Source organism: Molothrus aeneus, chromosome 28, assembly GCF_037042795.1.
Source record: "Molothrus aeneus isolate 106 chromosome 28, BPBGC_Maene_1.0, whole genome shotgun sequence".
Classification (NCBI taxonomy): Eukaryota; Metazoa; Chordata; class Aves; order Passeriformes; family Icteridae; genus Molothrus; species Molothrus aeneus.
Genome location: NC_089673.1, coordinates 43,369 through 326,387, shown reverse-complemented (window position 1 = coordinate 326,387; position 283,019 = coordinate 43,369). Strand labels below are relative to the sequence as shown.

The window sequence follows — 283,019 nt, the reverse complement described above, 5'->3', positions numbered from 1 at the left end:
GTGCAAGTGGGAAGGTGCCAAAACTTCCTCCATGCACCCTTTGGGGCATTGCTGGCCCGGCACAGGACAGACATGCCCCACAGGTTCATTTGCTGGTGGTCCCTGAGGTATCCATGAGATTTTCCTTGAAGATCAGGCAGGCTGCAGAGCAAATCCCACGTCTTCCTGCAGATCCCTTGGAAACAAATCCTTGGCATGGATTCTGGTGAGGGCCAAGGAGCCCAAGGAGGCGCTTTGGCCATCAGAGCACTCCAGAATGGGTTTGCAGCACTGGGATAAGGAATCAGGAGTGGGATGGATCAGTGAGGCTGCCCCAGCTGGGGAAGGCTTCCAGCCAGGTTGGAAAGACGCTTGCCAGATGCAAGACAGTTCCCAAACTCCTGGGATTTCCCTAGGGTGAAAGCAACATAAATTGGCTTGAGCAACCACCCTGCTCAAAATCCTGGCTTTATCCATATCCTTATCTTTTATTCAGCAGTTAAACATTTTTGCCAGTGGCATGTCCTTGTTGCAGCGTTTGCTTGGCTGCCTGTGCCTCCTCAGCCTTTCTGGGAAAAACAAGCCAAAGCAAAGCAGCTTTCCCCCCATTTCCAGGCGATTTGCTGTTCTGATTCAGCAATTTGTTTGGGTTTAATTGCAATTATGTTCTTGGATCTTTAATTAACCCGGTACTTTTGTGTCTCTCACAGGCCAATGGCAGCACTGAGACTCTCCAGGACCAAGAGTTTTTCTGGGGGAAAGCCCTGGCAGGTTGGAGAGGGGGAATCTGGGCTGTGCCAGCCACACAGAACTGCCAGCAGAGGCAGCTGCCACATCCTCTTCCCATCACAACTCCAGCCTGCTGTGGCTGTTCTGGGAATTCCAGGTATCCTGTGCTGGATCTCCACAGCCATGAAAATGTTACACCTCCCTTCCACCTTTCTCCAGAGCAGCAGAAGGATCAATGTGATGGAGGAGGTAGAGGAGCAAAGGCCTCAAAGCAACACCTTGGGCTCATCCACACTCAGGAGGGTTTCACACAGTTGTGCTAAGCAAGCTCCTAACAAATCCACAAATGGGGTTTTCATCCTTTTCTGGATAGGAGAAGGGATAGGAGAGAAAGCACTGTGGATGCAGAAGAAAGCAGGGACAACAAAAGGAAGGGACAGCACCTTCTTAGGAGGGACATTGAGATGTGGGCATGAGGGTCCCCATGGCCCCCAGCAGCAGCCAAAGCTCTGCTCACCCAAAGTGCTGCATTTCCTGCTGCTCCTGGCTCACACATCCCAGAACACACCTTGGGATCTTCCAGCACAGGGGACAACTTGAAATCACCCACTAAATAAAGCCTTGGAAGAGTGTGACAAGTGTTGACAAGCCTTGAAATGCTTCAGCCCAGAGTGGCTTGGGGGCCCCTTCCAGCCACAGCTGTTCAGTTCTCCACCTGAATTCAATAAAAGGAGATGGGAAAAGCTTCAATTTCCACTTCAATCTTCTTCTTGACAAAATCAGTCAATTCAGGGGCACATTCTGTTTCCTTAAATCCTTATTTGCAGCTGAAAAGCTGAACCTGTGGAGCACTTCTAACCAGTCGTGCAAATTAGAAGAAATGCCCGTGGAAAGTGGAGAAAACTTCCTTCTGTGGCCCTGGCAAGTTCAGAAATGTCACACACCACAAAAATGGGCAGGTTTCACATCTCCCTGCCTATTTTGCAGCAATGCTCAGTCTAACATTTATGTATTTTGCCTCATTTTTTTTACAAGGACAATGACTTCCAATTGTCCCTAACCCAGATTTTGCTCTGGCCAAGGGAGTGAAAAATTGCATGTTTTTTCTTTTTATTTCTCTTTACCTTTTTGTGCAACACTTCATGGAGTGTGTGGTGGAGCCATCCGTTTGTGCATCTCTAAAAGATGCAGTCACCAAGAGATAGACTTTAAATCAAATCAAATCAATAAATAAATAAAGGCCATTAGCCTGTACAAAGTCCATGGAAATTTATCACAGGGAGCAGGAGTTCTCTGAGCTAGAGAGCCTTGATGGCAGGGGTGTCAGTGTTTTCAAAAGCCTTGGCCAAGCACAAGGATGTGAGAAACTGGCAGTGCCCAAACACTCAGATGAACCTTTTCTCCACATCATTAGAAAGCATCAAGTTTCCAATTCCTTGTCTCTCCAGCTATTTAAAAAACAAACTTCATATTAATCACACTCTGAGTTATTAATTTCTCCGATTTTCTTCTGGCTTGTAGTTTAGTAAATTAAAGACTTTAAAACTGTATCTCTGGCTCTTTCTGCTTCTAGATAACATTTTTTGATTTCTTGATTGTATTTAAGAGCAGAAATAATCAGTTGGCCATAAGGAAATGGATTTTCAATTGAAGCTGAAGCAAAAGTGTAGCAGGAACTTTTTTGCCTGGTTGTATAGGCATGACCTGCTGTGCTTGATTCCCCATTGCTCAAAAAAGGCAGTGGGAGGAAAAAGCTATTTCCTACCTCTGAGACAAATTGTGACCATTAATGCACTGACATTTATGGGCAGGCAGATAACAGAACAATTCACAATGTAGAAAAGTCTTTTAATTATGTTTAATATTCAAATTAGGACTTAACATGGCTTTTTCTAGCTGTACTTAGAATAATTGCTGTGAAAATAATGGATCTTTCTTTTCAGGGATCTAATAAAAAATGAGGAGGGAAGAATAAATAACCTTTGGACAGGCTCAGTTCTAAATCCTTGCCTAGGCCACAACAAAACTAAACAAAGAAAAAACAAAATCCAAAAACCAAAACCCAAAAGAAATACAACCTGTTTACTTCAGGGTGATTAAAGCATTTTTCTCAAGCTGATATGAAATGTTTTCTCCTCATTTTCTGGCTCACCTTTTGTTTTAATTTCGGCAGAGAAAGGATAAATTGATTTCTGAGTCAACATTCTGTTCTAAAAATAACAAAATACATCTGCTCCAACTGCTTCCATGCAAACCCAGGGAGAGGCTGCAGATCCTGTGCACTCCCACCTCCTTTTCCTCCCTCCTGATCAGCAAAACTCATTTCTCTTCCAGGGTCACAGCTGGTGAGACACAGGTGAGATTTTCTCATTCCTGGGGGCCGTGTTTGCCACCAGCACCATCCCAGGTCCTGGAAGGGACAGTGGGACCCATCCCAGCCGGCCCTGGCTCAGCTCCAGGCAGGCACAGACAGAGGAAAGGCATCTCCCACCTGTCCCACCCCCCTGCCTTCCCCCTTACCTTTATTGCTGAATTTTTCTCTCCTCTCCTGAACACTCTTTGGTGCAATTAGTAGCACTCAAATAGCTGAAAACACCTTTAATGTGGTTTCTTTTATCTCCTCTCAGTAAACCCATGAATTTATTGTGTTCACAGATTGTGTGGCAAGGGAGGCTTGGCCTCCTCTACCTCCTGCATTTTCACAAAATCCATGCTTGGGTTAAACAATGGCTATCAAAAAGACACAGTAACTTCAAACTGTTTTCTGTCAGGGAAAAAGTGGAAACCTTTAAAAGATGACAGGAGAAAAAAAATCTTTCCTCCCCACCCTCAACTAAAACCCCATTTTCCAAGTGAAAAGGACATTTTCTTTAGAACAGTCTTCTTTTATCAGAAACCAGTGAGAAAAAGACAAAGAAGTGCCAGGAGAATTGTCTGAGCTGAGGTCCAAAAAAAGATTCCCTCAAGTCAAAGTAAAGTCTCATTAATCTGTGGATCAACAAGGAAGTTTGAAAGACACCATTCAGAACAAAATACAAACAAAAATAAAGACTATGACAGCGATGCCACAGATGTCACTCAAGTGATGTCAGTGGTTTTGACCCAGCCCTGCTCCTGGCCCAGTACTGAATCCTTGTGTTGCCTTCTCATCCATCCACATAATTTTCCTGCTCTGGAGCTCTTGCTGGTCCTGTTTCTTCTCCTGGCTCTTCCTTGCTTTCAAAAGCAAAAAAATTATCTGCCTGCTCTGGGTTCCCAAGAAAACCCACTGGGATGAGGCCATTCCTCCCTGCAGGAAGCTGTGTGCCCTAATCCTGACATTTCCACCATGTCCTTCACTAAGAGCGATACCCTTGTCCTGTTGTCTCAGCTGGACCTGACACCTGACATTTTGATGACTAAATTTTCTTGAGTTTAATTCCATTTCACTGCAAGGGAGTCATGTACTTTTTAATGCATGAATAATTCCATACAAAATACTTTAAAATTAGTCACTTTGCAAATCCCAGGCACTCCATGATTAGGGATAGCAGGCTTCACTGTTCATTAAATATTAATCTGCCCAGCTCATGCATATCCATTCTGATACAGCTTCGCATTCTACTTTTTTCCAGAGTCCCTGCCTGGAATTGCTATTCCCAAAGAACAGCCCTGAAAGACATTAGGTCTGCCAAGAAACTGCTTATGGTCTTTCATTTTCATACAAAATGTACTTTAATGTCTCTTCCTAACCCAGCCCTTTCTATTTTCCTTGACTATAACATGGCTTGTTTAACAGAAAATAAATCATGTTGTGCCCTTAGTAACAATGACAATAAAGAAAAACAATAATATTGGGGGAGAGTAGAAAGAGCTGCAGCATTATCAGCTAACATGGGTGTATGGGAAGTCATTGGTAATAAAAGACATGTGGGTAGGAGTCAGCTGCTCCACAAAAAGCTTTTCTAACAGCATCTCCGGAATAGAGGGAGCAGCCCCAGGTGTGCCTCCTGCCTTTCTCAGGTTTTATCATAGTAATTGGGAAAGCTCCATGTAGCAAGGAGCCCTTGAGACCCTTGGGTTCCTTGACAATATGTGCAGCACCAGCCCATGTCTCACAGCAGGGCACTGCAGAAAGGCTGGGGCTTGATCCATTTGCAGCTTGAAAACAAAAAAGGAGTAAACCAGGTATAATTTAGTTTTAACTTCAAACATCAAAGTTCTCTGAAAGTTTCTTGGACACTGAGAATTGTGTTTGATTTCCTCATGCTTCCCAAACAACCCCATTGCTGTAGTTTATAAGACCTGTCCTAATTTTAGAATTATGGAATCCCTCAATGGTTTGGGTGGGAAGGGACCTTAAAGTCCAAGCACTCTCCCACCTGGCCTTGGGCACTTCCAGGAATGAGGCAGCCAAAGCTTCTCTGGGCAACCTGTGCCAGGGCCTTGCCACCTTCATGGGGAAGAATTTCTTCCCAATATGCTATCTAACTACCTCCCAAAACTGTGCAAGGCAGAAAGTGTCAGCAACTGTGCTTCTGGCTTTTCTGAGCCCCCTAAATATTTGCAGAGCAAAGGAGAGGGCTTCTTTGGGACCTGAGGGCAATCATCTGCTGAGATTACCTGGGTGGGATCCTTGCAGGTGTCACAATGCTAGGAAGGCTGGAAGGAAAGCAGGATGCCATCCCAGATCCCATGGCTGTCTCTGAGAGAGGCTTTGCACTGTAACAACCAACAAATGGCAGTGCATTGTCTTGGATAATGTGGATGGGGTGTCCTGGTTCCACCACCCATGCTCAGCCCTAGTTTCAGCCCAAATGAGAGGTTTAGAGAGAAGAACCAGGAAAAATGGTGGTGCCAGCAGAAGATGCCTATTGCTTACAAATAAAATGAGGCAGATGGCCTGCTGAATGTTAATCCTTAATTAAAAGTGCTTTACTCTCTCAGCTAATTATAGACTAATTCCTGCTGTGGGAGGGGCTCCTTTGGCATGGCGAGGGTGGTAATGAACATCTCAGCTCGCCTCCGCATCAGCAGGCTCGGCCCTTCCCTCTGCTGCCTGAGGGATGAAAGAGGGATAAAGACACCCCTGGCTGTTAGCTCCAAGTAGACCTTGTGAAGGGAAATGAAAGAAAGGAGAAAGAGGTCTCAGCCAGTCCTACTGTGATGGAATAGGATCACACTGAAGCATCTGTCACTGCATGGATAACCCAGGGAGCTCCCACAGGAAGCTGGACCCCAAACTGGTTTGTGACTAATAGTGAGAGCTCTGCCAAAGCAGATGCATTTCTTCCAAGTGACAAAAACCTGGTTTGGGGTAATGTTTGATGTGATTGAAAGAGGTTTCTGTTAGCATTGGGATTCCTTTCTTCATGATTTGCACTTTAAATTCAATCTGGCCTCCTTGTGTTGCATAAGCCTGAAGTGCCACCTCCCTGTATGTTCTGTGTTCCTGTGCTGTTTCCATGAGAACTTCTGTGTCCAATGCATGGTGGAGGAAAGCTCAAAACACAGATGGTAAATTGTAGGGAGAAGGACCATTTGTGAAAGACTTAAAAGTGTAAGAGCTTGAGCAACACCACGTCCTTGCAGCCACTGGGATCCTGGGATGGCCTTGCTGTCTCAGCAGCTCTCACCCAACACCCTCTTCTGCTTCAAGGGGTCTTTTGTCTCCCAAACTCATGTCCTGACTAGGATAACATAAAATGGCCTCTAGTCACACCTGAGGACGTTTAGATTGAGCATTAGAAAAAATGTCTCCACTGAAAGGGTTGTCAAGCCCAGGAACAGGCTGCCCAGGGCAATGGGGGAGTCACTGCCTCACCCTCCCTGGAGGGATTTAAAAGCCATATGGATGTGGCACTTGGGGACATGGGTCAGTGGTGGCCTTGGCAGCGCTGGGTCAGTGGTCAGACTAGATAATCTTAGAGGTTTCTTCCAACCTAAACAATTCTCTCAACATCTGATTCATCATCCATCACTTTGATGTCTTTGCTGAGTGGCAAAAGACAGCAGAATTTTGTCCTCCTTCCTCATCTGTCTCCTGTGACCCTTCCTAAATAGGAAGGCTAAGAGTGAGCTTCTCCTGTCCCTCTGCCATCCTTTGCTGAACACTAATTCTCTCAGACAGTCTCTGTGATTTCCTAGCTCCTCACTTTTATTGCCCCATCTCCAGCCCTACCTTGCAATTAGAGGAAAAAAATCTGAGGCTCCTAATGCTCAACCCCTTCTGTGGCTTGGCCTAGCCTGGCCTTATCAGGCCAGAAGTCAGCCTTATCAGCAGACGTTAGCAGGGCTGTGTCTTTCCAAAGGGCCCAGGGAATGCAAATGTTGCTGATCTCTATCTGCCTGGCATTTCTCTCTCTTCCACCATCAAAATCAATGTGAAGGATCTTTCTCAGCCCCTCTCTGGGTTAAGGGAGGTGGGGTTGAGGCGGGGGGGGGGGGGGAAGGGATGGAAAAATACTCAGCAGATGAGAAACTTTTCACACCATTTTTCCTGCCTGCAGTTTCTATATATAGGTTTAATTAGAACATTAAAGGCACCTCAGGATTATGCTGTGAGATTTGTTTCCTTAGCCCTGTAACTAATGCCCTGCGGTTCCTCTGCCGTGGCTTCATTAAATCTCCCAGCAAAAATCTACCTATGGAAATTGCAGAATTGCCGTCCTGGGTGGGAGCACCCAGGTGAGCTGGGGGAAGTTGGAAGCTCTGCTTTAAATGCCCTCTAATTATCTCCAGCCGAGGTTACAGAGGAAGTGGTTTGGCACCTGTGAATTAAGTTCTTGGGACAGAGCCCCTGGAAATAAGCTTCTTTGCCTGATACTGGAAAGTTTTGTCTCTTACTTCCCACAACCCTCAGTGGTAGGGGGAGATCAACTCTTTCTCACCTACCTGGAAAAGGACTGAGCCATTTTTAATGGGGATGTTGTATTAATCAACTTCCTTCTGGCTGCCCGGGGAGCTTGGTTTGTTCCTTTGAATCACAGAATCACAGAATGGTCCATTTTGGAAGGGAGCTTAAATATCATCCAGTCCCACTCCCTGCCATGGGCTGGGTCACCTTCCACTGTCCCAGGCTGCTCCAAGCCCCAGCGTCCAACCTGGCCTTGCCAGGGATCCAGGGGCAGCCACAGCTGCTCTGGGCACCCTGTGCCAGGGCCTGCCCACCCTCACAGAGAAGAATTCCTTCCCAATATCCCATCTAAACCTGTCTTATGGGAGGGGGAAGCCTTTTCCCCCTGTCCTGTCTCTCCATCCCCTGTAAGTTGTCTCCATATTTTTTTGCAGGCACTGGAAGTCTCTCTTCAGGCACTGAAAGGCCACAATGAGGTGACCTCTGGTCTCTTCTCCAGCTGAACAATCCCAGCTCTCCAGCCTTTCCTCCCAGCAGAGATGCTCCATCCCTCTGATGGTCCTGGTACCTTCTCTGGACTCCCTCCAGCAGCTCCAGGTCCTCAGCTGGGATCCCCAAGCTGGAGGCAGCAGAGCAGGGGGGTCTCAGCAGAGCAGGGATGCAGTGGAAAAGCAGGAGCCAAAAGGGCTCCTATAGTTACACCACACATTCAACCCCACATTGCATTTCCCCACATGCTCCATGGGATTCCAGATCACAAGGAATGAGCAATTTCTTTCTCTCAGTTCCCCTTCTGTACCTGCCATCTTGTACTTTATACTCACTTGAGCAGAGGTGAAATGGCATTTCATGGGCTTGCAATGAACACAAAAGAATCATTTCCATTTTGAGTCTCTGACTCAATCAAAATCTGCTAAAATACTCTGACATTTCCAAAGTTACTGTTTTTTTTCCAGTCCCTTAGAATTTCCCCTTATTGTGCTTGTAGAAATAAGGCATATTGAGCCTGACTGTGAAGGAAAGAGAAATGCTAAAGTAAATCCTCAGTTAGAGGTTTGGATCCCACAGGAATCTCCATGAGCGCCTTATAAACAGGAAGGAAAGACCCACTAAGAGATGATCTCCTGGTCCTGTCACATCCACTTTGGCACACCTTCAGTCCCCACAGCACAGTAGCCAACATTGTAATATTGTGGGATAGTAAAAAAATTAAATTTCAGGCTCTGTCTTATCCCCACACGATAGCTTTCTTTTGTAGCAGACATTGTATCAAGTCCACGCACAAGCTGTGAACCAGGGCATCCAAAACACCTCCGATATTCATTCATCCTATTCATGAATTTATTCAGGTACTGCACAAGGAGAAATCCCTCAACAAGAAATCTGTCCCATGTTGTGCTGTCAAGCCCCAGCACCCAGCTCATCCCTGCTCCTTGCCCTGCTCCTTGTGTCACATCCCACCTCTGTCATTCTGGTGGAGATTTCTCCTGGAAGAAAGCAAAGCATCCAAGATCTGAATCATCTCCAGAACTCTTTGTCATATCTGGCCACCAGACTGAGAGGCATCAAGCAGCTCTTCTGTGCCCAAAGACTAAAAAAAATAATCAGTCTGTGAGTGAAGCCTGAACTGAAATTCAGGCATCTGGAATAGGTTTATAAATATATTCAACCCATTTCAGATGGTTAATTAATGTACAGGAAATATACTCTGCTCATTGAGAGAAGCCAGACCTGTGGAGCAGATCCATCTGAGGAATTATCTCCACAGACCACTCCAGTGGCTCACAGAAACATCCCTCTCACCAACCAGCTTTGAGACAGCCACTGGTATTTTGTGTTTTAGTAGCACAGTTGTTAATCTTTATTCATTTATTTATTTTCCTTACAAAGCAAAACAATTAATTTTTAACCAGCCCATTATTAGCTTTCAGCACCTAATTCTCAGATCAAAAACTTGCTCCCAGAGTTATATGAGGGAGGAATTATGAAACACACAATAATGAGAAAATCAGATAGTCTGTGAGTTAGGCTGGAAACAAATGATCCCCCTCCTGAACTCAAGAGTTGGTACAAAAAATACAGTGAAGGTATGAAAATACAAATTAAACAAAAAGCTAAAAGCAGCTAAAAGCTTTCCCTGTTGAAAGGGGGGGTTGCAGAGCACTTTCCTCTGTCTGTCACGGTGACAGCTTCAAGAATCAACAGGAGAAAAGAGAAAATAACATGTCAGGGTATTTTAGGAGACTGGTGAAACTTACAGGGAAATTTCTTTGCAGGCAAAGAACGAATATTTATTGCCCTTGCATTATTTTTTCCACTCACTCCAAGACACAAAGGGCTCTTGCTTAGATCTCAATAAACAAGAGCTCACATAAACCCTCTGATCTTTCACCCAAGTTTAGATCAGTGCTGGAAGCCACCATGAGCATAAAAATAATTAGTTGTTCTAGTTGTTGTTAATTTGCTGTTAATTTGGGGGAAGTTAATGGGAAATACCAGTTTTAGAACTGAGGGGAAAGGTAGTCATGACTGGGCTTTGTCACCAAGCTGGCTGACATTCCCAGCCTGGGATACTGAATGCCAAAGATCCAAGTGCTGGTCTATCCTTAACTAAATGTCCAGCCTGAGACTCTGCTCCAAACCAAGACATGGAGGAAAGTTGTGCCAATCTGGTCCAACCTGAACTTGCTGTTCTAACAACCCAAAAATTTGTTCTCCCATTACAGTGGAATAAAGCAAAATTCAGAGGCCAAATTGGATTTTATGTGTATTTGAGTCCACAGGAAGAGTGGACTCAAGTGAAACTGGAGCCCCACGGGAGATGGAAGAAAAGGGAGATCTCTCTTTGGTTCACCCTTGGAAGGGGTAAGTTGAGTTGGTTTCACACTGGAAGACTGTAGACCCCTCTGTTCATAACCCACCACTGCCCAGCTGCTCCCATGGGAGTCACAGCCAGATTCATCAATGTACTGGAATAAAATCAGTAAGTGCTCCCAGGAGCAGGACCTGCATCCCAGTGTGTTTTGCAGCATTTGTTCATGTCACAAATTCAGGCACCCAGGAACCAGGAGGGCTGAGTCATCCTCGTCTCAGCTGCCTGAGACAGCAGGGTGACTTGGGTGACTTTGTTCCCTTGTTTCTCCAACAAACTCCCTGGTGAGTTCTGCTGGAATCCCACTTGAGGGGCTGTGACCAAAGCGGGTTCAGCATCCACAGGTGGCATGAGGTGTGTCAGCCCATGGGTGGTGTGGGTTGGGTGGGACTCTAAAGACCCTCCTGTTCCAACCCCTGCCATGGGGCTGGTGTCCGAGCCTCAGCTGCAGGAAGGCAGTGAACGGAAAAGGAGGAATGGGACAGCTCACCAGCCATGGGGCTTCTCGTGGTTGCCTAGTTGGAGGTGTCTCTCTCCGTGTTGGATGCAACAGGAGCTCCTCAGCCTTTGGCTTTACCTTTAGAAGGGTGTAGTATTCCCACTGGTCCTATATCCTGTTTTCCAGCCCCAAGGATCTCATGGACATCTTGTAGCATCTCAGACAGCACCAGCCATGTGTGTTCATGCAACTGAACTCAATGTGTCAATTTTAGTCAGCCTCTACTGAAGCCATGAGGTACAAAGAAAGAATTCCTGACCCAAAACTATCAGTGCTGAAATACTTCTATTTTCTGCCAGTGAATTCTCCATCATCACCCTCCTAAGGTCAGGCTGGACAAGGCTTGAAACAGCCTGGTCGAGTGGAAGATGTCTCTGCCCATGGCAGGGTGTGGCACTGGATGATCTTCAAAGCCCCTTACAACCCAAACCATTGTGTGAGTTTATGTCTCAGTCCCAAAATGTGGTGTGGGGAATCACACTGCTGCCCTGGCTCCACACCTGTGCCCTCCACTGGGCAGTGGTCCTCTGGCCTCAGGTGAAGCCACGTGAGGGAGGTGATGGCACAGTTCCCTTTTTGGTTTGTGTTTTGTGCCTCCTGAGCTGCTAAACTCCGTGGTTGTCATGCCAGGAACATCAATGGCTGGTGGGTGGCTGTCTGGAAGCAGAGTGGAAGCTGTTGGTGGAATATGTAATGAGGATTATGTATGTGTGCAACTCTCACGGAGATTGGCTGAGTTTGGCACCTCATGAAGATACAACCACCTTTTTGTCTCATTCTGGTTTTCCTAAACCCCTTCCCCCACCACTCTAGGAAATCAGGATTCATCCTTCCCCTATCCACCCTCTCCTACAACTTGAGGTGAGTGATTCAAGTCACAATATTTTAGAAATTCTAATCAGCTCCAGATGTCTTTTCAAGTTGCTTCTTGATTTTCTAAGATGGGATAAGTAAAGATTTCAAACTAAGTTTCAAGCACAAACTATAACCCACTCAGCTGCCCTGCTTCAGTCCATACTGGATTTCCAGCACCATCCCCAGCTGTGTTTGGATGGGACCATGGAGAGCCATGGAAAGAAGCCACACAGATTTGGTTTTAGTGCTTGTTCCCAGTGCTGCCATGCGACCCCTCTGAGCAGCTGCACAAACAGCAATGGCACAGAGGCCTTGGAGGCTCAGAGCTCCCAGGGTTTTTGAGGAACATTTTGCTTCCCATGACCATGGCTGCAGGGAGCTGAAAGGATGGAGAAAAGCATTTTCTGTCAAAGCTGGAAATCAGTCTAATCTTGCAGAACTGGATTGGAACACCTGAGTCATCCTGCTCCTAAACTTCATAATGCAGGTTTTTCTGGGGCAAAATTCCATTTTATTTTGGAGCTTGTTTATTGCTGGGTCTGTATGTGCGTTTGTTGGGAAAGGACGAGGTATGTGCCCTGCTCTTCTCCTCAGAGCCTGGGGAATGCTCAGCACCCACTCCATGGACCTGAACCCACACTCAGTGCAAGGGCCTTGCTCCCCCCAGCTCCCATACCATTCCACAAATCCTTCACCCCTCCTTCTGGGCACTGGGATTCTGTGTAAGGTCTTGCAACAGAAGAGTTGGCTCAGATGGAGCAGTGGGGAAGATTCTGTTTGGATGACCATGAAGACCCTGTCAGTAGAAAGAAAACAGAATGTTTTTTTCCAAGTTAATCAGCATAGTATCCACTACAGCACAGTGTAGGAAAGACATTTTATGCTGTTCTTGTGAGCCAGTGAAGGCTTCCTGAAGATAAGGAAAGCCCCGTATCTCTCTTGAGGAAGACACCAAGGCTGTCACCATGACAAGAGAGAAAGTTAAAAGATACGGACTCTAGCTGGCTCACAGAATGACATGGCTCCTTGTTCACCTACTGAGAACTTTGTTTCTTTCTTGTGATCAATGGGCAGGGAATGTGTCTGTTAAGTAAATGTAAATATCTTGAAAAACTATAAAGGCAACATGTTGCTATAATAAATCTTTCTGATACACCCTTCTGCTGGAGTCCTGGTGCTTTGCGCCGTGTCATGCTCTGTAGTGACAGCGCAGGAGCCCCAGCTCCCTCTGCCATGGCTATGCTGGCCCTCAGCAAAGCACTTCCACCGCAACACACTGAGACAGCCAGGAGCACCAGGAGCGTGGCTGTGCTCACACCCTCAACTCCTGAACGTGACTGCACTCAGCAGTGGAGGCAGCACGAAACCTCTGAGGTGCCTGCAAAACTCAGCCTCGTATTTCAAAGACCTTTTCCAAGGAATCAGAACCATTTATTCAAACAGTCAAGCTGGTTTTATACACGTCTTCAAGACACAGTATTTCCTTATATGGTAATTCTCACTGAGCGACCCATCGCCACATCAGCTACACGCTTTCTTAATATCCTTCTGTGGGTGTGATGGGGTCTCTGGTGTGGAGATGACCCCAAGGTGTTGGAAAGTCTCTTTTTCCCAGCCCTGAGACCAAAGAAGAAGACAGGGTTCCTTGGCTCTGGTTCTCAAGGTTGTTTATTTTCTGTTATCTATTCCATTCTCTCTCTGACCTGCTGAGATCTGTCCAGCACGTTGGTTCATGGCACACTGACTGCCCTTGGGGCGGTGTTATCTTTTTATACTAAAAACTATGTGTACATTATTTACAATAATTTTCCAATACCTACCACTATGTTAGTCTGTCTCTACTCTAAACCAATCCAAAAGGCCCACCATCACAGCAGAAGAGGCTAAGAAGAAGGAGAGAAAGACAGAACATGCCCAGATTCCTCCATCTTGCCTCCTGAACCCCCATTCTAAACCCCCAAAATTCTACATTTTCACCCTGTGGTAAATTCACTGTCATTCTATTCAAACCCTTGTGGCTTGTAACTCCTCACACAAAGTTGGGAATTGTTTCCATGGGTTAAAATTGAAGGCACGGGTGTCTTTGATTCCATGCCAAGGTCTCTGAGCCTCCAGGGCAGTCAGAGGAATTTCCTGGGTTCCAACAGGGGTGGTCACGGCTGTTCACCCGTCTGTCAGCTTCTGGCAGGCTCCTCTCTGCAGGGCTCTGCCACGTGGCACCTCCTCTCCCCAAGGCCAGGCAGAGACAAGCCTCTCTGTGCTGCCATGTGCTTCTTTGTGCTCCGATGTGCTCCTGCAGGTGCGTGCCACGGCCTGCAGCTCAACTCCATCCTGTCTCTGACCACGAGGCAAGTCTCACTATCCAGGGCATGGGAATTTCTTTGGCAGCCTTAGATATGAGGAAGGCTCTGCCCTTCCAACACTCATTTCCTCACTGGGGAGGGACAGAGAGCAGCTGGTGGGTGTCTGAAATGTGCAGTGTCCCCCAGCAGCAGGGAGGGAATAGTGGGACACTTAGTCCATTATTTCTATGTCCTTCTTCCTTTTCATTTAGCTTTTTCTGGAAGATTTGGTTTCTCATACTGTGTGCTATAAATGATTGTTTGGGTCTTTAATGTGCTCTGTGTAACTGTATAATTTGCAGAACAAGAGTCAGAGGTTGCCTTTGCTTTTTTTTCATAGTATTTTAACAAATAGCTTCCTCTCTCACAAAAACACCGGTCATATTTTTCCCTAAGAACACTAACTGGGTTATTTCCAAGACTCATCCTTTCATGAGGTTTCATTCTGCTGTAAATCTCTGCGAAACAGATGCTGGCAGTCTAGAAAAGATTTCAAATAATATTTATATTTTGTATTAGTGAAGGAGCAGAAAAATAGGCTTGTATGGCATCAGAGAAATGAACTACTTTTTGGTCCATTAGTAACTAAGGAGGTTGTTAGGCAACTTCAGATGGGAACAAAACTGTATTCATATCATTTCAAATCAGTAATTTTACATCATTTTTATTTCTGAGTCTTCAAAAAGATGGTCAGGGTGTTGTCCAGCACACTGAGATTAAATACTAATGAGTGGGAAACCCTTCCTTTGGGGAACTCAGAAACTAATGCAGCTTTGTGCAGAGAAGAAAAGCAGGCTGTCACAGACCACAGTCACTAACAGGGGTCTGTCAAGGGAAACATAATGGGAAAATTGATCTTGGGATTTAGCAAATTGGAAACTGAAGGTTGGGAGTGTTGTGCCATTCAATGACTGAGGCTGTCTCTGGTCAAGAGGATTTTTAGACTCAATTTACAGTTGGTAGATTTTGATTTCTGAAAGACCTTTGGCTTAGCACCAGTTAAAAGATCAGCACTGAACCAAAAATGGCTTTATCAGCCCAGCTGGACTGAGAAAAAATATCACCTGTCTTGGCAAAGCCAGGTTTGCAAGTGCTGATGAAGCAAATGAATAAAGAGTTGCCAAAAGGAACCATCTTTGGGAGGGATGTTTCTGGTGGAGAGCTGCAGAACCAGAACCAGGTCATGGAATCATGGAATCCCAGAATGGGTTAGGGGGGGCCTAAAAGACCATCTGGTTCCAACCCCCTGCCATGGATGCCTTCCACTAGAAGATGCCTCTCTGCTGATTCATCACCACTGTTGAAGCAGATGGAAAATCACATGCAACCAAGTCATGTGCAAAGCTCAATAATTTAGGGAATATCAAAGAAGAGAAGACAGGCCCATGATTACAAGTCTCCTATACAACAAGCCTGCTGTAATCCATCTCTTTATGCCTCTTCCTTGCCCTCATCATTCCTAAACCAGTTAAGGACAAGCCAGGCTTACCTGTGGAGGGAATTTGACAGCTCAGAAAATGAACTTACATGAGCACCAAACACCAGCCTTGCCAAAAGGGCTGGAGGCAAAGAACGAGAAATGCCCAGCTAATGAATATGTGCTGCCCTTGCCCTGCCTACATGGAGAGCTCAGGTGCTGCCAGCATTTGTGGTCTTGAAAAGAAGGTGGAAATTCAGAGGGGACTGAAAGCAGAGACCAGGTGTGATTGGAGAGCTACAGAAAATGCCACACCATGGGAGACATACAGAGCTCAGTCTGGTTTGCTGCTCAGAAAGGGAAGAAAAATGTAAAGAAGGCAGCTTGAGAAATGATTTGATTACAGTGAATAAGTGTCTCCCTGCAGAGAAAATACAAGGTACTCAAGTGCTCTTGAATGCAGAGACAGAAGCAGTGGTGAGGATCTGAACCATGGCAGCTTTGCATTGGAAATGAGGCACAAGGTTTTTCTGCACTGAGCATGACTAATCCATGCAACACAGACTAGCCATCCTTCTGCTGTTTCCAGAGCAAAGCTGGGTGCTGTTCCAGCAAACAGCCTGTGTCCAGCAGCAGTGATCAGGCTCAAGAGCTCAGTGATGTGAAAACTGAGTAGTGACTCTGCAGTCCTGTCTACGGGTTCCAGTGGGACTGCATCCTCCAGGTGAGCAGCAGTCACAGATTACTCCATGAACCTGCATGCAACAGTCCAGGAACGGGGAACTAGATGTAGATGGTGCACCAAAAACTCAAAACAAAGCCCAGCTCCTTCCTTTAGCTCCCTCCTCCCAGAAACATGGGGTGATTCCCAGATTTACACTCCAATAACACAGGTTATCTCCTGCTGCTGGTGCCATCCTGGGGGGACCCCACTAGCTGGGAGTGAGTCAGGCTGAGTGGGAGAAGGCACTGAGCAAGTGGCACTGGGGGATGACTCACAAGGGGGGTGTCTGCAGGGCTGGAGGCAGCAGAGGAATTCGCCTTCCCTGGGTGATGTAACTCCAGCAAAACTTTACCTTTTCCATCCTTAACGAAAAGTAAAAGCAGCCAGGTTTGAAGTACCTGGACGATGAAGCCTTGTCTCGTCAGAGCATTCTGAAATGCTGATTTAGCTCGTTCCAGCTGCTGCAGCTGGGGGTGTGGCTGCTCCCCAGGGTGTTTCCCGTCATTTTCTGAAGTGGCATCTCCAATGGCAGAGAAATTCCTGCAGTCCCTGCCTGGGCAGGCTGCCAGACAGCAGCAGTTTCCTGCTGTTCCAAGGAAAACCTCATTCTCCTCCAGCACCCCTTCCCTGGCACTGCCTGCTGCACACCCGGGACCTGCCAGCAGCTTCTCCTCATCCCGAGGACTCTTATCATGGTTAAAAAAAGCTGCATTCTGCTTCTGATGAAAGTTGGTTCATCAGATACATGCTGGAAACAGCATAAAACTCCACAAAGGAGTTGATGTCCCCCTTCTGGACTTCCGTGTGTTTAAATGAAGTCTTGCTGACTAATTAAAAACCCTTCATCCATCTCATAAACATCCTGGAATTGCTTTTCTCACTGACTGAATTATTTAAGAGTCATTCTCTCAGGATTCAAAATGATTGTTTTGGTGTTGCATTACTGCAAGTTCAGTGTGGTGAAAACCCTTAAGCATCTGAGGAACCTCCTTTGAATAATAAACAAACACAGAAATGCTGTTTCTCTGCATTCAGAAGACTTCCTTCAGTGGGACCTGCACCTGGTCCTGGAAAACAGTGAGACAGTATTTAGGGACATCTTTCCTACATTTGTCCTGGTAGAAGTGCATCAAATAAAATGAGAGAAGGGAGAAACTCAAAGGTTCAGTTGGATCCTAGAATGGTTTGAGTTGGAAGGGACCTTAAGGATCACCCAGTTCCAGCCTCCTGCCAAGGGCAAGGACACCTTCCAATAGACATGGGTGCTTAGAATCCCATCCAGCCTGGCCAACTTGACTAGGCAGACTCAGAAGTTTTATAGCACAACCAAGAACCTCATAAGGGACTGAGGGTGATGAACAGGGTGAGGAGGAAGCAGGTGTTTTATTAGGCATTGCCACCATGCAAGGTAACTGTGGCATCACAACCCAGCAGGCCACCAGAGAGATCTGGAGGCTTGCAGGGTGTATCTGCACAACTAAACATGGAAAGCCTCCGCTAAACTGCTCCATGAGGTTCCCAGGTTGGTCTCCACTGCTTCTCCAGCTGCACTTCAACAATTTAGAAGGTTGCAGTTGGATACAGAAGGACACTGACAACAGCCAGGGCTGGCTAAAGCCTCCAGGAAGATGAGTTTGGAGGTCTGGAGTCCAGCCACAGCTGCTGCTGTGTGATGGTGTCATTGGTACCATGCAGCCTACTCAGGGATGTCCTCCTGAGGTCTCTTCATCTGCAGCAGATCCACCCATGGGGGAAAGAGATTACTCTAGTTATGGCTTCAGCTGCATCTCTACTTATTGGTAAAATTCTTGCTAGCCCAGTCTTTCCAAATCTGTTTTAAATTCCTCCCCTTTTCCTTTTGGTGATGATTTTGGTAGGGATTGGCCCACCAGCACACAGAGCAAGGCTTTCAATTCAGGCAAAGCTCCACACTCGCAGCAAGAAATAGGCTTAAACTTAGAATAATGGAATATCCTGGGTGGAAAGAGTTCCTCAGGGATCATTCAGTTCAGCCCCTGGCCCTGCACACCAACAACCCCACCCTGGGCATCCCTGGCAGCGCTGTCCAAACCCTCCTGGAGCTCTGGGACCATTCCCTGGGGAGCCTGGGCAGTGCCAGCACCTCTGGGGGGAGAACCTTTCCCTGAGCTCCATCCCAGATCCCCCTGGCCCAACCATTCCCTGGGTCCTGGCCCTGTCCCAGAGCAGAGATCAGGGCTGCCCTTGGGGAGGAGCTGCAGATCCTGAGCTCAGCCCTCAGCCCCCTCTGCTGCAGCTGAACAGACCAAGTGCCCTCAGCTGCTCCTCGTGTGGCCCCTCCAGACCCTTCCCCACCCTTGTGTCCCTCCTTTGGACCCTGTCCTGGATTGAAAGATAATGTGTGTATTCTATCTGCCATCTGTCAGAGGCGGGGCAGTTATTTTCTAATCATTGGGCAGTTTTTTTAATCTCTTCCACACCCAATCTGTGAGAGATTGGGTGAAGAGATCTGAGATCTCTTCTGTCCATGGCCACTGAGTGTCCCTGCAGGGCTGATCCAATTCCATCATCCCATGGGGAGATGCTGCGCCCAGGGGAGGAGCCAAGCATTCCTACCTGGATCCAATCTGAGCTTTGGGACAGCCCAGCAGCCTTTGCCCAGTGCATTGCCAGAGGAGCAGCTTCTGCTGCCCTGCATTGCCAGAGGGAGCCCAGGCCCATCTCCAGCAGCCCTGGAGCTGCAGAGGAAAACTCCCCCCTTGTGCAGGATCCCTGCTCCAGCAGAGCCACAGCTGGCACTGCAGGAGGGCTGAGCCCCCATGGGATGGGGCTGTGCCACCACCCTGACACACAGGGGGACAGGGACTGCTCTCACCCTGTCAGAGTTGTTTTGTTGTTCATACTATTACATTTGTATTTGTATTTTTTCTAATAAAGAACTGTTATTCCTACTCCCATATCTTTGCCTGAGAACCCCTTAATTTCAAAATTATAACAATTCAGAGGGGGGGGGGGGGATGCTCCTGCCTTCCTTAGCAGACACCTGGATTTTCAATCCAAGACAGATCCTCTCAAACTGTTTTAGATCTTTCTTACATTGTTGTGCCCAAAACTTCCCCTAGCACTCAAAGTGGGGTCCCCACAGCCCAGAGCAGAGCAGGACAATCCCCTCCCTGTCCTGGCCTCCCTCATGCCTCCCAGGACATGGATTTCCCTCCTGGCTCGAGGGCACTGCTGACTCAATGCCCTTGCCATTGACTGGAGCCCCAGGTCCCTTTCCCAGAGCTGCTCTCCAGCCTGTCATTCTGCAGTCTGTACAGAGCAACCCTGGATGTACCACACACTTCAGAGAGCAAAGCACTTCCCACCCTCTCAGCTTTTTGGGCCATGAATGACATACTCAGAGTTCACATTTCCTGGATTAGGCAAGACCATGCCAATGGCAAGGAGTGATGCTTCCAAATGACTTTAATAATGTGGAGAAGTGATTGAACAAGGCATTTCACATGAGCACTATCACTTTACCTGTCTCACATTCACTCTGGAATTGCTAAGCATTATACATCAAATGCAATTTAATTTCAATTACAACTTCTCTGATAAAGCTTATGGCTTCTTTCTCCACCCCCCTTGTGGCACCCTCATGCAGTGCTGCTCTCACAGCACAGGGCACATACAGAAAAAAGAAAATCCAATATACTTCTAAATTTCTGGGGCACTAACCTAGGAGTTGTGCTGGATCATCGCCCTTCCCACACTCATGGCATATTGAGTAAGTAGGAACATTATTAAATGAACATTGCTCATAATATTAGGACTTAATAGATTCCCATGGGAAGGAGTCACAGTTCTGACTTCAGTGTGATACTTTGGAAGAATTAGAAGGCAGAACATTCCTGTATTTGACTGGCACTCAGCTTGGAAATCTGCAGAAAATTGTGCTGATTCCACTGAGGCTATAGAATCATTGCAAAGTGTCTGTCTGGAAGACATAGAATGAGTATTTATCCATTCTACGAAAGGCATCTGCAAGACTTTTGATGTCCAACATCAGCTGGGAGAGTCAAGGAAAGAAAGAAGTGTTGGCATCTACCCAGATCCACGGCAGATGACCAGGGAGCTAAGAGCAAGAGGAGGGTGCAGGAGGGGGAGCAAGGGCAGGCGAAGGGGAGAACTCAGGGGGATGGAAATTTGGTTATCTCTGTCACTCAGCTGGCCCTTGCATCCTCTCGGAGATGACAAGGCAGAGCATTGGAAAGGAAGCGTGTGGGGGCTGCCTGGACACACAGGTTTGGCCATCAGGAGTTGCTTGGCTGAAAACTCTGCAGCTGTGGCCAGGGCACGAGTGATGGCACTTATGAGCCTCCTCCCGGGACCGCCTCTTGTCTCTGGCAGGGAGTGCTTTGCTCAAGTCAATTAAGGGCAGAAATGCACTTTCTAATGCAGCAAAGGTACTGCAGGCAGCTTCCTGTGGAGCAGAGCATTTGTCACAGCCGGTCCCAGCTGCAGGGCTCTGCTCTGGTTTGGACCTGGCACCCCACCTGTTCCTCCGGCACTGCTCTCATCTGACCCTTTGGATTTGATCATTGCCTCTGGCAATTCCTTCTACCGGGAAGGAAATCACCAGCAGCCTGGCTGAGGCAAAGGGGCTTCTGTTACTGATAAGTAAGGTTTTATAAAAGAGAGGCCTTGTAAAATCATGGTTCAGGCTTGTTACTTCAGCTAAGTAAAAAAGGACTATGGGAATGAGACTCAGCTGAATCCAGGATGGAAAAGCATGTTACATAACCATCACGTGTTCTCATCGTGGTGCATGGTGGCTGGTTGAATTATGTTTGTTACAATTTAAAAGTATGTAGCTGATAACTGACTATTGGCTTAAATAGACCGAGTTTTTGGAGTAAAGCAGCTCTCCTTATGCACCTGCCTGGGGACTCTGCATCACTACGGACCCTCACCTCACAAGTCTCCACTCTGCTTGCAAGGGAGAAGGATCTCTGTCCCAGCCTACCCTGGGGGACAGCCCTATGAGTGGAAGCTCCCCTCATCACCATCAGGGTAGTGTTTGGCATCCAGTGGTGTTGGCTGATTTGCAGTGAGACATCCAGAGCCACTGCGTGCAGTGGACACTGGAAAAGTCAGCTGTGGATTTTGATGGAAGTACCTGTTAGGCACCTGTCCCATCCTCACCTGCTCTGCAATGTGGGAGGGAGGAGGGGACACACTCAGCTGTGTCCAGCTCTGCTTTGAGGAGGTGGCTCAGACTCTGCATTTCAGATACTCTTTGTCTGGAGTAGAACTGCCTTCAGCCACGAACTAAAGTCATTGACCCTGAACTTGAGGAAGAACTTTGCTGTGTGGGTGACCACAGGCTAGAACAAGTTACCCAGGGAGGGTATGGAATCTCCCTCACCAGAGACATTCCAGAATCCTCTGTGCCAATCCTGTGCCACATGCTCTGAATTTGCTTGAGCTGAACCAGGTGACCCACTGTGGTCTCTTCCAACATAATTGATTCTGTGATTCCTTGGGCCCTCTGGTGTGTTGTCCATGTCTCAATTTCATCCAAATCCAGCCAGTCCTGGTGGATGAAGGATGCCCCCTCCTTGGTCTGTTGGTCCCAATGACCTGCTGGTTGCATCTTCCCTGCGAACACTCCATGGTCCTGCAGACCCTCACAGTCAGAAAACCTCTGCAAATCACTGTGGAACAAAAGCTGCTGCTTCCCAGTTCACATGGGTAAGACTCTTTTCTCCTGCTGCTGGAGAAAAGGTACCAACACCAGAATCCCCCAGGGAAAAGCTGGTATTGAAACAGCAGAAATGGAGAAATGAGTTCCTACATACTGAGATATGGGCAGAGAGCAACAAAGGCATCAAGTTACTTCTTTAAGATCACCTTTTTTGCTGGTAGGATGTGACTGAGATTTATTGACCTCCAGGTAATACTGAAGAGTCCAGGGATGTGCTGTAGCTCCCCAGCATTCTCCAGACCAGGGTTTGATCCCTGGCTGGTTTTCTTAATCTCCAGTGCTTCTGATTGAAGCAGCAAAGCTGGAAACCCAACACTACCAACCACCCCCAATTTCAGAGCCAATGATAATCCGAAGTATTTGTTGACACAGCCAGGCTATCTCCTGCCATGGATCAGTGCCAGTGTCTCTGGCTGGCTTTTGCCCCTGTCCGAGGTGTCCTGGTGTCACAGCTGAGCACAGGAATCACACTCCAGCTTTCACTCATTCACGCTCTCTCTGTCCGCTGCTTTTAAGTGGGAGCTTAACACATTGCAGCAGGGACCTTGTCACAATACATTAACAGAGTATGTCTGGATAATTCCCTTCCATCAGCTCAATTAGATCTTATTTTTCAGGAAGGTTTTAGGAAATTTTTATATGTCTTATCCAGAAAATAATTCTGACTTTCACAGCAGAGTTTTCTCACAGCCCAGCCAGTCCTTCACTCTGCTTTTGGCCCATTCCTTGAGCCGATTTTTTTCCCCCTATATCTGATAACTTTCTTCCTTCTTCTGTCTACAGCTCACTGAGGGTTTGATTTATCTGATCTCACAGATGTCTTGTTTGTGATGGGAAGAAGGAGTTTAAGGTGACCAGCCCCAGTGAGGACCCCTCCATAGTGAAAAATTGAAACCTTTCCCCACAAAGCAATATAAAAGTTAAAACAAAATGAACTGAAATGAAAAGGTAAAATATGTCATTTCACTATACAAAATATATCAGTGTCTTTAGAAACCCCTCCCATGCTCAGTACCAGGATGCCTTTAGGCCCTTTCCACTGTGAACCCATTTCCTTTGCTGTTGAATGGTGTTTTCCAGCCCCCAAATCATTTTGTGTTAAATATTCCCAGTTCTAGGCTGGTTAAATGGCAGCAGATATCCATAGATCAGTCTGTCTCATGCCTACAGCCCGGTGATTACATGGAAGATGGATGGGCTGGGTAATATCCACAGAGCAGCTATTAGGCTGTCTGTGGCTGCTCCAGGTTCTTTGGCTGGAATAATGAGGTTAATCACACAACCTCCTTTCCCCATGATTGCTTTGGTGGCTTAGGCTCCCCTCTCACTTTCAGCACAGCAGCACAAGCACAGCAGAGACTCCCTGGGTGTGGCATGGGGGAGATCCAGGCTCTGGGCTAGTCCTGCTATTGGGAAACAGGATGATTTTAGCTTCCAGACATGGATTTAGGGATGGAATCTGGTTGAGCCATTGCCCAGAATTCCACAGTCAAACCCTGGTCTGCGTCAGCAGGGTTTCCCTTCCCAGTCCATGACAGAAGCTGCAGCCCTAGAAAGCTCATGGCAGAGTAAAACTTAGGCACAATCAAGTGCTTATGGAGATTCCCATGAAATAAAAGCAACTTGAAGGGACCAGAGCGGCACCTGGATCTGATGACACCATGGGGAAGAAGGGCTGATCACAATCAAGATGCACAGAACCCTTTTTCCCACCACTGAAGCCAAGTGCTGCTGATCCCTGGCTAACAGGGTGTCATGGTTTATCCTCTGAGCATGGGGGTTGGATGAGATGACTTTTGAAGGTCCCTTCCAACCCAAAACCATTCTGTGACTGTGTGATTAGACTGCAGAGCCTTACAAATAACTCTGGAATTTGTCCTCTTCCCCATGTGAGGAGGGATGGAGGTGCTTCAGAGAAGCAGTTCCCTGACCCACCTCCCTTCACCAGAGAGCAGGATGTTCTCTGCCCCTGGAGCACACACAGGATTCAGCTGGGGAGGCAGTTCAGTGCCCTGGCATGCAGCAGGATCCAGCGCTGGCTCAGCATGTTGGCAGCATGACATAAATCATCACTTCTGCTGCCCTTGCTGCTCTGTGTGCTGGGAGTGCAGGACACACGTTCCCTGTACTTGTACCATGGGATAATAAACCTCTACTCTGTGCCTGGAGACACTGACAGATTGGAGACTCGTTTTGTCCTGACCTCCTTCACATGGAGGAGCTGAGGATTCGGCCCTGGTGGAAGCCATTCTGACATAATTCGTCCAAGGACAAGGACACAGTCCTCCTATTTCAAGAAATTTTCCTTTGCTAGGGCATATTTTAGATCCTTTACCCAGCATCTGAGGACACCGGGACCTTAGAGCATCACTCAGAGGGTGGAGTAGGTTCCCATTTAAACCCCAGCAGCCCAGAGTGGCTTTTATGCTCATTCTCTCATCCTTCTGGTGCAGAGAGCAAAATGAACTTGCAGAGGACACCCTGACCTGACCTCTTGGCAAAGCCACAATTCACTCAATCCTGAACCTGTACAAGGTGCTGAGTAGGTGATGTTATCAGAGCTGGCATTGTCTGTCTGGGATTAGCTGTGGGAAAGATAAGCCAGCACTAGTAACCCCAGGAATGGAGGAGAACCACAAGTAACCTTCCTGGAGACTCTGGTGAGTGTCCCGAGCAGCCACTGCACTCCCAGCCTGAGCTGCCTCCCCACCTGCTCCCCTGCCTGGGCCACACAGCTAATTTTAGCTTAAAGGCCTTTTATCAGCTGACAAGCCTCTGGAATGCTCCAGGCACTCTATAAGAACTGAGTTGCTCCCTGTGGCTTCCTGGAAGGAAATATTTGGGAGGTTTTGAGGGTGGCAGAAGTGACAGCTTCCCATGAAGCAGCCATAGCTCCTGTGATCTGCCCTTGGAAGTACAAAGGAAAATATCTCCTGGACCAGAAATTCTCAAAGGCCATTTTTGTGCCTCACTCAACCTGTTTTGGCACCTTTAGCTCCAGGGGAGGCTCTCACCTGATGCTCAATGCACCAGCCCCACTGACTAGAAGGCCCCAGTTATTAGAAAGCCTAAATTTCCATGTGATTTACTAAAAGAAAAAAAAAATGCACTTTGGGATTTTTTGCCTCTTAAGTTCAGTGTCTTTGGGTCATTTTGGGCCTTTATTTCGCAGCTTTCCTTTGTGAATGGACAGTGACCATTCCTGCAGGGTCAGGAGCTGGAGCGTGAACACAGACCAGTATTTTGGGACTCAGAGTAAACCCAGAGTAAACCTCCATGCCAAGAAAGCAAATAGAGCCAGTTCCTTCCTATGTGGGAGGAATTCACGCTCACAGGACACTTCTCATAGCAGCAGCCAAGCTTTCAAAGGCAAGCAGCTCACTCAGCCTTAGGAGGACAAATTCTGCTCAGTGCCTTTGCTGAGCACACCCTCCAGCCAGAGGCAGCTCTGGGCAGACCAGAGCACTGATGTGCCAAGCTGGAGCCAAATCTTGTCAAATTAATTAATTTAGATGCTTATTCTCGAGTTAATTGGAATGTGGAGGCTTTAGCTGTGTTGAGTCATCCTTTTATAGCAACAAAATCCAAGTAGGAAAAGAACCATGAGGCCATGTCCCTGCTCTGGAGTGGATGTGGCTGTGTTGGAAAGCTCCTGGGCTGGGCTGACAGACTGAGCCTGGCAGAGCTGACTGTGGCTTTCATCTGCTCCCATGTAAAAGTGCTGCCAATGCACCTTCCTCTGGCACAGGAACAGAGGTGACTCCAGCTGCTTCCCCTTCCCTTCCTGCATGGAAGGTGTAACCCTGCCATTTTCTGTGGGGCTGCTTTCTGAGCTGTCTTTCTGGATAATTGGCAAAACACAAGCAGCAAGATTGATAGTAGGACTGAATTAGATGCTGAGGCTGAAGCTGCATATCCCAGCTCTGCTCCAGGGTCCCAAAACCCTGGAGCCTGTCAGCTCTGCAGCAGGCAGGAAAAATCAGGGGAGATGGATGGGAGGGAAGAATGAGCTGCAGCAATCTGTCAGTGCAGCCGAGAGGGCTCTGCTGGCAGACGGAATTGTAGTGCTGGGAGGTTCTGGGATGGTGTTCCATCTCCCAGTTCAGCACAGCTAATGCCAGGTGGCTGGGATATGGTGAGGATTTTCCTTGCCCAGTGCACATCCCAGTCATGGCAGGGACTAGTGACCTCACACAGTCTGGAGCTGGCCCTGAATTACTGGGAAATCAGGCCTTCCTGCAGCCCTGCATCAGCATGCATGGAGTCTACTGAAAATCCTTTCTGCCAGCAGGAATTCCCTGGTAGCCTGAGGTCAAACAGAAGCCTGGATGTGGGAGATGCCTCTGGCTTCCCATCCCAGACAGCTTGGGACCTACAGAGGGGAATGGGAGGAGTCGGGCAGCAAGGAGGGAGGTGCTGCTGTTCAGTGAGATAGGAAAGGAGGAAAAGCAAGATTTTTCTCCTCCCCTCCCCTCTTCTTTTCTCATTTTTTCTTCTACATCCCAAAAGGGACCTGCCCTGCTCTGTGGGCAGCTGTGCCCTGCTCCTGGCTGCTCCACAGCAGTGACCCATGCAGTGCTCCAGCAATGCTCCCTATGCCTGCAGGGACCATGAGCTGCCATGCACAAACTTCCCATTCACACACGGTGCCACCACAACACAGCCAAGGAGATAAAAGGAAAGGTGAAATAGATTCCTTTCAGCAGAGCAGTTTTGTGATTTCCTCTTTCCCCTGTAATAAACTGCAGCCCATTGGCTGGCCCTTATTCAGTGGTTAATTATTCCTAAAGAAGGAAAAGTCCTGACTGAGCAATGATGGAGTAAAATATGCATGGGGAATACAGTTAGCAAACTGCTAAAACCTTAAACTCTCTGGGATAAAGCATTATATATATATAAATAATCTCTGGGCTTTTAATAGACTGAGGGACTTTAGAGAACAAGAGGACAAACCCAAAGACATCCTAAAAAAATGACTGGCCTTTGTCCCCAGCTGAAGCACTGAGGCCCTACAGGATCACAGTTAACATGTGCCTGGAGAAAAACATTTGAAAAAGGATTTTTACCTATGTGACCAAATTATTTTATGACTACAACTATTAAACAAGGTACTCACACCACTTCCCACATCACCTGCACACTGGTAACAGCCAGAGAAACAGAGATCGTGGAAAGCTTTTGGCCTCATCAAATGTCAGGAGATTATCTGTGAGATTATTGTACAGAGAAGATGTGACCCAAACACATAAAGAAAATGGGCTGAGAGGTCACGAAGTGAACAAGACTTTGCCAGACTCTTTTTGGCTGCATGTGCAATCCCTTTAGTACCAGCACCATCCACAGCAGCAGTGAATGTTTACCAAGGGCCGTTTCAGGAAGACAGAGCAGCGTCTCTCCTCAGACAGTGGCTGAGTCCAGTTTGAGGCTGCATCACCATGAAAGCAGATGGAACTGGGGCCTTGTAGGAGCTCTGCAGAGAGACCTCCCCCTCTGGAGTTCCGTTCCCAGCAGGCTGCCAGTCTCCATCACACTGAACGGCTGCTCCCGGTGCCAGCCACCACCACCTCCAACACACCTCTGCCTTCCCTCCATTCCCAGCACAATGGCTCGAGCTGGCTGGTGCCTTGGCACCAACCCACCCTCTAATTAATGCACAAGAGAAGGAAGGTGAAACCTTCAAAGAAATCCCACCAACAGCTCTCACAGAAAAGCGTCAGACCAACCTGAGCAATTGCCTGATCCAAGTCCTCTTCATCCCCTTCCCTGCATGGTCCTGCTTGGCCTGCCAAGTCCTGAGGACACCAGGTCACTTCATCTCTGCCCTTTGTACCAGTGCAGAGATGTCTTTTATAGAATTATACATTGCATTTGGAATTTTATCTCATTTTTATTTTGCTGCTTTTTGTTGTCTGTGTTGAGGCCCTGTGCGTCATCTCATCTCAGTTTTATTTGATTGCCTTTTGGAGATGAGGAGATTAATATTTCATCAAACATACAGGGAATAAATAACCAGATTTGAAAGACATCCAGAACCTTTCCTGCCTTGATGGCATTTGAAGACCTGAGGAGTGGGGAGGTATTTCTGAGGACATCACAATCCCTGCCACAATCTCTGCAGCACATTTCCACCATCCATGCCATGTCCATGTCCATGATGCTGTGGGCTTATGCCAAAAGGTGTGAGTGCAACACTCTGGAGATGCCCATTCCTCTGTGGGACAGAGGCAGGGCTCAGCCTGGACAAAAGGAGGCTCAGGGGGACCTTCTGGCTCTCCACAAATCTGACAGGAGGGAGCAGCTGGTGGGATCAGGCTCTTCTCCCAGGAACAAGAGACAGGATAAGAGAAAATGGCCTCAAGCTCTGCTAGGGGAGGTTCAGGTTTGACATCAGGAGGAATTTCCTCATGAAAAGAACTATTAGGCATTGCATGGGACTGCCCAGGGAGGTTGGGAGTCCCTATCCCTGGAGGTGTCCAAGGAACAACAGGACATGGCACTCAGTGCTCTGGGCTTGGTAACAAGGTGAGGATGGGGCACAGGTTGGACTCCGTGGTCTGGGAGGTATTTTCCAATCTTATGATTCCATGATCCATGCAAGAGCCTCTGTACATCCTTGTACATCCATGGAACTCACATACATCTGTACAACAACAGCCAGTGCAGCAGAATCGTGATGGGTCCCTGTGCTGCCAGACACAGCCACAAAGAGGCTCAAAGCTGACAGGGCTGTGCATCTCTCTGTCACACAGTGTGTGAAGACACAGCCACTTTCCGCTGGTGCTTTGGTGGGATCAGTTTCCAGAACAAAACCATGGAGTTTTTCCCAACCACAAACCACTGTGATCTGTTTGATGGGAAATGCCAACTGCTGATTGGGAAATTTCAGTTGACTTTGCTTTGAATGAGAAAAATAATAATTATGACTTTTATTATGATCAGTTTAGCATTCTGCCTTGAGGTTTAATTAGCTGAAGAACAAAAGCTTTTGTGTTTCTGTTCTATTCAAAATTGACACATCCTGCCAAAAGCAATTTGAAAAACATGGCAAATGCTTTTGAGAAACTTGGGAAGCAAATGAGAAATTCAGTTAGATCCCAGATCTTTGTGGGTTTCCTTGAGTTTGCTTGTTTTAGTTTGCAGTTGCCATATTTTTGTAAATGTGGGATCTCCTATCAATGCACACAGTGTGGGAAGAAGAAATGGCAGGAGGGAATTGTCTGTAAATGAAGGAATCAGTCACTTGCTGCATGGAGCAATAATTCAGAGTGAAGCCAGCTCCATGTGTCTGAGCTTTCCTTCTCCCAGCAGGATGCTAATTTGTCTTCCCACGTGGACAACTTCTGCATCTCCAGCAGAGTTTGATGGGACAAACAGGGGTCTGAAGTGTCCAGAGGCCACCCAAGCATTTTGTAAGGCCTTCAAGACCAAGAAAATCTGCCAGCACAGTTCTAAGGTAATACTCACTAAATGAGGTTGGTAGCAATCTTTGGTTTCCTTCCCTGCAATGTTATCAGTGAGGCTGTGGCTTCAGCTTTCCTGCTCTTCATCTCAGAGCAGCTGTGAGATTTGCAGGGGTGAAACAGGTGATAGAGTGGTCCAATACAACAGGGATAGCCACATTTGAGGCATGATTATACTATGTGGTGAGCAGGAATGAGGGAAACCCAGTCCCAGCAGCCACTTTCTTTTGTCAAGCAGAGTTTGAGAGTGTGTTCCCCTCATTGCAGGTCCAGGAGGAGGGAAAAGGACACAGGAGAGAAAACCTGGAAACTAATTTTAAAAGCAGGACAAAAAACAAGTCTCCTGGGAGAAACTTAATGTGTTGGGTTGGATTTTTTTCTCAGCCTGCAGCTGCTAACACAGCCCCACGTGCTGACAGCCTGTCCTCCCCCAAACAGCACCCGGAGCATTCCCAGCTCCACTCCTGGGAAAGAAACAGTCCCAACACACAGGTGAGGAAATCGAGGCACACTGCTGATCTCAGCTGGGATTTCAGCTGAAAAGCCAAACCTCACCCTTCCATCAACCTGACCTAAATGTCCAGGACACTGAGGATTATTTTCTCCTACAGATGACCCAGCTGGAAGCAAAGCCCTGCTACCAATGCTCTATGTGAGAAGCAGGGATGCATTTCCCTGCACCCTTTCAGTGCACAGACCAGTCTCATCCCTATAGTGCAGGAGGGACACATGGAGCTTTCCCAAGCCAGGGGAGGGTTGGCTGCAGGGACACAGTAGCAGCAGGGCAGTGGTGTAAGTCCCACAAACAGCCCCTAAGTGCAGCTGTCATGGAGCTGCTTAGACACAGGACCATCAAACCACATGCAGTTACATAAAATAATAATAATTTACCAAAGGCAGATAAGTCAGACTAAACCTTTTCCCTCCCTCCTTCCTGGAGAGCTGATATTTCTCTTCATTGTCTCCATCCCTAATACCCACGTCCACGTTTGTCTCTGCGCCGCACTGAGAAGTTTGAGATTAACCATGACGAATGGACTGATTTCCATGTCTCAGGGACTGTTCTATTTTTCCTTTGCCACAACTGACAAGTTGCATTTTACTATAAATCCCCTCAATTAGGTGCTTCAAACAGCACTGCAGACTTTTCCCTGATATATGGGGAAGGAATTATCTTCATGTCCCTGGCAACCAATTCCTTAACTAAAAATACTTAGTGATCACTTCTGCCTTCCCTGCATCACCTCACACTTAGGACACCCGAGCAGAGCATGGCCATCTCACATGTCCCACTTGGTGGCCATGGGCAGGCTGATATGGTGAAAGACATTCCTTGGTCTTGGTGTGGGAATGAGGTCTCTGGTGCTTCCCATTGCAAGGTTCCTTCTGTCCCCTGGGTGCACAAAGCCCCGAGCAGCCCCCAAAAACAGAGTGTGTTTTGTGACCAGGAGCTGTGCCCTAGACCTGTGATGGTAGAAGCTGTCCTATGGCAGGGGGTTGGGACTACGTGATCTTCTAATTCAAACCATTCCATGATCCTATGATGCACTCAGCTGAATCCAGGATGCTCAAAGTTATTGGGAGCAAGCTTTCTCAAGCCATTTTTAGACAATTCTGCATTTTCCATGGGCTTATTGAAGTGAGAGGTAGTTCAAGGGTGGCTATGGAGCCTGTCTAATCCCATACTTGTCACGGGAGGGATGCTAAGATACCTCAGAAACAAAAAGTTTCCTGAATTTACCAGAGCTTTATATATTTTCAGATTTCTTTGCCAAAACAGTGACATAATTAATTTAACCCAGCTAATGCCAGAAGATTTATGTCTGTGTTGTTTATTCCCCTTAGTTACTGGGCTGGGAACATTTACCCTTTGGGGGCCCCCACATACTGGGGCACAGCCCTGGCCAGTCCTTGTGCCTTGGTCCTGCAGCTCAGGGAGGACCTTGATCCCCTCCTGCCCTCTCAGGTGCTCCAGAGACAAAGAGCAGCTCAGTGAAGATGGATGGAGGCTGTGGCTGTGAATTCATCAAGGGACACTGCCCTCCTATTGATCCATCTGCAATGTGCTGTGGTCTGCAGCCATTCCCAGAGGCAGAGGCTGCAGCTGAGAGCATGATCCAGCACCCTGTGAGAGGCTGGTGGTGGATGAACCATCAGCAGCTAAGGGAAATATCACACCCCTGGATGGTGGTCCCATGGCAATGTTTTCCAGCATCCCCCCTCCCAGCAGTACACCTCATTGATCCTTATTTCCTCAAAGAAAGAAGGAAGTACAGTGTGTTGTCTGGCAGTCTGCTCCAGCTCACCTCAGGCTGATGGAGCTTGGCTCACTCCCAGGACAGGCACAGCACCCACAGCTGGGGCACCCCCCAAACCTCAGTGAGTAGAGAAGGCATGCTCTGAGATTGCCCTGGCATGGGAGAGCAGCTTTAACCCAGCCAGAAATTCATCCAACTCAGGGATGGACCCAATCCTGACCATGGCAACCCTAAGAGACAGGGGTGTGTGGAATCCCTCCCCAGGGGACAGCTGCCAGGGGACTGCAGGAGCTGAGACACAGAGATATGACAGGAGACCCTTTAAAGCCTGAGGGTTATGCTAGGGGAGAAGGGAAATGTCATTATCCAAGACCTCAGGAGCATCATCCAGGCTATCCCACACCACTGTCCCTCACCCTCCCCAGGACATTTGTCCTCCCCCTTCTCTACCAGTTCAAGCCGCCCCTGCTCCTGCCCCATCACCTCTGCCCCTCCCAGCCTACGGGACAGAGCGGGGTGCCAGCAGCACCCCTAGCTCCTCCGGGTCCGCCCTTGTGATCAAACACCCCCGCACAGCCCCGCTGTGTGAAAGACCTGCATCCACCTGCCCCACATCCCCGTCCTTCCCTCGGGAGCATCTCCCTCACAAGGCAGAGCTGAAACCCCTTCCACCCCATCCCTGTGGAAGAGAAAAGGGGCTCTGCCCTCCCTTCGAGTTCAACATCCGTTTTGCAAAGGGGCTGCAAAGGCTGACGGGGGAAACCTGGGGGAAACTGGGAAACTTGTCCCAGTTCCTCTGACACAGCCCTGGAGCGAGATCCCCAAATACATAACACCCACCCATCCTCATCCCCGGCACACTGCAGCCCCAAACCCTTTGCAGACACAAGGGAAGCCCCCAGGCTCCGCAGGAGAGACCTCACAGCGTCTGCACGATGGGACTGAGAGGGGTGGAGAGGAGAAACCCCCTCCAGGGAGAGCCGGGAGGGCGGTCCCTGGGCTGGTGGGAAGTTTCTGCTGCTGAGGATGCTGAGGGAGGGAAGGAGAAAGGGGGAAAAATCAAATCGAGTTGGAAGGCACCAGGGAGGTGGAGAAAGGAAAAGGGGAGGAGGGAAAGGAGGAGGGAGAGAAGGGGGAGTGGGAGGCTGGTGAGGAGGGATGTAGCCCATCGCCAGGCGAGCTGGAAGGTGGGCAGCCGGAGCACCGGCTCCGGGTTGGTTGTAAACGGCAGGACCGGGACGCAGAAGGACCCGCAGCCTCTGCGCAGCCCCGCGGGGACCCGCCAGGCTCCTTCGCTGCAAGCTCAGAGGATTCTCTCCCCGACGGCAGAAGCAGCCCAGCAGGAGCGGGGACGCTGCCAGCCATGCCCCGGGGAGCTGGGCGCAGGGGCAGCTGAGGATGGTGCCCAGCCTACGTCCTGCCCTCCTCCTCCTTCTGCAGGTAAGATGCTTTAAGTCCTCTTCTCCCATAAGGGCCCTTCTGCCCCCTCCCCATCACCCCTGCGCCGTGCATCGCCCGCGTTCTCCGCAGTGACTTCAATTTCTTTGAAGGGAAAAGTAAAAAGAGAAACCGCAACACAAAGGGCCCTCGGGAGAATTCCTCCAGTCGAGGTACTGGGGCTTGGCAAGAGCTCGTGATGCTCAGAAACTATCGGGGAGGGGGGCTGAAGTGAGTGAAAGGATCATTTAAAGGGAGAAAAATTGCAGCCAGGTCCTCCTGAGCTCAGCCCAGGGCTCCCAGTAACTCCCAGCCTTGCACCTCCCAGTGAAACCAGCTGCCAGCAGTTTCCCAGGCTGCTGGGAGGGGATGGCGACTCTGGGGGTGTGATGGATGTGGACAATGCAAATACAGAGTCCAGCTGTACCTCCCATAATTAATTTTCTAAGGAACCCTCTCCTGTACCACCCTGCACCTGCAAAGCACAAGACTTTCTCTCTAATTTGCTCGCTGTGGAACTGTAGCCACTGCTAATTTTGCAGCTCTGCACAATATGCAAATGCTTTGTCAGGAGCAATATTCCTCCTCCTTGAGGGCTCATCAAGGAGGGAAACAGCCCAAAGCTTGTTTAAATCCCAAACTCTGGACAAACGAGATGAAGGGGTTTCCAGTGAAATCTTGAATTTTACTTGAACAAGCTTATAGTGGCAGTTAAACAAAAGTATCAGTTTTTTGATAAAACCTCTGTGTCAGGGAGGGGTAAAAGAGCAAATCTGCCTGGCTGGCTGCAGAATGGTGTCTCAGTGGCTCAGCTGGGACTGCAGAGTTAAAAGAGCAGGTAAAGTGGAGGGAGAGCCCTCCCCAATGGCACCACTATGGCTCGTACCCTGCAGGCCGTGCACTCCACTGTGCACCTCACACATCAGCTGCACCTCTGGGCAGGAAAGTTCTCACTAAATGATGAGAAGAGCTGATGTGCACCAGGATACCCCCTGCCTAGTTGGTGTTGCTTCTAAAAACTCTTCTTCTGAGCAGCTGCTCTCTCTTATTGCTGCAACCCACTAAGCCTGACTGATAGGATTTATGGGAGCTCTTTTGCTGTTACATTCCCTGGTTCAGGTTTTGTTTGGCTCTGATGTAAGAAATAAAGACGAGACAGGGCAGGATCTTTTCCCCCAGCCCAGGTCCTTCTTGGCCAGTCTGTGGAGACAGCACAGACCCAGTGCAGTACGGTCATGTCCTGGTGGGTACAGCCATGAGAGCATGACAGCTCCTAATAACCTCAGTCAGCAAAAAGTGGTCCAAAAGAAGCCCAAAGGTGTGGGACACAGCTCCCATCCTCTGTCAAAGCTCCTTAGGGCTCAGGAGACTCTCCTGCCATCCCCAGGTGTTCCCCAAGGATATTCTCCTTGTGAAGGTGGAGCAACAAGTCCTCACAAATCTTCCAGAGTTTGAGACAAGACCATTCCTGTGCTGGGGCTGGGACCAGGAGTTGGGGGAGGTCACAAAAACCAGACCAGACAAAGAGAAGCCTCTCCCAGCTGGTTTCAAAAAGAAACAGCCAATCTACAACCATCCCCCCCCTTTGCAGTCAAGCTGTCTATTTTTCCTTATAAACACATGCATTCAAAACTCAGATACTTTTCCAGAACAGTCCCAACCCTCTCCTGGGGACAGCATGGGCCAAAGGACCATGAAACTCCAGCTGTGAGTGCATCCCTGCAAACAGCTGTACCTGAATGCAGCAGCATCCTGCCTGTGAGTGCAGAGACCTGCAGCAGCCCAGCTCCAACCCAGAGCTCAGCAGGGACAAACCTCCCCTGCAGATACTGGCTTGGCACAGTTTAGGTGTTCCCCATGCACCTGGCTTGCACCTCCACTTTAGCATGGGTTTGCTCATGTTGCTTTACTGAATAGACATGCCTCAGTAGGTGGGACAGACAAACTAGGAGACAGGCAGCCAAACTTGCTGCCAAGTGCTCCCTGGCACCCTGCAAGTCATTAAAACAAACTAAAGAAGTGATTAAAAATAAACCAGTCCACCTGCAGTTCTGTCAGGAGCCAATTACATTTCTGGGGCTTATAAAACTGCAAAAGCATTTTATGAAAAATCAGGGATTGATGATGAGGGTGGGATAGTTTCCCCTCTCCTCTCACTTAACCACCTCCAGCAGCAATAAGCCCAAAAAGCAGCCCCTGCCCCTTCCATACTCAAATCCTTGCATAAGATGCAGAGCTGCAGTTGCAGGACGTGCTGACCCCAGGGATCTCTTCCAGTCCTCGCTTTCCTTAAAAGCTGAAGTTGATTCAGTGTGTATGAAATCATCCCTGTGGTTTCGCATCTCCAGCAAAGAAGTGAATGGAAAAGGCACAGCCTGTTCCCAGAATAGCTGCACTGTCACCATAGGATGTATAGGAGGAATACAATCAGAATATCTTGCATCACCAGCTCAACCCTGCCCTGAAATCCAGCTCTGCTCACCCAAAATCCTGCACAGGGTTAGCCTAGAAGTTCACTGTGAGTGACAAGCTCAAGCTGCAATTGAGTGTGCAGTGTTTAGAGAGGCTGCATCCATGGCTTTGTCTGTGAGAACAGTTTTTGAACCCAAAGAAAGCACAAATCAACCCCCAAACCACAGAGCTCCCTACAAAGCGGAGCCCAGGAGCCATTGTCCGACACCTCAGAGCTGTCACTCAGGAGAGGGTGGCTCTTTCTGAAGATGGAATAACATACCCAGGGCCCATCTGTTGTTTTTCCTTTTTTCCCTAACTGTATTCTGAACTATGAAGAGACCCTCCTTCTCTGCTTTATCTACAGTCACCCTCCTAGCAGCAGTTGCCTCCATTCCAATGGCCAAGGGCAAAGTGTGGTGTTGGTATTTTGCAGATCACAGTCCCTCTTCCACCCTGAAATCTGCACTATCCACCCTGGAAAAGCAGTGGCAGATGCAGCTTTGGTGTGGCCAAGCTTTCCTGAGCTGTGAATGTGAATAAACCAGAAAAAAAATCATGGGGAATTTAATTGTGGATGTTCAACCCTAAAAAGGTGATGGGTGAAGGAGGGGGTTTGGAGCAGTCAAGATGAGGGTTTTGGGACAGAGCTGGAGGGAAAAACATCCAATCCCAAACTGAAAATATCTGTCAATGCACAGGAGTTCCACATGTACAATCTGCAGGACAGTTTAATAAAATTGCTTTAGAAAAACAGCCCTCCCCCTGCTTGTGTCCATCACTCCAATCTTCCTCAGCAGCCTTTTCCCCTGCAAATCCAGATCCCATAGGAGCTGCATGGATTGCATGCCCTTCCCCAGCTTGATGATGCCTTTAGTTTCCAGCACCCAAATGCCATTAGCCATTTTTTCACCTGTCCCCAAAAATTCATGTCTCTCTTGACAGATAAATGAAATCAGAATTATTTATGGCATGCGAGGGAGACCTGAGCTTAATCCAGGAAAACCTTTAATTGCTCATAAATCAGTTTTTACAGGGCATTCATTTAGCCCTGATTGATATTCTTTTGTTAGGATCTGCATCCAGCACACTTGGAGAGAGACTCCAAACAGAATAAACTGTTTGTCTGTGAGAACAGTTTTGAAGCCAAAGAAAGCATTCACCAAAGCACTCACCAACTCTCACCAAAGCTCCAGTTTACACACCACAGGGACTGGCCCTCTAATATAGATAAATTAATAAACTTGCAGATTTTAAGGCCAGATGGAGGAGGGAGATGTTCTCACTGCCTGCTCTCCCCCTGAGTAACACCAGCCACGGAAAATCCCCTCACGAGTCTTGCTTTGAGCCTTGTTCCATTGCCTGAGTTTTGCCTTGATGTCTCGATGATGGCAGGGCTGGGGATGGGGCTTTGGAAGAGAAATGAAGGAGCAATGGGGGCTTGGTAGGGCAGCGAAGGGGCTTGGAGGAACCCTGAGGTCGTAGCTGGCAAAGCAGGTTACTGCCAGGTCTAAGAGGTGTAAAGAGGGTCCTTCATGGACCAGATGCTGCTTGGAGGTTTCATTTGGAAACTGTTCCAAGCGAAAGCCCTCAAGGTGGAGCAAGTAAGGAGCTCCCCAGCTGCAGAAAACAGTGCCTGGAAGCCAGAGGAGACAAAGGCAAAGAGATCCCCTGCAGTGAAGGCAGGAGACATGGGGGGGTGGAGGCACCTCCAGGCACATTTGAGGGGCAGCTCTTTCAGTCTTTCAGGTTGTTGCAGGCCACCTTCAGCCTCCAGCTGCGGTCCTGGCAGGACATGCCGCTCCCTCCCCACACCACTGATGCTGCTCTGCCATCTGAAGTTGGCATCCAGCTCTTTTAACACTCACTGTGTTTAACACCCAACGTCTGGCACCTTTTGCTGCAGGCTCAGAGCCAAGAACAGACTCCATCCCAGCCTAATGCCCCAGGGAGCCTCAGCAAAAGTCCAGGGCAGCAGCTGCTCAGCCCTTCCCTGCCCATGTGTTCCAGGAGGTCTTTCCTCTTCCACATCAAGTGTTGTAGTGGGCAGCAAGCCCAGCCAAGCCAGGGAGCAGAACTGATGGGTCAGAGAGGTGGCAAGGACAGCAAGGACAACTCCAGAGTGGATGGGGTTGTCCCCCCTCCCAGGAAGGTCACGGTGGCCACCACTGTCCACTGCTCGCACTGCCCTCCCCAGCTCTGTGCAAAGCCCCGGTCTCCCAGGCTTCATCCCAGGCTTCAATCCCGCTAATTGCTCTGCTCTCCAATTACAGCCCCTCGGCACTGGACCTCCTAGATTGCTAATTAGGCTACAAGGCATCTATCTCGTGCTCAGAGCTGTCAGCCCTTCCTGCCATGCAGATCCCCTCTTTTCTGAGGCAACATTATAGTGAGGGTCGGGGGGGGGGGGACGACACACATGCTTGTCTCTGGGTAGCACAGTGCAGGGGTTGATATTGCAGTTGGATGTGAATGTATTAATTAGTATCCATGGATTGCTTTGGAGAGCAAAAGCACCACAAGGGGACATTAATTCCTAATTGTTATTAATTGAATTTTTCTGCCAGGTCAGTGGCAGGTCACAGAGACTGACGCCATGTGTGTGTGATTGTGCTGCTCACCCCCACAGCAGCAGCCAGACTCCCAGTGCTGATGAGCTGACACTGTCCTAGTCCACGACGCTACATCTCCCGGCCCAGGGGACCTGCCATCGTCACAAGCACAGGAACAGCTGGGGTTTTTTTGGAGGCCTGGTGGCACCAGGACATGGTTGGTGTGTCCAGATTGGAGAAATCTGTCCCACACAATGCCCCACAGCTTGAGTGACCTGAGGCAGGTGGTCCTCAGTGCCTCAGTTTCCCCTCTGGGACAGCCCTGGCATGGTGGGTGGTGGGACATCAACCACAGCAGATGTTTGCTCTGTGTGGGATGCAGGAAACATGGGAGCAGTGTCAGGGTTTTGTGTCTGAGCTGTGCAGTGAGGACTGGAGGGGCTGGTCCTGTTACAGAAAATGTGGGGATGAAAGGAAGGAGCTGGTGCTCAGTGAGGTCCAAGACTAAACCAGAACCACGTCTGTGTATAAAACACGGATGTTACAGAGCCTGGAAGGGAGCTGGGCAGATGCTAAGGCAACAGCAGGGGAGACAATGGTGGCTCCTGATGGAGAAGAAGCTGCTGCCAGTGCAGGCACCCACGGGGCCCATGCAGCTCCTGGCAGAACCATCATCCATCCCTGTGGGAGCAGCTCCCCTGGCTAACTGTGAGCACTGTGCAAAGTGGCTGCTTCCAGAGGAGCAGATTGCCTTCCTTCCCAGACAGGTGAGAGCTCAGCTGAGGCTCTCCAGGATTTTGGCAGGCTGAGAGAGGTCACAGAGGTGTTCCTGCCTGCAGAGCAGGATCTGCCATAGCTGTGTGAAGACAAGGTCAGGAGGGCAGAGGAACACAGCCCCTCTCTGGCCCAAGCATGACCCACTGCTGTGTCGGGGCTCTTGAGGTGAGCTTGGCTCCAGCCTGGCCAGGCTGGGCCCTGCTGGGCACCATGTGGCATCTTACAGAGCAGCGATGCTCTGGCACGAGAAGCTCCTCAAGGACGGAGCTCTGACCTCTTCTCTCTCTAAAAGCACAGGGAGGGGTTGCACTAACCCACAAAGAGCAAAACAGATAAGACAGCAACCAGCAGTAAGAATTTTTTTCACTGGGGCAAATCCCCCTGCAGCTGCCGCCACCCCTGCTTATTCCCCTCAAATTGCTGACAGGAGTGGGACAAATCTCTGCCTCTATCAAGAGCTTTGGCCACACTGCAGTAAGACAAGACTCAGAACCTGGTAAAAAAACTCTTCATATTAGTTCTGTTTTGGGAATCCTTTTTTTCCTTTCTTTCTTTCTTCCTTCTGTAGCTGTTTCAGCTCATTTACAAAGCCTGCAAAGAGCCAGTGACTGCACCATCCACACCCCTCTCTGGCTGTGGCTTGGTCCATGTGCTGCTCAGTGCCAAGACCTCTCCCTGTGTCTGGAAGGAGAATGGGCACTACCAGGCTGGAGCAGGCTGGGATTAGAAGAAACACATCCAATTAACACTTGAAAGCCTATTCAGATACACAAACTATCCCAGGCACCTTTTGGATAGAACCCTTCTCTCCCATCTGCCAATGCCAAGAGCCCCCAGGTGTGGTGGGCACCAGCTGTGGGCATCAACACAGAGGGGAGCAGACTCCCTACACCTTGATTCCTCCCTGTCTGGAGTTTGTGTGGTCTCAGGTTCTGAAAGGAGACTCAGGAGGTGCTGGGCTCCCGCAGGACCAGCACCCAGGATCTCCAAACAGCTCTTGCACCAGGGCAGGGTTGAGCTGCCGGATCCTCTGTGCCATCTGGAGCAGTCACACAAGGCAGCTATTCTCTGCTCCATTTATACATCTGCCTGACATCTTTCTTGCTGTCAAAACCAGCTTCCCAAGGCAGTAAACAGTTGTTTGGAAGAGAGCAAGTGGGTGCTGAGCTTGTCTGTGTGTCTGAATAAATCCTGTTAATGCCTTGGTAAGGCATGAGGATGGCTGGGTATGCCAGCAAGGGCAGACAGTGTTTCTATGGCTCAAGGACAAGAGGAGGAATGTCTTCTCCGTGTTCAGAGCACTTTGGGAGGTAAATGGCACTCAGGAAGGGGAGTCAGGCACTAGGAATCAGCCTGGCTGATGGGGAAGGCAGAGGTTGTGGTCCCCAAGGAGCTGGGAGCTTTCCTGCAAGCAGGGGAGGTACAGCCCTTCCTCCTTCAGGCTCTGGGCTGTTTCCCAAGGGATCTGTATGTGATGTCTTTTGGGGCACAGCTCTGTCATTTAATCAGTGACTCTTCTCCAGGGGTTTGGTCACTTGCTGAAGGTGAAAGAAGTGGAGTTGAGCCTCATCCACCATTAGTGCTGGTGGAGGAGAGGGGATGAGCCTGTGTCACCCTTTTCTGCAAAATATCAGGTCCCCTCCTCCCCTCATCTGGCACTGTGGTGAGTTGTGAGACCAACAGCACCATCCCCCTGCCATCTCTGCAATCCCTTCATCCTGGCAATTGCCTTTCTCACTTTTAATTTCCCCAAACTCCTGCAAAGGCACAATAATTCAATAATCATTTTTCAAAAATACTCCTTGTGCAGAGTTTTAGCAGAGCTGGGTAGATCATGGTCAGTGCTTTCCAACTCAATGGGAAGGTTGGTGTTTGCTGACAATTCTCCTAAAAAAATACTTTAGCCAGAGCTGGTTGTCTGTGGATCAGATCCCCTTAAGGATGTGTACGAACATCTTCCCACTGACAGCTTACAAGGCTGTGATTTCAGTAAGGGATTGAAAACCCAAGCGTGGTGTCAGGCTCATCATGTTTCCCCTGTCTGCTCTCAGGATTGAAAGATGGTAAACCCAAAAGTGTTGATTAAAATGATAAATAGCAGAGGTTCCATGATTCAGCAGGAGCTGAATGATTCTGCAGGAGCAGAAGGGTTTGCTGAGGGGGTATTCAAGGCAGGAGAGGATCACCGGGTGGGAAAGAGAGAGCTGTCCCCCAGCCTTCAGCTCAGACAAGCACAGTTTCCCTAGGAAGCCATCCTGTAAATGGTACATGTCCATTTTGCAAGCTTTGGGGGTTGTACCCACCCAGACATGGGCAAGCTCAGATCTGACCTAAGGAGGCATTTGGGGAAGGGGAAGCAGCATACTGCACATATAACCCCACCCTGTCTGCTCTGTCCCCATGCAGGCGTTTCTCCTGTGGGACAGCCCGGCTGCAGCCTCCATCCAGGAGCAGTACTGCGAGAGTCTGCCGCCTGCCACCAACCTCACTGGTGAGTGTCCCCAGCCCATCTGAGCCACCCCCGGGATCCAGTGCTTGCAAGAGGGTGTCAGGGCTGTCTCTGGGCTCATCTGCTGCTGCATGGATCCTTTCTGGGGAGGTGGGACGTGCAGATGCTGCATCACAGCCCTCTGCTGGTGCTGCTGCAGCCTCCTTGCAGAGTGACAGTGGTGGCAGGTAGAAGGTGCAGATCTCAGGAGATGAAAACAGAGAAATGTCTGTTGGGCAGAGGCAGAGATGGAAAAAGAGACATCAGGGCTGGCTGCCTGTTCTGTGCCATGCCCAGGGACACCAGGACTTTGGCCCCTATTTCCACCCTCCTCTACCATCACTCTGATGACTGGAGGTTTTGACTTTTTGTGGAAACCATGTCACCAGTGCAGTGTGGCCACCATGGCTCCAGGCTCAGCCAACTTTTGTCCCCCAGCACTCCTACACAGGTGCCATTGAGCACTTTGGGAGGCCACCAGTCACAAAAAGCTTCTGGGGACACAGCTATGGCCAGGGCTGGCTCAGCCCTGATGGGTGGGAGCAGCAGGGCCATGGACAGCCCACTCCTACTCAACATTGTACATGGGTCTGATCCAATCAGGTCAGAGCTTGTGCCAAAACTGGCTTTTAGCCTATATTCAGGATGTGACTTGGATGTCACCTCAGCAGTGACAGGTCTGGTTCAGTGACAAGTTTTGGGGGAGGAGAAGTGTGAGAAGGAGTGCAGTTCACAGGGACAAGGAGAAAAGTTCTCCCCAGCTCTGGGATGCTGCAGTGTTGATTTTCCGTGACTGAATGAGAATCAGAGCAGGCACCAAGGAACTCTCTGTCAGGGTGATGGATGGCCACAGGACTGGACACTGAGAGGTGGCCATGGGGACCCAGAGCCGAAGGATGGCTGCTCACTACCTATTAAAAGCAGCATTAACAGCTCCTTTTTAACAAATCCCATCTTGGCACCAGCTGATCTGACCAAATCCAGGCTGCCTTGCCCTGCAAGAAGCTTCCCAAGCCCACAAGGTAGAGGCAGAAAGCCGGGGGACAGAAAAAGCTGCCTGTGGAATGGCAATGCTTGGATGTCTGGTCAGACAAGAAACTTAGTCATCACTCATGTGCTTTGCTCCCTGAAGGTTTCATCACTCTGCTCAGCGAGGGCCTGTCTTTGGCCAAGTTAAGCTGTGATAAATCCTGACCCAGGGCAGCAGGCAGGTCCCAGAGAATCCTCATGCCTTTATCACACACTGCTGGAACCTCCTAAGCCCAAGGGAGAGGTCAGAAAGGGGGGAGAATTTCTGCTGTGGTTTGCTGATTGATTGCCCTGGAATCACCACCATCCTCAAGCACTGAGTGATGCTTTCTGCAAGGATTGGGCTTTGCTCAGTGAGGATTTATCCACATGATTACAAGCAGGATCTAGTGCACCTCAGTGTCCATCTCACTGGCAGAGGGGAGAATGTGAGGCTTCAGATTTGCAAGTTGTCCATTGTTTCTACACATGCAACCTGCAATTCCTGAGCAACTAATTTGGATGGGGCTGGGACATGTGAGAGCCACTTCCAGCTGGAGGAGGGGACTTAGAACAAGAGGCAGAAGTGAAACTAATTGTCTTATGTCTGCCTGGGAAGTGGAATTCAGCACCAGTCCTGGTCCTTGGGGTCCATTTAAGCCCTGCCTGATGGAGACAGTGATTCCTATGGAGGGATATTTACTAAACTGGAAACTTTGATTTGAGCTATTTAACATGAAGAGTTGTTAGGATGATGCTAATGAGAATTGCAGCAGGGCCCTAAGACTTAATTTGTTAATGTCTTCACAACCCTTGGGAAATGACACATGCTGATAACACGAGCCCAGCAGTCCCCCAGCACGTGGCTCATCAGGGGATCTGCTGGATGCATGGACAGGTACTGCCTCATGCCTGTGTGCAGCATCCCTCCTCCAAAACACAGCCCACCATGGGCTCCCCTCCTCTCCTGGGTCACCAGTCCCTTAATCTCTCCATTTTAAAGATGATATGTAGCTGGACAGTGATGTCACCAGGGTGCCAGCACTCTCTAGGCATGTGCACTGAGCTGGAAAATCTCTGCCACAGCAGTGGTGTGGAGGGTGGAGGCACACAGGGTTGTTGCTGTCCAGGCTCAGGGGGTGCAGGTGATGCAAACTCTCATCCCAGGGCATGGAGCACCTGAGCCTCAGAGAGCTCTCCTGTCCTGCCCTCTTACTATGGCAACAGCTCTCTGGCCACAGAGAGAAACAGCCTTTCCCAGGCATCATTCTGGGGAAGGCTGTGAGAAGATCAGAGAAAATAATGAGAAACGATTCTTATCTTCACTTGCTGCACCTGGTGTTGTGAACATGTGGAATGTGTCATGGAGATTTGTTTACCAAAGGGTGGTTCCTTAATTAGCCAATGGTGATGGTGTTTGGATTGAAGGACCAATTAGCTCCACCTGTAGTGAACTAGGGTATAAAAAAACAATGGGATTCTTAATAAAGAATAATTGATCAGCCTTCTGTAAATGCATGGAGTCTATGCTAATTATTACACAGCTGGGGGCCCCCTCGCACTGACATCACCATGGTTTTACCCATCTTTCTTCAAGCCCCCAGTGCAGGGTGATATCCCTGGGAATTCAGGCCATTGTGATGCTCCAACTTGATAGTCTAGGTATCCATCAAAAATTCCTGTCACTGAGCCCCTGATTTTGGCTGGGACTGGAACACAGGGGCACAGCTGAATGCTCCATCAGAAAGCTGCCTCCCACAGCAGCAGTGAAGAAGGAATATCAGGCAGGACTTGAGGTCAATGTGCTGCATCCAGGAAATCAGGTCAGCTGCACCCCAACATCTGCAAGCCATGAAAGTCTCAGATTAGGCTTGAAAAGGAACACAATGAGGATCAGCATCCCTTGTCTGGTGTGGACAGGTGCTGTCCCAAAGGCTCCCAGCCCATGGACTGACTCAGACCATGGATTTCTCTGGCTGATGATTTCAACTCCCCACAGTCTGTGTGCGGCTGCTTCTCGGCCTGTCATGAAGTCCATCAGGGAGGGACAAGGTCATTTCATCCACTGGGGCAAAGCATTTCTTGCAGCTGCAGGACTGCTTCCCTAGGGAGGGAAAGGAGAATCTGAGAAGATAGGAAAGCCTCTTCCTAATTAATAATGAGGCTTTTCCAAGGCAGCTCAGCAGAAAGCACTCAAGCAGAACAAGCTCGGAGCACTCTCAAAGGGTTGTTTTGCCATTTGTAGCTCTCAAGCCTGGATCAGCCCAAGGAGTTGCCACCCAATTGCTCTCATCCCCCTCTGGTCCTGGCTGCACGATCCACTCCTTTAAGCTTGTTATCATGATGAATTCTTATCCTCAATTCTGTGTGTGTGCTCAGGAGAGAGAGGGGAGCACAGAAAATTCCTTGTCAGGAAAGAAACATTTCATGCCAGTGCCAGTTCACCTAAAGCAAAGAAAAATTACACCAAAGCTAAGCAGAAAAAAAGAAATGTCTGTGGGTTTTTAACTGAAGGTTTTTTCAAGGGGGAAAGGGAGTGTAGCTTTGCATTAAATAAGGCAAATCTAATTGTTCCAGATACAGCAAAATCCTTAGGCTAGGAAGCAGTGAGTGATGAGAACATATCCTTCACAGGCACTATCAGATAAGTTTGGTAACACCTTTCACAGCAGGTGACAATTTGACCAAGAGCCTTTCCACCCACTCCAGCTCAGCTCCCAAAGCACTGACACTGCTCTAGCAGCCCTCGTCCCACTGCTCTTTCATTCACTCACTGACTCCCCGGGGGTGAGTCTGGAATTTAAATTCATAAAGGTCAAATTAACATCAGTGACTCTTTTCAGTCTCATTGGCATCTCTCCCACCGAGGCAGAAATATTTTGAGGAGCTGAGCAAGGGTTAAAGATGCAGTCTGGGCAGGGACTTGAGGGAGAGACATGGTACTGGGTAGTTTTGGGAAACAAAACTCTCCTTTATATGGAAAATCCTAGTGGATTTAAATACATACTGGTGTCAGTAAGGCCATTCTGCTCCATCATCTGGGAAACAGGGATGTCAACAGCAACTCACTGATATTCACAGATTTTACTGTAGTGGAAGAGGGAAGATGAAGAGGTTCTCCAGTAGGAAACTGTGTCCTGGCACGTCCCAGTGTGAGTAGCAGCTATAGCAGTTAAACTGTACTTTGGACTGGATGCAGTGAAGTTACTGCCAGAGACTGTTCAGTTGTAGCCAAACTAGAAGGCTCTGCTGGGAAAACTGCCAGGGAAGGATTTTGATGTTTCACTCACCCACCACCAGATCCCAGCCAACCCCAGGGAATAAAGAACTTCCTGCCACACTTAGTTATAGAACAACTCCAAACACTCTGTGGTTCATGACAAGAGAACAAGATAAGCCCCAAACACAACCCACTACATTATATACATTATATATACATTATATACATTACATACATATATATATATATATACACACACACATATATATATGCTGTAAATCTGTACATGGATCATCATAAGTGACAGCATTGAGCAGATGCATCAGATACCAACAGCACAAGCTAGCTTTGGTGCCTTTTATTTATTCTTCTGCAGAGCAGCAGCAAAGACCCGAGGGGACAGTCAGTGACGGTGAATAGCAACAAGTCAAAAATTCATTACAATGGCCCATAGCTATCATAATGCTTAATTAGCCTGGGTAATTATTTTACATCGAGATTCGTGGAATTTGAATGCTTGGGAGGATTTTTAAGGACTGGAGTCTTACAAAGGTAAATAGAAGCCCCCAATGCCACTGAAAGCAGTGCTGGAGGCAGAGTGTAAGCAAGGATCTACTTTGAGGCAGCCACAGCTGCTGCCAGCCATCCTGAGCACCGACCCCCTGCCCACAGTGAAGGCAAACAGCTCCACCATCCCAATTTCTATCCCATGTTAATATAAATTCTCCCCCAGTGCCATTTCCCTCAATGCCTCAAGGTGCTACTCAAGCATTTAACATCTGAGTGACTCTGCAGCTCGACCCAGCCACCCCTCCCTGGCACTTCAGCACCTGGAAGTAAAAGCATCCCCCAAAGGCAGCCCCTGTTTTGGGGCAATAAGCTGTGAAATGGGTCTTTCTTCTTCACCACTCTGGTGGAGCTGCCTGGGAGACACAAAGAGATTTTTGTGCAATTTTGCAGTTGATGCATCAGACATCACACTGAGTTGTATTTTGATTAGATGTGGAGATGAAGCCCTGATTGCCAAATGCAAATATTGCAGCAGAGACACAGGGGACGAGTGTGAGGCTGCCAGGGGCTCGAGGCAGCAGCAGCAATGCGGTCACAGAGGACATCAGGGCTGGACAGAGATAACTATGGTTGAAGAAGAGCTCAGCACAGGTAGTGATAAGAGTTAGCAACTTTCAGCTGTTAGGCTCTTGAGACACCTTGGATAAATAACTCTATCGCTCCCAGCCACAGGAATGAGCCTGTAGTTCAGATTTCCATCACCTCTCCTGGCCCCTTTGCATTGTAGAATGGGACAGAGGCTTCATCCTTCCACCCCTCAGAGTGTCTGTGCATAGCAGCAAACTGGGACTTGGTGCTGGTGCACAGTTCTGCCCAGTGTAAAGCTGGATGTGTTTACCAGCACAGTTAGCTGCTTTGCTTTACTCCTCTCCAGAGCATCCCAGCAATGGCTTGATGGTATGATAATATTTCAGACCTCCTGGCACCAACTCAAGAGCACTGTGGCCATATGTCTGGTACTGCTGGACCAGGGTAAATATGCTCCATACTCCATTTGGTCAAAATCTTTTGGCAGATTAGCTGGGAGTGGAGAGCTTTACCCTGCCAGGTGTCACATGGTTATGTGGCTTTAGCTCAGAGCCATCCTGAAGGTCTCTGTGAGTGGTAGGAGCAGGCTGGAGAAGCATGTTTTCTTGAAACAGATGGGATATCGCTACAGTTTTCCTGAGACAGTTTTTGTGATATAGTTGTCTCAGTGTAAGTCCCTGGACAGACACTTTTTTCTTCAGAAGAAGCTTTACGCTTCAGAGCCACACAACACAAAGGCAATAGGGTGAGAAGGGATTGGAGTGACTTCCCCTGTGCCACATTCCATGTCTCAAAGTAGGGCCTGCTCCTTCCTCCTCCAAACACCATGTTTCTGTGTGGGAAGAAGCCAAATTAGGGGAATTGAGTGCAGGTAGGAAATTCACTGACCTTTCATGCTGTAAATCTGCAAAGACCAAACCTGTGCTGCCAATGGAGCTGAGAAGCCAGAGCACTCGGGTGCAGAACCTGGAGAACAACAGTCCCCTGCAAACATGGATGGGCCATCGAGCAGGAAGGGAAGCATTTAGTACTGACACATATCATTTCCATGCTAAACAGTGCTCTAAATGCTGGGAGCCCGGTGCCATTCAGGGGGAGCTGGAGCAGGGAGTTGTGCTGGGCAAAGGGGATGTTGCAGCCCTTGTGGCACTCTTTGTCTTCACTGTTTTACTTATCACTTCCCCATCAGGAGAGGTTTTTTTCTCTCTTTTCTGTATCCTGGAGAGAGCAGAAAGAGCAGCATCTGCTTTCTTCATCAAGCCTTTCTCAGTGTGAGCCTGGGAAAATATTGTGGCCACCCACTAGATGAAAACCTGGTGGGACAGAGCTCCAAATGCTGCCAGTGGCAGCATGGGGGTGAAGCACAGGGAGAGGTCCAGGAGCATCCAACAGCCTGGCTGAGCATCTCCTCATCTGACTGCAGCCCCCCAATGTCACCCCACAGCACCTCCCTGACCCATGGGACAAACAGGCCTGAGCTCCTGGTGATGCTGGTGCAGCTTCCCTGTGGTGGGACTGGTGGGACCGGTGGGACCCACTGGATTTGGTGTCTGGTGGGATCCTGTCATGCTCTAATGGGAGTGCCAACCAGCATACCACCAAGTGCCTTGGAGAAAGGTGAAGATATTCCATCCAGCCTCGAGCAGATGTATCACAGAATGATGTACCTCTGTCTGGCTACATCATTTCCATGAGTCTCTCTTGCATTGGTTATTAATGGTATTGCTATGGGTTTGTTTTACTGGTGGAGAGTATAATCATTGTTGCTCTCTGGCCCTGCTGACTTTTAATTACTCACTCTTCCTGTTTGTCCTCCTTGAGCAATCTCTGTTTGCCCCCAGAACAGACCCTGAAATGCAGGAGGGAAACTGAGGCAAAAAAAAACTATGCAAAGAAAATGGAGTTTGTGGCCAGCCCTACCAGTCCCCATGAGGGGTTGTGATAGGTGCATGAGCTGCCGTGGCCATTAGTACTGTGCAAGCCCCATTTTCCTGTGTTGCATTGTTCCAAGTGAAGCTTTTCCTGTTCCAGACATTCACGCAGCTTCTCACCTCAGTGGCTAACAGGGAGAGCACTTGCAATTTAACTTTATCCTTAGTTCAAGTAATTACTGGTTGTTTTTTCCTTACAAGGATGAATGTTACCATAAATTTTTTAACTGTGACCCTCTATTTCTCTGTCAAATTTGGGTCTAAACAACAAAGGAGCTCAATAAATTCAAATGGATGCAGAAAGGCACAGACATACATGTGATAAAAGGCACCTTGTTTCCTACAAAATACAGGCTTAAAACAGTTAATGTAAAGGGAATGTTGCCACAGCAACCCTACACATTAGCAAAGCTTAAAACAAAGGTCATTGTTAAAATTAATTTCTTCCTACAAGCTATGGGAGGCAGAAGGTAACACTCACCATGCTCTGATGCTTCCCCAGCTCACATGCTTGGAAGCTGTTTTCCCTTGCTAAGATATTTGAAGACACTGAAAGCCCTGAAAATTTTCTCAGAGAGCATCGCAAAATAACAAGGAGTCAATTTTTCCGCTAATTGATGAAAACAAATATTCCTCCATAAAAACCTTCATCATCATCATCATCATCAACAGTACTTTGCTTTTTTTCCTTTGGCCACTCTTTAGCCAGCTCTATCCATAGGAATTTTTGGGAAAGGCATTCAAATAACAACCACAAATCCAGGGGGAGGGGAAATGCTGTGTTTTCGCACCCAAGGAGCTGTGAATTGGGGTGTTTTGTATTAGGAAGTGGCAATTTCTGTCTCTGTGCAAGCAGCACAAATGTCTCTGGTACCCAGGAGTGTTTTGGACTGAAGTCTGCCTCTTCCAGCATCTCCTGCTCACCCATTTCCTGCTTACCCTAGATTGCAGTATATGGATATTGTAGCCATTGTGCTTCCGACCTCACTGTGAGATCAGGCTAGGACATATTTAGCTACGGTACATGTTGTTCTAAATATACACAAATTATACATTAAAAAGCCTGCAATCTGGCCTACCTAATGCCTACATTAGCACATTTGTGTAGCTGGGAAAAGCACACAAATCCTTGAAATCTGAAATAGAAGCAGCTTTGGAGTTTTCTACTCGGGAAAGACTGGAAGACACCAACGGGAATGGCTGGGAAGGAGATTTTGCAGCCAGGAGGTGTGAGATGTTTGGAGAGACTTAGAACCAGACTGGACACACCACTGAGGAAGAGCAAGTCTGGCTTACTGCCTGTTGTGGGGCTGGATGCCAACATCATGGCTGAAGGAAGGAGCAGGGCTGGGAAACCAGAGCCAGGGCACTTGGAAGCCAGGTCTAAAACTAAGTTTGTGCCAGAACTGAGCTTAGCCAGTAATTTTAGTAGTTTACTGGCTTAGCCAGTAGTTTTAGACTGGACCAGAGTAATAGTTATTGTAGGATATGAGGTTACAATTGTTAAATTGCTAAGCCTTATGCTCACCAGAAGGCCCTGTGGGAAAGGCACAGCTGCAGGCCGGACCAGTGGCAGTTGGTTGAGAGCTGAGAGGCAGTTCTGAGTGAGGAGAGAGTCAGCTGAGTGACAGCTCAGAGTGAGGTTGTGATTGGCTGGAGGAACGCATGGGCAGTGTATGAGCGGGAAGCTGATTGGCTGAAGGAACACGTGGACAGGGTATGAGCAGGAAGCTGATTGGCTGAAGGAACACGTGGACAGGGTATGAGCAGGAAGCTGATTGGGTGATAGGATGTGTGGACAGCAGCACTACAACTGAGCTAGTCAATGGGTGCTGTCTTTCTGTTAGGCCTTGGTTTGGTTTCAGTTATGTCAGGTGGAGATTAAAGGTATAAAAAGGGACTGATTTTTGCAATAAGGCCATCTCCTTTGATGAGGGGGTCTGTGTCGCTTTGTTCCCACTGCTACAAGTCATGGCCATGATGATTCAACCAGCCCTTGCAAGTCTTGCACAGGCCCCATCTGGTGTCTGCCATGAGGGTTTTCTGGGGGCTGAGCTTGTGGTGACCCACCAGCTGATGCAGCAGCCCCAGCTCTCCTGGCAAATCCTGACCTTTCAACAGCCTGGAAGTGGCCCATGGTGGCCCAGAGACCTCTGCTAACCCTGTGCTCTTTGTCCTTGCAGGTCCCCAGTGCAACGCCTCGGTGGACCTGATCGGCACATGCTGGCCCCGCAGCGCCGTGGGACAGCTGGTGGCTCGGCCCTGCCCTGAGTACTTCTATGGCGTGCGGTACAACACCACCAGTAAGAGGGGCAGCACTGAGGGTGCTGGGACACAAGTGACAATACACCTCTGGGAACAAAGCTCATCAACTATTAAGAAAACAGTGCCTCAGGCCCCAGGTTTCAGGGAGGGTCGTTTCAGAGAAGCAGCTTTATAAGCAGGTCCTGGGAGGAGGAGAGGGTTGATGTCCCCATCTTGGGGACACAGGCAGAGGAGTAATCCTGCCTTGCTCTTGGAGGTGGTACAGGGGCCTGAAGCTTCCAGCTGAGCAAAGACTGGGGGACTTTGAATGTCCTCCCTTCCTGCCACAGCTGGTTGCACTGTCACTGCTGGGAGTAGAGGATGTAGCAATATGAAAAGTGCCCAACGTCATTCCTAGCATAAGGCTGAGTTTCTGACCACCCAAGTGCTGCTTCTGATGAAAGAAACACCTTGCTTCTCACAAAAAACATATATTTTTCCATCCTGCACATTCTTGCAGACATGGAGGATGGCACAGACACACAGGTCTGGCTTTGTGGTGCCTCCTGTGCCGCTGTAGGAGCCTCTCTGCATTAATCACTACTTGATCCTGTCTCTGAGCCCTTCCCACCCCATCACCCTGATGAGGCTCACAGCCTCCTGTAATGGTAGCCTGGTCTCACCCCAGTGCTGGCATTGCCCCACTGCTGACACCAATGACTCTCTAGGGTGCCTGGGCCATTCCTTCCTAGTCAGCCTTGACACCTACTGTCCTTGCTGGGAGGCAAAAAACTCCTAATTCAGGGGGAGAAGTGAAACTTCATGCTGCCATCTCAGCAGAGAGCCTGGGCTGGCACACGATCACCCAAGCAAACAGCAGAGTGAAAGAAAAGAACTGGTTCTGCTTCCACTGCATCCCTGTGTGTGGTGAGGTGGTGTTGGGGTCCCCCAGTGCCGAGGGCAGAGCTGGTGCAGACCCAAAGCTCTTGAGCAGTCTGAAATACTCCAAGGATTTTGGTTCTGCAATTGTGACCAAAGCAGTAGCTGAGCTGCCTTCAAAGCAGATGCCAGGCCTGGCCTGATGCCAGTGCCCTGCATTAGTGACAGTCAAGTCACATGCCTGTGCCTATCCCCATGCTCTGTTAACCCTTGGATGGGCATCCTTTCTTTCAGATAATGGGTACAGGGAATGCCTTGCGAACGGGAGCTGGGCAGCACGTGTCAACTACTCCCAGTGCCAGGAGATCCTCAGTGAAGAGGTAGGAGCTTGGGAGTCCCTGGGCTCTTGGCAGGAGTGCAAGAGACAGATGATAGAGTTTTGAAAGGCAACAGCATCCAGGCCAGGAATAGCCCATGGGAGCTGAGGGCTGAGCATGCAGCAACATTCCAGTGATAAAGTTGGCATGTGGCAATTATGACCCCTTCTTGATTTGCATTTTTATTCCCCATCAGAAATAAAGCCATGCCTGTTTCCATGCCCATTAAAAATCCAAGAGGATTGGCAGGGTGAGGTCCCCAGGGCCTCTGGGTACAAATCAGCCCTGTCACTTTCCTGCAGCTCCCTCCTGACACTCACTGAAAACCCCATCCTTCCCTGCTGGCAGTAAAATAAAGGAGATATTTAGGAAGCTGAAAGAGATACAAAAATGGGGATCAAGCCCCTGAATAGATCAAGCCATCCCTTGAAGCAGAGAAGAGATATGAGTTTTTCATTTGCAGTTGATATCAACTCTGATATTTAAAATGCTGATATCTCTTGCCATGAATGTTTTTTTCACTCACTTAATTGCTTATTTACTGATTCGATGAGTGCCTAAGAGCAGGAGTGATCAATTAATTCAATTATCACTCACACTTTCCTCTGTCCAAATTAATCCAAGCCTCTCAGTTGCCCCCAGGGCAGTGGGGGATGAACTGAGATATAAGATTCCAGAAGCTCAATTGAGTTCCAGCAGGGTTTCCTCAGAGGAGGGGTTGGGAAGTCGCAGCATTGAGCTGTCCTGTGAGCTGCTCTGGTACAAGTGAGATGTGAAACCAGGCTGGTGCCTCTCCTTCCCACATTAGCCCCACCTTCTTCCATTCCCACTGTCCTGTCCCAGGGTGAGCTCCCATTGCTTCCTGAAGAAGGGCCCAGAATTTGAGGTGCAGCTGCCAAAGGTGATGTGGTGGAGGAGGTGGGTTTGTGCTAGTACCAGGGCTGCTGTTGACCCTCTGCCCATCTCCCCCCCTCCCAGAAGAAGAGCAAGCTGCACTACCACATCGCTGTCATCATCAACTACCTGGGTCATTGTGTTTCGCTGGGGGCCCTCCTCGTTGCCTTTGTCCTCTTCATGCGCCTGCGGTGAGTAACAAACCTGCTGCCGTGTTCCTGCAAGGTCATCTCAGGCAGGGATGGACCCAGCTCCTCTGCTTTGCCATCTACTCTGCCACAGCCATTGCCCTCCAGGCTGGAGGGATCCTGCCTATCTCGGGGTTGTTTTCCTTTTGCTGCTTTTTTAAAGCATCTAGTTATGGAGGCAGAGGGTCCTCCTTGGTGCCTTCCACCTCCTGGTCTTCTTCATGCCCCCCTCACCCAGGGCATGGTCCCAGCAGGTCACCCTTGAGGTCCCAACAGAGACACTCAGCTGCACAAACAGCACTGTCCCCAATCCCCCTGCTTTGATGGTGCCTTGTTCCGCCCCTCTCCAGGAGCATCCGGTGCCTGAGAAACATCATCCACTGGAACCTGATCACAGCCTTCATCCTACGCAATGCCACGTGGTTTGTGGTGCAGCTCACCATGAACCCAGAGGTGCACGAGAGCAACGTGGTAGGTGCAGCTCTTCCAGGCTGAGCCCAGTCCTGAGCAGCTGGGGGGTGTGAGGACCCTGGAGATCACAGAAATGCAAAGCGGTTTGGGGCTGAAGGGACCTTAAGGATCATTAAGTTCCAACCCCCCTGCCATGGGACACCTTCACTATCCCTGGTTGCTCCAAGCCCCATCCAACCTGGCCTTGGACACTTCCAGAGATGAAGCAGCCACAGCTTCTCTAGGCAACCTGTTCCAGGGCCTCACCACCTTGCCAGGGAAGAATTTCTTCCCTAAACCTACTCTCCTTCAGGTTGAAGTCACTAAAATGTGGCTACAAAAGCAACTTCAGAGAACAAATAGGGCTGGCTGGTGGCTGGCAGGCACCCCCTGTGTATGAGAAACATAGGTTTGATTGCTCTGCCAGGGTCTGGGCTGCTCCATGCATCGATTGCACCACTGTGGCACAGAGCTCAACAGGCTCCACATCTCCTGACAGGTTTGGTGCCGCTTGGTCACTGCTGCCTACAATTACTTCCATGTCACCAACTTTTTCTGGATGTTCGGCGAGGGTTGCTACCTGCACACGGCCATCGTGCTCACGTACTCCACGGACAAGCTCCGCAAGTGGATGTTCATCTGCATCGGCTGGTGTGAGTGCCAGCCTTCCCCTCACCCAGCAGTACCCAGGCTTTAGTGATGGCTGATGCCACCTCCAGCCTCTGCTCCAGCTCTGCTTGCACTCAAAGAGCTGCAAAAAGGGGGCCAGGGGCAGGAGGATGGACACTTGATTTGCATAGACACCTTATCTCACTGGGTGGTTTTTGTGTGAGAAAACCCCTGTTATGGTGTGGTTTTGTGGTGACCTTGCACCTCTGAGACTCACCTTTGTGTCCCCCTGCAGGTATCCCCTTTCCCATCATCATTGCCTGGGCCATTGGGAAGCTCTACTACGACAATGAGAAGTGAGCCTGATTGCTCTTATCCTCTATTCTTCTTTCTATCCCAAATTCTCAGGGATCAGTTGTGTCAGGAATTCTGTCAGGGAGGAAAAAAAGGATAATGTTCTTCCATTCTTTCTTTTATCCCACCTTTCACCTCTCTGCAGCACAAGCCCTGCCCCTGCTGGTTTCCCCTCAAAAGGCAAATGTGATTTTCAAGGGGAAAAAGATATTATACCAGATTTCCTACGATAGATTTGCTAAAGGGAGCTGGGTTTTTACCAGCAGAGATCTAAATTACCCCCACCTGAGCCATTTTCACAGGCACCTGCTGATGAAGGTCTTAACAGGTACCTGAGAGTTCATTCCAGAGTGGGAAGTTGAAGGCAGCCCGTTAAGATAAATGGCAGCTTGTTCTGTTTTCCAGAGGTAATTTTCCCTACCAGCTGCAGAAGTCCCGTGCTACTCACACAGGCACTGAGTGAACAACCCTGACTACCTGAGTGAGCACCTGCAGGGTTTGCTGAGGACAGAACTGTCCTAGACCTGTGTGTGAGGTTATGGAGAATCATGGAATATCCTGAGCTGGGCTCTGCACAGACACCCCAACAATCCCACCCAGTGCATCCCTGAGAGCATTGCGCAGAAGCTCCTGGAGCTCTGGCAGCCTCGGGGCAGTAACCATTTCCTGGGGAGCCTGTTCACTGCCCAAGCACCCTCTGGGGGAAGAACTTTTCCTCATATCCATCCCAAATTCCCCTGTGACACAACCTCAGACCATTTCCTTGGGTCCTACCCCCGTCACAGGGAGCAGAGATGGGGCTCCCCCTGGGGAGGAGCTGCAGCCCCTGATGAAGTCTAAAGTCAGTCACCTCTGCCCCAGCTGAACATTCCAAGTGTCCTCAGTTGCTTCTCATGTGGCCCCTCCAGACTGCCCCCATCTTCATGTCCCTCCTTTGGATGCTCTCTAAAGGCTTCAGATCTTTCTTGTATTGTTGCCCCCAGCTGCCCCCAGGATGCAAGGTGAGGCTGCTCCCATGCAGAACAGAGTGGGGACAGTCACCTCCTTTGTGAGGAGGGTGTCCCTGCTTGTCCTGCAATAACCAGCTCCCACATCCATATGGGGCCCATAAACACTCCCACAAGTCACATGCACCTCCTTTTACTGAGTTCCCAGTAAAGCTATTTCACAATGGCTGCAGCAGTTTGAGTTTTAGTGCTTTCAACTCACAGTGACTTACAGAGATTGTGCAAGGACAGGAGTCTATCCAGGTCACTTCCATGTCAGGCTTGTCCTTGTCTTGCAGGTGCTGGTTTGGGAAGCGAGCAGGTGTTTATACTGACTACATTTATCAAGGCCCCATGATCCTGGTGCTTCTGGTAAGAGGAAATTGACCTTTTGTGTGCTAAATAGAGACCTTCTCTATGCAGCTGGGTCACAGCTGCTTCTGTACAGGGTATTGCCCCCTCCTTTAGCTTCACTCTGCTGGGCTGGTTCTGCTTCCCCACAGCAGCACTGCCCCTCAAGCAAACTGCCCCTTGAGCAATTTTGGTCTTGGGCTGGGCTGCAGAAGGAGCCTGGAAACCTCACTCTGACAGGGGTGTCCCATCACCAGCCTCCAACATGCATCAGTAGGTCCCTCATCCTTGCCATGGCACTATTTGGGTGTGGGTGGATGCTTTGCCAAGCATTTGCAGAAGCCTGGGATCCTTGACTCCATTACCTGATCCTGATTCCACCTCTCTGTTCCTGGTCCCCAGGAACAGCTGAATTCACAGCTGAATAGCTGTGCTTGATCCAAGGGTCCAATGGATGGGGCTTTGTCTTTTGGGGAGGGACAAAGAAGAGCAGAGGTGGCAGGTCACAAGCTGAGGGTCCACCTGTGTTTGCAGGGGGAAAGCCATGCACAAAGTCCCAAAACTATTCCTTCCTCCTTGGCCGATGCTGAGAAAGCTCAAGGGAGTAAAAATCACTGGCATGATGGAATAATTGATCCTGCTTCCCATTTCTTAGCCTGACATGCAGCCAGGCCACTACTAAGTCCTGTCAATTGTGCTCAGCTCCAAAGACTCCTTCCCGTTCCCTCATTAGCAATTTGACAGCCAAGAGAGCAACCAGGCAGACCCTGGATGTAATGGCAGACACTCTCTACCTTAGATTGTTCCTCTCCCTCTGCTTTTTCACCTTCAGCCATTCCTCTAGCACTTGTCCTTCTTTGGCAATCTCCTGGCATGCCCTGCTGCCCTGATCCCCTGACCAAACTCCTAAATCTTATTATTGAAGCTTTTTTAAAAAGGCAGACATCCTCTCATGGTGCATGGAAGGCAATAGATCCGGTTCAAGAGGAAACATTCCCATTTCCCCTGGCTCCCCCTTCCCCCCCTTGCCCATTGCAGAGGAAATGGGAGGATATAATGAGGGACCAGACACTAAGCAGTGACCCTGTTCCTCCAGATCAACTTCATCTTTCTATTCAACATTGTCCGAATCCTCATGACGAAGCTCCGAGCTTCAACCACGTCAGAGACGATCCAGTACAGGTAAGAGCATGAGTGACCCTGCTGGAAGCAAACCCAGGAACTGAGTTCTCTCATGATTAGTGGGGATGGGAACAGCCCCATTAGCCGTGTAGCAAGGGGATGGGAGCATGGAAAGACACCTAAGAGCACCTCAAATGCTCTTTGGAGGCACATGGTCATTAAATCTGGCCAGGGAGAGCCTTGTGATGTAGAGTGTGGATGGCTGTTTCTGCCTTTGAAGTGAACTCTTGGGATTTGAGTCTCTTTGCAAAAGCCTGTTCTGGTGGGACCTGATGAGCTCTCCAGGCTGGGAGCTGCAAATCCTGGCATGGAGGTGAGAATTAAATCAGTGCTTGACAGAAAAGCAAAAGCTGAGGAAGCTGATGAATCAATGCCACTCCAACACCTCCTTGTAAAGAAGAAGAAAGTACTCCCACAGCACAAGGCGGGAAGATTTAACCCCTCCTTGTCTGTTGGGGAATATTTTGCAGTAAGAGGTGCATGGTCAGAGCAGCTCTCCAGAGTACCTGGGATAGAAGACACTTTGGGCTTCATCATTGCCTTTGTCTGGATCATTTTGTGAGCAGGAATTGGGGAATCTCATGGTGTACCGGGTCAAGATAAGCTGTTTTGAGGTGGAGGATGGCTTTTTCAGCTGAGAAAGTATAAATTCTGGTTTTATTATTGGGAAAGCTACACCAGTGAATGTACTGTACTGTAGTTGTCCATCTCCTGTCCTTGATTCCCTCCAGCTCCTCTATGTCATCAGCCCATTTGTGTCAGGGCCTGTTCTCTCCTCTAAATCAGAGATGCAAAACAAGTCCCAGTCCCCCTCCCTGCCCAGCTCAGACCCTCCAGGGATGACCATCTACTGTTGGAATCTGTCCATTAACAGGATTTTTAAGCAAAAAGTGATGACTTGGCATTGTTCTTGTCCCCTGATCCAAAGGAATGAGGTGCCAAGCCCCAATCCTTCCCACACTCTCTGTATCAGCACTATGACTTTTCACAAACTGTACTTGTAATTTCATCAAGATATCAAATTAATTACCTGAGCTAAGGTTTTCACAAACTCGTGTTGAAGGGTGTGAGTTATTATACCCTCCTTAATTCCTTTTTAATTGAGCTGTAGATCAGCCAAGCAATCATTCCATGCCAGCTCAAGGTCAGGCCTCTGCTCTCCACTGCTCTTTTCTGGGTGGAGAAGCAGAGCAGGGGCCAAGTGCTCAAACTAGCCCAGTTCCTTGGGAACTGCACTGGAAAACCAATGGATGGAGCCCAGCTTGGCTCACTGGTTTTCAAGTCCCAGCAGACCAGTCCAAGCCATGCTGGTGCTGGGAGTGGGATGGGCAGAATCCTTGTGCCCAGGGCTGCACTGTAGCAGCTCAGGTCCCTGTTTTCTCCCTAGGAAAGCTGTCAAGGCCACACTGGTGCTGCTGCCCTTGCTGGGGATCACCTACATGCTGTTCTTTGTCAACCCCGGGGAGGATGAGATCTCCAGGATAGTCTTCATCTACTTCAACTCCTTTCTGGAGTCTTTCCAGGTAATGGTCCTTCACACCGGCTCCCATCCCAGTCCTTTCACCAAGGAGGAGCCCATCCTGGCTGATGCCTCATCCTGCTTCTGCCCCTTTCCAAAACTAGACATCCCCAAACCCCAGAGCTGTTCCAAAGCTCCAGGCTCGGGGGTACCTGTTTGCTGTGACTCTGCTGCTTGTCTCCTTCCAGGGCTTCTTCGTCTCTGTCTTCTACTGCTTCCTGAACAGTGAGGTGAGCACAATGGGCTGAGGTTTTTTGTGGGGGTCTACAACCTTCCTTGCAAGCAGACAAGTTCAGCATAAGGCTCTACTGCTGCCCAGGGCTTGAAGTCCCTAATTCCCCATCTGAAGGTCTTTGGTGATTGGAACTGGTGCTTGATCTCCAGCCCCAGGTACATCTGCAGCCCCAGATTTTGCCCAGATAGGAACGGCTGCTGTCTGTCTTCTCCTCTGGAGGAGGAAAATCCACCCCCAAGAACAGATGCTCTCATGGTGCACCTGTGTGATTTGGTGCAGCAGAGCCAAGGGCCCTCCCTATCCCAGGGAAATCCTTCCCCAGGGTGAGCCCCATACACATGTGGATTGCACATGGATGAGGATATCTCCCAGGCTCTGCCCCAAAACACAAAGCAGAAAGCAAAGGAGAGTAGAAGTGAATCCTGGGGCCAGATATTTGAGCAGCTCTTTCCTCTGCCTCCTCCAAATACTTCCACACCTTTGCTGACTCAGGAAAGTTTACCCTGCATGAATCTGTTTTGTTAGCAAATCACATATCATTAATCCATTTTTGGCTGGAGGAGTGAGGAGAAGGATGGCTGGTGCCTCTGCACAGCCTCTGTGTGATGACCAATGTCCCTCCTTGATCCCGCCCAGGTGCGATCGGCCGTGCGGAAGCGCTGGCACCGGTGGCAGGACAAGCACTCCATCCGTGCCCGTGTGGCAAGGGCCATGTCCATCCCCACCTCCCCCACCCGTGTCAGCTTCCACAGCATCAAGCAATCCACGGCTGTCTGAGCCAGGAGCGAGAGGCTGCACCGGGAGCTGACGTCCCCACTGCTATGGGGAGCCCCTGGGAGGGGGCACGGCACAGGAGCAGGTCCTGCCGGCGGCCCCAGCCCCCCAAGGAGAGCATGAACTCACTCGGTCATGGGACACCTGCACAGCTCCTGCCCCATGTGCTGGGCAGGCCTGGAGGACAGGACAGGGCAGCTGAGGTGCTGCTTTGTCATCTCCCTGGCAGCTGTGTGACCTGCTGGTATGGCAGAAAGAGCCAGAAGGACCTGGAGAGGTTGCAGCAGCTTTCTGCCAGCTCCATCCTGGGCATAATGTCTGGGGTTTGGGCATGGTTTATCAGGTTTGTCTGCTTTGAGGTGACAGGAAACCAGGACATTGCTGGGACAGCTTATGGGGCTAATTCCCTGGGAAGCCGGGTCAGCCTTCCAGTGAGCACATGCTAGAATGTTGCTGGTGGGTGGGGAACCCTCTAGAGGAGCCAAAGTCCTATGTGTGGGAAGGGGATGGATGGAGAGCCCCAGAGTGATTGTAGACATTGATTCACGTGGCTGTGTTTTTGTAGCACTGGGGTTGAGTCCTTCCCCTGTCTCTTGCTGTGTCTCCTGTGTAACTGCTGCTTGGTCTGACTAGGTCATTTCTCATCTTGACACCAAAGGTGGGGTAAAGCAGTGGGGTGGGAGAGGGGAGGTAACTCCCCCTCCCATGGGGATGAGTCCTAGGGGCTCTGAACAGCCACACAGAGTTGGCTTAATCTGGAGGGAAGCACAGGAATTAGTTAAATTCTCTGGTTCAGCCCAGATGGATCCACAGGTCTCTGCAAAGCCCTCAGGCTGACTCCATGTCCCTGCTCAGAGGGTGGGAAGGTGAGGGAGCCCTGCAGTGGAGCGGTGGCTGAGGTCCCCAAAGGCAGGTACTGCAGGGACAAGCCCTGGCTCTGCCTCCTCCTCCTTGCCCTGCTTTTACCTGGGTAGGTGGGCCCAGTGCCAAAGCTGCTCCTTGCTCTTGTGCAGAGGATGGGACCAAACCATCCCCACGTTGGGGTTAAGTGCCTTGGAGGAGCAGCAGCCTCCTTCCCTCCCTTCCCTCCCTTCCTATCTCCCTCCCCATTCTGGGGACTCCAGATTGTCCCCAGTTCCCCCTCCTTCATTGCCCTCTTCCATGTGGTCAGCAAAAGCAGCTGAGCAGAGGAGTGGATGTGCCCTGACCTCTTTGGAACCACCTTTTACCTGTCCCATACAAGGTCTGGGGATGCCCAGGCAGGAGACAGATTACAGCAGGTTTATGGGCTGCCTGCCCTCTGCATGCCAGGGATTTTGCCACTGGGGCCATACAAGGTCTGGTGTGAGCCCCTTCACACTTCTGTGCCTCAGTTTTCCCAATATAAAGAACAGGCATAAATGTTTCCTGCCATGGGGAGATTTAAGCATCTTTGAAATTTCAGTATTTTGTGATCTCCTCAGGATATACCAACAGAAAGGAATAAAATCTTGCATCTTTTTATTTAAAGAGAAGCATAGGGAAAGTCCTCTGGGTTCTTTCTTCAAACATTTGTGAAATTCAGTAGTTTAGAGCAAATTCCTCCCACTTCCCTTCATGTCTACAGTGCAGCAAAACTGGAAATATCCCATTGACTCCAATAATCTGCTGGGAACAGCAACAGTTCCCAGTATGACACAGTGACCACAACAAGGACCATACACATAGAGAACATTTCAGTCTTTGTTCATGTTCAGCCACTGCCAATAGTCACCAAAACTGCCCCTTCTTCAAAATATGGGTGTGAAAAAGACCCCTGGAGTTATGCAGTGGGAAAAGTGGCAGCTTCCAGCTCTATGGACACTTTCTGCTGGTGCCCTACAAGGAGTACACTTGCGTTTTCTGTGTCTTGGTTTCTCTGTTGGGTACTTCAGCAGGAGCTAATAATGATCTGCTGGCAATGGAGAAGGGGAAATGACCCAGAGAGCTTTTTTCCTCATCCCTGCAAGTGATGTTGCCAAAAAATTATGTGCTACATGTTCAACTTGGATTTTTCTAAAATGGGGTCTTTTGGTGGAAAGAAGCTGGAAATTGAAAAACCAAAGAAAGAAACCCAAACAGAAGCATCTGTGTTCACATCACTGTTTTTCCCTTCTCCTCTTGGTGATCTGCTCCAACTGATGTGACTTTGCTTTCCATAGCTGGAGTGTGTATTCTCAGTCTTGTTTGATTAAAAATACTTCAATTCCTCTTACAAGGACTTTTGGAGCATGTTTATCTTTTGGAAAAGACAACCCTGGCATGGCCCCTCCCTTTTCCATGGGATCATCCTCACACTTCAGTGGGCTCAGCATCCCACTGGTCCAGAGGCTCCTTTGTCTCCTTTCTACCCCAACTCCATGTGCCCAGAGCATGGAGGCGCCTCTCCACAAAGTATCTACACCATCTCATCCAAGAGAATCCCACACAGGTTTTCCGGACAAGTACCATCAGGGCTGGAGAAAGTCCACCACGTTTTCCCCCTTGCCAGGTGATCTAATACAGAATAAAAATGTAACATGCTTCACAGCAGGAGGGAGGCCAATTAAACTCGACTTTCACTTCATACATCAATGTTTACAAGTGAAATTCAGACAGAAACAGATTTCTGGTCCAGCTCTTCTGATGCAGAATTAATTTGTTCATCACACAGAGCCTTGGAGAGCACTGTAATTTAGTAAGCACCATGTGCATAAATAATAATTACAGGTTCCTGCTGATTACATGATTGTATTTAAACTTATCAAGTAACTCTGAGATTAATGACCTGCCAATCCAGTGCCCTTGACAAGGCTGAAGCCTCTTGGGATCTTCCTGTGTTAACCCTTTATGTTATCCTGATACCTTTCAGAGGTGGGAAAAGCAAAACAGCTCTCCAAGCATGAGATCTTATGGTACTGTGGGATATCCCAGTGGGATGATGCACAGGAGCTTCTCCAGCACAGTGAGACGGATTTTTCTTTAGCTTGTTTATTTGGCTGACACATGAAACCCAACATGGAAGTTGTCACCAGTCCTGGAGTCACTTCCCACCCTCAGGCCCACCACCTGGGATCAAAGTTTGGGTGCCCTGAGATACATCCCCAGCAAAGCCCAGCAAAGGAGAAAACCTGGCCTCCAGAGCCTGAATGGAGGCAGAGGGAAGCTCATGATCCTGATTCCCTGTGGAGGATCTGTGCCTTCATGCCACCTTCCAACTAGGCTGCCCTGTGCAAATATGCCCACTGCCAGAGCCAGGACCTCCCAGTTCCATGGCATGTAAATCACTGGGTTTATGGCCGGTATTTAAAGCAAAGTGGGGCTGTCATTCCCCTTCCTCAAACAACACATATCTGTCTGGTGGTCCACAGCTTTGGACCATTCCTGGATGTTGAGCCCTGCTGTACCTTCCCAGGCAGGTAAGGACTCTGGAAAGGGTGGGAGGTTGGGAGGGAGAGGAAATCTCATGGCAGTTTTACAGCCCAGTGAGTCCAGTTGTGTCTTTCATCACTGTCTGCCCCAGGATGCCTCTCATCTGTGATATGTTGTCCTTTGAGCACTGCTAAACTCCCAAATAAATATTTCATCCTTTAATTCCAATGCCCCCCTCCTTCACTGCTCTCTCCAGCCTTGAGCCTCACGCTGATATTTGTCACCACAGCTGCAGTTCAATAGCTCTCAGACACATGTGGTGGTGGTAGGAGACAGGCAGCTCTGCCACCTTCATGAAAATTTCAAAGGGACATATTTTTCCAATTTGGAGGAAAACTAAAGATCAGAGACACAAGTGATTCCATGGGAGAGCTCATCTGTTCAGCCACTGAGAGAATCCTTGAGGAGCCCCTGGGGCGCACTGAAGGCAGCAGAGGTGTGTGATCACACAGCCTGCTGAATTGGCACCTGCACAGAGCAGGGATGGGTTAATCCCACAACCAGGAATTCGTGTGCTCACCCACAGCTGAGTCCATCCTCCCAGCTGGTGCCCTCACCCAGAGGGATTTGCACCAAGGACTATCCAGGTTTTCCAGGTTTGCTTGGAAATAGTTGCAGTCCCCAACCACCTGCTCCCAGGAGGGCCTCTGCAAGCACCATGGCTGAGATTCCTGGCCCTGCCCTCCTCCCTGTCAGGCAAAATTTTCCATGGGAAAGTTACCTTTAGGCTGCTGAAATCTGTTGCTGAGCCTCCTGCTTAGTGTGGAAACTGAGGCACAGATTTGCTATGGATTTTGGGAAATATTGAGCTCTGCTGGCTGAGCTCCATCCTGACAGGCACCTCTGCTGCAGAGCATCCTCTAGCCCCAGAGCATCCTCCGTCCAGGTCTGAGACCTGTTTCAGGAGACATCAGTGTGAAGCAGGCTTGGGACCCTCCTCAGCAGCCCAGAGCCTCCTTCTGCCCCAAGGAAATGTCCCCAGCACCCCACCCTGACCCAGCCAACTCCACCAAACATGATTGCTGTCTGTTCTGAGCTTCCACTTCCAACCAGCTGGCTGATGTATCCAGGTGCGCTGCCAGACCCTAATTCTGAGTGCAGCAGGAGAAGGGTCACAACTTCCCTCACTCAGCACTGTTCCCACAGGGCCAGTACCCCGTGGGCCCAGTGCAGATGCTTGAGATCCAGATGTCCATGTCCAGTCCTTGGCTGCTTAATTTTCTGCCTCCCCATTTTTCATAGAGGCAAATCACCAAGGACCTGTCCCTGCCTGCCCTTTTTAGCACACGGCGTTGCTGACATGGCTGTCAAAACCCAGCCAGCAAAAAGTCTTTGTGGTTTGTGTGCTGAGTGTGGCTGACCTCCAAACACAAGGTGTCAGAGCCCCTGGCTCAGTCCCAGAGGATCTTCTCTGACTGCCAGGAACTATTAACATCTCTCTCCTTCCAGAAGGATGTCAGCTTTGTTTGGGATGAAACCAGCCTTTGGAGGAGCAGATGATCCAGTGATGCTGCAACCAGTAGGGTCTCCTGCCCTGTGCTTGCAGCTCTGGGCATGCCAGGTGAGGTCTTGGAGGGTGGATGAGGCTCTTCCTTCAGTGGGATGGCTGGAGAGTCCCAAGGAGCTGGTGGCTCTGAAGAATCCTGTGGGGATGTGAAATACGGGGCAAAAAGGGTAGCCCTGAGTTAAGAACTTCCAGTAATCCCAAAAGCAGAGGAACAATTATTGGCACAGCAGGAGCCAAAGACTGGGAGAAACAGGGGAAACTGCAGCCTAAGAATGAAACACAAGTACAGAAGCAGGGTCTTAGTACAAGTCAGGAACAAGCAGTGTGGCTCTGCCAGCTAATTCAAAAGGAAAACAGGATGAGATATTCAGGAAAAGCCTTGGATTATAGGCAAGAATAATTGCATCCTGGCTGGAGTTTGAGTGACACTCCACCCACCCAAGCCAGAGTAATAGAAATGCTCATGTTTCTGATTAAAATTATTTGGGTGGCTAAAGGGAGCTATATTTAATGCATTAATGTGGTTAAGGTGTGTTTAGAGGCTGCACATTGAATAACAAATAAGCAGATAAAGTAGACTTTTTTTTGCCTTTGGGGAATGTCCTGCCCCATTTGTATGCAGGGAGTGCTTTCCATGCAGGGAGTGCTGTGTCCAGCTCTGGAGACCCCAAGAAAGAAAGGACATGGAACCTTCTGCAGTGATTCCAGAGGCATAGAGATGCTCCTGTACTCTGGAGACACGCAAGAAGAACTGGGGTTGTTCATCTGGAGAAGGTTCTAGGGAGACTTTACAGCCCCTTCAGGTGCCCAAAGGGGCTCCAAGAGAGCTGGAGAGGGACTTTGGACAAGGGCCTGGAGTACCAGGAAAAGGGGGAATGGCTTTCCACTGCCAGAATTGAAGTTTGACACATAAATCACAAACTGGATCAAAGTGCATCTCACCCACTTCAGGAGCAGTCCCACTGCTTCCACCCAGGATTGGGTGCTCCCAACATAACTGAGTCCACCTTGATGCTGGTTCACAGCTCTTTAGCAAAACTTTCATCCCCTTCCTTGTTTCTTTGCTCAGGTGGGTTCTAACTCCTTTCCTCCTTGTTGCTAGCCCTTGCACACAAACCCAACTTTAAAAGGGATAAATCCCACATATTTTGATTCAGATCAGTTTACAAAGGCTTCATTCATCTCTTTTGACCGCCAGGGTAAAACTTTAGTCTTAAATAATTAATTCTGCTTAGTTGGGTTTGCTTTTTCCAAAGGAGATATATTTCCTGCTGCTAAATTTCCCACCTGTGTGTAATTCCCATATTTTCCATTTCTTTTTCCAAAAGCAGTGCCCCCACACATAATGTGATAGCAAATAACAGAACCTAGCCCAGTCCCTGGAGATTCTCTCCTATAGAAGTTGCAGCTCAGGCATGGTACACCTAAATTGTGTAGGGAGCTTTGAAGGCTCTGGCATAGCCCAAATCATCACAAATCCCAACCTGGCAAAACAAGGCATGCGTCAAGCACTGCTGGAGAAGAGGAAGTGTGGAGCCAGTGCCATGGCAAACAAGGGAAATCTCTGCAAAATGGGAAGCAATTAAAAGGGAATTAACCAGGCTGCAGGAGGAGAAAATTGCTTCTTTCAAACCATCTTGATTATAGGGCTGCAAAGGCCCAGAGCTCCCATGACTTACCACCAACATGAATTAGATGAAAAGGTTGTTAATCAGGATTGTCAGAAGCTCTCCCAAAACCAAACATCTTCACTGGAGCCAGGGCTGGCAGGGAACTTTGGTGTTCCACAGCTTCCTCTGCTCAGCCCTCACCCATGAATGCACTGGTCAGAAGAGGCCAGTGGCTTGTTGGTCTTTCCAGAAAAGGGCTGGGGATTTCACACTGGTGATTGGGAAGGTGGCATCTCTGGTGGAGCTGGATGGAAATGGACCCTCCACAGTCTGTCCCCATCCCACACAGCCCTTCTCCTTCCCTGACATCCTGAAAGACCAACTGTGAGAAAATGCTACTCACTTTCAAAAATTTAGAAAGGCTTATTAAACCTTATCAAAAATACAACAGAAGACTGAATAGACAAAATATTATGGCACTGGGAGCAAAGGATTTTTCCCACCATGCGCTTGACCACACAATGGAGGTTTCACTTTTAACCCTTTAACCCCTCCCAAAGTTCCATTCATCGACTCCTCCTTCTCCGTCCAGTGGTGGAGATCACGGCCTTAAATCTTCATTGGAGCTCAGCAGTTGCCATAGTAACAAGCCAACCCTCCCAAATGTCCCAAACCCAGCTGTCCCTTGATAACAACACGAGGGGTACAACATAACTATAAACCTATAAAACTCTTCTTAACCTATATACATGATATTTGTCTGTTAATTGTGAGAGTCAATCATCGCATTACTCATCTATCACACCAATGCTGTTGGTGCTGTGGGGAGGAGTTTGTCAAGACTCTGAAAGCCAAGCTGTGACATGGGCTGATACCTTGCCAAGGTGGGATGGGGCCAGGGTATGGCAGGGAGTGGGCAGTCGTGATTCCTTTCCTTGTCCACCCTCATCCCCCTGGCAGTGGCCACATGGAGAGTCACAAGGAGAATACAAGGCTTAGAAAAGGACCTGTGTCCAGCCAAGGTCAGATTTGGTCCTCTGACCTCCTAAAAGGATAAACCCCAGCTCTGCATCCTGCAGCTCTGGGAAGCAGCTGGGACAACCCTCGTCAGCTCCCTGAAAGAGCTCTGGGAGTTTGAAGCAAGAATGGAGGGTGGGAAATTGCTTTCTATTGCAGCTAAAGTGAGCAAGGAGCAGGTGGGGGTGCACAGCCAGGGCTGCACATAGAAACCGGCCTGTCCAGTGCTTGGGGAGAGGACTACGAGCTGTCTCCTTTCACCGAGCTCAGATAAACCCTGAAACAGGCACCGTGTGGTGTGTGGTGCTCAGCAGCTGAGCTGCAGCTGCCTCGGTGCCAATTACATACTTTTGCTGATGCCACCGTGCTAATTGCATTAATCGGACACTAATCACACACCTAACAGATATAAACGGGAGCTAATAGCTCCACAGTGACACCGTGCTCCATGCAGAGCTGTCCATGCCTGCAAAGAGCAGCTGTTCCTGCAAGCATCCTGCTGCTCCCAGGAACGTTCAGTTGACAGCCACAGGGCTCTCCCAGTGCCCGAGCCGCAGCACTGGGTGAGCAGTGCTGGACACAGAGTGGCACTCGGCTGAGACATGGGATTAGGAATTAGAGGGGTATTGATTAGAAATAGTTATTGCAATATATGTTATAAAGTAATTCATGCTTAAGGGGAGAATGTATAAAACAAAAATTGTAAAAATAATCTAACATCCAACAAGGCTCTGACCACGAGCAACCTGGAGACAGATTACTACACGAGAATTACGAAACTCCTGGTTGCAGCAGGAGAACAATGCCTCATTTACTAATATCAGAACGTGGCCGGCACGGAGGTGGGCTTCCTCCGGAGCCATCAGGGAACACCCAAGGGTGATCATTGCTTGGTAGATACCATCAGTCAAGATAACCGAAGTGCCAAGGAACAGACATCTGAATATTCGACTTCCCCTGACGGTGATCAGCGCCTGCCACTACTCAGGAAACAGCAATTGTCGAGCCCTGCACAGTGAAAGAAACCTTCATACATATACGGGGTTACAAAAGAAATCGGGGCAGCTCTGCCTCAGGCATAAAAAACTGTATAAAACAGCCCCGCTGGAAATGGCACACGTGAACAGAGGGGGATCTGATGCGATAGAGGTCGGATCTGTGTTCACCCAGCACCATCCCAGGCTTGACGCTGTCTCTTTGGCTGTGGTTTTTGAGGACCGTATTTTGGTCACAAAAATAAAATCTTTCACATTTATTAATTTGGATTTCTGGCTGATCATTTATAACAGATATTCAGATAAAATATTGTTTAATATTTGCTTCATTTTACTGTGCTAACTGCCTGTAAAGGGAAGACGGTATATGTGGGTGTGAAAAACGTCAATCACTTGTTTTAAAAATTTTTAAAAGTTTAATGATAATAAAATGGTTATAAAAATAGCAATATAATTAGGGTAATAATAATTTGGACAATATGGATTAGGACAGAGTTATGGACGTCCAGGTACATAAGCCTGAAAAAGGACACACATTAACAGAGGATTAACCCTTAAAAGCAATAGCCTGTTGCATAGTCATACACCTCATACATGATGCATAAATTCCATTCAAACACAGGATTCTGTCTGCTCAGTGTCAACTTCTTCCTCTGAATCCTGACAGCGTCTCCAGGGCTGAGCGAGGCAGGAAGAAGTTATTTCCTCTGATAATGGAGCGATATATTCTCTTTCTCTGAAAGATTTAGGTGTCCTGTGGCTGCTTCTCACAGTGAGTCCTTTCTTCAAAAGTATCTTACATAGCATAGTTTCTATTTTAACATTTTGTTAAAACCTAAAACTATATTTAACACACTACTTAAGAAAATTAATACAGCATCACTTTCTAACATAACACATATAATATTAATTTTAATATTTGCGAAAAGCTAATCATAAAATACGCCTTTTTCACAGGACACACACAGTATGCCTGGCAAGAGGGTAGGAAATCTGTTATTCCTGCCTGGAAGAAGCAAGCAGGAGCTGGGGAAGGCACTGACCCTGCCAAGGGGCTGCTCAGGTGCTGCATGGACTGTTTTTGTACAGTTTTCCTATTTCTCATGGCTGGCCCCATGCTCCCTGTACTTCACAGCCACTTGCTAACACCCATCCCCCAGCTCCCCCCAGCTCCCTGCCTTTGGCACATGGAAATTGAGCTGGAATTTCTGACGGCCTCAACCACAGCTCCTCTTCCCAAGAGGTATCACAGCCCGGTGCTAAGCAAGAAGAGCATGCAGGTGCCTTCCCCGCAGGCTCTGTGGCCTTCTGCTCCTTGCTAGAGGGTAATTAATGCTTCTTGACTTGCTCGTGTGACAAACTACAGCAGCAGTGGCACAGCAAGGGCAGCAGAGCAAGAGCAGGATGCAGCTGGGTGTCCTGGCTTCAAAATCCAGGCTCAAGCAGTTCAGTCGCCCTCGCAGCGTTTGGGATGAGTTTAAACCCATTTCGCTAACCATGGCACTGCACTAACAAGGGGCAAGTCACTCAGGGGCTGTCTCTTGTTACAGCCCATTAAAGCAGAGCACTCCTCGAAATACCCTTAACTCTGCCCCTGACGCTGTTCAGGACCATAGTCTTTGAGAAAGTAAAAATGTGTCTGGGAAGGAGGCAAAAACTGGATTTAGAAGTAAAATTTTTCAGTTAATTGAAGAGCCTGTTTAGCAGGTAGGCTAAAATCTTCTGGATGCAAAGGTGCATAGAGGGAGGGACTGGACAAATCTCCTCCCAGGGCATGTGGCACAATAAAGATTGCGATGTATTATAACAGGAGCAGGAGGAGGATAATCATCTGTGTTAAAAACGAGAGCTGGCTCCCGGTACTAAAGTGATTTCAGCATTTATTATAATAAAAGAAAGGCCTAAAGCAAGGGGGCCCGCGGGCCGAGCAGGAGCATTCCTGTGGAGGATGCTGCAGCACCGCCGCTGGAGCTTCTTCAGCAGCGATGTTCCAGGTGGAACGGCAAAGATTCAGTGGGTCAGAAGCCCCTTTTAATACTGTTTTTTGTCCTTTTGGATGGGTTTCTTTTTGGATCCTTCATTTGCATGAAGGTTTTAGGCGCTTGATTGGCCCATGACAGTTCTGTCCAGGGTGGCTCATTTCGCTGTGGGGTGGTGCACTTAGGTGTATTATGGTGCATTGAGTACCGTATTTCTTATAACTGCTTTTAACCCCTTTTACAATATAACAACAAACTAACAGTACATACTTTACAATCTATCAACTATTTTTCAACATTTTTTAACCTATTTTTAACAATCTGTGCCACTGGAAGTGAAACACACATTGTTCTTTGCAGCCTTCCCCGGGTAGAGCCTGAGCCAGCCGCTCTGCACCACTGCGGGCAGAGCTGCGAAGCAACTGCAGAGAAAAGCCCGGCTGGACTCTCCCCGCACTTGGAGAGGGCGATTGCTTAGCGTGAGAGGAATCTTAATGGCACAGGAGGCAGCTGCGGCAGCGTTTGTCACCTCAGCAGTCCCTCACAGGCAGCACAGGGCTGCAACTGCAGGAAGGAGTGCAGGCAGCGCTCTCAGGGCACACAGGGTACAGCGTCAGTGGCTCCTCATTGCAATGCTCAGGGCATGAACAGTGTCATGGGCTCCTGAAAACGAGAGACAGACACCTCTTTCCCAGTTTTTGCTGCAAGAAAAACTGATTTGCTGCAGTGTCACACTGATTTGGCAAATTTGGCCACAGAAGCTACAGTCTAGAGTTGCCCAGCTGCACAAGTCAAAAACATACCTGGGAATCAATTCGTGGAGGAGGAAGTCATAGAATCCTAGAATACCGGAATGGTACTGTGGGAACTGGATGTTGGAAGGGACACCCAGTTCCATACCCCTGCCATAGGAAGGGACACCATGGGTTGGAGTTTAGGATTTCCTCCTTTTGTTTTCTTGGGGAATTTTCTCCCATTTTTGTTGCTAAGAAACAATAACGATCGGTATTTAAGAGAGACAAAAGAAGTAACTACGGAGAAGGGGCAGCCTTGTAGCTGGCTTCACTGTGGGGGCTGAGGAGTTTCTCTCGGAAGGGTAAAGTTACCGAGAACTGGGCTGGGGATTAAGGGGCTCAGCACAGCCCCGAGGCATCCTGTGCTCCCGGCATTCAGGGGGAGAGATGCTGAGGTCGGGTTCCATCTCCTGCTGCTTTCTTCTACCGTGAGCGGCAGCCGTGTCACCTCACCAAACAGACGATCCTTCACCATGGCTGGAGTGCCTCAGGGAAACGCCGGGATCCCAGAGCCCCTTTCCCGTCCTAGGGAGCCTCTCTCTGCCACATTCGGGAACCGGGCTGCCACTGCCCAGCCCTTCCGTTGCTTTTGTGAAAAACGTCAATCACTTGTTTTAAAAATTTTTAAAAGTTTAATGATAATAAAATGGTTATAGAAATAGCAATATAATCAGAGTAATAATAATTTGGACAATTTGGATTAGGACAATATGAGACAACAGAAACAAAGAGTTACGGACATCCAGGTACATTTTCTGGACAACATAAGCCTGAAAAAGGACACACATTAACAGAGGATTAACCCTTAAAAGCAATAGCCCGTTGCATAGTCATACACCTCATACATGATGCATAAATCCCATTCAAACACAGGATTCTGTCTGCTCAGTGTCAACTTCTTCCTCTGAATCCTGACAGCGTCTCCAGGGCTGAGCGAAGCAGGAAGAAGTTGGTTTCTTCTGATAATGGAGCGATAAATTCTCTTTCTCTGAAAGATTTAGGTGACCTGTGGCTGCTATCTCACAGTGAGTCCTTTCTTTAAAAAAAGTATCTTACATAGCATAGTTTCTATTTTAACATTTTGTTAAAACCTAAAACTATATTTAACACACTACTTAAGAAAACTAATACAGCATAACTTTCTAACGTAACACATATAATATTAATTTTATATTTGCGAAAAGTCAATCATTAAATACGCATTTTTCACATTTTGCCACTGCTTTTTGCTGCCCTGTAGCCGGGCACACCCTGGGACACTCCCCTCGTGGTTCCAGCTACAGCTGCAGAGGTTCTGGTACATCTCATCTACCAGCCCGGGATGTTTGCTCATTCCTGCCGTTCCATCTTGCTGCTTCCGAGGGTCCTGCTGGGGCACCAGGATCGGCTGGCCCTGGGAGGTTTGTTGTCTTGAGGTGATTTTATGATAATACTGTATTCCCCTGCCATCTGCTTTATGCCCAGAAATGGGTCCTGTAACTTTAGGCTAGGTCTGAAAGCAGGATGGAGCTGGCACAGTTTGTGTTCAAGCTCTCATACTCTCCCATGCTCAGCCTTGCAACAGAGAGGGAGTTACATTCTTTGCTTTTAGCTAGCTTCTTGTTAGCTGAGGCAGCACATTTTCCTGGACTGCATACTGCAATCCTCCAGTGACTTCTGTGGCTTCTTCTGGAACTGTTCACCTTAGCTCCAGTCCAAAAACCAGACCATAGGTGGGAGCCTTGTGGGAAATAGCAAAGGTAAGAATAATTCCAGAAAGGTGTAAAAGTAGGCCTTGGAAACAGAAAGAACAGAAAACTTAGAGCTAGCTGCAGCTGCAAGGTCTGAAAGTAGAAAAGTTACAATAGTATAACAAGCAAGGACATGAAACAATAGCTCGAGTTTTAGGCTTGGCTAAGATAGACCTTAAGACTGCAGAAAAATATGCTTAACAAGATAGTAGAAGGTTTTAAACTTAATAATGAAGTATTGTGTATTGGTAATAGAAAGCAGACCCTGTACGAAGGCACTGTGTGAAGCAAGTATACGTGTGCTTTTAGTGATTGGTTAGAACAACTGTCTGTAAGCTTTGGCAATATGCTATTGGCTAGAAAGTTTTTAAACGCTCAATAACAAAGAAATCTTTGGCTGCTGCTGGCAGTGAGGTTTTGCCATCTTCCGATTGTCTCAACAATATAATGAGGCTGATGCTGCAATTGTTATAGATGGATAATTAGATGATTGGCTCTCACCATTAAGGGATGAATATTGTGTGAATATTAAGAGGAGCTTTATTGATGTATAGTTACGTTATTATAGTTTGGATGTCCTCTGTTCCCCCTATAGTTCCCTTCCCCCCCCCCCCCCCAATATTGTTGCCATCAGACAGCCTGGGTTGTCTAGGACAGGTAAAGGAAGGCTGCACATGCGCCCCTTCATGGGGCAGCTGGGAATGGAAAACTTGTTGCTGGGGGATGTGGCATGGCAACACCTGACCTCCAATCCAGTTACAAGAAAGCAGTCTCCACCGATAAATAGCAAAGAAGAGCTGACTGACAGACTTTGGGAGAGGCCAGGGTTGGCTGATGCAACCCCCAGGAGTATAAAAAGCCAAGCATCCATCTTGAAGTTGAGCCAGCCACATGGTAGGTAGCTGTGAGGGCAGGTTCCAGGCCTGTTTTTCCTTATTTAGTCCTTTTATTGTGTTTTTGTTAAGTATTAATAAACCCTTTAAATTTTTCAAGTGAGCAGTTATTTCTCACAGCAATAAAGCTCAAGGAACGTATCCTAGCAGTCCTATCTCATTCATAAAAAACCCCAACACAAGCCTGACTGTATGGACTGGCGGGGCACTGCAGGACACCTCATCCCAGCTCCAGACCTCAGGGGAAGCCAGCTAAAGAAAGAACTCTGAATCCACCAGCTTTCTCTGCTGGAGAGAGGAGGTTCAACACTCTTCATTTTTTTGCACATGTCCTGTGGGCACTCTGTCTGTTCAATAAATAGGATTTTTCACTCCAAGATTCCTTTCATATCAGTTGGGGACAGAATGCCAAAACCTACTTTCTGTGCAGAAGATGTTCATTCCAGAGAATTTCCCTCCTAAAATTGTCTCCAAACTGAGACCTGTGTAAAGCAAGCCCTTTTTCCATCCCTTCCTGTCTTGGCCAAGCTGCCGTTCCCGTGTGGGCCACAGCGCCCCCTGCAGCCACGGGGAATCATCGCACCTGCCCAGCCGGGAGCCAGCAGCGCCCCTGCTGGCTGTGCCCGGAGCTGCACCAAAGGGGAAATGCTTGAAGAGCAGGGAACAGACTCTTGGGTTTTCTGGTTTTGTTTTTTTCCTTTGCTTGTTGTTGCTGCCATTGTTGTTGTTTGTTTGCCTTGTTATAGATATGCACACTACTAAAGAATTGTTATTCCTTTTCCTATATCTTTGCCTGAATGCCCCTTAAAATTCAAAGTTACAACAATTCAGAGGGAGGGGGGGTCATATTCTCTATTCCAAGGGAGGTTCCCGCCTTCCTTGGAAGACATTTGTCTTTCAAACCAAGACACCTTGCATTAGACTAAATTTCTCAGTCAAGTAAAAGTGTTTCTTTACCCCCTTCTCCATCACTTAGTCTGTTCTTGGATTAGGAATTCCTTAGTGGATGAGAGCTGATGAGAATCCAAGAAAATGCAAAACAAACCCAACCAAAAAGAAGGCTTTGAAAGTGGCAAGAAAATTAATCCACAAACACCAGACATTTATGTTCATAAAGGAGAGAGAGGAGTTCTGTATCTTTATTTCAATAAAGGGAGAGGCCATGGGGCATTTCCCATGGGTGTTGCCTTCTTGGGAAGGCCACGGTGACCTGGTTTCAGAGTCCAGCATGGCGATCTCCTCCTTGGGATCCTTCGGGGCCAATAACGGACGCTAACACCAATGTGGTGGACGGTTAAAGGCGTTTATTGAGGGGTCTCGAGGGTATTTATGGACTAAGGGGTTTCTCTACGTCAGACAGGGGTTTGGCTATACTTTCTAGGGTTAGTATGGAGTGGAAAGTTACTGGCATCCATAGGTTAGGGGGGCTACACGTTTGGCTACATTCCAAGGGTGATCCTTATCTATGGGGAGAGGGGCAAAAGGATTCCTGTAATTTTCCGTCACAGCCCGAAATCTTCCGAATGCCTGTCCCTTTCCTATCACACATGGGGTCTCTCAGATTGCTAGAGTATGCAGCCTCCTTTTTATCCTAACTTCCCGGTCACATTTCCCTCTCTCCTTCCCCATTACCTGAGGTACTTGAGAGGTACAGAATTCCCAAATGGCCTGATACAGACTGCTTTCTAATGTGGACACACCCATCTTTTTCTTTGTATCTCTGTTCTTTTCCTCTAATTCCAGGAATTTAGCACGGTCTTGGGTAAGCAACAGTCTGTGTCAATTAGTGAAATTCCTATGAAATTTATGGTTCCACCCATTGCTTCTTTCACCTATCAGTATCTGGGTTTATCTACCAGCAGGCCCACATTTTGTTTGTAAAGACACTTCCCTCTCATTCCTTTTAAAAGTAAATTTCCATCCAAATCAGTCTTCTGGGAAGGATCTACATCATGCAATTTTAAAATATCGCAGCAAGATATTTCAAGCTTTAAGGACAAAATAAAAGTCATTCTGGATTTTCGGGAAGACTGAAAAATTCCACCAGAAGGCCTACATACATCAGTGTGTGCCAGCACTGCTCATAACACAAAATGCTTTTGTCTGAATTCCTATTTCCAGGCTGGGACAGATATTTTCCAGCGGGTACAACCTGGGGAGATCAGCTGCATTTTCCCTCAGAGGAGCATTATTTATTTTCCCATCCCGTTAAATCTTTGTGGGTATACCACACTGTGACCTCTCTTTAAGGAAGGGGCTGCATTTCGTTAGCCAGGGGAAAGCACTCAGCTTGCAAAGGAAAATCAATACCTGTCATCTGTATTTATGTATGACCCTTTATTAATGGGGACTTTGGAGCTGAGCTGATGTTCTCTGTGTCTGTCCCTAATACCCCCTGCAGGCTCTCCCTGCTCCACTAAATAGCCAATCCTGTTTCCAAAGAGATGCACTTTAAAAAGCCTCTGCACCGCTTCCTTTACCCAAGGGAGTAGAGCTTTTTTAGCAGTTCACTAATATTCATGTACAATATAATATTATACAACCATATTCTTTGATACTATGTCCAACTTGATGGTGTTTCTCTTTTCACCATCATCTTTTTCCTACAATAAAAGGAAAAAATTAGCCAGGGCTCATAAAAAAACTCAGTCAAATTTTTTTTTTTTTTGCATTTTGGGATTGATTACTGACTGATTTCTTCCTTAATAAAGTATTTCTTTCTTGTTTTCCTTTCCCACTGGAAGATCAAAAGCCCAAGAAATACTTTACTGGCAAAGTGTCCAGCTTTCAGTTGTTGAAAACCTGTGAAGTTTTGGCCCGGAACCAAAATCATGAAAGTATTTCCAAGGAGTATTTTAAAACATCAAAACTCGTTTTAGTATTTAATGTTTTCAGCTAAGATTTATTTTTAAAAAGTCCTAGAGCAGATGTAGTCTGGGAGGAGGCTGTGCATTCATCAGCTCTGTCTACAGGTCGTGTGTTCGCATGGCTGTGGCAAGGTTAGAGCTGAGGATCCCTGGCATGTTCTTCCACATCCCAGTTCCTCCTGCATAGTGACTTATGGGTTAATTTGAAGCTCTGAGCTGGTTTCACATTCCCTAAGCCCAAGAAGGGATCTCAAAATGGGACATATTGGCAAGGCATCTGTTTTGGGTAGCAGCAATGCACGAGTGGAGGCAGCTTCCTAATATGGCATCTCTCCACAGCAGCAGTAAAAAACAATTTTAAAAATTTAAAAAAAAAAAAAAATTCAATGGGAAGAGAGAAATGCAGAGACTAGAGTGTCTTCTGCCTGCAGCTCAGCTGGACCTGCCTTTCCCTCATGGTTCCTGATAATGTTTTGAAGTCCTGGATGTTCCTAGCCACATCTGGATCCTCTTTCTCTCTTTCTTCACTCATTCACAGCCCAAGAGTAGACTTAACCTGCGGAGTTGCTGATTTCCTGTGAAGAATTACTTGATTTAAACAGCCTCATTCCTTGATCCTCTCCATCTCTCCAATCCTTCCCAAAGGGGAAGCAGGGGATGGAAACCACTGTTGGCACCAAGCTTGTCATGCATAGCACAGACAGTTTGGCATGGAAAAATGGGCCATAGCAGCTGTGAGAACCTCAATTGCCTTCAAATGGAAAATCAATGACTGAACTTCAGTGTCTCAGAGCTGGAGAGATTTTCTTCTCATTTACTCAAAACTAAAAAGGAGAGGCAAGGTGAGGTTTGCTCACATGGATCCTTGAGGAAATTGATGTGCAAGGGGCTTCTCATTGGTTTGCTTTCCATGAAAGGAATTTCTCAGCAAATACTGAATGCTGAGAAAGTCATGGAGATGTGACCCCATTCCTTTTTCTTATTAAATTGCTTTCACTTCCATTAAAATTCTTACAAAATGAGGGGGTTTAATTCATCTGGAAAACTCCCTTCTGGTCCTTTCAGTTGAAGGAAAATTGCTGGGGAAGCCTCTCATTCATGGAAGAAAGGCTGGAGGGAGACTCAAGGCATGCCATGCTCTTCTCTGGGGCATATTCATGCCACACCAATGCACCTCTGCATTGATCAGAGGGTTTCCCAAGAGACTGGCAGCTCTGCAGTGTCCTGTGTCACTCACTGTCCTGTGTCATTGCAGCAGCTTCTGCTGCAATGGCGGGGAGGGGAAATGCAGCTTCTGAATGATCCTGAAGCATCACCAGAAATCATAGAATCATTAAATACCCTGAGCTGGAAGGAACCCACAAGGATCATCGAGTCCAACACCTGGCCCTGCACAGGCATCCTGACAATACCACCCTGAGCATCCCTGGGTCCAAATGCCCCTGGAGCTCTGGCAGGTTTGGGGCTGTGCCCATTCCTTGGGGAGCCTGGGCAGTGCCCAGCACCCTCAGGGGGAAAAACTTTTTCCTGATATCCACCCTAAACTTCCCCTGACACAGCTCCAAGACCAAGCTCCCACTGAAAGAGCAGCAGCCAGGATAGCACAGGGATGATGTGCCCCAGTACAGGCAACTGCTTGAGGATAAAGGAATAAATAGGAGGAAACACCTTCCCAGTGCAAAGCTGCTCATCCTGGGTGCAAGTGCCTGTGTTGCCAGGCTCTTCTGGCTGTGACAGCTCCAGGGAGATGGATGCACAGAAAAACCACAGCACTGTGACACTTTTATCTCCAGGGCCGCCTCTGAGAGACACAAAACTGGTGTCAGGCTCAAAATGAGAAACAAGAGGCCAGGCTGGCTGCTGGCCTGAAGCAGCCAAACACCAACAGCTGGACTCCCGCCAGAGGAGCCAGGCACCTGCTCGTTTTGCAAAGCACTGGATACATTGACACATCTCGGTGACTTTAGGCAGCTCAGACAGCTCCTCTCACTGTTCTGGGGAGAGAAGGGCAGAGATAAAGGAGAATCCCAGTCCTGGAGGCTTTCACTGCACTGTAATTCCATCACACAGGCAGGATGAGCACTCATTGATGGAAATGAATGTCTGGAGTATTTATTGCTGTCAGAGCTAGCTGGGCTCTGTGTGGAACATCCTTCCTCACAGCGCTACATTTGGGAATGCCTGGGTGACTCATGGAGCAAAGGAGGGAGGCCTGCAATGGGATGGAAACTTAGGAGAGGCAGCAGCAAAGCCAGGGGGAACTTAGAGATGACAAAAATTTCAGAGGGGCTGAAAAGGAGTCAGCAAGGAGACTTTTGGAGAGCTTGAGTGGGATCAGATGGGATTTCTCCATAGGATTGTGACCAGCTGCAGTTTCATGCAGCTCCTGCTGCATCCTGGGTAATCCATTTACTCTCTGTGTAATAATCAGGTTTTCTATCTTCATTAAGATGCAAAGACCATTTCCATGAAGTCACTCCGGCTTGGTAGGAAGCTCCTGGGAGAGCCCTGCCTGCCCACCTGTAAAATTAAAGGCATCACATTAATTCAGCATTCTGACTGCTGGGGAGGGCATTGGATGCTCACACCCATGTCCAGCCCTGCTCAGTGCAAGAGCCTCCACATCAGCAGCATCACTCCTGGCCACTTGCTTTGCTCTCAGTCGTGCCTCCCTGAGGATGGTGGCTCTGAGAAAGACCAGCCTGGTCCCTGGAGTGGAGCTGGAGCATTACCACCCCAGCCACATGGTAGCGTGTCATCTGGAAAAGTCAAGATTATTTGAGAGCATCTCCACAGGCAAAAAAACGTAGGGCTTGGACATGTGGTTTGGTACTTGCAGGCTGAAGCTGCCTCAACAACCCTGCAAGCTGTGGGAAGAGCTCTGTTATGCTGGCATCTCAGAGCAGCCACAGGTACTGTGTTCAAGCCTCTGTTCAAACCAAGCAGCTGGTGAACATGGCTGTGCCAAACACTGACCCTTCCTTCTCACCCTGCATTCCCAGAATGCTGGGCATGCCTGAGGATGCAGGCTGTGAGCACAGAGAGAGACATTACCTTGTTGCTCTGCCAGTAAGAGCTTCAACAAGGCAACCACAGAATAGAATCACAGAATAGCCTGAGCTGGTCCCCCCAAGAATTATTGAATCCCACCCCTGGCCCTGCACAGATACCCCAACAATGCCACCCTGGGCATCCCTGGCAGTTCTGTCCAAATGTTCCTGAAGGTCTGGCAGCCTCAGGGCTGTGCCCAAGCCTTGGAGGCCTGGGCAGTGCCAGCATCCTCTGGGGGAAGAACCTTGCCCTGATCTCAAGCCTAACCCTCCCCTGGCCCAGCTCACACCATTCCTTGGGTCCTGTCCCTCTCATAGGGAGCAGAGATCAGAGCTGCCCTTGGGAAGGAGCTGCAGCCCCTGGTGAGCTCTGCCCTCAGCCTCCTCTGTCCAGCTGAACAGACCAAGTAACCTTGGCCACTCCTTGTGTGGTCCCTCCAGACCCTTCACCATCTTCATGTCTCTCTTTTGGATACTCTTGAATAACTTTTTATCTTTTTAATACTGTGGTGCCCAAAACTGCCTCCAGACTTGAAGTGAGGCTGCCCCAGCCCAGGGAAGAGCAGGACAACCACCTCTCTCAACTGAGACAACTTTGCTGACAGCTGAGAGAAATTGCTGTTGCAGCCAGAGACTGCACTGGGACAGCACAGTGTTTATTGTCAGGCTGGTTTTTGTTGGCTTTTCCCTTCCTTGAGGCAGGAGAAGGCCAGTGATGCTGCAGGGTCTTTAACAGCAGGTTAAATACAACAAATTGCAGGAATCTGAAATCAAGCCATGCCACTGTTCAAAAGCTGAACCTGTTAAAGAGAATTTATGCTTTATGGGTAGAGGATTTCTTGGTCTGCAGAGAGATACGGGTGAGTGTGACAGAGCATTTAAACACCTCTTATTATTGGGTGATAAATAGGAGCTGGAGTGTGGCAGTGGGGTTTTGAAGATAACATGTTTAGTCTCTACCTAGAGTTGTTTACCACCTGTCTTCCCACCTTTTTTCCATGGCAGTTATGATAATTCCAGATCCTTCCCTGCCTATCCTTCAAAATCCTGCCCCTGCAGCTTGTCTGTCATAAGTTGCTGCACCCATTTATCTAGAAGCTTCGTTGCCAGTTATGATATTTCCCTTCACTCATTGGTATCCCCTTTTCCCTTACCCTTCTCTATTGGTTTTATGTTTACATTTATCCCCCCATACCCCTCCTATCTAGCCCTTGATTTGTTAGACCATCTCCTCCCGGGAGACAGCCCCCTCCCCTTAAAAGCCGCTGATTTTCTTCATTTCGTGCTCTTTTGCCGTTGCTCCCCTTCGAGTCATGGCGCTGCAGCACCTGCACCGCTCCTGTCACGGGAAAGAATAAAGACAGCTCAGAGATGCAAGCCAAGAGTCCTTCCTTCTTCCTTTACCCTGATCCTTTGACGTGGGTCCACATTTATCGGCCGCTTCTGTCGGTCCGGGACGCCAGCCAGCAGCCGAGCCAGCATCCTGCCTGCTGGGGGCTGAGGCACACACCAAGGGGAAAGGGGATCCGAGCACGTGGGTGATGGCGCCAGCCCTCCTCCCGCCATCGGGCACAGCGTCACTGGAGCAACAAGCCAGACTCAGCATGTGCAGCATGATCCTAAGGACATCTTTCTGCTACCTTTAGCTTCCTCTACTACTTATGGAATTTATTAACTTACTACCCTGTTGTATTGCACTAAGTAGTTTATTTAGTTATTATTTTGCACTGGGTGATTAGAATTTTGCACTGAGTAGTTTCTATATTGCACAAAGTGGTTTGTTTGTATCACATGGTTTGTTCTGTTCCCCCTCTCTCCTTCAAGTCTTGTGGTGGTGGTCTTTACCCAGGTAACTTCCTCCCCTTGCCCCTTCCCATCAGTTGTATCCCACTGGCTGTGGCCCCTTGCCTCCACCCCCCTTCCCCCAGGTTTAAAATCTCCCACCATTAGCCATCCTTTCTCTTTCTTTTCCCAGATGTCCCTGGAGAGGCTCCACAATAAAACTGTGGGACTTTTGGTTTCCAAGGAGAAAGAGCACTTCTCGTCTTTTCCTTTTGTCCTTGTTGATACTAACCGGGTCCAGAGCTAGCCAAACCGAGCCCCACAAGGCTTCCAATCCAACACTACTCCTGCTCATTTCCAATTCCCCATTCTCCATTCCTTACAGATGAAGTTTATGTCTAAAACCTGCAGAACCAGCCTGTTCAGGCAGATGGGAATGCAGGAAAGAAAAGAAGCAGGAACGCTGGGCCATCCCATCGTGACCAGAGGAATGCTCTTCCCAAGGCTGCTGCCCCTCTTCTGCCTGGGATGGAAATGATTTAGAATTAGCAATTCACAGAATGCTTTAGGTTGGCAGGGGACCTTAAAGCCCATTCAGTTCCACCCCCCTGCCATGGGCCAGGACACCTTCCACTATCCCAGGTTGCTCCAAGCCCCATCCAACCTGGCCTTGGACACTTCCAGGGATGAGATTTAGACCCAAGCATGAACATTTGTTGACTCACATGCTCCCATGAGAATTTTCTTATCCTTTGATTCTTTGCTCACAGTTATAAATGCACCAAAAAATCTTCACCTGCTACAAACACCAAATGTGTTTCATGCAGTGCCTTTTTCAAGGTGAAAAGTAGCAGCAGGTTGCAGAGATTTAACTTACCTTTATCTTCTTCTCTATCAGGAGACTGCTTCCCTGGCTATACTGTATGTGTTTGGTTACAGTAACTTTCCCTATCTAATTTTTGTCCTCTTACCTATTTTTCACTAGGAGTCCACCAGCTGCTCACAAATTGGATTAAACTGGAATTGATTCCACAAGTGTAATCACAGAATTCTTTAGGTTGGAAAAGAACCATAAGATCATCAAATCCAACAACTTCTCCCTGTCTTCCTTCTCTTTTCTTCCTCCTCCTTTTTTTACTCCCCCTTTCCTTGAAGAATTCCTCTTTTGTGGAATCCTGCAGCAGTAAATGCCCAGTAGTTCATAGCACATGGGTACATATCCATGCTGACACTCTGTAAGAAGTGTGATGCTTCCAAGATTTAGTCCTCCAGGACTGTCCCAATTTAATCACCATTTTTCCATGGTGATTTTCCAGAGGAAGTTGCTGCTTGAAGACAGAGCTCCAGTCATGCTACCTGTGCCCTTAAGTGGGATTGGTGTAACTCCAGAAAAAATTAATTTAAAATCCATTCAGAAGCTGTGGTGGGAAGGACACAGGGATGCCTTTGCCACAGGGCAGTGTTTGGGACACTGTACCCTTGGGTGCTGGCACAGAGCCTTCCCCTGATCCATGGGATGAGGCATCAGCCCCTAACACCTGGATAGAGGGCTGAGTTTGCAGGGGCTGTTTCTAAGTAATTGCACCAAAATATCTTACTACAGACAAGAGTCACACATGCAGGTGTTTGATTCCAAACAGCTGCCTTGGCTCATTTCTCAATATTCTGTGAACCTCAGTGGGAATTGATTTCAAAGCTCTGGGACTTGCCTCTGAGAACGGCTCCAGCTCCCGGAGCTCAGCTCCAAAATCAACTAAATGCTTCCAAAAACCTGCCTTTCCCTCTGCATTAAGGATGTGCTCTTTGGAGGTTGGATCACCTCCCAGCCCTGGCAGCTACGCTCTTATCTGCACCCCCAGGGCTTTCCAGTCCCCTGTTCTCCTGCATGGGAACACTTAGTCCACCCAGCTTAAGGCTTAATCCATGGTTCAGCTCTCATCTTCCCAGAACAACATTGGGACAGGAAAATAGCACTGAAGGGAGAGGTGACTTTGCTCATGTCCTGGTTTGGGACAAATTTGGAAGGGAACTTCCAAAGGGATGATACCCTGAAGGGCAAAATTCAGCAGCCCTTCCCCTGACCTGTTCAGGAGATAAACCTCCTTCGAGAAAAATGGAAAAAACTGTTTATTTAACGAGCATAAAAAATTAATAATATTAAACAATGAAACCTCTTGCTCTTTTGAAGAGATGGCAAATTCAGAAAGTCCTTTACAGCTGCTGTGGCAACCCTGACGAAGGGGAGAGAATGATGCGTCTGACTCCATTGATATCAGATGGCTAATTAATGACTTTATTATACTATATTATTCTATACATCTAAACTGAACCTGCCCAGCACTCAACCCTGCACACACTGCCCAGAATCTCGTGGCTGTCAGTGACAGTCCTGACACACACACACACACCTGGCCCTGACAGGCCGAGGAAACAAAACTCCATCACTGTGGGTAAACAATCTCCATATTGCATTCTACTTGGGCACAAACACAGGCACAGCAAATGAGGTAAGAACTGTGTTTCCTTTCTCTGAGGTTCAGATAATGTAAAATCCAGAAATATTCTTCGGAAGAACTGTGCCCTTGCTTTTCTCTGTGAAGAGAAATGTGGGGCTACAGTCCTTCTGTAGTTCAGAGAGGGTCATCTGTGGGTGTTTCTCAGCTCACTCAGTCTGTGTCAGTCCCTCCAGTGCTGGAATGCAGTGTCCTGGGCCCTGGTGGGGGCCACAGACATGAGCTCTCAGTGATTTTTCTAGGTTTTTGGTCCAGAGCAGGTTTGAACAGTTCCAGGGAAAAAAAAAAAAAAAAAAAAAAAACAAAAAACCAAACCACTGTCCAGGGAACTTCTCTGCTTCAGCTAGCTAAAAAAACTAACTAAAAGCAAAGGAGAGTTCTCTCCCATGCCCTGTCTGTGCTGCACACAACACACACCAAGAGAGAGGTGAAGCTCTTATCTCTATGTTTTTGAATACAGCCACAAAAAAATTCCACCGCTTTTCCTTCTCCCCCCTTCATTCTCAGATCTAGTTTTAAAGGCACAAAGCTTATTTCTAGACTAAACAGAGGAATGGGGATACAATTCGGCATCATAAAAAGCCTCTCAAAGTGCCAGGCAGGCCCAAAACACAGTGTGGGGCCCAGCCGGCTGCTTTCTTGCTCCATGCCGGGCTGGCTGCCCCTGGCCATCACAGCTGGAGTGAATCTGCTGCAGGGCTGAATTAAAGATTTTGTTAACACAGCTAATCTTGGCTAAATCCTTGCCTAACCCAGACCCTGCCTGCAGTTGTTGCCTTACAGGCTAATTGACCAGAGCCTGCTGCTGTCTGTTCAGCAAAGGGATCCAGCTCAGGTGCTGCCAAGGGGTGGGAGCAGAGAAGCCAGGAGGGACCAGGGTTTTGCTCGTTTCTTCTGATGGAAAATCCAAGTATTCCCAAATAGGAAACTGGTGCCCCTGGGGCCAAAGCCAAGGTTCACACAGAGGTTGAGCTCAGCCTTATCTAATAAAATCTGTATCATGCATTCTGTTGGTGTGGGGGAGGTCAGGATGGTGCTTGGTGTCCCTGGAGGTTGTTCAAAGAGATCCAGCTGCATCTGTGGGAGTATGAGTGAGACCAGATAACCACGTAGGAGGGAAATTCAGAGAGTCAGTGCACAGAGAAACCACCTCAGCCTCACCAATTCCCAAAGCCACAAATAGCTGGAGGTGAGGAACACACCTCAGGATGCTTCTGCTCTTACCCCAGCACTTGGTTTTGGACATTGATGATGTGCAGTGTGAGAAGAACTTCCACTGTGGCCCATGAGGATGCTCCTATGCTGGGCAGGACTATGACTTTGGGGACCTGAGCTTGTGGCTCAGCTCCATCCCAGGGCCAAGCTGGAGATGTGTTGCTGCAGGAGTCCACAGCCTGTGTTTGCTGGAGCAAAGTGATGCAGGAGCATCTCTGATAGCAATGTAGACACTCAGGGATGAGGGCAGCATCCTCCTCCCAGTGTAAATAGGCCTTCAGTCATCAGGGTAATAACTCAGACAGACAGGATTAATCTTTCTTCTCTTGCTGGAAATGGTGAAAAGCAGGAACAGAAAGATCCTGAGCCTGCCTTTGACATCAATCAAATATGCACAGAAATAGTTTGGTGGTGGTGACAAAGCAGCAGGGAGGAGGAGAGCAGGAGGGGCTCATGAATCACAGACCAAGTGTGAGAGGGGGCAGCTGGCTGGGAGGCTGAAAGCAGCAGCCTGAGACCTCGTCTCTGCTTAGCTCTGCAGCCAGGAATGGGTCTGGGATATTGCCTATGGATTTCCAACTGCTGTGGAGCAAGTCTGAGCAGAGAGCACCCAACACAAGGAGCACACCCTGCTACCTCCAGATTGCCCCCACTAGCTGTCACCCAGTGCTGTCCAAGGCCAAATGCTACAGTGGCTCTTTGTGTGCTGTCCAGGGATTCATTTAAAAGGGCACTGAGCTCCAAAAAATCCATTTTGTGCAGGTCAGAAGGCATTGGCAGGTGGCAATAACTTCCTGTTGCTGTTGGCCTAGATGGGGCTGAATCTGGACTGCTCCTCATGGCTCGGCTTGGACTTAAAGGCAGAAATTGCACACAGTGAGGCAGTCAAAGACCACATGTCCCAATTGGAGGTGTCTCAGAGGCTGGCAATGAGCTGGTGCTGATTCCAGCCATCCATCATTTGTCATTGCCTGTGTCCTCATCTTTCACCCATCCCCAAAAGGGGTTTTAAGGCAGACTCCACTCTTGTTATAGTGTTACAAAATTTGTGTTCTGGATTCGGTGTTTTTTGCAGCAGGGTGGTGTGAATGTAGACCTCCCCTCCCCACCACTCCTGGTATCCCCTGGATGTGTCCAGATATTCAGCAGCACAAGCAGATTGCCCGAGGATAACCTTTCCCTACCTCCCAGCCTGAAGAGGATTCAGTTTTTTACTGGAAAAAGTTACAAAAATGTACTGAAAATTACCTCATATTAGGTAAGGCTTTCTTCAATAACAGGGCTCTCTTTCTCCGCCTTTATTGGTTCTGCAGGAAAAAAATAAGCACAAACTTCACTGAAAGTTTTCAGCTGTTTTTTCCCTCAAGCTTCTAAAAACTTTAGCTCCTGGTTGGATGTGAGCCACAGCTTGAGAAGCAAAGGGGGCTGATGGGTGTAAGTGTGGGGCTGGCAAAGCTGAGTAATGATGCCCTACAGAGCCACACAGCATCTTTTCATCCTTCCAGTAGCTTCTCAACCACAGCCAGAGATGCAGGAAGTGTTAGCCTGAGGATCCTTGGCAAGCAACAACTGCTCTGTTGGGCTAAACCAGGACAGTGACTTGGACCAGTCCTTATGGAGGGGTCCTTATGCTCCTTCACCTCATACCACCAACAAAAGACACGAGAACCAGGATATTAGACATGTTTTTATCCTCACTGACTCCTGGCATTGGAGACCAGCTTATTACTGGAGCTCATCAAAGAACTCAGGTGTCCTGCTGCTCCACCACCAGCAACTGCAGCTTGCAGATATGATTTTCTGTGTAAACTCTGAGCTGAATGTTATTTAAACTTTTTTTAGCAAACAAATCCTCCAAGGAGGGGACTTTTTTTCTGCCACTGTTCTCCAGGGAGAAAATATCCCTGAGGGAGTTTGCCTCTTCATCCCACTGGAAGCATCCCAGCTGCCAGTTTTGTCATTGTTTGGGTGTCTACAAGCTAAAAATACCCTGTGTACAATTAACCTGCTGCTTGTCACCCTGGAAATGGGGCTGACAGGTGCTCACCAGCTGCACTGGTTGAAATAAAACAAATAAAATTGAGGAAGATTTCCAGTATCTTGCTGTGCTGCACTGTGAAACTGCTGCACGGTGGCATAAAAGTGCTTTAAAGCACCTGTGAAGGTGATGCCAAGTGAAAAATTGTCACCCAGAGGGGGTTGTGGTGGTACTGGGCTCTTAAGCACATCATGTGGTGGGTGAGCAATGGTCCCACACGTCAGGCCTAAAGGGTGACAGTGGCTGACACACCAGACTGGCACCAGTCACTAGTCTGGTCCAGCAGGGCTCTATCCTCAGTCCTATGGTCTTCAACATCTTCATAAATGTTTGGGATGCAAGACTGGAAGGAAACAAGTTCACAGATGAAACTACACTGGGAGGAGCTGTTGACTCCGTCAAGGGCAGAGAGGCTGCAGAGAGACCTCAACAAATCAGAGAAATGAACAATCACCAACTGTGTGAAGTTCAACAAGGGAAAGTGCTGGATTCTGCACCTGGGATGGGGCAACCTTGGATGTGTGGATGGACATCTAATAAGCTCATCTTGTTCCAATCCCCTGCCACAGACAGGGACACTTGCACTGTCTGGGAAGGTGTACCTGGGTTCGTTTTTCCTCTCTTTTCTGCTTTGACTCACTGAACAATGCCATCTGGCTTTTCTAAACAGCAGTTTTGTTCATCATGCCTTCACAGAGATCCATAATAAATACCCCTTTGGTCAATAATGAAAGAGCAAGGAAAATTAGCAGGACTTCTGCCAGGAGCTCAGAGCCAGTAAATCCCAGAGAAATGCCATGGCACCCACACAGAGTTCAGAGCTTGCTGGGATGGATCCCCACATCTCCCTTCTCAATCTTTTTCTCTTTATTTGGAGTATTCTTCTTCCTGTGATCCTGAAGGATGTCTCTGGTGTAGTCTCAGAGCTGCAGCAAAGTCCTCCCCCAGTGGCCCAGACACAGCAGTTCGTGGCCACAGCCCTTCCTGCCAAGGTGGATGTGAACCATGCGAGACCACTGGCTCCAGTGTCTGTTCTTTCCTGTTCTTCCCAAGAGTGATGTTTCTCCCTATAAACTGAAGCTTTCCTCAGCAGCTCATGGCTCCTCCGGGTATTCCTCACATCAAGGAAAGATTTGGCAAAGCTTTAAAATCATCCTGGATTTTGATTTTGGCTGCTTTGAGGTGAAAAGCCAGTTTTCTGGTTCAAAACATATTTTGGCTCTAATTACTAATTTTATTGGTAAAATAAAATAAACATTTAGATGCAAATGGTCTGAGGCAAATGCGAAATCACGAATCACTGAACAGTTTGGCCTGATTTTTTTTCCCATTTGGGAAATTTTTCCCTTCCCATTTGAAGCATTAAAACACTTTTCATGTCCAAACTGGCTGACTATTTTCCATCCAGTCTGGGAATAATCTCATTGCTGAAATGCACAATGATTTCCACTACACCTACAGTGTCAACTGTTACATGGAGGAGAAACTGTAGGTGATGTAACTCCTCCATCCTAGAAGCAGTGGATGAACAGCCAGCAATGCTGTTGCAGGACTGCAAGAGTTTAAGTGTCAGTTACTGACACAGTGGATGGAGCTTAAAAATGAGAGGAGGGAAAATCCCTGTGCTGGAGCCACATTGAGGCTCCAGGGAGACAGATCCAGCTGGAGTTGTGATGACTCAGCTTCAGGGAGATAATTGCAATCTCCAAGTATCAAGGGATGTCACTGCCAAGGAAGGAAAGGAAATCTTTGATGGTGGGAGAAAGTTCAAAGGGAGCATGACTGAGCTGCCTGTGTGAAAGCAGAGGTAGGATGATCCAGGCTGAGCAGTCAGAAAAAGTGTCAGCCTGTAAAAGTGGAAAAGTTAGAAACTCCATTATTTGGGATGCTCAGAATTACACCAAACAACACCTGAGTGAGTTCCCCTCAGGAACCAATCATGCACCAGCTGATCCAGAGCTCTCTAGCCTCCCCAGCTCTGCTCTTCACGACATTTTATCATATAAATGCAGGTGTCAGTAAGGAAATTATTAGATCCCTGTCCCCAGCAGTCCCACAATATCTCCCTTTATTCAGAACTGCAAGTTCTACAATCCCCGGCCAAGAATCCCTGCCAGACAGGTGGGGGCTGTTTCCCAGGGGATGTGTGACCTCTGTACGGAGGGAAATTGGATGCACAGCCCCATCTTGTGTCCCTGGGGCACAGCCCTCACCGCATTGTCACTGCCACAGCCAGCTCCAACACTGACTGCCTGAGGACAAAGGAGGCTGTTTGTCCCCACCCTTGTCCTGGCACCTCTGTGTGATTGAGGAATAGATATAAAAGAGCAGGAAAGGAAGAGCCAGAGGTCCCCAGAGGAGCCAGGAAATAATCCCAAAGGCTTGCTCTGAGCAGTTCAAGGACTGAAACATTCTGGGGTGAGCAGGATGGAGGCTGGCAAAGGTTGGACATTGCCAGATGTGAAAAATCTTTGAAGAAGAAATGCCTTCAAAAGAAGGTAAAGTAGAGCCTTAGCTCCTGACTGATGGGTCTGCAGTGAGCAACAGAGGAGAAGGTGCCCTTTGCTGGGCCACATCCTTTCCTGAAAAAGTAACAGAGAGAAGAAAGCTTCATTGCCACTGCTGAGATGGGGAGAGGTCAGACTCCTCCCAGATCCACTCTCCTGTGAAAAGTAGAGGCTGTTGGCCCTTTCTGTGCTATATCATCCTGCTGCCTCTTCAGTGTGACTCCTGCCCACCTCTTGATAGCCCCAGGCTGCACCATGCTGTCTGCACCTTCCAGCTGTTCTTTTGTATCTGGGACAGCTGTGCCACCTTGCTGCTGTGGCTGGAGACAGGATTTTGGGTGCTGCTTTACAGGTGTAGTGTGGGAGTGATCATGGGATCATAGAATCTCTCGAGCTGAAAGGACACAAAGACTCAACCAGTCCAACCCCTGGCCCTGCACAGACCCCCCAACAATCCCACCCTGGGCATCCCTGGCAGTGCTGTCCAAACCCTCCTGGAGCTCTGGCAGCCTCGGGGCTGGGACCATTCCCTGTGTTATGAATGAGGTTCAATATGTCTAATTCATTAAACAACAAAGTTGAATTTAGCATCAATTTTAACTGAGCAGCAATTTTATATAAAATAATACAATCAAATATAATCAAGCAGAGACAAAAAAAAATTGACAGTGGTTCAGATAAAGCATAAGCAAAACTGATTGGGGTACAACAGGGGTATGGGGAGGGCTTCCCACCCTGCCTCACGTACAAAAAGCACAGGAATCCAAACACAACTTATATACTGTATGCTGATACATATTCATCAATATTTTCCTGTAAATCTCTTCCTATTTTCAATTCTTGAAATCACTCTGCTGCACAGTGCGTGCTCCGCTTGTTCCTAAGGGGTCTTCTGGCTTTTGGTGGTGGCACCCAACAAAGGCTTCTCCTCATCATCACTGTCCTTTGAACAACCCCACAGGTTGCACATGTGCCCCAAGTCTTGTGTTATAGAAGCCAGCATTATATTCCAAAAATAAGCCTTATTATTTCATAGATACTGGAATCATTTCAATTTTGTCCATTTCAAGGCTGATTCTTTAATTATCCTGAGGCCTATTCTTTTTTTGGGATTTTACTTATTTCAAACTACATCCTCCATCCTATTTTCTCATGAACATCTGTAAACATCTGTTTTGTGACACTATTACATATCCTTTCCCTCTACTTTTTAACAATATTTCCTTCCATTACTTTTTAACAAATATTTTCTAAAATATCAATATAGTTACAATTGTTAGCACGAATCATATTCATTTATCACACCTGGAAAGTGTTCAGCACCCTCTGGAGGAAGAACCTTTCCCTGATCTCCCACCTGAGCCTGCCCTGGCCCAGCTCACACCATTTCCTGGGTCCTGTCCCTGTCCCAGAGCAGAGATCAGGGCTGTCCTTGGGGAGGAGCTGCAGATCCTGAGCACAGCCCTCAGCCCCCTCTGCTGCAGCTGAACAGACCAAGTGCCCTCAGCTGCTCCTCGTGTGGCCCCTCCAGACCATTCTGCATCTTCATGTCCCTCTTTTGGATGGAGGAAGATTTAAGAACTGATGGCATCCATGCCACAAATATCTGCACCTGTAAGGTCTGCTGCTGCTAAAGTCTTCCTCCCTCCACACTCCCTGGGACTGCTGCATGCACAAAGTACCAGCACCAAGGCTAGGATTTGGTACCTGGCTTTGTGTGTTAGTTTAACACAGGCTATTGGTTTTTTGGTTTGGTTTTTTTATTGGTGGTGGGGGTGGGGGGGAGGGGGTGGGGAGAAGCCACAGAGGTGGCTTCTGTGAAAAGCTGCTAGAAACTTCCCCTGTGTCAGATAGAGCCAATCTCCAATGGCTCTGATGATGGACATGCTGCTGGCCCAATTAGAGAAGGTGCTAATGCCTCTGTGATGACATATTTAAGAAGGAAATGAAAAAGTTCTTCTGAGGTGTGTGGAGCTGCTGCAGCTGGTGCTGTGCTGTCACCATGTGGCTGCAGCCAGCCCAGTGTGGCCAGCAGCCAGCCTGGCACAGCCAGCTTGGTATTGCCAGCAGCCAGTCCGGCATGGCCAGCAGCCAGCCCAGCACGGCCAGCAGCCAGTCTGGCACGGCCAGCAGCCAGTCCGGCATGGCCAGCAGCCAGCCCAGCACAGCCAGCTTGGTATTGCCAGCAGCCAGTCCGGCATGGCCAGCAGCCAGTCCGGCATGGCCAGCAGCCAGCCCAGCACAGCCAGCAGCCAGTCTGGCACAGCCAGCTTGGTATTGCCAGCAGCCAGCCCAGCACAGCCAGCAGCCAGCCCAGCACGGCCGGCAGCCAGTCTGGCACGGCCAGCAGCCAGTCCAGCACAGCCAGCAGCCAGTCTGGCATGGCCAGCAGCCAGTCCAGCACGGCCAGCAGCCAGTCCAGCACAGCCAGCAGCCAGTCTGGCACAGCCAGCTTGGTATTGCCAGCAGCCAGTCCAGCACAGCCAGCAGCCAGTCCGGCATGGCCAGCAGCCAGTCCAGCACGGCCAGCAGCCAGTCTGGCACGGCCAGCAGCCAGTCCAGCACAGCCAGCAGCCAGTCTGGCATGGCCAGCAGCCAGCCCAGCACAGCCAGCAGCCAGTCTGGCATGGCCAGCAGCCAGCCCAGCACGGCCAGCAGCCAGTCCGGCACGGCCAGCAGCCAGTCTGGCATGGCCAGCAGCCAGTCCAGCACAGCCAGCAGCCAGTCTGGCACGGCCAGCAGCCAGTCCAGCACGGCCAGCAGCCAATCCGGCATGGCCAGCAGCCAGTCCAGCACAGCCAGCAGCCAGTCTGGCATGGCCAGCAGCCAGTCTGGCATGGCCAGCAGCCAACCCAGCACAGCCAGCAGCCAGTCTGGCACGGCCAGCAGCCAGTCCAGCACGGCCAGCAGCCAGCCCAGCACAGCCAGCAGCCAGTCCGGCATGGCCAGCAGCCAGTCTGGCACGGCCAGCAGCCAGTCTGGCATGGCCAGCAGCCAGCCCAGCATGGCCAGCAGCCAGTCCGGCACGGCCAGCAGCCAGTCTGGCACGGCCAGCAGCCAGTCTGGCATGGCCAGCAGCCAGCCCAGCATGGCCAGCAGCCAGCCCAGCACGGCCAGCAGCCAGCTTTGCCTGCCGGGCTGCCTCTGGCCAGCCGCACTGCAGGCAGAAAAGGGCAGGGCTGGCAGCAATGGGACTGGTGAGCAATTCCCCAGCATGGACCCTGGGCAAGGTCAACTTCTCAGCACTGCAAAATCTTGCAGAAATCTTTGAACTGGTGGAATTTGTTGGTAATGGTGCTTACAGGGAGAAGGGTTTTTTTCTTTTTAGAGAAAGAGGAGAAAGTGAGGACGTGTGGCTGATGACAACATAGCAACACCACAGTCAGTGGAAGGAAGAGGGGGAGAAGATGCTCCAAGTGTCCGAGTTGAGATCTCTCTGCAGACTGTGATGAGGATTGTAACACAACAGCCCCACTGTAATTCATGAACTCCATGGGGGGATACAGAGATCCACTCACAGCCCATTAGAAAAGGTGCTTGTGCTGGAGCGAGTGGATGCTAAAAAGCTGTCATCTTGTGGGAGACTCAAACAAGGAGAGCAAGAGGGCCCTGGCTTCCACAGATAGAGAGGGCCTTTGCTTACAGAGATAAAGGAAGAGGGCCCTTGCTTCCAAACTAGATCAGCTTATACTTAAAAGACTACACCCCATGGACTAAAGTGACCCATGCCATGCAGTTTTGGAAAGACTGCTTTGCCCATGGGGGACTCACATTACCACAGGTTGAGCAGGACTGCTACTCATGACAATTAGAACCACATTGGAGAAGTTCACAGGGAGCTGTCTCCAGTGGGAGGGACCCCATGGCACAGCAGAAGAAACTCCTCTCCCTAAGTAAACTGAAAAAAGATTTTGAGTGAAGAACTGACCAAAATTCCCAAACCCTGTCTCTCTGTCCTGTCGGTGGGAAGGGGGGGGGGGGAAAGATGTTTTAGAGGCTTATTTAATTTTTCATTATCTTCCTCTAACTCTGTTAATAATAGATTTATACCTTTAAGTTTAAGCCTATTTTGCCCTTAGAGTGTTCTCTCCTGATCCTTATCTCAGTTCATGAGCTGTTTGGGGTTTTTTCCCCGCTCCTCAGCTATGGCAGAGGAAAATGAATGTTTTTTTGTGAATGCCTGGCATTTGGCCAGTGTGAGACTACAACACTTTGGCAGAAGACAGAATCTTTTTCTCCTGTAGAAGGAGACACTGAGATGCAGCAAAGTAACTTGGATGCATTCATCAAAATCATCTCAAGCAGAGCAGACGTGGAAAATCTCACTTTCCAGCCCTCAGCGAATAACCCATTCCACAGACCAAACATCCCACCCTGTTTGCCATGCACTGCATTTTTGTTTGCTCTCACTTTCAGAGAGAGGCTAAATTACCCCTAATTACAGCTGAAATGAGAGGAACCATGGCTTCTTCAGCCATCAGCACAGGGGAAACCAGCTGGAAAGGAAGAGGTACTGCCAGCCATGTCAGGGATTCAGGCTGATGTTTCAAGCTGCCACTTTTCCAGTATCCCATGCCCAGGGGATTGTGTTTGGCTGTGGATCTCCATGCTAGGAGGACAGGATGGTAAGACTCAAGCCTAAATGGGGACTATTGACCCTGCAAGCCCAAAAATGCATCTCCTGTTTGCTCTCTGATTCTTTACTTCTCTCCTGCTCTACGTGCCTGACATGCCAGGCCCAGTGAATCTAAGCAGTCTTGTAAGAGGCTTCCTCCCAAATACTCCTGTCCCATGTGTAACCCACTTACTGTACTCACAGAAATGAGCAGTGGGGATCACTTTAAGTGCCACCTATAAACACAGAAGATGCTGCTCCTGTCTTTCTGCAAGAGCATCTTTGGCAGATGACATGATCCTGAAAACTGATTTTATCAAGCTTAATATGCCTCAATGAGAAAGCTTCATTCTTTTGTGCTTGGCAGAAGCACCTACAGTCATAAAAATTACTCAGTGAGGATTGAAAAAATTATCACTGAAGAGCAGGGACCAGCCCTAACTCTGCCCTGGGATACCTGGTGATACCCCAGAACTGACCACTGCAGTTATTCCCTACCAGGGCTCTGTGCCCTTTACCACCTAAAAATCCTAATCCCCCCCAGCTAGAGGGCAGGGAATGGTGTGGCACACACAGCCCTGCTCAGCCAGCTCTCATGAAGATGAATGATCCTATTTGATGTGATGACATAGCCAGCAGCTGAGACCATCTCCCAGCTGCTTTAGGGGCAAAGGCAAGCACCAAGCCTGACATGGATAATCTACATCTGAAGGGGGAGAGAGAAGGAGGCTGCCTAATGATCAACCCTGGGCTGGTAATTACTTAGAGAAGTCATAATCGTCCCCCCCAACCCCTCCCCCTCATTAAACAGGGAACATGCAAAGAGCAGCAGGAGACTCGGGCATGCCAGGGGTGAAACCTCAGCAGGACCAGCTGGGCTAGTGTGCAGGGATTGTGAGAGGGATTCAGGCCCAGGCATGGCCTCAGGTCCTAAAATATGAGTGCAAAGCCCTGCTGGGCTTTTGATTTGTACCTGGGTATGTTTGCAAGGAAGCCTGCTTCCCCTCTGAGAGAGTGAGAGCAGTGTGGCATGTGGAGGGTACCTGGGGTGAGAATCTCCATCTTTGCAATCTGCAGGCACAACACCCCAGCAAAGCTCAGACCTTAAAATTTAGGAAGAAGCTAAGCTGCCCAAATAGCAACCAATGTTAATGCTGTTCCTGGGAAATTAAATCCTCACACAGAGAAGTTTCTTTTCATTTGGTCAAGACCTTCTCCTCTGATTCTAATCAAAGCCTCACATTCTGCCTTGCTTTCTCCCTGGCAGTAGTGGGGTCACTAGGGATATCTTGGCAGAAAATTTCTAAAGGAAATGTCTTTCAGAACAAGCTTTTGTGGTGAGAACATATCTACCTTATCAAAATGCCTTGTTTCCCCTCTTATCTTTAAACAAAACCTGCCCAGATGTGTGCTGTGCATCTGCACCAGGCTGCACACGCTGCTAAGCCTGCGGCTCACAAGAGCCCCGGAGAGGAATCCAGGCATTTGCTACCCTCTGCTGTCCTTTTCCTGCTATCTCACCTCCCTCTGGCAGAGGCCACCTCTATTTTCCTCCCTCCATTGTCACTTTCCTCCTCCCTGTGTCACTGCCACACCAGCATCATCATCCTGCAAACCCTGCACCTGAGTCTCTTCAGGTGCCTTCAGGCTGAGCCTCCTGTCCCCTCAACCCTCTGCTCCCCCTGACCACCCAGAGCCATGTCTGAGATATTATAATATCCAGAACACAGAGTAGCTGTGCTTCCCTTCACCCCCAGCCTGCTCTTTCACACTCTTCTTTCTGCTCCCAGCTGGTCCCCCTGTTCCTGCCTCTACTTTTACGCTGCTTCTACCTCAGCATTGCTCACAAATATTGAACAGCCCATGGGAGAGCTGGACTCTCCTGAGCACTGAAAGCCCTTCTCAGGCCTCAGAGAATGGCCTGGCACCACCAGGGTTAATCCTGAGTGGTATCAGGGCAGCTCCTGCCTTTATTAACAACCCTTAGCCTTCCGCAGGGTAAAACAAGCCAAAGGACAATGCAAAATACCCACCAATCCCAGATCCCTCATTTGCAGCCCTGGAAGGGTGTAGAAACTATCAATTCTTATTTATAAATGGAGTTAGCATGTGGAGGTAACTTGCTTTGCCCCTTCGGAGGGAGGTTAATTCCTACTCGGGAGAACATGGGCTCGTTTTTCTATGTACTTACTGAGGCACTGGTTGTTCCCTTTGCAAGACAAGCACAGGAATAACAAACACTCTAAGATGGTAAGAAAGTGAATCCATATTCTTGGCATTTTCCTATGGATGAGCCAAGTTCAGTTTTGCATGTGAGCTGGAATTCTGTATTTCAAGCAGGAATTTCTTTGCTATGTAGGAAGGGTATCCCTCCTCCTGCTACCACAGCACATGTTCAGTGACTGCTAAACTCATCTGAGAACTCACAAACAAGTCCCTTAATGATCTGATGAGTTAAAATAAATGCAAAACCAGGGAATTTCAGAAATGTGGCACCTGCCTTAGATTATTTATATTTTTAGCCTGGTTCCCCCAGGAAATGAGATCCATTGAGTCATTCAGTCTGGCCTGGCTGCTTGCCTTCTTTGTAATAACTTCTGAACATGAGTTTCAATCTGATTTGATGAAGTGGAGATCTCAGAGGTACTAACTATCAAGTTCCAGCATGTTCAGGAAAAAAGGTGATCAGGGAGATCCCCATGGTTCAGCCCACACCACGCAGGAGGGATCACAGCTCCACACCACAAACCAGAAGGAAATCTTCATTTCTTCTCCTGCTTGGTTTTATCCCAAATGATTTCAGACCAGACTTTGTTTATTTATGCTACAACTGATGGGGGAAAAAAAAAATCTTAGATCCAGGGTGTAGTGCAATTTTTTTCTTTTTTTTAAAGAAACATTAAGGATTTGCTCATCCCATTAAGGATTTGCCCACCCTTGTTCACTAGGGTGAAGTTTTCTCCATAGGCACAGGCTGGAAACAAACACACTTCCCCAGCCCTGCCCTTTCCTTTGGCTCCAGCCAGGATGAGGGGTGAGGCTGTTCTTGCTGTGTCTGCTCCCCACCCCTCCCAGCCGTGGGGCTGGGAAGTGTAAGTTTTTGATGGATTTTCTCATTATTTCATCATTCTGAGAGGACAGGGAGGGAGGGAGGGCAGGAGGGAGGGACATCTTAGCCTGGCAAGATTTTCCCCAAGAATAATTGCTGGTGCCTTCTGCTTTCTCTGAGATGTTGTGTGCACTTTATTTCTGTTGGATCTTAAATGAAGTGGTGGGTGTTTTCATATTTCTCTTTTTTCTTTATCTTGTGCTGTTTTCTTATAGACACATTTTTTTTTCACAAGCCAGCAGGATGATTTGAACATATTTACCCTAAAAACACTTCTCCCTCCCCCAACATCCCACCTCCAGAAACCCTGGTACAAATGAGAAGGCGTTTTTAGCTTTACTCTTCCCAAGTTTCTGGCTGTCCGTATATTTAAACTTTTCACTTGTAGATCTCAATAGACAATCATAGGAATCTAAACTTCATTTCCAGAACAAACTGCAACATTGAGAAAACACACCCTTCTTAAAAGAGATTCCAATCCAAACTAAGAGATTGCCTCAAGTATCCCAGGCTTTAATCCAAACTTCCTATTGGAAGCTGTTGATGTGCTTTTTAGGATGACCCAAGCTGGCAGGAAGTCCTCCCTAGTGTGTGGCCACACCTTAAACTTTGCTCAGCAACTTCTGTCCTTTCTTCCCCTGAGACTTCTGTAAATATAATTTCCCCTCAAAACCACCATTGCCTATTTTCTTCAATATAGTCGTATTTTTTCAGCCACCCCAGAGCCAGTTCTAGGTACCCTGCACAGATGGAGACCCGGAGTTTTCCTCACAAAGTGCAAGGCAAATTGACCTTCAGTCTGGGTTTCTGGGTTTTCCCTGCCTCTTGCTCTGCTACAATTGCCACCAAAAAAAAGCCTTGAACTGCACTCTCACACTTCTCCATCCCTCTGATCATATCTCCTAACATCCTCTCCTTCTAGGATGTTCCAGCTGTATTTCCTCTTCCCAGATTCCTCCGAGGGCCATATTTCCCATAAAGGCCAGACCTGATGAGTGTCAGCACGGTGGGCAGGAAGATGAGGCTGCCCGGCTCGTGAGGCATCACCAAGGTGACAGGGAGATGCAGCAGATTCCTTGTTGCCATGGTAACCGGATGCTCCACACTACCCAGCAGGCAGAATGCCCCGTGCTCCATGTGTCTACCCATGGGACCCAAGGTGTTGAGGACCCTGGGGATGCTGACTCTGGTGCTTTGGAATTGCTCAGGTAAAAGATCAGTGTGGAGGTGGGTATAATCTACTCTGACTCCTTGGAAGACAGACTGGAGCCATGGAGAGGAACTAGAGGAGGTGAGCACTCCCTGAGCTGGGTCTGAGCACTGGCCCCCTGCTTTCCCCCTTGGGGATCCTCTCTTCTTGCCTTGGGACTTCCCAGCCCCTGTGCCTGCCTGCCAGCACCTTCCCATCTCCAGCTGGAACACCAAGAGGTGAGACCTGCAGAGCTCTCCTGCTGGACCTCCCTTACCCACAGCTCCTCTCTCCTGGAGCTCTCTACATCCAGCCCGTGTCCAGGTGCTGGTGACAGGACCCTCCCCTCTCTGCCCACTCTGCCAATGAACTGAGCAGAGGATGTGGCTTCCCAGTCACAGCCAACATGAGCAGAGGTGTCCCTGTCTGACTCTGGTCTCCACAGCTCTGCTTACCACAGACTCACTTCCTGACATTTATTTCAACAATTTCTCTCCTCTAAGCTCACAAACAACCTCAAGTCTGCCTGTAGGATGGTCCTATGTGGGGCTGCATCCATCCATATGCCACACAGTTTTCCAGCTTGCCCCAGTGAATTCCCAACCCTCCTCTCCCCTTGGCTCCAGGCCTGCTCTCTGCAATGCCTTGAAATTCCTCAGATGTGTCCCCAGCATTTGTGTGTGTCTCTCTCTGTCCTGGGCCATGTTTTCATCCACAGGGAGAGCAGGCTGGACTCACTGCCACAACCCTGCTGGGCTGGAGGTGGCTGATCCCACCTGCTGCTGGGCAGGAAAAGGCAAGGCAGTGGGGTCCTGGCTCCTCTCAGCTGTGATTGGCTCTGCTCCCATAAGAAAAGAAAGGGGCAGGAGGAGAAACAGCCCCCAAGGAAGGAGCAGGTGTGTGGAGCCGTTGAGGGGCACATAAACACTCTCATGAGACCCGGCATCCCTCCAGCCACCAATGACCATTTCGTTTGTCCCATCAACCACCTCACAATAGCTGAAATACCCAGCAAGGGAGAAGAGGAACACCCTTCTCTCTAAATTATTCATCCCAAATAGCTCTGACTGCAACCACTTTTTTGCTAATAAAGATTAGGTTCTAATTGATCTCTGTAACACTGGCTGCTCCAGACACAGTGGGATTTGGGAGTTAGTGGGAGACCCATAGAGGTTAAATGAGGTGAGAGAAAGCAACATTCCCAATCAGTCTTGCACTCAGTTTCTTTCCCATACCACTTTTTACACACCACTGAAAAAGCAGCCCCAGCAAAGAGCTAAAGCCAGAGCATTTACTAGGATCAAGGTTCATAGGACAGGGCAAGAGAAAGCACAACCTCAAATATCTTCATTTTCAGAGCCATGTCTTGGGGAACACAGGGCTTTGGAAAGGATTCCCACCTTCTTGACCTCAAGGATTGGTGTATGTAGCTGGAATTTTGCTGAGCCCAGTGGCTGCCAGAGAGCCCAGAAGAGGGCAGCAATACTGTGCAGGAAGCTGGCACTTTAACAGAAATTGGGTCCCTTTAGAGGAAAGATATTCCGGATCTAAAATGCAGGAGGAGGGGCTTGTTCTGCTTTTTAGCATAGAATGAAACTCAGAGTGGGGGCATTGGCCTAACTCCAGGCTTGTGCTCAGTAGTTTCAGGGCATGAAGTTGGCCCAAGAAATTTCAGAGGAAGTCTGGGCTGGCAACTGTTTACTGAGGTTCAACAAAGAAACCAGGAGAATTCCTCCACAGCATCCTGGGCAGGAATGTTAGGAGCTGCCTGGAGCTGAGAGGAGGGAGAGGAAGTGTTTCAAGTCTTGATCAGCCTTCCTTCACTGAAGAGGTGGTCAGACACTGTCACAGGCTGCCCAGAGAAGTGGTAGAATCATCATCCCTGGAACCATTCAAAAAACCTCCAGATGTGGCACTAGTGGGCGTGGGTTTTGGTGGGCTTGGCAATGCTGGGGGAATGGTTAGGCTTGATCTTGGAGGGCTGTTGCAACCTGAAGAATTCTATGGAGTGGAGGTGGAGTAGGGGATGAGTGTGTGCTTGTGTGAGGGCAGGACTGTGAGCCTGCAGGTGGGAGCTGCAGGAAGGAGCTGGCAGGAAGGCCTGTGCTTCCCTATAAAGCTCCACAGTTCTGCTGCTCCTCACAGCTCCTCAGTCTGTGGGGCTGCAGAAGGGGTTTAAACACCACTTTGGCATCGGTAGGCTGAAGGTGTAGGAAAAGAGAGCGCTAGCTTCCAGGATCTCTGAGTCAGGGAGAGGGGACATCTTGATGAAAGGAGATGGGGGAAGAGGTGAATCAGTTCTGGGTCTGTCCCTAAATTTCTCTGCTGGGCTGGAGGTGAAGCCCCCAGAGGAAATATGTGCATTTCCTGAGACACTGGGGCAGAGAAGCACTGGGGCTTCCTCTCTGCTGTGGAGTCTGGATGTGCTCAACCTCCTCACTCACTCCCAGCTTCTCCCCTCTGCAAAAACCTGAAGGAGGCTGCAAATATAGAGGGTGCTGGCACTGCCCAGGTTCCCCAGGGAATGGTCCTGGCCCTGAGGCTGTCAGAGCTCCAGGAGTGTTTGGACAGTGCTGACAGGGATGCCCAGGGTGGGATTGTTGGGGGGATCTGTGCAGGGCGAGGAGTTGCACTTGATGGTCTTGTGGGTCCCTTCATACTCAGGATATTCTGGGATTCTATGAAACCCCTTTGGAATGACCCTGCAGAGCTGCAGCCCAAACCACCACCATGCTAATGAGGCACAGCTAATGCCCCTCTGCTGCCTTGAGGAGGCTGAGCCAGTGCCAGGGACCCAGCAGTGTCACGAGGCCAGCTTGGCACTGTGTGGCATGAGGAGGCAGTGGCAGCTGCTCCCAAACTCAGCTCAGCTTGCAGGGAACAGATTCCTTCTGACTAATCTTGAGACAAGTGTAGTTAGCAGGTCTGTGGCAGGGCCTGGGGGCTGGGAACAGGGGCTGTGGCTCTCGCCTATCCTCAGCTGAGTAGGCTGGACTGGGAGTTCACAGATCACACAATATTCCGAGTTGGAAGGGACCCATAAGGATCATTGAGTCCAAGATGATGGGGAAGGAATGGATGGTTCTCAATACAAGCTGGTTCACCCCTACAATGAGGGCTGAGCAAAAAGCCTGGCAGTGAAATTCCCAGTATCCAAGTCAGTCTCCTCCTGGAGGGTTCAAAGAACCAGGCCATGGAAGAGGTTTGAGATGTCCAGCATAGCTGAAACAAGCCCAGGTGTGGCACACAGGTCTGTGAATGTTCTGTCCTAGGATTCATGAAAAACTTCTTTTGGTTCATCGAGTTTTGTGCATTTCTGGTGCTTCCCTAAACCATATGATAGTTTAAACCCCCCTGCCATCCTGGGGATGCCATTCCTAGTGAATGTGATAAACAAAGGCTGCTCCTGTTTGGGTTTAATTCAAAAGCCCGTTAAGCACCCACGTTACTTTCAGCATCTGGGGTTGTTTGTGTCAATGTAGGTTTAGAAGCTTCCCTGGACTGAGATCTAAGAAAAGGACCAAGATCATTAGGAAAACCAGAAGGATTTTTGGTGTGGGGTGATAAGGCAGAAAGTGGCAGCAACACAACTACTTGTAATCATCTGCCCACGCTGCTGCTTAACCAGACTGAGATAACTAATTGATGCTTATGTTTGCAAGCAATCATCTTGAAAATATTCTAATTTATGTTAGATTTCAGTCCTGCTAGATCCAAAAATGTCTTCTGTTAGAGCAATTCTGTGTATGTGTCTGCATACAATAGAACCCTTTCAGAAGTAATTCAGAAACCAAAGTTTCATCTTTCCTATGTCCCACAATAAATGCTGTTACAAACAAACAAACAAACAAACAAACAAACAAACAAACACCACCAACAACAAAAAGTCGTTTGGTCCAGAATTTATTTTATGCCTAAAACCCAACCAGAACACTATGATAAACTCTGTGGGGAAAAGACAATGAGAAAATTTGATTGGCCAGAATGAAAGACAAACAAAATGTATGGGATAAATAGAAATACTAATTTCAAATGGGAAACACAAAACATTTCAGCACAAAATAATCAGACCAGTCAGCTATATAGCTGGGGAGAGGTTTTTCTCAGAAAATGAAAACATGGTGAAATTTCTCAAATTTCTGGAGGTCACAGAGTCAGTCTTACACAGCCAGGGGGAAAGTGCCAAGTACAGCTGATGCCTTGTGTTCTGCAGAGGCCTGAACCCAGCTGAGAAAAGGTTTATCTCCTCAGTAAGTTCAGGATTTAAATCTCCCCAAGATGCCAAACATCTTTCCTTGCATGTACCTCTTCCCTCATTTTCCTTTCCACCAGCAGCAACTGTATACCCCAAAGTATGTCCTGGCTTTGTGTATGTGGGAATAGCTGTCCTGGTTGGAAAGACAGGGGACTCTGCCCTTAAATATTGCGGTTTTGCTCCCATGCAGATTTTAATTTTCAGTTTTCTTTAACTCCATGCTGTGGAATGGGTACTCCACAGATTCACATGACAGGCCAAGGGAGGACCAGCAGAGCAGAGCTGAATTGGACTCTCCCATTGCATGTTGGTATCCATGACAACTGCTCTTTTCTGTGCTCTCAGGAATTGCTCAAACTATCCTCCTGCACCAGAGCCCCCCCTTGCTGGGACTGCCCCCCTTGCTGGGGTTCTGAGGGGCCAAAGGGCTGTAGTGCATGTCCTGAAGACACGTAGGATGAGCCAGAGGTGGCACACAGGTGAGATGCTCCAGAGGAAAATCTACATAGCGTCTGCAGCATTCTGGTATCAGTGGCGATGGACAGACATTCCAGAAGGTGAGGCATTGAAGCAATTTGGTCCAGTAGAAGGTAGCAGGGGGTGAAATGAGATGATCTTCAAGGCCCTTTCCAGCCCTAAGCATTTTATGATTCTAAGGACAGGTTCACTGTCACAGACAGCTCCTGCTGAAAGGTACCAGCAAAGTGGGAAACTCATTCCTGACCCTCCCCAGAGGAGAATGTCTCTTTAGCAGTGCTTTGATCCCTGAGCTGGAGACAGCACTCTTTGAAGAAATGAGATGTAGAGATTCTTGTGCAGACAATAAATCACAGAAGCAATTCACTTTGAACTCACCCAAAATATGAACACAGAGCTGCTCCACCATCTCAAGTGGACAGTGCTAATTGTCCACTGGCTCCTTTGCCAGCACTGTCAGTAGGCAGCAATTAATTAAAAGTGTTCCTGGGTAATTTTGCATATCGTTTATTTCAAGCTCAAAAGGACCATGAACTACTTAGTCTGCTCTTCCTCCTCAAAGGATACAGCACTTACTGTCATTTGCAAGATGAAGGAGACAATTAATGCACTTTGCTCACTGCTGAGGAGTTCTCAGCTGGACACTGTTGGTTTTTTTTTTGTATCATGCCTTAAAAGATGACAAATTAGAGAGGTCCCTGCCTGAACCACTCCCTCCATAGAACTGTGAGGTCAAGTGTGTTCAGGCCAGGTCAAAGGTTAAGGGGGCAGGGGTTATCAGTCCCAGAAATGATGTTGTATAAATGACTGTTCACATACACTGAAAGACAAGTGAGCATATCAGCATAATTTATAGAATCATAGCTTAATGGGTTAGGTTGGGACTTAAAAACCATCTCATTCCAACCTTCTGCATGGGCAGGGACACCTTCCAGTAGACCAGACTGTTCCAAGGTTTTTGGATGGACATTAGATTATCATGCAATGAGAATTAAATTATTGAACTCAGATGACAGTGAGTGATATCTTAAAGGGGTTTCTCTGAGGGTTTGCTGAGGGTTTAAGCTCTCTGAGAACCAGTGGCTTGTCAGAGGAGTTGATTTTAAGTGAAACCACCTGGAGCTCAAGTTGCTGACCTCACCACGAAGTGCCACACTGGTTCTGTGCTTGGCATCATGTTCTGAGGCAGCTTTGCTGGAGCTGTATCGTCCTGGGTGGGAAGGTACTGGGTTTCTTTGCACAGTCCCTCTGGGGCTGTAATTAGGGGCTGTGATTATTTCAACATTGTAGGGTTTGTTTTGCATTGCACAGACTTTGGGGGGAGTCAGAGCAAGGATCTTGATGGGTCACTGAGGTGGCTGGAGGAAGAAGCCAAAGTCATCCATAGCCTTCCTTTTGTGCACTTTTGTGATTCCTGCAGTTAATGCAGAGCAGGCAAAGCAGTCCCAATTAAAACAATACCTATTCAAGATGAAATTATAATTACTGAGGTGGTTTTATGCAAATTTGGCAAAGCACTGAGGAGCTGAACAGCTGCCCTGAATCTCCTGGTGCAAAGGCTGTTCTCAACTATAGTTACAGCTCAATGCAATACAATTTTCATGTTTCTATTTTAGTTCTTTTCATTTATTGCCTCTTTTCTCCTTTTTGTTGTTTTTAGGATGAGTTGCATCCTGTTAAGCATGCTGTGAACTCTCTTACAGTGATTTCTCTGTAAATGTTGAGTAAAATGCTTTTGGCCAGATGAGAGAGACAGAGACGCAGCTGGACTCTCCTGGCTGTTGTCCCTGTGCTGGGCTGTGTTTTGTGGTGCTCAGCTGGCCTTGCGTGACCACAATGGGTAGGTGGTGCCAGCAGCAGGTACTTTCTGCAGCACTGTTCATCCAGCCCATAAGTTTCCCCTGACACATCTGACCCATCACATCTGATTCTCCTGGAAAAGAATCCCCACAAAGCAATGTCTCATTTAACACAGTCAAGGGAGACAGGTGCTCTTCTGTCAAGATGAAGCCTTTCACAGTAATACAGTCTACTCCTTTTCCCCCCAAAGCTCTTCCCCTGGGCAGGTTGATGGTTTGATCACTGTACTTGTTCACTTGTTTCTGCATTTGAAGCAGAGGTTTCTGTGGTCACACGAGGCAAAGGGACAACTTGGCTGGGTAATGTTGCTACAAGCTAGAGAATATCAGCATCACATCTATTTCTTAGGTGTTTACTCTCACTTGACTTGACCACTCGATTGGCAACTTCATGGGATTACCTTCCTCACTGAGAGGAATGGCTGGGTCCCACAGGCCTGGTGGCCATTGTCGTGTGATTCAGAGAATCCCAGAATATCCTGAGCTGGAAGCAGCACACAGGATCATCAGGTCCAACTCCTCACCCTGCACAGACCCCCCCAACAATCCCACCCTGGGCATCCCTGGCAGCGCTGTCCAAACCCTCCTGGAGCTCTGGCAGCCTCAGGATCAGGACCATCCCCTGGGGAGCCTGGGCAGTGCCAGAACCTCTCCCTGATCTCCATCCCAATTACCCTGGCCCAGCTTCAGCCATTCCCTGGGTCCTGTCCCTGTCACAGGGAGCAGAGATCAAAGCTGTCCCTTAGGAGGAGCTGCAGCCCCAGTGAGTCTCCCCTCAGTCTCCTCCTGCTGAACAAGCCAAATTACTTCAGCTGCTCCTTGTGTGGCCCCTCCAGACCCTTCCCCATCTTCATAGTCCTCCTTTGGACACTTTTTAATAGCTTTGTATTATTAAAAGCATTATATCCTTATATTCATATCCTTAGGAAAACCATGACTCCCATCTAGGGAGTGGGAATGTTGGCTCTGAAGGGTAACAAGTGCAGGTCTGGGTTTTAGAGCAGCGAGTGCAGTTCCAGTCTCCTGAGAGCAGTCAGCAATGTCTCACCCTGGTTGATAGAGGCACAGGCTCACATCTAGCTGAGTCTCCAAAAATATTCCACTGGGAAGTGATTTTGGTCTTTTGGCATGGTTTGGCCCCCTGGGAAGTATCAAGTTGAAATGCAGCACTATAATTAACAACTGACAGCTTAAATAATGAGAGGGAGCTGGGAAGCTGGGAACACATCCTCTCTCCCAGCAGAGCTGTGGGGGTGGGCAGGCAAGGCAAACACTGCCGGGAGGAATAAGTGCCTGGGAGGGGGGATGTCAAACAGCTGTCAGCACGGGTTCTGAGCCAGGCGGGAACTGTCGAGAGCCACAGCCACTTTGGAACACGGGGCTGTTGGACGAACAGGGTCAGTTCAGCATGGAGGAGACTGTCAGGAGGAACACAGTCAGTGTGGCACAGAGGGTCTATTGGGAAGAACACAATCAGTTCAGCACAGAGATCTTTTTACTGGTGTTTTTCCATTCCACAGAACAGTGTGTCCTGGAATGGAGTGACACTTTGGTCCTTATCTTTCGGGAAGGTAAGAAGGACTCTCAGTGGAAGCAGCTGACTTGTAATGTTTCTTTTTGCTGACCAGTGACACAAGTTTGACTCCACTTCCCCAGTGACCCTGTGGCAGGAAACAAACCTGCTGTGGTTGAGCTGCAGCCAGGACACTGCTGCTCCACCAGCAGCAGATGGGGAATATGTTGGCTGGAGTCCTCTTGAGCTTCTCTTCCCCTTCCCACCTGGGAGATAACTGGGAAAGGGCAGCAATTCAGACTACAAGGTGTTATCATCTGTTAAAGGATTTTCTATGTGTGTGATGGTCAGGTTGGTGTCCGCATCAATGTCTTCCATTCCTCTTCCTCCCCTCCGCCACTTCCATGACCACCATTAGATGCATCTCTGTTTCCTTCAGCCAGTCCCATGAGGAAAGGGAGAAAGCTGTGGCTGAGCCAAATTATTGTATTTCACTGGGAAATAAACAGATGGAACAGACAGATGGGAGAACAAAGCTATATATATTTTTTTTTTTAATTTTTTTGTTGTTGTTGCACAGATATTTAATAACCAATAAGATGGGTCCTGGACCACAAAAATCTCGGGCATGTGTTGCCATAGCAATGTGCACACAATTCCAATGAGATGCAGGAAAGAAATCTTTTGTGTTGTTAGGAAGCCCTCTAAAATAAAAATAAATGAGATTTAAATGAGTGATTACAGCTGCCTCAAGGAACACCTGCTGAAAGCTCTGGGTCAGACCATCTACCAGACTATGGTGGTTATTTTTTGGTTTTGGGTTTTTTTTTAATGCAACAGTGGAAGAATGTCCTTTGGAGCCAAAACTGAGGGGCAGGAGGAGGAAAGAGTTGCCCTTAGTTATTCAGGTTTCAGCCTGGGGACATTGAAATCTGCTCAGGCCACAGTGGGTTAAAATTTCAGGGCTTAAATGACATAAAAATAGCAGATTTATAGAGATATGAGCCACTGCCTGCCCTGGTTGGCCTGATATTGAGCTGATAGCTGCAATAAGTGGTAAAATGGTGAATTTAGTTCTCTCTGAATTTTTCATAACTGAAGCCCTGGGAGAATACAATGTGTTGGATGATTATGTTTGTAAGGCTGCAACATGGGGTTTGTTGGAGCTTTCATGTATTGCCAACTGTCCCTGTGAGAGACTGGAATAGGATAGAAATATTCAGTTTCACTATTTAATGGTTCTGGTTGTGGTGATATCACAGAATCATCCAGGTTGAAAAAGACCTCCAAGACCATCGAGTCCAACCTGTGCCTAATCCTCACGTTGTCACCCAGACCAGAGCACTGAGGGCCATGTCCAGTCCTTCCTTGGACACCTCCGGGGATGGGGACTTCACTACCTCCCTGGGCAGCCCCTGCAAAGCCTGACCACCCTTTCCACGAAGAAATCTCCCCTGATGTCCTACCTGAACTTTCTCTGGTGTAGCTTAAAACTAAGTCCTTTCATCCATCTCGGTCTGTCATCTCCAGTATCTGGGCTTGCTGGGCTCTCCCCAAGTGGCCAAATCTCTCTGTTTTTCCCTGGATTTTCACATCCCATCAGTCCTCACAGAACCAGTTCTTGATCTCTTTCCTGAAAAACTTGTTCTGCATATGTCACAGATGAACCCCTGTCACAAAATCTTTGCTTACTGGAATGTCTTTCCAGAGTTGGATGGTATTCTGTGTTCAGGATCAGTACACTTTCATTACTGAGCATTACCCTGAGTCCTAAAAGTAGGATTCTGAACCTGCCTTTAGGTTCTGGCTGTGGTAACATCTGAGATGCCTCAAGAGGTTGTCTGAGTCTCTTGCACTGGTGCTGAGATGGAGCTGACAGGGAGCTTTCACACAAATTAGTTGTTTCTGTTGTAGGAAGGACTGGGACAAAATGCATATCACCTGGGACAAAACCCACATCACAGAATCACAGACTTATTAGGGCTGAAAGGGACCTTCCAGACCAACCCCTTGTCCAGGCAGGATCACCTGGAGCAGGTGACACAGGAATTTGTCCACGTGGGTTCGGAATGTCTCCAGAAAGGCAGACTCCACACCCTCCCTAGGCAGCTGTTCCAGGGCTCTGCCAGCCACCATGGAAAGAAGTTCTTCCTAATGTGGAGGTGGAATTTGTGTTTCAGTTTATGGCCATTTCTCCTTTTCCTGGTGCTGGGCACCACCAAAAAGAGTCTGGAACCATCCTCTGGACATCACTCAGGAGCTTTTGAGCGGTGCCAGCCCTTTCTGTGTCAAGAAAGGGAACTCTTCAGGAACAACAAACCATCTGCTGTCCTTAAAACTGGCATTTGCTCACTGGGAAGTGGATTGGAACCTACCTGAGATCAGATCCCTGAGCCCTGAACCTTTTGGTGCTGCCATCTGGGAGTACCAGGAGTACCTGGTACTCTGCCTGCCCTGACTGGAAATGGAAACCAAGGAGGCTGGTGTAGTTTTTATCCCTATTCCTTTTCCCTGCACGTGGTGGGAAGCAGCACACAGCTCCCAAGGTATGGATTAGACATGCCACACCTCCCTAGGGGACAGGGGGAGGCAGGCAGCAGCCTGGCTGTGGGGACGCAGGCAGGGAAGTGATGTTTATTCAGAGCAAGGAACCAAGCTCTGTGTGGGAAGGAAGCTGTGAAGTGTGATGCTTTGGGTGGATGAATCCTAGGCAGACTCTCTTAGAATAGACCAGTTGGAGGTGATGGGAAATGAAATAATGGATCTGTATTGATATTACCAATATTGGGGACAGGACGTGCCTTGGCTTGTCTGGCCCTGCAGCTGAACCAAATAGTGGCACTGTGGTGTTTCGCCCCACAGACACTTTTGGCTGGCTGGTTGTGTGGTGTTTTCACCCCAGAGATACTTTTGGCCGGCTAGGTGCTGCAGCTGGGCACGTGGAGACAAGTCCAGGCCTGCAGGAGCTCTGGTGGTGCTGGGATGGAGCTTCCCCCCATAACAGGGGCTGCTCCTCGGGTTTCCCTCTGGCAGAGAAGCTTTAAGGCAAGGTGAAGGAAAAGGAGTCGGTTCTGATGGAGGGTTTGGATCCAGAGCCTTATTCTGGCCCTCAGGCCTCTGAATGCAGCACCAGCTCCAACAGAACTCCCTGACCATGTGGCTGCTCACCCTTTTACCCAGGGGAGGGGAGGAGGGAAGGGACAGGGAGCCACCAAGCAGGGACAGGAGGGGAGGGACAAAGGGACAAAGGACACCTGGATGGCCCAATGCCCCCCAGGGGTAGAGGGCATCCTTTGAATCTGCCAATCACTCGATGCCCTTCTGGAATGCCAGGACTGACAGACAGTGCTGGGAGGGGTTAGGGTGGAGAAAGGAAGGATGATTGACACACCTGGGAGGGAATTATCAGGGGAGGAACCCAGGCTTCTGAGGTAAACCATGAAACCACACCGCAACAGATCTGGGTCTGGCCCCTGCTCCCGGAGGGGCTGCCAGGGCGGGGTGTGCATGATGCACATGAGTGGTGGGGCTGGGCCATTTAGCAGGGTCTCCTCTCCTGCTTGGTGCCTCAGCAGGGCCCTTCCCATCACTCCTGTGCTCTGCACTCATCCACACACAGCTACTCCCAGAGCCTCTGGGAGCCCAAGGGTTTTCTGAGCTTCAGCAAACCCAGCTGCTGGGAAGTTTCACACTCCACTGATCTGCTCTGTGGCTGCTTCCATGAGGGAAAGAGAGAACTGTTGGCTTTGTGACCATATGGCTGCTGGATGAAAGCCCACACTAACTCCTCAGTGGAAGCCACCCATTGAGCCATTCCTTTTACTTTTCCATGACTGTAGAACACCTTTGTTGCAGAAGAAGTAGGCTTGTGTCACTGCACCCAGGACTCCTGTAGATTTCCAAGCAACAGAAAAATCTGCCAGATAAACCAGCAGACCATTTTTTGCAGGAATTTTCTTCCTGGGAAACCCAGCACACTGAACTAAGTGCCAGGTATGGGTACAGAAAAAGTAGGACCTTTTACCCTGGAAAGCAGACTGGCATCATCTTAAAGATGATCAAAAATTGATGATCCCACTGCAGGAACCCTAACAGCATCATGCAGAGCTGGGTGTCTCTCACCCACATAGCTTTTCCCAGTCCAGAACCAGCCTGCTTCCCTGCACAAAAAAGGCATCAACAGCAGGCCCTCCAGGACTTCTCTGGGTCTGGGGCTCACAGCTTGCAGGCTGAGAGAGTTGGGGTAATTCAGGCTGCTCTGGAGAGGCCTTAGAGCCCCTTCCAGTGCCCAGAGGGGCTCCAGGAGTGCTGGAGAGGGACTTTGGACAGGGCTCTGGAGCTACAGAACAAGGGGAAATGGCCTTAAGCTGAAGGAGGGTAGGTTTAGATTGGCTGTTTGGAAGCAATTCTTTAAGAGTGGTGAGGCCTTGGCACAGGTTGCCCAGAGAAGCTGTGGCTGCCCCTGACTCCCTGGAAGTGTCCAAGGCTGGGTTGGGTGGGGCTTGGAGGAAATTGGGATAGTGGAAGAATCTGACCATGTGTCTCTGACCATGGCTGGGATGATTTATAAGATCCCTTCCAACCCAAACCATTCTATGATAGTGTGATTCTGTGATAGTGTTTTCTCACAAAATTTTATGTTATGGGCTCCTTAGGAAATCTGAAAGAATTGTTCTGAGAAATTTCTTTAAAAGCTGACTTGCCTAAATGTAAATGAACTACCAACAGCTGGAATCTCAGAGTTCCATCATGCTCTGTGTTTCACAGACTGCAAGGACCAGTGTTTAATGCACAACATGATATTATCACTCATTTATCTTAATAAAGAAAATTATCCAAAAAAACAGCGGAGGAGAAGGAAGGAGAGGGAGAGGGCTCATGACTGTTGGCAGCAAATTTTAATTTGAGCTTGGCAGATAAGAAGAGTTATTCAAGGAAATCTTGTCCTAAAAAGCCTGCCCTGCACCAACCAAGGTGAGCAGACGGGTGTGGAATTTGCCTCTTCTTCCTCACGCAGAGCTGAGCAGCACACAGGGATAAGAATGGGCAGACAGGGTCCAGCTCAAGGGTTTGGGGCTCAGCACTGCCTGTGGCACTGCTGCTTACTGAAGCACATGAGTAACAGGGCAGAGATGGATGGCCAGCTCTGCTTGTGCAAGTTCCTTTAGCGGGAAAAGAAGATCAGGGATTGTTTTACAGCTGAAAAGTGCTGGTGAGGGGATCTTAGTGAGGGCCTCCCACCCCACATGGAGTCTGTCAATGGCTTGGGTTCCACAAACCAACAAGGGTACTGAAGGATGCAAAAATACTGACATGTATCCCTGTCACACCTGCTAATCCATCATCTCCTTTCAGTTCCACCTTTCTAGTTCTTGAAGAGTGAAGCATGAGTGGTATTTACCTCTTCTAGGCCTGGGGCCTTTTGTGTGTGGCAGTGTGGAGAAAGATGAAGATCTGGGTGCTGTCCCCAGGCTCTGTGTCCTCACACCCCTGCTCTCAAAGGACCCATCCCCTGGGGCACCTCGCAGTGATCCCTGATATTGCTCCATGCTCTGTGTCCAGGAGGCTGAGCTCCAGGGCCCACTGAAGGCTGGGAGGTCTCCACAGCCACTGAACAGCTCAAGGGAGGGTTTTGGCTCCAGGCACAGCTCAGCCTCAGCTCCTGCTCCCTGGCACCTGTTGCAGATGCTGGGGCCTGGCTCTTGCAGCACAGAGTCATTCCCCTGGGGCCAGGTGGGTACAGCACAGGAACAAGTTTCTCTTCTGCTGCCAGCACTGCCTCTGTGGGTAAAAGAAGCACAGACGTGGGCTGGCATTGCTTTTATGCACTCCCACATATGTCTTCCTGCACAGCAGAATAAGGCTGCAGAATAACGATCAGGCTCTTCTAGGGAGGTCTGAAATACCTCCTGGGCTCTTCTGCCATTTGGAGGAAGCTGTGAATCTGCCCAGCCCCTATGTGTCCCGACTTGCCTTGTTCCTGAGCCCCTGCATGACAGTGGAGTGACCCAGGGAGGTGGTGAGGACATAGTGTGTGTTTAACCATGAGCATGCTGTCCACTGTTCCAGGTCTCTGCTGTCCAGAGGGGATGAGGGAGCCAAGCCTGCTTCCCAAAGCCTCAGAGCGTCCCTGCTCCCCCCACACACCTGTCTGTGACACAGAGTGCCAGCATCCTTCTGCTCCCTCCACAGAGTCACCCAAGGCAGGCAGGGAAGGTCCCAGTCTGGCTCCTGGGGGGAGCAGGGAGGATGTTGGAGCTGTAAATAGAAAGTAATTTCCATTTCAATGCTCCTGCTCCAGGATGGACCTGGGTGTGTGGGTGCAGACCAGCCCCTCTCTGTCCCTCCATACTTTGGGCTGCTTCTCCACAGAATTTTCCTGTCATTACATCTGTTCTGTGTCACCTCCCTATCTGCCCACCACTGTCTCTATTGCTTTCTTCTCCCAAACTGCCTCTAAATGGGGCTTGGGTTTCTCCTGCAGGGTTTTAAGGAGGCAGCTAGCACAGCCCAGCACACCAGTCCAAGGCAGAGCTGCTCACCCTTCACTTGTGGTCTCTGCTCCTCAGGGCTGGGAACCTGAAAGCTGCTGTGCTGAGCCCTTTGGGGCTCCCTAAGCCCACAGGGGCTCCCAGCCCACAATGGAAATTAGACCAGTTCATAACTGTGTCACTGTGTGAGACTGATTTTTCACCAACCTCTCAGAATTCAGTTTCTCTTATCTTAGTGTCTTAGGGTAGAAACGCAAGATGTGGCTGGGGGTGTGTATTCCATTAACATCTGTTAGATGTGGGGCAGTTATCTTCTGTTAATTAGGCCACCTGTTAAAACCAGGTGGGACAGTTTTCTTTATCTCTTCCACAACCCATTCTCCCTCCAGGAGATCTCTTCTGTCCATGGCCACTGAGTGTCCCTGCAGGGCTGATCCAATTCCATCATCCCATGGGGAGATGCTGTGCCCAGGGGAGGAGCCAAGCATTCCTACCTGGATCCAATGTGAGCCTGGCACAGCACAGCAGCCTTTGCCCAGTGCATTGCCAGAGGAGCAGCTTCTGCTGCCCTGCATTGCCAGAGGGAGCCCAGGCCCATCTGCAGCAGCCCTGGAGCTGCAGAGGAAAACTCCCCCCTTGTGCAGGATCCCTGCTCCAGCAGAGCCACAGCTGGCACTGCAGGAGGGCTGAGCCCCCATGGGATGGGGCTGTGCCACCACCCTGACACACAGGAGGCAGGGACTGCTCTGACTCTGGCAGGGTTGTTTTGTTTTACTGCATTTTAATTTTTATTTGGGTTTTTTTCCTAATAAAGAACTGTTATTCCTACTCCCATATCTTTGCCCGAGAGCCTTTTAATTTCAAAATTTGGAGGGAGGGAGTTTACATTTTCCATTTCAAGGGAGGCTCCTGCCTTTCTGAGCAGACACCTGGCTTTTCAAACCAAGACACTTAGGAAAAGTGCCTCAAACACCAGTGATCCCCGCTGCTCAATGCCATGTCCTTGAATTCAGGGATCTGAATTCAGGGATCCTTGAACTCAGGGAGGCTCCATTCATCACAGGCAGGGATAGACAGGAGAGCCTCTGAGACCATGTGTCTGTCCAGCCCCTCTTGTTTGTCTGCCCACTGCTAAGGCAGAGGACTGTGAGCTCTCCTACTGGAAAAACAGAGGGAGAAGGGGGCGAATTGCCAAGTGCAACATGGCAGAGCAGGGGGCAGATAGAGGCTGTGCCAACAGCGATGTCCATCACTCCTTCTGCACCAGGCAGGCTGAGAAAGGAGCTGGATCCTGGCAGCTGAGATGACGGCAGAAGTGTCTCCTCCTGCCAGGGAACAGAGCCCAAGCGTGGGGCAGCAGCCACCCACATGGGCTGGTGGGTTCATGCCTGTGTCCCTGGGCAGGCTATTTCTGCTTCCTCCAAGGTACAACCCAAGGGACAGCAGTTCACAGTCACCAGCTTCCCTGTGCTCCCTTCTTTTGCTAGGTGTGCTCTTCCTGCTGAATTCTCACTGCATGTCAGGGGTCCAGGGCTCCATGTCTCACTAGTCCAGCCCTCCATAACACTGCCTGTGTTATGGAGGGGAGGATGCTTGTGCCCCAGGAGGGGCACATGATGCTTGTGCCCAGGAGGGGAGGAGAGGTCTCTTGCCTGAGATCCTGAGTACAAAGGGAGAGGAGAGGCTGCAGCACATCAAGAAGTTTCATGGAATCATGGGATGGTTTGCATAGGAAAGGACCTGAAAAACCCTCCAGTTCCAGCCCCTGCCATGGGTAGGGTCACCTTCCACTAGACCAGGTTGCTCTAGGCCCTGTCCAACCCAGCCTTATTTCAGAAAGACTTTTATCGAAGCTCTGACTTGCTCAGGGTCCTCTCTACAGGCAGGTGGCATTGAGCCCACAGAAGAAGAGCCAGGACTGGTCACCAGCTGGCAGGAGGATCTCCTGGCCAAGCTTTCCTGGCTTATCTGGCTCTTTGGGGCAAAAAACCCCCAGTGGGCCAGCACCACTGCAGGTTTGGAACAGGGCTCACAATGAGTGAGCTCTGCAAGAGCAAACACTCCACTCAAGCAGCAGCCCACTTCTGAGCCCCCTTTGGCATAAATCTTTGTAGGAGAATCTTTGATGAAGGTCAAAAAGCATCAGAAAGCTGGGGGAGAAATGTGTGTGAGGTGGCCAGCACCTTGCTCCACCTTCTGCTGTCTCCTCAGCTCTGGCATGTGCTGGCAGCACAACCCATCTCCAAACACCGCCTCCAGTGCAGGAGACAGCAGAGGAGGAAACATGGAGGTGACATAAAAAACAGCATTTGCTTTCTTGGCCATCTGTCACAGTGTCACAGCCACCTTCCCAATGCATCCCAGCTCAGCACCAGCTGGGAAAAACAAGGAGTTATTTTGGTTCAGCAGCATCCAGCAGGAGCAGATCCCACAGAGCACAGTTTGGTGTTGCACTGGGACCACTGGCTTCATCAATGGGACACGACACAGGGTGCAGGTGCCCCATGCACCCCAAGCCACTGTGGGCTTCAGTCTGCTGTAGCCACCAGCAGGAGTTTGACTCTGTGATCTTTGTGGGTTCTTCCAACTCAGCTCTAATTCTGTAATTCTGAGATCTTTACTGTTCCATGTCCAGCACCTGCAGCTGCAGGGCCCCTCCTCTGCCTCACCGACCATCGTGGTGGAAAGTTGGTTTGTTTGAAGGTTTGACCATGGTCTGGGTCCTGTGGGCAGGGAGACACTGGGCACTGCCAGAGGAGGATCCCATGTTCTCACTTGTCTCCCCTGTGATGGAACTGGCAACAAGTGGATGCTCTCTGTGAGTCAGGGCAGGGAGCAGATCCAGACAGATGAGGACAAAAAACCCCTCACTATCCAGCCAGATCAGCTCCCTGATCTGCCTCACTGATGGGCACAGGCGAGGGGATGGGAGAAGGAAACCCAGTACCCACTATCTGGACCAGTGTAGGATTGTGCTTCACAGAATCATTCAGGTTGGAAAGGCCCTCTAAGACCAGTGACTCCCACCATTAACCCAGCACTTCCAGATCCAACCCTAAACCATATTCCCAAGTGCCACATCCACATATTTTGTTAACACTTCAAGGACAGGAATTCCACCACTGCCCTGGGCAGCCTGTGCCAGGGCTGGACAACCCTTTTGGTGAAGAAATTTTCCATAATATCCAACCTAAATGTCCCTGGCGCAACTTGAAGTTGTTTCCACTTGTCCTGTTCGTTATTCCCTGGGAGCAGAGCCTGATCCCCACCTGGCTGCACCCTCTTGTCATGGAATTGTGGAGAGACAGAAGGACCCTCTGAGCCTCCTTTTCTCCAGGCTGAGCCCCCCCAGCTCCCTCAGCCGCTCCTGTGGCTCCAGACCCTTCCCCTGCTCAGTTCCCTTCCCCAGACACACTCCAGCCCCTCAATGTCTGTATTGTCACAAGGTGCCCAGAACTGACTGCAGCATTCAGCTCGTCTCAGCAATGCTCAGTTCAGAAGGATCACTCCAGGGGATAACTCTGGGATTCCACCTGGCTGAGCCCACAGTCAGTGCAGGGAATGATGCAGCTGAGTGGGTCTTTGCCCCGGGGACTGTGGCACACTCAGAGCCTGGCGGGTTCTGCAGACACAGACTGAGGTGCTGAGGGCCACTTTCACCCCAGCACAGTGCAAAGAGCCCCCTTGGTGAGCCCAGCAGCTCTGCCAGAGCTCCCTGGCCTTTGGGAGATGTTTCCCTCCAGCCCTGCTCTGGGTACTCTTTCTGCACTGCCTTCACATTTTCCTGGTCACAAGGCAGCATCCCCGGAGCAGACACAGCAAGGGATGGTGGAGTTTTGACACATTTCAGGAGGAGCATTAATAGCACAGAACTGGAGGCTGTTCTGTTGGAGGCCTTTGGCGCCTTTCATAGTCATTTCCCAGGCAATCATTACCCAGCTGAAATTATTCCTCAGGGAACGAGACAGGTAATCTTTTTCTGTTGAGTTTGGAATAACTTGCAGGAGACCCACACAAAACAGTCTATGATAAAAAAGGCTTAGAATTAGTTCCTCTGGGATATTTTTAAAAGGAACCATCTCCTTGAAGTTGTCAGGATTCACAGGGAGATTGTCCCAGGGACAAAGGGAGCAAATTTGAAGGAAAATGGGAAAAAAGACATGAGGTTGGGGGAAGAAGAGCATTTTGACATAAACAAAGTGACAAGGGCCAATTCTGTAATAGAAAGTTATTTCCTTGTCATAGTGCAATGAATGGGGACTAAAAGAAGGGAGAAAAAGCCTGAGAAATGGCAACACCATGTGGCAGCTGAACTATGGCAAAGCAAGCCAAGTTTTTTCACGAGAATTTAATGTTTTGTCTCTTTCTGTTTATTTCCCAAGCTCCAAAATAATCCATCAGCAGGAAACCAATGCCACATCCTCCCACCATCTCTGCATTGTCATCCAAATTCAAAGTGGGAGTGAGATTTCCCAGATCCAATGATCTCAGCAGTGAGCTGAGCTGCAATAATGACAGCTTTGAGTAAGGGAGCAACAGGTCTCATGGAAGGTGCTTTTGGCAAGGCATTTTTGACTTGAAGGTGGCAGATTTGTGCCATGCTGCCTGTGCTTCCCAAAAGTACCTCATCGCACCCAGAAAAGAAGAGTGAGGGAGAAGCTGACAGAATTCAGGGGGCTTCTGCACAAGGACTGTTTGATGGTTTGGGCAAAGGAGACCAGAATTACAAAATCACAAAATCACAGATTGTGCAAGGTTGGAGGGGACCACAGGGGGTTCATCTGCTCCAGGATGTGTAATATGTTTGCACACCCCTGCACTGGGAGGAGAGGTGTGAGAAATGCAAGACAAGATGAGAGACAGGATGAGAGTTTAAAATGAGCCCAGAAAAACAGAAAAATAGCCCAGAAATGCACCTGAATTAGCCCTGGAATGGGGTTCACTAGGAGCAAAGGCAGAGCTCTGCAAACCTGCCATGGTTATCAGCTCCATGAATTGTGGGTGAGGAACAGCGAGCTAGGCACAGGAATGGTCCTGGAGTTTTAATGGATCCAATCTCTAGCAGAACTCTTCTAAAGATATTTCTTGGGGAGTTGGAGAAATACCTTTCACAAAGTTAAAGCCTTTCCCTCCTCTTCCCTACAGCAGGCAGGAAGCCTGAGACATTTAAATTAACTGTGCACATGGCAAATTCCTAAGCAGCCAGAGGTTCCTGTTTCTTGTGCCAGAAGTGATGCCTGGGGGCTGCTTGGTGAACCAGGGAATAACCTGAGCAACATGGAAATGATGTTTATTGTTAGTTTACTATGTTGGGATTTTTTCAGGTTCCCTATTCTGGGTCACAGCATTGCTCCCCTTTGTGCGGGATTGCCAGGTTGGCAGCAAGGATGCAGAAAGCTGGGGATGCTCTAAGCTGTTCATGTCATGAGCTTTAGCAGATAAAAGCCCAATCCTAAAAATCCCCTCCTCCAGAAATGTCCACAACTGTGGGTCTCAGCTGGGCATTCCCATCACAATGTGGAGGGCAGTGCTGAGGCTGAGCTTTGGCATCACTGCTCTGCTATTCTTTCATCTCACAACCCCCTCACATGAGGAGGGAGCTACAAAAAGGGCCTTTGGCCCACTGCACCCAGTGGGCAGCTGGGTTTCTTTGGGACTTGATGCCAAGTGTTTTTTGCCTTCTGTCTGTTAAAGGGTAATCCAGTAAATACCTGACAGAAAATAACTGGAGCCATTAGTCATCCCAAAGCCCTGAAATAAGGCACCTGCAGGCAGAGCCTGAGCCTTTTGCAGTAACTGTACCTGTGGAAATTCCTATGAAGATGAGATTCTTACTAACTTCTCCATTCCATCTGCCTTTGCTGAGCCAAGGAGAAGGAGCCTGGATTTCAGAGAATCACAGAATCATCCAGGTTAGAAGAGACCTCCAAAGTCACTGAGTCCAACCTGTAACCAATCCCCACCTTGTCACCGAGCCCAGAGCCCTGAGTGTCATGTCCAGGCCTTCCTGGGACACCTCCAGGGAGGGGAACTCTATCACCTCCCAAGGCCTGACCACCCTTTCCATGAAGAAATTCTTCCTAATGTCCTCCTTAAATCTCCCTTGGAGGCCTTTTCCTCTTGTTCTGTTGTTCCCTGGGAGCAGAGCCTGACCCCCACCTGGTGGTACCCTCCTACCATGGAATTGTGCAGAGCCACAAGGGCCCCCCTTTTTCTCCAGGCTGAGCCCCCCCCCCGCCAGCTCCCTCAGCTGCTCCTGGGGCTCCAGCCCCTTCCAAGTTCTGTTCCCTTCCCAGCCCCTCAATGTCTCTCTCACTGTGAGGGGCCCAGAACTGAACACTGACCTCAGCAGTGCCCAGCACAGGGGAACACTCACTGCCCTGGTCCTGCTGCCACACTGTTTTTGATCCAAACAATATTTGTTGCGGGTCATCCAGCCATGCTGGAGAATTCAGCTCCAGAGTAAAGTGCTTGGAAATCAGCACCTCAAACCCATAAAGATGACTGGGCAGAGCCACCTCTACCTCTGTGAATTGTGATCAGTGGAGGGGAGTGCTTTGAAATTGCTTTGCAACCCAAAGGAAAAATCAGATGTCAGGTCTTGACTTGAAAATAGAATTATCTAGGGCTCCCTGCCACAGTAGAGCTGCCTTCTTTCTTTTTCCTTCCCAATCATATGGGAAGCAAAAAAACTAGAAACTGGTTTAACCCCAAATCAAAAGAAATATCCCTAGTGATGCAGCTCAGGCAGAAGGAGGTGTGGGGAAAAAAAAAGCCATGACCTATAGGAATGTAAATGTGATCAGTGCTCCCCTTCTGCATCTTTGCCCAGCCCAGGGACCATCACATTTCTGTACAGATTTTTCATCTCCTCATTCCTTGTTTCCCCAGGAACTTTATAAACTAAGTAATGAAATGCAGCCACCTGGCACACAGCACACTGCCAAGAGAGAAGGGAGAAGGGAAACTTGAGCCAAGGATGCAGAGCAAGTCCAGCATTTTTCTAGGCATGATCTTGCAAGCGCTGCAATGAAAATAACATCATGATGTTTTTCCTACCTTTGCATCCTCCCTGAACCATTCCTGGCCACTGGGAATTGCCATCTGTACCAGAGACCAAGCCCTTGCTCCACGAAACTGATGTGGAGTCTCAAAGGGACTTGCTAGAAAAATTGTGTGCACCTGGGCAAAGCAATCTATTTCTCGAAGCTCCTCAGCCAGAAAGTGCTTCATTTTGTCAAATCAACATTTATGATGGAGACCTTTAGTTTCATTCATGTGAAAGGGAGCTCCAGAAGAGCCAGAGGGCTCAGGTTGTAGCAGGCAGACCAAGAAAAATTAGGGAAAATATTGGAGACTAGGAAAAATTTTTCCATGGAAACAGTTGCCAAGTACTGGAACAGGTTACCCAAGACAGTGGTAGAGTCACCGTGCCTGCAAGTGTTCAGAAAACATGTGGATGAGGTACTTGAGGACATGGTGTAGTGATGAACATGATGGTGGTGCTGGTAGATGGTTGGACTTGGTGATCTTGGGGCTCTCTCCAGCCTGAACAATTCTGTGATTCCATACTAAATCTGTGGGTTGCTACCAGACATCATTGCAAAGACTGCTCTAGAAGTGTCACTGCCACCTCCAATTTGCAGCCTAGTGGTAGGGCAGCTACCACTTGAACCAGAGCTTCTGGAACACCCCCCAGCTGAGCAGAGTGAGCAGCACAGGAAGGAGTGGAGATGAGCAGCTGGTTCAGCAATGATTGCTCACAGCCAGACTTTTGAGATCAGTCAGCTGCCGGCACACTGTGGTCATGACGGGGGCAAGTGGAGATTAAATCTCTTGTCCTTTCCAGCTGTGACCCTCTGGCTTGCTGCAGATGTCCAAGGGTATGTCCTGTCACACGGGAGTGTTGGCATGTCCTGCCAGGGGTGTGAGATTTAGTGGCCCATGTGCTCCCTGGTTTGTGAAATGCAGGATGAGGCAGGATGAGCCTTGCTGTGTCCAAGGGTCAATAACTTCCCTGGCTTCAGCCTGAGGGGTTTGAGGCCTTTAACACCTCTCTGGAGCTGAGGAGCTGGGCCCTGCAGAGCATGGCAGAGCAGTGGGGAGCAGTGCTCTGCTTCCAGGCTGGTCCTCGTAGCAGCTGGCAGAGCACACACCAAGCTGCATGAATGGCTGCTCTGGGAATTCATTGCAACCAATTAGTCTGATTTTCAATTATCTGAGAGAAAGAACTTAGCTTATTAAAGTCTAATTACATTTTGACTAGTTCTTCATCTGTCTTCTCCTATTAAACCTGCATTTGGGGATGCAAGCAGGAGGGGAGCATTCACAGCTGCCTGGAAACCTGTAAGATGGGAATGCTTGTGGGGCTTGCCAAAAAGGAGGACTCTGGATTTAACTCTGCATGTGTGACAGCTTGAGCCATGCCAGAGCAGAGAGTCAGCATCCAGCACCAGTCAGGCAGCTGCCATGGAAAAGGAACAGTGCTCTGGGCTTACTTCATGCACACCTTGTTTTCCTGGAAGATGCACAAGCACCTGAGTCCACCCTCACACCCATGTGTACTAGCTTCCAAAATCAACACACACCAAGGCAACAAAACTGGCTCTTTCATGGAGAACCAGAGTTGTCTAACTCTGCAATTCCAGCCCCTTTTCCAGAAAGGCCACTCCAGTTGCCTGATACCACAGGGGTAGATATTTCTCCTTGTTTATTTTTCTTCTCCTTTTCTTGCTTATTGCCTTGCCCATCATTTCTAGCGTCCTACATGCAATTAGATGGAAGTTGTAACTCATGGTCTCACAGTATTGATCCTTTCAGAAGAAGTGGAGCATCACAGGAAGGCTGTTCTCATCTCCTTTTCCTCTAGAGCCATTCCAAAAACCAGAAGTAGTGGTGTTCTCTGAAAGCACATGTCAGCTGGCACAGCTGGTGCTGCTGAAATTCATAAACAGCCATTGAGCCCACATGGAAGGAAAAAGCAGATCCAACTGTGCATTCTGGTTCTGAGTCCTCTGGTCTCACAGCTCCCTGCTAGGAGAATAAATCCAGCTGCAGAGGTGGTGTCTTCAAAGGCTGTCATTGGGGCAGGAGAACCCCATTCCTCTGAGATGACATGTTCAGGCAGGTCTTATTAATTCAAAAAAAGGGTATCAATTTGATTTAAAAGCTGGTCCCTGACTGCACCACAGCACAGAACACTTTACCATGCTCATTCCCAGCTGAATGCCATGGGCTGACAAAGAGTGACAAAACTGCTGCATTCACCTTGAAGGCACTTGTGACCTACAGCCAAGATTGCCATGCAGACCCATCTCTCAGAAAGACATTTTTGCTTTGTTGTTGATTAACCTGCCTTAAATTATTGCTATGAAAATGTCATCCCCACCAATGAGCTTCTGGCAGGGAAGAGAGCAGCAAAGGCCTCTCTGAAGCAAGACTTGTGTTTCACGTACAACCTGAAATACATGTAAATGAGCAGCATCTTTCAGATTGGAGACAGTCACTTCAGATACATGTCTATGTCTCTGAGTGTTGCCAGTGCCTCCACCACTTCCCAGCACACTGACAATGACAGTTTCAGGGATATGCCTGAAACCGTACTCTTTGCTGGCAATGTTCTGATTTTCTCTTAACTCAAATTTCCATAACCCTGTGCTCGTGGAACAAACAAGTCTGAGAAAATGTCTGTCTCTAAAATCAGAGGAGCACAAATTTTGCCAGATTGATGGGGAAATGCTTGGCTAAGTCATCTTAATGGCAGAACTAGTGTGAAGCCAAAGGTGTTTCCAACAGAAAGCTGGATCAGGCAGTTTTCAAGGCTGTTGAGGTTTAGTTCTTCCCCATGTTCACTCTTTTACAAAGACATATTCTCTGGACTAAAATTAAATGAGGTTTTCAATCCCTCATTCATACTTAAGAACACTAAGTTGGATTCAGGAAGCCAAATAACTGCTTTAAAGGCATCTACACTTGCAAAATCTAATGAGACACTCCCTGTGCACAGACAGCAAAGCCCAGAGCAATGTCCCTGAGTCCTCTGTCATTTTGCCACTGGCCAGGGACTGTTCAGCTCAGGTTGTTGGCATAGGTCTGAACCACACCAGAACCATTCTCACACATTAACAGTATCATCAGTCAAGTTCCCATGCCCAGAAATGTTCCTGGTGTTCTCCATCTCTCTGGCACAGATGGAGCTGTAAGATCCATTTTATTCCAAGGATGGCTTTAAATGCTCACACCATCCCAAAATTTCTCTGGTTTGGCAAAATCACATTTATTTGGAAGTAAGCAGCTTTCTTTGCCCCAGATTTTTGGTGGGTACCAGGTGCTCTGCAAACCTGAGTAGAGAGCAAGCCCAGTGCCAAGCTGGCAGCTCCAGTCAGGCTCAAGGATGAGGCCAGGGCGGGCAGGGAGTCTGAGGAATTCCACACCAAAACGTCTTCAGCAGCCTCAGCAGCAAAGCAGCTGGAAGACACAGAAAGAGGGAAACATTTCCCTTTCAAACAGGGAAACTGTCAGGCAAAGTCTCCAACAAGGCAAAGCTGGCTCTCTACTCTGTCATTGTTTGGCCTCAGTCTCCCTTGAGTCCCTGACTCTGATGGCATCAACTTGTCCCTCTCTGGCAGAGCTAAAGGACTACAGGGGCTTCATCTGGAGGCTAATGGCTCTTGCACAATCGATACAAGACACCCATGCTGAGGGTAGTGGATTTATGGAGTGATGTTCCTGAGTAAAGGCACTGCAGATTTCAAGCCATGTCTCTGCCAAGTGAACCCAACATGGACCGCCTCAGCTTCCTCCAGAGAAAACAGGGTCACAAAGCTGCTGCTTTAACCAGGACTGAATTAAAACTCCATATAAGCATCAGCTGGACAGACCTCATACACTTGCTGGTGGCTGGAGCCACTTTTTGGCTTGGGAGGGAAGGTGGGAGTGCCTTTTTGCCCACAGCTGGGAGGGCAGAAGGGAGACACAGGAAATTTCCATCTTGCTTAATAGATGCCCGTTTGGGGAGCATAGCAGCCTGGAGACCTTGTCAGGGCCCAGGAAACATGTGTTCTCTTCTTAGGTCTGTCATGAGGATTTATAAAAGTGGTCTGTTACCCCTTTCCAGCCCCCAAATGCTTGTCTTGTCTTGGAGACCAGCTTTGGGACATCCATCACTTGGGATGTGGGCAAGCTGTTACCTAGGACCACAGCACCCTGCTGTGGGCCCAGCTAGGACCAGGGATTGTTCATCACTGCTCCCTTGTGTGTCACACCTGCAAAGACAAGAGTGTCCTTCCCTTTAGCCAGCTGGGGACACACCTGGACCTGAGCCGGAGGTGTGGCAAGGAGCCAAGGTGGTGGTAGGCCATCATCCCAGACCATGAGAGGGGTTCAGCCCCTCAACCCCTCTAGCATCCAGTTTAAACCTTCAGAGATCCACACCAGCTATTGCTCAGGCTTTGCAGGGAAACGTGTCTAGAATGTGTCTGGTTCCCTCCATCTATCTACAGAACAAATCCAGGACTGCCAGAAAAGAGACAGGAAACTGCTACTTATCTAATTTGATTTCATTTTACTTCCTTTTTATTTTCTGAGCTCTCAGAAATGTGTTCAGTCTGGATTGAGATTACAACCTGAGTAATGCCTCCCTGCCTAAAAAACACCCAAACTGTTACCATAACAACCTGACTCTGTGCTTTATTACCATGGTGATTCTCAGGAATTATTAAATACTGTGTATGTTTGGTGCAGGTGCTCTGGTGCATCTGATGCCAAGCTCAGGCTGGGATCCTTCTTCCCCCCACAATCTGTCTGTCTGTCTCATCATGTTTAACTCTTCCATTCCGTCAGTCCAGACTGCCAAGGCAGGGGAAAGATGTGGTTGTCATCTGGGACTTTGGTGTTTTCCCCACCACAGGGACATCTGTATGACCATTGTTTTCCAGGTGGGTCAAGCCACCTCTATTTCTGCAATTGTACAGCCAGTGATTCCATAATCAGAGGATTTCCCTTTGCAGGCAGTTCAGTAGGGGAAAATGCTATCACTTTCCTTTCTCTGCTGTCTCCCTGCTGCCTGTCTAGAAAGAAAAAAATCCAGCTAGAACAGAATCACAGCAAGTGGGGACCAATCCAGAGACAGGCAGCTGTGCCTGGAGGAGGATGGTGAAGATCCAGAGCAGGTTGCTCTTGGTGGGCAGGAAAACTTGACTGACCACAGAGTCATAGAGTCAAAAAATCATTAAGGTTGGGAAGGACCCCCGGAGACCATGTACTGCCTAAAGTCATGGATGTTTTCAGAGAAGGGATGCAGACTAGATGGATCAGTGACTCAGACCAGTGTAACCAGTCCCATGAGCTTGTGTTCCACTGCTAGGAGGAGATCTTAGATGAAACTTGATGGCTGGTCCTCAGTCTGCCACTGATGTGATGATCCATCTAAGCACATCCCTTCTCTCCCTGTCCCTCCAACAGCATCTCTCAGTCATGCTTGAACAGCTCCTGGCACCCCAGTGGCACTCTGAAAGTTATTGTGCTACAAGTAACAATTGCCAAAAAAAATTAAAAATATAGTCATAAATAACAGTTACAAAAAAACTGTTTGAATTTTCTTGGGAGCTGGTAGGCACTTGTGAGCTTATGCTAAATGAGGAGGTGTTGGATGAAAAACTACAGCTTGTGGGGAGGGGCAGCAGAAGGAGCTGTTAGGGTAGCCCTTCAGTAGCAACCTCATCCTCCAGCTGCAGAACTCATGTCTTGGGGCAGGACAGCTGGGTTTTCAGAATCTGAGATCACAGCTCTTCCTCTGAGATCTGGGGAGCATTGTGGTACCCTCAGTGTGGTGCCTTCCCTTAAGCAACCATGACTTCACCTCAAGATGGTCTTTAGACCCATAACCTCTGATCCAAGGGGTTCCTTCATGATGTCAGCCTTCTTTTCCACAAATAATTCCTCCTCAGTGGGCTAATCAGGCTTTTACTGGGAATCGAATTGGATAAGGATGTGTGCAAGTGTTTTAAGCGTCTCAACCCTGCACAAGGAAGGCAGAAGCATATGAGGACGTGATGTAATATGGCAAAGGTGGATGGTGCCACCAACTGCATCCTCTGAGGACCTCCAGCTGGTGGATGGATTGGCAAGAGGGACCAAATGCCAGCTGAAAGCAGGATGGGATGGGAGTTGAGTGAGTGCATCTGGGTTATCCTGTGACAGCACAGCAGCCTGGAGATGCAGATACACCTTTAGGTTACAAACACAAGTACAGCCCAAGTATTTGCAGAGCTGGGTCATTGCATGCTTTGGGTTTTTCATGTCTTACCCTCATGTCTGACCAGGCTGTGCTCCCGCAATGGGAGTGGCCTGCACTCTAGCAAAGAGACCATGGAATCATGGAATCCCAGAATGGTTTGGGTTGGGAAGGATCTTAAAAGCTCATCCACTTCCAATCCCTGCTGTGGGCAGGGACCCCTTCCACTAGCCCAGGCTGCTCCAAGCCCCAGTGTCCCACCTGGCCTTGGACACTGCCAGGGATCCAGGGGCAGCCCCAGCTGCTCTGGGCACCTTGTGCCAGTTTGCATCCAGGGCATTACTCCAAGCAGTCTGTTCCAGGAGATCAATGGCCACAACACCCCTCGCAGCAGCACCGACTAAAATCCCCTTCCAGGCTGCTGTGTGAGGCCACTTTACATGTGGCAGTAGGAGAGCAGACCCTCTCCACTGAGAAGATGGCTCAGGTCTGCAGACCTGCAACTGCTCGTAAAAACCAGATGCCTCCATGCTGCCTATCAGCTGTTCCACTGGCACCAAGAGGACATTTCAAAGTTTTGAATCACAAATTCTGCCCCTGCTGCCACGTTGTCACTGTGCTCCTAAGGCTGACACACACAACAGGTCAGTGGCAGCGATCAGAGACAGCACTACACTGGTCCTGCTCTGCATCATGTGGGAACCTTGAGAAGGTACTCAGCAAATAATGATTAATTAAAAAACATTCTCTAATCATGTTTTTCCCTCTGGGAAAGGCAGAGATCTGTTCCTCCAGATTTACATCCAAGTGGCTCAGCTCATCAGCTCCTCCAGTATCCAGGATTGCTTTCCCACTACAGAAGTGAACCCAGCAGGAATATTGTTGGTGTAACAAAACACAAATTATTTCTACCTCACACCCACAGCCAGAGCTGTAATTCCATCACAGAACAAAGGTCAGGAGTCTTCCTCCTCTCACATAATTCAACTTTGACAGGTCATCAGCTAGAGGTTTTAACTCAAAGGCTGAAATCTTGCTTTGCAAGAGGCACTCAGAGCATTTTTATGAGTCTCTGTTTCAGCACTGTGCAGGTATTCAACATGAGCCTGGAATACACAGTTCTTGATTAATTCATTTGCTAGTGGAAAGTGATACTTGCCTGCGAAAAATGATAGTTGTTTCTGCTTTAAAGAAATACCTCTAATTACACTTCACTTCAAGGTGAGATGATTATACCTGGAACTAGGATTGAAATTCCTGAACTACACACACACAGAGAAGTAATAAAGACAGCACAAAATTCTTTTGAAACAGATTGGTTTTTTCCTGAATGTTCACCACTTTTCAAAAATTACAAAACCTCAAAGACTATAACAACGTAGCACTTGGAAAAAGAGGCTGGTGTGTACAAAAACAAGCATGCTTTTGTTTTAAGGGTGGAAAGGGGTTTATATTTATCCGTGTTCTTTTCTTCCTCCACCACAGAGCAAAAGAAGAAAGTACCAGTTTATTTAACAAGATAGGTCAGGAAAATAAGGAACAACATGCTTTCCCTGTTACAAAACTACCAGAAGATGCATGCTCAAGGTCCAAAACACAACAGACTGACATTTTTTATCATGCAGACTTTGTTTTATGACCCACACTTCCCTTCCCCTGCCCCTCTCAAAGATGAGGTCTGTGCCCTGTATTTTGCTCTCCCGTTAGTTTGTTCTTTTGTTTTCTTTTTGTAACGGCTTATTTGCCTTTTTTTTTAGCCCTAAATCCCAGGTAGTGGTATCCAAGGTAACAGCAGTAAGGAGTCCAGATTGCCACACTATGACTGTTTCTGCAAGTTTCATGCAAAACTTAAGCCATTTCTGTGTGCAACACAATGCTGGTCATTTATTGTGCTTCACACAGCTCTGGGGTGGTTTTCTCATTTGCTACCACATTTTGTTGACTGGGAAAAACAGGTTTGCTTTCCCATGGACACAGACAGACTAAAAGACCCCTCCCCCACTTCTCACTCCGCCCAGTTGCCCCAAACACATGGGAATGTGCATCTCAACACCAGGTCCATACAGTTCACTTGCCTACAAGAGCCCGGTGGCTTCAGTAAAGTCCCATGATTGCAGCGCCCACATCCTTGGAAGGTCTTCGGTCTTTCACCAGAAAGTTAATCATGCTCTCCGACTTGATAAGCAGGTTGCAGCCCAAAAAGAAGATGCCAAACATCACAGTCAAGGAGAGGACACAGAGGACAGCAATCTGCACCACCCTTGTGATGAAAAGGCTCCTCTCATCGGGTGCCAGGACCAAGGAGCCACCATCAGTTGCCAGCACCGTGCTGGTCCCATTGCAGCAGGCCAGGAGCATCCCCAAGCCCTGAGTCCTGTTGGGGTCAGCTGCCTGCTCCAGGAGAGTCTGGTTGAAAAAGGATCCATTCATGGTCTATGTGTGACTCCAAATCTTCAGGAAAGGTAAAAGGGAAGCTTGTTATCTCCCTGTCCACCCTTCACGAGCCAGAGCTCGGCAGCTCCAAGCAACCTCCTGTCTTTCCTCTCTCAGTGCCCGGGATGGAGAGGGAACTTCCTCAAGGCTGTGAGCAGGTGGGAAGCCGGTCCGTGCAGCCGACAGATGTCTGGATCCCAGATCTCTCCTGGCAGAGCATTAGCACGAGCCCCCAGACAAGCAAAAGGAGAGACAAAGAAAAGGAGAAAGGGATCTGGGGGAGAGGATGGCAGCCGGGGACCACCCCATGCCCCCTGCCCTCCCAACCTGCCCCCAAACAGTGAAGCAGTGCTGCCAGATCCCGAGGTTTCTCCCGCTGGAAGGAGAGCTGGTGTCTGCCGGCTGGGAGCTCCACAAATGCAAGTTACAAGCTAAAGTCTTCACCGTGCTCAAAGAAAAAACAGCAACTCCACCCCCTCCCAGCCTCCCCCAGGCCCGCCTTCCTCCCCCTCCATGTTCACCCTGCTGCCCACCCCTTTCCCATGCTGCACACCCCATCTCTGCCCTGCCACCCCCACCCCTGTGCCACCCCCAGGTGGGGCCTGACCCACCCCTAAGGTCCTGCAGGGTGGTACCTAGCTCATCCCTCCCTCCAGCCCTCCCACCTGCTCCCAAAAGCATCCTGCATGGTGAATGTTCATCCGGACTGCTGGCAGGTCCCTGTTCCCCCGAAGGCTCCTGTAAGCCTCAGGTCAGCACTGCTGTCACCGATCTCCTCTTGCTGCTCTGTGCCACCCACTCCTTCTCCGAGCAGTGTGGTCCTACCCAGCCAGTCCACCCCCAGCTCTGCTTGGTGATGCCTGTCCTGTGCCTCCAGAGAAGAGCTGGATACAGCCCCTCTCTGCATCCTGTTCGTCTGGCTGGGGGCTTCTTCCTCCGGGCACGTGGTCTCCCTTTCCTCCTCTTCTCACTTTAGCTCCTCCAAAGGGAGGCACTGCACCCTGATCTCTGCTCCATCCCCAGCTTTGGGTCCCACAGCAGCGTCACTGCAGCATCCAGGGCCAGAGCATCACAGGCCCCTTAGTCCCACCAAGGCACCAGGGGAAGTTTCACCATCACTCCCCCCTCTGTGTCTGCATAAGCTTCCAAAGTGACACCACGAGTCAGGGTGCCCAGCTTGTCAGGCTTACTCCTGCTCCTGCTCATCCCAGGCCTGTGCCCACAGGAGTGCCATGTCCAAGCTTCCTGGCTTTGTCCATTGGCATTTGCCTGGAAATCTGTCTGGATGGCCCAGAGTAGCAGGTCACCCCCCAAAGTACCGTGTGAGGACTTTGCCCTGGTTTATCCATGTACATGCTGGCTTGTTTCCTTTGCCCAGCCTTTAAGGGGATTTAATAAAACAAAAATGAGGATTGATGAGTTGTAGCTCAAGTCAGGAACGTGTGGGTGGCTGAGGGTGGCGGGCAGCTTGGCAGGGACAGTGTCAAGTGATCTTCCTTTTGGGCAGCTGGGATCCCCTGGTCTGCTGCTGTGACTTTAGGGGCTCAGACCTGTTCAGTTCAGGGTTTACTTGTTGCATTTTCTTCCTTGTTCTGAATTTGGCATTTCTCTCTGGGTTGCTGCCTGCTCTGCTAGGGCAGTTGCAGCAGAAGTTATGCAGGAAGGGGGGGAAAACCCTGATCCAAGGAGCATCTGCTTGTGTTTAACCTGGGACAATCCCACGCAAAATCAGAGCATCCCCAGTGCCCCAGCCTGGCACTGGGGATCCTCTCCCTGCATGCTCTCAGACTGAAGGAGTTTCTGCTCCCTCTGGTGGCTCCAGCTCCAACATCTCCTCTCCCAGCACACCCCAGCATGGATTTGGGCGGCACCCATTGCTCTTGGGTCACAGCCTGTGGTGATGGGTCAGCCAGGGCTCCCAAACACTCCCCTGCTGGCTTCTGCCTTCATCCCACCAGGGACCCCAAAATCTGGAGCATCCCACTGCCTATTATGCAGTGCATGGAGGTAACATTGTGGAATCTTGGAATGGTTTCGGTTGGAAAGAACCTTAAGTCATTCTAACACCCTGTCATGGGCAAGGACATCTTCTGCTAGACCTGTCCAAACTGTCCTTGAACACTTCCAGGGATGGGACATTCACATCCCAGCAATGTTTTTAGGACAAACAGCACCTTCTTGCAGTTTGCAAGGAAATTCCACCTAAACATCTTTGACTGAGTTCATTCCATCCTTGTCCTCAGACAAGACTGGCCCAGGAAGGTGAAGGCAGGTCAAATACTTCATTTTGTGACTTTTTCCTTTTTCTTTAGCATTTTTGCACCATGCTGAAAGTATCACAGCCCACACTGGGCAGGGGATTCCAGGACACACAGAGCAACATGTCCTTTGGCAGCAGCACTTGCCAGTTTGGGTAGCCAGGAGCTGGGCAGGATGAGTCCCTGGTGAAGAGGGCCTGGGACATGGATGGCAGGTTGGGTCTGGGGGTGTGCAGAGCCAAACAGGATGCCATAGTCCTCACTAGACAGTTAAGACTAATCCTCCTTTCCATGAAACACTCAGACACAGTAACAGGATGACACAGCGCAGCACATGGGGACAGGCAGCTGTGTGGGCAGAAAGCCCCACATGATGGGAAAGGCCATATAGGCAGCATGTCCAGGCAGGAAAATAAGGAATTTGGATGCCCTAAAACTGGCTAATGGGGTCTGCAGTGAGATATGGCTCCAGGATCTGAAGCAGGGCAAGACTAGAGATGCCCAAAAACAGGTTTGGGGTTTGTAGTGATGTCTCAGCCAAGGTACAGCCCTATTTGATACTGTATGAGGGTTGATGGGCTTCTCCTAGTGCCCTTTGCCAAATCTTCATTAACAAGCCCTAGGAAGGGAGTTGGATCCCAGGTGGACAATGATCCCCACAGAGGAGAACAGCAGGATCCTCAAGATTGGTGGGGCAGTGTGGAGAAGCAAAGAGGCACCAAAACTTCTTTTAAAGCCAAGGAAAGTCCCCAGGTCCTGAGGAAGAGTCTGTATTCTACCTCATTTTCACAAAAACTGTTACCTCTTGTGGACAGCTGCCAGGTCTGGGACAAGTGCTGTTATCCATCTCCCAGCATGAGGCTGTGGCTCTTGTACAGCTCTGAGCATCTGTAGCCTCCAGCATCTCCAGGATGTGGCTGCAGCTCTTGGCACCCACAAAAACTTGTATTCCACAGCTTGGTATTTCTGTGTGCTGAGTTGTCTTGACCCAAGGCTGTGTCATTACTGTCCCCAACCCCTGTCACCTGGTGGGAGAGAGCATCCCAGCCCTTCTCTCCCTTTTGCTCCCAACGTGTATTCCAAGTGCCTCCATTTCCCCAGCTCTGACTACGACCCTGGTATTGCAGGGGAACAAGATGTTTATAAAACACCTTTGAGAGACACCCACAGGCAGTTCTGATGTTTCAGTGGGTGCAGTCCCTATGCAGATCCCAATCCCTGGATTTGTTCAGCACAGAATCAATTCCTGAGGACACAAAAGGAAAAAACAGTACAAGCAAGAAGAAAATCAGGTCCAAATTATGTGACCCCAAGCTGAGCTTCCCTCCCTTTGAGACGTCCAGGTTTATATCCAAACTGCTGGTTCCATCAGGTGTGCTTCCTGGCTGGGTCTCCCTCAGCTCCCAGCTCTGCTTTTGCAGGGATATTCCCTCTCTGGTGACCGAGCTGAGAACCCACACTTCCGTATTAGTGTGTATTTGCTCTCTTTCTCCTTAAATCCTTGAACTCCAGCAGCTCAGACGCGGTTTAAAACCAGCTGCCTTTCAAGAGTTAATAAAAGGAAGGAGTGAGCAAGATTTTGTAAGGAATTAAAGCGAGGCGGAACAGCCTATGGGAAAGAGCCTGTTACGAGCCCCGGGGCTGCAGGTCACCATTGTCGAGGGAGGACTCGCTGCCAGGGTTTATTAGGTCCTTGTTTAAGCCGAGAGAGTGAAAACCTCATAAGGAGCTGGCGGCAGACCGGGCGGAGACACTCCGGACTCCGAAGTGACGAGGCAGCAGTTTCCTCCGGCCGCCCGCTCGCTCGCCATGTGTGTCACTCACCCAGCCCTGTGATTCATCGCGTCAGCCGCTAAAAGCCTCCAGCTACTCCCGAGCCGCTGCCCATCACTCGTGAGGGGCCGGTCCCAGCAGTGCCCCCAGCCCGGGGCTCAGAGAAGATGGATCAACTCTCCGTGACCCTCGGGATCCTCCTGCTCTGCGCTACTGGCAGCTGGGGTAGGCTTACTCTGTCGCTCCTGTCTCTGTTTATAGCCATTTAGTGAAGATGTTGCCTGTTACTTCTAAAAAATCCCAGGACTTTCTGCATTCCCAGGGTCTGTGATTTCACGGGAAAATCACCCGGAGGGGGAGCTGGCAGCCTGAGCTGCAGCGCATTCCCACATAGGAAGCGCCGCTCAGACCGGTTGGGCTTCGTCTGGGTCGGGGCTAGGAACTTCTCAGGGATGTTATAGGGTCAAGGCATACTTTTGTGGGTTATTCTTACTGCATGTGGTAGATCTTACTGGATCTACCTACTCTCTGTTTGGCTCTGGTTACTGGTTTGTAATGCAAGGACTGGGGTGTGACTTGGGCTTCGTCCTTTATAAACAGAAAATTCACTGGGAGAAATCACGTCAGGTAATTCCTTCCTGTGTCAGTACATTTTAAGGGCGGGGTGGGGGGGACGGGGACGGAACATTTATGTCAACATTGCTGTCCTGTGTTATTTTTCTCGTGGGTTTTTTTAATGCTTTTCTTTAAGAAATCTGATTTCTGGCATCATATGATCTCAGGATAAATGTAGTTTGTATTTTTTAAAAGTTTTCCAGTGTCAGAAGTACAGGAAAGCCTGGAAAAGCATTATCTCCTCCCCAGGTGTGTTCCTAGTGACTAGGCCTCAAAGGAAGTCTAGAAACTGCAGTATGGTGATTTATAAATCGGTCACATTGTTTTCACAGCCAGACTTGGGGTTTGGAGCAACATTGTTCTGTCTAAAGAATTCCAGACTTTAGTGAATTCCCAGGAACAGCCTGAGGCTCTGATCTGCTGCCGGATGGAGCTGCCATTAGTACAGGACATGGGATAACCCCTGCAAGAGTTTGAGTTCATAGAGCTGCAATTTGGGGCTGTGCACATATCTCTGGTGCCTGTGCTCAGTTTGGGGCATCCCATTACCAGGAAGATGCTGGCAGGAAGGGAGAGGCTTGAAAGAAGAAACACCCCCAGAATGGTAGGGTGGGGATCTGCCAAGAAGCCCAGGTCCTTATCACTTAGTCAACAGAAAGGCTGGAGAGGATGTGGTTTGTACCTTTATCAAATTTCCTCAAATGTCTTTATCAGGTTTTCTCTGTGCTCATTCTTGCTCAGTTTGGCAAAGGGGGAAAACAAAGTGTGGCTGCTCCTGCACCACTCGGAGGTTACTCTGATTGCAGACTGGGACTGAGTAATTTTCTCCAGTCAGGACAGGGTGATGTTGAGCCACAGACATCTGGGGTGTTTCAGAGACATGGAACGTCTGGGAATTTCATTGAATTCCCTAAATTCAGTCCCAGGCTGGATAGGGCTTGGAACAACCTGGTCTAGTGGAAAATGTTCCTGCTCATGGCAGGGGGTGGAACTGGATGGGCTTTAAGGTCACTTCCAATCCAAACCAGTCTGGGATTCCCTGCTTTCATCTCTCTCGGGACCACAGCTCTGCCCACCCCCAGGTGGGTGGTTCCCATCATCATGAACAGTTTATCTCCCATTTCCTTGTATTTCAGGATTGCTTTTTTTCAAAAACTAGAGTCTTTAGGATCAGCTCATTGAGTGAAAGCAGCTGCTATCATAATTTAAAAATGCAGGTTTTGTACTTGGGTTTATTAGTTTTTATGGCTAGGGAAAAAAGCTCCAAAGATGGGAAAAAAAGTATCTAAAAACCACAAAATTTGTTAGTATAGGCTGTACTGGGATGGTGTTGACCTGCTCACAGCCAGGTAGTGTCCGAGTTTGGGAAGGACTGCCAGGCACTCACAGGGCCAAAACCTGAGAGGACTCCAGCTGCAGCATGCTCCCCATCTTTCACATCCTCCACCTCCTCCACATCCTCCACTTCCACCCATCTGTGCTTTTGTTCCCACATCTTCACAAGGTCCCTGCTACCACGAAACTCTTCCAACACTGCATCCCTGCATCCAGCCATGCAACCAGTGCTGGGAATGCTGAAAAAGGAACATTTCCCCGTGGTGGGGTGTGCAGTTGCCTGCTCACAGCAGGACCAGCCTCATGTTTGGATGGTCATAACTGCCAAGGCTCTGCTCCATCCAGCCCCATGGAAATGCAGCCAAGAATGGCCCTGTACAGTGCTGGAGATTTGTTCCAAGGAAGGGAAGGGTCTTCCATCCCCAGCAAAGTCTTGGTCATGGAGTGGTGGACATCATAGGGACCACAGGGCTATGTGTGTCTGGGAGCAGATACAGACCTCCAGAGACCCTCCAGGCAAAGCCACCAGCAATGCACAGTGGCATGATGTGACATCAGACCCCAGGACAGCCTTGGTAATGGCAGCATCCCTCACTCAGGGACTTCCCAGCTGTAGCTCCACCTGATCCCATGTGCAGCTCCCCAGCCATGACAGTGCTCTGCCTAGGTCTATGGCCCTCATTCCAAAATCCACCAGAAGACTGGATTTACATCCCCAGCAAAGAGAGGGGACACCAGATAAAGGACCCCTGGGCTTTGGGGTGGCAGCAGAAGGAGAGGAAAGGAAACCACCTGGGGCCAAGACCTGCACACAGGCAGGAGGTAGTTTGTTCCAAATGGTGAGGAGCAGATGAGCTCAGAGGGTCCTTAGTCTCAAGATCAAGGGGCTCCTTAGCCTCAAGATCAGATTTCATGGCATGAGGAGGTACCCTGGGGCTCTGCCAGCAGACATAACCCTGGAATCCTCCACATGGAGTTTAGTGGAACCTGATCTCATTGAGACCAGGGTTAACACTGCTCAGGGGAAACTGAGGCAGGGAGTGGCTGAGGAACTGGGTCAAGTTACAGGGAAAACCTGTTTGAGGAAGGATTTGGACTGGTGAGTCTCATGTCCCAGAGCCCTCATGGAGGCCTTGTCAGCTCTGCCCTTCCCCAGCAAGGTGGGTGCTGGGGCAGGGCCAGGTGACTAAACCAGATAAAACCCACCATGAGGGGACAAAACCCACACTGGCATTGAACAGGAGCCTGGACCAGGAGTGTTGCTGGTGGTACTCAGTGCTGTAACTGCCTGAGCAGAGCTGAGCAACCACAGTTATAAGCCAGCAGCTAGACATGGCCACTACATGAAGGATGTGAGAGTGGAAAGCAGGGATACCCCTGGCTTGTGGCAGGTGGGTACTTGGCACCTCTCCCCATCCCTGAACCAAGGATGTCATCCTGGTGCTCATATCAAAGCACCAGGGCTCCCCCGGGACCTGCAGATTTGGAAGCTGTTTCTGTGTTTAGGCAAGTGGCCCCGGGGTTGGCAGCTCTGAGCATTTAGTCCAGAGCACCTGGAGCTGCCAGGGCTGTCTTATCCCTGAGGGCTGTCTGGGCAGTGCCTCTCTGTTTCCCAGAGGCTGAGCTGGCTCCCAGCTGCACGGCACAGCACAAATAAATCCATGGCACGTGCTCTGGCTGCAGCCACCGGCACTTGGCAGGGCAGGAGGGATTTCACATGGACACAGCAGGAGCCGGCGAGAGCTGTGGTGTTGTCATTGGTTTCAGAGAGCCCTTTGCCCTCCCTCTTCCTAGCCCTGTCCACCCAAGGATCAGTGCTGCTGCTGGCACATTGCTGAGGTGCAGGAAGCACTGGAGACTAACCTGTCACTCTTCTGGGCAATGTTACATTTAAAATCTGTCTCATCCTCACATGGAGCCAGGTATTTCAGGGTATGATGAGAGCTCTGGGCGTCGATGCCGCCCCAAAACTGGTGCTAAGCAAGGCACTTGGGCTCAGTCTTTAGTTTAGTCTGGGACAAGTGGGAACTGCAGGTGTCAGAGGCACGATGGGGATGCTCTGGGGCACATCCCCAAGCAGCCGCTGGCCCCTGGGACTGGCACAGCCTGGGACACCACCCTCAAATAGACTCACACAGGTGTGAACACGTGTGTACACTCCCTGGCTACATGCCAGCAGGCAGGAGTGCACGGGGCTGTGGTTGTGGTTCTGCTCAAAGATCTGATGATGTTGTTTCACCATTTCCTCTTTCTGCTTTGTGTTCCATTTCCTGTGGTTGTGGGACGCTGCTCAGACAGCCCTGGGCAACCATGGGGGCACTTAGGGCAGAGGGGGAGGCTCTAGTGCCCACTGCTCCCCGCCAGCATCCCCCTGGCTCCCCAGGCTGCAGTGTGTCCCAGCCAAGTGGGTACTTGGCTCCAGTTTTCTCTGCCTAGGGAATCCTCAAAGTGCCAAGATGCTTGTGCCAAGGAGGGAGGAGGAACCAAGAGTGACACCAGGCAGAGCTGTCCCAGCCACTTGTCACACCAGCCGTTGGCAGCAGAAACCGCAGGGCCACTCACTCTGGTCTGTGTCAGAGGAGCTCCTCCTGCCCCTGGGCTCCACAGGCATTTTATGGCCCTTTAATTCTACCCCAAAGGCTCACCAGCCTCTGATCTTCAGGACTGGTAGCAGCAGGTATCTCCCAGAGTCCCCACAGCCACTGACAGAGCCCAGGCTTTCCTGGCACATTGGTGACAACCACCACCAGCACATTTCTGGAGTTGTGTCCTTTCACTCCCCTCGTTTCCCTGGATTTGAAGCCGAGCCAAAACCAGCCACTGAGTTTAGTGTCTGCTCAAGGTGTCAACAACACCCTGGATCAAGGTGATGGGAAGAGGCGACAATCGCTGACAGGGCTATGGGTATCACTGTGCACCCTTGGGAATTCACCCATTCCACTCCTGCTGCCCCAAAGTGTCTGCAGGACTCTCTGCAAGGATACATGAACTCCCTGCCAGGGAGCTTCACTCCAACAGCCATGTGATGCTGCAGGGTCGTGAGAGGACCCATTGAGGAGCTGGCAGGTAGGGAATGATGCTCAGCCTTGGGCAAGATGAGGCTCATACCAGGCTGGAGAGAGCAAGGAGGCAACATCCAGGGTTTGCAGGTAGGAAAAGGGATAGAGAAGGGCCCTGGTGGGGCTCTGGTTGCTCAGAAGCTGGTGGCTGAGCACACATGTGAGTTTGGGTTCTGTGGGCTGTAATTGCTCTGTTTTGCTGTTTCAGGGGGCAACATCTGCACCACCCGTGGGGTGAACTCCTGCAAGCAGTGCCTGGCTGTCAGTCCCCTCTGTGCCTGGTGCTCTGCTGAGGTAAGAGCTAGGGGCTAAGCAGGGCCCTGGGAAGGGAAAGGGATGTAAAGGAAGGGAAGAACCTTTGGGATAAGTGTAGGTTACAGCCACAAGCTCAGTCTCCATCTGTTCCCCCTGTATCTAAACAGATTCATTGGTGGCACCTGGCTCAGAACCTCAGCTCAAGGCACTTGGTCAGTGGGCACTACTTCTGCCCTGCTCCAAAAATATGCCCCTTATCTGGGTGTGTTGGTGGGAGCTACATTGAGCTGGCTGGGAAATGTTGGTGTTTCCACTAGGAATTCACTTTATCTTTCAAATAATGTACATTTAAAAACTTGGCTTACTTTTGGTTTGCTTCTTGGAAACCTGTTGTAAAGCACTGGCTGAAGGAGCCTAATTCCTAGAAGGGGTGAAAAGGGAAGGGCGCCTAGAAGGCTTGCAAGGAGGAATTGAAAATACTCATCGGAAGTTAAAGGCTGGGTTTAAAGCCTTTTTCATTAGAAATAAGGGGAGAAGACAAGGTGCCTGTTTTTGGTTACTAAGCTAAAGTGGATGGGAGTGCTGAGCTGTGGCTCTCAAATCATCCTGTTTGGGTAGGTGAGAGCCAAGCAGATCTGCCACGTTGCCCTCCAAAAATGCTGCCCTGGGGGTTAATCCATTGGATAAGAGGAGGGAGTTTCCCAAGAGGATGGGAGAGGAGCCCCAGGGCAGAGCCAAGGGAGGTGATGGGGATGGGGAGAGGTGATGAAACTTTCAAGGCTTTCCTTGCTTTCTCCTTCTCTGTCCTTAAAGACCCACTTATATCAGCTGCATCTGTGCCCATAATGCCCGCTGGGACTTGGAAAAGACCTGGGGCTGCTGGATCATGCCAGCAATTGTCTAATGCTTTGGGATCAATGCATATCTAGAGGGGAGGCCTCTGGCTTGCTGTGCCCATCAGATCTGATGCTTGGCATGTGGTGTGAATAAAGATGTTTGTGCCCATCTTATCTCCCGCAAGGAGTGGCTGAAACATGCAGCTTGATAAGGGCTTCCCTCTCCATTCCCCCCTTCGAGGGGAATGGTGGCTGGGCTGGGCTGGGCTCTTCCTTCCCAGCCGCTGATCCTGGTCTGCACTGGTGGCTTGACGGTGCAGAGGGAGCCGTGATGGGGTTTTTTTCCTCCAGAACAGCAAAGGTTTCCAAAAAAGGAAATATTTCCTCTCTGAGCTGCGCTGCCGGGCAAGAGTGAGGGAGCCGTCCTGCTGCTAGACCCAGCCCCCGGAGAGCTGGGCTGTGCACTGTGCTCATCAACTCTGCCTCCAACATCTGGACCACGTTGTCTTAATTTAGCAAATGAGGGTTTTTTCTGTGGGTTTGTTTAATTTCCCTAGGGTGGGGGAGGGTTCTGATACTGCGCCCCCACCCCCCCACCCCTAGTTTTTAAAGGGACAGTGCCCATATTTGTGCTCGTTCTGCTCCCACTACAGCCCTTTTCCACTCACACTGCCTTCCCAAGGAGCCTGTGGAGATGGTTTACTCCTGCTCCGTCCTGGTTTTGGATTGGAGAAGCATTTCATTGTGGTTTCTTGTGGTCACTGACCCCGCCGAGCATTGATGCAGAGCAGAGTTGAGTTTTATTTATTTTTCAAAAACCTTGACCACTCTTACCAACAAATAGATGTTCTCATCTGCTTTTTTGGAAAAAGCCAGCCAAGCTGTAACACTGAGACAAATCTCTAAAGTCCCTTTGGAGATTATTGTAGCAGATCCTTCAGGGTCTCACCCACCCAAAATGTCACCCACTCTGGGTCTCTTGGAGGCTGGACTGGACCAGATTTGGATTTTAGAGAAGCTGATGGAAGGTTTTAGCTTAATTTGTGGAGGTGTCTGTGCTCTGAGTGCTCCCACGAGCTGTCCTGCAGAGAAGCTGATGCTGCATGTGGTTGTGTCCGAGATGAAAACAGAGATACCCTGGGGAATATGCAAATTCCCACAGGCTTCCCGCCTGGGAGCTCAGGGATGGAACTGGCTCTGCCAGAGCCCTGCCTGACCCTGCCCTCACTAATCAGCTCTGGAGGCAGTGATTGGGATAAAATAATCATGTTTCCCATTCTGAAGGGAGTGTGAGCAGATGTCCGCTCTGCAGTGGGACGGGGCAGGGAGAGCTGGCGAGCATCTCTGGGAAGGGCTGTGGGATGGCTGGGATAGAGAGGGTGCACACATCTCCCTGTAGGGAGCTGGTGCCATCAGGGCTGTGCTGACAGGGAATGGGTTTCTCATGGATGAAATCCCTGTGCTGTGAGTTTGTCACCAGCAAGCCTGGGCTGTCTCCAGGTCACTCCTAACTAGGGCTATGCCCCAGTTGTTGCGTCGGCAAAGTGACAGAGCCCAGGGTCAAAAACAGACTGGGGGCTGCCAGGGCCTTGTAGCCAAATGTCCCACTTTTGTGGTAGTTTTTGTTGTTGGGGAGGCTCCTGTAAGTCTTCAGTCAGTCACTGTATTTAGGACTCCAAAGAAAGGGGAAGGATGCAGCCCTAGGGTTAAACGCTCTCCATGGAAATCTCACAGCAGGAATGATGCTGCTAATCCCATAAGGTGCCATGAGGCCTCTTAGGTCCTGGGAGCTCCCTACAATCTTCAGGTATCACTGAGCACCATGGTTAAAACCCACCTGCCCAGCATGCTTTTCATCCGCATATTTTTCCAGTGATTTCCCTGACTGGGACAGGAATGTACATGGTGATTGATGGGATCTGGAGTGAACTAGCCACCCCTTCCCACAGCAGGGAGCCCTGTGGAGTAAGCTTATGGCTGGGTGGGTGGGTTTGAGGGAGCTAATTTGGAGGGATGACTCGTCCTCCTCTCTGTCAGCACACTGCCCAGGCGGAGCAGGGTAGGAACACGCCTGCTGATGTATTTTTTGGCTATTGCTTGGCCACAGTTTCCAGAGGGCTGTGGGCCAGCCAGGGCCTCCTGACACCATTTGTGTTTTTCTACTTGTTTGCATAAAACATACAAATTCATCCCTGGGTTCAACCAGCCTGAACAGAGTTCATGGCAGTTGATATCCTGCACAGGAACTTCTCTAGCATTAGAAAGCTCAGCAGTGGATTCCAGCATTCCAGGAGCAGGGAGGGCACTGAACCAGCCCCACCAGGACTTGTGACACCTCCCTTTGCTGCAGGAAGAGGCTGTGGTGGTCCTCTGCTGGAGGACTCTAATACAGAAAGATTTGGGCTGAGGGAGGGAGATAAAGAATCCCTTTGGAGGGGAGGGTGGGTGCTCCCTGAGCAGGAACATGAGGCAGCTGATCACAGCGGTGTTGGGCTGGGAGAGAAATTCTTCCTATATTTGTCTTCATAAGCAACCAAAGGAGTAGGAACCGTCCTGAATGTTCTGTGATAAGAACAAGGAACCAGAAGCTTTCTAGGAAAGGAGGGACAAGGCTGGAGCTCACCGTGACTCCACACTTTGTGCTTCCTACCCCTGACAGGCTCTTCAAGGCTTTTCCCACAGCCCCAGTGCCTTTGGACTCTTTCATTCCTTTTTTGGTGCTCCTTTCCCCAGTCATCTCCATCCATTAGGAAGCTGGAGAGCTGGAGATAAGTCTGATCCACTTCCAGACAGGAACTGAGCACTGCTCTGTGCAATGAGCTCACCCACAGTGGACACACTTCTTGCTCATGGCAGGATTTCTAAGGGCCCATGTTGGAAAAATGGGGGGAAAGGTGATTTGTCTTTTGTCAAAGTAATAAATAATTTTAAAAGTCCCACACTGCCTCTACCCAGCTTGCCATGTTCACATCCTGCCACACCCTCCTCTAGCCATCCCAGAGAGACAGGATTTCCTTTAAGCTCTGCCAAAACCCAGACCTAAGGCTCCAGCTGCTAGGAGTCAGGAGGAGGTTGGCAGGGATGTGTTATCCATCATTCCTTGGCAAGGGCTGATGGGCTCCTGCAGGAGTTGCTCCAGCAGGAGTTGCTGATCCCAAATCCCCTCTGTCTGCTGCCTTCCTCAGGCAAGAGACTGTGTACCCCAAGAAGCCTTTGATCCTTTTCTGGAGTCAGGTGTGATAAAGCAGGGGTTCTCCCAGGAAAAGGTGGGGGCCTTTCTCCTTCTCCCACCATAGTCCTGGGAGGCTCCTGACTGTGTCCCTCCCCCACAGGTCTGGGCACAGTCGACCCCTCGCTGTGACCTGCGTACCAACCTCCTGCTCAACGGCTGCAGGCAGGACCACATCGAGTCCCCCAGCAGCAGCGTCACCATCCTGGAGGACCGGCCCCTCAGCAACAAGGGCTCGGGGGGGTCCACCACCACCCAGATGAGCCCCCAGAGAATACAGCTGAACCTGCGGCCAGGTAAGAGCCCGCAGACTGATGTAGGAAGGGGGACATGCAGTGGGAATAACCCAAAGGGCTCAGGCACTGTGTGAACCATCACTCTGCCTCACTGGCCAGGGTGGTCTCATGTCCTTCAGGGACAAAGCCAGGCTGCCGGCAGCACAGAATCCTCCAGAACATCTCTGGTGGGCAGCTGAGCTCTCTGATAGCTGTGTTTTTTCTCTTATCTCAGTCCTGAGGTATTTGAGGGGCAGGATAGGATGTGACTTAAACAACACATGGGGTATTTTATAAAGCTGTTCAGACCTGAGGCACTGCTTCTGTGCTCAGAATGCCTGAGTGGAAGTCAGCTCATATCTAACAAGCTGCAGAGCAGCTATCAGGGTTGGGCTGCCACCAGATCCCTGTAATATCCCAGGCTCTGCTCAGCCAGGCAGACTGGAGCAAATTAACTGCTCTGGTCCTTTGCCAGCATCCGGGAGTTTCAAGAATGCCAGGCAGGAGGCAAAGCTATAGGGCACATGGCCTCTGTGCACATCCTTGGGCATGGGCAGGAGGAGTCCTGCCCCATTGGAAGGACAGCAAGCAGAGGAATCCCCACACAGTTGGGACATGGAGCTTCTAAGTGGCCCTTGTTCTCTAGCTCTAGAGGTTGTTGTCAGGAGGAAGGTGAGTATGCTGCTCTGAGTGCTGTAAATCCCTGTTCCTTGGAATAAAGAGGAGAGATCCCCAGCTTGATACCATCTCTGTGGAACCAAGAAGGTTTGGCATAAGTTGTCTGCCTTGACTCATGAACCAATACCAAATCACAAAGGATACAAGCAGGACAGGTCACAGCTCATGTTCCACAAGCTCAGAATCCTCATGGTTTCAGCTCAATGAGGACAAACAGCTGCTTTCTAAGCACAAAAATGGGACCCCTGGCTCCCAGCACAGCTGGAGAGGGGATGGAGCATTTCGGGCTGTCATAAATTTTGAAACTTTCTTCATCCTGAAAGAACATGGCATGCAGATTTAGACAGAAATCTGAAAACAATAATAATTTAAGCTCAGTTAAGGCCTTTTCTTCTCAACATATGAGGTGTTCTGACAAGGCTTCAGCTGTGCCCTGGGTTATGTTTCAAAGAAACCATTTCAAAGATCAGAAGAAAGGACCTGTGTCTCTTAAAAAGGAAGAAAGAAAACGTCAACCCTAAGTGTTTTCAGCTTTTTTTTTAATATATGTGCAGAAGTCATCAAAACTGGGATGTTTCCCAGAAGGTCCTTTCTAAGGAGGTTTTTGTTTCAATGGAAAATGTTTCACCAAAATTTTCTCAGAAGTGGCTGGGAGAGCCAAGAGGAGAGGAAAGGAATGGGGATGGGGGAGGGAGCAGAAAATTATCAGAGTCCTTGGAAGCTCAGAGAAGTCCGAAGAAGTCTTGCAGCCTTCCTTGTGATCCCTTTAAGACTTGCTGCCCACACACTGGGGGTTTCCCTCACTCCATCCAGCTGTTCCTGTGGGATATCTTGAGAGGTCAGCCCTGGACAGGAAGATCTGCTCATGTCCCAGCACTGAGAGTTTAGGAGAACAGGAGACATAACCCCCATCTGCCACAGAATTCCAGAACAGCTTTGGGGTTGGAAGGAACCTTGAAGACAATGCTGTTCCACTTCCTGCCATGGGCAGGGACACTTGCATCTCCTATGCAAGCACCTGACTAAGGGCTTTGCCCCTCTGTCTAAGGGTAATGTTCTCCTCCTAAAAGCTTTAACCATCCCCTTGGGTTCTTGCTGACCCCTCCCCCCTAATCCTGTGGTGAGCCCCCTTCCCCCTTCCAGGAGACGAGATCTCACTCTACTGCCCTGTCATTTTGCAGATGACTCCCAGGTCTTTCACGTCCAAGTGCGTCAAGTGGAAGATTACCCTGTGGACATCTACTACCTCATGGACCTGTCTAACTCAATGAAGGATGATCTGAGGAACATCCAGAACCTGGGCACAAAACTGGCCAGTGAGATGCGTAAGCTCACCAGCAACCTACGCATCGGCTTTGGGGCCTTTGTGGACAAACCCATTTCCCCCTACATGTACATATCTCCTCCAGAAGCCATCAAGAACCCTTGCTATGAGTAAGTCCAGGTTGAGGGAGTCCTGTAAGGGCCAGAAGTTGATGGGACACCACTGCAATGTGGCTGGAAATCCACATGAGTTGGTGAAGAACTGAAGCTCATAAAAAAGACCTGTGTTTAAGAGGTTCTTGAAAGGTTGTCTCCCAAGGGAAGGACAACAGGCTGGACCAGGGAAAGAGTGTGAGGAAGAAGGAATGGCAGAGGTATTAGGAACTGAATTCATCCCCATTCCCTGTTCCTCTGTGCTACTAGGAGGGGGCTAGGCAGAAAAGTGACGTTGAGCCTGGGAGGAAAAGAGGGGAGTGGAGAAAGTGGGTGCCTGATTCTGGACAGGGTTCAAACCTCAGTGCTATCTGTTCTGCTGACACAGGGAGGAAGAGCAGGTCTAAATTATAAAAATCATTATCAAGGGAAAGCTCTTGTGGGAAAAAATTTGCATCATGTTTTCAAAAGAAATGTTGAGGCTGGAAGAAAATGACTCCTAAAAATCCCAGCAGGACTGAGGCTGGGGGCTGACCTGAGCCCAGCATCTCTACAACATTAATTTTATTTAAAAGGTCCTTCACCAGCCTCAGGCTCTTGGGGAGCGTTGGGTCCCTCCAGCACATCCTGGGCAGGACCATGGGATGTTGGGATGGCTGTAGGACAGGGATGGGAGCTGGAAGAGCCTGATGAGCCCTGTGCCCTGAGTGCTCTCCTCCTACAGGATCGGGGAAACCTGCCTGCCCATGTTTGGGTACAAACACGTCCTGTCGCTCACGGATGAGGTGACTCGCTTCAACGAGGAGGTGCGGAAGCAGAGCGTCTCCCGGAACCGCGATGCTCCTGAGGGCGGCTTCGATGCCATCATCCAGGCCACTGTGTGCGATGTAAGGGGCAGGAAGGCCTGGCTGCCGTCAGGGCAGGGTCACCAGGCTGGGCCAGGCGGATTGGCAGGGACCAATCAATCCTTCCCAGACATGATCATAAGCCTTGTTGAGTTGTTGTATGACTGACTTCTGGAGAGGGTGACCATTCAAGTGAGACATTTCCAGCCCAATAGTCAAGGGAAGAGAAGGACTCTCATGAGATCACGGTAGGGGAGAGGAGCAGAGCAGGTGCTCGAGAACAATCCCATGTCAGCCCTGCAGTGACCAGTCCAGAAGGGACAACACTTCCTATGCCTTCACCTTGGTTTTGCTGGAGATCTTGCATCCCTGTGTCATTAACCATGGTGATTAACACTCTAACCTATTAAACTCATCTTTCACCTACAAGCAGCCCATGCCCCCCTTCCAGACTCCACACTCCCACAGCACTTCCTTGCGAGAGCAATTGCCTTGGTTTCCTATGCAGAGGTTGGTTTCTACAGCCAAGCTGTGACCCCCTGGCACAAAGGCAGCAGTGGAGTGCTGGCACATGGGGCTGCCCTCAGCATATGCTGACACATGACTGGGAGCTGCCTTTCGCTGCAGGAAAAAATTGGCTGGAGGAATGATGCTTCCCATCTGCTCGTCTTCACCACGGACGCGAAGACCCACATCGCACTGGACGGGCGGCTGGCTGGCATCGTGCAGCCCAATGATGCCCAGTGCCACATCGACAAGGATAATTTCTACTCTGCCACCACCATACTGGTAAAGCCTGACCCAGGCATGGGGTTGTGGAGCCCAGAGCACCTGTTTGGTCCCCAAGGGATGGTTTCCCATCCCTTGGGGACCAAACAGGTGCTCTGGGCATGGAACAGGTGTTTCAGCCATGGTTGGAGAGCATGATGGGGACCAAGGTGGGAGGGTGTACATGTTCCTAGGCTATAGCTCTCCTCTTCCCCAGGACTATCCCTCTCTGGGCCTGATGACTGAGAAACTCTCACAGAAGAACATCAACTTGATCTTTGCTGTGACAGATACAGTTGTTGGCCTCTACCAGGTACCAGCTGCAAAGCCACCCTTCTGGGGGTCTGGTGGACAATGGATGGCTGGACATGGCTTGGTGGTCTGTCCTATCAAAGCTCCCATGTTCCCGGACAGGGTTTCACCGAGCCATGGCACATTTACCCATAACAAACAGACCTTGTTTATGATACTCCTACAGAACTACAGTGAGCTGATCCCAGGCACAACCGTGGGCACCTTGTCCAGAGACTCCAGCAACGTCCTGCAGCTCATAGTGGACTCATATGGGGTGAGTGTGCAGTGTGATGGCCCCACAACAGCACTCTTCATAACAAAACAGCCACTGCTCCCACTGCCAACAACCCACAGATTTGTCAGCTCCCCCAGTCCCAAGCATCCTCCTTGGAACAGCTGTGACTGTCTGCTTCCACCCATGTGTGCAGGCGTGGGAGATCACTGTGTTCAATGCCTGTCCTTTCCTGTCTTGAAAACTTTTCCCCGTAGAGAATGACATAGCTGAGGCTTGAGAAAGACTTGGGGCACTTGGCTCCTTTCCCATGTGCATGGGAGCATCACTGTGGTGCTGGGGGCAGGGGAGGACCCCACCAGGGCTAAGCCCTGCCCAGCCTGTGCTGTGTCTTCATCAGTCCTGTCTCCTTCCCTAGAAAATCCGCTCCAAAGTGGAGCTGGAGGTGCGTGACCTCCCTGAAGAGCTGTCCCTGACCTTCAATGCCACCTGCCTCAACAACGAGGTCATCCCTGGGCTCAAGTCCTGCATGGGGCTCAAGATCGGGGACACGGTGAGGATCCCACTCATGGGCTTGGCTTTTCTCCCCTCTATGTAGCAGCACTGCCAGGTCATCTGTTGCTCTGCACCAGCACCATCTGCTTGTCCCATGACCTCCCAGGTGACACGGACCCTGGAATCTCAGCACTAGAGAGAGAGAGAGGTCCAGCAGGGTGGGTGCAAGGAGGAGAATGCTTTTTTGAATCTGCTGGATGCAAACTCTGATCTCTCTAGCTCAGCCTGAGCTGCTGCCCACAGGGCATGGGAACATGGAATCATTTGGGTTGGAAAAGCCCTCTAAGACCATCAAGTCCAACCACTAACTGATCTCTGACAGGTCCACCACTAAACCATGTCCCTGAGCACCATATCTACAGGTTTTTGAACACTTCCAGGGACAGTGATTCTACTTCTTCCCTGCGCAGCCGGTGCCAGAGCCGGACAAACCTCTCAGTGAAGAAATTTTTCCTAATATTGAACCTAAAATTTTCCTGGTTACTGTGGCAAGCACATTATCTAGCCCACATTGTGCTGGGACAGCTTTGATAAACTTTGATGAGCCCAAAGAGACCTGGTGGCTCCCATTTCTGAGCTCCTTAAGCAGGAGCATGGACTGGAGCAGGTACTGACATCCAGACACACCTTTGCCCTCCAGGTGAGCTTCAGTATCGAGGCCAAAGTGCGGGGCTGCCCCCAGAAGCAGCAGAAATCCTTCACCATCAAACCTGTGGGCTTCAAGGACAGCCTGACGGTGGTGGTGAACTTCGACTGCGAGTGCTCCTGTGAGAGCCACGCCGAGAGCAACAGCCCGTCCTGCAGCCATGGCAATGGCACTCTGGAGTGCGGCGTGTGCCGCTGCAACCCCGGGCGCCTGGGCTCCCACTGCGAGTGCTCGGAGGAGGAGTACAACCCCTCCCAGCAGGACAACTGCAGCCCCTGGCCAGGCCAGCCCCTGTGCAGCCAGCGTGGCGAGTGCATCTGCGGGCAGTGCGTGTGCCACAGCAGCGACTTTGGGAAGGTGACGGGCAAGTACTGCGAGTGTGACGACTTTTCCTGTGTTCGCTTCAAGGGCCAGATGTGCTCGGGTGAGTGCTGGGCTTGGGGCTGTTTAGGCTGCCTGAGATCCTGGGCAAGGGAGACACCAGTCATTTTGGGGCTTGTCCTGTGAGTTGTCCCCACCTCTGACTTGTTCAGCCATGACTTTCCTTGCACCAGCCCTGGTCTGAAGTGATGCAAGGGGAATTACTACCTTTTTGGCCACTGTTACCACCTCCTGTTCCTGAGAGCTGGGAGTGGGGATGGGCTAGAAGGTTAAAAAGGAGGCTTAGTGGGGACCAAGTGAAGCAGCTCTGGGGTGTACAGAGCAGGGAACTTGCTTGAACCATACAGCTCAAACACATCAGATGTACTGCTCTGCAGGAGGAAACCCTAGGGTGGAGGGGGAAGGGTGGGGAGAGGTGGGTTTTATGCTCCACCCAGTTCTGGAAGACTTCATATTGGCAAAAGTGGGGGAAGTAAGTCCTCCTTCTTTGCTGGCCTTACAACATCTCCCCTCCTTAATATTCATCTCTGCCACATGCTCCCAGACTCCCCCTCTCCAGTCCAGCTGCTCTCAGTACTGGAAAGAGAGGACCAGGTCCTTGGGTTCTCTAGTTCTTCTCCCAGGGAAGAAGCCCTCCTACAGAAACCCCATCCCAACAGCAGTTCCAAATGTCCTGATATGCCAGGGCCTCTTACCCACCAGGAACCTTCATTTAAGGTTCCTTCCACCCACATCTCCAGTAAACACTGAAGGTCTGAGTGAATTGCAGTGCTCTGCCCATCTCATGTATTTAAGGGATGTGAGAGAGATGACAGTGCGTAGGAATGAGGCATGAAACTGTGGCACATCGTCTCCAGGAGCAAAGCACCCCAAAACTGATTTAAGGGGGGAATGGGAGAGGGGTAGCCACTCCCATTCCTAACCCTAGCCTCCCTCTGTAAGCCCAGGATAGGTGGCTGCTAACAGAGTGCCAGAAAAAGACACCACTTCCCTGCTGAAATCCCCAAAATCCCCAGGAAAACATCAGTGGCCAAAGCTGATTCCACTCCTGGAGCCCAGCCTGGATGAGGTGAAACCTGGGGCCAGATGACACTCGATTCTTGCTCCCTGATGTCCCCAAATTGAGTTTTTGCTATCCCACCTGCCCCTCAGGCCAACTTCATGGCTCACACTGCCTCTGTGCTGCTCAGACTGATCCTTTATCTTAACAGCCTGCTGATAAAGGAGGTGGAAACGCTGGGTTTCCCCCACCCTGAGTAGTCAGTGTCCTCAAGGAGCCTGTTCCTGTTTGAACAGGGGATGCAGGTCCCCAGGGTGGATGAAGGGCAATGATGAAGAGCTGCTCCTGGCCAGGGTGGGCTGTTAATTAACCTGAACTCTCTGACCCCGTTGAGCCACTTCTCCCCAGCCTACCCGTCTGTTTCCATGCCTTGTCACCCAGTGTGGCACTATTTTCCTGTGACTCAGCCCTAGTTCCTCATTAATGGGGTTATACATTTATTTCACATACTGGTGCCTCCAAGGGCATGGCTGGGACAGTGCCCAGCCGATCCCCTGCCAGGAGCAGCATTCCCAACGTGTTCCTCCCACTGTGCTCAGGGCTCAGGACAGGTCAGCGCCTGCAGGTCCACAGTGTTTCCACCACTTGCTGTGTCTCGTCTTTGAGCTGAAATAAACCACAATCCAAATAGCTCCAGGGTTTGGCAGGATTTGAGCATGCCTGTCTGTCTGTCTGACTAAACCAGTCTCAGTGAACGTGTGTTGGGCTTTTCCCAGCAGTCAGCTTTCCCTGTCTGGTCCAGGCCTGAGAAAGGAGCCAGACTTGGGGGCTTTGACCAGATGTCCTGATTCAATCTGAAATGAAAAGCCACAGAAAGAACTTGACTTGCTCAGAGACAGATCTGATAGAGCATCTCCAGTTGCCGCTGCTGGAGCTGGGGCAGCTCAGCCTGAAATGTGGGAGTTTGTTCTTGCTTGGGTGGGATAAGAGGAGTGTTGGGCACATGGCGAAGGTCTGGGTTTGGTGTCAGCTTCTCACACCTTGCACTCTCCCACCCCAAGGACAGTGCAAAGGAGTTGTCCTAGGTGGCCGGTCTGCCTTGCAGTGCCCACAGAGGATGAGTTGCACCTCTGGATCATACGCATCCATATGGGGAATTGCTAACAGGCTCTGTGGAGATACTTAGAGTTCTGATGCCTTTTGGTTGTCCCCAGGCCATGGGCAGTGCAGCTGTGGGGATTGTGTGTGCAACTCAGACTGGACGGGAGACTACTGCAACTGCACCACGCGCACTGACACCTGCATGTCCAGCAATGGGCTGGTGTGCAGCGGCCACGGCTCCTGCGTGTGCGGCCGCTGCGAGTGCACCCAGCCTGGCTCCTACGGAGACACCTGCGAGAAGTGCCCCACCTGCCCGGATGCCTGCACCATCAAAAAGTGAGAAAGAGCAGAGGGCTGGGACAGGTCATACCTCATTGTGAGCTGGCAGAGAGCTGGGATAGGTCATATTCAGTGGAATTCAGGGAAGCTGGCAGAGAGCTGAGAAGGGTCATATCCCATCATGGAGCTTGCAGCACTGGTGGCAGGAGCTCTCACTATCTGCAGCCCAGTAGGGTTGGGACTGCTGTGATTTCCACAACCTGAAACTGAAAGGTGTGACAGTTGCCTGAGGAGAACCTGGAAAAGCTCATGGAACCTCCCTCCTCTTCCACAGGGATTGTGTGGAATGCAAGAAGTTTGAGCGGGGAAAGCTAGTGGAGCAGCAGTCCTGCAGCCGCATGTGCCGTGACGACATTGAGACGGTGCAGGAACTGAGTAAGAGGAGACCCAACCCCTGTCCTAATATGTGGAAATCCAGGGGGCTGCATATGCCACATGCTTTCCCTCTGTGTATGCACCCCTCAGCATGGGGACTCTGAGCCTCTCCCTCTGGCAGGTGACAGGGGCAAGGATGCTGTGAACTGCACCTATAAGGATGAGAATGACTGTGTGATGAGGTTCCAGTACTACGAGGACTCCAGTGGCAAGTCCATCCTCTATGTCATCGAGGAGCCTGGTAAGACCCAGCTGCCATGCTTAGGCTGGGGACTGCAGAATGTACTGTGCTGGGTTTCTGTGCTGACAGGGGCAGGGGGGAATGTTTGTACCTCCCACTCCAGCCAGGCTCATGGGGCACCATGGCTGGGGGCTGAGAGGGATTAAAGAACTTCTTTGTCCCCTGCTCAGTGCCAGCGGGCCATGATTTCCTGCCTCTCAGGTATCACATTTCCTAAGTTATTTCATCCCCTCATTGAGACCAAGGATGGGGGTTCAACCTTCCCACCGCCCTCATCCTGTGTTGACTTTGTGGGGGTGATTTTTCTTGGGAAGCAGATAAGAGGAGACTCCCATCAGCAGCCCCGGGGTCTCCACTGACCTCAGCTGAGCCTGGGGCTGTGTGGCTGCAGATCCTTCAGAAGCAGGGCCATGAAGGCAGCCAACAGCTCTCACAGCAGCTGTCTGCTATGGGCAGGGTACAGCCCACACTTCCCAGCCCCACAGCCAGATGGGAGAGGAGAGGCAGGGCGAAGGCTGGGGTGGCCACATGGCCCGGGGCACTGTGCAGGGGGAGCAGGAGCTGCGGAGGCTCACACTGCATCTCTCTGCCCCCATTTGTCAATTCAGTGTTGACACACAGCCAGAGGCTGGGGGGGTGTCAGTGGGCTGGTGGTTTTGGGCAAACTTCACAAGCACAAGGACTTGGTCTCTGGTGTCATCCCCCACTGCAGGTGGGACCTGTGATGCCCCTGGTCTAGCTCCAGGCTTGGGTGCAGACCCCCACCCTACAGACAGGTGCTCAAGTACTTTGGCACAGGTGCCCCATGGATGGGATCCTCCTTCACAGAGCCTGCTGTGCTCAGGGTAGAGGCTCCTGCTTGCTGGCAGAGGAGGATGATGCCCTCCTGAGACCAAAGGAGCTCCATGTACACATGGCTAGGTAGCCCCAGAGCTGCCTGAAGTTGCCCTGGGTCTGCTGAGCTCCCCGCAACCCTGCCTTCCTCTCTGCTCCAGACTGTCCAAAGGGGCCAGACGTCCTGGTGGTCCTGCTCTCAGTGACAGGTGCCATCCTGCTCATCGGCCTTGCTGCTCTGCTCATATGGAAGCTCCTCATCACCATCCACGACCGCCGTGAGTTCGCCCATTTCGAGGAGGAGAAGGCCAGGGCCAAGTGGGACACGGTGAGGAGCAGTGGATTGGGTGTGCTGGGCAGGAGTCCCAAAACCCCACAGCCTCTGCCTTGAGGGATCCAGATCCCAGTGTTCCTGGAATGAGAGCCCAGCTGCTGTCTGTTGTCCCCGTGACATGGTCCTTAAGGGCCAGCTTGTCCCATTCCTCTCTAAAGCCTGGGATAGTGTCCCAGGCAGGACTCAAGGTGACACTGCCAGCCAGAACACCCCTTCCCTGAGCCTGCTGTGGTCCCAGGGGCTGTGCACAGGTGATAGGAGATGTCCTAGGTTATTTTCCCCCCTCCAGCATATCCAAAGCACTTGTCAGCAGCATGACCCCCTTACTCACTGCTCACAGCAGTGTTTCCATCCCATGAGTGAGGCAGAAGGTCCCTCCTGCCACAGGATGCTGGAAAGCACTGAGGAACCCTGAGCACAAGGGAGGGGGCTGGGACAGCACTGATACCTGTCCCCCACCTATCCTCCATCTCCTAACCCCCTACAAAGTGAAGGGATGGTGGATGGGATGGGATGGGATGGGATGGGATGGGATGGGATGGGATGGGATGGGATGGGATGGGATGGGATGGGATGGGAGGCTCTTTCAAAAGGTCTCTCTCCTCCTGAGCTCCTGCTGCTTCTCTTTTCCTCCACAGCAGCTTTTCCCTATTCTGCCCCATGAAACCTTATGGGGAGCCATTAAACTGCTCATCCAAAGCCTTGGGTGGAGACAGGGATCCACTACTCCATGCTGAGACAGTGCCTCAGTTACCCCAGATGTTAAGCAGAACAAATGCTGATGCCAAGCACAAAGTGATGATGCTCTTTTTCATCTTCTTTCTTTCCCCAGACCCATAACCCTTTATATAAAGAGGCCACATCTACCTTCACCAACATTACATACCGTGGGAACATGTAAGGATGCCACATCCAGCACTGGCCATGGGATCAGCTGATGATCCATGGGATCTCCTGGAACCCAGTTTACAGAAGAGCTTGTTTGTGTCTGCCTGTGTGAATGACTGCATGTGATTTAACAAGTCCCTGACTGCCTCCAACCCCTATTGTCTGTCACCCCACTGTAACTGCAGGGATGTGCTTTCCATGGCAAACCTCGGTCCTTACCTCAGCAGGTCGCTCGCAAAGCCACCAGCCCCCCCATACACTGAACACAGAGAAATGGGATGATCTCTGTCAGTCTGTGAACTCTTTGGTGCTCATCAGGCCACAGGCATTTCAGGAGCAACTGCTTGAACCACATGCTGAGCTGTGCTCTCCTCCACAGTGTGTGCTGGTGAAGTTCTGCATGCTTGGAGTCCCCTTCTGCACTGGTCTCGGTCCCTCTGGGCACAGGGACCTTCTCCTTTGGGACAGGGCAGCTGCCAGCAGGCAGGAGCCATCTCTGGCTTTGGGGATTCAGGACACTGTTCGAGCAGCCCAGCAGCTCCTTTCTTCTTGCAACCATATGTCACTGGTGCTGCTGTGACCCAGGGTGGTAAATAGCTGTGCTCCGCATAGCAGTGCCCTCCCTCCAATGCATTCACTGCCAATTCTGTGTAGCATCAGCTGTGCTGGTACCAGCTGCAGCCTGGGTCAGCCCCTTGGGATGGTGCTGAGCTCCTCCTGCCTGCCTCTGCTGTCCCCATGCCACAGCACACATGGATGTGCAAGCAGCTGCTTCAGCAGGGTCATGACATCTCTCTCCCCTTACTGTGTTTTTTGGACTGTGTAACTGCACCACCCCTGGACTTCTGTGTGGCTCAGGGTTCCAGAAGAGCAGGCAGGGGTCAGGCTATGTCCTGCTGCCTGGGGCTGTGTGTTCCTGTGGAGGAAAACAAAGAACTGTCCCAGGGGCAGTGCTGGGCTGTAACAGTGCTGCTGTCTGGTCCCTGCCCTGCCAGAGCACATGGCTCAATTCCCCTCAATTGCCCCAAAAAGCAACAGTGACCTTGCTCCCATTGTGGGGTTGGCCCCAGCAGTGTGTTGGCTGAGCTGGTGGTGGCCCTATGTCCCTGTTCCCTGGCTGGCCTGTCCCAGCAGTGTGGGAGCAGGGGCAGCAGTTGGTTCTGGGTGGGATCTGGGGCCGAGCCCTCGAGGGGGGCCAGGGATGGATGGGCAGCACTAGAGTTCCAGTGATTCACATGACAAAAATAAAAATAATAACAAACAAACAAAAACCAGGGAAAAAAAAAAAAAAAACAAACACCACTCAGACTACTATCAGTAGTGGTCCCCAGCCTGTGCCCAGGTTTCTGCCCTGAGGGCAGCCCCTGACACCCCAACAAAACTAGGGGAGCTGGTTTGAGATGAGATGGGTTGACAGATGGCAGAACCAGGGCAAACAGGGCTGTGGGACCCCCATGGGGGTCTCTGCTCTGTTACTGGTTCCCTCCTTAGGGTCAATAACAAGTTGGGGGGCACAAGGTGGGCCAAAGTCCACTGCAGACTATGGTACTGGCAGCACTTCACTCCCATGCAAGAGGAGTGAACCCCAGCATGCAACATCCTGTTTGCTTGGGTCTCTGACACCCCATACATGCCCCGTGCTACCAGGTGCTCCCAACCCACACTATATTCAGGCACCTTGGGCAGTGTTCAGTGTCCCCAGCTGTGCCAGGTATGGGCTTAGTGGTTGATTCCAGCACGCAAGTGGAATCTGGGCTTGAGTGGAGTTAGGCCCAGCTTAGTTTGGCCCCAGGCTGAGCATTTTGTCTGCCAGTGGACTCAGGCAAAGGCAGAGCCTGGCTGCAACATCAAGAAGCAGGATGAGCTCCCCTCAGGCTGCCTGGGGCTGCTTCCACTGGACAAATTCCAACGATTCCACATATGCTATTCAGGCAGGAGACTTCCATGGAGCTGTGGGATGAGGCAAGACCCCAGTTTATCCCAGTTCACTGCCTTTGATGCCAGGGGGCACGGCTCTTTGCAGGATCAAGCCCATGACCACAAGGAGCAGATGTTGGGAGTCGGGAGTGACTTTTCCCCCCAAAATCAAGGCAGTGTCGCTGTGCCGGCCGGAGTAGAGAGGGAGCAGCCGGAGGTCCCTCCTTGGGCAGGGCGTCGACTTTGTGGTTGCTCTCAGCTCCCTGGGAGAAGCCATTTGGGAGCGGTAGTAGGTCCAACTGTGCGGGACGTGCCGATTCCGGGCTGCATGGAGGTTGTTGGAGCCCGGCACCACTAGATGGTGGTGTCTGTACGCGTTCGGCCCAAGCCTTCCACCTTCTGGGTTGCTGAGTGATCATCTCCCACACTGGACAGGGACATTTGCCCCACGGAGGTTTCCAGGGAGTGGGGACACCCTGAAACCCATCCCACTGACACAGCTCCTACAGCAACACTTAAGGCCAGAATTCTTTAATTCCTGGAAGCACTGAAGTGCTCTTTCCTTGGACCCCATCAACTCCTTTTGTAAACTGTTTTCTGTTAATAAACCCCAGAAATAAGCAAAGCACTTCCAATACAGACAGAAGATGACAAAAGGTGCATTTTGTCTGACTCACAACCCAGAAAGTGGTTTTCTACGTGTCTAGGGAATTTTCTGAAATGAAACACATCTCCCAATTAATTCTAGGGAAGCAGGTCAATGTTGGAGTGCTGAAGTCCCAACACTCTCAATGGAAATCCATTTTCCAGAACAGAGTCTCCAGGAGATACTGAAGGGCATGACTGTAGATGGTGAGCATCAGCACTTCAGGATAGCTCAGGATCTGGAGCATCTGCTGGGCAGAAAACTTAAGATTTGGAGAAGAAGAGAAGAAAGAGCTGGAATTAAAAACAAAAAGCCAAAATGTTGCGTTTTCCTTGGCACAAAATCACAGAATAATTTAGATTGTTGTATTTTGGGCTCCCCTTCCTCAAACATATTTTCTGAGAGAATTGGGATTGTTCAGCCTGGAGAAACAAAGCTTCAGAGTGACTCATTGTGACCTTGCACTACCTGAAGAAGCTGACAGGAAAGATGGAGAGAGACTTTTTTACAAGGGCCTAGAGTCACAGGACACGGGAGAATGGCTTCCCACTGCCAGAGGGCAGGGTTAGATGGGATATTGGGAAGAAATTCCTCCCTGCGAGGGTAGGGAGGTGCTGGCACAGGGTGCCTAGAACAGCTGTGGCTGCCCCATCCCTGGAAGGGTTCAAGGCCAGGTTGAGTAGGGCTTGGAGCAACCTGGTTGAGTGGAAGATGTCCCTGCCCATGGCAGTGGGTGGAATGAGATGGTCTTTGAGATCCCTTCCAACCCCAACCATTCCATGACTATGATATCTCCCCACTGACTAACTCCACCTTTCCCCACAGTCCTGGGGACATGGCTGACATCCACAATGTCGATTCCAGCTATCCCCTTAGCCAGCGAGGAGCTGCAGGAAGCCCAGGACACACCACAGGAGAGGACTGGCATTCGCCTCCTTGCTCTCTGCTCCTACCTGGCCTCTCCTTCAGCTACCCAGCAACAGAAACACAGGGAGGCTGCTGGGTCTCTGCAACTCTCTTTGGGTCACTCTGGCGTGGGACACACCATGCACTCAGAACAGCTTAAATTCTCTCTATTTCTGCACTCCCCTTCATCTTGGGTTGAATTTTTGCTTTGCATTATATGGCAGAGAGGCACAGTGTGGACTCGGTGTGTCTCAGCAGTGCCACCCCTCAGCAGGGTATAAGAGAAAGGCCTGTGTCTGTATGCTTGGTGGAGCATTGAAGGAAGTGATGGGTTATGAGTGGCCATGGAAAGGTAATTTAATCTTCTTTGTCCTCAGCATCCAGCCCTGCTGGGAGGGAGGGAGTTTCATTGTATTATTGTGGCTACATTTCTTCAGGTCCTGAGATGGAAGGAGTGGCTGAAAGGCAAAGGAGACACCATTATTATTATTATTATTATTAATAACATCTTTTTGGCAAGTCTCTCTGTGCTGACTGCCAGTAGGCAGGGCAGTTTTCCAACACTTTCTTGTTACAAAGAGCACAACCATTGTGGACAATCTGGGCTTTGATCTGGTCACAGAGGAGACTCACTTGACCCCAGAGCCATGGGAGGTGTCAGGTCTGGATTCTGTGGATGGAGTCTCTCCAGCTGCCCTTTTGGTGTCACTCCCAAAGCCTGAAATCTCCCTGGAGTGCTGGCAACACTCCCTGCTCCACTCAAACATTGCCTGGGCACTCCCTAGAGCACAAGGGTGACATCCAGGATCCCAACTCCATCCTGAGCTCCACAGCCAGCAGGGCTCACCTGACCAGCCAGGAAAGCTGGAAGCCTTAGGACAGAGGAAGGTAAGGCTAGGTCTTTTTCCTTGGAGGAAACCTAGAAATCTTTGGAAACCAACAGATTAGTTAAAAGCCTCCTGCATGCCTGTACTGGCGCTTGTCAGATGACAAGGAAGTGATGTTAACATGAGGCCACTGATTCCCTTAAAATATTGCAGTGGCTCCCACCCACATGGGATAAACATGGAAGCAAGTCTCTGGTGGCGAGGGACTGATGGCTCCTCCAGCAGTAAAGTCATCCTCTCCTGTCCCAGCAGGGTCTAATGCCTTATTTTTGTACCTCCAGGTGCCACAGAGGCATCATGCTATGATGGGGATTTCTGTCTCTGGATTTAGTCCAGACTCTCACTTTTTCCCTTTTTCCAGTTTGTTTCAGATGTTCCTGGCTACAAGAGCAGAGGCCAAGCTCTTCCCTTACCAGATGGAACATAGAAAGAGTCAACCTTACCTTTTCTGGCTAATGATAAACTGCAGGGAATTGTCCTCCCTGCCAGATACCTAACCAGCAGTGTGAAAAATAGGGGTGGATCCCCATGGCATAACTTGTCGAGATCTTCTCAAGGCTGCTGAGATCTGTGCTCCCTTTGAGCTCTCTGAAAGCAGGACAAGGCTCAGTCACAGCTCTAACCACTCTCCTCCTCTTCAGCCCACATCCCAGCAAATCCTGCTCTTTCAAATTGAACCCATTCCCCCTTGTCCTCTTACAACGAGGTATAGGAAAAATTACTCAGGCAGCTACAATTACCAGAGGAATCCTCCACCTCAAAGTCCTTGGGAAATGGGTGGAGTTGGCAACTCTGCCTCAGGAGAATTGTTTCAGATTATCAGGGGAGTTGCCTCTGTGGGACAGAGAGGGAAGTGCCCCTCTCTACTGGGGTATTTCTGCCTTATATAACAACATAAACAAAATACAGGGGCCCCAAGATGAGATTTCCAGAAAAGCTTTTTCTCTGGTTACACATCCAGAAGCATCTGCATGGCTGCCATCTGCTCTGCAAAGGCACTGCTGGAAGTGCCACCACGGGCATGTCACACCCCTGTGCAGTTTAAACTCCCCAGGTTCCAGGTGCCTCCAAAGCCATGGGTGCAGCAGCTGGTGCTGAGTGGGGCTGGGCTGTTTCACAAGCCAATGTCTCTCACTTTTGTCTTCTGGTTGCCACCCACAGGAGCTCAGAGACAGCACCAGCCAGTGTGGATGGATGGAGACTCCTTCAAGTGTTGCAGAAAGATGCCCCCCAAAATTTGGAAAGTCACCCTGTGCCTCCCTTTGCACGCTATGAACAAAATTACAGAATCACAGAATGGTTTGTAGGGGTCTTTAAAGCCCATCCAGTGCCACCCCTGCCATGGCAGGGACACCTTCCACTATCCCAGGCTGCTCCAAGCCCCGTCCAGCCTGGCCTTGGGCACTGCCAGGGATCCAGGGGCAGCCACAACTGCTCTGGGCACCCTGTGCCAGGGCCTGCCCACCCTCACAGGGAAGAATTTCTTACAATATCCCATTTAACCCTGCCCCCTGTCAGTGTGAAGCCATTCCCCCTTGTCCTGTCACTCCAAGCCCTTGTCAATAGTTGCTCTCCATCTTTTTTGGAGACTTCCCTCAGGTACCAGAAAGGGCCACATTTAAGTCACCCCAGAGCTTCTCATCTCCAGGCTGAACAATCCAACTCTCTTAGTCTTTCCTGGTACAAGAGGTGTTCTATCCTTCTGATCATCCTGGTGGCCTCCTCGATTTCTGTCCTTCCTCCTTCATCTTCCCAGAAGGCCAAATAAATAAATATCTAAAAAGGTGCCAATAATATGGAGCACCTCTGCTCAGAGGTGCTGAGCAATAGAACAAGAGTCAACAGACACAAACTGATGTCCAGGAAGTTCCAGCTGAACATCCAAAAGAACTTCATCATTGTGCAGTGACCAAGCACTGGATGAGATTGTCCAGAGGTGTCAAGCTTTCATTGTTGGAGATACTCCAGAACTGTCTGGAGGCAGTCCTGGGTAATCCATTCAAATCCTTCGAATTTGAACCCATTATACCTCGTTGTAAGAGGACAAGGGGGAATGGGTTCAATTTGAAAGAGCAGGATTTGCTGGGATGTTGGGAGGAAATTCCTCCCTGTGAGGTTGGGCAGGCCCTGGCACAAGGTGCCCAGAGCAGCTGTGTCTGCCCCTGGATTCCTGAAAGTGTCCAAGGCCAGGTTGGACAGAACTTGGAGCACCCTGGGACAGTGGAAGGTGTCCCTGCCATCGCAGGGGTGGCACTGGGTGGTCTCTAAGGTCCCTTCCCACCCAAACCATTCTAGGATTCTGTACCATGTACTCTGGAATGACCCTACTGGAGCAGGAAGGCTGGAGCAGAGGAAGCCCTGTGGTCCCCTGCAGCCTGTCCCGTTCCGGAACTCCCTGGAATGCGAGGTAAACTCCCCAAAGCCGTTTGCAGGACCCTTCCCCGTCACGTTCCGGCGGGCCCGCCTCACCTGATCGCTCCTCCCACGTGACCGCCGCCCGCAGTCCTCCTTCGGGTCGGAGCGCGCGGCGCTGCTTCCGCTTCCGGCGCTGGCCGGCCCGTCATGGCGGCGCCCAGCGAGGCAGGGGAGCGGCGGCCTTTCGGGAGGCGGCTCCTCACCGACCCCTCCCGGCTTTTCCAGCACAACGCCTGGTGCGTGAGGGCTGCCGCCGCTGCCCGCTCTAGACCCCCGTGAGCCGCCCAGGGTTCTGCTGCCCTGTGGTGCCGCCCCGCGCCCGGCGGTGGGGTGGGGGTGGCTGGGGCGGGCTCGCCGTCGTCTCTCCGATTTGCGGTGTCTGTGGCCAGGCGCTGTGTAATGGGCCAGTCCCAACGTGCCCGCTCCGTCTCACGGGGCCCTGAGCGCGGTGACTGCCCTCTTCTCCGGGCGCGCCTCGAGAGACACCCTCAGGGCGTGGAGCTGGCTGAATCGGCGGTGGGTGTAGGGCTGGTGGCCGGACAGCGACTGCAGGCCGGGCGGGGACCGGCATCCCCGAGCAGGGCACTGCCCTGTGTGGCCGGTGCTGGTCGGGAGTGCTGGTCTCCGGGGGTTCTGAGCACTTGGAACTGCTCCCTGCGGGGTTCTGGGCCTTGGGGACTGATTCTCTGGAGGCTCCTGAACCTTTGGGATTGATTCCCAGAGTGTCCAGAATCTTCAGGACTGATCAACAGGGAGTTCTGAGCCATTCTCAACCCCTCCTGAAGCAGTAGCATTCCTCAGGCTCCTGTGGTTGTAGCAATTGTTTTATTGCTGTGGTTAATAAAGATAAATTACCTTCTGTCAGAATATCCATAACCTGATATTCCTTCAGTAAGGTTGTGCCAAGTGTGTGCTTGGAACAGGAGCTCATTGTTTAGATGCAGAAGTTGTTTTAAGTCAGTTAAACATCCAAATTCTCTAATTTGCAGGAAACTGAAGGTATTTTGCATTTTTGGGGTAAATAGATCCACTTTTGGTCTCTGGCTACTCTACCATGTTAAGAATCGGGTGTGTTTAATTTGTAATTAAGTAATATTTATATGTGTCAGCCTGTCATTCTTTCTGGGACTATTCTATACAAAAGGTATGTTACAAAAGCATATCCTTAGTTTTCCTGTTGAAATTCTTAGTAATCTGTTTTTTCACAGACTTAATATTTAAGCCTTTGTTTTGTGAGTTAAAATCAGAAGACTGATTCCTTTTGAGACAAGAACTGCTTCTTGAGCCTTGTACTCTGCTTTTCATTGACTTGTTTTAATGAAAAAAGGCCAAGTGAATCACTTTAATGACTGCATAGCTGTGTATGTGCATTGAAGTTATTAATAATTCTTAATGCTTTAAAGCTTCCCGTAATTTTCTCATCATTTGATTTCATTTAACAGTTATCTTCCAAATAAGCCAACTGCCTTTTTTTGTTTTAACTTGAGAAAGACGATGTAGTTTTGTGCTGAGTGCTCTCATGGTTTTAGCAAGGATCTATTCCCTTTAAATTTGACTTGACTGAGCATCCAAAATGGGACAGATTTAGGATCCCTTCTGTTTGCAATTCCATGAGTTCCTTCAGGACTAGGACTTGTACATGCTGACTAGGCTGTTGTGCTGGTGCTGGGCTGGAATTGGGGATCACATCTGCACCCCTGTCCATTTGGAGGGCTCTCCAGACCTTTCTCTTTCCTACCATGCTTAGCTCTAGTTCATCTTATTTTTCACAACAGGGATAATGTGGAATGGTCAGAAGAGCAGGAAGCCAGTGCCAGGAGTAAAGTTCAAGAAAACAGCTCACAACTATTGCCACAAGATAAACAAGGTACTTTTGGAGAGTGTCCTCATGTGAGTCAGCTTTGTGCCAGGAATGGAACAGTCTGGCCAGAGCCACATCACAACATCATCAGTTCCTCTCTTCCCCCTCTCTCAGTCACTAGAAGGTATTAACACAGCTGTGATAATGGGAAATTGAGGGGGAGGAACCTTTCTGTTCTTAATTTATCTCTCTGTGACTCTTCCACCTTCACTAGAGACTCCTGCTGGTTGGGAGGAGTCGGGTTGCGCTTCTCTGTCATGATGTGTGTGTTAAATACTTGTTAGTGTTCGTTGTCAACAAACCTCTTTGAGTGTAGAGTTGTTGCCTCTGCTTATTTTTGCTCTTTAAAGCTTAACTGCTAGTAAGCAGTTTTTGCTGACTTGCTGTGGAGTGAGCCCTGATCCAAGCTGATTTTCTCTTTAAAGGGTCTGAGAAAGTAGTGTCCATATCTCTACGAAGAGATATCCATATCTCTACAAAGCAAACAAACCACATGAGAACAATTTAATGAGAGAAAGCAAAAATATTTTATCTTGATTGCTTATCCTCAGATAGACAGCAAAGGGATTCCAAAGTTTGTATTTTGTATGATTTAAAGGATATTTATCAATCCAAAATGCAGAGCTTACTTGTCTCTGAATCAAGCTCAAGGTGCTCAGGTCTTTGGTTAAGTCATGGTTGAAGCCATTCTGAGATGGTTAATAATGCATTTTCTCCACACCTGGTAGAGATCATCTAGTCCCTCAAATGTTGGTGAAGTGGTTCTTTGGTGTGATAAGAAACTTATCTGATGATGATCTTGTTATACCCTGCTGAGCTCTAGGGTGTATCTGCTCCTTCTGTGCAAATTAAATTGAGTGCATCAGCAGTAAGATGATGCTGAGCACTACTGGAACTATTGAGACACTTCCATATAGCTTCCAGTTGTGTTCACAATAGCAAATTTAATTACACCAAAGAGTAACCCTCCTCATTTCTTGGACTCCTAGAGGTATCCAGCAGTTTTCCATTGTGATGCCCATTGTGTTGAGCTCATTTTAAAATCTGGTTAGCATTAAAGGGTGCTGTCTGTCATGCTTTGAGAACCTATATGCAACTAAGAAATTGTGGAGCAATTTGCTGTTGGAACCGTTTGTCAGAGCTCCATGATGTATTTCCCAGACTGAACAATGGAGGCCAGTCAAATGTTGATGGTTGCTGCTCACTGGGAAGCGTGTGGAGACAATGGGATGTCTGGAAAGTAGGGAAAGCAGCCCAGGCAAATCTGCCTGAAGGGTCTGGTAGTTTGAGAATGAGGAGGAGAACAAAGGTAGAATATTGGTCATTATGACTGTATTATTCTGTGGACTACTTGGAGATGTCAGGATTTGCTCTGAAGAAGGAGGGAAGCTCTGTGGCTATGTGGACGATGTGTCTCCTGACTGGGAAAAGAAAGAGAAAGAAATCCAAGTTTCTTGGTTTCCTTTCGAGGCTCCATGATTAGCCCCCTTGCAATTCAGGAGGTCCCTGGTTCTCTTCTGGTCTTTTTGAACAGTTACTTTTGTTTGCTCTTCTTTTGCAGAGTGAAAGGGTGAGCATGGGTTTGGCTTTGGGGGTATGCTCTTACAAAGGTGAGCAGGAAGTCAGGAGTCCTTATCAGGAAAGTCTCTGGAGGAATCTGGCTTACACACCAATGGCACTGTGAGCTAATACCCCAAAAATGGCCTGAAACAAGTATGATGTGAACTTTTCTGGCAGGAAGCCACAGTCATATGTTCACTTAAATCTGTTTCTTGTATGATCTTTGTCAGCTGGCCCTTAATTTTTTGTATTAACATTGTTACTGATCATTTATTCAGGGCTTTGAAAACAGCAGGCTCCAAGGTAAATGAGCTTTAAATAAAGCTTCCCCACATGTAGTTTGGAATATGACAGCTCTTCAATAGCATCCAACAGAATTTCACACTAATGCAACAAAGGAAGAGTACAATGTCTTCTTCACCAGTGTAATGTGGCAAAAATATGGGCAATCCAAAATGGCTAATGGCTGGGCTGGAATTTTGTCCCAGTGAGTGTCTCAGGTAAGCATTCCACAGCAGTCGGGCTGTCATGGAATTGTTGGAGATGAGCAGGAATCAGGATCTGTATTTTTGTTGGGTGAAAGAGAGTTTCAGCCTCAGAAGCCTTGCATATTCCTGCTGGTACATGGGAGAAAGAAAGTTTAGGGTAGAGCGTGCAAGGGTTTGGATCAATAGCACTTCTTTCAGCATCAGCAGTCACTGACTTCTTCCATGCAAATAGTGAACTGACCTGGCCCTATTCACTGTCACCTACAGTGAGATCATGGCACAAACTTACTGCTTGTGTCTAATACCAGACATTAAAGTTTCCTTCAGCTTCATGTGTAAGAACCAGGCTTCTTAAAAGGAGAAAATCCTTGTAGTTGAGGTAAAGAGATTATTTTTTATATAGCTGTTTGTGCTGCAGGGATATATCCTACTAAAAATAGACATATGACTGATTAGTGCTTCCTTGTTAAAGCCATTTTTGTCTATATTTGGCTGAGGCTACATATTTTTCCAGGTGTTCTGGGTTCACTTTACCATCTCACTTTGAAACAGTTTTATGTTCTTCAGTAAGACTAATAAATAAACAGCAGTTCAGCTAATAATACCCTACAGTCATTTTTACTCAGTAATGGATTTGTTGCCATCCAAAGACGGTTGAGGAATTACTTGTTATTGGCATGCAATTGGGATTTCTGGCCATGGATGTTAATGTCTGTAGGTGATTTCAAGCACAGGATGCTATAATTAGGCATTAATTCCCAGAACAAAGAACTCATCACATTGATGAAGTCATAGAAAGTCACTTGGATTTGTAGCTTCCCGAGGAAGAAATATTTCCCCCAGACTGTACTTGATCTGAAATCTGTGAAAGTGTGTGGAAATAAGTTTGTAGGTGACTCAAATTTCACTTGATCATGGCTTTGTAAGAGCTATTCCAGCTCCCTGTAATACTTCTCTTGCTCCTGAAATGAACCATTTGATGTGAAAGTGCTGCTGCTCAAATTAATTCTGTTCAGCTTTAGCCTGTCCACCTTAGTTCTCCACTGGTAGTTTAATGCAGTGGTCACTGTTGATTCCCCTTTTTTGTTTTAGTTCATAAATGTGTGATGCTCTGACATGCACAGAACTATGGAGAGTAAAGTTATCTGGACTGGACTCCAGCAAAATGTGGAAAACATGCTGTCCTGTTACCTGCAGGACTGCATAAATTCTAACTGAGCTTCCTGCTAGGCCTGGAGAGTTGACTCATTTTTCAGCTTCTCCACCTGAAAATAAGAGCAGTGTGTTGGACAGGAGCTTTCAGCTCCAGGCAGCTCTCAGAAAATTCCTTAGGAGTTGTGCTTTACACTTAATGTCACCAGGCTCCAAATTAATTGTTCCAGTGAGCTGAACAAGTCAGTGTTAGAGATGGAAGTAAAACCTGGACTTCTTTAATCCAATCTCCTTCAAAGAGACTTTTTCTGTTGTCAGCTTCCTTTAAATCCTACCAGGAGACAGAGTTTCCTCTTCTCTCCTTTCCCTTTTTAAGTCCTAACAAAGTGACTGTGAGGACATAGGCTGAGTGTTTGTGTAGGATTGCAAATTTAAATAAAGGATTTTCAGTCAACAATGTCACTTATTACAGCAAGCTGGTGCATAGGTACCTGCAGTGATCCCTCACTCTCTGAACTGATTAAACCCTGAGACCTTCTGATTTGATGCCTGGTGATGTTTTTGCTTGTGTTCACAGAGGAATATGAGGTGAATGCTAAGAAATACTGGGATGACTTCTATAAAATCCACGAAAATGGCTTCTTCAAGGACAGGCACTGGCTGTTCACTGAATTTCCTGAGCTGGCACCTCACAGGAACTCAAGCCAAAATGGAGATTCTGTGCATGGATTTAGTGACACAGAAGAATCCAAAAAGGAAGGGCTGGGAAGCTGTGAACTTTGCCATTGCTCATTGGAGACCAGGACAGAGAGACAGTTAAACCTGATAAAAAGCCCACCTGGAGGCCACACAGAAGAGTTGGCTGCACAGAAAGACAGTGAGCCGAGTCAGCGTGATGGGCATTACCCAGGATCAGCTGCATCTTACCGTATATTAGAGGTAAGAGCTGTAAATCAAAGTCACACACCAAAGCCTCTCTTGTGTCAGTGTGACTGGAACATAAAAATGTGTGTCACTGCCAAACAGCAAGGGAGTGGATGATTGCCTTCAGTCAGTAAAATGCAAAAATTAGAGGGTAGTTTAGAACTGAACTAAATCTGTTGGGATTCTTTTGGTTCAGACTCTGAATTAGCAGAGCACAAGAACCATAAGAAGTTTACAAGTTTAAAAGCCAAACTATTGCTATCAGATGTTCAAACAAGCATTTTAAAGTCATCTTTTGAAGAAGCTAATTCTTCTACTCTGTATAAAGCTTTCCCTTCTGTCCTGATTCAGGGCAAATCTGGGAGGAAGCTTACAAAGCAGTTTCTCTGGAAAGCAGATTCAAGTGGCCCCTCCCCCAACTAGTTCAGGAAAATATTTCCCAGGAGAAAAGTGCAAAAAAACTGTTTATTTAACAAGCAAAGTATTCACAGGCATAAAAAACGAATAATACTGAACGATAAAACCTCTCACTGTTCTGAAGAGATGGCACCTTCAGAAAACCCCTGTTGTGGGTTGTAGCTTGGCTCACTCAGCCTGTTATCAGTCCCTCAGTGCTGGAATGCTGCATCCTGGGCCCTGGTGGGCTACAGATGTGTGCTCCCAGTGTTCTGGGGTTTTAGCCCAGAGCAGGGTCGATCAGTTCCAAGGAAAAGAAAAACCACAGTCTGGGGAACTTCGCTACCTCAGCTAGCTAATAACTAAAAGTAAAGGAGAGTTCTCTCCCACTGCCTATCTTGCAGACAACACAATCCATGAGAAGGAACACAGAGCGGGGGGAGCAAGTACAGTTTCTGCAAACAAACTGCACACTTCTCTCCTCCTTCGTTCTTGGAACCAGTCTTAAAGATGCAGAACTTAACATCCAGCATAAACAGAACTGACAAGCAGGGATACAAGCATCATATAGTCACCCTAGGACACCTTGTCATTATCTTCTGCGTGTTTGTGCTGACTACTGTTTGCCTTGGGAGGTGTGAAACAAAGCAATGAAGCCAAGAATATAAAAATGCTCTTGGGTTTGTTGCTTAGGGCCCTTGTGATAACAGGGAATACCAAACTGATACAGGCTTTGTCCCAGAGAAGCTTGTGGCAATTTTAAGTATTAGACGGCTGACAGCTGATTGTGACCTTTTTGCTCTGTCACCTCTAGTTCTTCACTGTAGATATTACTGGATTTGTTTAATACTTAGTATTATATGGAAGTCCCGCCCTTCCAGGGAGAGTTAGTATGAACTGTCCTGAATTTTTAAATTTAATTTGACACTTTTACAATTTCCTCAGACTACAGTGTTCTCAATGTATGTTCCCTATCTCACCTGAGTGAGCTCTTTAACAGCTGTCACTGCAAACCCTCTGTGGTGTTTTCTGCTCAGTCTGTTTCAATTTTACTGGTTCTTTAAACATTCAGAGGCAAATTCCCTAAACCCAGTTGTGTGAGCCATCATCTCTTCAAATGGGAACAAGCAGAAGGAGTAATTAGAGTAAAGCAAACCTAACTTCCCCATTGCTCTGATTTTCTATGGAAGTGAATGTAACTCAGCCATGGCCTTTGCCCCTGCTTCAGTGACTCATACCGGTTGTTATGCTTGGGATTCCAGCAAAAGCAGCTTTCAAAAGAGTAACAATGTATAGCTTGTTATTAAAATTTTGACAAGAGCTTGCTTAGTGGTTTCCCACGCATGTAATCCTGTTCCTCAGACCTTAACACACTCGGATCTTGCATGGACACTTAAGAATGGTCACTGCCATTCTCAGCTTTACTGATGCGTAGTTCTTCGTTACATGGCTTTAGAGATATGATTGAAAATTATCTGCATGTACATGCTGAAGGAATTATTTTCACTGTATACATCTGCTCTGTTTATGCAGGTTGGCTGTGGGGCTGGGAATACAGTCTTCCCAATTTTACAAACCAACAAGTAAGTAGAGACAAGACAAGAGGAAATGGCTTCCCACTGCCAGAGGGCAGAGATAAATGGATATTAGGAAGGAATTGTTCCCTTTGAGGGTGGGGAGGCCCTGGCATGGGTTGTCCAGAAAAGCTGTGGCTGCCGCATTCCTAGAAGTGTCCAAGGCCAGGTTGGACAGGGCTTGGAACACCCTGGTCTAGTGGAAGGTGTCTCTGCCCACAGCAGGGGTGGGACTGGATGATCTTTAACGTTCCTCCGAGCCCGCACCATTCTGGGATTCTGTGAAGTAATTCTCAGTAGGCTTTTACCTGCATGAGATACCAGCCTCTGAAAAACAATTGGAAAAATGTTCCATGACGAGCTCAGAGAAAAGCCAAACTCTAATGGTATCTTTGCCATCTGCAGCTTCAGGTTATTGTGTTTTGAGCTTGGAAGCCCTTGGTTTTAGATTTAAAATAAAAAGGAAGCAGTCAGTTCCATATGAAAAGAATGGGCATAAAGGAGCGATGGAATCCACCAGATTTTGCACAAAAACTAAAGCCTAGGATTTCTGGGCGTTGTGCATTTGAAACACTCCTTAATTCCTCAACATAAATGATGAGTTTCTTTGATTTATTGCAGTGACCCAGGCTTGTTCGTTTATTGCTGTGATTTTTCTACAGCAGCTGTGGATCTTGTCCAGGTAATCTCAGTGGTGACTTACGAAGATGTGGGAAGTATCTGGGGCCAATTGCCCATTAACACAAATCTATACCAGCTGCCAGTGACTCTCTGGCTGTGCTGGCAGCTTTCTGGTTTTAGCCAGCCCTGGTGCTGACCCTTGCACTGGGAAATCTGGAAACTGAGCCATCAAAGATTGTAGAAATTAGGGAAGTAAAAGTTCTCAAAATATCACGTTGGCAGCAAACAAGTCAGACAGATTTTCTTCCCCTGTGGTTGGCAGTACTTTTCTCAATACAGTGTTCTTTTAGCTGAGTAACTTGAAAAAAAACTCAAACCTTGAAAACATTCAGGCTATTTTTTAACAGGAACTTAAGCTGGTTTTGGTTTGTGTGTGTCACTGTCACCACAGTTCTGGGAACATGGTCTGATTTCTTCTGTACAAGCACCTGAGGAGGGATCATGTTTGTGGTGCAAGAGGTTGCAGTTTAGTCAAAGGACAAATACCACTGATAAATTTCCGGTCAAGGCAGTACTGAGAATATATGAAGGATCAACTGCAATCCTGAGATGACAGGGGAGCATAGCACCACTATGCTGGAGTCAGCATCCATTTCATCTTCTGTATGTGACACAAGCACTGTTTGTAGAGGCTTCTGCAATCTAGCAGCAGCTAAATCTGATTTTTTAAGGCTGTAACTTTAGGCAACCAAGTTTTATTTTTGGGGTATAGGGAATATCTGTTTGTAGATTAAATGAATATTGATTTCAATGATGCAGAGAGGTGCCCTGATACTCTCAGTTATGTAAAGGTTTCCAATTTATCAGTATAAATCTCTCATTTCTTACCACTGTTAGTGGAAATTCTGACCTTAAAATTGTGATCAACCCTGGTCCAGTTTTGCGGGTTTTTTTGATTGACTGTAACAAGACCAAAGCTCTTTTTAAGTCTCCTGTTTGTAAATATTTTTTCACATTTCACACCTGTTCCTTGCCTGACCAAGGAATATACCTGACACAAAAGTCCAGTGAGACTGCAACAGAGCTCTGGACACCCCTCCTGATAATGTGAAATTTAAAATACTCCATATAATACTAATAATCCATACAGTCCAGCTAATACTGAGATCAGGGTCTGCTACTAATGTTCTTAATTTCTCTCCCTCAAATACAGAACAATGCAGAATATGATTCTTCTCGCTGCTTTGCATTTGTCCATGACCTGTGCAATGACCAAAGTCCTTTCCCAATGCCAGAGGAGAGTCTTGACATTGTTATTCTTATCTTTGTCCTCTCAGCAATTCTCCCAGAGAAGTAAGTTTTAATAATTCCTTCTGATTGCAGAAGATAATTCTTCTATTACTGGAGTTCTTTAATAATCTCCTATCAAGGAAAATTAAAGTTTGTCCTGTTTGTGGTCCAGTTTTCCACAAAGCCTAGCAAACAAAATTTGCAGGTATTTGCTGTTGTAATCAATTCTGACAGAGGACAGGGTGATTTTTAGTGGCTGCAGGTGATCATTGCTCGGATTACTGTTCTGAGCCCCAGCCACACTGAGCACTCACTTTGGAAAGTATTCTGCTGGATTTTCAGGCTCAGAGGGTAGATTAATTTCTAGCACGGGAGGCAGCAAGAAAGAAGGGTTCAGGTTCAGGAAAAATGTAAGGAAAGCGCTGTAGTCTTAGTGTGATAATTGTTACAACCTACACTAGTCTCTTTTTTTGTTCCCTTTAGTTTTACTTCACAACACTTCTCTTCAAGTTCGCTTACTACTTGTTTTGCAGAAACCAGTGGAGATCCTTTTGTAATCAGTAAGAGAGAGCAATTAATCCCTGCTGTGGCAGGATGTTATCCTTGTAGGAAAAAAAGCATAATCAGGCAATATCAAAAAATAGAGGCCAAATAAAATGAACCCACCTGACTCTGGGAGAGCTCAGAATGCTGCTGGCTTTGGGTAGCTCTTTACATGAAGTTGAAACGTAGAGAACTTTATTCCATCGTGTTGGAAGGAAAGAAACATGATTTTGTGGCTTATTGAGCGCTCCTGGTTTGTTCTTCTCTCAGAATGCAGTGCATTGTGACCAGACTGAGTCGCCTTCTGAAACCAGGGGGAATGATCTTGTTGCGAGATTACGGCCGTTATGATCTTGCCCAGCTTCGGTTTAAGAAAGGTATTTCCTTTCCCCTGGGAATTCTTGCCCCATCACTAGTAGATTCTGCTCCTCTGAAGCTGTGTCTGCCCTGTTTGGAAGCAGCTCATTAATTCTGCAAAGCACAGTGTGTGCTGGAGAAGGGCCTGTTGTTGGATGGCAGTTGTTGATTTTTAAGTGATCACTGGTAACTGTTTATATCTGTCTTCTCTTAGGTCAATGTCTGTCTGATAACTTCTATGTAAGAGGTGATGGCACCAGAGTCTACTTCTTCACACAAGGTAAGAGGCCAGAAACATGCCTCTGACCATCAAAAAACATCCCTTTGACTCTCTTCCCCACTTCTTGTCCCTGTGCCCTCCTGATTGGCCGCTAGATCTTTTCAGCCTCTTTCTTGGAGCACTGTGAAATGTTAAGTATCTCCCAATTAAACAGTGACCTGGGCTTCTCAGCTTCTGGTGCAAGCATGACATGGTTAATTTCCTTAGTGGAAAATCCTTTAAGAGGAAGACCGGTGTGTTTGCTACCCTGGGAGGGGTGGGATTGGAGGAGCTCTCCTTGTATATTGGCTGCAGATAATGGAGAGAGATGGACACCACTTAGCAGGCCTTCCCTTAATTTTCCTGCTCTCCTATAAGGAAATCAGAAGGGTGTGGTTCAGCATGGAGCTGAGGCAGCCCCTCCAGTTCAGCTGCTGCTTGGTGTTAGCAGCAATTGTTATTCTCCCGTTTATCAGCAGCTGCACTTCCAGTCCCTCCACTACAGGCCTCTGAGCACAGTCAGTTCTAGAGCAGTGGCACAACTAACTGTTCCCCACTGCACAAGTCCTGTTTGGCACAACAAAATTAATGTTTAATGCATGTTTGGTGAACACTTCACAATGGAAAGCATCTGATAAAGAAGCACAAGCTGAAACCTGTCAGACTTTTCCTACAGAAACTCCAGACAAACCACGTGTTCTGGGAGTAAGCTCTGCTGCTCAGTAGGACTGGGGCACTGTGAGACTTACTTGTTTGGTCAGGATTACCTGCCAGTGGAATTGTTGAAGCCTCAAGGGCTCTTAGTGCTTTAATTGGGCCCCTAACAGGGTGTGGGGTTGAGGGATTTTTTTTTTTTTCCCAAATTTAACCTTAATAAATCCCATTCCCCTCCAGCCTAGGCAGCACAGATCTAACTGCCACTATTTAAAAGCATAGGTCTGATCCTGTTCTTTGCTCTTGTGGACTCTGAAATTCCTCTGGGCAAGGGGGAAGGAATAGCTCTGTCCCAGCTTGCCAGAAGATGCTCCTTAATTGCTTACTCCAAGCAGTACGCTTATTTGAAACTGCTTCTGTTTCCTCTGTCAAGTCTCTAGTTCTAGATGTACTCCAAATAATTCTTTCCTTCTTTGCTAGAAGGAAAACTTGAAAAACTGTGATGTTAAACTCCCCTAGTAAAGTAGTTGTCTTGTTTGATCATTTCCCTGCTAGGGTGAGACCATGGGTTTCCTCTGGCAGGATACTGATACCTGTGAGCAGGTATCAGTAAAAGAAAAGCTATGGTCTCCTCAGTTTCCTTCTCTTTGCTTCCAGATGAATTAGATCATCTGTTCACCACAGCTGGGCTGGAAAAAGTCCAGAATCTGGTTGATCGGCGATTGCAAGTGAACCGTGGGAAACAGATGACGATGTATCGGGTGTGGATCCAATGCAAGTACTGCAAACCCACCACCCTTCAGCCATGAGGCATGTGGACTTTGGGCTGGAGCCTCTTCATCTCCTCCTTGGTGACATGTGTGTGATGCCATTCTGCACACCCATGACCTCAGTGCCTTGTACCATGCCTGGCATCACTTCAAGTGAGTTTTGCTAAGGATCAATGCCCTGAGAGTAGAGCAAGCATTTTAGATGCCATAGAATCACAGAATATACTGAGTTGGAAAGGACCTATGAAGATCAAGTCCAACTCCTGGCCCTGCACAGGACACCCCCACAATCCCACCCTGTGCCTGAACGCATTGTGCAAACACTTCTTGAGTTCTGGAAGCCTTGGGCAGTGACCCATTCCCTGAGGAACCAGTTCAGTGCCCAGCCACCCTTTGTGGGAAGAACCTTTTTCTGATATCCAGCCTAACCCTCCCTGGACACAGCTGTAGCCATTTTCTCAAGTCCTGTCCCTGGTCAGGAGAGTGAAGAGATTGTTTCCTGCCCCTCTGCTGTCCCTCAGGAGGATGTTGAAGATCCCAGTGAGGTCTGACCTCAGTCTCCTCCAGCTGAACAGACCAAGTGCCCTCAGCCAGTCCTCATATGGCTTCCCCTCAAGGCCCTTCACCATTCTCATGGCCCTTCTCTGGATGGTCTCTAGTGGCCTAATGTCTTTTTTATATTGTGATTGCCCCCAGCACTTAAGGTGGGGCTGCCCCCAAGCAGAGCAGGACAATTCCCTGCCTGACCAGGAATGCTTTACCTAATGCCCCAGGACACCGATGTCCTTCCTGGTGCCAGGACGTGCTGACTCATGTTCAACTTGCCATGGACCAGGACTCCCAAGTCCCTTCCTGCAGCTGCTCTCAGCCTCATTCCCCAGCCCATCCACACATCCAGGCTTGCCCCTTCCCACATGCAGAATCCAGCACTTCCCCTGTTGAACTTTCCACAATTGGTGATGCCCATTTCTCTGATTTGTCAAGGTTTCTCTGGAGGCCCTCTCTGTCCTGGAGAGACTCGACAGCTCCTCCCAGTTCAGTGCAGACAGCAAACTTCCTAAGTATTCCTTCAAGTCCTGCATCCAGGTCATTAATGTGGATGTTGAAGAGCACAGGCTTGAGAAGGGTGCCCTTTAAGTGTCATGCTACTGGTCTGCGTTTTAAAAATTATTTATGGTTTTAACCTAAGAGATGGTCATGGTGTCTTACAGCAGCTGAGCAAGTTGAGTAGCTACTTGCTCGTACTCTGGATTTCCACATGAAACAGGAGAGCTCTGACCTTATCTCTGTCTTGTGTACTCTTGTCTTGGCAACAAGCATACAAAGGATAAACTTGCTCTTCTCTGCAACTGCTCGCTGATATGAATCCCTTGGCCAGCTTATCTCATGCAGCTATTTCCTAGTCATTCGGATGTGTGCCAATCCATGAGTTAAAATACATTGATCTGAGGGCAGGAACTGAGACTATGTGAGTCTCTCTGTACCAGCTTTCCCTAGATGATTCAAGGTGTGGAGAAAGCAAATGATGCTGTTCTGCCCTCACTGTCCACAAGGATGCCTTCCCAGGGAATCAGCAAGTAATAGCTCAGATGCTATAAATTACTCTCAGGCAGGGTTCAGGTTTTCAAAAGTTTGCTGCTGATGCCAATTTTAGGGCACCTTCAGAGTGCAGCATATCAGAAGCAGCTAACAGGACCAGGGTTTATAAATAATTACCTGCTTTTTCTACTGGCTGCAGCTCCCAGGTCACAAACTACCCTGCCATGGTGATGTGCTAAACCAAAACACCGGAGACACCTTCTTTAATCTGAAATCTCCAGGAGGTTTAATTTTTGCACTCTTGTTTCATTTCTTAAGAGGAAGCCAACACTGTGGCTTTCAGAAGGGATTTCCCTGTCTTTGACAGCAAATACCTTTTATCTCAGCTTGTTTTCTTCTGTTATTTTTAGGGTGTGGTACGACAGATATTAGAATAAGTTTCATGCATTTCAGTGTTGGTTTGATTAATGTAAATCATGCTTGCAAAGACTGTAGCAATGGGGAACAAAGTGACATGGACCCCCTTATGCATCCAAATGAGATTGCTTTATGGTAGAAATTGCCCTTTTTTATACCTTTAATCTCCATCTGACATAACTGAAACCAAACCAAGGCTTAACAGAAAGAGGGCACCCATTGGCTGGCTCAGCTGCAGCGCTGCTGTCTACACATCCTGTCACCCAATCAGCTTCCTGCTCATACACTGTCCACACATTACTTCAGCCAATCAGCTTTCCGCTCTTACACTGGCCATGTGTTCCTTCAGCCAATCAGCTTCCCACTCACACACTGTCCACATGTTCTCCAGCCAATCACAACCTCACTTCCAGCTTGACTCTCTCCTCACTCAGAACTGCCTCTCAGCCCTCAACCAACTTCCACCGGTCCGGCCTGCAGCTGTGCCTTTCCCACAGGGCCTTCTGGTGAGCATAAGCCTTAGCAATTTAACAGTTATACCCCCATATCCCGCATCTCCCCGCCTGTTTTTTTTTAATTAGGCAACAAAAACCTACTAGAAAAAACCTAAACAACTCCTAAAACCTTAATAACAGTGACAACAATAATAACTATAAAAACTTTTCAAACACTGTAGCATGCTTATAGCAACTATATGCACATGGGATCAGAATGGTGCAACAAAAGGTCGCACACACCGTAATGGAATCCCCTCTACCTGGTGGCCTGTGGAGACAGAGGCATAACCTCTTCCCCATGTCATTAAGTCCAGGGGTCCTTTCCATTGTCCAGTTAATTTACCATTTATCATTAAATTTTATTTTACCAAAGTCCTTTACCGTTACTGGAGATTTTAGATGAGTCTTTGTGTTGAAAGAATACTGTCTCTCACATGCAGTTTGTCCCATCTTGTCCCAATTGAAAAAAATTCAGGATGTATAAGGCTTTATAGCTAGTCTGCCATGGGGGCAACTCCAGCTCCCCCTCTTGTTGTTTTTCAAGCATGGTTTTTAGGGTTCTATGGGCATGCTCAGTGATAGCTTGCCCTGTGGGAGAGTAGGGTAGGGAATGCCCTTGTGATGAAACACACCCATTGCTGCAAGAAGTTAGCAGCTCACTCTGAGGTCCGGGCAGGTCCACTGATGGTGTCGGGAAGGCCCGGAGCGGTGAAACAGGTGCACCAGTGCCGAATGGTGTCAAAGGCCTTCTCTCTGCTATGAGAAGTTGCCATTAGGAAATGGGAATAGGTGTCAATAGAAACATGAACATATCTCAAACGACCAAACTCTGGGATATGGGTAATACCAATTTGCCAAATGGTGTTAGCTATTAAACCTCAGGTGTTAGTACCTTCTGCTAAAGGAGCAAGAGCAATCCCACAACAGGAGGGACAAGACAACAGGATATCACAAGCCTGTGAGGAGGTCAATTGAAATTGTTTGCGAAGAGAACGAACATTCTGGTGGAAAAAGCCATGAGATAACTTGGCCTGAGCAAAAGTATTTGGTACCATACCCGTCATCACAGTAATATCTGCATAGTTACTACCTTCTGCAATAGGCCCATGTAAACCTGTGTGGGAGCAAACATGTAACACATAAAAATCGTGCTGCTGGCTGTTAATCAAAGTCCACAGTAAACAAAAGGTGGTTATTAACATGCTTTAAATAGGAAGATTCTAAACGGAATGCAACATTGGCAGCATATGAGGAATCAGTTGTGATGTTAAGTGGTTCCTGTGGAAATAACTGAAAGTCATATCAGATAGTAGCCTATTCTAAAATTTATATGGAAGCATCTTTTAACATTAATACCCTTTTATGCCACTGGGCAGAGTCACCTCCACACCAAATCACTGGAGTTTTGTTGGTTTTGCTGGATGTGTCTGTAAAAACAGTTGGTCCGTTGACAAGGGGTCACGCTGCAGCAACGCTTTGCATACAAGGGGAGGTTACCTATCTCTATCCACAAACAATGGGATAATGGATAGATAATTGTCCAGAAAAATATGCAAGTACAATTTGAAAGTTAGTGTCTTCTGATAGTAACCATGCAAAATTTCTTGCCATGTCTTTACTTGCAGCTTATGTAAATGGTATGTGGATCTATCTTGGCTGTTGAGAGTTTGTAGTCGCTCTTTGCTTTTCTTATTAAAATTAGAGGACATATTATTAACAGTCCACACAGTCTTTGTTGCTGTGTGAGGTAAGCATAATCATTCTAACACATGTAAAGGGTCTTTATCATTAACAAACCATTGAAACAGAGCAGCAAAAGGTTGACATTTGCTAGCAATTATAACAAGGTACATGGATTAATCAGGATCCCATCTCCAATTTTTTTTTGTTTTCTAGTGCTTGAGCACAGCGTGCAATAGCAGTTTTAGCTTCTGGGGTCAGTTGTCGAAGCAAATGTAGGTAGGGGTTTCCTCTGAGTAAGTCAAATAAAGGGTGTAAAAGTTCTGTAGATAGACTCAAAACAGCATGCGACCAATTCAAGGAACCTAGGAGTTTCTGTAATTCATTTAAAGTTAGGGTGTGTTTAACACAAAGCCGTAAAGGCTTAGGGCTGATGGTCTGTTGAGTAATTTTCCACCCCAGATAATACCACGGGGACTCACGTTGCAGCTTTTCAAGTGCTACAATGAGTCCTGCATTTTGAATTCCCTGCATGACAGCTACCTGGATAGAACATAAGATGGATTGATTGTGAGCTGCAAGTAAAATCTCATCCATATAATATATATGGTAGCAGCAGGAAATTTACAGTGGACAGGCTGTAGGGCAAGATTGACTACCCTTTGGCATATAGCTGTACTGTTACATATGCTTTGTGGCAACACGGTCCAGTGAAATCTCTTCATTGTTTCTGCATGATTCAAGGTAGGGACAGAAGAAGCAAACCAAGGTGCATCATCAGGATGTAAAGGGATGGTGAAAAAACAGTCTTTTAGGTGTAAAATTAATGAGGGCCAATTGAGGGGAATCATTGTGGGTGATGGAAGCCCAGGCTGCAGAGCCCCCATAGGTTCAATAACTGCATTTACTGCCTCCATATTATTAGATCCTCCAATAATCGCCACTTGCCATTTTTCTTAGGTATACAGAATATAGGGGCATTCCAGGAGCTAGAAGATGGGCAGATATTGCTTAAGGACAATTGCTCTTCCACAAGCTGTTTTAAATTTAGTAGCCGTTCCTTTTGTAGGGGCCATTGGTTGATCCACACAGGGTCTTCAGTCCGCCATGTGAGTTTACATATGTCCAGTATTTGACTTTGGAATGGTTGATCAATGAAAATTGGCCCCTATGAAAAGAGGTTCTCCGATGAGGTTGAGTCTATTTGTATGATTGTTCCAAATTGTACCAGAACATCTCTTTCCCCTAGTGTGGATGGTATAGAGGCAATGAATGGGGCAATCCAGGCAGTTTGCCTATCAGAGCCTAGGACAAGTTGAAGGTGAGCCCTTGGTCTAGGGCACTGCATTCCTCCTACCCCAATTAGGGTCAATGTGGAGCTGATTGTGAGCCAAGTACTAGGCCATTCATTGCTTTTAATAATAGAGACATCAGCTCCAGTATCAACAAGCCCTTTAAATTTTTTGCCATCTGTACTGCAAATTAAGGTTGGCTGAGCTGTTGTAATAGAGCTTGTCCAGAAAACCTGTGGCTGACCTGTGCTACCAAAGTTATTTGTGCCATGTTTACCCTTGCCACTAGGGGTTTTGTTGGAAAAGGGAATAAGTTGTGCTATATATTGACCTGCAGGTATAAAGAAGGGTGGCACAGGAGTCCATAGCATAATTTGTATTTCTCCTTCATAATCCAAATCAATAACTCCAGGTAGTACAAAAAGTCCCAATTTAGTGGCAGAGGAATGCCCTATTAGCAAAGCATGGATGTTATTACCAAGGGCTCCCCACACTCCAGTAGGAACTAAGTGCACTGAAGATATCATAAGAGTTACTAATTCTCTGAGGGAAGGTCCAGCCCTACACTTCGTGTGGTTGCAGGCAGGAGCTTGCTTGTCAAATGTTTTGCGTTGCATTTTTTTAATTTTCTGGGGTGTGCAGACCCGCCCCCTGCCAGAAGCTTTCTGGCTGTGTAGCTTTCCCTTTTACAGGGTACTGGGAGCGGCATTCAGCAGCCTAATGCTTCCCTCTTCCACACTGAGGACAATCTCTAGGTGGTATTTTTATCCCGTCCCTTTGTTGAGGGCAATCCTTTTCAAAATGACCCATTGAACTGCATTTAAAACAACCCCCCACCAACGTGTCCAAAACCTGGAAGTGTGTGGCTAAAGCCACTGCTTGAGAGTTAGTATTATAAGCAGTAGTTCCCACATTTTGGCATGTTCTAACCATATCTGCTCTGTCACCAGTATGCGGGTTGCAAACAGCGAGCAATGCCTTTCTAGGCATATCTTCATGAATGAAGAATATCTTCATTCACATTTGTGAAAGCAAGCTGCTGCGACAGAATAACTCTGGCTTCATTATTATCAACTTGCCAGGAGAGCGTGGCTTGTAGTCTGTCTGGGAGCTACACAAACAACTCCTCCAGACCCTGTAAAATCTTAGCAAATGACATGTTGGAATTGATACCTGTTCCTGGGAGTCACCGCAGTGCTTGCAAAGCTAGGTGGGTGATGATATCATACACATCACACAGGTAGCCTGCCTGTGCTGTAGGGACTGTGAAAGCACCCTCCCTGGTCAGCTGCAATGACAATTGGTGGATTTCTGTCTCACAGCGCTTCTGCCTGGGTTGTACACAGCTCTCAGTAATTGGTTAGCCAGACTGCAGACTGTGCCGCTGTTAGAATCATTTTCATTATGCTTTTCTAGTCATGAGGTATGAGGACAAACACAGTCCTGGTAGACTCTAGGTAGCTTAGGGCATGATGGGAAGATATGCCACTTTCTTTTACTAGCATCCTCAGTTCTCTAATTACTTTATAGTCTAGCTCTTGGTACGCCGGTGTTCTTTCAACACATATATTACTGGGCAGGCTATAACAACCGCCAAGTCACCCTCCTTCATGGTGGCTTCCCTGCATTTCTGCCAGTGCTGGACTACTGCGTCGCCATTTTGGGCAGGGAGAGAGCCTGCCACCCGCATGTGGCACCAGAACTCCACACTGAGGGGATCAACTACACAAGGATTTCCATCAGGGCAAGGCAATTCCGTGGGGCTTGGATTAATCTCGGGGTAAGGCAATTCTGCAGAGTATGGGTTAACCTCAGGGTTGTATACGGGGTCTGGTGGTGCTGAGGGTTCAGGGAAATTAATTTCTGAAGCTGCATAATGGCTGCCATTCACACAATTTAATAGCCACCATGACTGTACCCCATGTGGCCAGGTGCTCACAGGTTTCAGCATAGCTGTCTTTGGTAGTATCAAAAGGTCTCTGCCCCACCACTTGCCAGTCTGATGAAAGGGGTCCGTTAAAGGGAAAATCTTTAACATGACTAGACACCCAGTCCAGCAGGGTGCTCAGTTTCGCATCAGCCATATTAATAGATCGCTGATGTAGGAGCCGCCATACCTGGTCCAAGCTCCTGCTTTGTTCCAGGGATATTCCACCTCCCATATTCTTTCCACGGGTATGACGTTGCGTCCCGATCACGGGGGTGGATCGGCTTGCGTGCCAGAATGGCCACGCCCTACCTCTGCCGCTGGCAAGCAGGATCGCAGTTCGGCCACTGGCTGGGATCCAGACCACCAGAAGCAGCCGATAAATGTGGACCCAACGCCAAAGGATCGGGGCAAAGGAAAAAATGGAAGGACTCTTTGCTTGCTTCTTCGAGCTGCTTTATTTCTTTCCCGTGCAGAAGCGGTGCCAGGGTGGCGCCGCATGGAATCAGCAGCGCAGCGCAGTTGTTCTTTCCCGTGGCAGGACCAGCGCCGAAGCGTGGCAGGTGACGCAACACTCGTGGGCAGTGGCAGCGTGGGTGGCAGTGGCCGCGGCAGTGATCTCTCCCACAGCAGGAGCCACAGCTGCACGGGTGGCAGCGACCTCTCCCACGGCAGGAGCGGGGCAGCTGATGCCACGCGGGTGTTCTTCTTTCTCGCGGCGGAGAGCAGTGCTGGCTGCAAAGAGCTGCCCCACGCGGGTGCCGGCGGAGCGCGGAAGCCACGTGGCTCAAAGAGGGGGCAGTGGCAAAGAGTGGGGAAACAGAGACAAACAATGTCTTTTATGGGGGGGGGGGGGGGGGGGGGGTGGAATCCTGGGAGGGGACTATCTGCCTAGCTAGGAGGGGTCTGAGGGGACAAATGCAAACATAGCCTAGAGCGGGAAAGTCACAGACCAATGGCAGAAAGGAAACTTGTAACTGACAGCGAATTCTCTAGATAAAGGGCTGTAACAAGTCATGACAGACAATCTACAGGAGCAGGATTTTTGAGGATAAACAGAGAAAAATCTGGAATTATTATAACTGCCACAGCAAGACAGGGGGCAAACAACCCCAAACAGATGAGACATACTCCTGAAACCCCCACTGCTATAGGCAGGGAGAGACCAAATATCTTCAAACCCCCACTGCCACATGGGTATACTCACCTATGCTAGGTGAGGTGCATGCACTTTTGATTCTTGAGTTCTTTCCCAAACTTTCCTGGATCCTTTTCGCTGGATCCCTCCCAGACTCTTCCCAGCCGGCCCATCCCTTGACCCAGTGGGAGTTGCTACCAGAGCAATAACACACACCCTGCACCACTTTAAAGGTGCCGATTCAGGCCAGCCATTCTGTAGCAATGGGGAACAAAGTGACATGAACCCCCTGATGCATCCAAACGAGATTGCTTTATGGTAGAAATTGCCCTTTTTTATACCTTTAATCTCCATCTGACATAACTGAAACCAAAGCGAGGCCTAACAGAACTTAACAGAAAGAGGGCACCCATTGGCTGGCTCAGCTGCAGCGCTGCTGACCACACATCCTATCACCCAATCAGCTTCCTGCTCATACCCTGTCCACGTGTTCCTTCAGCCAATCAGCTTCCCGCTCATACACTGCCCATGCGTTCCTCCAGCCAATCACAACCTCACTCTGAGCTGTCACTCAGCTGACTCTCTCCTCACTCAGAACTGCCTCTCACCCCTCAACCAACTGCCACCGGTCCGGCCTGCAGCTGTGCCTTTCCCACAGGGCCTTCTGGTGAGCATAAGCCATAGCAACTTCAACAGTTTACCAGTTACAACCTCATATGCCGCAAAAAACCTCATGTGCTTGTGTGAGCCTGGGCCACCCTTAGGGAACTACAGTTTTCTCCTGTTACAAGTCTCACTAGTGCCTGCCCTTTAGTTGAACTTGTCTGGTATCTCTTGCCTTATTTTAGTACATGAAGCATCAAGATGTGTTGTGTGTGTCCTGCTGGCTGAAGCACAGTTCCCCTGTATTTTGTTTGCCAGACACTCGTATTTGGAGCTTGACATTGTCACCTCTAGAGCCACATAGATTATGAAGTAACTGCTGTCTTGAACCAGAGGAGAGAGGCTGTGCTAGTTTGAAAACAAACCAATGGGAGATCCCAGGTCAGAGCTACAGTTTAATAGGGAAGCTAAATAAAGGCAAGAAACACAGGCTTAACCTGACAGAGTCAGGATACAACCTGACACCCTGTTGGTCATGGTGGTGATAGTCCCGTTAAATGGCAACTGCAGTCCTCTTGAAATGATAGATGTTGTTCTGTTGAAGCAGTGATCCTGTTGAAGGGTCTGGTCTTCCTCTGAAGGTCCAGTGGTGGTTATGTAGCTCTTGTCCTCTGGGAATCCAGTAGGTAAAGATTCCTGTTTGGCTTCTGCCGAGGACAAGCCTGACCCACCTCGGAAGCTCTGCAGTCACTGCTGTGTTTTCATGCTAAACTTAAAAAGTCTGGTTCCCTGGCAAGGCTGAGGCCTCAGCCAAGGTCTAGGCAAAACACAGCTCAAATCCTCTGGCAGCAGGTGAGCAAGCTGAAGTCTCCTCAGCTTATCGAGGTGCAGAGTCAGGCTTAGCAAGAGCCCTGTGAGCATTAGACCTGACCTGACTCATGTAACTACCTCAGTGACAGACCTCCTCTGTGTTACTGGATCCTCAGGCAGTTCCCTGGGGTCCTTTCCCTCTAGGTCCTTGAAGGGAGACCTCCTCCTGAGGTAGCTTTATTTCCCTGCAAGAAAAAATTATTGGGGTACACAATCAGTATAATTAGTGTGAATTAAAGTAATTTGAAAAATGCCTTATTAATTAATCATCCAAAGGCTTGTAAGCAGTGCAGGAAAATGTGGTTTTAATTATAAACACAATTTATGTAAGTTGATGGACTCCCCTTTAAATTCAAACTCCTGAATGGGAGAAAATGAAGGCTTATTTGTTTGTGCTTTCAAGCCTGTATCCCAGTTGCCTGGTTTTAACTTGGACTTCAAGCAAAAACTTGCAGCCCCTGTGAGCCTGGAGCCATTGAAGTTGCTCTTTGCCTTTCTTAATGCTCTTAGTTCTGCTGGAGTATTTAAGCAGTCACTCAGCAGGGCCCATGCTGGGCAGACGTGCTTTTGTTTCCTGTCCTCTCGGTGGTGTTCAGAAAGCAACAAGTTAATGCCCTTGAATTGAGCCAGGCCTCCTACAGACAGATACTGTTTGAGCTTCTTTAACTAATCCCTGCCAGCTCCTCTCTCTCAGAAGCTGCTGTTCTCCTGCCACTCCAGGCCTTGCCTCCCACACAGCTCTGCTCAAGTACCTTGGTTCTGGCTTGCAGCAGCTTCTGCCATTCCTGCTTTGGGCCTGCTGAGCAGTCTGGGTTGCTCAAGCTTTCCAGCATGTTCAAAGGAAATTTCCACATTGACTTTTACCATGCTGAAAAGACAGGTTAAGTGCCATTAGTGTTTTGGGAGTTTTTTTCCCCTCTTCCTTCTTAGCAGAGTAACGTTAACTCTAAAGCCTTTCTAAGCATTTCTGCTCTGATTTTGTTCCCAGCATTCCAAGTCTTGTGGTCTGTGGCTTACAGGCAATGCCAGTGTGGCCTGATGAACCTCCCAAGCAGAAGAGATGATTTCACAGTTTTTCACCCGCGCTGCCCCAGTGATCTTGGAGCCAAGCATTGTTACACTTCGGAAAATCTGGTCCTCAGTCTTGCCAGAAGATGGTGAATTTCCTTGGAGATTCATAGAATGTTTTGACTGGAAGGGAACTTTGTCATCACCTGTTGTGACCCCTCACATAATCCTTTCATGTAGGGATAATGCTGTCAAGCCTGTGACTTTGATTTGGACTTGGAGCTAGTCCTTCAGAAAGGACTTTGATCCAGCTGTGGTGCTGAGGGCTCCCTTCACTGGCTCCAGTGAAGGGCAAAGAAGCTTTTGCCTCCCCAGGTACATCATTCTCAGAGCATTGTGGTTTCACAGATAGGCTATGAACTGGGAGGCAGGATGGAACAGGGGAGGTGATGTGAACGAGGGGCTGTGGGGTATTTCTGATGCTATCATTTCAAAATGGAGTAAATTGTAAATTCCACTGCAAATCAGAGCTTTCACCTTATCTTCCTGACAGCACAGCAAAATGAGAACAGCAGTCATCCATAGTGATTTGGATTGTTATAACAATGGTCATAAAAAAATTCTTTTGACCAGGGGTGAGATCAGACACAATTATCTTCTCTCCCAAATAATTCTGCTCTACCTTCTTTGAGTATGCCACCACCATTTCTAATCTGCAGTGAGTTCTAGAGCTCTGGGATAAAACCTGATTATTTTCAATAGAAGTGTGAGCAGAGGGAACCTCCTTGAGCACACACCAGCAGCTTTTGGCACTGCATCATAACAAAAGCTGGAAGAGCTTCTTGCTGTCATTGGCATTGGGATGAACTCTGGCTTGTCCCTACTGGATTCCCCACAGGAATTGCAGCCCCACACTGAACTTAACTGTTTTTCCTGAGCACTGCTGAAAGATGCACAGGTTTTACTGCCTAGAAGTGAGGATGGGGCTGCAGGGATCAAGTTATTACAGGATTTGGGGACCATCCTTCCATCTCTATAAACACAGATGAAGGGAAACTGAGTCATGCAGTCTTTGTTCTGATCAGTCAGCAGGATCTGATGTCAGTCAGAGAAGTGCCACCATTTTTTGTTTATTCCCATATTGGGGAAAATAAATCCATGAGAGAGGATGCCACAATCAAGACCATTTTTGCTATTGTTACTATTTCTCTTCCTTGACGGGGGTGCCTGGCACACATTCTTGTGTGTAGTGTCCCTAGACACTGACTTCAACAGAAGTTCTGATTTTAACTGTGTTTCAAGGCAAGATAGAAATTACCAGGAAAATGACGATTAGGAGGAATTTTTTTGAGGACCCTCCTGCAAAGTGGGGTGCTCTGGAGGAAGGGAGTTGTCAGCACTGTGCTTAACCAGCAGAGCACTGGAGTTCGTGCTTTTAGCTCTTGCTGAAGGCAGTAAGTTCCTGTGTGTGACTGCCTGGCTGAATGGGAGCTTGTGTTGCTTAAAAAGTGGGACACATTGCAGGAAATTACCTTTGTAGGCAGCCCTGAATGCTAATCTGAACTAAATAGGATACAGCATGAGTCAGAAGAGCATGAGCCAGGCCTGGACACTTGGCTGGAACACAGGCAGGGAAAGGCAAGGGAATCTGAGCCATGTGTGCCTCTGCTTTTCCCTCCTGCCCAGGGATTGTATGGCATGGCAGTTTTCATGCCAGTGAAGGCTTTTATTCTTGGTCTTTGACCCACAGTGGGATGAGCAGGAAATGGCAGCAGTTGGAAAGCAGTGATGGCAAAGCTCACTGGCAAGTCTTACATGTCAGCACCTGCCAGCAGCTCCCTGCCTTTTGGCAGTTTCCAGGAAAGAAGAAAATCCTGGTGAGGTTTGGACCCTGCTGTTCTAAACTGTGTTAACCCTAAAAAGCCTTCACTGCAAGTACAAACATAGCATGGGATCAGCATCTTGATTTTGGGGTGGAGCGTGACTGCTGTATTCAGGTTATCTTTGGATAAGGACACTCGTAGCTCTTGTAATTTCATGTTATGTGGAAGTTAGGGAGTTCTGGGGGATTGCCAGATCTTTGGAATGTGAAACTTACTTTCAGCTCCTGGGAAGTGGGAAGCTGCTGTTGATAGTCCATGGTTGCATGGGCCAGGCACACACCTCTGTGCTGTGTGTGGAACACGAGGGGATCTGCTCAGGTGTAACCAGAGAGGTACCACCTTTCCCTGGGGTCACTGGATGTGGCTTTCCTCATTTGGAGATTAAATTGCCTGATCTCCCCTCAGACTCCTTCCTCATTCCTGGGACCAAGCTCAAGGCATGCTGCATATCCCCCTCACCTGGGGAGCAGTACCTGGGCAGGGCCACCTCACTGCACTCTGTAATTACACAGCCACATAGCTTTTTCCACATTCAGTGCCAATAGTGGATTGAAGAGGTCAATGGAGGTTACACAGAAAATTAAATCTTGACTTTTCCACAACTGCAAGTGACTTCTTCCCTACTGAGATGAGCCTCGTTAGGAAGGTTGGAATGTATTTTCAGACATTCACAAAGAGGCTGAATATACTTAGAAAAAAGTGTGTGCAGTAACTCCAGCTTTACAATAGGATGTTGATTTAATTTTCCTCTTACACTAATCTTAGAGCAGTTTGTCTAAATAAGGCTTTCCAAAGCCCTGTAAGGTAGAATGTTATTATGTGTAACAACTGAGGCATGGACTCACACCGGCAAGGAATCAGAATCGTTTATTCAAAGAAACAGGCTGGTTTTATACACTTCTTCAAGACACAGTATTTCCTTATACGATAGTTCTCACTAAGCACCCTAGCACCCATCGCCACGTCAGCAGCACGCTTTCTTAAAATCCTTCTGTGGGGTGGTCATGGCTGTTCACCCGTCTGTCAGCTTCTGGCAGGCTCCTCTCTGCAGGGCTCTGCCACGTGGCACCTCCTCTCCCCAAGGCCAGGCAGAGACAAGCCTCTCTGTGCTGCCATGTGCTTCTTTGTGCTCCGATGTGCTCCTGCAGGTGCGTGCCACGGCCTGCAGCTCAACTCCATCCTGTCTCTGACCACAGTTCCCTCTTTTTTGTTTTATACAAACAAGAATCACTAAACAAAACACTCCCAACATTAGAACATTCCAACACTGGCCCACAACCCAAACCAAACAAGCTCCATTCCTCTTGTTCTCTCAGCTTCCCCATAAGCTGATGATAAAGCCAGAACAACCAAGACTGGTTGAATCACTCTTGCAGGTACCCATTGTGGACTGGAATCTGTGAAAACACAAGCATAACTTTGTCCCCAGGTTATCAATGGAAAGGGTCCTTCCCATTTTCTACTTTCAAGATTCTTAATAAGTCTGAGTGAGCTTGTGATTCACAAAAATGTTATTAGACTGCAGTTAGGTCATTCTGAATGTGATTGTAAAAATTAAGAACATGTAAGGCCTTTGTGGGGAATATAGCCCATCCCTACACTCCCTCTTTTTTGTTTTAACAACTATAATATGAACATGTTTCAACCTAGTAAAACAATGCATCTAAAAAACAACAAGCACTACTGAGCAAAAATAAGCCAGATAATACCTTTAACTGCCTAAATACTTTACCATCACCCACAGTCTGCCATCACTGGAGAGCCCTGTTGCTGTTGACCTCATTTCAGAGAGACAAGACACACTCTTTCAAGATGTGAAAAAATCTACCACTTTATTTTATATATCCCTTTATATAGTTTTATAAACCCTCCCATGTCTCTCCCCTATTGGTCAGTAATAAGCTGTTACTCCATAGTAATTAGTCAGTCTTGAACAAGGTGTCTACGTGCAAGAAAGGGTTGTTTGTGAGATATTGTTTTCATTCTTTTGCTGAGATGGTTGGGATTGTTGAAACAGGTGCAAAAAAACAGTCCTGATCTGTAGAATTCTTTTGCAGGGAAACAAGTTGGTTTTTGCCGTTACAGGTTTCTGTTTTCATGAAGAGCTGTTAGCTTTCTCACAGCTATGTCAGATCAAGTTAGGATTCAGTCTGCAAGGCCTTATACAGGCCTGCTGTTTGCCACCACAGAGACCCATTTTACAGTGAGGACCTGGAAAACTTTTCCTGGACAAGGTTTCTCAGTTTGCCTCAAAAGGGGGTCCAGCTTTTATAAGACCAAATCAGCAAGTCAAAATGAATTGATTACACTTCTAGTGCAGAAACATTTGGATCTGATGGTATATTTCCCTAAGCAGCCAGGGCCAGGGCTAGGCCAGGGCCCAAGCCTTGACTGGGAGGGTTTCCCCAAAATATGTACAAGCAAAACTTTATTAATGTAACCAAAACAATGCATATAAGTAACATTAAATAATTCTCTCACAACTAAATGCCTTCATAAAAACTCTATGTATTAATGCTACCTGGATCCAGAAGTATACTACCATCACCCAGTTAACCTTTAATCTAATTAACAGTCATGTTAAAACCTACAGTTTAGCGAAAATATAAAGTTAGTTTTTAACAAGAGCAAAAAAATACTTAAAAATACAGGAGCATCCATAACAAAAAGCAATTAGAACAATCCAGGGGGTCACAAGGTGGTGTGGTAAAAAAGCAGTCTTTGAGATAGGCTCCAGGATTGTGGCAACATTCTGAGTAACAAAACCAGGACAGTTTCATAGACCAGCAGCAGGAACTTTATGCCAAGCTTGCAGCCACCCCTGCAGAAGGTGGCGGCCCAGTCTCCCTGGGCACCCCCTGCCTTCTGCAGGGAGCAGGGACCTGGCACTGCATCTGCCGGTGCCACCAGGCTCCTTGGGTCTCCTTCTTACTGCCCACTTGCAGAGAGCTGCTCACGTCCCACCGGCCCTGCTCTGTCACCAGCGCAGCATTTGCCGCCGTCCCCTGGCTGTGCCATGCGCTTGCCAGCGTGGCACAGCCCTGCCATGTGCCCGCCACCATGTGTTTGGTGCCTTGCACTCACCACCACCGCTACAGCACTGCACCCCTGCGGCTCCCCACGCCCTCCCGCTGCTGCTGAAGCCACACTCTTGCAGAGGGCACACAGAGAGGGAACACAGTACCGTGAACGTGAACGGCCCACCTGGCTCCAGCTGCTCACCGCAACACGGCTCCACCTGATGGCACAGGGCAGAACAAGCACTTCTAGGATACCATCAGGGTTCCCTCCAGGATCAAATGGGTTGGGGAACCAGAAGCCATCTTCTGGTTCTCCTCCATCAGCCCCAATAGACTTACGGTCATTTGCTGGCAGTGCAGAAGGGGTCAGCACGGCTCCTGCAGTGGCACAAGCGCCCTTCATTGTCCAGTCTCCGGGTGCCGCATGCACCGTGAGTGCCTTGCACGCTGTCCACCACAGACGCAAAAGCTTTGTCAGTGCTGCATTGACTTGCATAACTCTGTCCCACAATGCATGCCCAAAAGTGTCCCATGTCTGAGGGTCAAAAATATTGGTGTCATCTAAAGTTGAATCATAGTCTTTTGCCCAGAAGAAGAATCTGTCCAAATCTGTAGATTCAACTTTCCTGACATGCTTTCTTAAAATCTCTTCTAATGTCTCTGCAACGCTCTGTTCATCGCTGATCGTTCTCAGCTGCTACCTTCAGTCTTGCAGAAAAGTTGATTGGCACCACGAGCTTCATTTCAGCTCCCAAGCTTCATTTCAGCTCCCAGGCTTCATTTCAGCCACCTGTAAAGTTCAGTCGAGCGTTGCTACTCGAGTGGTGCAACCACTAGTTGCCTATCAAGTCCCAATTTGGGATGCCATTTTTAACAGCTGGGGCACGGACTCAGACCAGCAAGGAATCAGAATCGTTTATTCAAAGAAACAGGCTGGTTTTATACACTTCTTCAAGACACAGTATTTCCTTATACGATAGTTCTCACTAAGCAACCTATCACCCATCGCCACGTCAGCAGCACGCTTTCTTAAAATCCTTCTGTGGGGTGGTCATGGCTGTTCACCCGTCTGTCAGCTTCTGGCAGGCTCCTCTCTGCAGGGCTCTGCCGCGTGGCACCTCCTCTCCCCAAGGCCAGGCAGAGACAAGCCTCTCTGTGCTGCCATGTGCTTCTTTGTGCTCCGATGTGCTCCTGCAGGTGCGTGCCACGGCCTGCAGCTCAACTCCATCCTGTCTCTGACCACAATTTTGCCCATTTTATGCAGGAGAAAGAAAAGCAGGGGGCAATCCCTGTTGAGAATAAAGTCCTCTTGTATTCTGGGAATCCAAGAGTGAGCAAGGACAGGGAAGGACTTGCTGGCACGTTCAAGAGGATCACTTTGTTCCAAATGCTTGCAGAACCAGTGAATGTTTCCAGTACTGTGTGCTTTGGGGTCACAGAGATCTTCCTTTCCTACCTGCAATGCTTGTTTCCCCTCAGCTGGGCCATGGCAGCTGTGCAGTTCCAGGTGGCTGCACAACTCCAGGTGCCTGCACACAGCTGCCTTCCTCCTCCAGCAGCAGGACGCACATTGCCTTGGACCAGGGCTCTGGGGCTGCACATGGCTTGCTGCTTCTGTGAAGGCTGAGTGACCTGGATGCTTTCCTACTGGGTTTGGGTATCAAAGCCTCCCTAATGGGATACCTGAAGGTATAGAGAGAGGGAGGGGCAGGAACAACCTCAGAGATAAACTCCATTGTGTAGGAGGGTGGAGAGTCTGGAATGGCCTCAGGAAGGAGTCAGGCAATGACGTGTTATCTTGGAGGCGCTCAAATCTCAAATATCAGTTGTCTCCCTAAGGAAAATGAGGAAAGACACTTTTAATGTTCCTAGTGTGGCAAAGCCCTACCCTTAGTAGACAAGAATCCACACAAGGGCAACATGTTTTGAATGGACATGTTTTGAATGCCACAAGCCTAGAAAAATCTTCACTGGCAGCTCATGCCTCATTAGGTCTAACAATATCTGCTGTGCAGACAAGGGTAGGTCTCCTCAGGATGTGATGCCTGGAGGTGACATCATCCATGGTGCTAAAATCTTCAAAACCCTGTTGAGTGTTGTACTCTTGTGAGTTTTGGTTGGGTTTTTTTTCCCCCAGTGCTATAAAATGTTTGGATTTGAGATCACATACGCCAGCTTTTATGTTTTAAAGATTCAGGCTATTTGTTGTTTTTCTCCAGTCCCCAGCTGCCTGTGTCCTAGTATCACTGAGGACTCTCAGCTTTTCTGTTGTGTACCTTGTATCAGTAGATTTCCAGACCTTATGGCAGTACAGAAATGCTTGGGAAAATGCAGTATTCCACAAGCCTGGAAAGCAGAGACAAAGAAAAGTCACCAAAAACACATTAAAAATATCAGAATCTTTACTTCTGACATTTTATTTTTCCAAAATTGAAGGCAGAAGGAACTTGTTATATGCTCTGTTAAAATCTCTACAAAATCTTACCCAGCTTTGGTCTAATCTGTCCTGTGGGTTAGCAGAGAAGCTGTGGTGGGGAAGGCAGGGCTTGCTGCTGTTTTGCTGAGTGTGCTTGTGGAGGGGAGCTCCAAGCTCCAGTGACAAAGAAGATGGCTGTGGCAGCTGAGTGGTTTTTCAAAACATGATACAAGTGCTGTGTACTAAGCATATTACTGACATCCAGGGAGGCTGAGACAAGAAGAGGAGAGCTACCACAGTAATGTAATCAGAGGCATTAACACTGGTTGGTGGCAGACCTGGAGAGAAGGATGTGGACAGGAGAGATCTGGCAGAGCTGATGCTGGCAGAGAGCTGGCTTGTCCCCATGGATGAGATAATATTTGGTCAGCCATGTGCATACTCTGTTGCTCATAACAAGCTCCTCTGAAAGGACCAAAGCTTAGGGGCTCTTAAAAAGTTAATGAGAAAAAGGAAAAACAGAATAGTTTCATACATCACTCAGGTGTGGGCTGGAAGGAGGAGTTTTCCTGCATGAGAATTCTTGGAGGTCCAAATAGTTTCTTCTCTTGCTAGGCCAGAATGTGAAACACTCAGAAATTGCTCCCTAACTGTAATATGATGGGAAAAATCAAGTTGAGGTCAATAGAATCTTGATTTCTAAACTTACATTGTTTTAGTTTTGAGGCTTTATAAGCTTTTAGAAGTAGTATCTTAGAAGTTGACATTAGAATTTTTAATTGAATCAGAAAATTTCCTGTACAAAATGATGAACTATTTACATATTACAGCCACTTTGAAGAGCAAACCTTTCCCTGTAAGAACAGAAATAGCTGACCTTTTCTGACCAGAAGCACCTTCTGATAAGTTGGCTTTCCTTATTGAAAAAAACAACAACAAAAAAAAACACCCCAAAAGCCAAACAAACAAACAAAAAAACCCCACACAAAACAAAAAATCCACCAACATAAAACAAACAAAAACACTCCACCAATTCTCTGCTGAGTCCAAACCTGGGGGATCAGCTCCCAGGAGAGAATATGTCATAAAAAGTAGTCCAATTGTGATGTGTCAACACTGATAATTATATTTTTACCTGAGAGACCTTTGCTGTTCCGGGGAGCCCAATCTCACATGTGCTGGCACAGCACAGTTGGAAGTGTTGTACCAGGCTGGGCTGTGCAGTGCATCTCTGTTCAGAGCTGTGTCCTGATGAAGTGTAGGAGGAAAAAGTTCTGAGATCACTGGGAAATTTATCCAGTGACTTCCTTCCTACTGTTATCTGACAAACTTTTCTAAAAATCCCTTGTACCTACCTGTACTCTGCTGACAGCAAGCGGGATCCTTAAAGGCTGCTCTGAAATTCCTGCTTACAGCCAGAAATACAGTTACAACTTGTTGATTCCTTCCCTCTCTGTGCCACGAAGGGACCAGCTGCCATGTCTGGTGTGAGGTGCAATTTTGGCATCTTGGAAAGGAAATTGAAGCTGGAAGTATTGCTCTGAGCAGCTCTTCAGAGGATGAAGGTGGAGAAGACCATCGTTCAGTGTGCAGCAGAGGAGTGTCAGGAAGGATATGACTACAGCGAGGATGAGCTTCTGGACACGCAGGAGCAGAGCTGAGGTAGCAGAGCACTTGGACTGCAAAACACAAGGGCTGCCTTTACAGAATGTGCTGAAGGGAATGTGCCCCAGTCCTGAATTTGGGAGTGAGAAGAGAAACCTCAATTATTTCAGAGGAATGCAGGGCAGGAGAGGGGGAGTCACAGGAGGAGGACAGTGCAACCTGAGTTTATCTGTTCCTTATCAGATGTCACCACCTTCTGTTCTAGCCTGACCCGGCAGAGCCCAGGGCTGTTGCCATGGGTCCTCTGACAGGCCTGGAACTCAGTGGTGCATCAAGGGATGTCTAGGAAAGCATCCTGGCTGCAGTAGATTCTCCAGGAGGCTCTCCCTGGGAATTTGGTCCTGCTGGAGGGAAGGAGAAGAGGGGAATTGGTCTGTGATTTCAGTGAAAATGACAGTGAGCAAACGACCATCAGGAAATGACAGAGGTTATGGCTGCTCCATCCCTGAAAGTGTAAAAGAACAGGTTGGATGGGGCTCAGAGCAACCCGGTCTGGTGGAAGATGTCCCTGTCCGTGGTAGAGGGTGGGACAGGACCTTTGGGGACCTTTCCAACATAAACCATTCTGTGATTCTGTGACAGCAAAAGTTTCTTCTGGTGGCCTACATGGAAATACTGATGGCATTGTGATACCTGGCAATGCAGTCCCTAGCAATGTATGGAGAAGGAGGAGGAAGTGCCCCATCAAGCGCTGTCAAAAAAGCACAGGAGAAAAATTAGACCAAAATGATCCCCTATAACCCCTAAAACACAAAGGTGGGGGACAGTACCATGGATTGGTTGCTACTGGTGTCCAATTCTGGCACTCTGAGGGGGTGAACTGCTCCGTTTGGAGTTGGAGGTGTTTCTTAGGGCAGTGAAGTCCAGAAGAGCTAGAGGGTTCAGTAAGTCAGTCCCTTTATTAGGTGTAACAGCTTCCACAACTCCTCCTCTCTCCACCCAAAATCAAACTGAAATGCACTAATGAAATTTAAACCTCCTTGAACAATGTTCACTGCAAGTGGTCCTAATTAATGTTGCCTAAATGGCTGTAATTAGCTACCAGCTGATGGAATATTTACTCCAGGATTTTTTCTTTAAAAACACAACCCAACACAGACACAAACAACTATTTATTTAATTATTTATTTTACAAATTCCTACCACTGATCATGCTGAAAATGTGACTTACAGAGCAGGAGCTGAAACTGGAGTGGCTCTTGTACTGAAAAAAAATCAGATTAAAGCACAGGAAAAGCAGCTTGCACAAGCAGGCAGCACTCCCAGAGCCATTTGCTGCACCAACGTAACAAAGTACAATAAATTAGCAATTTTAAAATAACAGTTTCCCCCATCGCCTTGCAGGAGCAGTTTTTCCACGATGCTCTGCCGGCTCCTCTCCACATCTCTTTTGCCAAACTAGTCGGCTCCAGATCGGTCATAAATCGCTCGATGTCACGTAGTGAAGGGGAGGGGATGGAGCTCCCTCTGTGTTCCCAGCCTTGGCAAATCCTTTATCGAGCTCCAGGAACCTCCGTTCCCATTGCTAATCCGCGCCTGCCTCCCCTTGGACAGGCCTGGCCACTTCCTTTCCCAACAATCCTGTCCTGCTTGTTTGCTTTTAGGAAAGCTGATTCAGCCTTGGAGCGAGCGGGTGCAACACCCGCAGCGCTTTGGGTCCTGCCCCTGCTGCCTGCCGAATGAACTGCAGTGGAATTGCTTCATTCCAGCTGGAACAAGACCTATCTTTAGTAATTTTGGGGCCTCTTTTCCCGGCTGTGGTGACAGTTTGGCCTTGGAAAGGCGAGAGTGTGTCTTGTGGGCTGCTGAGGCACCCGAGTTGTGTCTCACAGATGATATACCTGTTGGATCAGCCCCGAACCAGGGGCCCGGCCCATTCCATGTGGTGTTCCCAGGGGGCAAGGATGGAGTGGGGATCAGCTGGGGGTGCTGAGGTGCCCTTGCACCCTTTACTCCAGGGGATGAGGGTGGTTTGGGGAGTGAGATTGCTCGTGGGTGTGTAAGATGGAGACTGGAGAGGAGGTGAAGAACTGGGGGGTGGGATGTCATACCCCCTCTCTGGGGCATCCTGAGACAGGGGGGAGGTCAACCTTTGCTACCCTGGTGGTGGCATGTCCCTAGGCCTGCCCTTCCCCACCCCCAGGCCCTGGCTGGATCTGACCCCCTCCTTGTGCCTGTCATGCCCCAGCACCCTCTGCCCCCTGACCCTTGCTGCCCCTCCATCTGTGATCACCCCCTGCCCCACCTTCCTGACCCTCAGCCCTGACCTCACCCCAAGGCTGGATCCAACCCCTGCGTTGTGCCTGCCCCCTCATCCCTCCATGACCCCATAGTCCACCTTGACATTCTGTTGCCCCTCAGCCCTGTCTGACCACCCTCCATATGTCCTGCGCCCCCCAGGCCTTCCCTGACCCCCAGGCCCTTCTGACCCCGCCTTGTGCCTACCACCCCAGTCCCCCTGACCTCACGGGACTCTGAACCTCTGCTTCCTGCCCACACGTGTATTACTCCCCAGTGCCACCCAGGCCTGTCCCCATCCCAAAGCCAGATCTGAACTGCCCTTGAGCCTGCTGCCCCTTCAGCCCCCCCGAATCCCGTAACCCCATGGTCCATCCTGAGCCCTTGCTGCTTTCCCAGACCTGTGTGACACCTGCCATGCCCCCTGCCCCTTCAGACCTGCCCTGAGCCGCAGGTCCAAATGAGGGCCAAGCCCCACCCCAGATCCCGTAGAACTCTGATCCCCTGCTGCCCCCCTGCCCTGTGTGGCCCCCCCCATTCCTCCTGCCCTGTCCGACCTGCCCTGACCCCCAGGCCCCACTGACCCCCCCCACCTGCCGCCCCCGCCCCTCCCTCCGCCCCCTCAGGCCCCACCCCATTCAAGCCACGCCCCCTGACCCCCCTCCCCCCTCCCGCCGCGCAAGTCTCGCGAGACGCGGCGCGGTTTCCCCAGCGCGTGTGCCCCCATCGGCCGGGCCGGGCCCAGCGCCGCGGGGCGGGAGGGACGAGGGGCCGCACCTGCCCCGGCCCCACCGCGCCCGCCGGCCCCGTGCACCCCCCGCCCCGCCCGCCCGCCCCACCTGGCCGCCGGGTCTTCCCGCGAGGCCTTTGTCCTGCCGCCGCCGGCCCGCGCGCTCTCCGGCCCGGCCAGGCCCCTCACGCGAGGCCGGGGATCTGCGGCCTACTCCCAGCCCGGAGCCTTCCCTCTCCACCCCTCGACACCCTTCCCCTCCGCCCTTCTCAGCCTCAGTGCCCGCGGTTGAAGCCGCGGAGCCGCCCCCGGCCTCTTCTTCCCGCCCGTGCCGCCGCCGCCGCAGCAGGTTCCCTCCCTCCCTCCTCCTGCTGCTGCTCCTGCCCCCGGCGGCGGCGGGATCCGCGCGGTGCCCGGGGAGCGCTGGGCCGGGCGGCGGCGGCAGGAGCGGCAGCGCCAGGTGAGACCCCCAGGGGCGGCGGGGGCAGCGTGGGGACACCTCTCGCCTCGTCTCCGCCCGGCCCGAGAGTGGGTGGGGGCGGCCACGGGGAAGGCGGTGGCGGGGGCTGGTACCGCGGGCCGGCCCGGGTCACGGTGAGAGGGCCGCGGCCTGAGACCCAGGGCGGCGGCAGCGCGGCCTGGGCCCCTCGCCGGGCACGAAGCAGCGCAGGCCCCGCGGCCCGGCCCGGCCTGGCGGGCGGGGGTGAGAGCTGGGGGCGGCGGAGGGGCATGGCCTGCGAAGCCTCGGGATGAGGGTTGAGGCGGTGCTGGAGGGGAGGAGGAAGAGGCCGAGGCGGTGCAGCAGCTGGCAGTGGGGCAAGGCTGCTTGCTTGGCAGCTGGTGCGTCTGCGTCCCGAGTGGGTAGGAGAGGGGTGTTGGAAATCCCCTCCCAGGAGGACAGGAGGGAATGCCAGCCCTGCCTGGAGGGGTGCAACGGGTCCCGGAGCAGCCCCCGGTGGGGGGGAACTTGTGTCAGCCCCTTTCCCAGAGCAGCATCCCGGTGTGGGGATGCAATTCCCTGCGGATGGTCGCCCCATGATGGACGAGAGCCCTGGGAGCTCTTGAACATCTTGGCCTTTGCGGCTTGTCTGTCATTTTCCTCGCTACCCAGATTTCCTGTTTTGAAAACTGGGCTGAGAGCTTTGTTGGGCTTTTAGAGCCTGTGGCAGAAATATGGATGTTTAATAACCACGTTTAGGATCCCATTAGTTTTTGAAGCTTGGGACTGATTTGGGAGAGCAGTTGAGAATGCCCCCGGATGGATTCACTTTGCCCCTGTGATTTGGAGCCGCAGTGTTTGGAGGAAGCAGCAGGGACAAAATGGACAGTTCATAAAAGGAACAATTGTGCACTGCCTGTTCTAGAGGGCACTTGCTGCCCTTCAAGAACTTTCCTCATCTCATATGCTCTTTACACAGCAAATCTTTATCTTCTGTTTCTGGCCTTTTTATTTTTTTCTACCTTAGTCCAGAAAATGAAACTGGAACAGACATTTCTGGAAATGAACTTGATTGGTGCAGTTGGGAAGATGTGATTCACAGTTATAATGAACGGTGAATTTTGTCCCATTTTTTTCTCAGTTCAGGATTTGAATTATGTATTTCCTGATTTTTAGCCTGTTTACACAGTAATGCAGGGTAAATTTTTAACCCTTCAAATAAGGCCATCCATAGTGTTGGGTTGCCAAGAGGTACCCCAGGTACATCCCGGGTATAAAAGGTGCTATTATTTTAGAAGTATCTGATGCTTTACCTTGTAAATTAAAAGGTTTAATCGTGCGTTATTTTCTTTTTATAATCCTATTCTATGCTTGGAAGAAGCAAAGCTGTTATCAGTGAAATCTGGAGTTCATGGAGCTTGAGTATTTCCAGGATTGGCCAAAAATAAATTATGGGCTAAAGAATGTTGCTTTTTTTTTTTTTCTAGTCATGCAGCACGGATGAAAAGCTCTGAAGCTTTTAGTCATAACACTCTGGTCCCATGTTTTCGTTTTAATAAAGCATCCAGTGGGAAAATGTGTCATAATTTGTTTCTTGGACTTAGAGATCTTGAAATGGCTGGTACAACAGAGGAGAGGAAACTCCAGCAGGGTTATGGTTTAAATACTGTAATATGGTGGCAAAGTCATGTTGTTACTACGTGGTAATCTTGCATTTCTCTTGCAAGAAAATGCTCTCTACACGGTTGTCCTGCAGAATAGGCACTTTTAAGTTTCATCAATGGCACGGAATACTAAATGTCTCTCTCCTTTCCTTGCATTTCATAATCTGAGTGTGTTATTCTTCCATAGCAGCAGAAATGATGGAAGAATTGCATAGCCTGGACCCACGCAGGCAGGAGCTCCTGGAGGCCAGGTTCACTGGGGTTGGGGTTGCCAAGGTGAGTGTGAGTACCTGTAGTGACAGGTATGACTGCTTAGCCATCCTGCCTTGTGCTTTGATTGGGTTTTTTGATTTCTACATGGGTAATTTTTCTTTGCAAAGAGATTCTGTGTCACTTGTTGTGTTTTGAACTCTAACATGTGAAGTATGTTAGAGAGGAATGAAAATGGGATCTCTGAGCAGATGTTTTGCTGTACAGAAGATTTTGGGCTCTAATTAAGTTCTTAGGAATTGTTCCATCTTAAGGCATCTTGTATGCCCAAAAAACTCCATGACGACTTTGTAGAACTGGGAAGCTCATCTGGCCATTCCTTTTTCCAAGAATACCTTTGAGAGCTGAATTTGGCTGCTGATGGGATACAGTTTCAAGTGTTGTGTGTTGAATACAACACATAACCAGACTGAAACATTGAGTCATATTCTTTGGGGTACAGGAGCTAAAATTTTCTACCCCATCAGATGGAACACACAAAAAAAGTGTTTGCATGGCAGCTCCCCTGTGTCTGATCCACAACCTGCCAATAAAATCCCATCTTTATCCTCATGTACAGCTTCCACTTGGTCAGGCACTATCTAAAGCAAGGCACCTGAGTAACAACCTTGTGTCATTGCTTGGTGTCTTGGCATTAAGCTGTGAGTGCTCAAGGTGCTGGCAGTGTTAATGTCAGACTTTCTGAGCAATGAAATGGTGACAGAACTCATTTAAAACTAGGTCAGGGATAATGAGTTAATTTTTGAGGGAGATACTGAATTTTGAACATGAAGGTAAAGCAACACATCATTAGATGATTTTCTAAAGCCACTTAAAATTATTTTGAGATAAAACCTTGTAGATGGCACATTTCTCAGGAAAACACAAAGTGATTCAAAACTTGAAAAGAGTTTTGTTTGAATTTTCGCTTTTCTTTCTGCTCTGCCTCTCAGACAGAGTTGAGTCTGGGAAGAGAGCAAAAGGAAGCCAAATGCTCAGCTGTAAGAAAGATTAACACTAGAAGTTAAGAGGTAACAATTTCAGTTGCTGAAGTAAGAGTGTGGGGATTTTTTATCTTTTCCCCTACTCTTAAAACTTTTAGCATATTAAGTTCTTTTTATTGCATGAAAGTTGATGGCATTTACTGTACTGTGATCTTGTTTCATACAATGTTACAACTTTTCATGTACTTTATCACCTGTTTCTTGCCTCTTTTTCCCCATTTTGTCACTTCAGAATCTTTAGCTGTGCCAGTGCAGATAAACCCAAACATCTTACTAGAACAGCTAAAAGCATGGACACTGGTATAGCTTTAAAGCAGTGCCAATGTAGTCAGCTTTCACAAAGAATGTTAGGAACTCTTCCTTTTAAAGGAATAACCTTTGAGAGATACAGGAAAGCAAATCTTAATTATGTTTCCAATATGTTTGGAGCAGAAAGTACATGCCCTTTTCTGTTAGGGGTGAGTATTGAAAACTCGTTTTTAAAGCAATCCAGGGAAAAAAGCCTCATTTGTTGGAGGCCTCACTTTGAGCAAAGCTCTTCTGTTACTGAGTTTTATTTTTACCTGTTGTTACACGGTTTTACGTTGTACTAGCCAGTAAACTGTTAAAGTGCATTACACTTACTGCAAACAATATATTTATTTACTTGCATTCTTGCTAATTTGCAATAGATCTGCCAACCATTGATATAAATTAGCATGACTCTACTATGTTGCAGCAAATTTTGGTTGCAATATTAATTTCAGCTACTACATTCCCTCCCAGGTTGGTGCTTCAAATTCCCTCCCTACCCCCCCAAGCCTCCGTCCGTCATGCTCCGCACTGGCATTGGTAGGTCACTGTCTTAAAGGGAATATATTGGGAAAGCTGTGATACAATTTTGTGTGATTCAGCTAAGATTTTTAGCTGGCTCCAATGAAATGTTTAACAAAAGAACCGTGGAGTAAGTGAGTGCCATCTAGTGGGACAGGGCCTGGCCCATCCTCCTGGGATGGAAGGTATCTGGTGCTGTTTATTGCATAAAAGGAAGAAGTGTCATCTCAGATGTGATTGGATGAAGGCAGCAGACAGTTGTACTGAGCTTCCTGCCTTCCTCCCACTGGGTGTATCTTGCTGTGTATGGATTCTTTCTTTAATGTTTAGCAGCACAGAGTATATTTTGGACCTGTATAAAATGAAAGCGTTCGTTTATACCTTAATACAACTTCAGCTTCAAGCCCACAGTTCCTCTGTGTTGTTAAAGAGCAGCTGTAAGTGTTTGGAGGTATGAATGAGAGCAAGCTGATCTAGAGCAAGTTTTCAGGCTGGAGACTAGAAAAAAGCTTCTAGCCATCAGAGTAATGGGATTCTGGAAGAGCTTTCCAGTAAGAACTGTAGAGGATAGAAATCCTAAACTGTTTTGGAAACAACTGTGTGCTTGTCACCTCCTGTGGTAGCTGAAGGCACAACCCAATGACCAAGGTCATTCGCAGCTCCAAAAGCCTCAAAGTTCTGTTGCAAGTCTGTGATGAAGTTTTTTACTTGGTAGCTGAAGAATGTATCTCACTAGAAGCTTGGAGTTAATTCATTGAAACAAATTTATGAGCAAGGAATGTTTCTAGGCAACTGTTATAATCCTGTGCTTCACCCATGTCACTAGATAGCTTCATAAAGCTGGTGATGCTTTAGATGTCTATTCTTGCCATATGGTGAAGTGCCATTCTTCACTAAATTCCCAGAGCAAGTCCCTGAATTAACACATGACACTGACATTGACTGTTCCTGCTTATTTAGCTCCTGTTTATATTTACATACTGGGAAAACCTAAGTGTATATTCCCATGAGGCATTATGCTGACTAGACATCTTCCTTAGGTCAGGAGGCCCAGGAGAAAAAAATGTGAGTTGTTTCTCTAGATAATATTGTTTAATTTAGTCTGTTCTCATCATCTGCATCCCTTCCTCCTATTTGAGTGCTGCCTTTAAGTTATCAGGCAGGTTAACTTGAAGGGATTTGTGTCATTTCCACAGACTTTTCCTGGGTAAGAATTTAAATCAGTAATTGTGATGGGTGAACCTGCATTTGTACACAGCCTGTCTCAGGCTTAACCAGGGTGGATCTGCACAGCAGCACATGTATCTCTACAAGTTTGGTTTTCAAAAGATCTCTGAACCAAGCCCTGTGTGCCACTTTTATAGTTAAACTAAAATGGCTGAAGTACTTCTAGGGAGCATAGTTGGGCTGTAGGAATCTTGTAGATCCATCTGGCCGTGCCAGAATTTAAAAAGTCTTGGTCTTGGTAGCTAGTGCTCTCTTTCCTCCTGCTTTGAGGTAATGATGCAGGATATATGCGGCCAAAGAATTGTTCATAAAGAATAGTATTTGCTTGGATTAGTTTGGTTTTTACTTATTCTCTGTAACTTTTGAAGTCTTGATCACTTCAGCAACTCCAGTTCTGTGATGTACTCAGCAATAGTTTTAGCAGCAAGGTTACCATGTGGAGAATTCGTGTTTGAGGATAATCATATCTTCCTTGGAGGGAAGTGGTGCTGCACAGTGGTGGTCCCCAACAAGTGTCATAGGCCATGAGAAGAACCAGTTAATAAGAGTTGTAAAACTTAGAATTTAATTTTACAGCTCCTGCAGAGTGTGCCAGGACTTTATGCCAGATACTTGAAAATTGTTTGGATGCTTCTGTGTGCAACATTACTTCGAATGTGTTGTCTGGCTGCTAGAGCCCAGAAATAGTTGTCAGATCTCAGTCCTATTTCTGCTCCTAGGATGAGTCGCATGACCCTTCTGTCCAGTTTGCCATCAGTAAAGTAAAAATACCATCTTTCCAATCGTAGAGAACTCTCGAAGCATAATGGAAGCCAAGCAAATCCTGCTTGCCCATCTGATAGAGTGGGGTTCACCTGTGAACATCTGAGAGTAGATTAACTTCTCGTGGCAAAAAGACCTCAGTGATTTGGGGATTTCATTATCAGTAATACTGAGCTTTTCTAAAAGTCCAGTTAAGAAGTAGGTTGTAATTCTCATACTTACATGATGCTTGAAATAAGATAAGAATATGTTAATTAAACCTGACATAGTAGCACTACACCAGAGTAACTGTAGAGCCATATGACCATTTCACTTTGGTGTAAACCTGTGTGGAGTCAGCACTAACCTTTAGTGGAATGAAGGATTGACTCTTTGCCTTTGAAATCCATTGATCTGCTACAGAATTCAGAGGAACTTGGTTATCCTGGCTTGAGGTAATGATGCATGTCTATCTCCATGTCTCCTTCATTTAGACAGCAAGGGAATTTGCAGTGCATGTTGTTGTACGCCTGTGTTGGGGACTCTGGCTAGGCAGCTGGAATTCCTAGAGCTCCCTTTCAGTACAAGGAATTGGAGAGCACAAAATGGAGACTGCCCAGTTAGAGTTGTGGAGTGATGGATCATTTCTGGGAAGTTGGGGAGGCTGTGGAAATGTACAAGTCATGGGAGGCAGAGATGGTAAGGAGGCTGAGTCTGCTTGGTGTTGTTCTAGATGATCTGGTGGGAGCTATTAGCAGGATAAGTTGTTTCTTTAGAAGTCTCAGCCATTGAAGCCTCACTGTGGGCTTTCCAGGGGCTCTGGCAAAGGGAGAAATGACTAACCAGCTCCTGTGAGTGGCCAGATTTTATATTCTTGCCTCTTGAGTAGGAGTCTTCAAAGTGCCTGCTGCTGTTGCATCCAATTCTCAACATGGAGGCTTTATTGTGCATAGGTAGGTCACAGACTTTGAAGCAGCAGTTGATAGGTGAATCACCAGGGAAAAAAGCATGCCAGCTTATCTTGGAGAGAAATTCCTTGTGGAGGAGGAAGTGTATGCTGTTTTTTGTGCTTGTCATTTGGGTAAACACTATAGGTACTATTAGCTTGTTTCAGATGACCCACGTATTTTGAATTTTTGCTGAGCCACATCACCAATTGCCCTGACAGGGCACAGTGGATGAGTGGGCTGGAAGTGAGAGCAGAGAAGTGCAGTATTATCCCAAAGTGGTCTGTGCTAGAAAAATCAGAACTTCTGGAATAAAATTCATAAGCCTTATCTGTATAAACTATTGCATGTATATTATGCGCTAATATGCACCCTGCTACTTCCCTGGCAATATACTCATGTTAATGTTCTTTGCTTACTTCAGGTTTGTTTTTTTTCCAAATTCACGTTCATTCCTTCAATTCCTTTTGTGTCATGTCCACTTAAAAATTGTATGCTAAATTAAGTACTGAACATTTATCCCAAGTCAGTTGCTGAGTTAAATATAAACAGTCAGGAATGCTAAAATATAAATTTGAAGCATTTTTTATAGACACACTGACTGTTAACTGAAGGGACATACTCGGCTGTATGGTTTCTCACATCCATGCCTAAACTTGTTGCTATAAGCAGCTGATACTAATTTTACACATAGCTCCATGTTATCTGGATAATCAGGAAAACTTGCTTTTCCTTTCTCTTGACATATTACATGAGAAGAGGTGCAGCTGAGCACGAGGTCATGTTCCTGGAACATCCTAGGTATTGCATCTTTGTTGCTTTGAGTACAGCACATTCTAGTGGATAATTTGGGTTTCCATAGCCAAAATACCTCAAAACAAGACTTTTTGCCAACTTTGCCAAGTTTAGCTCTTGTCTGTAAAGGTCTTATCCTTTAGACTAAGAAAAGTGTCAGTGGAAGGTCCTCTTAAATGTAAGCAGGGAAAGGGAAAGTGATGCATTTGCTCCATTGCATGGGTCAAAACATGTCTACAAAGAATTAATTATGCATTTGTTCATAAATCAATACATGTGACAGTGAAATTGCAGGATACCTGTAGACAATGACAAGCTGTTCTGTTCCAGTTCCGTAATGAAGAAGTTGGTTCCTTTTCACCCTTTCTACTACTGCACTGAGTTGAATTTTACCACATCATCAGTGTAGGTTCTAGAGGAATATTTGAAATAAAGAAAAAAAAAAAAGGGGTGGGGGTGTTCTGGTCAAGAATCTGACCAGCATCGAACTCCCCTTTTATTAATGTGAGACATGGTTTTGATTCCAGCTGGTAGAGCTAAAAATTTCCCATGCAGGGTAGTCAGTGCAGGTACTTGTAGTACTGAAAGTAAGAAAAACATTGTGGATTTTGTATTAGGCATTTTCCAGCTGCTTGCATCCCAGAACTTTACATTAAGGTGCAAACTGAGTGGATTTCTTGGACAAGATAAACTTGTATTTCTGCAAAAAGTGTTAGTATAATTTTTAGCTATAAGTGGCCCCATCAGTTTATTTTCCAGGTGATCCCAGAATACAGGGGCCTTGCAGAAGAGTTGTCCTGTGTATGCCACTGATATTCCCCTTCAATCATAATGTTCATGGAAAGTTCAAATGTGGTGTTTTTGAAACAGCTGCTCCTGTCATTTGCTCTCCATCTGCACAATGGAGGCAGCGAGATTTAAGCAAATGTGGAAACAACTTTGACTTTCATCTTTACAATGTCAGAACCCCAGTGTGAGCCCAGCAAACACTCATTTGGAGAGATGCTCCTGTGTCTCACAAAGTTCTCACCTGGCACAGAAGTTTGATTGGTGCCTCAGATATGCTGTTGGGGTTGGAGTTCCTGAGAGAACAGACAGATTTTGGAGAGCAGCATTTGTGCAGTTATAAACAAGTTTTTTTCATGAGTGAAAGGATTCACTTTCTGTTGCCACTTGCCATAAGATTTTACAATTTTTTTAGCAGTGAGACTTTCATGTGGATGTAGCTAAGGTTAATGTTGGCACTTCTGTTAAGTCCTGTTGGCCCAGGAGTAAGTTCCTGGAATAACCAAGAGTTGTACCTATAACATATGTGAGCCATCACATTGGGTGGTAAGGAGCTTGTTGCTTTGCTTAAAAGAAACTATTGCTGAACAGATGAAGTGAAACATTTTTTCTGGTCCTGAGCTATTTGTGTGATCCTTTGAAGGGATAATAGTATGGCTTAAAGAATGTAAACCTGCAATTTTTCCTTAAGAGAATCCTAAATATTCAGCTTCTTGAGCTATTCAGGTGTTGGGGTTTCTTTTTTTTTTTTTTTTAGCAACTGAGCCTGTTGTTTTAGGAGAACTGAATTTGATATTTAACACTCACAGTGAACACAGAAGGTAAACGTCTAGTTTCGGCACATGCCTGCTTGGGAATTTAGGTTAGTAATAGCTAGATTATGTCACAATTTGATAGTGGTGTTTGTCCCTTGAACAGGGGAGAGAGAACTGATCTATTAAAAAATTATCTAGTGTGGGGTTCCTCTGTGGTGTTAAGGCCCCACTCCACCACTTGAGTCTTCTGCTCAAGTGTATGATGAGAAGTGGCTTTGCTTTGAGGAAAGATTGATTAGTGGGAAGTGGTTACTGCAAAGTTAAAAATGCTAAAATAGAATGCATCTTGGGAAAAGATGCTCACAAGTTATTAATTGAGAAGTGGCTTTATCATGTCATTCTTCCTGTTAATACATTCCATCATTAATTGTGAATCTTGTTTTTAACATCTTTGTCAAATTTGTCTTAATTTCTTAAGTTAGATCTGTAGGAGGATACTTTTGTGTCAGGATAAAACACAGTGACTTTGCATGATTCACTTTTTCCTTTTAAAACCAGTTTTATTAGAGATCTTAAATAATTTTCAAACTACTTGGATATGTAAAAATGCAGACGTGTATCCAGCAGAGCCTGCAGAGATGCAGCAGACTCTTGAGGTACCTGGTTACAATTTTGGTAAATCTTTTCTCGTCTCCTGAGTTTCTGCTTTGGCCTGGTGGGAGCAGCTACTCTGCGGGCAGGTCACACATGGGTCCATAAAATAGCCAAGTGGGAAAGGTTGTATTATGGGTACCAGTTGTACTGCTCTTAACACAAGTTTCACTTGTTCACTTTCTTAGTGTTGAAAAAAGCATAAAATGACACATTTAAATCAACGGTACGGCCAGCATCTGGTAACAGTAATAGCTGGCTTGCCCAGATGAGGATGCATCTAAATGCTTAGCTCAGGGTCAAGCAGATGCCTGTCTGGAGAGCTGAGCTTGGAACTCCTGCTACTCAACAAATTCGGTTTTCTTCCTCAAGCCTTAGGCTTCTAAAAATAGCACCTTGGCTATTTTGTGGATGTGGGTAAATAGACCAGTTAGGAAACGAACTGATGCAGAAATACTCCAAAGGCTGGATAATTATCCTGAGAAAAAAATGTTGAACAAGCCAACTGTCCTGCTGCAAATGTCTTCTGAAGCCTCTTAGTGCCCCATCCCTTGTCTGGGAGTTTGACCCATGGTGCTGCTGTAACTGTAGTTAGCCCAGAGACAGTGTTTTTTAGGATGGGTCTGCCTTGTAGAGAGGTTGTTTCTAACAGTCTGCTTGCTTTTCACTAGGGTCCGTTAAATAGTGAGTCTTCCAACCAGAGCTTGTGCAGCGTGGGCTCTCTGAGTGATAAAGAATTGGAGGTAAGCAGGCACAACTGCTTGGGTAGTTGGGTTTAAGGTGAACATGATCCATCTGAAAGCATGGAAGAAATTGTGAGAGTCAGTGACAGTCGTCTTAGTTTGGAGAGTGAAAGGGACCAGGGAAGTATTTAGCTTGACCCTGCAGGCTTTCAGCTTCTCTGTGAAGCTCCTCCTCGAAGCTTCCCACCATTCCAGGAAGGTTTTATCTAATCCCAAACGCAGCATTTGTAAAAGCTCAACTTGGGAAGCTGTTTTCAGCTCATTGGGATACGTTTTTGGATACACATAAAAGGCCAGAGAGCATTAATGGAAAAGTTTGCCATATCTATCAAAAAATGTGAGTTTGCCTAAGCCTGTACAAGGCAGAGCATTTTGTGCATTACTCTGTGAAAGTGTGGGGAGGTGAAAATTGATGCTTTGTCCATGGTTAGTCTCACTTCTTTAGGATTAACTATTTCAAAATACTCATCAAAGCAGAAAATGAATTGTCTTTAGATTTTTATTCTAAAATCTAAATCTAATTTTATTCTAAAATTGTGTTAGTAAACCAAAACCTCAAATAAGAGTGCATTTTCTTATGCATTTTTTATGAACTTCCCCCATAGTTACCAGGTAAGTTTTGGGTCATATTTCCCTCTATTATATGGCAGTACTAGTGTGAGGGGATTTTAGGAATGCAGTATCTTAAACTCCATAAAGTAAGAGTAGTTAATAGTGAAAATTTGAGTATTCATTCTTTTAATTGTTTTTCTTTTTAATGTACTTCTGTGGAGAGATATAAATTGACCAAGCTGACGTATTCGAATCTCCCATTCCTTGCTTTTTCAGTCTGTTACGGATAATGTTGTGTGTCATTTTTATTATGTAAGTACTTGAATGGAAAAACAACTTAAACTGATTCTCATTAATATGCTCACAGCTCCATGGAGGCTGTAATGGAGCCTGTGGTGTTACAGTCACGCCAACGCTGTTCAGGAGCTGCTCTTCACTACACACTGAGGAGGCAATGTCTCTGACTTTTACACATAGAGGGGCTGGAGCAGCAAGTCTCTAGGTGGTTTTGGAGTTTTCAGTCCCCTCATTCTAAAAAAGTACCTTGCAGACACAATAGCCACCTTTGTCTTAACATCCCCTCCATCGTCTTACCAAAACAGCACTGTCTGTGAGTGCCCAGCTGGTAACGTGGGGCTGTAGATGTCCAGCACCCACTGGGAACACACAGCCAGGTTTAGATTCAACTTTATCCTTTTTATCCTACTAAAGGAAGGAGATTGATTTCTGTGCTCGGTATGAGTAAGTCTTTTGGTGTAGAGATCTTTAAAGAGGGTACTTGAGATTTGGGTTTCCAAAGAGCATGAAACTTAGGTTTATCACAGACTCTCTGGCCATGGCTTTCCCTTCCCCAGAGCTGTGTTTTGCACAGTGTTTTTCTCCCTGCCCCCAGGCTATAGTTCAGTGGTGGCTGCATACAGCTTGGGAATTATTTGGGGCAATTTTAAAATGACAGTGGTAATGAGAATGACAAGACATCTCTTTCCAGCAACCTCAGTGAGCTGCTTCCAGCAGTGCTTCCCAATGTCTTCAGCAGGTTTGGCCACAGATGTGATCCTGGTGATGGGGAAAGCACCAGGGTCTCCTCCATTCTCATGTTTAGGCTTGCTAGCCTCATACAGACAGATAGGCAGGACACTTTTGGAGCCCTCAGGCCTGTCAACTGTGCTCTATGTTGTGCCTGTGCATAAATAAATTGATTGTGCATAAATCCACTGATCAGCTGCCCATCAGGTCTCTGGGTGCTCACAGAAATGGCACATGCAACTGACCCATGACTTTGATGAGAGCTGGTGAGGATTAAACAGAAGTCTAAGTGAATTGCTGCATCTGTAACAGCTTTGTCTTGCCTGCTGTCCTGGGATAGTTCTTGCAGCCATCTGCAGTGGGCTTTGAGAAGAAGCATTACCTGCAGGCAAAGTGAATTGGCTGAAGAGACTGTGATTGGTCTGCAGATTTGGATGTCAGTACTTAAACCTCTCATCATTATTCCCCTTGTACCGGTACTGTGATCACCTTGAAGGGGTTTACATAGGTTTTTATAAATGTTGAGCTTGCTCTGCTAACCCGGTAAGGTCACTGGCTTGCAGCAGCTAAAATAGAAAAAATAAATTACCCTCCTGTTAACCACATTCTCTCCCTCTGCAGCATATCTATGAGAAGGTAGCAACTCTTTGAGAGCAGTTGTTTCTTTAAGTACCAGCAATAGAAAGAAATTAACCAGAGAAATGAAATGGCTGCTGGGGATATAGAACAGATCATCGTGTTTGGACATTTTCTTTAAATCTTGGAATAACTGCAGTAACGTTAATTTTGAAGTATTGTTTAACAGACTCCCGAGAAAAAGCAGAATGACCAGAGGAATAGGAAGAGGAAAGCAGAAGCCTACGAGACCAGTCAAGGTAATCCATGCTGCGACCCTGCCATAGGATTGCCGCTTGCTTGGTAACTTGGGCACAATGTGCACAGGCAGTGTCCTAGGAAACTAATGGCCCTTCTCAAGGGTGTGTCAGGCAGCTTATTATAAACTACTCCATGATGGTGTATTCTCTTCTGGGAGCCTTGTTACCCTTATTGGCAGGAAAATACTTGGTTTATTTGCACAAACTCTTGCATTTTTATGGGACAGGCTGCCCAGAGGTTTCGTATTCTGCTCCCAAGTGCTGTTTTGGTCCTGTGTTGCTACATATACAGCAGCCAGACTTCCGAATACAGTCTGTATTGCTTTCCGAGACACGTGCCTGCCTTGTTGGAGCAAATTTTCACCATGACAAATCAGGAACAAGCTGTGCCTAAGCAGGCAGTGCTGTCCTGAATGGAAAACCTGGTGTGTTCAATCCAAGTTCACATTCTCTAGCAAATGGGCAGAGGGGCAGATTTTGAGTTCTTTCATTCTTCAACAAGAAAGTAATGAGAATTGTGTTGACAGGGCTGCTTTGATAATATGATAGTAAGAAAAAAGGACTAGGTTTTAATGAGCTGATGTTAAGCCACTGCTAATTATCTCTCAAACTCTTACAGGAATGCTTGTGAGAGATCTAATATGCAGTAATTTAGCTGAAGGTGGAGGAGTAAAAGTACCGTTTGCTCTCTCCTTATCTTGAAGGAAATTTTGAAGAACCTATGCAACAGTCAGACCTTCAGTGTTTTCTAAGTACTTCAGCAAGTGCAAATGCTGTTTGATTGGATCTGACATGTTTGGAATTGAGAGTTAATTGAATTGTCAACTGTAGAGCCTCCCAAAAACAGCACAAGGGCTGTAACCCTGGGGCGGGTTTTTGTTGTGCGGAAGCTTTGTTGTGATAAGTGTTGTACTGAACAGGAAAAGGAGTGTCAAGATGTAGGAGGAGATTTTTAGGATGGCATGGTAACTTCTCTAAAGTACAACTCTTATTTTAGTCCTTTGCTTTCTTTTTTAGGGAAAGGCACTCCTAGAGGACATAAAATTAGTGATTATTTTGAGGTAAGAATCTTTTCATTGACAAATCTGCCTTAATTCCCATTTTGCAAAATCTGTGGATAGCAATTTGTCATGTGACGTGTTACTGATCTGTCATTGGGATCATGGATTGGTGATGTCCACCTGATATGCTCAGATCTGATTAGGCAGAGGATATGAAGAAATTTATTTTTAAATTAATAGTTAGTTGAACAGTTGATAGGGCATTTTTTTCATTTAAGTGTAGGTTTGAGGTTGATTTCCATTGGAACCTCTCTCTCAGTTGAGGATATCTCTAGGTTTGCAAAAAATTTTGGTAAGGATCCAGAGCTGCAAAAGAGCCCACCTTCACAACCCTGCTGATTGGAGTGGGAAGTTGTTTACAGGGTTCCCTCTTAAGAAAAACTTCTCATGGGAGGCTGGTGCCATAGGGGGCAAACCCCTCCCCAAACAGTGATGGACATTCTAAAATCAGTATTCTTTTTGCACTGCATAATATCTGAAACTTTTCTAGGTCTGCACAATCCAGAGCTGTAGCTTTTCTCTTAAGTTTGTTCTTTATTTTTTGGAGTAGCTTGGAGTCAGAAATTAAGTGCTTATTAGTGCTTACTTCTTTCCCGGGTAAATTTTTTTATGAGCAGTACACTGTAGGGGTTTCTGTACCAACTGGAGCAGTGCCCCAGCTCCTTACCTCTCCTGCCTCTTAACACTGACTGGCACAGGTGCTTCAGTGGAGATGAACATTACCTACCACTCCTGTGGTACATATCAGACACGTCTCCTCACAGGGAATGGGCTTCCTAATTCCAGAGAGTAAATAACTGATCTATGGCCAAGCATGCAGGTTTATATCTTCTTGAGTTACAAAGGAAGATGTACTCAGGGAAAATACAAGTGTTTGTTTTAGGTACTTCAGTTATTTTGGAAGCTCTGTGAACTGTTGAGGTTTTCCTCTTAATTTATCTTCAGTTTATGTAAACTATTTCCTGAAGCCTATACAGCTTCATTTTTAAGGTGAATGTGTTTCTTTTGTCTGTGTAAATTTTGGTTAAATGTAGTATCTCTGTGGAAATCCTGATGATCAAATCTGTTTGTGTGCCCAGTTTGCTGGGGGCAGTGGCCCAGGAACCAGTCCTGGCAGAAGTGTGCCGCCCGTCGCCAGATCCTCTCCGCAGCATTCCCTGTCCAACCCCTTGCCGGTGAGTGTTCTTGGGGACACAGTTGGTGGCCTGGCATCGGTTAACTTGGTGGCCATGCTTCAGACAGGTAATACAAGGTTCTGTCTCTTGGTGAGTGATTTGGCTTGTTCTCCACTTTAAATCTGAAACTGGGTTCTGAGAGCGAAGCCATGTCTAGGACCCTGGGACAGCAGCTAGTCCAGCCATAACTGTCAGGAATATCTGAGCTTAAATTGTACAGGATGAATGTTTCTAACGTGCTGCCTGAGTACAGAGGGATGTCAGTCCTTAATAAAGGTGGAACTGACCTGTTAGTTACCCTTTATTCTATTGTAGCTCATGAACTCCATGGAGTCGGGAGTATGTTGTGTATTTGTGCAGCACTATCAGGGCTATTCTGATTTTGATTGGACCCCTTGGGTATCTTGAACAATGTGCCCACCATAATTATTTTGGGAAGGCCTTTTACTTCTGTTCATGTGCACAAGACTTGCAAGGGGCATTAGCAAAAGCTTCCAGAGACATGCGTATACATGCTCAGCTGGTGCTGGTTTTTGGCATGTAATTCCACTTTACTTGCAGCATTTCTGTGAGGTCTGGATGTGAAGAAGTAACACGTGTTTTTAAACCATTTTAGGACAGAGCAGCTAAAAAAAATTGTTGCAACTAGCAGAGCAGTATTTAGAGGCTCTGTTGCCTGGGCTTTAGTATTGACTGGGCCCCTCTTTAAAAATTTTCAGCATTTATTGAGTGTCACAAAAGACTGGAGACATTGTGGGAAAGGTTGGGATTCCCAAAACCAAATGCAAAGTCTCTGGGGATTACATTATTCTGCAGAGACCTTTGCTGAATGTACTGAACTAAACTCCAACACTGAACACTGCTCAGAATTCCATGTGTTGATAGATTTCAGAAGGTTTGCAATGATGCTTGAAGGGAGAGCTTCATGTACACTTCTAGATACTTTTTAATGTTTCTAAAAATTAAAATAGATCTTATTAATTGAATGGACTTTCATGCTGTCATTTATCAATTCACTAACACATCTCTTTAAAGAGAAGTTAATGAAAAAATAGCATCTCTGAATGTTGCAGATGTGTGAGGGATTAGGGACAATTCTTTATTCCAGCAGAATAAATAACCCACAATGGAGCAAGTGGATTCTTCCTGTGGATTTCTTCTTCTATGCTTGTATATGTTGAATAGGTAAAAGTTGAACAGAGTGTTTCTGATGAATATTGATTTCACAGTTAGTTTCAGCCAGGCCAGTTTGTCTCTCTCCTTACACAGGTGCTTATCTGCTGTTCTTTCCTCTTGCAGCTAAACCTGTGATGTTTGCTTATTCATAACAAACTATTCTGGGCCTTTGCAAGATCTGTCCTCTTCTTACAAACTGAATGTCAATGCTTTGATCTAATCCCAAAAAAAATGGGGGGATGAGTGAAAATTGGAGGACACTGAGTCTTACCCATTACAGGTGTTAGTACTGATCTTGGAAGGAAGCAGAGTGTTAAAATGTCTTTCACATGATACAAACCTCCTCCAGATCTGAATTTATCTGTACTGTACTGGAAAATTTCTGCAATCAGAACTTGCAGAGGAATTGTAATGGCCTCAGGATGTAACTACTTCTCTTCAAATCTCTTGGCTGATTTGAATTGCCTCACTTCTCATTGATTAGAATGATCTGCAGGTCTTGAGACTCTTGTGAGGCCACTCTCAGGCACAAGCATTCTTTTGGGGAAGGAAGCACACTCTTGGAATTGGTAATGTTAACCAGAAAACAGGTTGCAGTTTAGGTTTTTAAGAAAAACTGAAGCCTGACCTGACTCTTTGCTTTCTCTGAGGCATTTGCCTGGCCTGGAGTTACAGCTTGGAAGGACTTGCATGATTATTACCCAGATTGCCAAGTTTTAGCAGTGATGGTGTGGCTTTGGAAGCCAGGGCATTGAGATGCTGTGTGCTGTGATCAGTGTAGCTCAGATGATTCTTCTTGTTAAACTCAGTTCCTCTACCACAGTTGGAAAACTAATCTACTACAGGACAAAGGAGCTAGCCCTTAAGAGATGTAATGGACCTTTAAAAAAGGATTTTGGTAATGAATTAGTACTTCTCTTACCTTGCAGGAGATGAGCCCCAGCTGTAATGATAGAAGTGAGCATACCCTGATGTCTGGGTCCTAGACATGGTTAGATTGCTGCCATTTAGCACTTCTGACTCAGTTTACTTTGCCAGAATAGCAACGTATCATGAAATTGGCTGTTTGAAAATGAGTCCTTAAGAAACATAAAAAATCATAATTGTGAATGCATTGACCGCAATCCCAATGTAGATTTTTCGACCTGCAATCTATTTTGCTCCACTGACTGTGAAGGACATGTATTTGCAAAGGAGGAGAATGTGTTAACTGACAAGGAAGTCTGTCCTGTGTGTTCATTTGTTAGGGTTTTTTCCAATTGTTAACTTCATTTCCTTGTTGCTGTCTGCCGTTGGAACAATGACTGCAGGAGTCCTGTGTGAGTTATCAGATCCTCACCATGCTGCCTGCTCATTCCTGAGCTGCTGCTTCGCTGACAACAGTTTTGGCAGAGTCAGAGAATCGCTTCTTTTAATTAAAAAAAAAAAAAAGTAGTTCATTGTCTGTTTTTTGACTGTGTTGCAGCGGCGAATGGAGCAGCCGCTGTATGGGGTAGACGGCAGCGCAGCCAAGGAGCCGCAGGAGGAACACTCTGCTCTGCCAATGCTGATGTCGGTGATGCTGGCGAAGCAGCGGCTAGAGAATGAGCAGCTGGCACAGAGGGGAGGTGGCCTCTGTTTTACTTTTGTCTCGGTGAGCAGCTCTGAAAAGATTTGAATCCTAAGGCATGTGTCTAGTTAAGGGATGGGGAATTTGAAGCTTTTCTGCCCAAGTGCAGCCTCGTTTTTGCTGACCCCAGTCTGTCACCTTCTGGTAAGTTCATCTTCCTTGTGAAGAGTTCTAGGTCCCAGGCTTTGCTTATTTAATGAAATGGCATGAGTTTTAAGTTAACAGCTCAAAATCTTGCCTAGATCAAAATGATGTCATCCGAGGGGATAATGTGATAGATGCAGAAAAGCAAAAGATTGAAGTATAGTCTTGTTGCGAGAAGTGTTTGGATTAGCCTTGCTTAATCTCAGCTGCTGTGAATTATATCAGGCTTTTAAAAGCTTTATCCTCAGCAGGTTGGACCAGGCTTCTTGGAAGAAACTGACTCTGCTTTTATTGAGCTGTATCTCTAAAGCATCCTTAAACCTGAGCATGAAAGTGTGGTGCAGGCTAGACTGCAGCTTCAGTGTGGAGATTAATGTATCTGCATGGGCACTGGTGGTCATGCTGAGGGACATGTAACAATACACAACTTTCTTTTACAGGCCCAGCAAGGCAGCCCATCTTCTACCGGATCAGGGAACACTGAGCATTCCTGCACCTCCCAAAAACAGATTTCCATCCAGCACAAACAGTCACAGGTATAGCTCACTAGACAACATAGCTCTTGGATGTGAGGTTGAAGCTTGATGCAGCTTGTCTTCTGTGCTAGAGGGTGATGCTGGTAGTGGACATGATGTTCCCAGTGAGAAGAGCCAGTATTCCCAACTCCATCCGTAACTACTGAATGAAGTTAATTGCTCTGAGCTTTGTTCCTCATCCTATAAAGAAGGTTTTCAGTTGCTGCTGCTGGAGTTTGTCCAATCTGCTACTGAGGCTTTTCTGTGTCAGTGCTGTGGGCAGTTTGTCAGCTGTGTGTGATTGTGCCTGGGAGAGGAACACCTCAGCTCTGTCTTTTTCTGCTCTGTTGTATCCTCAATGTTCTTCCTCTCTCTGGAAGTGAAGGTGAGAAGGAAACCTGAGTGATAGTTGTGAATGTCTCTGTTCAGGCGCTGGGTCTGTTCAGGTACTGGGTCATGGGTGCATCACGTTGCTTACAGTACAGATCGCCACAGTCTTGCTGGCAGCTCTTTGATCTCTGCAGAGTCCACTCATGGAATAGTTGTCTTGTCAAGGTGGAACATGATGTATTCCTGAAAGTGCTTCCCAGCAACTTCACTGATGTGGAGTTAAGAAGAGGAATAGCTCTTCTGACTGCACTGCTATCTTCTTGGTACCATTTAAATTACTGAGATTCTTTTAGCTGTGTTATCTTCTGTTGCTTACCAGGGTGCCCAGGTTTATCTGCAATGCACCTGGTTTATCTCTTCTCTAAGCCTGCTTTTAGTCTTCTTTGGATTTTCATCTCAGATCTCTCTGTGTCTTTCCCTTTTAAACTATCATTTCCTCACACCAGTCTCTGTCAGAGGTTATTTTGTTGCTGGGAAGGTCCATTCTCCATTAACCCTGCAGGTGGTAGAAGTTCTGTGTTCAAGGACAGCAATCTCCCCTCTGGGGGTATACTCACTTGCTCAAGTCTGGGCTCTATTTTGTCACTAGGGTCGCATTTGTTGTATGTATTCTTAAGAATGTGTGAGAATGATGCCACAACTCAAGAACCTGCCAGAGATTATGTCCATCTTTGCTGTTCCAAGACCCATGCTTAAAACAGTGGTCAAACAGTGGTGTCACCTGGAGGAAAAAACAAAAAGTTCTTATTTTCTTCTGTGCTTAACACACCCACAAGGTCTGTGTTCTTTGCAAGACATTATCTGAACAAGCTTTCTGCCAGTGTTCAGCTTCATGATATTCCCCAGAGGTCTAGGTGGGGCATGTATGTGCAGGAAAGAATCTAGGACGATGTTTGGTGGTGTGATGAGGTCCTGTACACATTCTTGGTTTTTCCCTCCCAAGCCTGTTAGGAGTTGATAGAGTTAAAAAATAGATACACTTCGATGATTCCCAGCTTGAATCACTTGGGGCAGTGCAAGGAACAAATCAGCATGATTTCCTCAGTGTTTTCAGTTACTGCTAGTGCCTGAGTGCTCTGAGGTGACTTGGGGTGAAGTCACATGAAGGGGTATGTATCCTGACTTTATCTGACACAGGGCAAGTATGTCTCTGCCCTTGCCTAGGTGAAATAACAGTCAGTTACTAAAGAAACTTTCTGCTGTTTGGCCACCAGCTGCACCAGGTTCTCTACAGACATCCTGCATGGTGCCTCCCATGGCAAAGCTTTTCCTGCAGGCAAGGAAGCATGCACCAAGTCAAGTCAGAGGTGAGGTGACCTGCCCAGGCCACCTCTTAGTCTCTTGGGATTTTAGCCCCATCTTGCTTGATGTGCCATGTTGGCAGGAGCTCTGTTTGAGTTTTTCCATACTTGGGCATATGTTGGGAAGCAACAGTCTGCCAAGTTTGTCTCTTACTCCATGGTGTTGACTTCCAGGCAAGCTTGAAATTTGGAGAATAGTTATATAACATCTCCACAGGTAAGCCTCTGCAGTCTCTGTTCTCAGAAATGGAATAGGTGCCTGCCAACCACGACTGTGAAATCTGTGTGTACAATCCTGGAGAGTTTCCTCTGTGTTGACTTGGCTGTTTTAGATTCTGTGTTCAGGTACATACTGACTCCTTTGCCTTCGCCACCCTTTAATTGGAGTGCTGAATCTGAAATATTTAAAGAATATAATGTGTGTCTTCTGTTCTTAGGTATAACTCTCACTTCACTGCTTCGCTGAAGGTATTTGAGATGTTTTGCATCCCATAAAACTTTCCAGATAGTTTTCACTCAAGAGCTATAAAGCTCCTGTCCCCAGTGGGTACTAATACATTAATTTATCAGAAACAAAAGCTTGTGCCCAATATTCTTGTTGTCAGTCTGTTAAAATATTTTAAGATGAATACCTGTGTTTTCTGTCAGGACCACTTTAGAGCCTGCAGGTGTTGTCTTTGTCTGCTGGTGGCTGTGTGTGCTCATGAAAGGTCATAAAGTTGATCCTCCTGCTAAGGACTGGGATTTGGTGTGGGGTTTTTTTCTTAAGCCTTTTTTCTGTGTAAGCTCTCCTACATAGAGACCACCAAAGAGTATGCAAAACTCAGCTATAAATGTAAAATTCACAGGACACAGGATATTTTAGGCTGTTGAGAGTTACCAGTTTGTGCTCTTCAGAGCTCTGTGCTGGCTGACTGCACCTCCTGTGCTGGAGGAGCCCACCATGCAACAACAAAATGAATAATGGAGAACATTCTTCCCCTGAATGTCAGGATGCAGGGGATCAGTTCTTCTGAGGCTCAGCAGAGGGTTACACTGGGACTTTAGTGCTGACTATCTGAAACATTATCCATTTGTCTTAAACATGGTTATGGTGATTTTTCCCTACAGTCTGACCTCACAATGGAAAAAATATCTGCACTAGAAAACAGTAAGAACTCTGACTTGGAGAAGAAGGAGGGGAGGATAGATGACTTATTAAGAGTAAGTATTTAAAGTGGGACAACTCTTCTAAACGCTGCTATCTAAAGGTACTTAGAATGCTTGTGCCAGCCAGGCTGCAGGGCAGGGGCTTGTATACCAGGTGTAGAGCCAACATTTGCAAGGTAAAACAAATCCAGTGATCCCTTACCAGCAGGATAATTGTCTGGGCTGTGGACACTGTTTGGGTCTGATTGAACCTAAGCAGTATCTGGTTGTACAATGCAGAGTTGTTGTAGCTCTGGGGTTTTTGTCCTCAGCAGTGCTGTTCTCCCTTTGATCTGTTGCACACTTGTGTATTTTGCTGGTTAACCTAACATGTTTCTCTGCAGAATTCACAGAATCATGGCATCATTAAGGTTGGAAAAGACTTTGAAGATCACCAAGTCTAACCATCAGTGTAGCACCACCACCATGTTCTCACAAAACCATGTCCTCAAGTGCCACATCTGCGTTTTTTGAACACTTCCAGGGATGGTGACTCCCTTTTCCCTCCACCCAGTTACTCTCCTCTTCTAAGTCCTGAGGAGCTGACTCTGCCTTCTGTTTGGCAGCATGTTCACTAGCCTCTCAGTGGCCTGGGAAGCCGTGTTCTGAAATGCTCATTGGGAAGAATCAGAGACATGTATAGAGATGAGAATATCCTTTGGCCAAACCAAAAAAAAAAAAAAAAAGCTCTTAACTCATTAGTATTCTTCAGTAAAAGATAAATACCTAAATACCTTCAAATCAAGGATCTTGTTTTAATGGAGGGAGGAGTTCTAATTGACTTAGCTTTCATCAGCTGGGAGAGGCAGCTCTTGTAAAGTGTTGGAAAGCATTAGAAAGCACATTAAAGGGAGTAGAGGGAAGGCTTTCTGTGTGTCTGGTCTCAGCACCTGAAAGAGCTCAGTCAAGCTCATTGGAGACATGGGGCACATGTGTGCTTGTGGGAAACAATCCATGAGGCAGGAAATAGTTGCAGTTTTTTTTTAATTATTATTTTTGTTTTCACAAGACCATTAGTTGGAAGGGAAATGGTTACATTTAACTCTGTTAATGAAAGTGATTACACATACAGTCGTGCTGCATGCTGTGGTGGTGTGAACCAGCAGCTGCCACTGGGAGCAGTCTGTGTAGAAGGGCTGGTGGAAAGTGACTCAAAGAAGAACTTATCTGAAAATACAGTTTCCCTATCCTTTTACTCTGCCAATATTGTGGCTAAAGTGGGAGGATAGTCCAGCAATGACTAAGCTATTTTGAGACTTTGTAGCTGTGGCAAGGTCTTAAATGCTTAACAAAAAAAACCCAAAAATACTTCTGCTTGTCTTCAATCTCTTTGTACTTTAGTTCCTTACGTGTAAACCAAGATGACAGAACTTCCTTGTTTTAGAGGGATGTTAAGGTGTGAGTTAAAAACTTAAAAGTTTGTCTTGGATGTTTTGCTAAACAAAACCTGTTCTTTTAGCCTGCTGATTTGCTGACTTTAATCCCCATGGCTCTTCCTATGTGATGCTAAGTTTGGCTCTTCTGAGTGGTTTGAAGTCACAGACTTTGTTCTCTGTTCACTTTTAGGCTAACTGTGATTTGAGACGGCAGATAGACGAGCAGCAAAAGATGCTGGAGAAGTACAAGGAGCGGTTGAATCGATGTGTAACGATGAGCAAGAAGCTTCTTATAGAAAAGGTTAGCAGAGGACATCTCTGCAGCCACAGTTCATGTCCTTGAAAACGTCTCTGTCTTCTTAGCAGTAAAAACCTGCTCCTGTTGCTTCAGTGATAAAAGATAACTGGAATTCTGTCTTGAATTACTTCTTTGCAAATAGGAATGTAATCCAAAGGCTGAAGTGGTTCACAATGTTCAGATTTGGTCACTTTCCACAGTGGCAGAGTGATCTCTTGCTTAAATGAAAGAGCTTGAAATGCAGCAGGCATTGCTTGATTTGGAAACCCATACACGTGAAAAGCAACGTTGTGCAGCTCTGGGAAGGCAGGAGCAGTGTCCCATTGTGCAGTGGAATTGCAGATACGCTCTGGGACATGGGCAGGCGATTTAGACCTTTCAAATGGCAGAGTTGGAGATTGTTGCTTTGTGTAACACTGAAAAAAACACACTGGGGACAGTGCCACGTTCACCAACATGCAGCCTGGTTCATTACGGAAAGATTTCCAGCTTTCCGGATGGTTAAACAGTGTAAGGGTTTGTTTACTCTTTCACCTATTGGCCAGTTATACCTATTGTTTGTGGGTACTGGATGGGCAAAACTACTCGGGTGCTGGCTGGGACGTGTCATCTGTTTGAATTGATTTTGTCACAGAGCTGATTGTTCTTGGCTGAGCAGGGCTCCCCTCTCCAGAGTGGTGACCTAGCAGAGATTGTGTCACTTCTGGACATGTACAAGACAAGGACTGAGCTGGCTGATCACTGTATCTTAGTCTTAATAGTGATTCAAGGTACATTTTGTTTCTTCATCTCCTGAATAAGGGCCTGGTGAGAGCTGGGCCTGCAGTCTATCTTGGCTACTGATAGAAAAAGACAGTTTTAATCCTACTGCCAGGCTGATCTCAGCTGATCATAGGATGGGTGAGCTGCCCAGGCAGTCATCAGGAGGGAAGAGTGAGGATGAAATGTCATGATGGAGGTGAACAAATGCCTGCCAGACCAGTGTGAAGCACCAGCAATAATTTGGTCAGTGATATTCAGCTGGGTTTCAGATAATCAGAACTGAAATAATAGAAAGTGGAAAGAATTGGTGATGATTTAAAATGCAGCACAGCCCTTAGCTAGTAATTTATAGCTTGTATATTTACGTGGCTTTATTTTGCTTTCAGTCAAAGCAGGAGAAGATGGCATGCCGGGATAAGAGCATGCAGGATCGATTGAGGCTGGGGCACTTCACCACGGTGCGGCACGGCGCATCCTTCACCGAGCAGTGGACAGATGGTTATGCCTTCCAGAACCTCATCAAGTGAGGACAAACAGGATTGTCTTTAACTTCAGAGGCAGAAATGGAAAAAAACCCTAGCAGTTGTGTGTGATGTCTTGCACGTCAGAATGTGAGAATGGTGTGACTGATGCATGGAAGGATCAGAGAGGAACTCCTGACTCCTGGGGAACTTCTTCACACTGATGTGAGAAATCCATCTCCACTGAAACTTCCAGAGACTGGAAGTGGAGTGAAATGGTTTGAGTTGGCCTCTGGGCCAACTGTTATTACCTGTCGGAAATCCTCAGTGCACCCACCTGGCTGTGTAGTGCTTGGGATGGAGGGGTGGACCAAAATCTCACATATATTGTGAATCAGTCAATTTGATTTGCATCCTTGCATATATTGGTAAAAGAAGGCTAATTAGCTTGCACTATTTTTTTTTTCCTTTAAGTAGAAAGTATAGAAACTTGAAAGAGAAAATCCATACTATTTAACTTGTTTTGCCTTCTGGTAACAGTGATCAAAGAGGCTGCAGAAACCTGGAAATGAAGATCAGAGACCCTTTATGCAGGATATTAATGGAAATATCCAGTCAATTCCCACCTGGCCTAGACCTTTAAGTAGGACTCGGCAAGTTAATTGCATTAGAGAGTTATGTGCGATCCTTTAAAATCACACCACTTCTCTGTAGTCTGACAGGGAGGTGCAGCTCTTGTTAGGCACAGATTAAGGACTTTATAATTCTTCCTTTGTTTATACTGGAAATCATGGAAAAAATACTTCTGGAATGCTGCAGTCTCAGTCCCTTTTTAAAAGGAAGTAGGTAAGCAAATGCTTAGGTCATTTAGACTTGAAATTTCAAGAGTGCTTTTGTCACTATAAAATGTTTGAGATAGTCTTTTCATCTTGGAGGAGAGACAGTTCCTTAGTGAAATCGGGAATGATGTTGGTTATATTCCAGAGAATTTGGGATAGCTTACCTGTACTTTTGAAGTGTAAGGATACTTTCTCAGACAGTGCCAGACTTCAGCAATAGTTTTAACAGGAAAATCTGAGATTTTGAACAGAGGCTTTTAAGAAAAAGTGTGTGGAAAGTTAGTGACTTGCCATGGATCCTAGGTTTCCATGGGGTTAGCAAGTCCTTTGGATGTCCTCTGCATGAATTAAACCTTTCACTTACTGGAAGATTTCTGTGAGCCAGGAAAATAATCCTATTCTACGTAAAAATACCTTTAAAACTCTGACTCATCATATTTGGCACATTTCCCTTTTCTGTACAAAAATATTTTGTTACAAATCTTACAAGTGCAACTGATTTGAAATTCATGGGTCCAATCTGGTAAGAACAGATGCTGAAGACAACCAAGTGCGCACCCATAGTTATCTGTCATGTTTTTTCTCCTCTCTGCTTTTCAGGCAACAGGAAAGGATAAATTCCCAGCGGGAAGAAATAGAAAGACAACGAAAAATGTTAGCAAAGCGGAAGCCACCCGCGATGGGCCAGACCCCTCCAGCAAGCACCGAGCAGAAGCAGCGCAAGAGCAAGACCAACGGAGCAGAAAATGAAACGTAGGTTCTGTGGCCTTCTTGGTGCTTGGCAAAGCCACATGCTTTGATTAGAGCACAAAATATCTCCTGGGAAATGGAATCTTGCCCTTGCCTCCAGACTTCGCTCCATGAATGAATGTTGTGGAATTAGCCTGGCATTCAGCAACATCTTGCTCCAGTAGTTTTCGTTGAAGTAAAATAAGGATCATTGCTGAGTCCAGACTTGTATGAGCTTAACTTTATTTTTTTATGAGTCCAGTAATTTTTTCAGTATTCTGCTGTGGTCACGTTTGAAAAGTGGGCTCTGACTTTAGTGTTGTACGTTCAGAATTGATATCTGTATCAGGGTATACATGGTGCCTTTTTTTTAAGGAAAACAAAATTGTACACATTTAGAAGCCTCAACTTCTGTATATTTACTGTGGAGAATTCTGAGTTACAAGTTTTGAAACAATTTATTTGGGATGCTGAAGCAGTAAGATGCTCTCTATAGAGACAGTGCATTGAGCATTGGCCTGTTCTCCAAAACAGTTCTTCACACATAGGTGACTCAGGGAAACACTCTTCTCGTGTTTTGTTTTTGTTTTTTTTTCCCCTGCCTCTTTTTAAGTTACTGATGCTCTAAAAGACTTGATAGTCTTCTAGAGTAAAACTGGGACTTGAAAGAACTTTAGAACATTGTTATTTCAGAAGCTTTTGTGAGTTGGAAGTACGTTTAGTCATAGACTTAGCCCTGCCTTCTCCTAGTTCCCTTTATAGACTTAATTTTATTGCTGTAGGCTAATACCATAACCCTCATTGACACTTTTCATTATTAAATCTCCTGGGCTTGACTTGACCTCAAAGTTCCAGAAGCCCTTTGAATTCTTGGTCTTAATCTTTAAAAGGACATGTGAAGCAAAAGCTCCCACTGCCTTCACAGTCTCAGCAGAGATGGCACAAGACTGTGAATCGTGATATTCAGGGTGCCCTCAGCTCCAGGGCTGTGACCCCAGAGTGGGATACAGGTGCCTGCAGATCAGGTGGCTTGTGTTGGAGAGCACTGTGTGCTTTCTGCAAATAACTAAGTTGGTTGAAGACATTTCCCCCTCATTCTGGCCAAGGGAGCCTGAAAATAACTAAATAAAACTTTAAAATCATCCTTTTTATTGCCAGGTTTGAGCTGGGAGGAGCAAATGGAATGTCTGTACATGGATATTTTGAAATATTGCTATTCACACTGGTTACCTTTCCCTTCCAAAGGACAGGATGAGCTTTCCCCATTTTTTGTGGGCTTCTTTTTCTCCAGCAGTCTGGTGCAGCTGTAGCATGGCTTATTCTGGAGACATGGCAGCACAGGTCCTGGTGAAATCCTGGTCACGTCTGTGATGCTTCTGCTTGTGCTATGAGCCTGCCTTGGCATAATCCAGCTTTACCATGCTGTGCTAGGAAGCCTCTTGGGCTCCCAAGGCTATTCTCTGTTTCTTACTGGTTTATCATTCTTCACTGATATGTTTTAGGGTGATATTTTTGTGGTTTAGAAAGCTTCTTGTCATGTACTTGATTAAAAACTGCTTGCCAGGGTGTGGATATGGTTCGTGTGGAGTGCTGTAGTTTATGTGATAACACTGGGGTTTTTGCAAGTCAGCTGTAGCAACTGGACTGACTGACTACTTGCTTAATCATTAGTTATCCAGTAAGTGCATTTGTTGGACCATTGTGTATCAGGAACAAAATTTTACAACCTCTGGAGGGAGGCTTTTCCCTTCAGTTTTTGGAACTCTTACAGAGGCTGATTTTTAGGCAATTTCAATATAAACGTTTCTAAAAGTTGAATGAGAAGCAGACAGCCAAGTTCCATTTTGATTTTTGGTTCCTTTGTGGTTTATGGTTGCTGCTGTGTCTTAAAAAGGAGAGGAGGGTCCTGTGATGCAAATTTAAACGCAAGCTCTCCCAGAATGAGTTTTCTAGTGTGTGAATGAGAAAAGAGTTTTCATTCAGGAAGATTATTCTGCTGGGGCTGGTTGAGATTCATTAGGGCAGCCTTCAGCTGTGCTAGAGGTAGGTAGGGTGTTTCTAGCATGTTTCTGTGAAACAGGGCGGTGTTTGTCTCAGAGCCCCCTTGATTTTTGTTATGGTTGCTGTGACAGACAGCTATTTTGGGCATTGTTAGCCTGGTGGTGCTCGTTACATCTCTGCCCTAATGAGTAGACTGATGGTGTTTGTTATTTGTGCACAAACATATGTGCAAACCTTGTTGCTGGTTTATTCAGATTACTCTTTATTCCTTACACAGCAACAGCAACCAAAGAATCACAGAATCACAAAGACCTAAACTCTCGGGACGGTCTTTCAGATTATCTGAATCTAATTAAAATTCATGCTGTGTGTGTGAATTAGAATCATAGAATCACAGAATATCCTGAGTTGGAGAGGACTCCCAAGGATCCTCAAGTCCAGCTCAGGACCGTCAGCAGTTTTATAAGAAATGAGACAACATGTGACCATTTTTGGTACTGGCTTTGTTTTTCATGTATCTTTAATTTGTAATAAGGAGTTGCTTCTGCTCAAGATTCTTTCATAGGGAAATTGGCTTATGAGTTTTTCATTAAATTTATCAGGTAACAACTGCTTTAGGCCTTGTTTCAAGTACCTGGACTCTGTGCATTATCAACAGAGGGAAGTTGGGACATTTCAAGATGAGCATTTGATGAGCTGAATGCTCTCACCTCGCAATTTACTGAGTAAGGTCCCCCTGCACAGCCATAGGACTCGGTTCCCCCCTGAAAGAAGTTGAGGTGTTGATGCTCTGGAGGCCTCCTGCACTAACCTTGTGTGAAAGTACTGTGTAGAGCATAATTGGTGTTGCAGAAATCCTCCTGGGATATGCTTTGAACTCAATTTAGGTATAGAAGAAGATATTTGCATGCTGTCACGTGCAGGTCTTGTTTACAGAGTGAACAGATGCAATTGATAAGCATGTCATAGCTTTATGTTCACATATGATGCTTTTACCAAATTCCTTGTTGGTAGTAATGAGATGGTTAATATAGTGATAAATTTTTCTAGTCTTAAAAGACCTCAGTGTGTCATTGCACTTCACTAGTGATGGGCTCTGTCACTCTTTTAGTGTAAGGCTTTGCTTTGTCCTATGTAGCATGCTTGGCATGGAAAAGAGGTTGAAAACATGAAACTTCTTTTGACCTCCCACCTAGAGCAGAAATTTTGCACATAATTTACTGCCAATAAAATAGGGATTATTTTCCTTAGCCCATTGCTTCTCCTAACTACATGTGAGGTTGAAAATATGATAAAGTAAATTGCCAAAGGTTTCTCTGGAAGCCACTTGACAGAACCTGAAACAGGAAAAAGTTCTGAATCTCAGGTCATTGCTCTGTTCGCAGTGGCTGTGTGGCCAGGTGTGCTTCTAGTCTCAGACTGAATAGCTGGATTGAATTATCCAGCTTTTATTATAAAGAAAAATTTGAAAATGAGTCAATAAAGCAAACTTTACACAGAAAAATAAGATGTGGAATATTTGGGCTTCACTTTTCTATATTTAGATTATGGTTTAGCTGTCTTCTTTAAAAGTCAGTAGCCTATATGGGTGTTATTAGGAACTTGAATTTGAAATTAATGGATATTGTTGAGGTTTAAGGTTGTGTTCTCCTTTAGACTGATTACGAAAAAATATAAGTTGCAGAGTTTATCTAAAAATTTTTGTGCTAGCTGTTGATCTACTCTGTGGAGTTGTTACTTCCACTGGCAATGTGCATTCTATAGATTGCTCGCTTTATGATGTTTGGAAACCTAATGTGTTGAGTCTTCCTTTTTCATGCAGGTTAACATTAGCAGAATACCATGAACAGGAGGAAATCTTCAAACTCCGACTAGGTCATCTTAAAAAGGTAAGAACTAGTTGCAGCAAAGGCTTTTTGTGCAGTATTCTGTGAACAAGAGCATTTCTCTGTAGAGGTCACTACTCGTTTGATAATCAAGAGGGTTTTGCAGTTTCAAGGATTAGCCAGAATTTTGTAATAATTTTTTTGGGGGCGGTGATATTCACAGAAGATGTTCTTTGCTTCAATAAATAGCTTTCTCTGTCCTTACAGTTAGGATTTCGTGCAGAAATTCTACTTTTTTGATACATCTTCTGTCACTGTGACCTGTCTAGTGATGGACTCTGAATGTGTATAACATGAGGGAACAGTAAGGAATGGACCGAGGGAAGAAAATTATAAAAACAGAACAAAAGAATGCAAGTCATTGACTTGTTCAGTTCTTTGTTATGTTGAGTAAACCAGTGTTATCACTCCAATAAAATCTCTTGGGCTGTTGCAAGCCAGTCCTGTTCAGGCAGCGGCACTGCACGTTTGTTCTCAAATACCTTGGCCTCAGTAGAAACTGTACCTGCAGGTGAGGTTATATTTAGATAAGCTGTTGGTTACCTTGAAAGTGATTGTGGTGACCTATAAATAAGTTTTCTGGAACACTTCAACAGATGAAATACTGGGAAAAAAAGTAGCTGTCTTCTGCCATTTCCTGGTTAGGTGTGATCTTTGCTAAGGTCAAGGAGTTTTCTTTTGGAAATGATCCAAAGAGGAAGTAAATGTCTTGCTGGAGTGCCTCTTCCTTTCTCAGGTGGTGCTCGAGCTCTGCATTTAGTTTTTTTCCTGTAATCTTGACACACAAGCTGAATGCAAGGCTTCATTAATGTGTCTGTACTCCTTGTTATTTTCTGTGGAAGGGAAAGGTTACTGAACACCCAGAATCTGCTGACAGTCTGCCCATTATGCTTTATTGACCTGTGAACAAAGTGAAGTGACACAGGCAAGAGAATGCTGTTGGCATGCTGGCTCTACAGGTCCTGTATTGCTCCAGGGGATTAACTGCAGGTCCATCTATCCTTGGCATAACATTGCCACCCTGGAATGGAGGAATCCATTTGGAAATGGACCTTAATAGAAAATGAAGTAATGTGTTGGGATCGTGGCATTGTCTGAAGCTGTGCTTACCCTTCTCCACTTTTGGAAACTGGCTCATTCTTTATATCTAAAAATAGAACCAGTTGGAAAGGAAAGGAGCGGAGTCACAAGGCAGATGGGTAACAGTGTCCCCTGAGTCACATGCACAAATTGTACTGCTCAGGGAGCATGTTTGAATTGAGGGTTGCAGCCCTGGCCACAATGATGTGAATTCTCATGTAATTTTTGAGGGCACCAGAACTTCCAGCTAGGCAAACACTATGTCAGAACTTCCACATGGCATTGAGGAACACTCTGACCTGTTTGAGCAGTTACCACTAGTAGAATATAACGTCATTCTCTCACACTTCCCATCCTGTCCAGATGCTGCCCCATCCCATATGTCATCTTGACATCCCTGCTCTAACTGCTGAGGGTTGTCTTCTTTCTCTTGTCCCACCAGAACTGAAATTCCTTCAGAAACAGCTGCATGGCACTTATTTGGGGAAAGAGCAAGACCAGAGCAACAAGACTTCTTAATTACAGAAACTATTATAAACAAGGAGGTGTAAAGATATGTCTCCTCCTGTCTATGTAGGTGTGAACAGAACTGCCCAGTCAGTTTCCATTCCTGTTACTCGCCACATGACTGCAAATTGACTCTGACCATCTCTGTGATCTCCCAGACACGTTTTATGCCAATAACCTCTTCAAAAGTGGAATTGCATTTGTGTTTCCATAAGTCAGGTGGAAACACTACCTGCAGTACCTTACAGAGTGTTGTGTTTTCCTTTTGGTTTTTCCTTGTGCAGGAAGAAGCTGAGATCCAGGCAGAACTGGAACGACTAGAGAGGGTTAGAAATCTGCACATCAGGGAATTGAAAAGGATACACAATGAAGATAATTCACAGTAAGCACATAGGATTCAGGGATAAGAACTTAAAGTAATTTTTTATTTGTTCTTTTCATAACAAGAAACAATCTTTTCATAATCTCTTACATAATCCTTTTTAAATTGATTTTATAACTCAATAGTCACTTGATTGTGGGGTGGTACAGGTATAGCTTTAAGTTCATGTAAGACAGGCTTCCACATTCATCAAGGTACCCTTAAATAGCCTTTCATTAGTGCAGAGTGATCAAATAGCATCAAATTTGTCAGTCATTAACACAATTATATTTCTCTGTCTGAAAGTGAAAACATAATTTCTTAGCTGTGCAGTAGCTGTAATTTATTGTGCAGAGGAGGTAATTGTTTCTGTCTTCTTAAACTGTGTCTTTCTTACCAGATTTAAAGACCATCCAACGCTAAATGATAGATATTTGTTGCTACATCTTCTGGGTAGAGGTGGCTTCAGTGAAGTATATAAGGTAACTTGGAAATGGTAATCTGGTGTAATCTGGATCTGCAGGAAGCAGAGTTTTTACACTTGTTTTCTCAATGCTGTACAAGTTATGGAGGGAAGAAAGGAGTACAAAGCTCATCGTGCATCTGGCTTGTATTAGACATCAGAGTTGAGATTTTCAGGTGCTCGCCTTGTCCTCAGGGATCAAATTTCCTTGAAATGAGTGTCAAAAAGTGTTGCACCAAGTCTTCAATTTTTGCTAGGACAGAGAAGCAAACCACTTGTTTCTTCAAATGCTATGCACAAATACCTGGAGTGGCTAAGCCTTACTGAGACAGCACAGCAAGTCTGAACATCTCTGTAAATAAGTGAAAATAGCTCCAATAATAAGAGCAAAGCCTGTACTTCCTGGGGGTATATGGCTCTTGTGCCTCTTTTTCTTGTGCCTTCATTTTACCCTCTGAAATAGCAGACTGGGGGCAGTGTGTGTGTGTGTTTGTGTAGTTTTGGGAATTCCTTAGAGCTGAGAATTCCTGGTGTCAACACTCTTAACAGCCAAGACCTGGGATACTTTGGTGCTTGTTATTTGACTATTACACTTAGAGCTATTCCACTTCTCAGTATACCCCATTTGTACTCAGAAGTTTGGAATTCATGTTGAATTTGGCTAGAATGGAAATAATTGTGCCAGTGCAAACATTGGAAACTTCATGGTGCTTTATTGTTTTGATGCAGCACAAAAATAGGAACCTAAACTAAGGGGACTAGACTGCTCAGATGGGGGGGGGGGAAAGTGTGAGCTGTGTCTAAGTACTTTGAACTGCTTTGCTGACTAAGCAGAAAGTTTTGGCTCCACAGATGAAAGCAAGAGGGCATGAGTGTTTCCTACCTGCCTGCTCTTAAGAGTTGTAACTGTTATTAAAACAGAGAAGTGCTTAGCCCTTCCTCTTGGCCAATCTATTAAGCATTAGGAATTAAGTAGACAACTTTTGAGATGAACACACATTATGCCTGTTTACTTACCACAGCATTTTGTCCTGACCTGGAAATCATTATATTATTATGGCTGCTCTCAGGCAAGGTAGAAGATTTCTGCATTGCTCCGTGAGTGCATTTTCAGAGGTCCATTCTTTAAGGACTGTTCAAATAATAAAGAAGTGGAGGGAAGGATAAAGCACAGGATCACACAGCTCTGCTAAATTCTTGAATTCTCCAGCTTTTATATATGCTGAAACATTATGCTTTAAGTTGGAGAGCTGAGCTACCAGTGTGAAACAAAGCATTGAAAGATCTTCTGTATTTTGAGGGTTCTTTTTTATTAACTCAAGTGTAGAAAATGAATTTTGGACTTGGGGGAATAATAGCAGGGTCTTTCCCAGTAAAAAAACTGTCTATATTTTAGTAATTTAGTCTTCCTGGTCCTTTTGCAACTCTGGTAGTAAAATGCCAAAATCAATGCAGTGTGAGTTAGATCCCATGGCGAAGGTCAGATCTAAGTGCAGAATATTCAGTTGTTTTCAAAGTTGCTCACATTCATTAGTGCAACATATTAAATCAAAATGTGAGTTTGCTTTTCCCTCACTGGGAAAAGTGAGGGAAACCCACGTTTGGTTTTAACGCTGATTGCCTGGGTGGGGATATTGGTTTGTTAGAGCTTGTCTGCTTTTGCAGTATTAACTTCAGACTGTGATTCCTACTGATTTTCAGCTCTTCTCTCTGCAGGCATTTGATTTAACAGAACAGAGATATGTAGCTGTGAAAATACACCAGTTAAATAAAAACTGGAGGGATGAGAAGAAAGAAAACTATCACAAGTAAGTGAGTTTGTAAAGCAGCCAGCAATGTTCCCAATTCCTCCTGCATTTGGTTATCCAGTGCCTGTGGACAGGCTGCCAATTTTTTTCCTATCTTTGCTGCATTTCAAAAGCCACTTTCTATCCCAGTAGCTACTTGCAAAAGTTCTGGTCAGATTAGAAATATTTTAAATATGTGCATATGCACACAAAGTTTTGTATAAGCCCTGTGCCTCTGCATTTTAAAGCATCAGTGCTCTGTGAGAAAAGTGCTGAAGTGGCTTCTCTCTGAAATGTTCAAGCAGTTCCATGGGAAACAGCTTTTCCTCCCCATCTTTCAGGTACATACCTGCATCGTGCTCTCTGGAAGCCTCCCCCTTCCCTTTGTTTTCTAGAATAAGTGATCCTAATTGTGGCTTTCCACTACCTGAAGGGAGCCTGCAAGAAAGATGAAAATAAACTTATTTACGAGGGCCTGGAGTAACAGGACAAAGGAGGAATGGCTTCAGCCTGAAAGAATTAATTTCTTCTTAGGAAGAAATTCTTTACTGGAAGCTTTTTGCTGTTGGTAGTTCTTGCTCCCTAATGCCATGGGTTAGATAACTCTGCAGAGTGACAGCCAAGCCTTCTCCAAGATAAAGCTGTGTTCTTAATTCCCCAACAAGTCACTGGGACAAATTAATCTGAATTTGAAGCCTGGAAATCAGGCTGCTAAGCATCATGGAATTCTAGAACTTGCTGATTTTTGTATTCAGCTGTCTTGAATCTCTTAAGGATTTATGAGGCTATTCTATTTTGGCAAGCAGTACCATTAATCAAGATAAGTTATGTAGCATTGCTAGGGTTGGAGCTGCACTGGAGTTTTGTGGTTCTCAAGAGCTGTTCTGTGCAGTTCCTCCTTCACTTGATTTGTCTGAAGCCGTCTGAGGAACGTGCATGGGTTTGATTGGAGCTGGATGCTGTGTGGTGTGTCTGGATTCACTATTAGAATTAAGTCACTTGTATGACTAATGCTCAGACTTTGCTGTTTTCAGACATGCATGTAGAGAGTACAGAATTCACAAAGAACTGGATCACCCTCGAATAGTTAAACTATATGACTACTTCTCACTGGATACTGACTCGTAAGTTGTGTTGCTCTGTCCTTTCCCATGGTTTGACCAATTCACTAAAGACAAAGTATTTAAAACTTTTCAGGAAAGTCCAGAAGGTGTCCACACCAGTGTTAGACTTTACTGCAGAGATAACCAAGGTGTACTTCCAGCATACACTGGTTTTCTGGAGACTCCAGCTCACAAACTAATGCGGTGTATTCTGTCAGATGTGGTGCTTTACTGGTAAATCCTGCTCTTGACCCTGGGCAAATGCCACATCTGATACTGCTTTCAGCCTCTGGGTCTTTAATGGGGAATCTCAGACCTTTGTACTGTTGAGCATTGAGGCCTGTGCTCCTGGTAGCTTACTTTTAGAAAGGGATTTATAGCCTGAAGGACTCTTAATTTAATATATTGGCCAAATGGGTGAGTTACAGACAAGCAGTAACAGTGTTCTGGTTTATATCAGGTGCCTTAATTGCAACAACTCCTGTTTTTCTTTCAGGTTTTGTACAGTGTTAGAATACTGTGAGGGGAATGATCTGGACTTCTACCTGAAACAGCACAAGCTAATGTCGGAGAAAGAGGCACGATCCATTATCATGCAGATTGTGAATGCTTTAAAATACTTAAATGAAATCAAACCTCCCATCATACACTATGACCTTAAACCAGGTATGCTGTGTTGGCATGCTTAAGGATGCTAAGAAAATGTAATGGGTTACAGGTAATGTGAGGCAGTTTCCTTTGTTCAAACAGCAGAAAGAAGACAGGGCTGTCTGGGAAAGCTAACTTGCAGCAAGAAAAAAAATGTAAAATGCATAGAACCTTTGGAAAATGCGTAAAGGGCGTTTTCTGCCAGAATTGCAACATAAAACAAGGAGGAGTAACATGCAAAACAAGGAGGTGTAACATTTTCAAGAATGAGACCTTGAACCACCAAATGGCTGTGTTAGTTTTCTTAATGTCCTGCTTGTATTCCACTTCAAGAGCTTGTTATTGCTTCATAAAGTCTCCCACAATTACTGGTGTGCTTCATGTTCCCATTCTTCTGGCTTATTCTTTCTGTAATCATCTGGCTGAGAATTTGATGGCAGAAGCCAATTTTGAAATGTTTGTTTTTTCATATTGTGTGTCAGCTCCCAAAGCTGAGGACGCACAGTCAGACGGCTCAGGTTTGCCTTTGAGTTAATTCAGTTACATCTGCCGTGGAGAAGATCCTCCCCAAATGGTGTTGTATATTTTCCTTTTACTGCTGGGGCAGAGCCACAAGGGAGAAAATGGAAATGCTTCATTTTGGGATGATGCATATTGGCTACAGAGCTTTTTTCCTAATCCAGTAAATTCATCCATCTCTTTGGGCAGTTATCCCTAGCTTGTCTCCCTGTACTGGTGGCACCTCATCAGCATTGTGTAACTGGTTTATGATGTGGTTTGTTGCATCAGCATGAGGAATGTGTACGGGAGATGGTGCTGTTGCACTGGTTGTAGTGACCCCATTTCCTCCCTGGCTGTTCCCAAGTTGTCTGGGTTCTGCCTGCAGCTGCCTAGAGCTGTGATTCATCTGCTGCCATCACACACAGTTTTGCTACTTTATTGTTGGCTTGGAGAAAAACAGTGATGATCTGACTTCTTGATGGGTTTATAAAAGACTCTTGCCTAAGCAGTCATTGTCCTTTTTGAGCTTAGAAAGTCACTGTCAGGAAGGAGAAAATTTCTGGCATGTTGAGAAGACAGGGCAAGTCAAAACTTATGGGCAGAATGAGTCATAACTGTGTATGTGTACTTCTCTCCTTAATCCTCCTTTTTGACCTGCCCTTCCAACAAGATTTTCAAGAGGGGTCAAAGCCTGGGCTTGAAGTTCATTTGGCTAACAGGGCTCAGGATCTGGAGGCTCCAAGCAATATGAGGTCACTAGGTCATTCAAGATGAGTAGATCAGCTCTAGCACTTGGTAGTCCCTGAGTTGTCTCTGAAGTTCAGGATTTTGAGAGTTAAAACATCTGGTGCAGCTCACTGTAGGTCCCTTGTCCTTGTGCAGGGCTCAATGCAATTTTATTCTTGATAAATGTGTATCCTAAGGCTGTTTCCTTCCTCTCTCTAGGTAACATTCTTCTAGTCAATGGTACTGCATGTGGAGAGATAAAAATCACAGATTTTGGACTTTCCAAAATCATGGACGATGACAGCTACAACTCAGTTGATGGCATGGAGCTGACATCACAGGGGGCTGGTACTTACTGGTAAGCAATGCCTGGGGCACTTGCAAGTTATGATCAAGAACAGTTTATAAACAGCTTTGGAAGTGTGTCAGCTCTCTGTGTGTGCTGCTATTAGCTTTACACACTGGAGGTTTGAGACCCTGGCAACTGCTTTTGTTGTCACACGGCTCTTTTTGAGGCTGACAGCTTTTTACTGTTCAACAGGTCAGTGTTTAAAAACCAGCTCATATTCAAAAGGCTGGTGAAAAGCTGCTTATGCTGCTGAGATAGCGAGCTCTGGAGTGGGGCTTGGCTGCTCTTTCACAATCCAGAGTGGCTCCGTCTCGCATCTTAAGCAAGAACAAGGGAAATACTGTACCTATTTGGAAATTCAGGTTTATCAGGGAGATAAAAAGAGTATTCTTCTGAAATTAGGAGGTGAAGATCCCTAGCTAGCTCTCGAAAAATCTCATGGTGTTGTCTATTCACTTGAATGACATGTTTTCAGCAATTCTTTATCTTCTGCGCCAAGTGTCACTGTATCACCCTTGGTTGAGATCAGACACTTGGTGAGTGCCACCGAGTGTGACTCTTAGATGTCACGCAAGCTGCAAACTGTCACCATGGGCAACAGAAAATTTGTTGGGCCATTCTGTGTTGTACAGCTTTGTTTTGTTCCTAAAAATTAAACTAGCTGTACCCTGAGTGAAGCTGAATGTCTTTAACTGGGGCATGGCATATGGGGTTGTATTTCTAGAAATATGTATTTTGGCTGTGTGCTTTTCATTGTGGAATTGTTGGCCAAGCCCTTTCAACAGCAAATACGAGTTCTGAAGGTAAAAGAGAATGGGCTTGTTTTACGTGCTCTGGTGAAAAGAAACTGACTGTGCTGACTAGCTCAGAGCACAAGCGTCTGGAGAGTCCTTGGGATCACTGTTCCCAGAAGGAGTAGGCATTGGTGATCTTGGCCCAGAGATGCACAGGAATGAAATGGGACCCTTGAGTCCCAAGCCAGTATCTCATCATAGAATTTTCTCTTCCAAAGGAAATCATAGAAAATACTTGAAGCTGCTGCTCATAACTTCTTAACACTTCCTTCTAATCAGGTATTTACCACCAGAATGTTTTGTGGTCGGGAAAGAACCTCCAAAGATTTCAAATAAAGTTGATGTCTGGTCAGTGGGAGTCATCTTCTATCAGTGTCTATATGGCAGAAAGGTAAGGTGTTTAATTTCTTTTCTTAGTGGTGTTTCCCAAACCTTTTGGGAGGCAACCCAGGCTTCTGCTTCCTTCTCCACAGACTTAGAATGTGCTCCCTTGTCTCCTTGCCATCAGTTCCAGGGCAGAGTGCATGCTAATTGGAAGTGGGGAGCATAGACTAGGCTGTGTTGTGCTCTACCTTTAGCATTTCCTTCAGAAAAGACATTCTGCAGAACATCTCTTTCCACCGGGCATGTTCCCACTGAGGCTGCTTTGGGCAGGACAGGTGTGTCATTCATCATCTGAGGTTTTTGGTCTGGTCTTGTCTGTGACACTTTCCATGCCCTGAGTCTTTGTTGGTCTTGATGGCTGCAAGTGCTATGGAGGGGAAAAAAGTAGACCCACTTAGGAGTTTTTAGGATGACTTTTTTGGAAGGGAAAAGCGTGGATCGGGAAAAGGTGATTTGTCAGCTTTATGACAACAGGAAAGATAGGATGGAGAAGGGAAAGGAGTCCATGAGCTCTTGTTTTCAGGAGTCCCTGGTAACTAAATGTTGTGAAAACTGGGGCTTTCACACGTGCTGCTCAGTGCTGTCAGTCAGACACATGGAACCAGCCCAGCAGAGATGAGTGGGTGAATCTCTGCTAGCTCAGGTGGATGACAATGGTCTAACAGACCCACAAGGTCTGGAAGCAGGTGGAGATCCCTACTGGGCAAGCCAGACATGTTCCAGCTTGATCCCTTTTGTTCATTTGAGCATGGGACGCAATGTGTCCTGGTCCTCTGGTATCCGCAGCACCTTCCCAGCAGTTGTGGGCTGCTTGCCTGGAAAAACGCTGATGTCAGGTGATGATAAGCAGTAGAGCTATGGGATTTTTATGCCTGTCACCAACCTTTAACGACTTTTTTCTTTCTTTTGGTAGCCCTTCGGTCACAACCAGTCACAACAGGATATCTTGCAGGAGAACACAATCCTGAAAGCTACTGAGGTGCAGTTCCCTCCAAAACCAGTAGTCACACCAGAAGCAAAGGTAAATCTGCTTGAGGTTCAGGCAGCACAGGCAGTTCCAGCCTCCTGATTTTCATAAAGCCAGCAGGAGTTCTGTGTTTAATGCTCACCTATCACACAGTCATCAGTGGCTTTGCATGTCCCATCCTTGGAGGTGTTCAAGGTCAGGCTGGATGGAGCTCTGAGCAGCCTGGTCTAGTGACAGTGTCCCTGCCCATGGCAGGGAGGTTGAAATGACATGAGCTATAAGGTCCTTCCAATCCAAACCATTCTGTGATTCCATGATTACTGCAGCTGTCAGGCTGAGCAGTGAACACTGGGTGCCTCTGCCCATGCTTCTCCTGGTCCAAAATGAGATTTAGTGCAAGAGCTGGGCTGTGTATAGGGAAGGAATTTTGGCACTGGGGTTGTCACATTGGCCCCACTCCCAAAGAATCAAAATCTTCCTGTTTCTGTCATAGAAACTAATTCTTGCTTTGGCTTTGGGGTGCTGCAGGCGTTCATCCGGCGGTGTCTGGCCTATCGAAAGGAGGACCGGATAGATGTCCAGCAGCTGGCCTGTGACCCCTACTTGCTGCCTCACATCCGCAAATCTGTATCCACAAGCAGCCCAGCTGGAGCTGCAATTGCATCAACCTCTGGATCATCCAATAACAGCTCTTCAAACTGAGACAGAATAATAGGCCAAAAACTGCTTGAGAAACCGGCAAAAAGACTTTCAGAAACACCTTTGGAACAGAGGAATCCACAAGGGTCTCAAGAAACCTGTACCAGGTGCTTTTTTCTCTTGCTTTTTTCCATCCATAGAGCATGACAACATCAACTCTCATCAAGAAAGCCTTCAGCATCTAGGCCGAGCCATGTGGATAGGAGATGGCTTGAGGTTTATCCAGTCAGTGACCACAAAAACGTGGCTGCTCTGAGCAAGGAGGGGAAACTCAAGAAAAAAAAAAAACAAAAAACAAAAAGACATGGTTCCATGTACTGTGAACTTCTGAACATGCAGCCTTGGGGAATCCAGGACGCCGTGTGTGCTTCATATGAAGAATGTGGACTTTGGAAAAAAGACTGGGCTAGTCCAGTGTTGATATTTAAACATTGTTCTTTTTCTTTTAATAAAGTTTAGGTAACATCTCCTTGAAAAGCTCGAAGCACCAAGGTTCAGCTGGGGATGGTATATGACTCTTTGCCCTTTGGAGGGGAAAAAAGTTGATCCTGCCTGTTCATGGCACTAGAGTTAGTGTTTTACCCCTAATTAATTTCAATTTTTTTAAAATAACAATTTTTTGGAAGAAAACAGTTTTCTGGTCTTAGTGAAACCCGTATTAGCAGGTATGTGGCAGTGTCCATTCTGCAGCTGGTGCAGCTTTCTGCTGCTTTGGGACGGCCTCTTAGGAATGATTCACCTTCTCAGGAGGGTGGTGAAGCCCTGGGAGGACAGGCCTGCGTCGCTCTGTGATCAGAGTGGATCACAGCTCAGGCTGCCACAAGGTCTCAGCTGCTGCTTCATCGCTCTCCCAACGGTTGCACTGTTTTAATGTGTTGAAGTGCTGCTGTTTTTGCAGACCCAGCCCATCATGCTCATATTGCTTTCCACACTTGTGAGCCTGATCTTGGTTGGCAGGCAGAGAGCAAGTGGGGATTGAAGCACGGCTCAGGTGTCACAGGTGTGATCTGTGCCCACACAGCTCTCTATTGAGCTTGTTCATGTTAGAGGGTTCTGAAGCTGAAGCCTTGTCTGCTCCTCTCTGTTGGGTGACTTGGCAGCAAAGCTTCCGATCTCCCTCAACAGTTTTCAAACTTGCTGACTCATGAAACTTGCTGCCATCACTGCATCCGATTTCAGATGGCAGGGAGTGAGATAATGTTCTTGAAAGGAGCAAACACCCTAATTATTGTCTCCTGTAAACTGCGTGGAGGGGTCTTGTACCTTCAGCTGGATCTGCCTGCTGTGTAGTGGGGAGCCTCCCACTCTTCTTCCTTTTCCCTCCTACATAGAAGGAAAACTGAAAACACAAAAAGCGCAGCAATTGAACATGTGGCAGCCAGGTTGGAGTGCTCCTAACATGTGGCAGGAGTTCTTAGCCAGAAATATTTAAAGATGCAGTGTTGAGGAGCAGGGTTTGTCCCAGGGGGGAGACGAGCCCTGCACTACTGCAATTCAGGATGCTGGTTAAAAAACAAACCACCCTGTGTGCACTTCCCAACCCAGTCCCTGGACCACTGTGGGCTGAGGGATCCTTTGTGGGACAGCTCCAGGATTGTACCCACAGCTGTGGCAGCCTGTGGGCTGTTTGGGTGGTTCTGTTACCCCACTGGCATCTCCTAGCAAGTGCTGTTCTCCATCATGCACTCGGAACTGCCACTTGTCCGCCTTATTGTAAGCCATCATCTGCAAATATTGTGCTTAAACCTGATCAGGAACTTGTTAACTAAGAAATGGAGCAGTCTGTTGGAGTCAAGCAACAGGCCAGGGAAGTGGAGAACTCTGCTGCTTTGATTTTTCTTACTCTTTTTGTAGTGACTCTTGGGCTTTTAATTGGATTTACTCCCTTGCAGCTGCATTTAGGGTGGTGTCTAAACTGCTGTAGTGTTTTATACAAAGAACAAAAATACTGCATCTTTAAATCCTCAGCCATCCTCTCTTAGCCCTTTCCATGCCTGCTGCTCTAAGCTAGAAGTTAATTGTCCAGCAAGGAGCTTCAAAATGTTTATTAAGCCTCTGTCAGGAGAATTCAGGGTTGGTGCTTCATCCCATTTGCCGAAACTGATTTGGTATCTGTCCACATCGGGGAGAATTCTAAAAGGGTTTTTTTCTATCCTGGTCCCATTGTTTCTTGGCCATCCAGTGTGTGCATCTCTGTGGGTGTGATTAGTTTTGTGTCAAAAGCATTTATTCCTGCTGTGCGACACCCAATCAGGGCCAGGGGACAGTGACGGCTTTTTGGGGCTGACAGCAGGGAAGAACCCTGGTAGAATTCTGGCTGCAACACTTCCCTTGTTAAGATGGGTTTCACTTCCAATAACAGACCCTATTGCCACACTGTTCATTTACTTAAAGTGTATGAAGAATTTGTAACTTAAACCAGGCCAGACTGTTTTGGCTCTACCCAACAGATGAGATATGGATATTAAAATAAGTTTTAAGAAACTGATTTTCTTGGCTTTTACTGTTTTTCTGCTCTGGGCATTGGCATGAGCTCTCTTGCAGTGGCTGCACAGAGATGACACAAGACAGGATCGGGAAAGATGGAGGAAGGGTGTATTCCATAGCTCAGAGCAGTGAGATCTCTGCATCAGAGGGGGAATTGCTGAAAATTACCGAGTCACTTAATTACTGATATTGATCTTGTCCTGGAACATAAATTAGAAAGCTGAGGTGGATTTGTCCTTCATTTCCTGTAGAATAGCACCTGCCCTTTAGAAGCCATAAAGGTCGAGAACACAAAAAAAACACCTTTTCTCTTTCTGATAATCTGTGGGTCACAGCCCCCCATTCACTCCCCAGCCCATGAACACCCAAGTCTCCCCTCTGTCACCCACAATAACCACCCTGAGCAGTGAAGAAACTCAGCTCCTTTAATTTCTTGGGGCTGGGCTTTGTCAGCTTTACAAAAATACACAACAGAAAATTTAAAAGGATGGTGGCAGCTGAAGATGTTGAGTCTTTTTGTATCTGGAGTGGGGAATGCTGGGGCCCAACTCACTCTGTTGCTCCTCCACAGGCATGTGCTGACCATGCCCAGGCATCCCCCAGGAGCCAGGGCTGCTTCCTCAGATGAACAGTCACCAGGCCCCAGGTTACTCTGCAAACCTGACCTGACCTTCACTGTGCCTGAAGTCAAACTCAGTGAGTGCAAGTGAAACCAAACTGAGCGAGCTTGGCTCCCTCCCTGCTGCTGCAATTGATCATTTCCAGCCCCCTGTTCCAGTTCAGATGATGTGACAAATTTGGGCCAGGAGAGGCAGCAATGGTGCTTCAGTAGCATCAGCAGCATCATCATTGTCCTGCAGTGGGTAGGCAGGTGCCCACACGTGCAGGGACACACCTTGACACCCTCAGGATCAAGATTCACCAAGGGGCTGCCTCACTGGATGCTTTGCCTCCTACATTCGCATTTGGGAGTCATGCTATAAATGAGCTTCCCTCTACGAAATGGGCCAGTCCCAGTTTATTTTGTGACCTGGCAAACCCACAGCGTGAGCTTTGTAACCGCTGCCGCTGTCTGCCTGGGATCTGCTGCTGGAGGATGCTGTTTTATGGGTGCTACGCAAGCTTGGCTCAAGCAGCCTTAAACTAAACCTTCCTACTCACAGCTTGGAGGAGAACAGGAGACTGGAGTGTGTGGGAACATAATTAGGCACAACCCTGACACCCAGTGAGCCTGGACCTAAGCTTTGCTACCACATGCTGATGCATCTTTGCCCCAAGACTGATTTTCCACAGCTGCACAGGGCTCTCCCTGTGGTCTCTGCTTCTCCCTGGCCCCAGTGCTGCCCTCAGGGGCAGCTGGGTGCCCCCTGGCCATCACCCTGGGTGGGGGCAAAAGGCCAAACAAATGCAGAGCAGCTCGGCCTCCCCTCACTACATTCACACCCAGGAGCAGGCTCTTGGCCACAAGGACACTATTGTCTGTTCTGGGAGCAGGCCTGAGACACAACCCCATTCCATGCTTTAGCTGCATGGGGGTGTGAAGGCCAGAAGAAGCTGCTGGCATGTGCTGATGGTGAGGAGCTGCATGCTACCACCAGCTCTGTGTGCTGTTCCCTGCTCCTCTGTGCTCCCAGCCTGGATCTCCTCCTGGGATGGGTTACTGTAGTCTTTTTCTCCCTCCACCTTCAGCTGCAGCTTGTGTTTCACTCACTCTGTTGCTACTCATTTCCAAACACATTCAGTGTAGGGGTGGCTGAAGTGCTTTGAGCTGATTCAGGAAAGCCTGAAAATAGAGGTTATCCACCATCTGCCCCGCTAGTGTAGGATGAGGCCACCATCCCCCAGGCCACCCTGGCCAGGAGCTGCTTTCCCATCCTCCCTGCTTGGGCTGCAGGGATGGTGCAGAGCAGTGCCGTGGTCCAAATGGAGTTAAAATACTGGGATGGAGATAAAAACACAGGAATTAAGATAAAAATGCAGAGATGCTGTGAGCAGCAGCAATATGAAGACAGGGAGATTTAGCCTCATGTTCAGGCCAGATCTCCCATTCCCCCCTGTGCTGCCCTGGGGAAGACCAGCAGCAAAGTTACAAGGTGATTGGCTCTGCCTTGCATTCAGGGGAAGAAAAAAATCCAGAGCTCTGCTCAGCCCTGCCCTCTCCCGACTGAAAGCTCCCGCTGCATAAGAACCACGAGCACGCGCTGCCCTGCTGGCAACCGCCTTGCTCTTGGCTCAGGTCCACATCAGGATCAGGACTCCAAACCTGCTTTGTTCAGCATTGGCTGATCCCAGCTCCCACTAATCCTGAAAATCCACGCACTCACACCCAAACCCAGGAGACTGGCTGGGATTGATGCCAAAACCCCTCTAGGCTAAAGGAACTGGTGCGGGATGGAAGTGGGAAGAGAACATGCCCGTGGCTATGAGGTAAGGTAGTGGCAGAGGTGGAAATGAAGCACTCGACCATGCTGCTCTTGCTGCAAAGGGCCAGGGAACAGGGTTAAGATCTCTGCTCTGTGGTCCTATACCCACTTCTGGCAGGAGGAAGATGCTGTTCAGGATGTACTGTCCTCCACTACTCTCCAGCTGCTTTCCCTCCCCACTCTGCAGGCCAGTTCTGCCAATTTGCTCTTGAGTCATGCAGAGCAAGTGTTTTTCTAAAAGGAAAATTTCTTGTAAATGGCTGGAATTCTCTCTCTGCCCCTTTCCAGGAGCCCTCCAGGGGAGGCCAGGCAGGAAGGAGAGGCAACAGGCTCAGAAGGCAGCACTTCTCTTTGGGCAGCCCCCAGCCTTGTCTCGCCCCCGCAGCGGAAGGCCAGGATCTCAACGCTGGTCTTCACAAGGCTGGAGCGCCCTGAAATTCCTCATGGCAGCTCCAAGTGAGCACATCTGGTTTTAATAAATTATTTGCAGCTTGAACTTGTCTGACTTTTCAGGGCTGCAGAAGACAGAACAGCAAAGAGCTCTGAGAGCTGCTGTGTGGGGCACCCACAAAGGGACCCCTTTTGCAGTGCTGGGAGACAGCAAATTTGGGAAGGAGGTCAGGGGGAATGAGGCTGACCAAGCACGTTAAGGGAACCTGGCAAAACTCCATCTGCTCCTTGCAAGAGCCAAAGGGACGGTTGGGCCGGAGACAGGGAAAGGGCCTTTCATTTTGGCCAGGATCCCTCTACTCACAGCTGAGTGTGGAGGGGGCTGATCCCAAACATTGAGAGGAGCACGGGACGCAAACAGGGGGTGCCCTACAACACTCCTTGCTTGGGAGTGGAGCCTCAGCCACCAGCGCCGAGAACTGCTGTTGCAATGTTGAACCATAATGAAAAAACCAAACCCTCAGGAGCATCACTATGGGGCCCCGATGACAACCAACGTGCCCGGGTCTGTGCAGGAGCTGAGCCCCTCCATGGTGTCCCCAGGCTTCTCCCCAAAGGGAAGGGTGCAAATGCAAAGCTTGGGGATGAGTCCCTTGCAGTACCCCCATGGGATTCCCCACCGAACCTCACATCCCAGCAAGACAATACCAATCACCCTCACTGCCTGCTGTGCAAAGCCTGGAGTTTGGAGAGGGAGCTGGACTGGCTGTTCCTGCCTGTCTCCAACAGAGAGAGCGACGTGGCCATTCCCTGCTGCTGCTGCTCCCAGCATAAGGGAGAAGGAGCCAGCAGACGCCAAGACGGCCTCTTCCCCAAGCAGTGACCTCAGTGCACAGTGCCTGCCAGGTGGGTGTTGATCTTGGCCCAATCAGTCCTATTTTGAGGCCAGAATGAGGCCAAGGCAGTGCTAAGCTTTTGTCAGAACCTGGCAGGTGCTGCTGATCCCCAAAAAAGCAAAGCCCCTGACAACCAGAGTCCCCCAACAGCAGCTGCCCACACGCAGGGCTTTGCTCTCCTGGAGCCCTCAGTCCCACAGAGAGCCATGGGCTGGGGGGAACACCCTTGGAAGAGTGTAACAGAGCAGGACATGCTGCCTCCCTGGTCATACAATAAATAGACCCTTAGAACCTGCCAGCCCTCATAGGTGGCCAGACCTTCCTTGAGAAAATTCTGAAGGCTACAGATGCTGTCCACAGGTCCCCAAATAATTTCCTCTAATGCCTCTCACATAAGCAAACACCAATCCTGCCCCATGACCGCCCCAAACTTAGTTGGTCATGGGGTGCCTCACTGCCACTGAGCACCCCAGCTCCAAATCTGAGGTTTCTCCCCCACCGTTATGGTTGGGTCCCACTCCACATTGGTGACATATTTTGCAACTTGCTGACCATCCTGACTGACCTGCTTTTTCCCAAGTGCTCCTGACCTGGTCAGGCCTCCAGCCAAAGGCGGGCAAGTGGCTTGGATCTATCTCCAGAAATGTTTTTCAAACCTTCTGCAGGATGACTTTCACTCGAGCCAATGCTGTTTCACCCATCCTACTGCAGTTCTGCCACTGTGACCACTCCCTACATGGGATATTGCTTTGGCCAAAACCCAGAGTTTATTTTTCCAATTAAATGACAAGATACAGATGCTTCAACTGTGGGAACCAGCTACTGACACTGAATATCTCAAGTTCTGGGTAATCCTGGGATAAGCCCATTGCTCCAAATCAATCTTCCGAGGCAAGGAGCTCTCCTGAGATTGTGGCCAGAGGTGCAGTTGGCCATCCCTTGCACTCAGCCATGTCCCCTTGTCCTTGCCAGGCAGCAACTCATTAGGGCCAGAGGGGTCAGACAGCCTGGAAACATCCCAAGGGAAAAACATATTTCCACCTGATCCACTCTGTTGAGTATGACTCAGCTGGTACTAAACTGGATTAGGAAGAGAGTAGGTAAGGAGCTGTTGGCCTGTGTTGAAGAAATTAATTAAGAAGTGCTAATTATCTGCTAATCACATGCAGCATAGGGGCCTCCAAGACACAGGATGAACCAGGCCAGGAAGCAGCAATGTTCCATGGGATCCAAAACCTTTTGACTCTGCTATGTTCCTTCTTTTGGATGAGTTCAACTTCCTCAAAAGGGATGTCAGGTTTGTCCAGGATGTGTGGAGGGTCCCACTCATGGAGATTTCACAGCCCCATCATGTCCAGCCACTGGTGTCTCAGTGGGTGGCATCCCCCTGGAGTGATCTCCAATTTTTTGGGACAGGAGAGAGGATCTGGCTGATTCCTTCTTCTCCTCCGGGCTGGCATGCTTGTTTCCTGTGGCAGCCATGGAGGCCAGCAAGGCCTCTCTCTCAGTGCTGTTGCAATTAAAAAATAATCCCTGCTTTAGAAAAACCAACAGTCCAGATGCTGATGTGCTTAATTAGCTCCCTCAGAGGGTTTGCATCCCCAAAGCCCATCCTGGCACCAGCTTGGAGGTCCTTCCTGCCTCACTGGGAAACAACAGATTCCTTTATTTTCTGAAGAATAGCCAAACTATGGCTGGCTCACACCCATTCCTCACCCCCTCAGGGGTTGTGTCATCTGTGCCATCTTGGGGCCAGATCCTGCTTCCTCCTCAAGGGAGCTCTGCCATCAGCTTGGTCTCCTCAAAAGCGTCATCTCCCCTCAACCTGTATGGCAGAGTCTGTGTTTCAAGGACTGACTGACTCTCCCTGCACTGCTCAAATCCCAGGAGAGTTTGAGGAGGTGAGGCTTCTACACCCTTACGGATGCTCCCACAAGAATGGGCACCAAGAGCATCACCCAAATGCGCCAAATGGATGTAAAAAGCCAGGAGTATGCCTGCTTCCAGTGTTTTCCATGTATACTGCCTTCTTTGAGTGGCTTTTGTGGCCATGGGCAGCCTTGCTGGAGTGGAGGTGTGAAAATAAAAGTTTAAAAGTTCTTTAAAAGTTTTTAAAAGCCTTTTATGTTCAGCTCTGGATGTGGAGCCTACATTGGATATTGTGGATGTTCTTTGTCTCATGCCCGAAGCAAAACACCAGAAGTTGGAGAGCTGCACCAGCACTCATAGCTGGAGGGATTGGGCTTGTGGTGGGAGGTGTAGTGAGCCGTGCCCAACTTCAGCGTCCACAGCTGAACTGGGAGCTGCCTAGCTCTGTACCATAGGAATGGATGGAGGAGGATCCAGCTGGGCTGGCTGTGCTTGGAATGAGATAACTCTGCCTGGCACCCAGGGGTGCAAGCGACGATGTGTGGTGGGAGTTCAAGGCAGCCCTTGGCTCCTCTCCCCGGCGAGGTGGGGTCCCACGCTGACGACCCGCAGCGGGGCCCGACGCGGGACCGGCGGCACCGAGGGCATCTCCCCCCCACCCTCCGCCCCGTACCGAGGCATTGCGGCCACCCGGGGTGTGGAGACGACTGCGTGGGTACTCTGCTGCGGGAGTCAGCCATTCCCGAGCGTCTGCACGGATGCCCTGGCCAGGCTGGGCTTCATTTCTGCCACTGCCCCGCTTCATTCCCGGACCCCCGCCCCAGCGATGCGCTGCAGCGGGCGGAGCCCCCCCGGGCTGGGGCCGCGCCCCGCTCTCTCGCCGCCGCTGGGCCGGACCCCGGTCTGCTGACGCAGTGTCTGAGCCCGGCGAGCACGCTTCAGTTTTTTTTTCTTATTTTATTTTGTAACATTTCCCCCCCCCCCTTCCCTCCCTTTCCTGCTCGCGTCCCTCCTCCTCCTCCTCCTCCTCCTTCTCCTCCTTCTCCCCCTCCCCTCACCCCTCTCCCCGTCCGCGTTCCCGGCTCGGCAGGAGCGGCAGGAGGGGCCCGAGCGGAGCGGAGCGGGCAGCGCCGGGGATGGGGCGCGGCTCAGCGGGACCGCGGCCCGTCTGCTCCCCGCTGTGCCCCCCCCTCCGCGGCCCCCTCTGCTGCCTCCTCTGCTGCCTCCTCGGGCTCCAGCTGGTGCTCGGCGCTGCGCACCCAGGTGGGACCGCGCTCTCCCTCCCTCCACTTTCCCGAGTTTTCTTATCGGGGGGAAAAGGGGGGGCGAGGAGCCAAACCACGTCGAGGAGCCAGACCAGGGCTGGGGGACGCCCCCCCGCCCAGGCTCCCTCGGGGAGAGGGTGGCGGGACCCCGGCGGCGGCGCGCAGGGCGGGGGGGGCCGCCTCGCTCTAACGCGGATCACATCGCTGTGGTTTATTTCCTCGCGGAATGTTTTATTTGCTTTTACTACGGTTTGTTTTACTCCATCCCTCTCCGGTCGTAGTGCCTTCCGCCGCGTTTTGTTTTCTGCAGTTTGGTCGCACCCTGTTTTCTTCCCATTCCGCCGCGTTTTCACTCCCTTTTATCACTCTTGAGTTTAACTCCCCGCGCCGAGCAGCCACGCAGCGCCGGCCGAGGCCGGCGGAAACGCTTCCGCGGCCGCGAGGGGGGCCAGGGGGGCTCCTGGGCCTAGGGCGGCCGCCGGCCCGCTGCGCTCCGCAGCCCCTCGCCGGCCCTTTGTGTCTCCGGGGAGGGCAGTTCGCGGAGCGGGAGGTCGGGAAGGGGCCGAAGGCGTTTGTTGGAGCTTGCCGCCCTCTCCCATCCTGACCCACTCCCCTTTCCCGACGTGTTAATCTTATGAAAAAGATTTTCAGAAAATCTTTTTTTTGATCGGATCGGGGTCCAAGTGTGTATTTGCAAACTTTTTTTTTCTTCTAGTAAGTCTTCACAGTAAATTCAACGGGTTGTATTTTACCTTTTTTTAACCTTATGAAGGCACATGAGCCAGACACTGGAGGCTCCTCTTCATGGCCCCTGAAATTGCCGTTGGAGACCCTTTTCATCCCAAGACAGTCTAGCCTAGAACTAAAGAACTGCTTTTGGGACTTCCTTGAATTATTTTGGCTCTATTCAGAAAATGTTAAGATTTGAAAAGAGCATAATTGGCTACTTTTGCCCGAAAATAACTGTAATCCCTTGGCCTATTTTGTCAGAGCACATTTAGCAAATCCAAAGCAGATTTGGAAGCAGCAGCATAGGAACACACTGATCCCCTCTCCCATCTCCCCTTGCCCCTCCAGGGCTTTCCCCTCTCCCCTCAGTTTCACAGTGCCTGGGGCTGAGATGCCTCACTCAAGGGGCAAACATGGACTTGATGACAGTGGGCAGCAATCCCATGCCAAGCAAGGGGTCGGTTCTGGCATCAGAGGAGAAACTGCTTGGCTGGGAGATGGAGAAAGTAGGAAGCAATGGGAAAGGAGACCCCTGTACCCTGGGGCACTTGGAAGAGTGGTCAGGGTTTGCTGCTGTTTGTAGACATCTCAGCTGGACTTCTCACAGCTGAATTCCTGTTAGACCTCCCCATAATTTACTTGAGGGCCGTGAATTCCTCCTTCTGTGGGCTTTTAGGGAGTTATTTCATTTCAGCAAGGTTCTGCTGCCTTTACGGGCTGATTCTGGCTGTTTCATCCCAAAAAATGTCAGTGGGATCCAAGTCTGGCAATTCTGAGGACAGAGGCACCTCTATCCCGGCCGTGGGGCGGGAGCGGTGGCAGCCGACCCCATGCTGGGCCTGGGCGAGGAACAAGGCGGCTTTCAGCGGCCGCCAGCCCGCAGGGCCATGTCACTCATGCCTTGCTGGTGCTGAGCACCCTCAGCTCTTTCTCCTCCCCATCACCACTTTCAGCTGCTCCTGCCCTGGATCAGTCCTCTTTCAGACCTGATGGATGAAGGGGGCAGAGGATGGCACCAATGGAGGTGCCACATCCAGGATCCCCCAGCACCAGCCTGGATTGCAGCTCAGAGAGGATCCTTACTGGGAGTTTGGGATCAGGATGGAATAGTCCCCAGAGTTCCTTGTTCACAAGGACACTTTCAGTGGGGGCTAGCCCAGCAGACAAGCATTGATTCCCCTGGGGAGCTCTTGCTTCTTTGAGAGGTTTGTGCCAAACCCTCACCTCCAGGATAGCCAGAAAGGTGGAGCAGAGCTCTTGGCTGGAGGTTTGGGGCTCCTTGCTGGAATATCTCCTTCAGTTCACCCATCTGTGCAGTGTTGTGTGGGCACCCGCATACCTTCTCAGGGAAACTGAGGCAGCAGCTGCCATCCTGCCATGGCTGCAGGGAGGACAAGTTCCTTATCTCAGTGCCAGGACTTGGTGCTGGATCGACTTCCCACCTATCCAGTGCTCAGTGTAGGTCCTGCCATGTCAGCTGTGGGGTAAGAGAGAATGCAAAAGGGACCTGGAAAGAATTTACAGCCTGTAGAGCAAATAGAGCAGCCTTTACATGAATTTCCCCCCCATTTTCCCCTTTCATAATGGAAATAGCTTGTTGCATGGCAAATGCAGTCCCAAGAAATTATATCTCGATCTTCTTCAGACTGTTTGGGAGCAGGAAAAGGGGTCAGAGCTGGAACCTGGCAGGGCACAAGGGACAGAGGAGAGCTCACCTCCCCACCATTTGCAGCCACAGCAGCACTGGGACGTGGCAGCAGGCTTGGGGATGGGGATGACAAGAGTGAAAAGAGATTTAATTTAACCTTCTGTGCAAAACTGTTCAACTGCAAAACTGTCCTCTTCCCCTAAAGCCACCCAGCTGGTATGGGGACCCCAGGTGGTTTCCCATGGGGAGGTGCTCCTTGACAGTGTGTGCAAAGGCATTTTCAGGCATTGAGGTCTTGGTGATGGTTAAAGCCACGTTGCAGATTTTTCTCTCTGGTTTCGTTTTCTCTCTGGCTGGATTTTGCACCTTTCCCTGCAGGCAGAGGCACTCTCTTTAAGTATTACTTCCGTAAGTGTTTTCCAAGGAAACATTTTGCCCCAAAATCAAAACAAATGTGTGCTGAGGGTGTTATCATCCCTCTGTAGTAAATAATTTTTTCCAGATGATAATCCATCACAAGAGGCTCTGGTCCCATTGACTTGGTGGGTGCTTGGAGCAGGGAAGGGAAGGCTTTGGTCCAGCTCTGCCAGAGGTCCCAGTGTTGCACACTTGATCATCATGCTCTGCTCAGCTCCATGAATGTGGCTGGATCTTGAGTGGGAGGGGGAGTGGTAGCTGCCCTCCCACCCACTCCAACCCAGCCTAAGCCAGCATTTCCTGATCGGTTGTTTAAGCAATTTGTAAAATTTGCTTCTTCACGTGCAGTGAGGAGCAGGATTTTAATTAATCTGAACTGTGCACAGCTCGAAGAGCATCAACATTTTTCTCATTCCTAAGATTGCTTGCAGCCCAAAAGAGACCCACACAGATGCTCTTGTTGTTAAAGAGCCCATCTGTAATTTCTTAAGGATTAGAAGATGATTAGTGGATTGATTTGCAAATTCCTGGGAGCACTCTTTAGTCTGGGAGCAAAGGTTTGGTGGTTTCAGGGGGCACAGAGTATTTTCCAGTATAATTTCCATGGGGAAATTATACTGCTGGGGAAGGGGCCTCTAACATAATTTTGGACACAAAGCTGGGTCGATGCTGGAACTCCCAGAAGAAATGGGGATGTCTGTCTTCCTCCACTTCTCCGCTGCACTTGGTGATGTCGCAATACGGACGCATATGGGATTTTCCATGTAAAACAGCCTTGTTTGCAGGATGGTGCATAGGTGGAATGGACAGATTGAGCTTTTCCCATTCCTCTGTCTGAATCCCAACATGGCAGCTTGGGGCTCTGTAGTAAAGGCCCCATTACCCCAGTAATGCCAGGTCTGGAAGTGCTGGGCATGAGGCAGATAAGGGGCAGCTGGTGGGAAGTTTCATGGTAAACATAATTTTAATTAAAAAATATATATGTATGTGGGACACCAGATACTGCCCCTGGTAGTGTGAATGTTCTTAGGTTTGGTGAATAGGGGTGCCCCTGTCCAGAGACAGTGATACCACTGCTCAGGGAAGTAACATTAGGAGTGGTACTGGAAAAACAATAGAGAAGAAATCTATGGATCTTTCATCATTTTGGGGGGAGTTTCTTTAGTAGTTTTGAAACATTTGATAAGTCCTCTGCCAACTGTGCTGGAAGCACCCTGTCTATGAGGACATGTCAGGGCTGTCCTGCATGTCACATCACACCACTCACCATTTTGCTGTCCTGGGGCTCTGGGGTGCTGGCGGTTGAGGGAATGGGGACAGCCAGAGGATCTGGGGCTAGAGCAGTGCTCAGGAGTGAGTGACCACTGTATCCTGGGAGAGAGCCTTTGCCTCTCCCACTATGTTCTTGGTGGAATCCATTGCACTCCTCCATCCTGGCTGGAGCCCATTCGAAGGATAGTGCTGCCTTCATGTCCCTGCATTCCTTGGGAGTCAGAACCTCTGGGTGAATGCAGCTGCTGCAGGGCTGGAGCCTGGGCCAGGTCTAGGGAGAAATTGGAGAAAATTTCCATCCTTCTGTCCTTTGCTGGGTACTGGAGGGCAGATTCTGGGGCTCTTGTCTCCCTTGTGGCCACTGCTGTGGTGAGTCCCTTGGGCTGCCAAGGGACAGGCATCCCTTCTGGAATGCATTCATTCATCTGTGACCCAGGCAGGATGTTGGGAGAATGGGCTTCTTAATGTGTGCAGAGAGGCTGAAATGAAGTATGGGGCCTTTATGAGACAGCAGGAGTGAGCAGGGTGGTAGGTAGCCAAGTAAGGAGCTCATCACATACAGCTCCTACCATATAAACAACAGTTTCTCTCTGTCTGCTGGGCCAACCAAGAGGAGTTTCTCAGCTCCAAGTGCACATCCAGCCTCTCCATACCCTCCATAGCCAGACTATCAGAAGCTTCACTTTCTTCTTTGTAGCAAGAGATCCTTAACTCCCTGAGGTCTGTTATTAAAACAGAACAACAACCACCCTCTTTTATTCTTGGCTTGGAGCTTGGCTTGGAGCACCGAGAGCTGCTTCTGGCAAGTCTGGCCGCAGCCTAGCCTCAGGGTTGTGCTGTGCTGAGTGATGCTGTGAGATGTTGGGCATCATTGCTCATTTGCTGTAAACCTCTAATTTAGGAGTGTCAGGGGTGGGGGTTGTGTCTCCTCTCAACTCAGGAGCAGACAGGACTGGTGACTTTCTTGAGCCAGACGTGTCCTGGGCCTGCCAGAACGGCATTTCCTTCCCGTTTTTTTTTTTTTGGTTTTTTGGTTTTTTTTTTTTTGTTTTTTGGGTTTTTTTTTTTTTTTTTTGGTCTGAAGTTCCTCTCTAAGGAGTTGCATGGAGTTACTGATGTCAGAGGCAGCTGGGGGTGAGGTAGAGCCATGTTGTCCCTCCTGCAGACTGGGAATGCTCTCGTGTCCCGTTATCACTGGCAGCAGGGATGCTCAAGCTCTGCTGTTGGGAGCTCCCATGGGCACAGCTGATGCTTTTATCACTGTTTCCCATTCCCAGATCATAGAAGGATGCACAGGCTTCTTTCCTGTGGCCAAAAATTGGCGCTCTTCATGGCAGTGGCTATGCTTTTTGCTCTTCTCCACACCAAGACTGTAAGCATCAGCCATGCCTGGGCTGACTGCTGGAGCTGGACTTTGCTGGCAACTTCTCTCCAGCAAGAGGATTTTCCTCCAGAGGAATAATTTGTCCAGTAATATGAAATTCAAGATGGACTTGGGACTTTTCTGTGACCCTGGTGTATCCCTCAGCAGAACTGTCTGGGTATGGTCAGGGGCAGTCCTGGGGTCCTGCCCTCCCAAATGTCACTGGAAGGTGAATTGCTGGGCTGGTGTCTCCCCATTCCAGCAGTTCCTTCTCTTCCTCAGGGCTGTGCAAGCTGGGCCCAGCTGATGCTCTGTCAGGTGAAACTCTCCGGTGTTCCATGAGCAATGATTTTTGTTTCTTTATGGAGTCCCAAAACGGCTTGGGTTGAAAGGGTCCTTAAAGACCCAGGGGCACCTTCCACTAGTATGGACTGCTTCAAGCCCCATCCAACCAGTCTTGGACATTCCCAGGGGTGGGACAGTCACAGATTCTCTGGGCAACCTGTGCCAGGGCCACTCCACCCTCACAGGGAAGAATTTCTTCCCATCTAACCCTGCCCTCCTCCAGCTTAAAGCCACTGTCCTGTCACTCCAGGCCCTTGTCCAAAGTCCCTGTCCAGCTCTCCTGGAGCCCCTTTAGGCACTGGAAGGAGCTCTAAGGTCTCCCCGGAAACTTCTCCAGGCTGAACATCCCCAGCTCTTCCAGCCTGACTGCATTTTTTGGTCATATTTTTCTATGTTATTTTTTTAATGCCAGGGGAATTTTTCTTCTCTGCTGCTGATCTTTCCCCCATACTTGGTGCATCCCCACCGTGTTTATTGTGAATGAGTTCCCAGATCCCACAGTTTTCCACTCATCAGGGCCGTGTGGGTTTCAGAGCCACTGTTCACCCTTGGGTTGCAAAAATGGGCTGAAAAGATGGTGGTTTGGAGTAGGTGGCTTGGGGCTGCTATGCCCTATTTGCTGGCAGGTGAGAAACATTACATGAGGAGGTTCAGGCTGAAAGGGGGATTCCTTTCTTCACCTTGCAAGTGAAGGGTGGGTTTCTTGCTGCAGGACGTTACAGGTAAAACCTTTTCCTGGGCTCACAAATCCAAATGAAGGTGTTAGTAAGCACAGAGGGCTGCAGCCCCTGAGGGAGCTCATGAGTCTCAGAGTGCCAGTGGAGCCCTGTTTGCTGGCATGGCTAGGGCACCTTGTGGGCTTCAAGGCTTTGCTGCCTTTACCGGCTGGTTTGGAGCAAATCATATCCAGTGTGTGTCTGCAGCACAGGAATCTCCGAGAGGGATCTGTCCCTGTGGCTCCGGAGGTGTTCAGACTCCTGCACAAGCAACTTGGAGCTGTATTTTTTGGGACATCCCACATAAAGGGGAACCTTGAGTGAGAACAAGGGCAGGGAGCACCTTTCCCAGGGCAGCTGCAGGGCAGGGCTGAGTTCCAGAGGTTTGCAAGGGGCTCTGCCATCACACGGTGCCATGATCACCCTCACAGAGGAGCCAGAGAGGTGGCAGGGGCTGGCAGGGATGTGGTATCAGAGCCTCGCAGCACTGACATGTTGGGGACAGCATTTGCTTTCAGTTGTAACTGAAGCCAGAGCCCTGGAGCTGCTCCAGTCCAGGATAACTGGGGCTGGGGTCCTTTTTTGAATTTGCTCCCTGCTGGTGATAGGAGGGTGACAAATGCAATGGAGCAGGGATGCTCTGGGTGTTGTGGGTGGCTGAGCTGGAATGTGCTTGGGGCTGGGTGATGCCAAGGATGCCCATCCATGCTGTGCTGCAGGGCTTTCTCTGTCCACTGTCCTTGTGGCCTCTCTCATCCAGTGCTGCCCACAGTCCCCAAAACAGCTGAAAGTTTGTGCAGTTTTCCATATTTGCTTGAGGATGGTAAAGCTGTTGTGGAAAGGGTTGAGCTGAGTTCCTTCAGTTCAGGCTTCCTGCTGGCCAAGAACTTGCTTTTTTTGAGTGAGAAAACTTGGAGCCAGCACAGGGTGTAAAAGCTCCCTTGAGAGCTGCCTCAAAAAATGGCAGCTTCTCCATCCCTGCAGTGTTCAGCCACCGGTGCCAAGGCCAGTGTCTCCTGTGGTGCTCAGGCATGAGCACCCAGTATTTCCCACGTGGGTGAGGAGAGTGTTTCTGCTGGCAGAGCCAGAGTCCTGCTTTCAGTCCCAGTTCCCCCTGTCCCCACCATCACACTGCCTTGTAGCACCAGCTGCTTTCTGTGATCCCTCCAGTAGGCTGAAGGCAGCATCCCAGTGGCTGCATGGCTGGAGCAAGACACCATCCTTGATGGAAGTGTGTGGGATTTTGCTTTGCTTTCACAAGTCCTCCACAGAGGAGGAGGACCAGAATGTGATGGGTTAGAGCTGCTCCAAGCTGGCCCTGCTCAAAAGAGGGAGGATGCAGGAGGGAGGGATGGAGTGTCCCAATACCAGCCCTGGTTTAATTTTGGTGATTTCAGGCAGATCATCCAGCAGGATTGTGTTTTCCAGTGCTCTTTGTCCTGTGCCAGAGGAAGCCCCTCTTTGGGAAGGATCTGTAGGTGTTGATGTGATTTGGTTTGCATAACTGGGGGGCGTTTGGAAAGTTCTGCCTGTGTGATTTCAGGTCCACAGATGGGTACCAAAACCTGAGGAACATCTCTGAAAGGAGTCAGCCATAGCTGTGCCATGGCTACTGATGGTAGAGCAGGACAGCAGGTCCTGGAAGGCATGGGGACATTCCCAGTCTCCTTGGGATGCTCCTCTGGAGCCACCTCCTGCAAGGATTGGGTTTGCTCTGCAGAATACCAGCTTGGGGAAAGGGATTCATTGATCCAAACTTGCCTCCTCCCACCCAACTAAACATGTATCCTGGGCTCAGGAATGCTGAATGCTCCTTTCAGTGCCCAGGAGCTTATCCAAGCACCACTGCCAATGTCATGGACACGATGGACCCAGTCAATTCCAAATTCCATAGAAATTAGGGAAAGAAAGGTGTATTTTTGATGAAACACAGCTTTGCTGCCTGGTGTTGAGCCAATGCGGGTCATCCCCCCCAGCTCCTCCCCAGCAGTGCATAGCGAGCAGTTTTGCTGGAAGAGCTGAGGGGGATGCCAGGGCTGAGCTGGTGCTGGAGCTTTCCCATTCCTCCATGGCCCAGCTGACACTGGGGACACACTGCGTGGCCTCTCCTGCCTTCTTTGAGCCAATGGGCCGAGCTGCTTGCAGAATGCAAGGGCTGCCCACATCCCGTAGCCTATAATTTCCTACTTCCAGCTCTTCTCTTTTTAGAGTAAAATGGTATTTTGTGCTTCTCTGGCCCCAGGCCTGCCCCCTCCAGTCTGGATGGCTTCCTTGAATGCAGTGCCACTGCAAGACCACTGGTGAGTGTGGCCCTTGCATGGTGCTGCCAAGCCCCAGTGTGGCACTGAGCACCTTGACACCGATTCCTGAGCTGCTCAGTGCTTTTCCAACCTGATATTAATTTTTTCTTGCAAGACAGGGCTCACAGGTGTCCTGTTGCTGATGCTCTCTGTGGTGATGCTGATAGTAGAGCAGCTTTTCTGTTCTAAGGAGCAAAGCACTGTGTTTGGCTCCTTGCAGAGGAGCCACAGTGGTATCAGGCCCCAGGGAGGCCTCATCCTTCTCCAGTGGGTCACAGCACTGATGCTACATCACCCAAACCTGCTTATAGACCCCCATAGCCCTGGTGCTGGAGGGGCTTCACTGCACTCACTGTAGGTGGGAAGGGGAAAGGAATGGGCTGGGTGTAGCCTGGGTGGTGCTGGCATGGGGAGAAGGTGTTTGGTGGGAGATGAGTTGGTCTCCCACTGTCCAGGTCGGGATCAGGCCAGTTCCAGCTGGAGAAACACCAGCACCAGCTTGAGGAGCCTGAGCTTCAGCCAGCCAGAATCAGCCCTGTCTAGATTTTTGCTTATTTTCTCACTTGCCATGATTTTAGAAATATTTTCAGTGAAATGAAATGTTTTATTAACATGAAATAAATAAATTCATTAAATAAAATTTAATTTTATTAAATTAATTAAATACTAAATAAATATTTAAAATTAAATAAAGCCCTGCAAACAAGCTTCACTTTTGTTCATTTGACATAATCAAAAAAATGTCATCTGGGCTGGGGAAGGGGCCTCTGACATAATTTTGGACACAGAGCTGGGTCGATGCTGGAACTCCCAGAAGAAATGGAAATGTCTGTCTTCCTCCGCTTCTTTTTTCCTTTCATACACAGGGCGGAAAAGTTCTGTGAACCAACGTGTTTGTTGCTTGAATGTGCAGGAGCTGTCTGTAACAACCGAGCTGGGGCAGGGTGAGGTTGTGGGGATATAGGAAATGAAAACCTTTTCAGCCCAAAAAATTCATACAGTGGCAAAAAACCAAAGCAAACCAAAGCTAAATATAGTGGGGCCCGTGAGTTCACTTGGACTTCTGGTGAATGTTTGTGGTGGAAAAAAAGTTGATGTTTTATAACAAAGAACAACAAAAGTGGTGGTGTTGATGTGGTGCTTTAGGAAGATTTTTGCTGGGGTGTTGAGATAAGAAGAGACAGTGACAAGCCCTGAGGTGGCTTTTTAGCTTAGAAACATTCATTTGAAGAAATAAAGTGTCTTTTAAACTTGATACATCAGCTGGAGCAGCATGTCCCAGCATAATGTCTGGGATTTACTGTTTTATGCAGGTTTTGGGATAAAGTCACATGGTGGGGGTCAGGGAATTTTTTTGGGGAATCATGGTTGGCCCGTGGCAGCAGGCAGGACTGTGGGATGTGTGTGGAGTTAGGGTTGATCTTGGCCTGTCTTCCCTCATCGGCTGCACCTCTGTTTGCTGGCAGCAATTCCCCTCACTTGGCTTCCGCCTCCCAATGCGTGGGCTGGGATTCCAAAGGGTCCTGACATGACATTTTGTATTTGCTGGGACGGGCTGTGGAGGCATTTTCCTTCACAGGATGGGAGACCTTCCCCAGCAGTTCCTGTTTGCTCCATAGTTTTTAGCAGGTCCCCAGACACACATAGCAGTGATGGATGCGCTATTTCCCTGCTCTGTTTTTCTCTGCCTGGAGAAGATGGCTGGTGCCAAAGCCATTGGCTTCTCATCACTGGCATCATGGCAATGCCTGGGAATGCTGCAGCCAACTGCTGCCCATGGGAGGTCAGTTTGAACAGCTCTAACGATGCAGTTAGAGTGGGTGAGCACTTTGTGCTGGGTCCGATGCCCAGGAGCCAGCCTTGGTGATGCCACAGTGGATACAGACACCCACCTGTGTCACTCTGCCCAGAGCCTACCAGCGGGAATAGGCACTGGGGCAAACCCTGAGTCAGTGCTGAAGGGAAGTGGTGGTCCCCAGCATCCCACGTGCTGTGCCCAGGGATGCATGCCAAAACTTGCTTTGCACAGAGCCAGAATATCCTGTCAAGAGTCAGGGCCATGCATGGCACATACTGAATCTCACCCAACGATGCTTTCACCCTTTCCATTTGTTCTCTCCCCAGACTCCAAAGTCTTTCTCATCTACAACACGGGCACGCAGGGCTGCCTGGAGACCAAGGACTCGCTGGTGCGACTGGCCAAGGGCTGCAACGCCAGTTCCCCAGCCCAGCAGTGGAAATGGGTCTCCCGAAATCGCCTTTTCAATGTGGGGGCCATGCAGTGCCTGGGAGTATCATGGCATGGGACCAATGCCACAGCAGGGCTGCACCTCTTGGCCACCTATGAGTGCGACCGCGAGTCAGTCAACATGCGCTGGAGCTGCCGTGGGCTCGGGGAGCAGCTCTCGCAGCATCTAGGTGCCCGTCTGGGCAATTCCTCCCTGGACAGGGGGGACCAGGTGCATGGTTCACAGTGGAGAACGTATGGCACCGAGGAAGATCTGTGCTCCATGTCCTACTCTGGTAACGCCTCCTTGGGCATTAGGATTTTCCTGTAACTCAAACCAACCCCAAAATGTGAGCTGAGGCTGTGGTGCTGCAGCAACTAGGTCCTGCCTGGGAAGTGCAGTCCCAGCTTGTTGGGGCTGCAGAACCAGGCAGGATCAGGGCGATGGGGAGTGGGAAGCTTCCGGGCACCGCGTAGCCCCCCACACTGGGCCAACCTGCAGCCCTCACCCCAAACTCTCTCCAGCCCCCATAGACACATCCTCAAGCAAGGCCTCCTCTTTTCCCTCAGAAATTTACACCATCCAGGGCAACTCCCATGGGAAGCCCTGCACCATCCCCTTCAAGTACGACAACCAGTGGTTTCACGAGTGCACCAGCACAGGACGGGAGGATGGGCACCTCTGGTGTGCCACCACCCAGGACTATGGCAAGGATGAGCGGTGGGGCTTCTGCCCCATAAAGAGTAAGTAGAGGGACACATCCCATGGAAAAGAGCAAAAACCCCAAGTCCCCTCTTAGGGACTTCCAGGCTTCTCATCTCCCTCTGCGAGCAGTCTGCAGTGCCAGAGCAGCATGTTGTTGGGGTTTATTGGGTTATTGGGGGTTTTCTTGTGTCTGTGTTGGGTGCTCACCCTGCTCATCCCCACAGGCAATGACTGTGAGACCTTTTGGGACAAGGACCACCTCACAAACAGCTGCTACCAGTTCAACTTCCAGTCGACCCTGTCATGGCAGGAAGCCTGGAATAGCTGTGAGCAGCAAGGGGCCAACCTGCTGAGCATCACAGAGATCCATGAGCAGACCTACATCAATGGTGAGATTCTGGCAGCCTATCTGTGTACTCCTCATCTGGAGCAGAGCTGATGGCAATGTGGGCATTGCCACTGCCAGTTTGCTCTGCTTGCCCCAGGTTTGGGGGGTGACAAACTGGGGACTGAGCTGGGCTGGGGGACTGATTCTGCCCCGCTGGCTGTGTTGGCTCCAGGTCTGTTGACTGGGTACAGCTCCACGCTCTGGATTGGCCTGAATGACCTGGACATCAATGGAGGCTGGCAGTGGTCAGACAACTCACCCCTCAAGTACCTCAACTGGGAGAATGGTGAGACAGGGGAGGTTGTGGTGGTGATGGGGCTTGAGGAACACCCAGTGATCACCAGAGGTGGCTCCATGGCAAGGGAGGTGGCCCAGGCTGCTGCAGGGTATTCCCTTGCTGCATGGGGACAGAGAGCCCCAGGGGCCTGTGTAACAGCCTGGGACATCTGTGGAGCTGGAGCAGGGACACAGGATGCTAAGGGGGAATTGGCCCTCTGCAAACACTCGTTGACCCTGTGGATAACGTGGATTGTCATTCCTTGTTTGGTGGGTTGCTGCATCCCTGCTTAATGCTGGAGTGTGGCTGAGGAATGGTTCCCAGCTGCAGACACCCATCCCTAACCCTGGGGTACTCAGAGGGAAGAGGGCCCATTGATCATGCCTGATGCCATCACCGAAAGGCATTTGGGGGAAAACAGTGATACTCTTGGAGTAGGTTTGAGGACAGGTGGGAGAAGTTCAGGTCTGGTATTTTGACCCCTTGACTGCTATTGACATTTCCAGGTAAAACAGTGACCCTTTGGGTTCTTGTGCATTGAGGCACTATAAATAATCCTGGGTGCTATAAATAATCCAGGGGTCATGTCTTTGTCATGCAAAATAACAAAATAAAAGGGGTTTTAATGGTGTTGAAGCCGGGAGAGCTGCATTGGTGGCTCTGTCCTGACTCCTCCTTATCCCCAGTAGCCTGTCCCCTCCTTATCCCATTCTCCAGACCAGCCCGACAACCCCAGTGAGGAGAACTGCGGGGTGATTCGCACCGAGTCATCCGGGGGATGGCAGAACCGCGACTGTGGCATCGCCCTCCCCTACGTCTGCAAGAAGAAGCCCAACGCCACGGCTGACCCCTTCCTGGCGGGTGAGCAGGGGATGACCAGCATTGGGAATGGGCAGCTCTATAACTCATCTGGTGCTCCCACTCCAGCCTGGTCAGGGGATGCTGCCCATATAGGTGCCCCCGGTATCCTCAGCTTGCTGGTGTCCTAGGTGTGCAGAGCAGGGCTTGAGCTCCCTAGATTTAGGAGAAGTCATCCCCAAGGAACATTTCCAAGTGCTTTATGCCATTCCAGGTTGGGTGGTAAGGGAGGGGTGGAGAGCAGCTTGTCCCCGTGGTCCCCAGGGGAGGGGATGCTCTCTGCTCTGTCCGCATTCTTCTGCAGCCAGAAGGGATTTTGTTTTGTCCCTGGAGCTCTGAAGAGACCATTCCTACACCTTGCACTGCCTATTATATTTTGGCCGTGGCTTTCCCACTGCGGCTTTGGCTTCGCCTGCTGAGCACCTGTAGGACTGCGGTCCTTTCCCTGCCAAGGAGAGGGCTGGATAGCTGGGCAGGAACCCTCAGGCTGCTTTGTGTCCTGCCAGACTCGTGGTCAGAGGTGAAGGTGGACTGTGAGCCCAGCTGGCAGCCCTTCCAGTCCAACTGCTACCGGCTGGTAGGAGAGAAGAAGAGCTGGCAGGAGGCGAAGAAGACCTGCCTGAGGAGCGGGGGTGATTTGGTCAGCATCCACACACTCTCTGAGCTGGAATTTGTCACCAAGGAGATCAAGCAAGGTAAGAGGAGCTTTCTGTGCCAGCAGACCCTCTCCTGGCTTATGGGGTCCATGGAAAAGTACCTGGATGTGCTGGAGGCTGCAGAGTTGACTTTGTGCTTGTGCAGGGAGCGGAGGTCCCAGGCTGGGAGGTGCTGTGTTCCCTGGAGGAGACTATAATCTGTGTGCATCCTCCATCCAGCAAATGTAAAAGCTGTTCCCAGAGCAGGCAGTGCTAAGTCAAAACTACACAGCTGCAGCTGGGAATAGTGCTAGTCCCAGCTAGTTAATGTAGGAAAAGATGGGAAAAAAAATCCTGCTGGACTTGCTGGAGGAGGCCAGCAAGGAGGTATAGGAGAGTGGAGGAAGGAGAGGAAACACTGCTGCCCCTAGGCTGGGAGCAGACTGGGATGTGCTGGAAAGGAATGGTTGAAAACCAGTAGTTCACTGGACCTGAGCTTGCAGTCCTGAACTTGTACTCCCATACTGCTAGCCCCACTCTGAAAGCTGCAGGGAAATGTCCGTGTGTTTCCCACTCTGGGGGTCCATATCCTTGTAATTTCCTACTCCAGGGGTCCATCCTTGCAGGCAGGAGCTGCCCTGCCCTGTCCTGCCCTCTCCTGTCCACTGGCACAAGGAGTTCAGAGCTGAGCCCTGAGTGGGTTTTGGCAGGTGCTGGTGCAGAGACCAGTTCCATCATGAGGGCTGAGGTCATGGGGGGTTCTGCACAGGGTCAGCCAGGAGGAGTGAACTTCACTCCCTCCCTTTCTATCCTGGCAGATGTGGAGGAGCTCTGGATTGGCCTAAATGACCTCAAGCTGCAAATGAACTTTGAGTGGTCAGATGGGACACCTGTGAGGTTCACGTACTGGCACCCCTTTGAGCCTAACAACTTCCGTGACAGCCTGGAGGACTGTGTTACCATCTGGGGACCGGTGAGAACCTGGAGGGGATGGGGAGTTATCCTGCACCTCTGCAGGGAGCACTGCAGCATCCTCATTGCTGAGGAAGGCATTCCTCAGGGAGTGTCTCCAGCTGGGTTTAGACTAGCTCATCTGAGCCATTGGGATGGGAGGAACCTATCTCATTCATCATCGTTGGGGATTTGGTGTAGAGAAGTAAAGTCTTTGGACCGAATGTAGGGATGAAGGGACTGGGACATTCCCCAGGCTGTCAGATGGGCTCATTGCCACTTTTTTTACCATCCTGCAGGAAGGGAGGTGGAATGACAGCCCCTGTAACCAGACCCTGCCCTCCATCTGCAAAAAGCCTGGTCGGGTGAGCCAGGAGAAGGAGGAGGATGACCACGGGTGCCGAAAGGTAAGGGGCACATGGGGCAGCAGTAGTTCTGGCTGCTCCACGGTTCTGCATGGTGCTTGAGGCTTCAAGGGAACCTTTCCCTAAAACCATTTTGGGGAGCCCCGATGAGCAGCACCCAGAGCAGCTGGTCTGTGCCTGAGTGCTGCTGAGCTGGAGCACTCTGGGGCTGCTGAGCCCCTTGCTGCCATGGTAGAGGAGTCCATGGGAAGAAATTGGGACTCAAAACACATGTGTCTGGGCACATTGTCCAAGACTCTTCCCCATCAGGCAGCCTTGGCTGCCAGTAGGGATGTTCATTTTATCCCCCCTTCCCTCTTTTTGTGCTAAAACACAGGAGCACGTGGAGCCTGGCAGGATGGAGGTGGCTGCCAGCCCTATGCCTTGACGAGATGGCAGGTTGCCTCCTCCGGGCAGGGCATGGGCATTTTGGGGACACTAAACCAGCAGATTCTCACTCATCCTGTGCCCTGCCTCGGTTTCCCCAGCCGTTGCTGGGGAAGGGCTGAAGCCAGCCTGTTCCCACGCTTGCTGGGAAGTGGTTTTTGTAGTTCTCTGCAAAGCCTCCAAGCGCTGAGTCTGGCAGCAGCGTGGCTCTTGAACCTCTCCCAGCCTTTCAGAGCTGGCCAGCATGCTTGCGCCCTGGCTAGCAAGCAGCCACTCCGGGCCAGCTCCCAGAGGTGCTGCTGGGCTCCTCCCATGTCCTTGCCCCATTTCAAGCAGCTGCTTGGCTATGCCAGAGCTTGGGGGAGCACAGCAGCCAGAAGAGCTGCCATGCAGAGCCAGATTTGAGGGCGGCCAGACATAGCTGGAAGAGCCTCCGTGTCTGTCCACAGGTACTGGGGATGAGACACTCAGTTGCAGAGTTCTGCTGCCATGTATCTGTGTGTCCCCAAAGTGGTCCTGAGGCCTCCCTGTTGAGATTTAACTCCCTCCTGGCTCTCCAGCCTCAGTCGTAGCTTGGCCTTGGGTGCCCAGCAGAGATGCGCTGGGAAACGAGCTGTGAGGGATAAATGAACCAATGCAAGGGAGAAATGAACCAAGAACTATCCTTCCTCTACTTACTCATCCTCAATGAGGACTTTTGCCACCCAGAGGCAGAAGCTGGTGGAGAGGAGGCACATCTTGCTCAGGCATTCTGTTCTATCCACTCCAGCCACTGCGCTGGTTTTTCAAGGTGGCCTTGGTGCTTTTTCCCCTTTAAAAAATCTCCTTTATTTCAGGAACAGCCTTAAAAAGGAAGCAATGAAGTATAGAGGTTTGGGCAATGGTAAAGGCAGATCAGGAGGGATGTGGGGGCACACTGGAGTTGGAAGCTGGAGGCAGCACTTGAGGTTGGGGATCCTGTCCTGGTCCTCTTTTAGATCACAGGGACTTGTGGTGCTGTATGTGGGAGTGCACCCTTGGGGTATTAGGGGTGCTGAGGCTGGTGCTGGTTGGGGACCCATCTGGGGACATTGCATTGTCCCAGGACAGGCCTCCTTTCTTTGTTGCTCAGTTGCATCCATGCTGTTCCAGAGGGACCCAGCTTATGAGTCTGCACCTGGATTTGCTAGCTTCGGAGAAAGGCTGTAGGAGCAGGAACTTGGAGGAAAAACTGGGATTTGTGGTTGTTTTCATTTCCCAAAGCTGCTCTCCTGCTTCCTTCCCCACTGTGCTGATGACACTGCATATGGCATGTGCCCCCACTGTCCTTCCAATGCCCAGGGGACCCAGGAGTAGAACCCTAGTGAGGCTTCCCCCTTCCAGGGGGTCCGTGAGCCTGGAGCCACTTGGCTCCTTGGCTGAGCCACTTCACCCTTGTGAAGGGTGTGTGTCCCCTCTTGCAGATGAGTCCCCATGTCCCTCCCAACTCTGCCACCACCGCTGCCACCCCCAGGGCCACCCTGGTCCCTGCTCTGGCAGAAAACAGACACTATTGTGTCTCCAACCCCAGAGAGACTCCAACATCAACAAGGCGGGGGATTAAAGCTGACTGCAGTGGTACTCGCTTTGGACTCAGTCCTGCAGTGTAAAGAGGAGGATTGTGTTCCCCTGCCTGCTCCCTGGCCGGGGCTTGACACTGGCAGGGAGAGCTGTTTCCCCAGCTTTGAAGCTGCCTGGGTGTTTGTTTTCCCTTGTAGCCATGTCCTCTGGGGCCAGGGGCTTGTTGAAGCTCAAAGCTGAGTGGGATCAAGCTGGGGCAGCTGGGGGCAGGAGACCTCCCAGGAGAAGGCAGAGGCGATGGTGGGGAACTTGGGATATTGCTCTCGTGCCCTGGGATTGCTCCCATCCTTCTGGGGAGGTCCAGGTGGGCAGTGGTGGATCCTCCCTGTCACCTGTCCCCAGGGCTGGAAGTGGCACAGCCCATCCTGCTTCTGGCTGGGCGAGGACCGTGTCCCCTACAGTGACGCCCGTAAGACGTGCTCTGACTACAGCTCCACGCTGGTTACCATCACCAACAGGTCAGTGCCATGCCAGTGGTGGTGGATTTGCCCCAAAACAAGCCCTGCAAGGAAGTGACTTCCAAGGGCTGGAGCATCATGGGCAGCTCAGTGTCTCAGTGGACGATCCCACTCTCACTGTTCCTTCAGGTTCGAGCAGGCATATGTGAGCAGTCTCATCTATGGCTGGGATGGGGAGTATTTTTGGACAGCTCTGCAGGACATCAATGAGACAGGCGCATTCCACTGGCTGAGCGGTGATGAGGTGACATACACTCACTGGAACCGCAACCAGCCCGGTAAGGGATGGGGGTGGGATGAGGACTCCCCCTTCTTGGAGGGCAGGGCTGGCACTGCCCCCCAGAACAGTCCAACTCTAAGGCTGGCATCTCCCCTGCTCTTGTGAGCACTCCAGGTTACAACAAGGGTGGATGTGTGGCCCTGGCCACCGGCAGCTCCATGGGGCTGTGGGAGGTGAAGAACTGCAGCACCTTCAAGGCCAAGTACATCTGTCGACAGAACTTGGGCACCCCAGTCAATCCTGAACTGCCCAGTCCTTTCCCCACGCCCAGCCTCACTGCCACCTGCCCCCCAGGATGGAGCTCCGACCCCAAGCTTCGTCACTGCTACAAGGTGAAGGGGGGTTGGACAGGTTGGTGTGGGGATGCACATGCCTCCCCAGTGCAGGGGAGTGAAGGGGCACATTTTGGTGCTTGCAAGAGGCACTCCACAACCCTGGCTGGGGCTGGATGGCACCACTGTGTCCTGGGACATGGCTGCCTGCAGGTTGGAACAGGGCTCTGCTCCTGTTCTGCTGTTGAGCCCCCCATGCTGTGGGTTTTTTCTTTCCCAGGTATTCAACTTTGAAAAGCTGCAAGAGAAGAAGACGTGGATCGCTGCACAGGAATTCTGCCGGGAGCTGGGAGCCCAGCTGCTCAGCCTAGGCAGCTATGAGGAGGAGCATTTTGTTGCCAACACCCTCAACAAGATTTTTGGGTGAGAGGCTGGGGGCATCAGTGTGTGTCCCACTGCTGGTGTGTGCTTGTCACAAGCCCACAGCCCTCCTGGTGGTCTAGCACATGTGAGTGGAAGGATGGATGGATGGATGGATGGATGGATGGATGGATGGATGGATGGATGGATGGATGGATGGATGGATCTCTCTGAGCACAGACCGGTGTACAGAAGGTGCATCAGTTGGTGTGGCTAATGTGGGAGATGCGCAGGAAGTTCAGTGTAATTTGGGGATGGAGCTTGGGTTTAAAGCAGCTCCAGTCGTGAGATGGCATGCCTGTTATCCCAGTTCCTATCTTCAGGTATGTGGGGATGGCAGGCTTTGAAAACAAACAGAAAAAGCCTTGATTATAAATATATATTTGCATATAAGTATAAACCCCTCTGGTTTGAAGGGGGCTGTGTACTCACATGTCTCCCTGGGTCCCCATAGGGAGTCAGAACCGGAGCTCCATGAGCAGCACTGGTTCTGGATTGGCCTGAACCGGCGGAACCCTGCTGGGGACCAGAGCTGGAGGTGGAGCGACGGGCTGGGGGTGAGTCCAGGGGGCATTTGAGTTGTGGGAGGGACGAATCTGGTGCTGGTGGAAAGGACCAACACTGCCCATCTCTCTCAACCCCCAGTTTTTCTACCACAACTTTGACCGCAGCAACTATGATGATGATGACATACGGAGCTGCACAGTGCTGGATCTGGCCTCCCTGCAGTGGATGCCGATGCAGTGTGAAGCCCAGCTGGACTGGATCTGCAAACTGCCCAAAGGTACTGGCAAAGGGGTCCCCAAAACCATCAGCTGTGACTGACCTGGAGGAGCATGGGCTTTAGGGTGGAATCCTTGGGAGGAGGGTGGGTGATTCCTAATTCAGGGACTGGGAGAAGTACTGTCACTTCTGGGGGAATTCAGGAGGGGCATCCTGCTGTTGTAGCCCATGGATGGTTTGCAGAGAAGCATCCATGGGAGCATCCCAGCCTGCACCCCACTGACACCTTCTCTTGCCCTTTCTCCAGGTGCCGATGTGAAGGAGCCAGAGATCACAACCCAAGGTGTGTTAGCCACAGGCTTTTGACACAGTTCACAGAATATTTTGAGTTGGAAAGGACCCACAAGGACCATTGAGTCCAGCTCCTGGCCCTGCACCCCAGCAATCCCACCCTGTGCTTGAGAGTGTTGTCCAAATGCTCCTTGAGCTCTGGCAGCCTTGGAGCCATAGTTACTGCCCTGGGGAGCCTGTTCAGTGCCTGACCACCCACTGAGGGAAGAACCTTTTCCTAATATCCAACCTCAACCTCTCCTGGCTCAACTTTGGGTCATGCATAGACCACCTGATGTCTTCAATGGGTGTCTGATGCAGTGTTATTAAGAGGAGGATGGATCCTGGGCAGGGTTGTGGGAGGGAGGGGAACCCAGGCATCCCACTGCAGCTCCGTTGCAGGAGAGGGACAAAAGCAAAGCAGCCCAGTAGGGATGTGGGTGTCCTGTCAGGGTGACCATGGCAGGGGTGTCAGCTTCAGTGTGAGATCTGGTCTGTGCCTGCAGGCAGCAAAGAGTGGGTGAAGTACCAGGAGGCCGAATACAAGTTCTTTGAACACCACTCAACATGGCTGCAGGCAAAGCGCATCTGCAGCTGGTTGCAGGCTGAGCTGACATCAGTGCACAGCAAGGCCGAGCTGCACTTCTTAGGCCAGAACCTGAAGAAGGTACCAAGGGGACAGGAACTTCCCAGGGCACCAGTGGCCATGGGCTCTGCTACCTTGTGGGTGCTCTTCCTTGCCTTCTTTCACCCTTTTCTGGAGGGACCATATTTGGGGGTGCTAGGCTTTGCTGGGGTCATGATGGATTTATGTGGTGGCTGGTCCTGATGCCTGGGGGTGGGTTTGGGGCTTAGCAAAGTGATGTTTTTTGCCTTGCTTTTGCAAGCTGGGGAAGGGTGTCTGATCCCCATGGCAGCCTCAGTTGCCCCCAAAGACTCTCCAGTCCCTGAAGGGCACTGATATGTCCTCTCTGGGCGTGCAGTTCTCCAGGGGCCAGGAGCAGCACTGGTGGATTGGGCTGCACACCTACGAGAACGACGGGAGGTTCAAGTAAGTCACAGCCACTGTATCCCTGGACGTCCCTACCCTACAGTGCCCATGACATCCCCATACCACTATGTCCCTGCACACTACTGTCCCCACATCTCAGAGTGCTGTGACTCAGCAGCTGCATCTCAGGGGTCTCATCCTGGGGTGCTGTGCTGGAGATTCCTCACCCAAGAGGGTAGTGGTGGAAAAAGCTCCCAGTTAGGGCATTCAAGTCGTTCCATTCACCAAGTCACTGCTCATCCTCCTGATGCTGTTCCAGGTGGTCTGATGGATCCCTCCTCAACTTTGTCTCTTGGGCACCAGGCAAGCCTCGGCCCATCAGCAAGGACAGGAAGTGTGTGTACATGACAGCCAGCCGAGGTGAGGGCAGGGCAGGGCTCCACATGGGGCTCTGAGTGGCTGGGGCACTGGTACCGGTGCAGAGGGGCATCATGCCCAGCCTGTCCCTTCCCACAGAGGACTGGGGGGACCAGAAGTGCATGACAGCGCTTCCTTACATCTGCAAGCGAAGCAACGGGACAGCTGTGAAGCCTTCCCTCTTTCCGGTACCTGCTGCCACAAGTGGGGGCTGTCCCCAAGGCTGGCTGCCCTTCCTCAGCAAGGTACCACTGGAGGGAGAGGGGACAGCAGGATGGGAGAGGGGATGGCAGGATGGAGAGGTGATGGCTACTTCCTAGTCTTCCACCAGCCCTGCGGAGCCACAGAGGGGGTGGCTGCAAAATGGCAGGATGGAGATGCCTGCACATGTTTTGTGGGGAGTGCTGGGGGGTGCATTTACAGGGATGCTGGGAGACATGCTGTGGGGTGGTGAAGGTGAGGTGTGCGCACAGGTTTGCCAGGAGAGATGTGGAAGGGCCAGAGGGGTTGGGGGTTGGCCCGCATGAGCTTGTGAAGGGGAGAAGGACCATTGTGGCAGAATGGGGCAGAGTGGGGACAGTGCAAGGCTCAGGGTTGGGGTCAGCTGCACTTCCTGGCCCATCCTGTGCCCCTGCGTCTGCAGTGTTTCAGCTTCAGTGGCCACAACAAAGGCGAGATAGTGAAGTGGCCAGAGGCGAAGCAGTTGTGTGAGAACCAGGGCGCCATCCTGGCCACCATTGCCAGCCCCCTGGAGCAGGGTAGGTCTCCTCTGCCCCACCACCCCACCAGGGTTCTGTCTGCCAGGGGTGGTCCTCAGCATCTCACCTGTCATTTGCAGCCTTCATCACATCCATGCTGCCCAACATCTCCTTGGACCTCTGGATTGGCCTGCACGATGCCCAGGGGGAGTTCCAGTGGGTGGAGGGGGAACCGCTGCGGCACGTGAGCTGGGCACCTGGAGAGCCCTCAGGCTGCAGCTCCTCCAGCCCCAATGACAAGCCGGTGAGGGAGATTCCCCATAGCACCCCCTTCCCTCAGGAAGGTCCCACAGTGCCAGGCCCAGCCTTGGAAAAGGAAAGATTTAGTGGGCTGGGGTGGCTCTCCAAGGGCAGTGCAGGATGCAGCCCTTCAGGGTGGGGGTTTCTGGCATGGGAATCTCTGCTGTGTAGGACAACAGTGCTAAGAGCAGTGCTGACCTTGTGGTTTGGCTGTGCAGACCAACTGCGTTGTGGTGTGGCATGGCTCACCCCCCCTCTTCACGGGACGCTGGGATGACCGGAGCTGCCTGGAGGAGAAACATGGCTATGTCTGCCAGCGGAGCATAGGTAGGAGGGGGATGAGGGGACAACCCCAGCTCTCTTGGCTGAGGATCTGTCACTGCCACCCTGGTGCCCCATGCTGTGATGGGACTGGGGAACCTGGGGCAATGGGTTTAGCTTGAGGAGATGGACTTAATTTAGGCGAGTGGGTCCCTGATCCCAGCCTTTTGTGGGACAGCCCCAAACCTGTGCACACCAACCTCGCTCAGTGTGTCCCCACAGGGTCGTGCATCCTGGTGGACAGCTCCTAGGTGGGGATGGTGCTAGGGTGTCACTGCTTGTCATTCCTGAGGATGTCCCTCTGCCCTTCCCAGTTGCACCAGGATGTCGCCAGGTGCAACGAGCACAATACTGCCAGGGACAGACTGACCTGGGTAGGGATGGACAAAAGGGTGACCCACCTGGGATGCAGGAACATCCTCCGTGCCCTCTGACCATGTCTCTTTTCTCCTCCAGACCCGGCCCTGAGCCCTGCGCAGGCACCATTCCCCCCTTCTCCTACTGGCACCCTCTTTTACCACAACAGCACTTACCGCATCCTGCAGAAACCCCTCAGGTGGCACGAGGCGCTGCTGCTCTGCGAGACCCTCAATGCCACCCTGGCCACCATCTCCAACCCCTACAGCCAGGCCTTCCTCACACAGGCCGTCAGCAGCCTGCAGGCTCCACTCTGGATTGGGTTAGCCAATGATGAGGTGAGGGAAGGGGGCAGGCACCTGGGGCACGGGTCCCCGGAGGGATCACAGCAGCCTCCCAGGCACCTCCTCCCTGTGATGTTCCAGGGAGGCCGGAGTTACTCGTGGCTGACGGAGGAGAATCTCATCTACACTAACTGGCAGGATGGGGAGCCCCAACAGATCACTGGCTGCTCCTACATGGACACGGACGGGAGCTGGCGCACAGCTGGCTGTGACACCAGGCTGCAGGGGGGCATCTGTCAGTTCCAAACAGGTGCTGGCCAGGGGGCCTGGGGTAGTCTGGGTGGGGTGTGACCAAGGGTTAGAGATGGCATCCCACCAGAGACCTTCTGGAGCATGTCCTTGTGGGTCTGGGTGCCCCAGTGTGCTCTGGGACCCCAACATCCTGTGCCCCACCACACCTTTAATGTACCATGTGCTTCCCAGGTCACCCTCGCATGCACAAGTGGACCTACAGTGGCAGCTGTCCCAAATCACTGGAGGACTCATCCTGGATCCCCTTCCGGGACCACTGCTACACCTTCCACATGGAGATCACTCTTGGGCAGAAGGATGCCATGAAGAGGTGCCAGAAAGGTATGAGGGAGCTGGGGTGGTAAAGGAGGGTGATGCATCCTTGTAAGTGGAAAAGAGTGGGATCCCCAGGATGTTTGTGGGTGCAGCAGAGCCCCCTTGTCCCTGTGCCCCTGTCCAGCCTTGGTCAGTCATTGTCTTCTTGCTGTTCCATGTTAGGGTTCCCCAGTCGTCATGTGGTTCATGGGTGGGTCCTGAACTTTGTCCTGTTGGGCACTGCTGCTCCCTAACTCAGTCCTCTCAGTTCTGGGCTCCTCCATGACAGTCTTCCTTCTGCAGTTGGCGGCACAGTGTTGTCCATCCAGGATGAAATGGAGAATGTCTTTGTGTGGGAGCATCTCCAGGCGTATGAGGGCCTTTCCAAGGGGGCCTGGCTGGGCATGACCTTCAACCCCAAAGGTACAAAGGAAGGAATGAGGTTTGAGATACTCACTCAGGCACCTCCATGAACTCCCACCAAGTCTGTGGTGAGCAGAGGAAGCCCTTGGTGGTGGCACCAGTGAGGAGGGCTCATACCATAGTGTGACCAGGTGCACTAGTGTCTCAGGCTGTGCTGGACATACTGCGTGTGCCCTCCTCTGGCTCGGTGGGATAGGAAATCTAAAGCCTTCTTCAAGGCACTGGAGCCTGCAGATTCAGGAAGGTGCGCTGTAGCCCCTGGTCCTCCTCATCGCACCGCCCCACCATAGAACCATAGAATCACAGAATCATGGGATGGTTTGGGTTGGAAGATACCTTAAGGCCAATCCAGTCTCACCCTCTGCCATGGACAGGGCCACCTTCTGCTAGACCAGGCTTCCCAGAGCCCTGTCACACTTCCTTGTACTTTCTGAACTGGAGCAAAAGTGGGGTGTCCTCTTCAGCTTCCTTAAGCCTAGTTTTCCCATTTTCCAGGTGGCACCTTGGTTTGGCATGACAACAGTGCCGTGAACTACTCCAACTGGGGCCAGCATGACACGGGGCCCAGCATGCTTAGCCAGAACAGCTGCTACTGGATCCAGAGCAGCAACGGCGTGTGGCGTCTAGGCTCCTGCACAAACGTAACCATGGGGGTCATTTGCAAGATCCCCCGAGGTAGGGCCCCCTCTGCTGCTTGAGGCTTCTGGGTTGATGTAGGGTGAGCTGGGGTCTGGGTAGGGTCGTGCATGGCAGAACTGTCACAGTGGCAGCACCAACCACATGTTTTCAGTAATTCCAGTGCAGGGGCTTGTATGGGTTGGTGTTGGGGTTTACAGGTCTCCATTGGGCTCAGTGATGGGCTGTGCCCAATGTGTCTCATTGGCTGCGTCAGTTCCTTGAGGCAGGATGAGGCTGGTGGGACAGTGGTAGAGCAGAGCCAGAGGACCACCCCAGCTATTCATCACCTGTTGCCTGTGTGGTGCAGCACTGGGAGCAGTGCAGAGTGGGGGTCCAGAGTTGCTGGTTGTGGGAAGATGGGAGGGTGTCGTGGCTATGCACTCACCTGTCTATGTTGCCATTGCAGTGGAGGAGAGCAGCTTTTCCAGAGCAGGTGAGTAGCACCATCAGCCTGGGCATAGTACTGGGACTGGAAACCAGAACTGGGAGCCTGTGCCACAGCCTGACTTATGTAAATAATGAAAGGAATGGGGTTTATGGGTGGGGAATTCCATTCCCAAGTGACTTTGGCCTTGACTTAGGACTCCTCAGCAGCAGGAGCCATCATTTCATGAAGGTGTGTGTCTGCCCAGCTGCTTGCCAGACTCTCCTTCTAGTGCCCACACTGCCTGGTCAGTCAGGGGGATGGCCAGCATGTTTGCTGGTAGGATCCCAAAGATCCATCCCAGGCAGCTGCTAAATGTTCATACACACCACAAAAGACCCAGGGAGTCTGCCCAGCCCCAGGAGGTCTGCCCAGTAGCAAGATGTCCACAAAACACCAAAGCAGATTGTCAGAGTCACAGAATATGCTGAGCTGGAAGGAACCCACCAGGATCAAGGATCATTGAGTCCAGTTCTTTAAGTAACCCATACGGAAATCAAATCCACAACCTTGGTGTTATTAGCATCATGCTTAACCAACTGAGCTAATCTCATTCCAGTCCTGTCCTGCTCTGACCCGCCACAGGGGAAAAAGGCTCTCCAGGGCAGTGGTCAGCCCCAAGACTGCCAGAGCTCAGGAAGTGTTTGGTCAGCACTCTCAGGCACAGGGTGGGATTCTTGGGGTGTCCTGTGCAGGTCCAGGAGTTGGACTTGGTGACCTTTGTGGGTTCCTTCCAACTCAGGACATTCTATGATTAAATCACCCTGCCCAGAAACACGGGTCTAGCTGGAGCCCCACCAGCCTCAGCTTCTCCTGCAGGCTGAGCAGAGAACAGGAGCCATCTGTCTGCCTGTCAACAGCCTTTTCCTCCCTGCAGCTCTGCCAGAGAACACAACAGCCATCGCAGTGGTTGTGCTGTCGACACTGGCACTGTGCACCGTGCTGGGGGTCGTTGTCTTCCTGTACAAGCGCCGACAGAGCGCAGAGCGGGGCGCCTTTGAGAGTGCTCGCTACAGTCGCACCACCTCCAACCCCAGTGAATCTGCCGAGAAGAACATCCTGGTGTCAGACATGGAGATGAACGAGCAGCAAGACTAATGGCAGAGGGGACGCTGGGGATGGGGATCTGGGGAGGGGGGAGGATGGAAACCATCATGCATGCTATCCCCATGGTGCACGGGGCAGGGGTGGCAGCAGGACTGGTGTGGCAGGGCAGGGAAAGGGGCTGGGATCAGGGTTGCGGTCCAGCCAGGTGGGCAAGAGGAGGGAGCCAGGGTCCCTCCTGCCCAGCATGTCACTGCCGTCACCTCTGGGCTTGTCCCCAGCTGCTGGGATTTTGCCTGCAGCAGCTGTGGTGGCAGTTTCAGAGCTAAAAAGTTTTGAGAGAAGTTGCTGCACAAGTTTGAGAGCTTTCCAGCGGCACGAACAGGCTCCAAGACACCTTTGCCTTGGGAGAAGGCAAGCACAGGGATTCAGGGCCCTGCAGCAGGCTCCTCCCCCAGGAACCGAGCTGGTGTCCACAAAGACATCCTCCCAGGCAAGAGGTCTCCAAAGCCAATCTACCTCCCCTCTGTGTGCAGCGGCAAGGGCCCTGCCAGCTCCCAGCCCCACCACTATGCCACTCCTTCCCTCTCTTCGGCCTCATCCCCGCCTCCAGCAGAAAGCACACTGTTGCAGTGATCCTAGCATGGAGCCCCACAGGATCAGCGATGGAATCCTCTCCTCCGTGGCACATTCCTAGGGCTGTGTACAGCCCCAGGGACGCTGTGCAGCTTCCCTGTTCTGTAAGCCAGAGCTTGTCCCATTTTCTTTGATGTGTGTGTCCCCCAAATAACTGCACAGGAGAGCACACCAGCAAAATGCTGGCCCAGCCCCTCTGGTGGAGCGCCCTCAGCACCTCGGACCCCACAGGAGGAGTTGGGTGCTGAGGCAGGAGATGCTGCCAGAGATCTGGGACCACCCTCTGTGCCTTGTCAGGCAGGGATGGCGTGGGGCTGGGGTCACATGCCACTGGTGCCTTGTTGGGCCCAGAAGGCTGAGGATCAGTGCTCTAGGGTGGGGAGGATTTGGGAAGTTTTGGTGGTTGTTCTGAAGTTGGTGGTTTGTTGGTTTTCTAAGGAAATTATGGTAGCTTTTGTTGCTATACTGTACTGAGTGCGTGCTGAATATATACGTTTTTTCACACAGCTGACTGGGGTGTGTGTGGTTGCCTGTTTCCATGTAGGGTGTAGCAGAGGAGGAGGTGGAGGAGGAGGGCAGTGTGTGGCTTCCTGCCTGGCTTTTGAGCTGTGCAGGAAGGAGTGGGGGTGGCCCAGGGCTGAGCCATCCTCCATCAGCTGCATGCAGCAGCATCCTGGGATGAAGGATGCCTGGAGACAGCGAGAGTTGTTAGGTACTCAACAATAGTTCCCTGCTAGGAATGGGATCCAAAGAGCCCCTTGGACCTCTGAAGTGGGGTGACACAGTCCTACAAAAGATGTTGCCTTTAGCCCTCTGCCTCTGAGGCTCGAGTTGGGGTTGGTTTTGCTGTAAGAACAGCAACAAGAAAATTTTTCTGTCTCTTTTTTGACACCCGTGTGCATTTTAAAATCTGTTGATTTCACTTAAGCTGGACATTAAGTGTTTAAAAAATTGTTGGGGGGTGGAATGGGGGAACCGGGTACTGCTGAGTTTTTGTTTAATTTTTGGCAACCTACGAAAGCTGCCATGAAATTTCAGGGTGAGGAAGAATCTGGAGCGCATAGATCTGCCCCAGCTCCATTTCTCTCTCTGAGCTTTCTCTGCCTTTATTTCCTGAGGTCCTTTCTAGTTTGGAGCAGTTGGTTCTGTCCATGAGCCCATGCCTTCCTGATGTGGGAGCTAGAGCCTGAAAAGCCAAGCGTGAATCCCTTCTCATCCCCAGCATGTGGAATTCCTGCTGCAGGGGTGCTTGGAATAGCATCCTGAGCTGGAAGCTGTGCTGCTGGTGGGGGTGGAGGTCTAGGATTTCCTCCTGGATGGACGAAGATGTTAGGAAGTCCTAAAAAATAAAGATTGAGGTTAGGATTGATGGGCAGGTGCAGTGCTGAGGGTGCAGCTGGGCAGAGTCGGGGCTCCTTTGAAGTGGTGAGACCCTGCGCAGGGTGGGAGCAGGGTAACATGGGGCATTATGGGTGAGATGGTGGGGAGTGATAGGTGCTGGAGGAAATTCTGTGCCATGGAGAGGCTGGGAAGGAGGTCCCATAACCATGCAGGAGTTGTTAAACTTGGCTCTCACCCAGTCCAACCTGGAAGACCTTGCTTAAGAGAGTTTTTTCTTTTTTCCTTTCTTCTGGATTACTCTGTAGTTTTTCCTTCTCCTTTGCTTTTGAGAAAATAAATCTGTACAGTCTAGGAGAAATGTTGTCTGAGAATAGTTTTGTGAGCTGTCGGCAGTAATCAGGATTACAGGGAAACACATATATGGTTACATGGTATCATCTATCACCATTAGATAATGTGAAGAATTGCTTAACAGGACCCTGTCAAATATATATATATATATTTATATTTATATATATATACACACACACACACACACACATATATATATATGCTTTTTTTTTTTTACTCTCTGTGGTTTGTAAGTTCCTTTTAGAAACTTGGAAATAAAATTTCCTTACCCACTTCTTTTCTTCCTTTTATTTTTTTTCCCTTCCTTTTATTTGGGAAAAGCAAAACTTGTCTTTCCCTGTGTCCCCAACAAGTAATGAATGTAAAGCTGAAATGACACTTTCCTGCCTACAGCAGAGGAGGTTCCAAGGTGCCCAGGTGAGGGGGATGTTGTATTGATTCCTTGTGTTTTTTTGCTTGCATGTCCCATGGATATGGTGTCTCTGTTCCACTGGTTGTTTTGAAGTGTTGGCTGGAGCGCTCCTACACACCAGGCTTCCCTTGCTTGTACTGGTCTCTTGGTGCTGTTTCCTCACCTCCCTCTTCTTTGGGGCTTCCCTGCCCTGGGGCTGTCCACATCCACCACTCCTTTCCCTGGGGTCAGAACCAGCACTTCCCCGCTTGCCCACTGTGCCCAGGAGAGAGGCGATTTCATAATCACAGAATCACTTAATCATGAATTTTTTAGGTTGGGAAAGGCCTCTAAGCTCATCAAGTTCAACCATTCCCCCAGCACTGTCAAGCCTACCACTAACCCATGTTCCTAGTTGCCTCATCCACACAGCTTTTAAATTTCAATGAGGTTTCGTTTGGGTTTACTGGGGCCATTTGATTTTGTCTTTGATTGGGTGAAGAGCACAGGGCAGGCACCTGGAGCAGAAACCCTCAGGATGCTTTGAAGGAAGAAATTATTTTTCTCTTCTGGTTTTCACCCAAGAGGTGAGAGGATCTCAGGGAGTGCTGCTCTGTTTAATTGTAAACAGCAGTAGAAATAACACGGAGGGACACTGCAGTGCAGCAGGGAAAAGGAGACTGGACCCACCTTCCTTCTGGAGCTTAAACCCTCTCAGGGTGATCTGACCTGAATTCAGGTATGTGTTTTCTCTTCAAACGAATCTCAGCAAAGCTTGTACTACTGGCGTGAAACAGTGAAGATCAGAATATGGTTTATTTATTTATATTTTAATGCAAAAGAAATGTGGCCTTTGGGGAAAAGCGCAGTTTCTAGTAACCAGAGGCCCTTTCTCACAGGCCTGAAGAATGTCTGCCCTTTATCAACTCTTCGAAATTTGAACTGAGCATGCTCATTTTAAAAGACGCTTTAGAAAATTCCATGAGATCTGATTCAGAATGGATTCATCTGGAGAAGGATACAAAATAGCCTCATTATTTCAATCCCCTTTAATTTCCCTGCTGAATACCAAGGTATCAGATAGAGGGAAGGCAGCACCTCCAAAGCAGGCAACTAGCACATTCTAAATTAGTCTCTGGCAGGTGAGTGCCAGGTTAGCTCACAGATCAGCCCTGGATCATGGGCTAGTGTGGGGGTGTGGAAGGGAAATGTCCCTTTTCTTTTCAGAAGCAGTTTATAGCGCATGTAAGGGCAGCACACCACACCCAGACCCCAGGCTGGGCTTCATCTGATAAATCTGAGTCAGTTCAGGGTGTTGGCACAGTCTGAGACTCCCGTTGTGTCAGTTCTGGTGCACTCACTGGGTGTTGGCAGATCTAAATTGGGTCAGGTGAAGAGTGACCTAAAGTTCCCTGTTTTGAATAAAAAGAGGAGACTAGGGCAGCTTGGTGAGCTGCAGTGTCTACATAGCACCTGATGACATGTGCACAGAACCCTGCCCTCAAAGGCTAAATCCCTCAATTTGATAGGTAAAAACAGACCTAAGCTGCTTATGCCTTACTCATCATTTGCACTGAATACTTGTAGCCATGCACTGAGATGGCCCCAGTATCCACAGTGTGTGGGAAGCACTCTAGTATATTTGGGAGTCCTACAGCACAGGCAGTGCAGAATCCCTGCTCAGCTCTATTTAAGGCATGTGGTGGGTTTGTCTACAAGATGTAGCTAGCAGAGTGTAGAGAGGGTGAGGAGCCTGCTCAGCTGAGCTGCTCTTTGCCACTCAGATCCAGCACAGTGGTGCTTGTGAAGGTCACAGTTCAGTGTTATATGTTCAGGAACATGAATGTGCTGAGGGGTTGCAGCACAACAGAGGCCAGGGTTTTGCAGAGCCACAGATGTGTCTGGGCTGTGACCAGTGGCCACTGCCTTTTTGAATCAAATTGCTCTTGGCAGCTGTTTTCATTTCACCCTGTGGTAAAACCCGCTACTCTGAAAACAACCAGTTTGTACCAAACGAGTCACCACAAGACCTTTCTTTCCTCATTCCCAGAAGCCAGTCAGAAGCCTGACTCAGAAGGTATTAATCTGTGTGGGACAAAGGAGCAATCCAATGTTCTGTGAATGCGGTGTCTGCTTAGTAAGTGATTTTGTTCAGGAATAATCAAATATGCTGGGTGCTCCTCACTTGGGATGATTACCAGTTCATGCTTAATTGTTACCTTCTAATTCACTCAGTACTCGGTTTGTAAGGTCCAATGTGAACACCAGTGAGAACAGTTCCACATATGGATCAGGTTTCCAGTGATGGACAATAACCAGTATGGAGTTAACCAGCAGCATAGGGGATAATAAGTCCCTTAAAATTTACAAAATTATACCATCTCGTCACAGAGTAAAAAGAATTATAATGTATTAAGCAATATGTTTCAAGTTCATGTAATTGAGAAAATGTGCAAATCAGGCAAGAATTCAGAAAGTTCATGTATAAATCTGAGCCTTAAAAATAAGCTTAAAAGGATTTATACAGCAAATTTGTACTGATTTTTTGGAATTATTTGTCTGAGATGCAAATGGTCCAGGCTTCTTACTGTACAGTGCATTGAAACCTTCAGGCTCTTTCCTAGCATCACTTCCAAATAACAGCTGTATTTTCTAGTTGCTTTCTGTGGATTCAACTCTATGTGCCAGCATTCAAGTCAAGATCTGAGCAATTGTTTCCTTTCTGCCTACATTCTCCCTCATAAAACAAAGGAAAATTCCCACTTTGTTGAGGCCATGATAGTTATTAGAGAATGTAAAATTCAAGAACTTTCCTGAAAGTTCATCACACTCCAGCTGAGAGAAAACACTCTATGTGTTGTTCACAGATGTAAAAGTGTGCTCTGGTCCCCTTTGGCTGGAAGCTGTGGACAAGATCACATCACTTTATAAGCTCAAACTCTAATCAGAAGAAACCTCAGAAGCAAAGTATGTCATGTTAGAGGTGACTCCAGACGCACATCAGGGGACTACAGGAATCTCCACAGCTTGTGATTTTAAAAGTTAAAGGAGGTTAGTTATAAACACAACTTACTAGCCAACTGTTTCCAATTAGGTGAGGCAGTTTTGGGGCATAATCAACAGAAATGCCGTTGACTTCACTACTGGTTACCTTGACCTGTGGTCTTTGAAAGTAATTAGCTGTCAGTGTTTGGACTTTAAAAGACAACAGCAGAAGTTGAAAAAGGACTGTGTGACATAAACACCCTTGTTTTGGCTTTAGTTAAAGTAGGAGAAAAGTAGGAGTGTAAAAAAACAGTGAAAAGGGTACTTTATATATAGGCTTCTTGGTGGAATTCCAAGGCCATGAGAGTTTTATATGTTTTTCTCAGAGTCAGGATCTGTAAATGAAGAATGAAGGGTGGTTTAGAATTCCTTTTTTCATCAACAAGAAAAAAAACTAAGTGAAGTTAACAAGATGAAAAGCCATTGCTTTCTCTTAAGTTTGGAGACAGAGAACAATCACTGAATAATTATTTTGATTGATAACTGTGCCATTATCTGCACAGTTATCTTGCTGTTCTGCTCTCTAAGGCACCTGCACAGCCCCTTCCAAACTTGGTTCTGCTGCCCATCTGAGGGTACAACAGCTTCCTCAGCATTCAAAGGCTGTTTATCAAAGGCTGTGATGTAGCCTTCATTTATACAGTTTGACTTACTGTGAGAAAGTACAAGGCGTAAATAAGATTTTCTCACTACACATAAACTTCTAAGAACTGCAGTGCCTCAGTGTCTTTTTGCTTAAAATGGGAATTTTGTAATCCTTACAGTAGTGTTGATAAGTCTTAATATGTGGAAAACCTTTTCAAGCCACTGGTTGCAAATCATGCAAAATCATGCAGAGTCCTGCTTGATTAGATTAGCTATTATTTACAATACAGCTGGAGAAGCAGTTTTCTTTTTGATGGGTTTGTCAAATGGGTTTGTCATTGTTAACTCTCCAATATTATATAAGAAGTAAATTTGGTCCATTCAGTAACTACCAGATGTAGTTCTTTTGGCATAGTGGCTAGATGGGGGACAGTGTTATTTTAAAAAAAGCAGGAAGGTCTATTTAGAAGAGACATTAATTATTAAAATTTAATTCAAAACACGATTTTATATTCTAAGGAATGTGTCAGCATGAGCAAGTCACTTTTTGTCTCTCTGTATTTGAGAATATTTTGCGCCATGCTCTGATGGAAGGAAATGTACTGGAAGTGGAAAGGGCAAGTCCTGCTGTAGGAATTCCTCACTGCTGGAGCTAATGGGATAGAGCCTGTGAAAGTCCCAGCTGTAATCAGGCAGGCAGTTACTAGATGTCACTGCAGCCCCAGCCAACAGCACCGAAAAGTTCTCCTTTGGCCAAAACCCATGGAAGGGAAGTGCATCAAGGAAAGGGACTCACTCCAGCTGTTTGAGCTTTCCTGAGAAGTGAGTTGTGTTTTAGACACAGGAGCTGAAGCCTTGCTCCACTCGTTTGGCATTTCACGTTGTTGCCAGTCATTCTAAGCCTTTTAAATCCTGCAACTGGCACGTTTGAAACATCACTTTAGCAGCAGCATCACAATCTGCAACTTCATCATCAGCTCCTCAGTAAATGGATCTGCAAGATAACAAAATACTTGTCAGTCACTGGGAAAATGCCTATTTAAAATATGCATTCTCATTTTTCTCTTCACTACGTGGACAATAGATTGTAATAGGACCTGGAAGGTGAAGGAAAAGTATCTGGTTTGGCCAAAGAAGGCAAATTCACACTCTGGAGAATATTATTATGCTAGACTAATAAATAATTTACTATTTAGAAAGTTTTCTTACCCTTGTATTTGCATTTTATTTCAGCCTTTTAAAGAAATACAACCCCATTTACTGGTTGAGGGACAGGAGTTCCTGTTCTGTAACACAATTCAGCAGTGTTACATCAGGAACAGGGAGTTAATCTCTTTTTAGCCAATAATCATTGTCCACAAAACTTAGTTAAATATGAAGTTCACTTTGCCTAAACAGCCATTAAAAATCAGAATTGGGACAAAGAAAAATACCTCTGTAATGGAAAATAGATAAAATACCTGTGCAATGGATATTTTAACTCCAAGATCAAAGTGAAGGTTGTGAGTAGGAACTTTGGAGGCAGCAGATTTACAATCACAAGGCACAGAGCAAATGTAGAGTGTGTTACACTCAGACATAGGAAGTGAGCGATCCCTGACTCCCCAGGTGATAGAAGTATCAATAAAAAAATAAGTTCAAGCAAGTTTCATAACTACATTTAAATTTTTTTCTTTACTTCTCATTGATTCAATTAAAAACCCTCTTGTTCATAGAATATGTTTCAGGGTAGGTATTTCTGTGGCTTAGATGTACTGCAGGATTGAAGATGATTTTATTTTCCTGGAGTAATGGTCACATTTAGGAAAAGCTGTGAGGCAAAACAGAATTTGAAGGGAGGGAAAGGGGACACAGACTGAAAGAATTTGTTGAACAACAAAGACTGCTGAAAACGTATTTTTTTAATCGGTAATACCAGCACCTCTTTAGAATTCTTGTCAGGAATGCAAGGTAAAAAAAATTAAAATTGTGAATAGGTTTTAGCAGGTTACTAGGAGTCTCCCAACATCCTTCTGAACTCAGCAGGGATGGGCACCTAAAAATCCAATGGCTTAATGTAGTTATAGGTCCTGAATCCTGAGAAAAGGAACAACCCAGAAAGTTTCCTCAAAGGATAAGGCTTCAGCTGGTCCTTGTTTAGATGCTGAACCTGGTATGGAAAACAGCTTGGGGCTCCTCCTCTGTTTGATGTAGCCCTGCTCTTTGACATCACAGCTGTATGAGTAAATGCGCAATGCTCTAACCCATAGAATCCAAAATCATCTTGCAAGTAAAAGCAGAGTATTTTCTTACAGAAAATATAAGAAATTAGAAATTTCCTTAGTTTGTCATGGCACCTTAAAAAGTAATCCAGCTCCTTGCCCTGGTTTGCATATGTCAATGCCTCACTGCTAGCAATGCTCTGGTAAACAGGATGGGTATGTAGAATTTCCTGATCAGCTCAAAGGAAAGAAAACACCGTGACTTTGTCAGAATTAGATGAGAACAAAAGCCTTATTAAATGCAAAAAGTCTTTAAGGAGATGCCAGCATTCTTTCTAGAGGTTCCAGAAAAAGCTTGTAAGAGCTGGTACAGGCAATTTCATTTTATTGAAACGAAGAATCGGGGATCGCCAACACATAAAACATGGAACCAATTGAATTTTAGTGCAACAAACTTTCAAAGAATTAAAGGACTAAAGCCCACAGCCAGAACTTGTACACTGTAGGGGGTTTCTTTTTTCTTGTCATTGTTTATTGTTTTTGTGGAGAACTTCAATTAAATATCTTTACTTTACACTCGATACCATGTAAATTTTCCTAATTTCTGAAACTTGCATTTCCTGAATTTTTTCCTCCCTCTTTTTAATGTCTAATGTGTTTCATTTATATCTAACATCCCTCTCAACAATTCAGGAGATTGTTAATATTTAATGGAAACAACTAAATAAAAATTTTGCAAAAATTTAAGGTCTTTTGGGGTTCTAAGCTCCAAAGCTGACTTTCATTTTCTTCTGCTTTCAGCTATCTTGAGCACCAGGAGAAAGGCAGCCAAGAATTAATAAAGATTTCCCATTTTAAGAGAATGCTTTGTAAGAAAATAAAGTATGGAAATGCTTAAAAAAAAGGACAAGTGTGGAAATACTTAAGATACAGTAAATCTTTGGATTACATTCAATATCAAAATGACTTGTAAACAGACATGACTGGTTTGCCATTAAATTTTGCCCATCTATTACTTTATACTTAAAAGATTTGTTTCATTTAAGCATCTGGTACTAAGACAAATCTAGAGTTGTAAATTTTTATGATTTTTTTTAAAGTTGTTGGCTTTTGGAATTAACTTTATACATGGGGAAAGACTACCAGACCGTCAGATATTTTTATGTATTTAATAATGATTTAATAATGTGCTAATAACACTCAAACTTTGGAGTACAACAGAACTTAAACTAGGACTAAAGAATAGAATGTATTCTTTTGAGATTCGTGTGGGAGAGAGTGTGTCATCTGCACTTGGTGTTTGTCATTTCCAAGTCCAATTTGAACTGAGACTGAAAGAGATGTGCATGAACATGACATTTGCTGATACAATCTGAGTGGTCATTTCAGCTCAAGGCCCTTTGCCCCTTCCTCACAGGATAGCACATGGAGTATGAGGAAATCTCTATCCTCTCTTTGGGCTTTGGCTGATGGGAGGGGGGTAGACAGGGCTTTTTTCAAAACCCAAAGGTCTCCTATAACTGAAAGCTCTTAGTTTCACTCCCTGTTCCACATCCAAGCTATAGAAACACAGACCTGCATCGGTGAAAGGTGAAATGATGCAAAACAGCTCAGCAGCAGAAGAGTACTGATGGTAAACTTTTATTAAAACAGGGATCAAAGTCTCATCAATTGTCCATCACAGACGCAGCAGTTCCACCACTGAGCCACTTTTGGGACAGTGCCTCCGCTCCTTTATTTTTCCTGCGATGATTTCTTGCATGGAGTGGACCAACTCAGGTATTAAAAAGTACATGCACTTCACAACCGAACGTAAATGATTCTGTATCAAAATATTTGAATGATCAACTGATAAAAGATTGTGAAAATCCACCCCAAACCCCTGCCATGGCTCTGTGTTTTAATTCAGTATTATCTCTGAAGTGCTTGTTCGAAAGTGGTTTTGCTTTCATTCTGCCTGTTGCCGACAGCCTCCTCAGGAGAGTTTTCAGCCAGGCTATCTGTAACCTCTGACCTGCTGCTGTACGAGTCCTATCCACCAGAGCAGATTCTACACCTAGTCCTCTCATCTGTTATTTGGTATCTCACACCTGAACCCAGCATTTCAGCGGTATTTCTAGATTACCTGGTTATGCTGTTAAAAAGATGAGATTTTCCACAGTGAGGTTCCTCTAACCAGTTAAAGTTATCTTTTGCAATGTAAGATGAACCACATATAGAACAGCATATTTCTATATCTTAGACTGTACATCGACCTTAAAAAAACTGTGGCCAACTGATATTGGCTTTGTACTGGGGATATCTAAAATTAATCTCCCTTCCTTTGCCCAATTTTTGGGAGTGTAAAATTCCCCTGAGTTCAGCTGGCACTGGCACTGCATTCTGTTTTTTGAATGGCAAATGGAAAGGTTTTAATATTATTATAATAGACAGTCAAAATGATATTTCAAGTGAGAATTTGTGGAACTGCCAAAACTAATACACCACAGAGAGGTGACATGTACTTCATCTCAAAGTATTACTTCACTTTTTATTGCAAACCAATGGTTTTTCAGGAGAAAACTGTGAAGTTTCTTGTTTCTTTGGGTTTTTTTGAGAGGTGTTGTCTTGTTTTTAATGATGTTCAGCCATAACTAAGCCCAAAATACCCACTAATTTTAAGGACACACATATAACAACAATAACAATAAAAGAAAATAATTATTCTTATCACAGTGTTATTTTAAATTGGACATTTCAAAATTAGAAGACTACAAAAGATTCACAAAAATCCAACATCTCATAGCCTGGGTTCTAATTTAAATCCCTCCCAACCTCAAGACAGTCAGGAAGT

The 283,019-nt window shown here is 48.4% G+C and overlaps 6 protein-coding genes and 1 long non-coding RNA gene across 10 annotated transcripts; 5 read left to right on the top strand and 2 right to left on the bottom strand.

Moving 5' to 3' along the window:
* Nucleotides 1-32,849: 32,849 nt before the first annotated feature.
* Nucleotides 32,850-61,941, top strand: LOC136567265 (corticotropin-releasing factor receptor 1). The gene is made up of 13 exons (XM_066566802.1): nucleotides 32,850-33,141; nucleotides 41,325-41,409; nucleotides 50,847-50,966; nucleotides 52,081-52,166; nucleotides 53,142-53,248; nucleotides 53,596-53,716; nucleotides 54,195-54,348; nucleotides 54,600-54,660; nucleotides 55,944-56,016; nucleotides 57,092-57,177; nucleotides 58,565-58,700; nucleotides 58,885-58,926; nucleotides 59,568-61,941. The coding sequence occupies exons 1-13, from the start codon at nucleotides 33,100-33,102 to the stop codon at nucleotides 59,706-59,708; spliced, it is 1,254 nt and encodes a 417-aa protein (XP_066422899.1). The 5' UTR covers nucleotides 32,850-33,099; the 3' UTR covers nucleotides 59,709-61,941.
* A 65,732-nt stretch (nucleotides 61,942-127,673) lies between these two features.
* On the bottom strand, nucleotides 127,674-129,807 carry RPRML (reprimo like). Its single transcript, XM_066566911.1, has 2 exons — nucleotides 129,472-129,807; nucleotides 127,674-129,014 (listed from the first exon to the last, which is right to left on the bottom strand). The coding sequence occupies exon 2, from the start codon at nucleotides 128,801-128,803 to the stop codon at nucleotides 128,468-128,470; it is 336 nt and encodes a 111-aa protein (XP_066423008.1). The 5' UTR covers nucleotides 128,804-129,014; nucleotides 129,472-129,807; the 3' UTR covers nucleotides 127,674-128,467.
* Nucleotides 129,808-132,765: 2,958 nt separating this feature from the next.
* On the top strand, nucleotides 132,766-153,744 carry ITGB3 (integrin subunit beta 3). Its single transcript, XM_066567073.1, has 15 exons — nucleotides 132,766-133,062; nucleotides 138,055-138,140; nucleotides 142,270-142,462; nucleotides 144,301-144,553; nucleotides 145,260-145,422; nucleotides 146,008-146,169; nucleotides 146,366-146,461; nucleotides 146,627-146,716; nucleotides 147,093-147,227; nucleotides 147,870-148,299; nucleotides 150,471-150,693; nucleotides 150,971-151,071; nucleotides 151,193-151,312; nucleotides 152,308-152,474; nucleotides 153,313-153,744. Exons 1-15 carry the CDS (start codon nucleotides 133,005-133,007, stop codon nucleotides 153,379-153,381), a joined length of 2,346 nt encoding a protein of 781 aa, XP_066423170.1. The 5' UTR covers nucleotides 132,766-133,004; the 3' UTR covers nucleotides 153,382-153,744.
* Nucleotides 153,745-155,800: 2,056 nt separating this feature from the next.
* On the bottom strand, nucleotides 155,801-160,269 carry LOC136567453 (uncharacterized). Its single transcript, XR_010785120.1, has 3 exons — nucleotides 160,194-160,269; nucleotides 158,168-158,312; nucleotides 155,801-157,295 (listed from the first exon to the last, which is right to left on the bottom strand). It is a non-coding gene; the product is annotated as an uncharacterized lncRNA (long non-coding RNA).
* Nucleotides 160,270-160,275: 6 nt separating this feature from the next.
* Nucleotides 160,276-176,754, top strand: LOC136567450 (tRNA N(3)-methylcytidine methyltransferase METTL2-like). The gene is made up of 9 exons (XM_066567072.1): nucleotides 160,276-160,375; nucleotides 161,915-162,006; nucleotides 165,778-166,139; nucleotides 168,054-168,103; nucleotides 168,716-168,776; nucleotides 169,929-170,068; nucleotides 170,819-170,925; nucleotides 171,120-171,185; nucleotides 172,476-176,754. The coding sequence occupies exons 1-9, from the start codon at nucleotides 160,287-160,289 to the stop codon at nucleotides 172,625-172,627; spliced, it is 1,119 nt and encodes a 372-aa protein (XP_066423169.1). The 5' UTR covers nucleotides 160,276-160,286; the 3' UTR covers nucleotides 172,628-176,754.
* Nucleotides 176,755-195,644: 18,890 nt separating this feature from the next.
* On the top strand, nucleotides 195,645-238,546 carry TLK2 (tousled like kinase 2). Of its 4 annotated transcripts, XM_066566828.1 has the most exons (23): nucleotides 195,645-195,971; nucleotides 197,802-197,890; nucleotides 199,633-199,698; nucleotides 206,254-206,325; nucleotides 208,709-208,778; nucleotides 209,796-209,839; nucleotides 210,919-211,014; nucleotides 213,656-213,823; nucleotides 214,384-214,479; nucleotides 217,260-217,352; nucleotides 218,904-219,014; nucleotides 220,160-220,296; nucleotides 221,674-221,826; nucleotides 225,626-225,692; nucleotides 227,561-227,658; nucleotides 228,038-228,119; nucleotides 229,817-229,908; nucleotides 230,922-231,011; nucleotides 231,487-231,656; nucleotides 233,085-233,223; nucleotides 234,288-234,399; nucleotides 235,306-235,413; nucleotides 235,888-238,546. In XM_066566828.1, the coding sequence occupies exons 2-23, from the start codon at nucleotides 197,810-197,812 to the stop codon at nucleotides 236,059-236,061; spliced, it is 2,319 nt and encodes a 772-aa protein (XP_066422925.1). In that variant the 5' UTR covers nucleotides 195,645-195,971; nucleotides 197,802-197,809; the 3' UTR covers nucleotides 236,062-238,546. The 4 variants fall into 4 exon arrangements, with proteins under 4 accessions (XP_066422925.1, XP_066422926.1, XP_066422927.1 ...); XM_066566829.1 differs by lacking the exon at nucleotides 199,633-199,698 and having other exon boundaries at nucleotides 195,646-195,971; XM_066566830.1 differs by lacking the exon at nucleotides 213,656-213,823 and having other exon boundaries at nucleotides 195,646-195,971.
* A 6,713-nt stretch (nucleotides 238,547-245,259) lies between these two features.
* On the top strand, nucleotides 245,260-273,971 carry MRC2 (mannose receptor C-type 2). Its single transcript, XM_066566908.1, has 30 exons — nucleotides 245,260-245,386; nucleotides 256,303-256,701; nucleotides 256,976-257,149; nucleotides 257,336-257,500; nucleotides 257,672-257,785; nucleotides 258,494-258,637; nucleotides 259,141-259,329; nucleotides 260,088-260,242; nucleotides 260,520-260,627; nucleotides 262,953-263,068; nucleotides 263,198-263,346; nucleotides 263,463-263,680; nucleotides 263,901-264,043; nucleotides 264,495-264,597; nucleotides 264,686-264,824; nucleotides 265,071-265,106; nucleotides 265,600-265,760; nucleotides 266,077-266,144; nucleotides 266,404-266,504; nucleotides 266,601-266,746; nucleotides 267,145-267,259; nucleotides 267,340-267,503; nucleotides 267,718-267,826; nucleotides 268,277-268,515; nucleotides 268,603-268,771; nucleotides 268,945-269,094; nucleotides 269,371-269,490; nucleotides 269,986-270,165; nucleotides 270,575-270,601; nucleotides 271,470-273,971. The coding sequence occupies exons 1-30, from the start codon at nucleotides 245,260-245,262 to the stop codon at nucleotides 271,688-271,690; spliced, it is 4,449 nt and encodes a 1,482-aa protein (XP_066423005.1). The 3' UTR covers nucleotides 271,691-273,971.
* Nucleotides 273,972-283,019: the final 9,048 nt, after the last annotated feature.

Bases quoted from the DNA above. Each gene is read 5' to 3' on its own strand.
- LOC136567265 (XM_066566802.1), top strand. From the start codon at position 33,100: ATGGTGCCCAGCCTACGTCCTGCCCTCCTCCTCCTTCTGCAG. The intron at 56,017-57,091 runs GTAAGAGGAAAT...CTGTTCCTCCAG, and splicing joins CCATGATCCTGGTGCTTCTG to ATCAACTTCATCTTTCTATT. The intron at 57,178-58,564 runs GTAAGAGCATGA...TTTTCTCCCTAG, and splicing joins TCAGAGACGATCCAGTACAG to GAAAGCTGTCAAGGCCACAC.
- RPRML (XM_066566911.1), bottom strand. From the start codon at position 128,803: ATGAATGGATCCTTTTTCAACCAGACTCTCCTGGAGCAGGCAGCTGAC.
- ITGB3 (XM_066567073.1), top strand. From the start codon at position 133,005: ATGGATCAACTCTCCGTGACCCTCGGGATCCTCCTGCTCTGCGCTACT. The intron at 145,423-146,007 runs GTAAGGGGCAGG...CTTTCGCTGCAG, and splicing joins TCCAGGCCACTGTGTGCGAT to GAAAAAATTGGCTGGAGGAA. The intron at 151,072-151,192 runs GTAAGAGGAGAC...TCCCTCTGGCAG, and splicing joins TGAGACGGTGCAGGAACTGA to GTGACAGGGGCAAGGATGCT.
- LOC136567450 (XM_066567072.1), top strand. From the start codon at position 160,287: ATGGCGGCGCCCAGCGAGGCAGGGGAGCGGCGGCCTTTCGGGAGGCGG. The intron at 170,926-171,119 runs GTATTTCCTTTC...GTCTTCTCTTAG, and splicing joins CCAGCTTCGGTTTAAGAAAG to GTCAATGTCTGTCTGATAAC. The intron at 171,186-172,475 runs GTAAGAGGCCAG...CTTTGCTTCCAG, and splicing joins AGTCTACTTCTTCACACAAG to ATGAATTAGATCATCTGTTC.
- TLK2 (XM_066566828.1), top strand. From the start codon at position 197,810: ATGATGGAAGAATTGCATAGCCTGGACCCACGCAGGCAGGAGCTCCTG. The intron at 208,779-209,795 runs GTAATCCATGCT...TTTCTTTTTTAG, and splicing joins AGCCTACGAGACCAGTCAAG to GGAAAGGCACTCCTAGAGGA. The intron at 231,657-233,084 runs GTATGCTGTGTT...TCCTCTCTCTAG, and splicing joins ACACTATGACCTTAAACCAG to GTAACATTCTTCTAGTCAAT.
- MRC2 (XM_066566908.1), top strand. From the start codon at position 245,260: ATGGGGCGCGGCTCAGCGGGACCGCGGCCCGTCTGCTCCCCGCTGTGC. The intron at 256,702-256,975 runs GTAACGCCTCCT...CTTTTCCCTCAG, and splicing joins GTGCTCCATGTCCTACTCTG to AAATTTACACCATCCAGGGC. The intron at 264,825-265,070 runs GTACTGGCAAAG...CCCTTTCTCCAG, and splicing joins GATCTGCAAACTGCCCAAAG to GTGCCGATGTGAAGGAGCCA.